This window comes from Xenopus laevis, chromosome 3L (genome assembly GCF_017654675.1).
Source record: "Xenopus laevis strain J_2021 chromosome 3L, Xenopus_laevis_v10.1, whole genome shotgun sequence".
Taxonomy (NCBI): domain Eukaryota; kingdom Metazoa; phylum Chordata; class Amphibia; order Anura; family Pipidae; genus Xenopus; species Xenopus laevis.
In genome coordinates this window covers 98,207,514-98,495,871 of record NC_054375.1, presented here as the reverse complement: position 1 = coordinate 98,495,871, position 288,358 = coordinate 98,207,514, and the positions used below count along the sequence as shown (strand labels likewise).

The 288,358-nt window shown below is 39.9% G+C and overlaps 8 protein-coding genes and 1 long non-coding RNA gene across 17 annotated transcripts; 6 read left to right on the top strand and 3 right to left on the bottom strand.

Annotated features, from left to right (window-relative positions):
- Positions 1-12,927: 12,927 nt before the first annotated feature.
- Positions 12,928-31,074, top strand: peak1.L (pseudopodium-enriched atypical kinase 1 L homeolog). The gene is made up of 5 exons (XM_018252919.2): positions 12,928-13,358; positions 17,359-19,958; positions 22,756-22,955; positions 23,564-24,033; positions 27,280-31,074. The coding sequence occupies exons 2-5, from the start codon at positions 17,464-17,466 to the stop codon at positions 28,462-28,464; spliced, it is 4,350 nt and encodes a 1,449-aa protein (XP_018108408.1). The 5' UTR covers positions 12,928-13,358; positions 17,359-17,463; the 3' UTR covers positions 28,465-31,074.
- A 14,488-nt stretch (positions 31,075-45,562) lies between these two features.
- Positions 45,563-56,707, top strand: ubl7.L (ubiquitin like 7 L homeolog). Of its 2 annotated transcripts, none has more exons than XM_018252918.2 (11): positions 45,563-45,741; positions 45,994-46,186; positions 47,398-47,517; positions 51,248-51,330; positions 51,932-52,016; positions 53,369-53,426; positions 53,908-54,038; positions 54,172-54,221; positions 54,308-54,478; positions 54,657-54,779; positions 56,375-56,707. In XM_018252918.2, exons 2-11 carry the CDS (start codon positions 46,024-46,026, stop codon positions 56,510-56,512), a joined length of 1,122 nt encoding a protein of 373 aa, XP_018108407.1. In that variant the 5' UTR covers positions 45,563-45,741; positions 45,994-46,023; the 3' UTR covers positions 56,513-56,707. The 2 variants fall into 2 exon arrangements, with proteins under 2 accessions (XP_018108407.1, XP_018108406.1); XM_018252917.2 differs by having other exon boundaries at positions 45,991-46,186.
- A 9,560-nt stretch (positions 56,708-66,267) lies between these two features.
- On the top strand, positions 66,268-96,061 carry LOC108711304 (semaphorin-7A). 3 transcript variants are annotated; one of them, XM_018252916.2, is made up of 14 exons: positions 66,268-66,508; positions 76,692-76,813; positions 77,955-77,993; positions 78,680-78,775; positions 79,941-80,025; positions 80,403-80,507; positions 80,647-80,783; positions 82,054-82,226; positions 92,061-92,169; positions 92,358-92,547; positions 92,837-92,952; positions 94,664-94,818; positions 95,240-95,289; positions 95,408-96,061. In XM_018252916.2, exons 1-14 carry the CDS (start codon positions 66,415-66,417, stop codon positions 95,659-95,661), a joined length of 1,725 nt encoding a protein of 574 aa, XP_018108405.1. In that variant the 5' UTR covers positions 66,268-66,414; the 3' UTR covers positions 95,662-96,061. The 3 variants fall into 3 exon arrangements, with proteins under 3 accessions (XP_018108405.1, XP_041442616.1, XP_041442615.1); XM_041586682.1 differs by lacking the exon at positions 66,268-66,508 and adding an exon at positions 67,341-67,652 and having other exon boundaries at positions 92,840-92,952; XM_041586681.1 differs by lacking the exon at positions 66,268-66,508 and adding an exon at positions 67,342-67,652.
- A 12,653-nt stretch (positions 96,062-108,714) lies between these two features.
- Positions 108,715-118,742, top strand: stoml1.L (stomatin like 1 L homeolog). The gene is given in 7 exon segments (NM_001114801.1): positions 108,715-109,111; positions 109,209-109,315; positions 114,000-114,149; positions 114,706-114,909; positions 115,887-116,094; positions 117,425-117,577; positions 118,313-118,742. Coding segments are annotated over 7 exon segments (1,092 nt in total). The 5' UTR covers positions 108,715-109,035; the 3' UTR covers positions 118,507-118,742.
- LOC121401541 lies at positions 116,346-152,247 on the bottom strand. Of its 4 annotated transcripts, none has more exons than XR_005966336.1 (4): positions 151,968-152,247; positions 129,987-130,053; positions 128,572-128,677; positions 116,346-116,433 (listed from the first exon to the last, which is right to left on the bottom strand). It is a non-coding gene; the product is annotated as an uncharacterized LOC121401541 (long non-coding RNA). The 4 variants fall into 4 exon arrangements; XR_005966333.1 differs by lacking the exon at positions 116,346-116,433 and adding an exon at positions 116,437-116,525; XR_005966334.1 differs by lacking the exons at positions 116,346-116,433; positions 151,968-152,247 and adding exons at positions 116,437-116,525; positions 139,695-139,786.
- A 60-nt stretch (positions 152,248-152,307) lies between these two features.
- On the top strand, positions 152,308-161,065 carry islr2.L (immunoglobulin superfamily containing leucine-rich repeat 2 L homeolog). 2 transcript variants are annotated; one of them, XM_018252915.2, is made up of 2 exons: positions 152,308-152,656; positions 158,127-161,065. In XM_018252915.2, the coding sequence occupies exon 2, from the start codon at positions 158,135-158,137 to the stop codon at positions 160,205-160,207; it is 2,073 nt and encodes a 690-aa protein (XP_018108404.1). In that variant the 5' UTR covers positions 152,308-152,656; positions 158,127-158,134; the 3' UTR covers positions 160,208-161,065. The 2 variants fall into 2 exon arrangements, with proteins under 2 accessions (XP_018108404.1, XP_041442614.1); XM_041586680.1 differs by lacking the exon at positions 152,308-152,656 and adding an exon at positions 152,692-152,765.
- A 9,247-nt stretch (positions 161,066-170,312) lies between these two features.
- Positions 170,313-205,128, bottom strand: stra6.L (signaling receptor and transporter of retinol STRA6 L homeolog). 2 transcript variants are annotated; one of them, XM_018252910.2, is made up of 18 exons: positions 204,925-205,128; positions 193,971-194,101; positions 192,948-193,014; positions 192,311-192,396; positions 191,995-192,134; positions 191,559-191,725; positions 191,169-191,288; positions 181,802-181,869; positions 181,339-181,409; positions 180,098-180,159; positions 179,112-179,274; positions 178,942-179,017; positions 178,481-178,614; positions 177,769-177,886; positions 177,352-177,447; positions 176,346-176,509; positions 175,846-175,962; positions 170,313-173,808 (listed from the first exon to the last, which is right to left on the bottom strand). In XM_018252910.2, the coding sequence occupies exons 2-18, from the start codon at positions 194,075-194,077 to the stop codon at positions 173,645-173,647; spliced, it is 1,920 nt and encodes a 639-aa protein (XP_018108399.1). In that variant the 5' UTR covers positions 194,078-194,101; positions 204,925-205,128; the 3' UTR covers positions 170,313-173,644. The 2 variants fall into 2 exon arrangements, with proteins under 2 accessions (XP_018108399.1, XP_018108401.1); XM_018252912.2 differs by lacking the exon at positions 204,925-205,128 and adding an exon at positions 195,952-196,088.
- A 26,065-nt stretch (positions 205,129-231,193) lies between these two features.
- On the bottom strand, positions 231,194-232,597 carry LOC121401243 (paraneoplastic antigen Ma1 homolog). Its single transcript, XM_041585577.1, has one exon. The coding sequence runs from the start codon at positions 232,595-232,597 to the stop codon at positions 231,194-231,196; it is 1,404 nt and encodes a 467-aa protein (XP_041441511.1).
- A 5,626-nt stretch (positions 232,598-238,223) lies between these two features.
- On the top strand, positions 238,224-286,632 carry ccdc33.L (coiled-coil domain containing 33 L homeolog). The gene is made up of 23 exons (XM_018252909.2): positions 238,224-238,643; positions 239,261-239,874; positions 243,784-243,918; positions 245,500-245,663; positions 246,427-246,560; positions 246,986-247,095; positions 247,942-248,043; positions 248,131-248,222; positions 254,128-254,242; positions 256,018-256,147; positions 257,377-257,504; positions 258,924-258,995; positions 261,837-261,953; positions 270,671-270,825; positions 271,080-271,128; positions 279,393-279,588; positions 279,737-279,825; positions 280,267-280,398; positions 280,581-280,659; positions 281,022-281,143; positions 282,441-282,524; positions 282,626-282,742; positions 286,181-286,632. The coding sequence occupies exons 1-23, from the start codon at positions 238,340-238,342 to the stop codon at positions 286,232-286,234; spliced, it is 3,294 nt and encodes a 1,097-aa protein (XP_018108398.1). The 5' UTR covers positions 238,224-238,339; the 3' UTR covers positions 286,235-286,632.
- The last annotated feature ends 1,726 nt before the right edge of the window (positions 286,633-288,358 follow it).

Sequence of the window (288,358 nt, the reverse complement as noted above, 5' to 3'; positions counted from 1 at the left end):
TCTATAAATGATATTGTGGCATTGACAAATGTATCTGGTCAATCTTAAAGTTAATGTCCACTGTTAGATGGCTGGTACACTTCAGTTCTGGCCCTGAATTATCCTATTTCCATCCAAGATGCTCTTATAATGTCACATCTAACGACAGTGGCATGGTATGGCACAAATTACATTTAGAGATAGTGACACCAAAATTATTTCATTATTTTTACATTTTTAATATGTTACCATTGCATAACCCCTATCTTGAGGTATAACAATAGAGGAATAACTGTTGGCAGGACAGGACATATAGGAGGCCAATAGGCATTGAGTTAAAAGCAGACTTAATATGTATTTATGTAAAAATGTCTTATTCCTTAAGTTTAGGGGGGCTAAAATAATATTGCTGTGCGGCCCAGTCATTTCTAACCTGTAGCCATTGCTTGTTTAAAAGAAAGCTCATTTTGGTTTGGAACAGACATTTGTAAATCATTTCAGCAGTCATCACCATTGGGAATAGTGTTTATTGTTAGTATAGTTCTAAAAGTAGCGTGACTGTGCTGTGTATTCAGACTAGATGAATGAAGACTGAGAGATCTATGTTTTCTGCTCTAATGCTGCTAGTTCCATTGCTGGGTATGGGGAATATGGTGCCAATGTGTGTCAGGGAAGATAAGAAATGTTAAAGTAAATATAACGTATATTTGTGTTCTCTTTTACATGAATGGGAGATTTTATGCTGAAACTGTTTTTTCTATTTGTTTGCTAGGAGTATATCCTGTTCTCTCCTACTCTTTTTCCATCTGCAGCTCTCGCTTCTTTCCCATCTGTTTTCTGCCTTTGCTCCCTCTAGCGATTTCCATAAGAGGAGCTGTGGCCTTGAGTTAGAAGGGAAACTCCTGTTGTTCCATTAACCCCTTTAATTCTGGACCACCCACCAAACAGTGAAGACAGTTAACAGCCCTATTGGGCTCAGCAGCATTTGCATGAGTTCTGCTGTAATTTTTATGGATATTCACATTTTGCCTTGGAATAGAGCTTTGCAAGGAAGCAGTTGAATCAAAGAGGCTTTGCGTGTGTCTGACTCTACTCTACTTTGATTTAACTGAGAGGCCCTAGAGTTCTGTGGAAATGATGGGTCTAGCAGAGATGAGTGTGTGAATCTAATAGAGCAGGCAAGAAGAGAAATGTTCTACCAGGCCCCGCCATAGCAGGAGTTAATTACAGGATGCACTAGATTGCTCTTGCAAGGGAAAGGTTAACACAGGGATGCTCTGCATAACTCTGTCTGACTCTAATCTCACATGGGGACTTGGGCCCAGCTCAGTTCCCACGCAAGGACTGAGTCAGTATGTGAGAGAGAAGCACGGGCAGCTGTTGTGCCGCTTGCTTTACTACATTGCCATTCCAAGCACTGTGTTTATTGCTCAATATCTTTTAAACATCACGGCGTGCTTTTTACACAGACTCGGTTTAATTATAAAGCAATGTTTTTATTGCTTGTGACTAGATTTTATATGTTGGAGCTTTATACATATTTTTATTATTAATAATACTGTAGTAATAATAATGATAGATGCACATCAGTATTTCACAGTACATCTGCCCAGTAAATGCTACATACCTCCCAACTGTTCCATTTTGACAACTCATCAGTCCCAGATTTGTTACTGAAATGTCCTGACTTTCTCTTTGATCTCCTGCACTGAACAGCCAGAAAAGATACAAAGTTTCTAACTTAATTGGCTTTTGACAGAATAGATACTTAACTAAACTAAAAATTGCTGTGCAGAGCGCTTCAAATCTTTTTGTCCCTCTTTCTATTTCCAAAATGTTGGGAGGTATGAATGCTATACTAACACAAACTTATACAGTGCATCTCATAATGCCTGTATCCCATCGCTGCTGTATAGTGCAATTTAAAAACCAATACATACAGTTGGAGGCATATAAAAATAAGTTGTCCGTAGGCAGGTGCACCATGAGTCTTGCTCTAAATATGAGCTTAGTGCACCACGCCTACCATACTTGTAATGCCAAAGCAACATGGCTATTACAAGTTCACTGTCCCATAAAACTCCTAACTGTAGGGATTTTATAGATTAGGGAGGTCCCCATGCTGTTTAGAGTGGGTCTTCATTAATACTGCAATAGTGCTTCATACAATGTGTGGGTTGCCAGGCTTATTCAGAAGCTTAATCTGAGACTCCTTAAAAAATGTGCCCACTGGGCTGGCCAAGAAACAGCCTCTCCGCTTGCATTCATTCTCTCCTGTGTAAGTGGATTTTGGTGTGAAAATTCATACTCATGCACTTTGTCTCCAAAATCCAATCTGTGTGTCTGCAGCCAGGCTGTTGGAGTGCCTCTGGGTGCAGACACAGGAGAGAATGGATGTCAGAGGATTGTCTGATTTTGGGCCTGTGTATTTACACTACTCTACTGGAAAGTAGTTACATGGGTAGCACTTTTCCCATTTATATAAATGGCATATGCCTCCAGAAAGGGAAGAACTTTATGTACTGGGTACTCTGGGTCTCCCTAATTAAACTGGGGTCAAATTGATGCAGGCCCTATAACATCATATAGTATAAGTACTTTTCTCTATTTGAAAGTAGCATCCAGGAATTGTTTGGTCTAATGCCACTGATCTGCAAGCACTTTCACTGTCATGGGCCTATGCTTTCATTTGCAAATCCCAGCACTGTGCAACTCTGCTGCTTCTCAATAAGTTTCAAAGCCCTTGTAGATTTTAATTTCAATACTTCTGAGTGATATACTCTGCCAGGAGAAACATTACTTGTCATAGTCCTTTTAGTACATCTTAGGGATGCTGCTGAAGGACAGGCCTCATGGAAATTTGTGGGTGCAGGCAATTCAAAGGGCACCTGTCACTCCCAAATTGGCCAATAGAGCCTGCATTCTGGTTGGGGGAAATAGTAGTTTTTTTGTTTGTTTTTTTAAATGGCCCCCATTAGTGCCTGCAGCAGGAGGGAAGTCCCTCTGTGGGTGACTATTTGTGACACCGCTTTCTCTTGTTCTAAACATGGGTGAGACGTCATGTGCATTACAAACACTCTGGGAGAATTGCTCATTGTGCACGAGCATGCCACGCAATATGGCTGCCCGCACGGGAAACTCCCTCCTGGTACAGGTGGTCATTTTTTTTTTAGAAAAAAAACTATTGTTTCTATGAGCCCAATATAAATAATTTGGGTGCAGGTGTCCTTTAAGTATTTTTTGTAAATGAAGCTTGCAAGGCCTGAAAAAGAGAAATTGTAATTGAAAAAGAGATTTCAATTGTAATTGAAAAAGAGACCTAAGCACTAAACAGTCCTGGAAGCTAATATTTTGTAAACTTGACTTCTACTTTTCTCTGTTTTGATCAATGGCTAACATGATACAACACTGCTTTATCAAATTGTAACAGATTTAATACAGTTAAGAAATACGAGAGCAATTTATGTAAAAAACTGTAAAAGTTTAGAGAGTCATGGCCAGGCTTGCTGAGCTGTTACTGGGAAAGGAGGTGAAGGAGAAAGAAATACAAGGAAAGTGAAAATCACTGGGTGATTACAATCATTGACCTTGTTCCTGGGCTGGTGCTCCTCTACACTGGAAATGCACCAGCTGGGCAGACACCTATTCTGCACTTATATGTGGCCCCGTACAGCTAAAAGAGCCAATGAGAATCATTTAAAGATGGTGGCATGGTACTTTTAGGCGTATACCCCTGGCAGGCAAAAAAATGGGTCCCTTTTTACTTTCTCTGTCCTGTATTTTAAAAAAACTACTGAAAAAAACATTTCTGGTGTGCTAGTCAAAAACAAAAAGTTCTATGTAGGTGAAATCCTTTAAAGGAGTCAAATGTAACAAAAATCCAGCAATAAAAAAAGCATATTCCTCAAAGCAACATGAGAGCAAATATTGCAATTCAGAGTCAAGGTGAATTTCAGCAAATTTATGGCCCATAACAGCTGTTTCCTTGTCAGAATGTGACCTTACAGCTTTGATGTCTTTGCCTTGAGAAACTGGCGAGCTTGTTGAATTAGGTCTCATGCTTTTTTCAGAAACCAAGGAGACGCTGTTACTTTTCTTTCTCTCCTTTTTGTTAGTTTTATGATAAGAGGCAGCCTATGTATAGTTTGAGGTCAGTAAAGGTACTGCCACTTACAGCACATACTTGAGCTGCAGCTGCTTCATGCAAGGCATAGCAGTGTTATGTGACTGAACACTTCTCATGGGCTAGAAGCAGTGCTTGAGTTTTCCTTTTATCATACACTGTTTTAGTTCTCATTTTACCATCCAAACACAGATCCCCTCACTAAGCCTTCTCTGACCCAGGGGCTTAGCCACATGATCGGATTTGCACACCCAAAGCAAGAGTATTTGTGGACATGGTCACATCCTTTAGGGAAGACTTAATGGTGGAAAGCTGAAAAGCAGCTCTTCGCATTACCTCTCCCAAGCTAAGCCTCTCATTAATGCTCCAGTTGCAAGGTGTGTTCACATAAATATAAAAAAGGAAGGCATAAATTATAGACCAAAAACCCATACAGATACACTCCTTGCTTAGATATTCTTCCTTCTCCTATGTGAAACTTTCCCATCAGAATAGGTGTTACCTAGGAAAGTCTGCCACTCCTAACTTATGCTTCAAGTTCAACTGAACGTCAGACTCTCCTTGCTGTTTTGAAATGCACCACATTTCTTTGGTCAAAAATATGTTGCAAGTACAAAGTACATGCACTTCATCCCTTTTATGTGTGTACACTCATTGGTACAAACAAATACTAACCTATGTTTCCTAAGGTATTGCCTGTGATTTTTTTAATTATATATTTGTAGTGGATATTTAGTGTGTCATCCCCTACTATCAGGTGCAATGCAATACAAAATGCAGACCCTGCAACTTGTAGGCTGGTCTAGTAAAAGGGTCTTGACTAATAAGCAATTCATCTTTCCCAAACTTTTAAGGGGCTTTAAAATAATTTTGTTGCAGGCTGGGGGCTATTATGGCCAATCTGAACCCATATGTAAAGAAAATGTAGTTCTTCCGTCAGCCCTTGGTGACTTGTGTGTTAAAATTTTATGGCCATATGGGCCATGGGGTTGTTTGGTTATGAGCAAAGAAGAGGGGATATAACCTTTTCTCAAACTGTTATTAAAGGGAACCTGTCACCCTAACAAATAATTCCAAATCCTTTTATCATTGAGCAAAATAACGCAAAATAAACCTTTTTCATTCCATTATATAAATTATTTAAACCTTGTTTCTTTTAGGGGCACATTTACCTAGGGTCGAATATCGAGGGTTAACCCTTGATATTCGACTGTCTAAGTAAAATCCTTCGACTTCCAATATCGAAGTCGAAGGATTTACCGCTATTCCTACGATCGGACGACTGAAGGAATAATCGTTCGATGGAGCGATTAAATCCTTCGAATTGAACGATTCGAAGGATTTTAATCCATCGATCGAAGGATATTCCTTCGATCAGAAAATTGTAAGGTAGCCTATGGGGACCTTCCCCATAGGCTAACATTGGCCTCGGTAGGTTTTAGGTGGCGAACTAGGGGGTCGAAGAATTTTTTAAAGAGACAGTACTTCGACTATCGAATGGTGAATAGTCGAACGATTTTTAGTTCAAATCGTTCGATTCGAAGTCGAAGGTCGTAGTCGAAGGTCAAGTAGCCCATTCGATGGTCGAAGTAGCCATATTCGACCATTCGAAATTTGAACTATTTTTCCTCTATTCCTTCACTCGAGCTAAGTAAATGGGCCCCTTAGTCTGGGAACTTGCAATCACAGCAAGCAGGCAGTCACCATTTTGTGGACACCGGTATTAAAGGAATAGTAACATCAAAAAACAACAGTGTTTTAAAGTAATACAAATATAATGCAGTGTTGCCCTGCGCTGGTGAAACTGCTGTGTTTGCTTCAGAAACACTACTATTGTTTATATAAATAAGCTGCTGTGTAGCAATGGGGCAGCCATTCAAAGGAGAAAAGGCTCAAGTTACACAACAGATAAACTCTGTAGATTAGAACATAACAGTGTTATCTGTTATCCACTATTTAACCTGTGCCATATAGTCTTTTTTTCAATGTCCACTATTGCTACACAACAGCTTGTTTATATGAACTATAGTAGTGTTTCTGAAGGAAACACATCAGTTTTACCAGTGCAGGGCAACCTTACATGATATTTTCATTACTTTAAACACTTTCATTTTTTGGTGTTACTGTTCCTTTACGGCAAGTTTTGTATCACCCCCCAAATCTTGGGTATGCACCAGAATGCGATACCTAGATCCCATGCCCATGCAGGCTACACAGTTATACATGGTGAGGAGGGAGGGTTATGTGCAGTGACATCTAATTAATGCTGAATGAAAAGTGAAAGTAATTGACTGTCCCGTCTGAGGAATAGAAAAGGAGCAGGTAATATATGATTGACAGCTCAGATTTACAAGATGTTTTATTTAAAAAAAACTAATTTGGGCTTTAAGTTTAATTTGTAAAGGACTTCTATTATACAGGTTTTTGTGTGTGGGTGACAGGTACCCTTTAAGATTTCAGCTTTCATAATAATGAGGAAATAACATTTAGCTGGGAAACATCCTCTCCCAGGGAAAAGGACAGACCATATCTGTTTAGCAGTAAGAACATGTGCACTCAGTTTTCTGCTGTTTTGCACTTATATTTGGCTGCATTGTTACTGATCAACTGGCAAGGGGGCATCTAAAGAACTGGCATTTCATAAAAGCAGTACCAGTGGCGCAAATAGTGCTAGCTGCTTCTTTGTCTGGAGAATGTAGTATAAAGTAATGTTCAATCTTGCAGATTTGACTTATTGAGATGTATTAATCTCTAAGCTTTTTATCTCTTGCTCCATAGCACGTGCATAGCTTTTTGCCTTTTTCTTGTTTATTCCTTCTCTGACACTTTTTCTGTATTGTGTTGCCTCTGTTTGGAAAAGAGCAGTATAAGTGCCCCTGTGATTTATGCCTCACAACCGCTTGCTACAACTCTCTGACTACCTTGCAGTTACCAAGGCAACCAAAGAAACTGTAGATTTTTAAGTGGATGGAAACACCATATGGCCAACACTTGTCTTTCATTGATAGAGAGAGAAGAAAACACACACATATATCAACCCATATATTGCAGGGCTCTAATAAAGGAATGAAATCCACTTTCCACTTACAGACCTTTACTGCAGCAACACAGGATAGGAAAAGTCTGTCACCTGTTTTTTTCCCAGACACTAAAAGCCTGTAATTAATTCTAAAACGAACTAATGAAAATACATTTCTTAGAGGAAAACTGCAGACCCATAAAAGCCTAAATATCATGGAGAACCCCAATGCCTAAACCAGTGATCCCCAACCAGTAGCTCTGAGGAACATGTTGCTCTCCAAACCCTTGGGTGTTTTTTATACTCGAATGTGGCTCACGGTTAAAAAAAAGGTTGGGGCCCCTGGCCTAACCCTACAAACACCAGACCAAGAAAACTTTATGGACATATTTAAAGGAACAGGTGCTATCAGAGAGAGTGAATCAGCCCCTTCTTGTGATTTCATCAGACAATGGACATCAAAGGTGAATACCAGTGACTGACAATTGTTCTATGTATATTCCACACTCACTAGGACTCTCCAATTAAATGTGCAGCCAGAAAATGTTCCAGTTGTATGAAAGGACAAGTATTATACACTAGACCTTTTTCTGGACCCATTTTCACTTTAATGCTACTAATATTTTGATATTATGATACAGTCTTGGATGGGTTCTAGAAGCTAGAAGCTATGCTGATGATCCAGATGGTACATACTGCTAAGAGAGCACCTGTTCATCTCTGGGTAAACACAATGATTATCCAGCAGGAGACCTCCAGTGAGACACAGAGCTAACCACCATGCCAGAAAAGCAACCAAACATAAACGTTCTTTCTGCTGTAAACTAGATGTGCACAATGGAACAGTCCATCTGTTTGAAAGAAGAGTTTAAGAAGTTGCTAAAGTCAACTAGAGACTTCAAGCACACACGTCTTGGAATATGTCATTGTGAAAGAATCTGCTAATTGAACAAAATCTATTTCTTGTATAAATATCCAAAACATTCCTTACTGCTATTAACATGTTTAGCTTACATATAACACATTCATAGGGTTGCCACATGGCCAGTGCTTTACAGTCCTGACTGGTAAAAATTATACTTGATACCAATTTTATTAATAGACAAGATAGATAAAAATATAGGAAGGCTGGTATTTTTTTCAATTAAAGGTGGCAACTTTATCTATTCTAAGAGTTCAAAGAGCTGCACCTTAGGGTGCCATGCTTGCTTGTCCAGCCACATCTGTAACCCCCTGGTGAAACCTTCATGACCCCCAACTGCAATCCATGCTCAGCCTGTTTCTGAGGATTTTTGGGAGCATTTCATTGCTTTTCTATTATGGAGGTAGGTTTTATTTTGGGTACAAATTACAGAGAGAGAGACTGACTGACCTGTTAATGTAGCAAGAGGCTCAGTACAGTAACTTGGTTGTGTCCTCTTTTCAAGACCTTGCCCATTAGCATGATAAACTTTTATGTGTCGTTTTTTAAATTGTGAGTTATGGAGTGCGGTTGTGATATATCCTGGAGACTTCATAATCCACCACATTAATGGGAAGGAAGTGATTTTTTTAACTTTGGTGTGCAACTTCTTACTGCTGCATACTGACAGCTTTGAGAACAATCTGAGCAGTGCTAAAAAAAAAATCAAGTTGCACAAGATCGTCTATCTAGGCTATCTACAGACACTGTGTTATTTCCCAAACTGCCCACAGACAGGGCATTATACATGAAATGGGCACTGCACTTAATTAGTTGTTTGTTCTGGGGTATTATATATGAACCTGTTACTGCATTAATCCTACCACGTGTACTGGGGCCATTTTTACTTTGCAAAGGTGCAGCATTTATCCTGCCATGTGTTCTAGGACATATTATAAATACAATGGGTAATGTATTTATTTTATTATGTGTGTACAGGGGTATTATGCATAAAGCTGGCAGTACATTTACCTTTACATGTGTTTTGTGGTCTATTATATATGAAATTGACCCCTCACTTTCCTGTCAAGTTTTGCTATACATGCAATGAGCTATGGGATACTAGAAATCCATGTAGAAAATGTATTTTATTAGTGTACCCAAACACACACCCTCGACCAATGACTAAAACACTAAAGGGGAAGTTCAACTTTAAATTAACTTTTAATATGTACTGTTCAGCTGTTTTTTTTTTATTGTTTATCATTCTTTTCATGCCCTCTCCTATTCATCTGTGATTCTTTTTTCCAAGCTGCTGCATTGTTGCTATGGACAATAAGAGCTTAACTACAAAATGTAAATAATTTAACAAAATCCAAAATATAAAGACTAACAGCAAAATGAAAGAGAACACTGCTGCCAGCTTCATGCTAAAAGTTAAAGTGTACTACAACTTTAACACTGATACAATTCAGTTGTGAAAAGTCAGGACACCCACTTAGTAGTAGGGGAAATAGACTCTTAAAAATGAAATCATAACAGAGATGCAGCTGCTGTCGATATAGGTTTTTGCGTGTGCATATTGGGTGATTTGGCACATATACAAATTCCCTTAACAGCACATATATTTGGTAGCAGAATGCGAGTAAAGGAAAGTGAGACTTTGTGGGTTGGCTCAGTGATGAGGAACAAGACAGGAAATAGCCATTTACAGAAAAAGAATTTCTTAGCAGGGAAGTAAGCATTGCACAGTGCAGTGGGAAGACTGAACTAGACTGAGGATGCTAAGGAACAAATACAAGAGTAATAATATTCCATATTTTGGTAGGGGTATGAACAAAGGAATATAAAGACACTGCACTGACATTTTTTTTAATGCAACTAAGTAAAAGGATGGGAAATATTGCAGTCCAGCATTTGTTAATGGGAATTTCAGAATATTAACTACAGTTCAATTTGTTGTGGGCTGTATTTTTAGTGGTCAGGCATTGTTTGTACAATTGTACATTGTTAGTTCCTTGCCCAAGCCTCTGTAAAGGTTGCCTGTCTCTGATTAATGGTGTTGTGCCGTGGAAGGGTTCAATGAGCAGTCCATTAGCAGCGGAAATGGATCTGGCTTTAATGTGCAGGGATTCCCCTTGGGATCACATGATCTGCCGGAACACATCCTCCCCATGGGCTGAATTCTCCTGCACACTGGAGCATCTACTGTTACAAACAATGCTTTGTGTGAGACAAGTAGCTTGGTGCTTTAAGTCCTGGCGTTTGCCAAGCTGAATTCCGATCATCTTACTGGGTTTTTTTTTTTTTTTTTCCTGGGCTGGGCTCTTTGCTCCTTTCAGTTCTGTGTTCTTAATTGTGCTATACTGGTTTACAATGACAACTCCTGGCATTGCCCTGCTGCTTTACAGTGATTTTTTTTATCCCAGAAAACACAGTGGCATAACTACAGCCACATGAGCCAGTGTGTAGGATTTGCACCCAGGACCCCCCCCCCTCCCCTCCATTCTGCTATAAATAATGACACATCTTTGGGAATCTATTATGCTGCCAACAAAGGGGGTATTTGTTTTATAATTTCTAAGGAGATATAAGGGGTCATATACAACCCCAAGGGGCACAAGAGCACTAAAGGTGACCATAGATGCACCAATGAATTTTTGTACGATGTGCGTGTATAGTGTGAGACAAGCCGACCAATATCAGCAGAAGACTTGGATATTGGTCAGCTTGTTGATCGGCCCAGGCACAAAATTTTGAATGGCACCTTTGAAGGCACCCAAACATCGGCCTCTGATAGTGCTGAACTATAGATTTCTATTGTTTCTACCTGTAAATCTGAAGATTCAGCTCTACAGGTGTGTGTTGAACGATCTTTCTTGGGGCACTAAGAGCCCCTTATTGTTTATTTAACAGCACTTACCCCCCCCCCCAGGGTTGTCGCTCCAGACTTTAGTATGTAAAGAGCTGAGGAAGAGAAGAGGCAGACACTTGAATTAAGAAATCTTAGCAAATATCTGAACTTATAGAGGAGTAATGACACCTGTTTCCTGTTAATATTAACATTTTACTATTACTTTTAAGGAGACATAAAGTATAAATGAAAAAACCCTAATTTTGTAGGCAATTATGAGTCATATATGGTGTTGCTTTTACATGGTGCTAAAAATTAATATTATCTTTAAAAATCACCCCTTTATTGGAGCTCCCTATGGATGTTCTCTGGTCCCTGTTTCAAATGAGGGATGGGTGTGTCCTAACAGTCCCTGCCAAAAGTAAAGTAGGAGGGGGACAGCCAATGACAGTCCTGCAGTCACACAAGCACAGCCAGGCTTCATTTCCCTCTTAGGTCCTGCTAGCTGCTGATTGGTTCCTGTCCTACAGTACAGTGAGCTGAGAGCAGCCAGATTCCCTGCACACCCTCGGAATTCAGGGAGCAGGAAGTGAAAGAGAAGCGAGTGATTATTAGGGTTTTTGCAGAAATATTCAATAAATCAGCCTGAAACACTACCTTTTTAAGCAGAATTCTTCTATATCTAAATGAGTATAACGCGCTGGCACATTTTTATTTTTTACACAAAATGTCTCCTTTAAGTAGCTATGCATGTGGCAATAAAAGTTGCTCACAATCTCCAGCCCAAATTGGCAGCTTATTGGTCCAGGTATGGTGTCCTGCCCCTTTGCTGTTACCCAATGGGTTTCAGTAGGCACAAAGTATGAGTCAGTTGTTGGTCTCAGAGTTTACAGGTAGCCAGGCTATTGCTTGGGACTCTTTCATTCTAATGTCATGTTCAGATGGCCATGCCCCCTGTTAGTGTCTAACAGGGGGCATAAAACAATAAGAGGACTGCCATCAGGGGTTTTATGCTAACAAGTTATCAGGGACCTCCTTTGCTTGTGACCCCAATTATTAGCCAATGATTAAGTGTTTATGACATGAAACGCGTAAGGCTGTGGACTGATGCAATAAACTTTCTTCACTTTGAACTATTTGCCTGGTGGAAGTTCATCTTTATTGAGTGCCTGCTCCAATATGGTTTTTCAGCGTGACCCCAATTATTAACCCATAGGTTACTGGGCCCCAGGAAGAGGGTCCTGCCAGCAATAAGAATGGGGCTTCAATGGAAAAATTATGAGATATATCAAGGATATGACCCATTATGATGAAACCCGACCAGATCCACCCAAATCCTGCCCCCTTCATGGAGCAAACTGCACTTTTACATGGCTGCAGTATCCCATATACCCCAGTGGCCTGGTTGTCTAGTGAAGACTGAAGCAAGACTGAAGCTGCAAGCTGAGTGACAAGTATCCTAGTTGGATCTACAGCAGCAAATCACAAGAAAATGTATTTTATATATTATTTATAAACAGAAAGAATGGGAATAAGGCAATGAAGGCATAGTGTCCCTCTAACGTGTAATTGTCGGTTGAATTCAGTGTTTAGGACGTGTCTCAGCCGAGCACTGGTTTAATATATAATATATATGTGAAGCCTTTGTTTGCTGGTGAGGAGGCTGAAGAATAGAAGCAGCTTTATTTGGTTTCCATGGATTCTAAGTAGAGTCGATGCCAAACGTGAGGAAGGCCCTCAGTGCTGATTTGTGTAGGAGCCCATTACACTGGAGCAACACAATTCACCACATAAAGGGGCTGTACCGCTATCCCTCAGCAGCTGTCATCCTTACACAAACACAAACACAAACACAAACACACACACACACACACTGCTGCTGCTGCCCTTGGACAAAATAAAGTGTCTGTGTCTTGTATCGCCATAGCTATATGCCCCCTATATGCCTGTCAGGATGCGCGTGTGTTACGCATTCAGCTCGTATATCCGTTGATTGTGAGTGTGTGTATATGAGAGACAAATGTCTTCCTTTTTCAGGAAATGATTTGGCCGCTGCTCTTCCCTGTGCTTCCAGTAGGGGGAGAAGGAGAGAAAGCCCCACACATACACACGCTGGCTTTCAGACACAGACAGGCCAGCTAACACACACATGCACACATCTGACACAAGCACACCGCACAACGCTCACACACAATACACTCACATGTACACTAACATCAGTGCTACCGGCCGGCGCATCGATCCATGAGGAAGGCCAAGGAGCAGCCCGCACTACATTTAGATGTGACACACATAAAGAGCTCTGTCACATTCAGACATCTCTGACACACGCTTATGTCACATTCAGACCCAGAGTCGTGTCCTACACACAGATACAAGTGACAGGCGCACGGCTGAATCACACACACAGCTGTCACACAGACACGGCTGCTCATTGCTCTCAGTCCGCCGGGAGCACGGCTACAGGAGGCAGCGCATTCTGGTGAGTGTTAAAATGGCCATTTAATAATGGAATGTTCCAAGTGGGGATGCTGAGTGGGAGTGTGGCACGTAACTAGTTACAAACGATAGTCTTTGGCTGTTCAGGAGCGGTTTATTACAGGAAATCCAGAAGCAGTGCAAGGTTTTGCTCTCTGTGGCGAGCGAGGGGTTAATGTGGCTGGGACGGTCCAGTGTGGAAGGGAAAGAAGGGGGTAATTCGCTGTGGAGATTTGGCCGAGTAGAGTTAAGCAGTGGACGCTGCACGGGTTTCTAACTGGGCTGTGTTCCTCCTCCCCCCATTATGTCCTGTAAATAGCACATACTTTCCCTGCTCCCAGACTCACCCCCCCCCCAGACATACCGAGCATTCCTGTAACTCTTCCCAGGCCCGACAAGCACAAGGGATGGCCCTGGAAGTGGAAGGCACACATGTTAGAGCCCATGCTGCTTCTATGGCGCATCTAGACGTGCACACACGCTGTATACTCTCCGGCACACACACACTGTCACACGCAGATGCTGCCTTCTGTCAATCCGCTACACAGAGCTCAGCACACTCACTCACATAGAGGAATGCAGCAGCCTGTTACACACCCCTGCTTTCTCTGTATCCGCTACAAAGGAGCACTGAGTACACTGTGTATGTGTGTGTATATGCCTCGCTGAGCTCTGTGTATAAAGAGGAAGTCAAGGGGAACAGCTACAAAAATAGCAAAGCGTGGATTTATTCCTTATCCTGCAGAGCTGCCAAGTGTCCCTGCACCTGTTTTAACTTTATCCTTGCACATGCCTTGGGCTTTGAAAACAGACCAACTGCACAGAAGTATTTGAATCAGGAACTAAGTTGTTAAGTACCAGCTTTAAGATGTGTAACCTATAGTTATAGAAAAAGGGGAGCCTAAAACATAAATAATTGTTCTTATTGTGTCCATTGAGGGGTCAGTATAAGGTGTGTGTTGCATTAAATCCCACTAACTCCCTCTAAGGATTCCTGCAAAATAGTTTAATTTGTTGGCCTGTAAGTCCCATACTCCAGGGCACATTTACTCCCATAAAGAGCTAAATTGCTCTAGAGTGGTTAGTTGCCAGTAGCAACCAATCTGCAGTTGGCTTTGAACAGTCTTCCTTATGTTAGATAATGAAAGCAAAGCACCTGATTGGTTGAGTGGGTAACTACTCTAAAACAATTTAGCACCTGTGTTCTCAGATCAGACCCTCTGTGTATATCAGGCTTCATTGACCTGTGGTTGTGCTGGGATATGTAGTTCAAAACTATGTGATGGGAGGCATGTTGTCCGTTACTGATGTATATAGATAGATAGATATAAATATAGATATATAGATAGATATATATTATTATTAACATGTATTTATATAGCGCCAACATATTGCATAGCACTGTAAAGTAAATGTGATTATACAACTACATCACATGAATTACATATATAGAATATATGGAGTAACAAACATCACAATCAATACGGGTACAAAAAGGTGAGGAAGGCCCTATGCATAGGCATACAGTCTAAAGGGAAGGGAGTAATACACAAGGTGTGGGAGTGGGCAAGATCGAATTAAGTGGGTGAGAAATGTGATATTGTATGTGGTGTTGCGTTTGGTAGTTAAGCAGAGTGAGGGTAGGCTTCTCGAAAGAAGTGAGTTTTCAGAGATTTTTTGAAAGCAGAAAGGTTGGGAGAAAGTCGGACAGACCGTGGGAGAGAGTTCCAGAGGAGGGGTGCAGCCCTTGCAAAGTCTTGAATGCGAGCATGTGAGGAGGTAATGAGAGAAGAGTTGAGTAGCAGGTCAGTAGAGGACCATAGTAAGCGAGTGGGTGAGTATATAGAGATGAGTTCAGAGATGTAGGGTGGGGCAGAGTTATGAAGTGCTTTGAAAGTCAGTGTCATTAATTTGAATTTGATTCTGAAAGGTAACGGAAGCCAGTGCAGGGATTGACAGAATGGCGAGGCAGAGGAGGAGCGGTTGCTGAGGTGTATGAGCCTCGCAGCAGTGTTCATTATGGACTGGAGAGGTGACAGTCTCTGGAGGGGGAGGCCAATTAAAAGAGAGGTACAGTAGTCTAGACGCGATATGATGAGAGAGTGAATAAGAATTTTGGCAGCGTCTTGGGTGATAAATGATCGTATTTTAGATATGTTCCTTAGGTGGAAGTGACATGATTTAATAAGTGACTGGATATGAGGAGTGAATGACCGGGCAGAATCTAGGATAACCCCAAGGCACCGGGCCTGGGGAGAGGGGGTGATAGTGGAATTGTTAACTATGATGGATACTTCGGGGATGCTACTGGTGTTAGTTGGAGGAAAGCGAACCATTTCAGTTTTAGAGAGGTTTAATTTAAGGTAGCGTTGCGACATCCAGGTAGAGATAGCGGACAGGCAGGAGGAGACGCGAGTTAGGAGTTCTGGGTTGAGATCAGGAGATGAGAGATAGATCTGAGTATCGTCAGCATAGAGGTGGTAGTGGAAACCATACAAATGTATTAATTTATAGATATACGTATAGATATAGATATAGATATAGATATAGATATAGATATAGATATAGATATAGATATATATATATATATATATATATATATATATATATATATATATATATATAAACAAAGTCTAGGGCTAATGTACACACTCTTGTCTGAGTTACATGCCTTGGTGCTACCAGAATTTTTAAATATAAGCGAATAGATGCTGGTGCACACAGGGAACTTTTCTTCAAAGTTTTTAAATCAACGTTGATAAAGGTCCCAGATGAGGACTGAAACATCAATATGAAACGTCAAATGTCAACAGACATCAATAGATGCAATAGATATATATATACTTTAGCAAATGCACAAGCACTTCTTTAATATTGAATCAAACATGTTTATTTATGCATTGAAAATAAACACAATTAATTCACGATTAAAGGAGTGAGGGTCCATTTGCTAAAGTGTATGATATATTTTGACCCACCCACCAAAATTTGTCTGTGATCCGGTAGGAGTACACACACTGAACATACAATTTATTTATTTACAATTTATATATGGAAAATATAGGGTTTGCATACTAAGCCTATGAGAGGTGTGTGGGTTTTTAGTAGAAAGTTACCGTATTGATGGTTTATGCATATTCATTTCCGTTACTTAATGTGTTCATTGACTTCTGCAACTGACTGAGCGACATGCTATAAATGGAACAATGACTTGTAGAATAAAAGGGGTTAATAGAAATGTTCATCAGGCCTCTGGCAGGGATTGTTGCCTCACACCCATGTGTGACTCAGAGGCAGGTCATATATGTCTGGGGTCACTCTCTGTGTCCAGACCTCTAATGCCTTCCTTCCTCCATGGACGGAAACAGGTAGCAGAGAATAGCTGACACTGCAAGCCTGGTATGACATAGGATGCTGGAGCAGAAGAAATAGTATGTAGGGGGAAACTCAAGGACTGGCTTAGCACAGGGTTCATTCTTATTTCCAGATCAGACACCAAACGTAAAGTATATTGCCAAATAGTAACCTACAGCATGAAAATTAAATAGGGAAACCAATGGAAAAATATATTTAGGGATTCGGCTGTATTTCTCTGGAGCACTGGCAGGGCTATGTGGGGGCCTGTATTCAGTGGACAGATAGTGTGGGGGTGGTTGGCATTGCTGCTGCTTCTATACCTGGTCTGTGAAATGAATAATTTGGCATGGAATTAGTCGAGGGGGAGTTTGGCAGTTGGCACTGACATTGTACATGAAGCTTAGTGCTAATCTTAGCATTCTCTGATGGAAGCAGTGCAGCCTGCATTGTATATCCTTCTGTGCAAACATGCTATAGTGTACAGCCCTTGCTGTCATGGCTGCAGCTCATAAAGTGCAAACGTTACAGTGAAATGGAACTTGTGTTTTACACTTACATTTTTGTTACACTCTCTTGCTCTCCATCTCCTGTAACCTCTTTCCTTTTTAATTCTATCTTCTATAATGTGCTTTTTTCTGTCCTTGCAGGTCTTTGAGCTGGGTGCCTGTGATGATCATGTGATTAATGTGGATCCTGTTACCCTGTGGGCTCCTCTTCATATCCTGGGGCAATGCTCTACAGTGCCTGTCAGAATGTCAGCCTGCAGCTCATTCACAGAGCATGTCTGGAAACCAGGGGAGTGCAAGAACTGCTTTCAGCCCAAGGGGCAGCACCAACTGTCAGCTCTTAATAGGGGCAATCCTGCACAGCCTCCTCCTCCACCACCCCCACCACCGCCTTACAGAGGGTATCATGCCAAGATCATCTCCAATCAGAGGTCACGGGCAGCCACAGGGTTTAGACCCCCTGTGGCCAAAAAGCCTACCATTGCTGTTAAACCCACCATGATGGCAGTTGAGGGAGCGTCTTGCCAGCCAACCCATGGCCAAGCCAGAGCAATTTTGCCTCAACAACCACCTCAAACCCAAACACAGGTTACAGTCTGTAGTGATGATCAAACAAATAACAACACAGGTGCTGAGCCACGTATTGCAAACAACAATCTCATGAGCAGTAGTGGACTAACAGAGGTGCTAAAAGAGATTGCAGGATTGGGGAGCACACCTGATTACAGGCCTCCCCCAGAAACCACAACCCGTGAGATTTTTCTCTGCAGGATCAATCAATGTTACCGGCGTTCTCTTGAAAGAAAACCCTCAGCAAGCTGCCTCTCTGGAAGTCGTCATGATGTGGGAGAGGCAAAAAGAGCTGTGCGGCGAGTGGCAGTATGTGGAGAAGAGGGGGCAGTCATCAGCTGGGATGGGGGACGCTTCTGTTACCCAGAGTTCTCCAGTGGTGACGAGAGCTGGGATGATGAAGGTGAGATTGAGAGAGGGGAACGGGAGAGTTGGGAAGAGAGTGATGAGGAACTCCTGGCCATGGAAATACGAATGAGGGGACAGCCACGTTTCGCTAATTTACAGGGGGGCAGTCTTTCTCCAGTACCTGGCCGTCCAGGTGGGAGAGAAAAGTGGAACACTGTGCCTTTGCGCCAAAAGTCATTGCAAAGGGTTTGTGCTGTGGATTATGATGATAGTTATGATGAGATTTTAAATGGCTGTGATGTGGCTGAAGACAGGACTGCTATATGTCCTTCACCTGATCCGTCCATGACTGAGTCTTTTTCCTGTCCCCCTTCTTCTTCCTCCTCCTCCTCTTCTTCTTCAGGGGGGTTATTTTGTAATGGTGAAGTATTATCAGATAAAGCAGGACAAGAGGGTTCAGAAGCTGTCACACAAAGTGCAGTTCAGGATTGTGGTATGGCTCAAGCTAAGCCTTATCGTGTTGTGAGTCTGGAACAACCAGTCTGTAAGCCTTATACAGTGGTTGATGTGTCAGCAGCTATGGCCAGTGACCGGTTACATCAGCCCAACACCAGGTTAAAGAAGGCAACTGCAACTCGTTACCAGGAGGTGTGGACATCCAGTACTAGCCCTCGACAGAAGATTGCAAAGAATGAGGTGGTAGAGGAACCCAAACGTAGCTGCCACAAATCTGCTCCCACCTCTCCTACCACTGGGTTGAGTGCCAACACTGTACCTGTCCGATCACCAAACTTGTCAGAAATTAAGTTCAACAGTTATAACAATGCTGGCATGCCACCCTTTCCAATTATAATCCATGATGAACCAGAATATGCTCACAGCTGTAAGAGTGCTGACAAAGTGCCTATACTTATTAATCCTGGGGCCTATGACAACCTTGCTATATACCGTAGCTTTGTGGGGGCAAGTGGGGTGTCTCCAATTCCCCCTGAAAAAGAAAACAGATCAACTAGTAGTGTTCTCAGCCACACATATGAGGAGATAGAAACCCCAGCGAAAGGGCAGAAAAAGCAGGCTTCTTTCAGTGAAATTACACAGGAGGTTAATGGTTGTCCCAGAGAGAGTGCCAACCGGGTGCTTTCTCAGATTGTGGCATCCATACAACCTCCACGCTCTCCTCCAGAGCCTGTCTCTCCTGAGTCTGCCAGTACTGAGAAACCAGCCTTACCAGAGCAACACCTTGATCCTGAATCTCCACAAGGTTCACTGGAAAGACCCAAGACGCTTTTTACCTCACAGAGTGATATGACAGGAACTCTCAGCTTTAAAAAGGTATCTCCAGTGTCTTCCTCTGAAGTGAGCCCAACAACTCATGGCACTAATGAACCCCTGCCACCATTTCCCCCTCCACGTTCAACTTCTTCTCCCTATCATGCGACCATGCTGCAGAAACATTTTGCAACAAGGGGTAAACCTGCTGGCGCCAATCGCCCGTCACCAACTGAATGTACGACACAACCTCGCCGACAGACAGATGGAAAGCCACGCCGATGGATATCTTTCAAAAGCTTCTTCAAAAGAAAAAAGGACGGAACTGGGCACAGTGCAGGAGAGGAGAGGGGGGAAGAAGGCAAATTATTAGGGCTGGATGGAACAGTTATCCATATGCTTCCACCACCACCAGTTCAGCGCCACCAGTGGTTTAGTGAAAGCCATGGAGAACATGGAGAGAAACCATCTATTGTGTTCATCTGCCCTCACGAAGAACAGAAATTAACCAGCTGTCAGAAAGAAAAAGAGGACACAGAGAACCAATCTAGCAGGTAAATTATTGCCACAAGATAAGCTGGAATATTATTAGCTGTTTGGTGTGTTGTAGATAGACAGTATTGATCCTCTTTAGTTTTCTATTCTCACCCTCTTTGTGCTGCAGTGTGTGTATTTATATGTGTGTATTTATACGTGTGTATTTAGATATATATATATATATGTGTATTTATATATATATATATATATATATATATATATATATATATATATATATATATATATATATATATATATATACACACACACATACAGGTATGTGTATATATGTGTGTATATATATATATATATATATGTATGTATGTATGTATATATATTTCATACCCTTTCCATGAAAAATATATATTTTCTACCACTATGCTGCATATATAAAAACTGTAATTAAAGGGGTTGTACACCTTCCAAACACTTTTTTCAGCTCAGTTGTATACAGATTGTTCTCCAGAAATAAAGAGTTTTTTTTATTTACCTCCCATTTTTATTTGTACAAAATTTAGGTTTAAAGTTGAATGTTCCTGTCTCTGGTGTTTCAGTCTGGCAGCTCAGTAATTCAGGTGCAGATTCTGAACTGTTACAATTTGCTACATTAGTCGATACATTTTTCAGCAGAATCTGTGGAATATTAGCAACTATTGTATCAATTATAACAGCTGCCTTTAATGAAGCTCAGGGATTCTGATCAGCAAGGACAAAGAAAAAATGTATCAACAAATGTATCAACAAATGTATAAATTTAAAATAGTTTACAGTGTTGGTGACCCCCCCCACACACACACACACACCCCCGAGCTGCTTCAGAAAGTGACACCAGGCAGGGCCGGAACTAGGGGTAGGCAGAGTAGGCACGTGCCTAGGGCACAAAACTGGAGGGGCGCCAGGCACGCACCTTCTGCCTCTCCTACCCCTAGTCCGGTCCCCTCTCTGGCCGCTTGTGTCAGTTTGCGCATGCGCGCTTTCCTTTTTTTGCGCTGGCTCATGTTTTCGCGCATGCGCGCACACCAGATTCTTTTGCGCAGGCGCGCACAACAGACTCTTTTGTGCGCGCACGCGGTTTTCCGCACACACCAGGTTTTCTGCGTGTACACTGCTGGGGCGCTCCAATCAGCTGGGCTGCCTAGGGCGTCTGCCCAGGCTGGCCCGGCACTGACACCAGGGACAAAAATAAGAAATGTATAAACGAATATATAATTTAGAACAGTTTAGAGTCAGTGACCCCCCTCCCCCGGAGCTGCTTTAGAAAAACAAAAGAAGGAGAAAATTAAAACTTTAGAAAATAGAAAGTCATTTTTAAAAAAGTCTTTATTCCAGGTGAACAATCTAAAAACAACTGAACTGTAAGGCTTAGTCCATACCAGGCGATTCGGGGAGATTTAGCGCCCTGGCGACTAATCGACTCTTCTTTGAGGCAACTAATCTCCCCGAACCGCTTCCTCTTCTCCTGCGCTGGCTGTAATGAGAGTCGCCTGCGTTATGACACCATCGCGCTTCGTTTTCTAAAGTTGCTTGAAGTTGCCTCACGAGGAAACTTCGAGCAACTTCGGAAAATGAAGCGCCACGTGTGTCATAACGCAGGCGACTCTCATTACAGCCGGCGCAGGAGAAGAGGAAACGGTTCGGGACGAGGAAACTTCGAGCAACTTCGGAAAACAAAGCGCCGCATGTGTCATAACGCAGGCGCCTCACAGGCGCAGGAGAAGAGGAATCGGTTCGGGGAGATTAGTCGCCTCAAAGAAGAGGCGATTAGTCGCCAGGGCGCTAAATCTCCCTGAATCGCCTGGTGTGGACTAAGCTTAAAAAGTGTTGGAAGGTGAACAACCACTTTAAAAGTACTAAAGTCTGCCCTCTGGCTCATAAGAGGCTCTGCTTACACACAAACTAAAGGGATGCATGCTAGGTTACTTTGGCATGTGTGTGTGAGTGTGAGTGTGTGTGTGTGTGAGTGTGTTTGTGTGGAAACTCAGCCACCCCTTTAACTACCCCTTTAATTTTGATGATTCTATTCCTCTCTGCTTTATTGTAATACTGCTTTCACTTTTGTCCTGTTTGTTTCCTTTAGTTGTTATATTTCTTGTCTTTCTTGATATTGTAAGTGCTCATTTACACAATCTTATATGCCCCAACCTTTATTGTCCCTGGCTTATACACAAGTGAAATAACATGCTTATTCCTGTGCAGGGAGACAGAGCAGCTATAACTTTGGCTGTGTTTCTAAAAGTGGGTGAAACATCCCTTTCCCCTCCCTTCTCTCCTTATCAGACCTGTAATGGGGGTGGGGGTGGTATATGTTGCTGCTGGGCAGTTATAGGGCTGGGTGTTGGGTGACACTCCTTCAGAGCTAAACACACAGGTGAGGGGAGAGATCAGAATATATGTGGCAAATACTACTTCTCTGAATCTGAGCTTTCCCTACCTGACGATGGGGAGCTGTGTGAGTAGCAGGACACGGTGAGGCCTGTTCCAGCAGATAGTCGCTTCTCTAGTTTATTCATAGAATTCTGTTTAGTTTTCTAGCTTATTACACATACCGTATTTCCCTCCAGTTTTTTCTTTATATGCCCACTTTACTTTTTCATGACTGAGTTTTGCTTAATCCCACATTCTTTCTTTCTTCCTCTTTTTACATGAGAGCTTTCACTTCTGCTGTTTTTTCCTTTTACACACTCACTACACATACAGGGAACTGTCAGTGTTGGAACTAGCCACACCTATAGATATGTTTGTTATAAAAGTTTCTCTTGCGGATTGGGATAATACAGTATACTTATAAACAGCCGAGTCTTTTCTCCCTTTCAGTATTCCTGATATTAGACCAGAACAAGAACCCACCTCGCCTATAGGAACACCTCTGACAACACCATCCCCAGATGAGCTGCTTGTTGTGGGCGATTCTCTGCAGACGGCAGAACCTGACACGCAGGCTCAAGGGGAGTATGTACCTGCCTCTGATTGCTCATCTGAATGCAGTCCTGGGGGAGCAACCTACAGCAACCTAGGTAAGAAATCATTTAACATCCATTGCCATCCACCCTACCACTTGTTGACCAGCAATATGGGTTTGTTAACCCCTAGGAAACATCTACTGATTAATTAACATATCACTTCCATAGAAGAAGAAGTGAAATAGTTGTTTCATTAACCATTGCTTATCAGTTGACTCTCTATATTGTACAATTTATTGTCAGAAAGTACTAATGATGTTCTGGTTTAACTAGAAAAAACATTGATTAATTTGAGCTCCTCCTTGTCCTTGGATGTGTATAGCTGTATTTACATACTCATTTACACAGACATACACAACTAATAATAATAATAAATACTGGAACACAGACATTTAGATACGTAATTTGACGCATATTTTGAAATCTAAAGAAAAGAGGGTGATAACATGCCTCTGATGAGGTGCAAGTCTTTACTCCTCGTTGGAGAGAATTAAAGAAAGTATATTGGAGAGAATTAAAGAAAGTATAGCCTTGAGAGAAAAGGGAAGGTAGACAATAAAGCATTTATGAGCAAGAGAGAAAGGTGACAGTAGGTTAGAAGTGAGAGTAGGAAGATAATACATTTGAAAGAGACCCTTTCATTGAATCTTATATCCCTACAGGCCAATCTCGTGCAAACATGATTCCATATAAGCAACCTCGTCAGACACGAGGAGGTAGCCCACCACAAGATCTAGAGTCCCATCCCACTCCTCCTCCCCTTCCTAAGAAGAACTTGACACCTCGCCATGCAACCCCAGAAAAAAGATCTGGAGCTCCACTGAGTCTGGCAAACCCTACTTATGACACAGAACGCAAATGGGAGGCAGCAGGAGATGAGTCAGATAATTCTCTAGAGCGGGCCAAAAGTTGCGGTGGACAGATTGCTGAGTTGCAGGCTGAAGCTTTAAGGAGATTTTTTGCCCGCTGTGAAGACATCTTCATGGCAGGGCAAAGAGAGCCTGTAAACTTTGGAATAGAGAGCTGGCCTGATTTTCGACTGATTAGTGCAACAAGCTGCTGCCTGGCTGGAGATGCTGTCTATTACCGGGCATCATACGCAAAGGACCTTGGCAATCTCTATGCTGTGAAGGTAATTTAAATGCATGTGCTGCACTGGTTTCTAGTATAAAATATGATGAAAGATAGGAATTAACTGGACAAAACAGAGATTAATCTGTTATCAATCATTATTTTCTACCATCAGAATTAGCTATCAACAAATTATCCTTGTAGCTATAAACTATTATCCTATAATTATCTGTTGGTTAATCGTTCATTTTGAGGATGTCGTTTTTCTTGTCGTGTTTCCTCTAATGTGATGTTGTATGTGCAGAATTTATTATTAAACACAATATATGCCCACATTTTTCAGAGGAAAAATTGCATCCAGTTTTTGATCTATCCGCTACTTTCAGCTTCCTTTGCCTACTTAAAGGGGACCAGTCACCCCAAAAAAATATTCAGAATCCTATTTTATCACATTAGTCAAGCAAAATTAACTTTAATGACACTAGATAAATTATCTGAATCTTGTTTCCTTCAGATCTGGGAATTCATAATTATAGCAAGCAGACAGGAGCCATTTTGTGGACAGTTATTAAGGCAAGCTTTGCATCATCTCAGAATCTTGTTTGTGCTCCAGAATTGGGGACCTGATGTCCATTCCCATGCCCTGGTTACACAATTAAACAGTGAAGAGAATGGGGGAATGTGGGGAGAGCAGTGACATCTAGGAAGTGCTGAATGGAAAGTGAAAGTAATTGTCTGCCCTGCCTCTATGCCTAATTCTGAGATTTTTAAATGAGTTTAAAACAGCTATGAATGCTTTAAAAAAAAAAAAAAAAGAAGAAATTGGATTTCATGTTTAATTTGGAAAGGACTTTTATTATACAGCTTTTTGTGTCTGGGTGACAGTTCCACTTTAAAGCTGGCCATAGACGCAAAGATCCGATCGTACGAATCGTGGATTCGTACGATTTTCGGACCATGTGTGGAGAGTCCCGACATTTTTCGTCCGTCGGAGATCGGTCGTTTGGTCGATCGGACAGGTTAGAAAATTTCTGTCGCCTGCCGATAATATCTCTGCGTGTATTGCCGATCGTACGATTTTCAGTGGGAGACTGTCACTAGTGTTGTCAGACATAAGTATCGGACGATTGCTGTCAGGGGCAGAACATTGGGTGATCTGTTCTTATTTGATCGGAATGGTAAAGACTTTGATCTGAATGGTTAGTGGAGGGTCGGGAGATGGGAAAGTCCGATCGTACGTTGATTCGTACGATCAGATCTTTGCGTCTATGGCCAGCTTTAAGTACATCTAATAAACAAAATTGGATATTTACTGTCACCATGTGAGCAATGTTCCCTCTAATTACTTCTTGCCTATGTGCGCAAAAAAAATCTTTTGTGTGTGCAGTTTTTAAACTTGTGTGCAAAGTTACAATAAACACACAATATTTTCTTTTCACACAAAATTCTTTTTGCGGACCTCAGTGGTGTGCAGGGAACATTGATTGTGAGTCCCTTAGCATATGGTCCAATAACACATAGTACTGAAAATGTTTTTGGTGTATACATGTATTCTGTTGGGGGGAGGAGTGGTGTCAAAATACAGAGATATCTATTTTTTAGGCTGTTAATGCACTGTATTTCATGTATGCACTTTACTGTTAATATACACTTGAACATAATGGGGGGGGGGTAGGCAGAAGAGGTACCTGCCCAGTGCCCCCATCATTGTGCCCTTCAACAAATTATCTTTGCAGGTATAAACTACAGGTATGGTATCCGTTATCTGGAAACTCATTATCCAGAAAGGCCAGAAAACTTATGGGAAGGCTGTCTCTAATTGACACCATTTTATCAAAATAATCAAAATGAATTTCCTTTTTCTCTGTAATAATAAAACAGTACCTTGTATTTGATCCAAACTAAGATACAATTAATGCATATTGGAAGCAAACCCAGCCTATTGGGGTTATTTTGTGTTTAAATAATTTTCTAGTAGACATTGGGGCAGATTTATCAAGGGTCGAATTTCGAAGTTGAAAATACTTCGAAATTGGACCATCGAATTGAATTTTTTTCATCGAATTTGGCCATTTGCGGTTGAAGTAAAATTAATTTAAATCCGATCGAACGATTAAATCCTTCGAAGGATTTCAGCGATCGATCTAACGATTTTTCTTCGACTTCAAAAAACGTAGAAAACTGCTCTAGAAGGTCCCCATAGGCTAACATAGCACTTTGCAGGTTTAATTTGGCGAAGTATTGAATTCAAAGTTTTTTTAAAGAGACAGTACTTCGATTATCGAATGGTCGAATATTCAAACTATTTTACTTCAAATTCGAAGTCAAAGTCGTAGTATCCTATTCGATGGTCGAAGTATCCGAAAAATTCCATCGAATTCACTTCGACCCTTGATAAATCTGCCCCCTAAGGTATTAAAATATTGAAGGCATCTTTCTGTGCCAGACATTAAATCTTCACTCTTAACAAGGACTTGTCAATGCTGGCGAGTCATTATTTTGGTCAAAGAGGGGGAAAAAAACCTGTTTTTACCGTTAACGTTTTCCAGAAAGCTCCGAATTACAGGAAAGCAATCTACCATAGACCCCATTTTAATCAAACCATTCAGATTTAAGAAAAAATATTTCCCTTTTTCCCTGTATTAAGAAGACAGTACCTTGTACTTGATCCATGCTAAGATATTATATCCTTATTACAGGCAAAACAATTTTATTAGGTTTAATTAATACTTAAAATAATATTTTAGTAGGCTTAAGGCATGAAGATCCACATTTTAGAAATATCCCTTACCCAGGTCCCAAGCATTCTGGATAACAGATCCCATACATGTATATATTATCTTACTGTCGTGTTTCTTGAAATTATTGTGAGGCAGTCCAATCTGAAAACACATACTGTTGCACTGCACTGGTAAAACTGTTGTGTTTGCTTCGGAAAGACTACTATTGGTTTTTTTTTTTAACAAGCTGCTGTGTAGCCATGGGGGCAGCCATCCAAGCACATAATACATAGAAGATAACAGATAAGCTCTGTAGAATCCCATTGTATAATACATAGCTTTTGTTATATTCTGTGTTACCTATGGCTTGTTTATATCAACTATAGTAGTGTTTCTGAAGCAAACACACCAGTTGTATCAATGGGAGCAGCAATGCATTCTATTTTAATTACTTTTTATGTTTTGATGTTACTGTTCCTGTTAAGTTGTGTTTTATTATGTCCTTTGATGCCTGTTTTTAGATATGTCCTTATTGTTTCTGTGTTTCTGCTATCTTATAGACCTTTGCTTTCTTGTTAATTTTACAGATCTTTCGCAACAAGTCCAAGCAGGCCCAAAGGGAATATTACCATTGCCTGGCAGTACGTCAGGGTCTTTCGGAGCACTTTAATATCCAGCAGGACTGTGGGCATTTTCTAGCAGAGGTGCCTGCACGCCTGCTTCCATGGGAAGATCCTACTGTTTCAGAAGATGAGGAGGAGGAGGAGGAAGAGGAGAAAGACGGAGAAAAAGTATCTGACTCTACAGAATTCAAGGTGGCTCAAGACAAACAAAAGAAAGAGCCTGCATCAGGCCACCAGGGATCACTTGGAAAACGTCGGAGCAGAATAGTGGTTATTACACGAGAACCACCCAAGCAAACTCTAGCGGACTTTGTTCGTGAGGGTGAAGAAAAGCACCGCAGAGAGCCAGAGGCATATGAGCGCCAAGTATGTTTGCTTCTCCTTCAGCTGTGCGGTGCATTGGAGCACTTAAAGGCGCAGGGCATCACTCACTGTGATTTACGTCTAGACAACTTACTAATTGTTAACTGCAAACCTGTTGTGAAAGGATGCAGCTGCTGTTCTAGTTTTTTTACAGCAGAACAGAGTGACAGCAGTATGGTGATGGGTTCTTTGGAAAAGAGGGCAACACCATCATGTCCTGGTCGCCTCCTTCTTACCAACTTCAGCCAGGCGAAATTGAAGAGCCAAGCTGCTTGGCGTCCACAGGGTTTAGGGGATCCTTCACGGCTAGCACCAGAGATTGTTGGTGCTACACAGTATCGGCGCAGTGATGAATTTCAGACAGGGATTCTGATCTATGAGATGTTGCACCTACCTAACCCATTTCAAGATGGAGGGCTAAAAGAAAAAGAATATGCCGCTTGTGATTTGCCGGTGTTGCCACGCCGCTCTCCCTATTCCCATGGCCTAGGGCGTCTTGCTGGATTACTTTTGCAGCACAGCCCTTCAGATAGGTTGCAGGTGGGGCAAGCTAAAGGGGCCTTACGTTGTCTGATATGGGGACCTCGAGATGAGGTACTCCAAGGGCCAGGAGCTCTTCATAATTGGCTTGAGGTAAAGAGAACACTGTTGCTTATAAAGTTGGCCGAGAGATCGCTAGAGAAGGAGGGAGGGGTGACTTTGGAAGACTGGCTGTGTTGTCAGTACCTGGCATTTGGCACAGCACGGGGACTAGCACAGGCAATTCGGCTACTGGAACATCATTGAAAGTAATATTCTCCCCTTGTCATACACCCTCCAAAGTGTGTACAATAGATGAGACTTAACACAACAGGCTCCGTTTAAGAAGCTTGAACTTTCAGTGTTATACCACTCCCTCAGTGCACACTTGGGCAGTTGACAACACGCACATGCTTTTTGCACTCTTAAAGCTCTTTGAGCCTCTTCCACAGACATATACATTGCTTTGCATGTCTCAAATACCCCCATTTTCTTGTCTTCTTCATAATGGACACTGAGACACAAGTCTATAAAATACCCACGCATTTATTAATTTAGCTAAATAAATATAGTGAGGTTATTTACCATCTACCCATCCTAAATCTATGTCTAAATTAATTCCATTGATAAGTGATTTTCATAGATTGGTTCCTATACTGAGAGGAACTTTCTGTAAATTTTCTATTGCCAATTCCTCTAATGCAGGTGAATGTAGGCATGGAGCACTATGAATGTAATGGAACCTTTCATGGAGGGATGGATATATAGCACAGCACCCATAGGTCTGCTTTTTATTTATCCCAAGTAATGACAAGATTTGAAGCCTTAATGTTTAAGTCTGGTCGATATGTAAAATCTTACTTGTATGTAAGATCCATTGTTTCAATGAGGCATGTGTCTCTCTGGTCTTGGGTTACACTAGTGAAGGCTTCCATCATGGGAGGCAGTTTCTTAGCCTAGTTGCTGCTGCAAGCTAATACTCAGGGCCACAAAATAAAGTAAAATCTCTTAAATCCATTGCTGTTGGGGCTTTAGTACCGGCAACAGATATATTGGGTGCCAACTATATTTGTAAGCACAGAATGTTGTTAATTTAAGAGCAAATACAGGAAGTAGGATGTTTAGCATTTATACAATTGGTTGCAATTTCAGATAGTACTATAGCTTCCTTCATATTTAGAGATTCCTTTATATATTCTTCTGACTTTCTGGCCCAAACATTCTAGTCCTGTTGCTATCTTTTTCCATGCACTTTGTAGGCTGGTCACATCATCTGTGCCTTGCCACTCCACCCCCTCTATGAGGTTCCGATCAGAGTGCTAATGTGCTAAACTGACAGTGTTACAATGAGGCACATTCATTTACACTATAATTTATTATTATCATAATACTGCTAAATAATACAGGCTCCTACAAATACCAAAATAGCATTCAGCTCCAGATGATGCTCAGAATTTCCAGAAAAGGAGCAGCCAATTAGGATGAAGGTACTAACTTGAATCACCTATTGAAATCCATACCCGTTTACCTTTTCATATCTGTAAGAGACATACGGAAACACACCTGTCATGCACTCACGCTGATTTGACACGCAGGCATTCTGCCAGTCTATGGAGGGAGGATACCAGTAATAGTATTAATATAAAATGTTTTATTCTGAATGCTTTTAATACCATAAATCCATATTTATATTTATACAAAAACAAACACACACACAGAATAGAGAAACAAGTACCACAAGAAGAATGTGTAAATATATATGTTGCTAGAAACCTTGTAACTGTTGGATTGATATGATAAACAAGTGTCACTCTAAAAAGTACAACGTTTCTGTTTCCCTCTAAACTGGAGTTGTAGGCTAAACCGTATAAGTCTTGCCCCTGTCCATGGATCAGATTTACTCCAGTAGAATCATACTCTGTATACACAACAGCTTTCTGGGAACACTGAAGGTAAACAAGAAGGGGCTCTAAGCAGAGTATTTTGCTGCATTCATAATTATCGAAAATGTCTATGCTGCTGCAGAATTAAAAGGCTCAGCAAAACATTTTTGTGTTGCTCTTGCAACTTTATACAGTTATTGCTAAGGGCTTACAAACCATAGCTTTTGTATCAACGTTCAAGGTATTTTGTTAACAAAACTAATTTGGCCATCATTCTAGGAATAGGGCCTCTTTGCCACAGAGATAAGGTGTGTGCCACTTCTATATACAAACTCCTGTGCGTATATAAGAGTAATGGCATACTAAATTTTACAGTAGCCTTGCTTTAGGAGCCAGCATTGGTTGAAATGCATACAGAAGACATTGGCTTACCTCTTTACATTTATTAGAGGATTCTAGTTGGAGCACTTGTTAGCTGTAAAAAAAAAAACACTTTTAAACAACAGATTTCCAGTTCGTATTCATCATAAAGAATCATAAAGAATTTGGAGCCTAATATCAAAGACAAGCCCTTGGACTTAATGAGCAATAACAGGGGGTACACATTATTACAGTAGCTGTAAGTGACATTAATGTTTATTCATTGCTCCACCTTAAACATTCCTGATTTACTGGGAGCAGGAGGCACATTGTAATTAATAGTTTGGCTGTCAATGTGGCATCTGAACTTTTCAGATTTGAACTTTATGCCATTCTGTTATGACTATAGCTTTCTTGGACTATATTATTGCATTTGTCAGCTATGATATTTGTCCCAGAAGCGATGGTTATATCCTGGGTGCATTACTGCCTGAGGTACAAATCAGTGGTTGGCACCATCTCTACAAGTGGTTTGAAAATCTCTTGCTTTCTTTCTGTAACTCTCTCCGGTTATGCTGTGGTACTCTCCCATGGACATATTATTGCAGTGTTAATAAACCTGTTTTATGGCAAAGTATATAGTATGTATTCTTTTACACAGACATGTTGTTCAAATACACACAGGAGACAGAGCTTTCACATATTCTGATATCTCCATTGTCCTGCTTCACTCTGCACTATGTAGGTTAATACAGAAACAATGGTAACTCAATTCTTGCATATTGTATGCTTTTATTACCTGTAATGCTCACCTGTTGCAGTTTCTCAGTACTATATTTTCATGCCACTTTCAAAGGTAGAGCACTGCTACATGTTACTCCAAACTTTAGCCATGCCCTTGCCTTAAACTGGAATAAGGGTCTCTATAATGCAGTGTAACTCCCAACATATTCATTTTCACAAAGAAACTTGGGTGCCAGGAAGAGTATATTTATTATATAAACAGAAGGTACTTCCTTTGTGCATAAAAGCTTATAACATAATATCACATTATCAAGTTCACAAGTTTTCAGGTTCACATGAATATTACATCACAGGTGTCTGGTCCCCGTTCTATCAGAATCTTGCAGTGTGCTTGAAGCGATTTCACTCTCTATCCCTAAATACTAGCTTCTTGAATCTGGCAGGTGTTGCCTGGCAATCTACCCCACAAGACAATCTGCCAGATGGAGCACAAAGTGGGCAGTAGCATAACGATAGAGGAAGCAGACCCTGCGGTTGTTGGGGGGCCCGGAGATCAGGGGGTCAGCTTCCTCTAAAGCTACAGTACATGGAAATTTCCCCTTCCCAGACACTTACCTTATTGAGAGCTGCGGGGAGCAATGAAAGTACAGATTGGGGATGACTGCATGCCGGGTGGCGACACGTTGTAACGCCACTGAAGCTGTCACTTATTTCTGATCTTACCCCAGGCTTCAAGGACAGCCATCCCTGGCACCAGGTGGAGTCCAAAGAGATATATGTCCAAAAGACATAAACGTGCTTCCTCCCCTTATACAGACTAGGAAACAGGAACTACACTACTGTCCCTGGGCATAGGTTACATTTCCTTTCAGTAAGGATGGTTAACTTCTCTACACAACCTTTACACAGGTGATCATATAAATAATCTCTCTAATGCTTTATTTACCAGTAGGTCTTTCCAGCTGACTCAAGGTCACCCATTCCAAATAGAAGAAAGGAGCTTTCACCTAAATATCCTGAAGGGTTTTTTACAGTGAGAGCTGTGAAGATGTGGAATTCTCTCCCTGAATCAGTTGTACAGGCTGATACATTAGATTGCTTTAAGAAGGGGTTGGATGGCTTTGTAGCAAGTGAGGGAATACAAGATTACGAAAGATAGCTCATAGTACAAGTTGATCCAGGGACTGGTTTGATTGCCATTTTGGAGCCAGGAAGGAATTTTTTCCCCTCTGAGGCAAATTGGAGAGGCTTCAAATGTTTGTTTTTTTTGCCTTCCACTGGATCAACTAGTAAAGCGGGTTAAAATAGAGTTACAGTCATATGAAAAAGTTTGGGAACCCCTCTTAATTCTTTGGAGTTTTGTTTATCATTGGCTGAGCTTTTAAAGTAGCAACTTCCTTTTAATATATAACATGCTTTATGGAAAAAGTAGTATTTCAGCAGTGACAAAGTTTATTGGATTAACAGAACATATGCATCATAACAAAATTAGACAGGTGCATAAATGTCAGTACCCCAACAGAGATATTACATCAATACTTAGTTGAGCCTCCTTTTGCAAATGTAACAGCCTCTAGACACCTCCTATAGTCTTTGATGAGTGTCTGGATTCTGGATGGTGGTATTTTTGACCATTTGTCCATAGAAAATCTCTCCAGTTCAGTTAAAATTGATGGCTGCCAAGCATGAACAGCCTGCTTCAAATCATTCCATAGATTTTCGATGATACTCAAGTCGGGGGACTGTGACGGGCATTCCAGAATATTGTACTTCTCCCTCTGCATAAATGCCTTTGTAAATTTCGAAGTGTGTTTAGGGTCATTTTCTTTTTGGAATATCAAACCCCTGCGTAATTCCAACTTTGTGACTGATGCCTGAACATTATCCTGAAGAATTTGTTGATATTGGGTTGAATTCATCTGACCCTCGACTTTAACAAGGGCCCCAGTCCCTGAACTAGCCACACAGCCCCAGAGCATGATGGAACCTCCACCAACTTTGACAGTAGGTAGCAGGTGTTTTTCCTGGAATGGGGTGTTCTTCTTCTGCCATGCAAAGCGCATTTTGGTTATGACCAAAAATTAAAACTCAATTTTTGTCTCATCAGTCCAATGCACTTTGTTCCAAAATGACTGTGGCTTGTCTAAATGAGCTTTTTGTATACAACAAGCAACTCCATTTGTGATGTGAATGTAGAAAGGGCTTCTTTCTCATTACCCTGCCATACAGATGTTCCTTGTGTGCTTTCTTCACATATGCCACTTGGCCTGCCAGACCTGGGTTTTACAGCAACTGTGCCTGTGGCCGTCCATTTCCTGATTACATTCCTTAGGGCTATTCCACACGGGGAGATTGCCACGCGTTTGCGGTCGCGGCGACAAAGCGCCGCGACCGGCGCAGGCGACAGTTTTGTATGGGCGTCTATGTAAAAACGCCTGTGCTAACCACACGAGGCGATGCGCTTTTCAACAGTCGCCTGAAAATGCCTCGCCAGGCTTTTTCAGGCGACTGTTGAAAAGCGCATCGCCTCGTGTGGTTAGCACAGGCGTTTTTACATAGGCACCCATACAAAACTGTCGCCTGCGCCGGTCGCGGCGACTGGCGCGGCGATTTGTCGCCGCGACCGCAAACGCGTGGCTATCTCCCCGTGTGGACTAGCCCTTATAGTTGAAACTGACAGTTTGAACCTCTGAGATAACAATCTTTGTTTTCTGATCTTTTGAGAGTTGCTTTGAGGATCCCATGCTGTCACCCTTCAAAGGAGAGTCAGACACAACTTGCAATTGGCCAACTTAAATGATTGGACACACCTGCCTATGAAGTTCAAGACTTAACAAGCTAATCCAACCAATTTGGTGTTGCCAGTAATCAGTATTGAGCCGTTACATGCTTTCAGATTAGGAAAATTACAAGGGTACCCAAATTTTTGTACAGCCAGTTTTCACATTTGATTTAATTTCATACAACTGAATTCTGCTTCATTAAAAATCTTTGTTTTGAAAACACCCCCAATCCCTTTAAGTGCCACAAGTTGCAAAAATACATCCAGCTGTAAAATGATTATATGGACCCAGTAAATCATACTACCCCAAATTACGTTTGTTTTTCTCGCCATATGATTTTGTCAGAATCATAACAAAAATCAGTGTCTTAATTTTATCTCCTGTGCATGGCCATAACTTTAAGATTTGGCAGCTTTTGGGAAAATTTGAATCACTGGGCCTATGATTAAAACTCCGTGAAGCTGGTGTCTGCCTTTTGCAATGGAATAGATGACTTCCCTAAGGAAGTTTATTTTTTGTATTATTGAAAATATGGTGTGCCGGAGCCACAGTACAAAAATGTGAATTAGTTGCATGCTTTTGCATTTGAAAAGATGATCTGCTAGGGGGCACATAAAATGGAGATTAGTATGTGGTGCTAATGAGCAAATAATGTACTTGAGCGCCATTAGAAAAAATGCCTTGCCTTTTTAAAATTATTTTAAGCATTATTGATTATATCTAATTGTGCCTCTCTTGTAGCTTTGCTGTGTTTTAGAATACCCACCTTGGGGCTCATAAAGAATGTGCATAATGTAATAATATACGTTTTGCATGTTTACAAATACATTTTGTTTGACTGTTCCAGAGTGAAAATGATCCACACAAGGAAGAACATAAGGAAGGTCACTGTTTAGGGCTGCCTTTCTTACCTCTTCTTAGAGGACAGTATATTGGTTCTAAGTCCAATAGTACACACAACTTGCCAGCACACCGTTAGTCTTCTAAACAATTCCCCTGGTGCTCAGTATTGGGGGGGGTGCTTGATGAAGGGGCACTGAGTCAGACTGGGCTGGCAGGACACTAAGTAAAAACCCGGTGGCCCAGATCTGCTATTGGTGCTGCCCCCCGACTTTCCTACTGGCCCCAGTCGGTGGCCGCAAGCAGGAAAAAAGTTAGGCATGTTAGGGAAATCCTGCCTAATGTGTCTTCACCACTGGGTTGGGGGCAGAAGCAGTAGCCCTGGGGGGGGGTAGTGCAAAATTGCACTACATGCAATACATTTTGCAGGTTTTACCTGCATTTGTACCATGTGTGCCAGAGTTAATTTTGCTTGGCTCATTGATCAAGCCCACTGGCTGAGGAGCTGGAGCTCAATTGCATAGGGCCCATCCACAGAGCATTTGTGTCTATGAGATTGGTGGTGCAAGCTGAACTGTCAGACACACGAGAGTCCAGTACTTAATACCTGCTGCAGACAATGTCCAGCAATCTATAACATACGAAAACATGGTGGTACAGCCACTCTACTAAAGTCAAGGGATATCCAAAACAATTAGTAAGAATTCAACCTCAACCAAAATGATTCATTAGGCACCTCTTCCTTCAGACCTGGACTGACAATCTGTAGATTCTGGCAGGAGGGGCTGCTGTAAGATGACACATAGACCATCACTATCTATTGAGGCTGTTTGGGCTTCTGAGTATTTGAAATGCCAGGAAATGCTTTGAATCTCTTCTTCCACTGTTTTGCCCCCACAATTCAGGAACCAATGATCTGTATCTTTATCTGCCAAAAACCTGAGTACTAGAAGGCATTATCTTTGTGATCGGAGGGCTGGTGTCCTTGAGAAAATTGTACAATAGAAATGAATGAAAATCTTGTATGTGTTGCAGCCCAAAATTAGGGTATCAGACTGAGCTTTTTAGTATAACAATTTTACAGGTAACACATGGGATACGGAAAAGAGGGGAAAATATCCAGTAGTTGTAAAAACTTGTAAGTGGTAAGGTACACTTACCAATTTCAACAGGGGTTCCAGGTGCTCAAACCCCAGACCTTCAGCTCGGGGAGGCAACATAAGACATTCGAATTGCAGTGGTAGGCTGGCAAAAAAACTTCACTCCAAAAGTAGATGCAAATAAAAAAAGTTTTATTGTACAAAAAGAATCATCCCAGAGGGTGGACTTACGCATTTTGTGCCTTCTGGGCACTTTGTCATAGGCTAAAGATACTCTATACAACTAGTAATATTTATACAAAAAAACACCAATCAGAGAAGTGTTCTGGATAACCAATCAGAGCGCTTGTTACATAGGTAAAAGGTTAAACCAGAGAAAATACCAATATAAATACAAGTACAAAAGAGGGTTTGTTTTTTTTGTTTTTAAAACAACATTTGCAAAGACGTATATTTTAGATACCATGAGAACATATTCTTTTACAAAATAGATTAATAAAGAAAGTATAAAAAAATTGTTTACACACTTTTGTATATATAGTAAAAGGCACTGTATTGAGGCCAAGGTGAAAAATCAAATCATTATTATTATCAGCTCAAAGATGGAGAAGCAAGATAAATGCTGTATTTTTGTACATACAAGACATTAGAACTTTTTGAACATAGGTGAAACTGTATAGAGAATCAAAAAGATATTTGAAATATTCAAGGGGTTATAAACAAAAATCCGGACCAAAATCCCGATTCTTTCCTTTTACCCCTTTGTTTCCTAAACAAAGCAAGATACATTGTACTCTAAATTCATTCCTGTGGGTTGTCTGGTTTATAAATAGAAAATCAATTTAGCTTGATTAATTAATTAATTAATTCCTTTATATTAGGCTTTTTCTAATTGATATTCATCAACTTTAGAAATTCATTCATATGTGATAACTTTTTCTATCTACTATATATATGGCACCTGGCCTTATCAATTTATTATTCTACTTTCAAATTTTGTACTATTAACTTTAATAAGATGCAAATCTTTTTCTATACAATTTATTGTTTCTACATTTAAGGAAGCCAAGGTGACTCATTGGTAGACAAGGTTTGTGTGCTTCCTTCTGTTATTTCAGTAATAATTCACTGCGTTTGTTCTCAATTTGAACTAACCTGTGTCAGTGCACTATTTTTGATATCCCTTACACACAATCTCTAGTCTTGCCCTCACCATGGAAGGTCTGTCTCAAAGTAGAGAAAGCAAATTAGAGTGTTTTCTCAAGATTCCACGCCAATTAGAGATTTTTTTGTTAACTTAGAATCAAAAACTTTGAAAGAAACTAAATTATGGTGGGAAATAGACAGTTTTGAGAAACACATCATGCTTAACATGATACCAAGGGGCTTGCAAATCAAAAAATATCCCACTTTACTCACGAGTGACAGAATTTATGAACAAATGGAATACTATCTTATCTGAATGTTCTTTGAGATTGATGAATCTCATAGTTGAAAAGAAACAATATATATATGAACGTCTAAAAACAGAAATTACTACTTACAAAAAAGATCATGAGCATTTAAATCAACATTCAGATTTTATGAGATTTTCTTTTTTTCTTTTTCTTAAGATGCGTACTGAACAGGTTGAATCTGAAATAATGGATAGAAAGACACAAAAATTCAAAAGAGACTATGAACAAAAGAGGATTTATAATTGGTCAAGGTTTATTGGGAAGGGGAAAAGAAATTTTAACAACACTAGTACTCCCCTACATCAAAGGTCAATTTTTAAATCTTCCAGTTGCAAACATGTCAGCTTCTCTGAAACTGACTTTGAAAGTTCAAATAGTTTAAGAGAACAAGATATTGGTGCCTGCTCCTCTTCTCTTCTTTCTTCTCAGGAAATTCGTGAATCTAGAGTTTTTGAAGTTTTCTCAGGAAATTACGATACCTCTTACGTTTCAAAAAACGAGAAAAAGAAAAACTCCAATCACAAACAGAAATGGCAAAACAAAGGGAGATCCTATTCAAGCGAGTCATGAGAGGAGGACGATTACCAAAGGCGGGGAGGCTACACTCTGAGAGAAAGGAGATGAGACAATATTGAATCTTTCCAGCAGAACTTTCACACAAGATGAGCTAAGCCGACTTTGTAAAGGATTGTCCTTTTCCCCTACTAATGACTTTGATCTGTTTGATACTGTTGTTGACATTAACCGTTTTGTAAGAAAATTGCTACTTAAGAAACATTTTTTTGAACAAACTACAGACTCTTCCACCTTTGAATGCACAAATACATGCCCACAAGAATTTGTACAATCTAGATTCAATACCTTTCAAGAAGTAAATACAGCTTTAATATTAGAATCGTTACAGTCAGAAAATGAGTCACACAAGTGCAGTGTCACCTTCCTTAACTATAAAAATTCACTAATCCTTCAGATTTTCATCCAGTCCATTTAAGAGACAATACTATATCCATGTTTCAAAAACAAGTTGAATTAGAGTTAACCAATTTTTCCATGCGAAAAAGTTCAAATTTAACTGTTGAAGAACAGAGTGCTTTAAAAATGCTAAAATCTGACAAAGATATAGTGATAAGAAAAGCTGATAAGGGTGGACAAATAGTAATTTTAAATAAAATCAACTATATATAATAAAAATAACTATAAATCAGAGGCTGTAAGACAACTCTTAGACAAGGATTGTTATAAACTAGTTACTTTCAATCCTACGATTAAATTCAAAGTAGAAATAGACACTCTTATTGAAAATGCTGTCCAAAATAATGTGATTGACAAAAAGACTAGTGAGTACTTATGTGTTGACTCTCCTAGAATTCCTATATTCCATCATTTACCTAAAATACATAAAAAGGATAGACCACCCTTAGGAAGACCAATCATCGCAGTTATTGGCTCCCTAGGAGAAAAACTTTGCGAATGAATTGATCACTTTTTGCAACCTCTTGTTTTGAGGTTACCAAGCTACCTAAGAGATAGTGGCCATGTATTACATGTGTTCAACAATTTCACTTGGCATTCAGATTATAGGTGGGCGTCTCTTTACTAATGTATCCCCCAAAATCTGGGTTTGACTGCTATCAGATATCATCTTTGTTGTTATGACAATAATACTATAACATTCATTCTTGAATCAATTTCTTTTCTTCTCACACGTAATTATTTTCTTTTTAATCAACAATATTATCTTCAGTACTGTGGTACAGAAATGGGGGCAAAGTTTGCCCCCTCCTTTGCTAATTTTTATCATGGCTGGTGGGAGGATATGATCATCTTTAATGAATTTAACATATACCAAAAGCATATCGTTTACTTTGGTCGTTACATTGATGATATGCTTTTGGTTTGGTCAGGCACTTTATTTCCTTCATCAATGAGAATGATCTAAACCTATAGTTTACCTTTGAATTTAACACAGTCTTTAAATTTGCTTGATATCACACTAGCTTCTTGTAACAATAAAGTTTCCACTACTCTCTACAGAAAACAATACACAGGCAACACAATTTTGCATGCTGAGTCTTCTCACTCCAGTCACTTAATCAAAAGTATACCTCATGGGCAATTCTTGAGATTGCGTCGAATATGTTCTTCTTTTGATGACTTTGTATCTGAATCTTGCCTTTTGCGTGACAGATTTTTGCAAAGAGGTTGTAAAATCACACACCTAATTACAGCCTTTACTAAGGCGAAGCACATCAAAAGACAAAGTCTTTTTAAAAGATATAATTCTGATAATAAGCCTGGTCATATTGATCTTTCCTCTTCTGTCCCAATTGAATCTTCTCAGAACACAAACATTAATGTTCAAACTCTGTCCTGCGTCCTTACTCACAGTACACAGTTTAATCAGATTAGAAAGACTGTAAAAAAAAATCTTGCCATGTTGCGCACAGATCCAGTATTGGACAAGATTCTTGGGCCTTCCTGTCGCTTTGTCTCAAGAAGGTCAAGAACCATTGGTAATATCCTTTCTCCAAGCCTGGTTGAGGACAAAAAATTCACTCCTATTACATGGCTAGCTAGAATGTACGTATGTGGTGCCTCCAGATGCATTACTTGTAGTTATGTTAACAAAACAAATATTTTTTCTTCATCTATTACGAAAAAAATGTTTAACTCAAAAAATGTAGTGTATTTAATTACCTGCAAAAAATGTTTACAACAATATGTAGGCCAAACCTGCCGAACCCTTTAAGAGCGAATAGGGGAACATATTTTGAGTATAAAAAATGAGAATAGCACCACAACTGTGGGGCAATACTTTGCTAGCTGTACAAATAGATGTTTGAATTATTTTTCAGTAACAGCAATTGAACATATTTCACCGCATATCAGAGGTAGAAATATTGTAAATAGACTCCTAAAACAGGAAGCTAAATGGATTTTCTATTTAAAAACTAGACAACCCACAGGAATGAATTTAGAGTACAATGTATCTTGCTTTGTTTAGGAAACAAAGGGGTTAAAGGAAAGAATCGGGATTTTGGTCTGGATTTTATTTATAACCCCTTGAATATTTCAAATATCTTTTTGGTTCTTTATACAGTTTCACCTATGTTCAAAAAGTTCTAATGCCTTGTATGTAAAAAAGTACAGCATTTATCTTGCTTCTCCATCTTTGAGCTAATAATAATAATGATTTGATTTTTCACCTTGGCCTCAATACAGTGCTTTTTACTAGGGATGCACCGAATCCACTATTTTGGATTCGGCCGAACCCCCGAATCCTTCTTGAAAGATGCGGCCGAATACCGAACCAAATCCTAATTTACATATGCATATTAGGGGTGGGAAGGGGAAAACATTTTTTACTTCCTTGTTTTGTGACAAAAAGTCACGTGATTTTCCTCCCCGCCCCTAATTTGCATATGCAAATTAGGATTCGGTTCGGAAAAAGGCAGAATCCTGTCCGAATCCCGAACCGAATCCTGGATTCGGTGCATCCCTACTTTTTACTATATATAAAAAAGTGTGTAAACACATTTTTATACTATCTTTATTAAACTATTTTGTAAAAAAATATGTTCTCATGGTGTCTGAAGTATACGTCTTTGCAAATGTTATTTTAAAAAAAAACCTCTTATGTACTTTATATTGTATTTATATTGGTATTTTCTCTGTTTTAACCTTTTACCTATGTAACAAGCGCTCTGATTGGTTATCCAGAACACTTCTCTGATTGGTGTTTTTTCGTATAAATATCACTGGTTGTATAGAGTATCTTTAGTCTATGACTAAGTGCCCAGAAGGCACGAAACGCGTAAGGCCACCTCTGGGATGATTTATTTGCACAATAAAACTTTTTTTATTTGCATCTACTTGGAGTGAATTCCAGTTTTTGTGCCAGCCTACCACTGCAATTCGGATATCAGACTGAGCACTAACAAGATCTGGAAAGCAAACCTTAATTAGCAAGGCTTGTGTTCAGAAAATTAGGTACGTCTATAGCCCAAAGTCATGGTCAGGGAGCCCCAGAACACAAGGCCCAGAGTTCAATCCTTGTAGCAAGGTGCTCATTACAAATGCTAGGCAAAACATCTCAAATCACCCTGTGTGCCACTGCGCTTCAACTCTATTAAGGAGGCCATGGATAGGATATCAGTTTGAGATATAAAGTAAGGAGAGAACCAGGACTTGTATTTTCTCTATAGTGGATAGGCCAGGGACATCATTGGATCCAGTAATTCAGCCATCTAGAATGATACTTCTTACAGTATAAGATCTGCTAACAAGTACAACTCTCCTTTCATCTCCCACTTAAAAATTACTCTTAACAAGTTTGATATACAACAAAACCAACTTGCAAACATATTCTGCAAAACTTCCTAAATGTTATTAACATGTAGGTACAGATACACTGGCTGATCCTGTACATTATCTGACCAGTCAGCCCATGGGCCATACAGATAGATATTGTACGAGGAGCCACACACATTTGATGATCAGGTTTGACCAGAACCGATGATCAGAATGATCATAAATGATCAGATAAATGATAAATGATCAGAACCGCTACCAGTTGTTTCAGATTTGAAAATATTCGAACCTGTGTTATCTAAAGATCAATCAAAATCAGTAAATGGTTAGGATTGTCTAACCAGCATACCTGTACTGAAAAAGTTACAAGATTTTATCCATACATGCATGGCCAGCTTAAAGAGGTTATTCATCTTTGAGGTCGTTTTAATATGTTATAGAATACCTAGAAATTAGTCTTAATTATTTATATTTTATAGCTGTTTATTTGAGGTCACTGACCCCATCTAAAAAACAATGCTCTGTAAAGCCATAAATGTATTGTCTAGGGATGCACCGAATCCAGGATACGGTTTGGGATTCCGACAGGATTCGGCCTTTTTCAGCAGGATTCCGATTCGGGCCGAATCCTTCTGCCCGGCTGAACCGAATCCGAATTTACATATGCAAATTAGGGGTGGGGAGGGAAATTGCGTGACTTTTTGTCACAAAACAAGGAAGTAAAAATGTTTTCCTCTTTCAACCCCTAATTTGCATATGCAAATTAGGGTTCGAATTTGGTTTGGTATTCGGCCCAATCTTTCGTGAAGGATTCGGGGGTTCGGCCGAATCCAAAATAGTGAATTTAGTTCATCCCTAGTATTGTCATTGCTACTTTTTATTACTCATCTTTGTATTCAGGCCTCTCCTATTCATATTCCAGTCTCTTTTTCAAATCAATGCATGGTTGCTATAGTAATTTGGAACCCAGCAACCAGATTGCTGAAATTGCAAATTGGAGAAATACTCAAAAACCACAATAATAAAAAATGAAAACCAATTGCAAATTGTCCCAGAATATCACTCTCTTCATCACACAAAAAATGTATTTAAAGTTGAGCAATCCCTTTAAGAAACAAGACCTATGTCATAGTGATGTGTCGGTCGAGAAAACCTTGACCTGCACCTGCCTTACCCCTCCATTTATAGACACGTGACGGCCCACTCCGCTGATGACATCAAAAAATGGGTGGGGCAGGAGCAAGACTATAAAACAGGATGCTGGAAGTCTGCAGTTAAAGGTTGCATGTGGGGAGAGCGGCCAGAAGAGCTCAATACCCGCGACCCGCAAGAGGAGCAGCAAGGTTGGCCCAAACCCACGCGACCCATGGATATTAGGCACATCACTACTATGTCATATAATGTACCATCAGGGCCGCCACCAGGGGGGTACAGCTGTACTGGGCCCTGGGCTAAAGGGGGCCCAGCTGTGCTGGAAAGTTTATGTGGTGCCTGAAGCCGCGCCGAAAAGACCTGAAGCTGTGCCGAAAAGACCCGAAGCCACGATGAGACCGAAAGCCACGAAAAGACCCAAACTTGAAGTCCTGAATGCGGGAAAAGACCCGAAGCTACGAAAGGTGCCAAAGAAGCTAAAGAAGAACCTAAGGTAAGTTCCACTGAACACCAATGTTTTTTATTTTATTTTATTGAACCCCTGGCCACCAATACTTTTTTGAAATATTGTATGGGGCCCCTGACCACCAGCTTTTATGAGGGGCCTTGCGCCAATAGTTTTTTTAACTTATATGGGGGGCACAGACCACTAATGATTTTTTTTTTTAACTTGAAGGAGGGCTCTGACCACCAATGCTTTTTATAACTTGTGAATTAGGGGGTTTACTGTTTTTAGCACTGGTCTCTGTGTGGACTTTTTACTGTGGTGTGGAGAGGGCAGAATCTGAGGTGGGGCTTGGGGCGGGATCTGGGGTGGGCGGGGACCAGGGGTCCCACAAAATTTTGCTGTACAGGGCCCTGTGATATCTGATGGCGGCACTGTGTACCATAACTCCCAATATTGAAAAATAAAAACAGGGACAAAAAGTTGTGCCAGAGCACAGAGAAATTTCTTGAACATTCCAATTTTATGGCCACACCCCCTAATTATCATGTCCATTTTACAAAATTTGGCAGGTTATGAAGGTTTCAAAGCGTTTCTGGGAGTTTAAGTGCAATGTTTTAAGTGTTATAACAGTTTTGTTAATGAAAGTGAATTGACCTTTAAGCTGTGAGTCTCAGTCTCCCAAGAGACCTGCTTATCTTAAATATGTACAATTGTATCTTGGATTATTTTTAATTGTTACATAAGTGCGGCTGCTGACTGTTCTGGGCTCTTTGCCAAAAAGCCTCTAAATTTAATTAAGTTTCAGAAACTTTGTATCTTTTTCTGGCGTCAGTGCAGGAGATCAAAGAGAAAGTCGGGACATTTCAGTAAAACCAGGGACTGTGGGCTGAGCTGTCCAAATCAGGACTGTCCCACAGAAAACGTGACAGTTGTACCACATATTCCCATGCCCTTTACACCCTGCCCTGCAATTTGTATATGATCTGTTGTGTGTTAAGGTTACAAATGGCAACTGTGATGCCGTTAACAAAAGTTGTTTAACAAATAAGCCACCCCACCTCTAGGCTTGTTGTGAGTTATTTAAACTCTAAAACAAAACATTTTGTGCTATTTTTAGTAGAACAGTAGAAATTGCAGTGTTCCTTTTTTGTGTATGAATAAGGAAACGAGTTCATGTATCTCTACTTTCCCTGCAGTGGGATTCAGATTCTTTATATGAAGTGATAAGAGGCCAGCAACAAGATATCCGCTGGCAGCGCAGGTAGACATATCCACGGGAGGCGGTAGGATTAATATCAATAAGCGGCTTTATTTAAACATACATAGTGGTACATCAAGAGTGGGAGTATGAAGAACTAACGCGTTTTGTGCCCCAAACACTGGGCACTTCCTCAGAGTTCAGTGAGAGTGACGTCAAAATTCAGATAAATAGCTTTGAACACACGTGTTGCATATTAATCAATTGATTGGTATATATCGTGCTATGCAAATTCATATATCTTTAAAATATGTGCAATAAAAAGAAAAAGCATAAAGTCACACTATATATATAATTCATTAGTGTTAAGGGAACAAGAGTAAAGGTTATAGCTCGTGATTATTATGTGTAAAATTTATTAAAAGTGACAGTTAATTAATTAAAAGTTACATTAATTCCATAAAAGTGATTCTATAAATTGTAATAATATCATCTTTATAATGTTACTATTAAAAGACTAAGCATATAACTCTGTATACATTATGTACATATTGTCAAAAATTAAATCAAAATTGAATTTCGCTCTTAGAAAAAATGTAAGAGCAGCCATTATCCAAAAGCACATCTGGTAGCCCTCACCTCATACAGCGTCTGACAAGAACTCCCTGCACCCTTAGCTGGAGGCAGTTGTTCAGAGACAGCTGGAGGGCCACCTCCTCACATATAGGCTACTGGATAATAACAAAGCATGTTCCTCCATGTGAGCAAGTGACTCTTCTACTGTCACCTCACTACAACTGCTTCTATTCAAAATTGAAGTCAGTTCTGTGACAGCTGAGGGACAATCTTGCTCCACCCATGTGTGCTCATTGGCAGAAATCCACCAATCACTGCGCACACTGGATAAGCTCCATAGCCCCCATGCTGCTGCTATACACAGTAGAAGATGCGCAGATGCAAGTGCAGGGAATGAAATCTAATAGCTGATAAAGCGCACACATTAGAACTAACAAACCTGCTGCTCAACCGTAAAAAACAATGAGCAATATGATCAGTCAGGCTGGAAGAGATATAGGCGGGACTTAGTCACGCTGTGAAAGACATGGGGGCACGGCTTGTGCTGCTATTGCAGGGTTTTGCTTGTCACTCACAGATTTGACCACTTCCTGTTGAAGAGTTACTAGGACCCGCCTAGTTATGAGTTCAGCACAGTCACAGGAGTAGACAGCTCTTCCTGCTTCATTGATATAATTAGGGTTCTTTATGAGGTAAAAAGATATTTGTTTTAAACCATTTCATATGGGGGCCATATTCACGAATGCTTTGTATTCTTCCCTGGGACTTTTAAACTGGCCAGCAGCAGTGCAGAAATACCAGGCAAGGGAGAGTGTGTGTACATATAATATATACTATATACTGTTTTGCCTGATGTGATTTCTTTCTGACTTTAACCCTACCTCTGGCACACTGCTCACTTTCACTGACCTCCAGTGTTATGACCATTCTTTCTTTATTAGCAGTTCCCCAAAACCTTGGATCCAGCTCTTGCCATGTCAGAACTTCATATCTGTGTTCAACTAGCAGACCAGCCACTGGCTCCTAAATCCATTGTGCGCCTCCCTGGACCGGCTTCATGCGGCCATCAAGTGTCCGTGGTGAAACAGCTGATCACAGCCATGCTGCCCGAGTCAGTGCCTGACCCTGAGTTAATTGGTGAGGAAATGTTTTCATTCTGCATACACATCACATTGCTATATATAATAAATGAGAAATTTAAAGGGCTTGTTCACCTTTGAGTTAACTTTTAGTATGATGGAGAGAGTGCTATTCTGAGACAATTTGCAATTGGTTTTCATTTTTTTATTATGTGTGGTTCTTAGGGTTGCCACCTTTTGCCAAAAAAAATTCCTGCCGGTGGGGGCGGGTACACAAAGGGGCGTGGCGTGACGTCAAAGGGGGCGGCGCCACGGCGCAGCCAGGACAAGAACCGAAGGACAAGGTAAGTTTACAGGGGATTGGGGCTGGCCGAGGGGGTCTTTTTAAGGGTATTACAAATTTACCGGCAGCTACATTGCCGGTAAATTCGTAATACCGGCCTTGGCAGGTGTTTTACCGGCTAGGCCGGTAAAATACCGCCGGGTGGCAACACTAGTGGTTCTTGAGATGTTTCGTTTTTTATTTTGCAGTTCAGCAATCTGGTTGCTAGGGTCCAATTTACCTTTGCAACCATGCATTGATTTGAATAAGAGACTGGAATATAAATATGAGAGGCCTGAATAGATAAGACGATTAATAAACGTAGCAATAACCATAAATGTGCAGCCTTACAGAGCATTTGTTTTAGGTGAGGGTCAGTGACCCCCATTTGAAAGCTGGAAAGAGTCAGGAGGAAAAGGCAATCATTTAAAAACTACACAAAATAAAAAATGAAAACCAGTTGCTTAGACTTAGTCATTCTATAACATACTAAAAGTTAACTCAAATGTGAATCACCCCTTTAAATGTGGGGGGGGGCAGCCAATTTGTAAGATTTGCTGTGGGTACAGTACAGAACTTTTCGGAAGATTTCCCTTTTATGATGGCAGCAGCCCACTCTGCAGGAAAGTACCTGTCTCTTATGGATGGATTATATGGCAGCTTTTAATGCAGAGGACAAGCACCCCATATCAGCATTCCCCTTTGCTGAAAAGCACAGTGTCCACAGTGAGAAGCTGCCATTTTCAAGGTTAACAATAAGGGAGGTGCTTAACAGATTGGCACCTCCAGTCAATAGCATTGACTTGTCCTTTAAAAGTTTATTTTTTAAATATTCATACAACACATTTGCAAGCATAGCAGTTATCTTAATTACATCACTGTAGAATTTTCAGTTCATGTTGTCTTTAATGGCCTTGTTTATTTATCCTGTCATTTTAATTTCACAGATTTGATTTACTGTGGTCGCAGGCTTAAAGATGACCAGACACTTGAATTTTATGGAGTTCAGTCTGGAAGCACAATACATATTTTGCGCAGAGCATGGCCAGAACCTCCACCTAGGTCTGGTGAGTTTTAAATGTTATTGCTATTGAGAGCAGTATCAGTGTGGCCATTTCTGTTCCCTACACAGGCTTTCCTGCTATGGCAAAATCAGTTATCCAGCCAAAAACTGCATTCCCTCAATGTGTTGCATACTTCTTCGCAGAACCTGCAATGCACTGTACACCTCTACAGGCCAGTCTAAACAAATTGCACTAGAAAGTGTGCTGTTATATTGGTAAGGTTATATTTTGTTACTTAAATCATCTGCGTATATTTAAACACACCTCTGCACAATGCAGAAATGATAATGTTGGCACACATATTGTAGGACTGACAGATGCATGCTGCATAGCTAAATTAATGAGTTTTGTTGAAGATAATTTTCATTAATCCACACTGCATCCCTTTACAACTGCACAAAGGCTGGTGTGATTTTCTGATATGGGCTCCATGCTTTCCATAGTAACTACAACTGCATTAACAGATTAACTGAACACATTGTCCTTGGCACTGATCCATGGTACCCTTCTTACAGCTGAGGGACAGTTGAAATTATTCCACTTTGAAACAATTATCTGCTCTCTGACACCTAGGGGCCCATTTACTTAGCTCGAGTGAAGGAATGAATAAAAAAAACTTTGAATTTCGAATGTTTTTTTTTTGGCTACTTCGACCATCGACTACGACTTTGAATCGAACGATTCGAACTAAAACCATTCGACTATTAGACCATTCGATAGTCGAAGTACTGTCTCTTTAAAAAAAACTTCGACCCCCTAGTTCGCCACCTAAAAGCTACCAAAGTCAATGTTAGCCTATGGGGAAGGTCCCCATAGGCTTCCTAAGCATTATCTGGTCGAAGAAAAATCGTTTGAGCGATGGATTAAAAACTAATATCGCTAAATCCTTCGACTTCGATATTTGAAGTCGAAAGATTTAACTTTGACAGTCGAATATCGAAGGTTAATTAACCTTCGATATTCGACCATAAGTAAATTTGCCCCCTAGTATCACCTACCCAAATTAAAACCCTTATTGTAATCCAGGTGCCTTAGGTTAAACCACCAGTGTTAGATGTGGGACAATTCTAAATGTATTAATAGCTAAAGCCAAATATATCACATCAACATATTTGTCCTAAGTCAGTTTATTGTTCTTCAAAGCATGTTTTTGGCAACTACTGTTCCTTCATAAAAGCACACTGATTCTCAAAAAAAGTATAGCAATAACAGGTCCACTCCATACATTTTTACTACAATCGACCCTTCCTCATATAAATGACAGATGCTTTTGTCTATTACTGGTTTAATTGCATGAAAACACTAAAGCAATCCATGATACTGGTTTCAGTTCATATATCCTAGGATTCATTAGCAAGCTTTATATTTTTGTTCTTGTATTCTTTTTTTATTCTGCTATAAACAGTGCTTGAATTGGGGAGGGGTGCCCAGGGAAGCCATCACTCCACTTGCTTTATTCTGTGAAGTAGCGTCCCCTTAGTGGGATGCAAGAGTTTTGAATCCTGGAACTTTTTTATTGTAATATTGTCGCTTTCTTTTGCTCCCCTCACTTAAAGAACATAAGTTGAAAGAGCATATAAAAGATTACTGGGAGAGAAGAAGAGAGGAGATGGAAGTATTATACATGTGAAGTAGGTGGAGGCATCAGAGAGGGGGAAAAACAGAAAATGAAGGTAGAAAACAGTAGCTATGACAGATTGCGAGAGAATGATATATATTAAATAATGCACTGTGTTTTCATAAGCTGAATTGGAAGCCAAGAAAAGTCATATGCACTTGGCTACCATTTACTTTGGTAAATCTATGCATGCTGGGCATCAAACTGTCCATTAGAAAGAAATAGCAAAATGGAAGTAGCAAAATTGCTTTGGTTTAAAGTGAGCGATGGGTAGAAAAAAGGTAGGGGAACCCTTCCTTAGAGGGTCTAACGAAATGTTTTCTTGGCTCTGTAGTCAGATTTAAGCTAATGAAGCCAGCATGGAGCTGGGAGCTAGGCATGTCAGTTCTAGGCCAGAACTGAAACAGTTGTAAGCTCATGGAGCCATGTGTAAGGGAGTGATGTCTATTGGCCTCTTGGTGTTATTTACTTGGCTACCACTGGAGGGCAACATGTAACTACTAGAACTGCTACAGTTAAGACTGAATGAAATGGGCAATTGCTATTTACAGAAGCATGAAATAACATGTCAGATGCAATGTATAAATACAAACTAGAGTTTTTTTCTCAGATATTCAGCTACAATTACTGAAGCATTTGTAGGAGGAATCTATAGCCACTACTAGGTCAGGAAATATCTGTCATAGGCACCAAAAGCAAGCTATGGACATAAAGCAACTTCTGCCACTTATTTTGTTAAGTGGGTGGGATTCATCCTATATTATCTAGGCACTATGACTGGTATGATACATATTCTAAAAAATATATGGGGAAGCACTGTCTAAGCACACAGTGCTTCCCTCTGCACTGGAGCCAGAGTTCTCCTTTAAGTAGAAATATTACAACAATGCGTAATATCACACAGGAAATATGTGTAAGTTCATTTCCTGTCTTACTTTGTGTAACTTTAATACTTGCCAATCTTTGTCAAATGAGAAATATGAGTGATGCTTCACCCAGGAATGGCAGTTAAGCGGCAGGGATTTTATATGAACCTGGTAAAGGTTTGCCATATCTGTTTTGGGTATGAGGAATTTGCTGGGCTTGTGCAGTTTCTAGGCCTGACCGGTGTAACCTTCAGCCCTAAATATGTAAAACAACAATTGCAAGCATCACACCGACAGCTGAAGGACCACAGGTTGACTACAGGGACCTACTTATCTATGACCTACGACTTATTATGACCTACAAATCCTAGGAGAACTTTTTATGAAAAGGAGGTTAAATGTTGCAGGAAACATCTGAAAGTTTTAAAGCCTGTTACAGGGATCATGCAATCCATTACCAACTCTGGACATGTAGAACCATTCTGCATATGATCCTGCCTATTAATATGTGAATAACAAGCAATATGCCTCACTGGCTTGATTTCAAACAAAATGACTCCTACATTTAAAACATTTGGATACATCCTAGTAATGGAAGCTTGAGGTCACAGCAAAGTGCCCACACTCATTAAAAATATTTAAATCCAATTATTCTGCAGAAAAATTATTTGAGGCAGAAAATGAGTCATGAGCATGTGATTATGCAGATTGTAGCTGTAAATCTTCCATCTGCATAATGAGAACACAGGGCAAACCATCTGGGGGTACTACATTTATAGAAGAGCAAATGCTTTTAGCATAAACAGGATGTTTGTCCATTAGAGGATATATGAACTTTCTTGGTGTATAAATAATGTATATATGTTGCCCTTCAAGTGGTAGCATCTGCAAAAAAAAAAAGGAACTAAACATGTAAGCTGCTTTTCCTCCTCAGACCTTGAGAAAAGATTTACAGTCGTTTTCTGATTTGACACCTCCTTACAAACCATAATGCACGGCCTATTGTATATGGTGGAAATGAACCTTATGTTTAGATATTCTAGATTCCATCACTCTAAATTTTTCTGTACATTTTGTAAGAAATGGATAATCTGTATGGTTCCCTTTCAGTATGTTACCTTCTAGATATCCATGCTGTTGAATTCTGTCCCTCTTACTGCTGTGAAAGTTTTTGGATATAATATACATAGAGCCAATATTTAGTGCACTTCTGTCTAATCTACTTCTTCTACCCTAAATGTACCACCAGAGCCAGTAGACAAAGTGGCTGCCAGCCGTGAATTTCGAGCACTGCATACAGCGCTGCACACAAGTTCTGCCTACCGGGATGCTGTGAGTATCTTTTACATTGACCGGTAAAACAAAGGTACACAACCTGAAATAAAAGTTTTGCAGAGATTCTGCCGGAGTTCTCCTTTCTTTTTTTGTTTTTCGTTAACTGGCACAGTGGAGTGGCACAGAGCAACTTATATGGAAGTAGAGCACGCAACTTCATCCAATTGTACAGATCACCGATCCTTCCACTTTGCTCATGGCCCATCACATTAGCATAGCATTAATTGCTGGCTATGTGATAAGCACTATGTAAGGCATGCAGATCATGTAACTGCTGTCTTTGCTAAAAAAATACCAACTAATGATTTAAAAAAAAAAAAAATAAGCAAGTTGTTATTTTCACAATCTTCACTGTGTGGCAGTAGTTGAAATAGCAGTTCTCTCAAATTTGTGCTGAACTAGAAGTCTTGCATTTTATATTTCTTTATTTTTTAGAGTTTTAGACATAGATCCAGCGGCAGGAAGAACTAAGCAAACCGTTTTTTACATAATGAAAATGAACAGTTGTGGGTGTATATACCGTTTAAGTTTTGTGTTCCCTTATAACCATTTGTTTTCTCTTACTCTTCTCCTGTCTTCATATATCCTTTTCATACAGGTATTCAAGCTCCTAGGCAACAGGGAATCCTTGGAACAGATAATTGTGGCCACACCTGGCCTCAGTGCTGACCCTGTTGCCATGGGTAAGTGAATTAATAGAGTAATAAAGCGAGGAGCTGGAAGATGTTGTTGAATGCGTTTTAGTGTGAAATAGAAATTGGCATGCACTGATCAATAAGCCAAATCGCCATCTTATTGACTAATTGTTATGGTCCTACACTGATGCAAATTTGTTGCAAGAATTTTAATAAAACAAAAATTTCCTACACTGATACAATTTTATCACCCTTATGTGACAGTATCAGGATTGATCATTCAAAAACAGAAATGATGAACTCCAATTGCACCGATAATGTATCATTAGTCAACATGTAGCATAATAGGTACAGTACACTGGGTCTGTCCTCCGTTTGTATGCACTACCTTTGGTTATTTAACCTATTGTGTTCATGTCCAAACTTTTGGTGTTGCTTTAACACAAGATCTACGGAATAGGCCATACCTACTTAGGTGCCTCTGAGAGGACAAAGTGTCAGTTTACTCTCCTTGGACACCATGTAATTAACACTTGTGCTATACTTCAAGGTCCAGCATACAAGGTGTTGATTTGTCCGTTGTTTTTCCCACAATGGGAGCTACCTAATTTCTTTTACTATAGACACCCTCCTGCTCCCCACCCCCAACTCATACTACTATTATAGGGCATATAGACTGATGTAATGATCTAGGTGGGACCAGTATTTTCATTACTCAGATATATTGCAATCCCTACAACTGTGAAATCAGATCGGGATACATCATATTTTTAAGTGTTTTTATATTTAATTAATTCCCTCTTTTCATTTTAAATGAACTTTTAAATGTTATGTTTTATTGAGTGATTCCTTCTTCTGCAGTGGAATGCGTACTGTTGCTTACGTTATTAGCACTATTGCACTTTATTAACTCTTAATTGTTTATCACAAGATATAATAATGACAACATATCAAAGTGTGGACAAAATAAATTTATTTTGAATGAATTTATTTGCACTCATCAAAAAAAATTTTTAAGACATTAATTATTCCTTTCATGGTTTCCAAGTTACACACATAATCTAATTATATTTATTAACAAGGCCGTGCGACCTCGTTAGCTCTTTTTTGCAGTTCCTTTCTTTCTGGTACAAATTCATGTTAATTTTTAAGAGCTGTCTGCACGTCTAAGATTAAAGGACTTCTAAACAGTGGTATGAGTGGTTAGAAGGTGCGGAAAAACAAAGAAACCCAATATGTAGCATAATAGGGCTGCATTTCAGCAGTGATGCAGTTAATCAAATGTCTCTTTGACCATCCACTTGTGTGGCTGCACAAGAATCAGTTGTTAACCTAAAGATTTTCCTGTGTGCTCAAAGTGACAAATCTGCCTCATTAAACAACTATATCTCTGTCACCAGGAGTTCTACAAGATAAAGACCTCTTCATGGTGTTCACTGATCCCAGCATGCTAGACACGTAAGTGTGACCTCAGAAAGTTGGCTTCGTTGATTAAGCTGGCCATACACACAAATCCTCGCTTTGGCTAGGTCACCATATGGCCAGATCTTTGCCTGATTTGGCCACCAACAGACACAGCCAAACCAGGCTGATCCGATTGTTTGGCACCTGGGCCAAAAATTGGAACACGTGCAGATCCATAATGCAAGGACTGCATCTGTGCGACTGCGATTTTGCAACCTATGAGACAGACAGATGGCTGTTTTTCCACCAAATATAGATAATCAGGCTGAAGTGAGGCTCCCATACAAGGCCCAATAAACTTCTGACTAGGTCTAGAGTGGCTTAGCTTATATCACCTGTGTATGGCTAGTTTTAGAAGAAGCTTGTAGGATTTAAGACATGAGGCAAAACCACTAAAAGATGCATAGGAAGTAGCTTTAGCACTGTAGAGACTATTTAGGAAACTTTGAAGCTATATGTTATCTCTGCCTTTCAGACTGGTGTCATCTCATCCTGCCCTGGTAAATGCAATTATACTGATTCTACATTCAGTGAGTGGCTCTTCTGCCTTACCACCTCCAGATACATCTGCTCACACAGTCCCTCCTGCCACTCTCCACATGCCAGGTGAGAATACTATTTCCATTGCATGGCCATAGTGATAATGAAGCACTTATCTTGCTGACACCCTCTGTTCACTTACCACAGTTTTATCACTTTTTTTTCCCTTCCTTGCTAATTCTTATTTTTTACTTATTAGGTGGTTTTCTGTTTGATGGTCTTTCAGATGAAGAGGATGATTTTCCACAGGTAGTGAATATATTTTGTGCAAAAATAAGATGATTAAATTTTGTAAGCACATGTGTAAATGGTGCCCTCTCACTGTTTTCTTTCAGCAAGCGGCTAGTTCTTTACCCTCCACTAGTACTTCTGGTCCACGTCCAGCTTCCCTTGGATACACAGGAGCAGCCGGACCCCGTCCTATCACGCAGAGTGAGCTTGCCACAGCTCTAGCACTTGCCAGTACCCCGGAGAGTAGCTCTCACACCCCAACTCCTGGAACCCAGGTCGGTATTCATCCACCTTGTTTGTAAGAAATACTCTGTGCATTCATTTTTGTTTACATCTTTATCCATACATCCCTTTCTGAGATGCTCTTATATTAGGTGTAAAGTTTTTATGTTACTATTGTAAATGTACTGTAAAAACTGCATGTTGCAAGATAAACTGCTGTATGTCATGCAGGGTCACTCCTCTGGAACATCCCCTATGTCATCCAGCGTGCAGTCAGGAACACCAATTACAAATGACTTGTTCAGCCAGGCTCTTCAGCATGCTCTACAGGCCTCCAGCCAAACTCCGCTACAGGTGAGTTGCACAACTGTGTGAGTAGCACATTCTATAATTCCCACAGGAAAAAAATCCCAGGATTTGTAAATGCTATGTAAAAGCTTTGTTTCCTGTTGTTATTGGTGATTTCTCTTACAAAGTGGCAGTTTGCTTTATGGTTTCTAGCTATCTTATTGTAACAGAGCATTTAGGCCACTGGAATTTGATATCCTATCTAGAACCCATGGTTTTACATCCCTGCAGGTAATTTAGTCCTTTAAAGCAACGACCAAGAGCAGTTCTGGACAAAATGCCTGTAATATTCACTTCAATGGCAGTAGCCTACACCCACGTAGTGCACTTTTGGGTCAGATGAATGTTCCTCAAAAAGACTGACTTCCATGCCCCTGCCATTAAAGGGAATGGGAAGCGATTTTAGGTGCCTCCGTTTGTCAGACAACAAAATTAATGATTGTGTGACATTTCCCTTACAGGATTAATATGCATTGACTAAGAGAGAAAAAGCTTGTAAAGGAATAACTCCTCTCTGTTTATGAATCAGTTAATAGTGCTGGTCCAGCAGAATTCTGCACTGAAATCCATTTCTCAAAAGAGCAAACAATCTGAAAGATTTGAAATCTGACATGGGGCTAGACATTTTGTCAATTTTCCAGCTGCCCCATGCCATGTGACTTGTGCCTGCACTTTAGAAGAGAAATGCTTTCTGGCATAAAAACAGAGAAATCTGTTTTTAGATTTACCTATACTAGATATACTATGACCTGGATGAATGAAAATCTTCATAGTCATACTGGCAGGCTGCTGTTTTTCCTTCTCAATGTAACTGAATGTCAGTGAGACATGGGTTTTTACTATTGATTGTTGTTCTTAGATCTACCAGGCAGCTGTAATCTTATGTTAGGGAGCTGCTATCTGGTTACCTTCTTACTGTTCTTTTGTTTGGCTGCTGGGGGGGAAAAAGGGAGGGGTAGATATCACTCTAACTTGCAGTACAGCAGTAAAGAGTGATTGAAGTTTATCAGAGCACAAGTCACATGACTTGGGGCAGCTGGGAAATTGACAATATGTCTAGCCCCATGTCAGATTTCAAAATTGAATATAAAAAAATCTGTTTGCTCTTTTGAGAAATGTATTTCAGTGCAGAATTCTGCTGGAGCAGCCCTATTAACGGATAAAAATGTTTTTTCCCATGACAGTATCCCTTTAAGCACATAAAATTAATGAAATGCTGTACTTTATGTAAATGGAAAAGACTGGGATGATATTTCTTTAAAAGACTTTATTTGTAAGTCTGTTAAATATTGTCCTCAGACTAAAAATGCCTGTCTGTAATTTAAAACTATAAAAAATATTTTGTTTTGTGTTTTTGAGTGGGAATAATTAATTCATGAACAACATTTTTAATGCCGGCATTGGTTTATGGTTGATATCCTCCTGTCTTTATGATCAATGCTGAGATGCCAATATTCATTATTAGCCCTGGGCATTCACTAGAATGTTGCCCATAAATGGTTATTGTGGCCAACCAGAATTACCCACTTTTATCTGTGTGATAATAACTTCTTCATAGAGGAATTTACCATGTGTCCTGACACTTCTCTCTCTTTCATAAGAGTCAATGGCAACCACAGCTCCAGCAATTGCGTGATATGGGTATCCGTGATGAGGAACTCAGTCTGAGGGCTTTACAAGCTACTGGAGGGGACATCCAGTCTGCCCTGGAACTTATATTTGCAGGAGGTGCTCTCTAATGGCAATTTTAACCTCCCGAGACTTGGCAGCGTCTGTTCCTCATCTTTGTTACAAATCATTGGACTCATTCAGCACAAAAAGGAATGCTGCACATTATTTGGCATTATAATTGTACAGATTTTAATCTTCGCCTTACCCCTATTTATTTAAATTTGTATTTGCATGTAAACACTATTAAAATGTACCACATTCCTTCTAAAAGTATACTGCAATTACCCATTCTTTTATCTATTGAAGTGAGCCATAAAAATTCTCCAACTGCTACTTATGCAGTACAGTATGTAAACAGGTACCGTTAGTAAATCACGAAGTGCCGAAATGACGTCACGCTGGCAAATTTTCGCCAGCGTTAGCCACTTCGCCCTTGGGGCGAGGGCCCTAAGGACAATTTTGTTAAAGGAAAAAAATAAATGTCTGTATTTAATAGGTGTATAACATACCTCTATAAACAACAGTATTTCAGTTGATCTCAGTATTTTTGGAATGGGCGTGTGCTCGACATCAGCCTCCCTATAGCAATTCTTGCTGGCTGCACTGAAATATTAAAGACAAGCACTAATTTTCCCCCATCCATTTCTGAATTATTTACTCCCCCCTTTCTAGTAGTCCCTGGATATTTAGTTTCTAAATCATAGTCACAGGAACAATACTTCTTTTTGAACATTAGTTCAATTAAACCGGTATATATTTAAAGGAGAACTAAGCTTAACTAAGGAAGTAGGCAACATATAGTTGTACATTATGTTTTGGGTTTATGTACCAGCCCAAGGCATCCATAGTCCTTTAGCAGGGAAGATTTGTGCCTCCAAAGATACCCAGTAGCTCCCCATCTTCTTTTCTGCTGATTCACTGCACATGCTCTGTGCTGCTGTCACTTACTGAGCTTAGGGACCGACTCAAAATATACAATACTCAGAATATAAATGGCACAATTTTAGGCTGACTAATAATTAATACAGATAACTATTACATGACAGAAACCAGTGCAATTAGCATCAGAATCTAATAATCAGCCTTCTAGCATTAGCTTATATTATAGGCCAACCTCATTTTCTGCTTGATAATTTGCGACAACCCCCTAAGCTTAGCTTCTCAACAGCTTCTCAGAGCCCACTGAGCATGTGAGTGTCACAGACACTTTCCAAGATGGTGACCCCTTGTGACAAGTTTGAAGTCCTGGATCATTGCTGCTGTTGAGAAGCTGACACTTTAGGCTGATGCAATGAATTCAGTATACAAAATATGGCATTAAGCATAAGAAATAACAATAAGCATACATATTACTATTCAAAACAATAGGCAAAAAGTATGTGCAGTGCAGCTCTCTTAATTGCACAAATGTTGAAAAACAGGGGTATACTGCTTTTAAATATGACCCAATAAGATATGTAGCCTGTGCTTTAGCTGTTTTTGATATTGGCTCTGCTGGATACATGACAGGAGCCCAGAGGTAAACATGTTATTAGAGCCGTGAGAAAACTTGGAGGCTGGTGCTGTTTTTACTGTATGTACATGAAAAAGAGAAGTCTTGCTACTCTTGCAATAGTTTTTCCTCTATTTCCTCCCACTGATGATAAGAGGTTTGCTGCAGTACCCCTTTTGTAATAACAGTAACTTTTCTTTTCCTCTTTATCTCATCGTGCAATGCACCCCAACACGACTCTCTACAAGTTGCTTGTTTTTCTTATTATAGCTTGTGTGTCAATGTTATGTGATGTGTAGTCATTATGTAAACAAAATTAAGTTCATGCTTTTAGGCCATGGACACACTGAGAGTTGGCCCTGATTGTCTTAGCTTGTGTGTTTTCTGCAGGCAGAGAGAAGCGGAACCACTCTTTTCCGCATTTCCATGCATCTGTGCTGAAAAACGCAAAAGAAGGTATTTTTGGGTCGATCTCCACTCTGTGTAAATGCACACAGGAAAAAGCTGTATTTTTTCAGTGCAGATAAACGGAGCTGGATAAGGGAGTGGACCTGCTTATCTCTGTCTACAGACAAAAACACAAGCTGAGCCAATGCTCTATGTGCCCGCAGCTTTAGGCAGATGGCTCGCTTCTTGCTGTGCATTAGCATAAAAAATATATATGTAGGGAGTGGAAAACATAGTAATGAAATACTGCAGTAACGCATATGTACATGAACCAAACCAGGCACAACTGTGTACAAATAATAATGGTCGCTAGCTATCTTGTCTGTTTTATCTATCATTTGTCACTTCAGTATTTGTTTTTGAAGACACATTGGGGTTCATTACTGGCCAGTAAACCATACCAACCAACCAATCAATTATTAGCTGTATGAGGCAGCTGCATGCAGAACAATGAAAGCAAAAATTCAGTTGCTTGATATGGGTAACTACCCTGGTGCAAATTGTGCCCCATGTTGATAAATGAGCCCCAGTTGATACACTTCCTTTGTGTCTGATTGTAAAGTTGCAACAAATATAGCAAAAAGGGTTGAAATATATTCGCAACTGCACAACATGACTATATAAAGTTCTGGAGCACTGTCCACTAAAGGTTATTAAATATAATCAGCCTAGCAGTGAAAGTAGTGAGATGTTAAAGGAAAACTATACCCCCAAAAGGAATACTTGAGCAACAGTTTATATCAAGTTAAGTGGCATATTAAAGAATCTTATTAAACTGGAATATATATTTAGGTAAATATTGTCCTTTTACATCTCTTGCCTTGAACCAACATTTCGTGATGGTCTGTGTGTTGTCTCAGAGATCACCTGACCAGAAATACTTCAACTCTAACTGTAACAGGAAGAAGTGTGGAGGCAAAAGACAGAACTCTGTTAATTGGCTCATGTGACCTAACAAGTATGGTTTGTTTGGTATGTTTGTGTGCACCGTGAATCCTACGATCCCAGGGGGCGGCCCTTATTATTTAAAATGGCAATTTTCTATTTATGATTACCGAATGGCACAGACTACTAAAAGTTTATTATTATGAAAATGGTTTATTTACATGAAGCAGGGTTTTACATATGAGCTGTTTTATGCAATATATTTTTATAGAGACCTACATTGTTTGGGTGGTATCGTTTTCCTTTAAGGGGAAGAAGCAGCAATATATATCAGGGTGGAGGAGTAGCGGGCAAGAAATATGCATGGGTAGAGGAATGTTGCTGATGCTGAATGATATGTGATTAGTGCTTTTCTCCACACCCACACCACATTCCAGTACTGGAGTTAATGGTGTGTTTTAACACTTTATCCATTGACACAAACTAAGTAAAAGTGAGTAAACTGAGTAAAAAGTGAAAATATGTTTTTTATTTGTTAGATTTTTTTTAGAGAAGTTTTGTATCTCTTAATTGAGTATCCACAAATAAACTATTTCTTGGCAACAAGTTCCCCATGTTACAATCAGAACTTTTCTTTTTCTACAGAACTAAAGGGCCATAAATGGCATTTCACCCATTTATCTTCCTGGATAAGAACTGAACCCATTGTATTGTACACAGCTTGTCTGTTATCGGCAATGTAAACAGAATGTAATTTGAATGGCCAGCCCCCGTGGCTGCACAGCAGCTTATTTATGCCAACTGTAGTAAAGTTTTTGAAGCAAATCATGCATTTTTTTAACTAATGCATGGTACATTTTTAAAATGCATATAAGGGTAAGGGCACACCTGGCGATTCGGCGAGATTTAGTCGCCTGGCGACTAATTGGCGCTTCAGGGAGATTAGTCGCCCCAAAGAAGAGGCGATTAGTCGCCAGGCTACTAAATCTCCCCGAAATCTCCCCGAATAGCCAGGTGTGCCCTTACCCTAAAACCATAATTTTTTTTGGTGTTACTGGTTACTATTAGGGGCAGATTTATCAAAGGTCAAGGTGAATTTTTGAATGAAAAAAAAAAATAGAATTTCGAGCTATTTTTTGTGTACTTCGACTAGGGAATAGTCCAAATTTGTTTAGAATTTGAAAAATATTGAAATTTATCATGTACGACCATTTACCATCTAAAACCTGCCAAATTGCTGTTTTAGCCTATGGGGGTCCTCCTAGAACCTATTTGGAGTCAATTGGTGGACTTTGAAAAATCTAAGTTTTTTTCGGGAAAAACTTTGAATCGAATTCGATCGAATGCGATATTCCTTCGATTCGTACAATTCGAATTCAGTCGAATACGGACCTATTCGATCGGAAACAGACCTATAAGACCAAAAAAAAAATGTGTATTCTTTTTCATTATACATATTTAGATATAACATGTCATGAATTTGACGTGACATGTTATATCTAAATATGTATAATGAAAAAGAATACACTTGTTTTATGAGATTTATTATGAAAACGGTTATAATGGAGATAATATATACATGTGATATAAGGCTGACAAGAATGGAATTTGTGCAAGGCTAGATATTAACTAACTTATATGAAAAATAATGTTAAAAATAACATTGTGTAATAACCAATTATATAAACTGTGAAGTTAAAGAAAGTTTTGTATGCAATGTGAGATATAAATTGTTATATTACTGAGCTGGTACATACATCCTTCAAGAAATATTATGGGTTAAAGAGTATTAAGCAGGGATAATTGCCTGTGACCCATGATTGGTTTTAAACAAGAAAGGGGTGGGATTACTTGGGTTTAAATTCTGTGAACGACCCCCTACTGATAGACACACCTATGACTAAGCGCCGGAGGGTGCGAAACGCGTAAGGTGGGATATGGGGGGTAGTATGTACCAGCTATAATTCTTTTAAAATGTACTTCAATAAATTAATATTTTTTACTTGAAGAAAGCTTTGGGACTTATATCATTTTTGATATAAATTTTTCTACAGTGTAAAGCTGGCCATAGACGCAAAGATCCAAACATTTGAATCGAGGATTCGTACGATTTCGGACCGTGTGTGTAGAGTCCCGACATTTTTCGTCCGGCGGAGATCGGTCGTTTGGTCGATAGGACAGGTTAGAAAATTTCAGTCGGCTGCCGATAATATCTCTGCATGTATTGCCGATAGTCCGATTTTCAGTGGGAGACTGTCACCAGCTTTGTCGGACATAACTATCGTACAATTGCTGTCAGGGGCAGAACATCGGCTGATCTGTTCTTTAACTACTTTTTTTGATCTGAATGGTAAGACTTTGATCTTAATGGTTAGTGGCATTTCAGGAGATGGGAAAGTCCGATCGTACGTTTGCGTCTGTGGCCAGCTTAAGGATTTTACATCACGTGCACTCTCTCATTATGCATGTGCTCCGACAAGTTTTTGATAAGTGCCCATTAATTGTACTATTAATACTGTAAGCCTGCACGGGTGCCCCCTCCTAAACTAATAAGGCTAATGATAGGCATAGTGTTTTATCTGCTGGTTGATCCTCCCCCGTCAGTCAGCACAGGAATGGCATGTCAGTAGGCACGTGGATGGATTTAGGTCAAAAAACAACTGTCTCATACAGCCTTGGCTTGCTCTGGGGCTGCTTCAAATGTCAGAAATAAACATGCATACAATAAGCAACATTGAAAAGATGCTTTCGTTTAAGTATATTTAGGGGCAGATTTACTAAGGGTCGAATATCGAGGGTTAATTAACCCTCGATATTCGACTAGGAACTAAAATCGTTCGACTTCGAATATCGAAGTCGAACGATTTAGCGCTAATCCTACGATCGAACGATCGAAGGATTATTCGTTCGATCGAACGATTAAATCCTTCGAATCCAACGATTCGAAGGATTTTAATCCAACGATCAAAGGAATAGCCTTCGATCAAAAAAACACAGGCAAGCCTATGGGGACCTTCCCCATAGGCTAACATTGAGTTCGGTAGCTTTTAGCTGCCGAACTAGGGGGTCGAAGTTTTTCTTAAAGAGACAGTACTTCGATTATCGAATGGTCGAATAGTCGAACGATTTTTAGTTCGAATCGTTCGATTCGTAGTCGTAGTCGAAGGTCGAAGTAGCCAAAAAAACACTTCGAAATTTGAACTTTTTTAATTCGAATCCTTCACTCGAGCTTAGTAAATGTGCCCCTTAATGTTTAATCAAGTAATACTAATGTGATCGGCCTGCATTTCTTTCACTTGTACTCATTTATTAACGGTGCAGCTAAACACATTCATGGGAGAGACAGGTACAGGCATATTGCGCAAGGCATTCTCAGAACATATCCAAAGTCTTAAAACAGTTTTAACTCTTTTTTTTTTTTCAAAACAAAATTTACTGAATGTTGCCAGTTTAATAGCATTAAAGGGAATATATATTAAAATTAATGTAAACTTACTGATTTTCTGGGAACTTTTGTAATTGACATTATTTATCTTTTTTAAGTGAGATAATAAAACCACTAATACTGTACAGAGTGAAGCTCAGCTAGGTGGCAGTTGTATAATCTGACAACACAGGCAGGATCTCTATCACCCTCATTCTGCAGAGTGCTCCCGGGTCTTCTTTAGATTTTAAAGCGGACAAACACAGTCCTGATAAAGTGACTTTTTTTTTCCTTGGGTCAGTACATGGGATCCATGGCAAATTGCTGACAGGGCTTGCTATTTGAATACTGTGGGATAAAATGCAGAAATGCATTTTCCTGTGGTCAAGTGACCCCTATTTATCTGCCGCAGGAGAAGCAATTTCCTGCAGTCAGGGATTTATGGTCCCCATAGACGCGACGATTCTTCTTGCCGAACGACCGATTTTAGGGAAGCCCGACCGATCCTTCGAAATTATCGTGCGGTTAGTGGTATTCGAACGATCGTACATCTTACGATTTTTCGTCCGACATCTGTCGGGAAATTGATCGGCCAGGTCAAAAAATCTTTGTCGGTCCCAGTGCAATCTCTCTATGTTTGCAGGGCCAAGCAGGCAGCTCCCCTTTGTTTTCCTGGTAAATTGGTCTTTTTAGTTGATGGTAGATTCGTACGATCGTACGATCGTTCTGAGAAGATCGTGGTCTCACGATCAGGATCTGATCTTTTAAAAATCTCAACATCTATGGCCAGCTTTATTTAGTTCCAGTGCCACCTTTATAGCTCCACTGAGTGTGCAGAATTACAACATACTCACTGTCACTCCCACACTTATGTCACTTCTGGGTTCAGGACAATTGGCCCAGTTCCCCTCACCTCCCCAGCTCTACCTCTGGGTTTAATTGGTAAGTATCCAGTGGCAGCTGGGGGGATCTTCTTAATTTTATTTATTTTTAAAACATTTGGGGGAGGGGCACCCCAAAAGCTGTCCCCATAGGCACAGGCCCTTGGGTGCCTATATATAAATAACTGGTAACTATATATAAATAACAGGTAACAACAGGCTATTTCTGCATTGGCACCAGGCTGTTTTGTCAATTGTGCTAAATCTGTTCCAGTGTGGGCAGCAAAACCTTATCATCAGTGTCTGTATTAATCACTGGCGGTTATTCCTTACATGATACAAATATTTTGCGGTTGATACTTTGATACCCAAAGAAAAGGCTTTGTCGGACACGCTGGAGAAGATCTAGTGTGAGTGACAAGATGTCCCTTTGCCCCAACAAATACTGATACCAATATGTCAGGAAAAACACAACAATCATGTCAGTTTGCAATGCCATGCCACTAAACACACAGAGTATGCTGCCTAGCACCACAAACTATTTCCATCTCCTGTATGCGGGAGTTGAAACTTCATTTCCACTGTGCTTGTGGGTGGGACAATTTGCTGATCTCTGGAAACCAAATCGTTCTGAAGTGGAAATCTGAAAATTTGTTCCATGAAAAGACAAACAATTTGTCGCTGAAACTCACTGGGGCGGATTCACTAAAGGGCAAAGTGGCTGTCGCTAGCGAGAATTCGCCAGAAATCTCATCCACAGGGACATCGTCAATTTACTAACAATCCACAAGGACAATTCACTAGCGAACGAGACCATCGCTAGCGTTCATTCACACCCTATCGCCAGGCAACTTTTCACTGTGACAAATTCACTAAGATACAAATTTTACTGAACATTACCTCTTTCGCCACAGTTTGCTTCATCACCTCAGACCAGGCGAACTGAGAAAACGAAGCTGCACCCTCCTCAATCTTATGTCAGTGACATCATATCCCATATGCCGGAAATGCATTATACTTGTAAAAAACGCTGGTGACTTTTACTTTTTTAAAGTGGGATTGCCTTTAAATGTCCTAACTATTAAAGATTTATGTGTGAACAATTTTTTTAAACTAATTTGAGGGGCATGCCACATTTGTTTAAAGGTGGGCACATGTCTAGAGCATTAGAGGATCACTTCTGTCTTTATTATGGCTTATTGGACATGTCTTTGAAAAAGTGGCCACTTCAAGCATTTGCACCAACATTACTAATAAAGACACCCACCCTTTTCAAATTAACCTGAGAGTAAGAGTGCTAGTCAAGTTTCGCTAGGCAGAAATGAACACTAGCAAAAATTCGTAATTAAATTCTTGCCCATCCAATGTAATGCAGCGTTCGGCTGCTGAGACGGATCTTTGCATTTTAGTGAATTAGAGTTTTGGTAACGAGTTTGCGCCTGGCGAAGTGGTCGGAGTGTGGCGAGGTGGTCGCTGGCCAAATTTTGTCCTTTAGTGAATTCCCCCCTATCTTTTTTTTTTTTTTTTTTTTTTTAAATTGCAGCGACAAATCTCCTTGTGTGCCATTAACCTAAAGGGGGAGAAAAATCCTGACACATATGATGAGAACCCCATTCTTACATAGTTATATAGTTAAATTGGGCTGAAAAAGACCAAAGTCAATGCTTCTGCGTTAAAAGGTATTTTTGGACCCTTTGTATCCCAAGGACATTAAAGAGCTACTGCCTTTTGTCTAAGTTAGTACAGGCAGTGTATACGAGATAGGGTCTGTAAGTTTGTTCTTAAAAACATACTGACACCAGAAAATAACCTTTTTTATACCTGTCATAACATTGTCTTTGAATTCTATTGATTAATTTTGTCATAAAAGTATTTGCCTGATGCTTTTACCTATCTGATCCCCAATGTTCCTCTGTGAGGTGGCTGCCATATTTGTGCAGCCTTATTCCATTAGAAACTATGACAGGTTCAGAAGGGTCAGTCAGGTTGGCAAAACCGTGAGGTTTAGAAACTTCAAGTAACAATTTGCAGATTTATCAGTGAAAACATGATCTGTAGGTACCTTTTAATGTAAAAAGATATTTTTTAGTGTCAGTATCACTTTAAGTTAAATTTGTGTGTAGGTTGAAACATATACATTTACTAATTAAATGCAACTTGGATGTCTGTCTTAACATAGTATTTAGTTTTACCTTTCTGTGCTCTGCAGTACACAACACACACCAGAGTAGATTGGAGAAGGTGGTTTATTAAAGCTAAATGCTAATAAAAGTCAAGCAAACTTTTGTACTGTAATAGCCTCTGTTTGTAAATGTCGGTGTATGTAACGCGAGGACTCCCTCATACCTCCCAACTGTCCCTTTTTCGGAGGGACAGTCCCTCTTTTGACAGCTCAACCCGCAGTCCCTCATTTGTACTGGAAAGTCCCTCTTTTCTCTGCACTGAACAGCCAGAAAAAGAAACAAAGTTTCTCACTTAATTGGCTTTTAGCAGAGAGCCCAGAACACCTAACAGGTGCAAATAAGATACTTTGTAACAATTTTGAGACACAAAAACACAGTTTAGATAAGGAGAAATATTTTCAAACTTTTATAACCTGCCAAATTTTGTAAAACAAACATGGTAATTAGGGGGTGTGGCCACAGAAAGGGGTGTGGTCAGAAAATTTGCTGCGCTACATGCGGGAAAAATTTTTTTGTCCCTCTTTTTACTTCCAAAATGTTGGGAGGTATGCTCCCTGTAGGTCTCTCTTCACTAACAAACTTGTGAAATTGGGCTGTTCTAGTAATACGTGCGACTATACCAGAAGAAGGAGCTGTTGCTTCCTGTTCATTTATCAGCATGTCGCTGCTGCAATGTCTGCTCTTTCAGCTCGGCAGCTATTTTATTCTATGCCTTGCTGGAATGATTCCATGGACAGAACAAAGTCAGGATGGTAAGTGAGACCCATCACTTCTGTTGATACTGCTGGAAAAATATTTGGATTTTGAAAAGGGATGGAGGAAAGCTACAGAGTATATTTAAAAAACAAAAGGGGGAACCAGAGTGATACTTTGACCGCACCATTATGATAAAGGGTGTTTCGTACGGATGTGAACCATATATGACAGTTATTAGATACTCCAGTGTTTTAGTTCTCTGCTGCAAATAATTATGAATTGTAACAGGTACAGCCTTGTTAGATAACACAGAACATTTGGGGAGGGCTGGTGGTATTAGTGGGCTGTCAGACTGCTGCTTTGTTCAGAGTAACCCCGAGTTAGAGGCATATAAGTGTAGAAATAACTTTCATTAAGTGACATTTTGGCCACAATTTCTAATATATTAATTTTGAGGGCGACATACAAGGGAACGCCCAGTAGGATTTTATTAATAAAACCTGTTAATAGAAAATGCCAGTTAAACACTTACAGTGCTTTTCTGGTGTGCAATGAGATAGTACCTGCCGTTTAAGTACAGGTGTGGGACCTGTTATCCAGAATGCTTGGGACCTGGGGTTTTCCGGATAACGGATCTTTCCGTAATTTGGGTCTTCATGCCTTAACTCTACTAGAAATTAATTTAAACATTAAATAAACCCAATAGACTGTTTTTTCTTCCAATAAGGATTAATTATATCTTAGTTGGGATCAAGTACAAGGTACTGTTTTATTATTACACAGAAGAAGGAAATCATTTGTAAAAATTTGGATTATTTGGATGAAATGGAGTCTATGGGAGACAGCCTTTCCGTAATTCGGAGCTTTCTAGATATCGGGTTTCTAGATAAGGGATCCTTTAACTGTACTTTATATATTTGTTACAACATGGGAGTATGTAATGGCTTATTATTGGAAAAATGACTTTAGTAACATGCACTATTGAAAACTTGCCCTGCTACTTTTACAGATGGGAAGTGGTATTTTGTAACATCATTGCAGCAACCTACATAAGTGTGGTTCATATAACTAGTTGTATGATTTTCCCACCCTGCAGTGTTTGGTGTTACATACAGTACCTTTTACTCATACTGAACCTATTATGTTTTTTACATTTTTGGTACAGTTTGCAAGTAGCTGACTGGATACAGACAAAATCATGTAAATGCTCAGACAAAATATGTCCTTGATGTGCTGTAGGAAACTATTGTTTGTTCTTAACCCCATACCTTCTGTCTGAATTTGTTATTAACCACCTATGTTTCTGCTTATCTCAGTAATCAAGGGTCCCCGTTTTCTTTTACCCATGAGCCACATTCAAATGTAAAACGTCCCTGGGGATGTCAAATATGGGGTTTTATTTGGCGATTTGATTGCCTCTATGTGAACTGATAGCCTACATTAGGTTTAATTTTGCAAGACACATGGTAGTACAAAAAAGTTGTATCCAAGGCAAGAATTAAAAAAAAGCACCTGCTTTGAGGCCACTGAGAGCAACTTACAAGTGGTTGGTGAGCGACATGTTGCCCGTGAGCCACTGGCTGGGGACCACTGCTATATAACATCTATTCAGGGAGTGGTTTATTTGGCATGCATAGATATGCCAGGGATGCAGTTAAATTCTTCTTAAAGGACATGTAACCCGCCACAAAAATGTAATCCGTGCAGCCTCTTTGAAATCTTTAGATAACTTCCACTCTGGTTGTTAAAAGGTTAACAGTAAGGCTGTAGCATCCCCTTAATCACTTAGAAATCCTTCTCTGTCTCCCACTCTTCCCGCTCCCTCAGGAATTTACTTTGGCTGTTGGCTCATGAGCATGCTCAGTTCTTCTCAGCTCAGATTACTAAACATACCCTCGAGTCTAACAGTCAGTGAAGAGACAGCATTGCTGGTTCTGTTTGAAACTCTAGCTGTCGGATCCTATTTTTTTCTCCTAAGCTCACACTGGGCGATTTAGTTGCCAGGTGACTAAATCTCCCCAAAACAGTTACAATTACAGTTTACTCAGTTACAATTGCAGCTTACTCAGTAAAAGTTACAGCTTACAGTTACAATTACAGTGTTCAACCCCCAGGAGCTAGTATGTTGTGCCTGTGTAAACCTGCATTCTGTATTGCATGAACTTTACTGCATACATAGGGGCAAATTTACTAAAAGGCGAAGTGACTAATGCTGGCGAAAATTCGCCATTGTGACGTCATTTCGGAACTTCGATGGGCGCAAGCGAAAGAGACATACACTAGCACTCATTCGCACTCTTATCGCCAGGCGAATTATCGCTCTGGCAAATGGACGTAAGTCCGCTAGTTCACTAAGATGCACATTTTACCTGTTCAGACCAGGCGAAGTGCAATGGAGTGTATAGGGTTTCCTAATTTTTTTGTTGAAAAATTTTCTAAGTCCCAAAAAACGCTGGAGTATTTTCCCTTTTTCAGGGTGATAGGCTGCAAAAATTTTTTTGGGTACCCGGGCTCTCCCATACATTTCCTACCATATGGCACATAAACTATACACTGGGCTCATGTGTAGGGCATTATAACAACTCTATTTTATTTTACTAAGGTTCCCTTGGCTCGTGTAATGTATTTGCTGCAACATGTGCTATGTACTTTCACTTCCCGCCATATGCAAATTACCCAACGCTAGCACAACTTCGCTTTGCTTGCTGAAGTAACGCTAGCGAAAATTTGCCAGCGTTCGCCGCCCTAGACGCAACTTCGCATTTCAGTAAATTTGTGTTATCCTAGCAAATTTACTACTGCCAAAGTGACGCGATGGCTGTGAAGCCGTCTCTGGCGAATTTAAACGTTTTAAAAGGCCACTATAGCCACTTGTTCAACCAAATTTGAGAGCTCCAGTGACTTCTTTGAATGTTTTTATAGTGTTTTTATGATCTGTTGATCACGGATGTAAATTAGAGCCAGCCCGTATTCAGTCAACTACAATCCCTACTGTGAGCATTATTAATTTTCTGAACAGACTAAACCGCCCATGCATAAGAAATATTTTCCTATAGGCCCAGTCTACCTGGCTCCTACAGCTGAGTGGCCTGCTTAAGAAGGTGCCTTCTTGGTTTGCAGAAAGCTTTACACCTTGCTCTGAGTTTACAAACAGAGTTCATCCCTTTCTGGTAGCTGCAAAGAATCCAAGTTGGCTTTTCTTTGCATGGGCATCAGTTCAAGCTATGACCTCCTGCAAGGAAAACCAATAGACTGCCTGGCTGCAAACACAGTATCTGAACCTAAATGTTCCTTTTACCAGCAGCAACAGCAGTTCTGACCCTGGCATCCCCCATAGAAAGAATAGCTACAGGCTGGCTACCAAAAATTTGTTGATGAAAACGTTTGAGACAACACATCTCCACTGTATAAAGGAGGCTGAGTGCAGTGAATACAAAAGAAGCACAATTAGGGCTGTGTGGGTAATATGTCAGATGACACTAGAGGGTTTTTTGAAAACAATGGGCTGCTGGAAAATATTTGGGCTTTATTGTTTGTAAACATTGGACTGGCTGCAAGAAAAGGTAGTGTTTGAAAACAATAGGCTGCTACAGAGGTGACAAAATCTGGGGGTGGGACTAGGATAACAAGGGTACTTAAAGTGGCCATACATGGGGAGATTTAGGCTAGTGACACACCCTAAGATTCGGGGAGATTTAGTCGCCCCCTTTCGAGCGACTAATCTTCCCGAAAAGCCTTCCCACTGGCTAGAATCTAAATAGCCGTTGCGATGGCACTCAGCGCACTTCGTTTTCCGAAGTCTCCCGAAGTAGCCTCTCGAGAAAACTTCCGGCGACTTCGGATAAAGAAGGGCTCCGAGTGCCATCTTACTGGGAACTTAGATTCTATCCAGCGGGAAGGCTTTTCGGGGAGATTAGTCGCCCGAAGTAGAGGTGATTTGTTGCTGGGCTGAATCTTAGCGTGTGTCACTAGCCTTAAGCTGCAGATTCGAGTGCTTCAGACAGTTTTGCCAGCTTACCTGCAAGTGTATGGGGCCCTCTGACAGGCCTCCCTGATTGGTATCTGGCCAGAAATCATTCAGATCTTTATTGGGGAGTGCATCGGCTCATTGATGCAATCCTCGCTCTGACTTTTTGTATTCCCTTCATTGGCCCTAGAGTAAACTATTGCATTGCCACAATATTGCCCATACAAGGTGTGCCTGTCGGAGGGAAGATTCGCTCATTTGGCAACCTAGCCAAACAAGTGAATCTTACAGTGTATGGCCACATTTAGAGTTGTAGTACACAGAGAGGTTTTATAATTAATGTGATTTTTTTATCCTTGCTCAGTCAAGGCTACTTCCTTTGCTTATTTGTGACCTGCAATGGATTGTGGGAGCTTAGTGTTCCTACAACAAGTTGAATTTAGCCTCCAGTGACCTCCAGACAGTGCCACATTTATATATTCTAACATTGTTTTAACCATCCCCCCATACTTCTCCATTGTATGTAAACGAATGACTTATGCAAAACCGTATCTTTAGAGGAAGCACTGGACACTTTTTTTTCTGCTGGCGTCACATTTCCTCTTTATGCCACAGGCATAAAGACGTGGACATCAACAGTCTCATTTGTTATTCAAAATAAATTTCGTTGGAGACAAACCACAAATTTCCAAACTGAATAGCATGACTAAAACCATATCTTCTAACCCAGTATAGGAGAAGGGTTACATTTTTGCTTCGGTAGACTTCCAAAAGAAGACTTTCCGTTGGAAAATGTATAAATATATTATAATACCCCAGAGGAATATCATTTTAGGGCCCTCCCTAAATGCTGGCAATAAGACTTTTTTTTATAAACAGTTATTGAAATGACTTATCAGTCAGTGCCCCACTGGGTCCTATACTTCCTGCACTCCAGCAGTTTCAGGGTCTGCTTCCTCCATAATTACTCCAGTGTCTACAGCAGTTGATCTCTTTTTGTGGAGGCTAAGGGTAGGGGCACACTGGGCGATTCAGGGAGATTTAGTTGCCTAGCGACTAATCGCCTCATCTTTACGGCTTCCAATCTCCCCGAACGCCTTCCCTCTGTCTTGCGCCGAGTATAATGGAAAGTCGTCTGCGGCACGGCACACGCAGTGCTTCGTATTCCCGAAGTCGCCCAAAGTTGCCTTACGAGTTAACTTCGGGTTACTTCAGAATACGCATCGCCGCGCGTGCCATGCCGTAGCCAACTTTTCATTATAGCCATCGCAAGACAGAGAGAAGGTGTTCGGGGAGATTGGTCGCTGCAAAGACGAGGTGATTAGTCTCCAAGCGACCAAATCTCCCTGAATCGCCCAGTGTGCCCCTACCCATAATCTTTATTTTTTTTCCATCTATGAAACCAATCTTTATGGCTCTTTTATACTTATTAGCCCTTCATCTATGTATTCTATCTATGGAAACATATCATGTCACATATCTGTTGGTTACCCCCAGTTACTAACTCATTTGGTATCCTGTTTCCTTTCACATATACATGCCCTACTGTACTTCCTCTTTTCACTCTCACTCAGCTGAAGAGACTCTGGTGTGGTTTCAGCACCTTGCTTTGCAATGATTGCAACAAACTTGGTCCAGTTGCTCTTCTATGTAGGTCTGTCTGGCTATGCTGGGGCTCATTTCCAAAGTATCACTGAAGATACCTAGCAGCCATCAACATTTTTACATAGATTTTTACATAGATGTTTACAAAGATTCAAACAGTCCAAGGAATTAGCCAGGTTAAAAGAAATTACTGAAAGGCCGTCTCCTATATAGTCCATTATAAGCAAATAATTCAAAATTTTTGGAAAATGATGTCCTTTTCTCTGTAATAATAATAAAAAAGTAATAATAAAAAAGTACATTGCATGTGATGGTAGCTAAGATGCATGAATCCATATTGGTCATATTGAGTTTATTTAATGTTTACATTTGGTGATCCAAATTACATAAAGAGTCCAGTAAATCCCAAACATTCCAGATTAAAGACCCCACAATTGTATGAATAAGATCAAAATTAGGCATACTTTCTGAGTTATATAAAACAGTTCATGTTTCCACTTTGGTGGGTGGGATCCTTAACTTCCCACCCCAGCTTAACAAATATGATGACAAATTTCCATGTAATGAGTCTCATCCTTCCTGTAGTTTAACTATTTTGCAAAGCTTACACCTCAAAATACAATGCAGATGTCCAGTCATATCTGGCGCCTGCTGACAACCTGCATGCATATGTACATAACAGGAAGCCGGAAGGGGAGGAATACTTTCACACCTTTTATTACTTTATTATTCTATGGATGGTGGATTACAAAGAAATTGGTTAATTTGATTTAAAATATATTGGATAAAGTAAAGTCATTTCTAGGGACAAAAGTCTTATTTATTTTAACTAGCTGTCAGAATGACTTTGTTGATGGCTTGTTATTTATCACTGGTGCTCCTTCAGGTAGAAGCATACTAGATTTCTATTCAGCAGCATAAGAATATTTCGCCCCATGCCACCCTCTCACAGGCAATACCCAGACCTCCAGTGCTGCCCCTTTGCCCCTCCTGATTGTTATGCACTGGGTTACTAGATCCTACTAAAGTTCTTTTATTACCCCCTGTGTAATGTAGCCAACTTATCTAATGGGTGAAATGTTCTAGCACACTATTTAGAGTGGGAAAGATTTCAAGCTTTTAAAATAAAATCCTACTTCCCTTCCAGTAAGTGCATTGCTGGAAAATTTATAATAGCCACCCTGGCTGGCATCCCTAGAAACAGTATGCATCTCTGTTAATAGCAATTTGAAACTGACACTTAGTCCCCAGTGGAGGGCTCTTTTTTCTGTCGATGTGGTCTACCTAAAAAATTGCTAACCTAGGCCCTGACCTGCCTAAAAAAAACACTAGTCTGTGTTTGTACAACACATGCTTGGGAAAGGCTATTAACACTTCTCCTACTAACACTATAAAAGTGGCTTGATGCATTGACTCAAACAGTTTGTAGGTCATCTGCCAGCCCATGTAATTTGCAGCCTAATCAGATTTTGTCCATGAATAGGATAAGCTCCTTAATCCATAAGAGACACAGATAACCTGTCTGTCTGATGTTACCAATATGCAGATCAGAAAACCTCCGTAGGTAAGACAAAACTTCAGTTGTAAGGTCTGTGGGGCAGGGTCTTGTTGTGCTATAGTAGGAGAGATGCAATAAAGGTGGCAACACCCAGAGAGATCTGCACATGTTGCAGATGAGCGAATCTCTCCCTGATATGTTCACTTTGAGGTGGGCGATATCGGGCTGATCCGATCGTGGGCCCTAGGGATCATAATGAAAGGAATACGGGCAGTTGGATCACATGACCACATCAAGGAACAGATGCGGTACGCAATCCAATGGTATTTTTAGCACTGCCCAACCGACATCTGGCCGATTTTCGGCTAGATATCGATCAGGGAAGCATGTTGGAGGGTACACAAGGCATTTGAATACCATTATAATAAAGCAGAATAAAATGGTTGACAAAATGCACCTGTCATGGATTCCTATTGTGATAAATGGGAAATGCAGTATCTTAATCTGGCCATAGACATAAAGATGAAGTCATATGAATATTCGTTTTGTACGATTTTTCGAGGATCGTCCTGACATTTTTTGTGCCATGGCGATCAGTCGTTTAGTCGATCAGACAGGTTAGAAAAATTCTGTTGGCTAACAATAATATCTCTGTTCGATATCAATGGGTGTCTGACACTAATTTTTGCCGGACATAAGTTCAAGCTATATTTGAATGAGGTCACTTTATACAACTAAAGAAGCATTTATAATGGATCACAACATAGCAAGCAATAAAAAAATTTCAAAAATCAAAAAATTTAAAATTCTCCATGGGGTGCATGGGTACAGTGGCTGCATTACTAGGACAGTGCACCATCTAATATACTTGCCATACAAAGCTTATGGCCTCCAAATAACAAACCATGAGGCTGTCTTCCTATGAGACCTGAGCAAGCTCTTTGGCAGTACTTATCTTAATTTAGGGTAAGGACACACTGGACGATTTGTCGCCAACGTATTAAAAAAGTAAATCGCGGCGACAAGACGATCATCTTTTTTGAACAGACGATTCACAGCGACTATTGGCACAGAGCGATTTGTATCCCATTACTCTGTGCGGTACGTGCTCCACCCAAACCGGAAACGGTTTGTGCTTCCCGCTGTAACCTGGCGTCTTTACATGCTTGCGTTCTTGCGTCATTGCGTTCGCATTGTAATTTGAATACAATTGCTGCTACTTATCTGTATGTGTGTGTGTGTCTAGGAGATTTCAGTCCTTTTCTAAGTACATGGTATTTCTGATAAATCGCTCGGAAAAGGGTCTCAGTGCGTTTTGGAGCTACAGGCGATTCACAAACGCGCTGTGGGCACAGGAGCTGGCGTCTTTCATTTGGTTTTGTTCAGAGACAAAACGAGCGATATGTCGCCGCGATTTGCTTTTTAAAAACGTTGGCGACAAATCGTCCAGTGTGTCCTTACCCTTAGAGTGTAAACAAATGTGCCAAAATACTACATATCTCACAACATTTGAAAATTAAAAAGAGGACAATTTAGGCTATGTTCCTGCCTAGTGGCATGTGCTAACCCTGCTGAATCTCATATAACTCATATATGAAACGTTTTGTCAATTGTGGAAGGTAGTTCCCGTGTAAGCAATGAAAAATAAAATGTATGTATGTATATATTTAATAAATAATGTATCCTCTGTTGTAAAATATCAACCTAGTATAAGTAACCAATGATTTGGCCTGATTGCCTATGACTAAGTGCTAGGTAAGCATGAAACGCGTTAGGCGGCATAATGGGGTAATTTTTGAATTTTAATATGTGAAATAAACGTATACTTTTTATCTTTAAGCATGGTTCTGGGATTTTTTTCACAAGTTATAGTATAAGTAACCAATGCGTTCCATGACTATATATAGACCAAAAATGAACAGCTATAGTCATAGATGCAGCAAAAGGTTATCACAAGCTGTTTAACCTCCCACGCCCAAATGGGAGAAGGAATGAGTCAGGTAGTGGACTGTGATTCATGGAGATAGGAAGGTTAACTCATGAAGGCTCCCTGTAGTCTTGGGCAAGCAGTGCAGTTGTTTTCACATCTCCAAGTTCCACATGCACATTATAGTCAATGCCTTGGTTTCTTCCAGTGTAATAAGATTTCCAGTATCCAAAATCCATGAACCAGAGTCCAGTGCCTGACCTATTCCTTCTCCCACCTAGGTGAAGGGGGTTAAACAGCTTGTGATTAACTTGTATTGCATCTATGGCTACAGCTGTTATTCTGTGTAATATGACTAACATCATTTCATTTTTCTTGCATGGGAAAAAGGTACTGTCTGCTTTCGTATTTCTAATGGCAGCTAGGGGCAGATGTACAGCAGGGGTTTTGTTTCCATTGTATTTATAATTTATAACAGCAAGCTTTACATTTGAAACTGTGATCAGGTAGCCTGCGGTGCACAAAACAGAACAAAACAAATCAACACTAAAGTTAATGAGTGCATCAGGGATGAGCAAGACAGTATTCTAGATCTGCAAAACACAGCCTGTAATACGGAGTAAGTGTATATTTCATTCCCGCTCCTTTCAGTCACACATTCTAGGAGTCGTGTCCATGTGTATCAGGAAGTATTCCCATTTTTACTGTGGCACTCTTTCATTAAACCATACATACTGGAGCAAATTTACTAAGCTCTGAAAATTCACAAGCGACGGCTTCGCAGGCAGCTCAACACTTTACCAGGCAAAAATTGACTCATTTAATGAAGTCGCGTCTAGGGCGAAGTTGCGCTAGCGTTATTTCGGCAGGCAGAGTTGAGTTTTTTTTCTCCAAAACTCTATCGAGTTTTCGGGTTGTTAACTCCACACTTGGTGATTCTAGTTTTTCCATTCAAGTTTTTTCTTAAATTAGAAACCATTCAAGTTGTGAGTTAAAAAACCTCTAAAATTCGACCTTTGATAAATAACCCCCTTCATCTCACTGTGCTTCCTCTCTATACTGACTGTTACACATCTCCCCCTTCCTTCATTCTGTACTCTCTGCCACTTTCTCTGGCTGCCACCTCCCCTTGCTTTATTCCTTTAACCTTTGTGGCTTCACAGAATGACTTCTTTGTCTGTGGAAGATATCAATAATTCATTAGTGTTGATTTTCATAGTGTCTTTATCTTTCCTCCCACAGTGCTAGCATTTCCAATGAAGCAGCGCTATCCTGTATTTTATCTTTATAGCCAGGATAAGTTGTATGTTGGAGGCATGAACGTCCTTTACTTCATGGATTTCACAACTATGGAAGTAAATAAGGTACATGGCCTTCTTTGGATGTATTTTTGCAATGGGTAGTCATTTAGGAGCCAGCGTCCTACATAATTATATAGTTTCAAATCTGTTAACCTAAAATAAACCAATATTTAAATATATTTTCTATATTTATGGTTGTAAAATATGTTAATGGGATATACATTTTTTTAATCATATACAGTAATTCATCTTAGTTGTCTTTAGTTAATTTCTTATAAAGTCTATGGAGATCACATCAGCAGCGATATGCACAGCAAGGTGTCAGAAGCATTGTGGAGACAAAAAGCCCTCCACCCAAATATACCTGCTTGAGCCATTATGTGACCATTCTTATTTTGGTTGACAGGCAGGAAGGAGCATTTTGATTCCCACAATTTTTCACCTAATGGCAAAAGTGGGAAGAATGCCCCATATGATATGTTTGTACATATGTATAACTTTATTTGTAAAGTGCTGTTAGGAAGCCACAGTGCTGTAAAATGCATACAAGTGAAATATATACATATATATATATATATATATATATGTGTGTGTGTGTGTGTGTGTGTGTGTGTGTGTGTATATATATATATATATATATATATATATATTTATATATATATATATATATATAAAAGAACAATATATAAAAAGTATACACAGGGAGGACAAGTCACATAATAGATAGGCACAGTACACAGAGCTGATATAAGGACATTGAGCTTAAAGTGATATTAACACTAAGGGGCCGATTCACTAACTTCGAGTGAAGGATTCGAAGTAAAAAAACTGGAATATCAGCCTAAAAGGCTAAAACATTAGAGTTGGCCTTTTATGTTTATTTGAATAATACCCCATTCTGTTCTGTCACTTTTTAACCTGAAACTTAAAAAAAATAAAACTTTAGGATGTTAGGACCAGTAACTCAAACTTTAGCACTGCTGGCCAAAAACATACTTCAAATAGCACAAAATATAAATGGACCGATTCCAAATCATCTTAGAATATTACTACATTACATGAATATTTGCTGTCCCCTTTAATCTTCAGTTCCTACACATTTTTTGGATCAAAAGTCAGTTTTAACTAAAAAACGAATGAATTATGTTTAATGAAGAAGTGAATCCCAGTCGATATGATATCAGTGTGTTTTATGTTTTAACAGACCGTTATTAATAAGGAGCATCCACGTTGCGGGGACACGGTAAGATAACCCCAACCCCTAGTAACTTGTCCTGAATTGCTATTTTATTACATAAACTGCAAAACATATTGTGCAAATGCTTTCTACATGCAAAAGGCTTGGTTTTGTATTGCTGTCCTTCTCATGCTGACCATATACAGTTTGATCACAGCTGCTTTTTGGGAGCTACACAAATTGTCCACACATAGTGAGGTCCCACATAGTTGCAATGGTTGAAAAAAAAAATCAGAGATATCAGGAAGTGGAAGGACGCACAGAGAACAATTAGCATTGTATGTTCAAGTAACAATAGTGCCGCTGGCACAGCAGATCTAAGACAGTAATATTTAAACTCATCACATGCCTATAAGTGTTGCTTAGGCTATTCTGGAATACTTAACATGTTTCACATGAAAAGTGAGCCAACCTCAGTGACCTATGAACACTGCATCATTGCAATTGCTGGGGGGCAGGGTTAGCATAGTGATGTCTTCACTGGAAGGGGGATTGTACTAGTGCATCACCCACTGGGAGGGGGCCCTGCATTAAATACTTCCTGCTACCCACACTTGGGGCATAGCTTCTTGTTCTGAAGACCATACAAGGTCATAGACTCTTTAAGGGAAGTGAAATATAGCCATTGAATTTTCTTATCTTCCCCACACTTAAAACTGTGCATATGTTCACTTTTTTTTTCTTATTTGCAGAAAAACTGTACAATCTATGTGACCCTCGTTGGACAATTAGAAAAAGATCTGCTTGTCTGTGGTACCGTAGAAACCATGCCAGCGTGCTGGAAGCTGGTGGGTTCATTCAATGCTTTGTATGTTTCTGTAAAAGTAGAGGTTAGGATTCTTGATATTCACAGTACATGTATACAATGGATGAAAGTGCAGTGTGTTCTGTTCAAGCGCTATTGGAGTAATAATCGCAAATTGAGGACCAATTCAGTAATTTATTGCAGGTATTTCTCCCCTGAGGGTGACAAATCTTCCTGTGTGCCATCACCCTTAAAGGGAAGCTAAAATCTCAACAATAAAATCCAGGGACTCTCCCCAAAAGTTGTTTTTCTGGTATAATATCAAACACACAAAAAGGGGGGTTGTGGGTGCACTCCAAGGCTAAGTTAAAATGTGTTTAAATATAATGGAAGTGCTACTGATTTGGCCAATTAATCAATGCACAGTCCCTGGTCCCCTGTCTCATGAGTAATTCAGTATATATGCAAGTGCATGTATTTACAAAAACAGGGGTTTTTAGTTACAAAGTTATGATCATAAAATATCAAATATGTGCCATAAGCATCACTAATCTGAGTAGAACAGTTAAGCAATTCTGTGTTTTATTGCAATGTAATAGTTAAAGTCACAAAACATGACATGGTATATAGTTGGTATATAGTCAGCTAAATTTGAGCTTTGCATTTATGCTATTTAGTCAGATTTATAGTAACTCTGTTGGTCCAAGCACAGACCACTGTGCAAGCAGGCCCAGACTGGCAATCTGTGGGTTCTGGCAAATGCCAGAGGGGCTACTATAAGGTGCCATAGAAAGTCAGTATTTAGTGGGCTGGTGGGGCTGTTTGGGCCTCTGTGTGGGTTGATTGGGCCTCTATGTACCTGAAATATCAGGGCCTATTTTAATTCTCAGTCCGGACCTGTGTGTAAGTACCAGGAGCCAATCTATCCTGCCACAGGATCATACATTACTCTAATTGTCCCTAATTAATAAACATTTTCCAATAAATGTGCACTGAAAAATATTTAGTATATTTAAATCCTCATATACTGTATACTATTCTGTGGATAGGAATGAAAGTAGCACTATATATATGATCAAAGGAAACTGACGTACTATGAATACGTTGTATAGTGATTCTACTGAGGGCACCGCATTATCCAGAGTAGTGAATATACAATATATTAATGTGGTGTGCATTCATTTATTTCACTTTTTTCTAACTTTCAGAAGGAGAATACTATTCAGCAGTATACGCTTGCAGACGAATTTTCTCCCCGAACACCAGAAACCAACAATCTTGTTTTAATTACAGGTGAGCATTACATTTTTAGTTCAGACGTCATCATCAGCAACTGCTAAACGCCCATTAGCAGAACACTCTAGTTTCTGCAGACTCCAATGCTTTGCTTTCATCAAGATGAACCAATCTGCTCTGGCAGCATACATCATTGGAATTGATTACCAAGGACAGAACCAAGGACCAGTAATACCAAAAGAGTGAAGATATTTTGTATTCATTTATAGAGCATACATGTCTGTCCAACAATTATGGCTCTATAGGTTTTGCTCTTATATATGTGCATTCTGAACCATAAATGATATCTGAATACTGTATATTAATAGTTAAATACTAAAACCACGGTGGTTATTACAAAATTGCATAGCTGCCTATGTTTCTTTTCTCGCTAGGAAATGAGGTGTACTCCACAAACAATGGGAAGACAGTAAAGAATATTTTCAAGAAAATTCATGGCAAAAAGCCATTTTTATACACAGGAGATGATCTAATGAAAAGTAAGTAAAGGAGAAGACGTTCTACAAGTGTTAGGACATTCTCTAACTTGCTACTCTTGTATAAAGTACATTGCATTTATCTTGCACTTACCTTTCTTCTTTTCTTGCTCTGCCTGCCATGATTTGCTCCTTCAATTAGATCCTCATTATATAAAGGCTCTGGTGGTGGATAGTGAGGAGGAGGTTCAAGACAAGATTCTTCTCTTCTTCATAGAGGATAATGAAAATGTCAGATCAACAGAGAAAAGAATTTCCATGGTGGCTCGTATGTGTAAGGTAGGAGGAAGAGTGCTAAAGCTGTCTCTTCTAATTATTTATTAAATGGAACTCTCAATTATTATGGCTTGACTATTTAATATTAGGCTTTAATGTTAAAAAAAGAATTGCCATTTACAGTACAGGCTGGGGAGAAGATATGGGGGATTGGGGGCAGATCACTGCTACTTGTGTAGGTGATTGAAAGTTTGTTACCCTCTGCAGATTGCTTCCTAGGAGTCATCCTGCATACATGATTTTGCTTTAAAAATCCAGTTTTTAAACATTAATCTTAGGTGCTTGGTACTTCACATTCAACGTAAAGGGTCAATGGCAGACAATACAATATCTACAAGCAGAAAACCTCTAAAAATCTCTAGACGCCTGGAACATAAAATAAACTTACACAGATTGATTTTGAAACCAGTTTTGTACTATTTGAATTTGTAGTACATAAAGTTTAAAATAAAAATTTATCTGTGTATAGCCTAAATTATTGCTATCACTGCCAATAGCCAAGGGGGAGAACAGAAAATATTATAGAGTTTATAGGGCTCATGAAGGATGCTAAAACCTTTAGTGACACAGAGGAAGTATAGGAGGGGATACAATAGGAGTTAGATATACTTAATGAGGGGAGCAAGGGATGCTATGGACTTAAATGGGTTGTTGACCTTTCAAACACTTTTTCAGTTCAGTTGTTTTCAGATTGTTCTTCAGAAATAAAATACTTTTTTCAATTGCCTTCCATGTTTTATATTTTACCGGTTTTCCAAAATCAAAGTTTAAAATTGAATGTATCTGGTGTTCTGGCAGTTTAGTTAATTCAGGTGCAGATTCTGCACTGTTACAATTTTTGCAACATTTAGTTGATACATTTCTCAGCAGCATCTTTGGAGTATTAGTAATTATTGTATCAATTCTAACAGCTCTCTTTAATGAAACTAAGGGATTCTGCTCAGCAGGAACAAAGGTAAGAAATTTATCAACTAAATGTATCAATTTAGAACAGTGTACAGGGTCGGCGACCCCCCTCCCAGAGATGCTTTTTAGAAAGGTCAAAATTTTGATTTACACTTTAGTATTAGAAGAAAGGTCAGACATGGAAAGTAGAAAGTCTTTATTTCTGGTGAAGTATCTGAAACCAACTGAACTGAAAAAAAAGTTGGAAGATGAAAAACCCCTTTAAAGATTACTAAGTTAGAAAAGTGGAAGGCATACCCTGCTCATTCATCCATCAAATTATTTTTCATAACCTTCTTTGTTATTCCTTCCCCAATTATACCTGCAGAACGACCCAGGACCAAGTAAATTGTCTGCTTACAATAGGTTTAGCACAGCACTGAAGTCCCGTATGATATGTGGGTACCCTAAAGCAAAACAGTATTTCCCATACCTCCAGGATGTTTTCATGCTAAAGGGAAAAGAGAAGAACCTGATTTATGGGTTGTTTACCAATGCATGGTAAGCACACAGTATTTATCTAACATTTTATAGCTTGAGCTGCACCAGTGGTTCTGGATGTTGAATGACTGCATATCCTTCAGTAAGTCACTTTAATCTAAAACATGAGATGCAAAATCAGCAGCAATAATGCACTTGTACTTGTACTGTAACCTAAATAGTTACATAAATTGTAATGTAAATAGTTTAGAGGGATTCTGTCATGATTTTTATGTCGTTTTTTTCAAAATTACACAGTTTACACTACAGATAATTCACTCTACAATATAAAATTTCATTCCTGAACCAGCAAGTGTATTTTTCTAGTTGTAATATTGGTGTGTAGGCAGCCATCTCAGGTCATTTTGCCTGGTCATGTGCTTTCAGAAAGAGCCAGAACTTTAGGATGGAACTGCTTTCTAGAGATGTCGCGAACTGTTCGCCGGCGAACTTGTTCGCGCGAACATCGGGTGTTCGCGCTCGCCGGAAGTTCGCGAACGTCGCACGACGTTCGCCATTTTGGGTTCGCCATTGTTGGCGCTTTTTTTTGCCCTCTCACCCCAGACCAGCAGGTACATGGCAGCCAATCAGGAAGCTCTCCCCTGGACCACTCCCCTTCCCTATAAAAACCGAAGCCCTGCAGCGTTTTTTCACTCTGCCTGTGTGTGCTGAAGAGATAGTGTAGGGAGAGAGCTGCTGCCTGTTAGTGATTTCAGGGACAGTTGAAAGTTTGCTGGCTAGTAATCGTTTTGATACTGCTCTGTTATTGGAGGGACAGAAGTCTGCAGGGGTTTGAGGGACATTTAAGCTTAGGTAGCTTTGCTGGCTAGTAATCTACCTTCTACTGCAGTGCTCTGTATGTAGCTGCAGTGGGCAGCTGTCCTGCTTCTGATCTCATCTGCTGACTGCTGCAATAACAGTAGTCCTTGTAAGGACTGCTTTTATTTATTTTTTTGTTGTTTTACTACTACTACTACTACTACTACTATAAGAGCCCAGTGCTATTAGTCTAGCAGTGTTGGGGAGTGGGACTGGTGTGCTAATCTGCTGCTCCTAGTAGTTCAGCAGCACCAACTTTAATTTTTTTTTTTTAATATTCATTTTTTTTTATTTTACTTTTTTTATTTTACTACCGCTGTAGTAGTGTATAAGTTGACCTTTTAGGCATTATTTGCCCTGTAGGCATTATTTGCACACTGTTTTCTTCAACCCGCCATCGAGCTGTGTGACCTTGTTCACATTCTGTCTAAATATCCATAATATTACCGTCTCCAGAAAAAACACCGGAGTCACTTTTTTCAAGCAGCCATAATATATTTTACGTAATCCGTATCCACCGCTGTAGTAGTGTATACGTTGGCCTTGTAGGCATTATTTGCACACTGTTTTCTTCAACCCGCCATCGAGCTGTGTGACCTTGTTCACATTCTGTCTAAATATCCATAATATTACCGTCTCCAGAAAAAACACCGGAGTCACTTTTTTCAAGCAGCATTCATATATTTTACGTAATCCGTATCCACCGCTGTAGTAGTGTATACGTTGGCCTTGTAGGCATTATTTGCACACTGTTTTCTTCAACCCGCCATCGAGCTGTGTGACCTTGTTCACATTCTGTCTAAATATCCATAATATTACCGTCTCCAGAAAAAACACCGGAGTCACTTTTTTCAAGCAGCATTCATATATTTTACGTAATCCGTATCCACCGCTGTAGTAGTGTATACGTTGGCCTTGTAGGCATTATTTGCACACTGTTTTCTTCAACCCGCCATCGAGCTGTGTGACCTTGTTCACATTCTGTCTAAATATCCATAATATTACCGTCTCCAGAAAAAACACCGGAGTCACTTTTTTCAAGCAGCCATAATATATTTTACGTAATCCGTATCCACCGCTGTAGTAGTGTATACGTTGGCCTTGTAGGCATTATTTGCACACTGTTTTCTTCAACCCGCCATCGAGCTGTGTGACCTTGTTCACATTCTGTCTAAATATCCATAATATTACCGTCTCCAGAAAAAACACCGGAGTCACTTTTTTCAAGCAGCATTCATATATTTTACGTAATCCGTATCCACCGCTGTAGTAGTGTATACGTTGGCCTTGTAGGCATTATTTGCACACTGTTTTCTTCAACCCGCCATCGAGCTGTGTGACCTTGTTCACATTCTGTCTAAATATCCATAATATTACCGTCTCCAGAAAAACACCGGAGTCACTTTTTTCAAGCAGCATTCATATATTTTACGTAATCCGTATCCACCGCTGTAGTAGTGTATACGTTGGCCTTGTAGGCATTATTTGCACACTGTTTTCTTCAACCCGCCATCGAGCTGTGTGAGCTTGTTCACATTTTGTCTAAATATTGATAATATTATCGTCTCTAGAAAAACCACTTGAGTTACTTTTTTTCAAGCAGCATTCATATATTTTACGTAATCCGTATCCACCGCTGTAGTAGTGTATACGTTGACCTTGTAGGCATTATTTGCACAGTGTTTTCTTCAACCCGCCATCGAGCTGTGTGAGCTTGTTCACATTTTGTCTAAATATTGATAATATTATCGTCTCTAGAAAAACCACTTGAGTTACTTTTTTTCAAGCAGCATTCATATATTTTACGTAATCCGTATCCACCGCTGTAGTAGTGTATACGTTGACCTTGTAGGCATTATTTGCACAGTGTTTTCTTCAACCCGCCATCTAGCTGTGTGTATTATCGTTTCCAGAAAAACCAACTGAGTTTTTGTTGTTGTTGTTGTTTTTTTAAAAATAATGCCAGGCAAAGGCAGGCCGCCACGCAGAGGCCGTGCTAGGGGCCGTGCTGCTATGCAATCCTGTGGCCCTAGCAAATTGCCCAGTTTTAAAAAGCCAATGACCCTGAACTCCCAAAATGCTGAAGAGGTAGTTGACTGGCTTACACAGCACACCCCATCCTCTACCGTTTCTAACTTTACCACAACATCCTCCTCATCCTCCACTGCTATGGCCACCCCACGTAACACTTCCTCCACCACCGGTGCCCCTTCTTCACTGGGGTCAGAGGAGTTATTTTCCAATGAGTTTCTTGAACTGAGTAATGCGCAACCATTATTGCCAGAAGAAGATGAAGGAGATGAGGACCTTACACCAGATTTAATTCTGGCAGAGAACACGATAGAGATGGACATAATGAGTGATGAGGAGGAGGTCCCCGCTGCTGCTTCCTTCTGTGATGTGTCAGAAGAAATTGATGCATCTGAGGAGAATGATGATGAGGAGATTGATGTTTTGTGGGTGCCTAGTAGAAGAGAGCAAGAGGAGGGTAGTTCAGATGGAGAGACGGAGAGTCAGAGAGGCAGTAGGAGAATAAGACTTAGAAGAAGCAGGGAGGACAGCCCGCAGGGATCAGCAGGGCAACAACATGTATCGGCACCTGTGTTCAGCCGGCCAACGCACCCGCCATTGCCGCCAATACCGCCAACTCCGCCAACTTCTACTGTTACCGCCAGATCGCACACTTCCAAAAAGTCAGCAGTGTGGGATTTTTTAATGTGTGTGCCTCTGACAAAAGCATTGTAATTTGCAATGAGTGCAGTCAGAAACTGAGCCTTGGTAAGCCCAACAGCCACATAGGTACAACTTCTATGCGAAGGCACATGAGCGGCAAGCACAAAGCACTTTGGGAGCAACACCTCCAAAGGCAACAGGCAAACTAAAAGCCACACTCCTTCTGGTCCAGCATCTTACTGCTCTACCTCTGCTCTCCTTGACCCGTCTGAACCACCCTCCACTCCGCCTTCCACCTTGACCACCTGTTCCCATTCCCAGTCATCTGCCACCAGCCAAGTTTCTGTGAAGGCCATGTTTGAGCGTAAGAAGCCAATGTCTGACTGTCACCCCTTGCCCGGCGTCTGACAGCTGGCTTGTCTGCACTCTTAGCCCGCCAGCTTTTACCATACCAGCTGGTGGACTCTGAGGCCTTCCGCAAATTTGTAGCAATTGGGACACCGCAGTGGAAGGTACCCAGCCGCAATTTTTTTTCTAAAAAGGGAATACCACACCTGTACCAACATGTGCAGAGCCAAGTTACCGCATCTCTGTCACTTAGTGTTGGGCCAAAGGTCCATATGACTACTGACGCATGGTCCTCCAAGCATGGTCAGGGCAGGTATGTCACCTACACTGCCCACTGGGTGAACTTGGTAATGGCTGGGAAGCAGGGAATGGGTAGCTCAACAACAACAGTGGAGTTGGTGTCACCGCCACGGATTGCACGCGGTTCTGCCACCACCTCTACTCCTCCATCGCTCTCTACCTCGTCTTCTTCTTCTTCTTACTCTGCTGCTGGGTCCTCCTTCTCCTCCTCCACACCTGTGCACCCCCAGCTCCCCCTAGGCTATTCGACGTGCCAGGTACGCCGTTGTCACGCTGTCTTGGGATGACGTGCCTGGAAAGCAAAAACCATACCGGATCTGTACTCCTGTCATCTCTGCAGTCACAGGCCGATCGGTGGCTGACCCCACACCAACTGCAGATCGGAAAAGTGGTGTGTGACAATGGAAGCAATCTGTTGGCAGCGTTGAGACTAGGCAATTTAACACATGTGCCCTGCATGGCACATGTGTTAAATTTAATAGTCCAACGTTTTGTCTCCAAGTACCCAGGATTCCAGGACGTTCTCACCCAGTCCAGAAAGGTGTCGGCCCATTTCAGACGTTCCTACACAGCCATGGCACGCCTTGCTGACATTCAGCAGCGCTACAACATGCCAGTCAGGCGTTTGATTTCTGACAGCCAGACTCGCTGGAATTCAACGCTCCTTATGTTGGAACGTCTGCTGCAACAACAAAGGGCCGTCAACGAGTACCTTTTTGAACTGGGTGGTAGGACTGGATCTGCACAGCTGGGGATTTTTTTCCCCCGTTACTGGGTGCTTATGCGCGATGCCTGCAGGCTCATGCGACCTTTTGAAGAGGTGACAAATATGGTCAGTCGCACCGAAGGCACCATCAGCGACCTAATACCCTTCGCTTTCTTCCTGGAGCGTGCCGTGCGACGAGTGACAGATGAGGCTGTAGACCAGCGTGACGAGGAGCTGGAAGCGCACGATTTCTGGTCGGAATCACCAGAACGAACCCAGGCACCTGCTGCAACGCAGGGAGAGGTGCCAGAAGTGGAGTCAGAGGAGGAAGGTGGCTTTGTGGAGGAGGAGGAGGAGGACCAACAGGAGCAGGCTTCCCAGGGGGCTAGTGGTGACCTTTTGGGGACCCCTGGTCTTGTACGTGGCTGGGGGAGGAGACCGTGGATGATGCAGTCCTTGATAATGAGGAAGCGGAGATGGATAGCTCTGCATCCAACCTTGTGAGAATGGGGTCTTTCATGCTGTCATGCCTGTTGAAGGACCCCCGTATCAAGAGGCTTAAGGAGAAGGACCTGTACTGGGTCGCAACGCTACTAGACCCTCGGTACAAGCATAAAGTGTCAGAAATGTTACCAACATACCACAAGTCCGAAAAGATGCGGCATTTACAAACCAGCCTGCAAAACATGTTGTACAATGCTTTTAAGGGTGATGTCACTTCAGGAACTCATCAACATTCCAGGGGCAGAGGTGCCAGTAATCCTGCCACGAGCACACCTGCAAGGACAAAGCCCTTTGGCCAGTCTGTAACGTCAGACATGCAAATGTTTTTCTGTCCAAGGCAGCGCCACAACCCTTCTGGATCCACCCTCAAAGAACGCCTCGACCGGCAGGTAGCGGACTACCTGGCATTAACTGCAGATATCGACACTCTGAGGAGCGATGAACCCCTGGACTACTGGGTGCGCAGGCTTGATCTGTGGCCAGAGCTGTCACAATTTGCCATGAACCTCTTGTCTTGCCCAGCCTCAAGTGTGCTCTCAGAAAGGACCTTCAGTGCAGCAGGAGGGATTGTAACTGAGAAGAGAACTCGCCTAGGTCACAAAAGTGTCGATTACCTGACCTTTATTAAAATGAATGAGGGGTGGATCTCGGAGGGTTACTGCACGCCGGAAGACTTGTTCTGACTTCTATGCAGCTGTCCTTCTCTTCAAGCCTCATGACTCCACACACAGCTGTCCTTTAGCGTCCTCCTCCTCCCTCCGCCACCGTTACAAACTAGGGTGCAAACCCTACTGGTTTAATTTTTTCTGGCCTCTGTGCTTCAGTGGCTGCAACCAAAAAAACTGGGCAAACAATGTCTACAAGGTCAACGTATGGCAAAAAATGACTATTTTCAGCATTTATATGGCATATTTTTTCTGGCAACTGTGCTTCAGTGGCTGCATCCAAAAAAATGCATATTTTCTGCATTTATATGGCAATTTTTCTGGCCTCTGTGCTTCAGTGGCTGCAACCAAAAAAATGCATATTTTCTGCATTTATATGGCATAATTTTTCTGGCCTCTGTGCTTCAGTGGCTGCAACCAAAAAAATTTATATTTTCAGCATTTATATGGCATAATTTTTCTGGCAACTGTGCTTCAGTGGCTGCGACCAAAAAATGACTATTTTCAGCATTTATATGGCATATTTTTTCTGGCCTCTGTGCTTCAGTGGCTGCGGCCAAAAAAACTGGGCAAACAATGCCTACAAGGTCAACGACGTTGACCTTGTAGGCATTGTTTGCCCAGTTTTTTTTTGGCCGCAGCCACTGAAGCACAGAGGCCAGAAAAAATATGCCATATAAATGCTGAAAATAGTCATTTTTTGCCATACGTTGACTCAACGTATATGGCAAAAAATGACTATTTTCAGCATTTATATGGCATATTTTTCTGGCAACTGTGCTTCAGTGGCTGCGACCAAAAAATGCATATTTTCTGCATTTATATGGCATAATTTTTCTGGCCTCTGTGCTTCAGTGGCTGCAACCAAAAAAATTTATATTTTCAGCATTTATATGGCATAATTTTTCTGTCAACTGTGCTTCAGTGGCTGCGACCAAAAAAATGCATGTTTTCTGCATTTATATGGCATAATTTTTCTGGCCTCTGTGCTTCAGTGGCTGCAACCAAAAAAATTTATATTTTCAGCATTTATATGGCATAATTTTTCTGGCAACTGTGCTTCAGTGGCTGCGTCCAAAAAAACTGGGCAAACAATGTCTACAAGGTCAACGTATGGCGAAAAATGACTATTTTCAGCATTTATATGGCATATTTTTTCTGGCAACTGTGCTTCAGTGGCTGCGTCCAAAAAAACTGGGCAAACAATGCCTACAAGGTCAACGTATGGCAGTTGTTTAAAGAGAACAGTAGATTACTAGCCAGCAAAGCTACCTAAGCTAAAATGTCCCTCAAATCCCTGCAGACTTCTGTCCCTCCAATACAGAGCAGTATCAAGCAGATTACTAGCCAGCAAACTTACTATCATCTGTCCCTGAAATCACTAACAGCTCTCCCCCTACACTATCTCTTCCAAGCACACACAGGCAGATTTTTCAGATACATTTTTGCCCTTGATCCCCCTCTGGCATGCCACTGTCCAGGTCGTTGCACCCTTTAAACAACTTTAAAATCATTTTTCTGGCCAGAAATGTCTTTTCTAGATGTTAAAGTTCGCCTTCCCATTGAAGTCTATGGGGTTCGCGAACCGTTCGCGAACCGCTCGCGTTTTTGCGCAAGTTCGCGAATATGTTCGCGAACTTTTTTTCCGACGTTCGCTACATCCCTACTGCTTTCTGGCAGGTTATTGTTTCTCCTACTCAATGTAACTGAATGTGTCCCAGTGGGATCTGGATTTTACTATTGAGTGCTGTTCTTATATCTACCAGGCAGCTGTCAGGGAGCTACTGTCTGGTTACCTTCCCATTGTTCTGTTGTTAGACTGCTGGGGGGGGGGTGATATCACTCCAACTTACAGTACAGCAGTAAAGAGTGACTGAAGTTTATCAGAGCACAAGTAACAAAATTATATATAAAAAATCTGTTTGCTCTTTTGAGAAACAGATTTCAGTGCAGAGGTCTGCTGGAGCAGAACTTTTAACTGATGCATTTTGAAAAAAAACATGTTTTCCCATGACAGTATCCCTTTAAATGAAAGTGTAATTGCTATTATCCTATATCTTGCTTGTTTAAAGGAAAATAAAAACCAAAAAATTAGTTTTTTAAAGTAATGAAAATATCACGTAGTGTTGCCCTGCACTGGTAAAACTGATGTTTTTGCTTCAGAAACACTAGTTCATATAAACAAGCTGCTGTGTAGTAATGGTAAAAATTGAAAAAAAAGCTATATGGCACAGGTTAAATAGTGGATAACAGATAACACCATTATGTTCTACAGAGCTTATCTGCTCTCTGCTGTGAGTCTTTTCTCATTTGTATGGCTGCTCCCACTGCTACACAGCAGCATATTTATATAAACATTAGTAGTATTTATGAAGCAACCCCATCAATTTTACCAGGGCAGGGCAACACTGCATTATATTTTTATTACTCTTAAGACGATTTCATTTTTTTTGCGGTTTCTGTTCCTTTAACAAAACGCCAAATAAGCAGAGCCAAATAAGCAGAGCTTCAACCCTGTTGGCAGCTTAAAGGGTAAGCAACAAAACTCTCTTTCAACATTGATATACTTTCTAAAATAGCAGCTGAACCATTCTGCAGAAATCAGTCACTTCCTTATCTTGTGTGAAGGTCCACACCCTTTAGTATACTGAGCCTTCATTTTTCTTACAATAGAAGGCTGGTCAAAGAGCTGCCTCTGCTCCAATGGAAATCAATCAGGCATTTGCAGCAGGTCTGCTGGTCACAGAGAGAAGGAGAACTCAGAAAATAAAAGGGGATGGAGCTTTATACTAGACCAGGAAGTAGCTGAAATGAGCTGCAGTTTTCAGCATGTAATTTAGAGAGACTGAAAAGTAATTTTAGAGATAAAAAATCAGGACATTGTAATTAGCACTCAGGACGTGTGTGCAGTGGTGCTGCAAATGACCAGTTGCATTGACTTTTCTCATAGAAATAAAAGGCACATCCATGCATTGCTCACAAATTCCATTGCCATATGTTTGCTGTTCAGTATGCATGTATAAATGGAAAGGCTTTTTTTCCCCAAAGCCTCATATGGTTAGCATCAAATCCTCATTTGAACCAATAATACAATTATAATTCTGATAAGTTTCCTATAAAAATTCCCATTGTAAACACTTTTAAATTTGCTTTCTGCAATACAAGGTTTTGAATTAGTTGCAGCAGCTACTGCAATGAAAGATGAGCAATGAATCCACCTCACAGGTTTGTGTAACATGTCATATTTAAATATCACCAGGGTACCACAGAAAATGTCTGGCTCTTTATAGATAAACAATAATACAGCTATTGAGTTAGAATATAGACTAATACTGACTAAGGACATAATTAAGTACTTGAAAGCTTGCAGTACAAAAGGTTAAGGTTAATAACATATTACTGGTAATTGAATGTATGACATAAAAACAAAGCCAGTACAAACAACCTTTTGTAAAACACACAGACTCTCCACAGTGCATTCTTAATTACAGTGAAACCTCAATTTTACATACCCTGTTTTTTCCCTCATTTTACATTGTTTTGTTAGTGGTCTCGTCTATATATTATATGATACACTTCCATGAGTTTACATTTTCCCGGTTTTTGCACCATTTTTTTCTGGTCCCCTGAAAAAATTTAAAAAGGGGGTTCTACTATACATTCAAACTAGGGTTACCAGATCACTTATAAATTCAGGGACACATCTAAAAAATCCAGCTAGAAGGGCTCTGCAATTTTGTTTAAATGCAATGAGTGGAGCCTTGCAACATATGGATTTATTAGACGTGCCTTTGTGTTTTCAAGTAGACTGGTAACACTAATTCCCACCCCTGTATGTAGGAATCACAGTGCTGTCTGCTCTTACAATCTTTTGGACACTGAAAAGACCTTCGATTCCTCTTCCTTATGGAGGGCTCCAAAAACAAACCTACCCATCAGTCCTGGAACGGTGAGAATTCATTAGCCAAACCCAACTGTCTTTTTTCACCCTGTAGTTATGGCTATGTGTGTTCTCAGCTATTTCTTCTTTCTTCTTTGGATTTATGTCCCTGCCTTCCAGTCATCCTCTGCTATAAATGTGTTCCAGCTTTTTCTCCAATCTTCTTGGATCCAATAACTATTTTTTCTCCCATTAAGTGCCTTCAAGGTAATCGTACTCCAGAAGCCACATTTGACAGGGCATCTGAGTTTCCTGAGTTGCAAGACTGGATAGAACCATCAGGAAAGGAAGCTGTGTTCCAGAACTCAAGTCACTACAGAAAGATTGTCGTGGATGAGGTGGAAGCATTAGATGGAAATAGCTACAGAGTCATCTTATTAGCTACAGGTAACCACGGAACAGACAATGGAATTTCAAATAACAATATGTTATATGTCCTTCATAGGATGATCCACAACAGGTCCTATATGCAAACTAATCACTATGCAGCCTGGACCTACAATTCATGAATTACCAGCTGTTGTTGCATTCCTAATTCTAGGATCTTGTATTCTAGAAGTTGTAGTTCAGTAACAGAGATACCAAGGAAGCAGATCCCTGCTCTACAGTAATTCAGAAGATACAGTTTTTAAACCACAGTTTTATTAACGATTCAGAAACATTTTTCCTTTCTCAGCAGGTGGAACTGTACAAAAGATTGTTGAGATAGATGATGGAGTCGTCAGTGTGCTCAAGATGAATCCCTTCAATGAAACAAAAGAGATCATATACCTGACACTGGAACCCAAAATGGTGAGGAGGGCATAAAAACAGTGAAGGATGAGCATAAAATAGTAAAAACTGTAGAACAGTAATACATATAGGCCTATAAGACAAGAAATACCTTAGCTACATTGCAAATACTACTGTTATATTAGGCATCAATTGTTCTGTTATGGCTATAGAGCTCCTAAGATTTGGGTAAGAGCCAAGACCAGTAGACGGTTTGAAGGTCAAGTGGATAATACTTGAGTTAAACAGTCGAGTTATTATCTTATTTACAATTATGCATGCTCATTATAGATGTACTGTAAAGTGGGTATCCACCAGCAGTATGTATGGCTGCTATTACTTTTATAACCTTCATGTTTTTATAATTACAGCATAATTAAAGAAGTAGTTCACCTTTATGTTAACTTCTATAGTAGTTCATTATTTATTTCCTATAGTTTTTAAATTATTTGCCTCCTTCTACTGAATCTTTCCAGCTTTCACTGATCCCATCTAAAAATGCTCTGCAAGGTTACAAATGTATTGTTATTGCTACTTTTTATTTCTCATCTTTCTATTCTGGTCCTCTTCTATACATAGTCCAGTCTCTTATTCCAATCAATTCATGGTTGCAAGGGTAATTTGGACCCTAGCAACCAGATTGCTGAAATTGCAAACTGGAGAGCTGCTAGAGAAAAAGCTAAATTACAAAAAAAACACCACACATATACTAAAAAAGGAAAACCAATTGCAAATTGTCTCAGAATACCACTGTCTCTCTCTACATCAAGCTAAAATGTCACAAAAAGTGCAAGGCAGACAGGGAGTAAGAAAATTGTTTATATATTGATGACAGATTACTATAAACATATTCTAAGGCTGAGGAGAAAACTCTCCATAAAATACCAACACAAAATCGAAATGCATACAAGTAATGTGTGATTGGAGCACAGTGCCGGGCCACGCTGGGCAGGCGCCCTAGGCAGGCCCGGCAGTCGCGGCGCCTGTTTAGTGTACGTGAATTGAAGTTTGCGCGCATGTGCAGAAGCTCAAAGAGCAAGAAGAAATGCAGAGAGTTGGGCAGAGAAGGGAACCGGACTTGGGGTAGACAACAGAGGCTTGGCGCCCTCCCAGCTTTGCGCCCTAGGCACGTGCCTACTCTGCCTACCCCTAGTTCCGGCCCTGTTGGAGAAAGTTTTTATGAATTCCCACTCTACCTTTAACACCTATATTCCCTTTATCTTACAGCAGGGGTGTCCAAAAGGTAGATCGGGATCTACCAATAGACCTTTAGTTGGGGATCAATAGATCTCAAGACACTGTCAACAAACAGCTTGACTTAATTACCCGTCTGTTTTATTCTTTTCATTCAGATACTTATTCTGTTAAAGCTACATAAGAAACAGTTGTTTTTTAAATATGGTAACATAAATTCTCTTATAAATCAATGCAATATTTAAGTAATATTTTCCATGGAACAGAATGCTAACAGTGATAATATAAATGTAGATCATAATGGGACAACATCACTAAAAGTAAACCTTGCATTAGTAAAGTATGGGCACTCCTGACTTACAATGATGTTGAATTGTCATTTTTATGCAACACACTACTAATCAAGACTTATTTGAGTAAGACAGAACAAGAGTGAGACACACAAGTCCAAATTGTAGTTGAATGAAAAGAAAATGCAAAAAGTAGGTGAATAATAGAGAGGCAAATCTGGCAAACATGTTATTCATTTATGATTCAGCATCTCCTGTATGTGGGGACTAACGCTGAAGTGACTCGCCTTCCTCTGGATGACTGCACTGCATACAATGAGACTTGTGAGGACTGTGTCAGGTCCCGGGACCCCTACTGCAGCTGGACAGAAAATGGGTGTCAGTCTATCCTGAAACAAAGACGGTATGTAACAGTTGCCAACTAACTTGCTGGTATGGGGGTTCTTTTAAAGTGAGGAATCTCCATGAAACTATATGTATTTGACATGTTTACATTTTAATTAATGTATACTAAAGAGTCGATTAGAATTACAGTGTCCTTTCAAAGGATTTAAATAAAATAAATGATAAATATAACCTAATTTATAATAATAATAAATGAGAATCCACCATTGTGAGTAGCGTGGATTAATTCTATACCAATTCATATTCCTTAGTTATCATTTAAATCGCAGATGCTTAGCACTGGACTCAGTGGCTGTGGAATGGATACAATTTTGGCTAAAGTACGAGAAACAAGCATGTTAAATGAGGCTGGCCTATCATATAAGCTAATAATAAATCTATCTGCTGTTTTACATAACCATTATCACATCTTTTAACAGAGGATCGCAGAATATCACACATGGAGTTGACACCACGTGCTCTGGACAAAGTAAGTATAATAATGTGGCAATGGTATCTGACATTATAGATGGTTGTACATATTATATACAGTATACAGTCTGTTTATTCTTTGAGAATGTGACCTCTGTTTTCTTTGCCAATTAAAGGTGATTTTAAACGAAGGAAAAACAATTCTAGTTTAACACGTCTTGTGTCTGAGAATGCCACCTGCATCACTCGCAACAGCACCTGCACCTGCACCCTCATACTGGAAGAAATGCAAAGAAGTATACCATGTGTAGCACTCAAACGCTCAGTGAATGTGGGCAATGGCTGTGCAGCACACTCCCAACAGCTGATACTGATAGCATTACTCTTTATGGGCCACCTTAAACTCATTTTCTTGTTCTTTGGTTTGTAGGCAGAAATCAGTCAAAAAGGTGGTGAAAATGGCGGTAGGGTAACAGTTCAAATTATTATTCTAGAAATGCAGTATTTCCTCTACATTACATCAAAGGTTACTGAAATAAATCATCAAACCTCAGTCATATTACATGCCAATAAGATAAGATACATGATTCTGAATAGTCTGAAGACTGAAAATCAACATGTATGAGTAAAAAACCCCCTACAGATTTTATTCATAACTAAATAGCTACTACACTGAATGCAGAAAATGATCACAAACATGTAGCACTGAACGTATGTAGAACAATCATTCCAAAGCCATCTCTCTACATATCACCATTTTGTTTTATTGTTTTCTAATAACTGGAATTCATTTCTTAAAAAAGAAGGAAAGCTAACGAGGCAGTTTATTGCCAACAGATCTGCCTCAAAAGTGCAAGCTAGAATGCAATAATTATTCTGTGGAATGCTTTACCATACCAGAGTAAACAGCTCTATAAACTCTCTCTGTTTGTTCAGGATAGCAGCTGCCATATTAGCTTGGTGTGACATCACTTCTTGCCTGAGTTTTTCCCTGCTCACCCAGAGTTCTGGGCTCAGATTACAGCAGGGGGAGGGAGAAGGGAAAAGGGAGTGGAGCAAATTGAGCATGCTCAATCTCAAGCCCAAACCCTGGATGAAAACAGGAAGTCTGATACAAAAGTCCATGTGTACACAATAGAAGTAAAGAAATGCAGTGTTCCTTGTGACAGATGTTTTTATATAGACCTTTCTGATAAAGCTTACTTAGTTTTAACCTTTCCTTCTCCTTTAACACAGTTTTAAAGGAAGCATAGCCAACCCAATCCCGATTGGACTAATAACCTAAAGCTAGCCATAAACAGGACAATACAAGTGGAGGACTAGGCAATTTTTTGGCCTCTGTATGGGAAGGTTTAGAAAATATCATCAGCTGAGGACCACATTGACCCATTAATGCCACTAATTGCTCATGTCCTGAGAGGGATGCATTGATTTTTCTGCCATGGATGTATCTGCATATGTGGAATTACAATCTGATCACTGGCTCGGCAACCAAACAATTGGGTGGTCAAATTGGATGAAGATCTGCTTATTGGTGACCTTGCCAAACAAGCGGAACTTTAAAAGTATTTAAAACCATTTCTGTTTCTGTGGCTGCAGCTCATTGAGAAAGTCTCTTATGTAGGCTTGTCTTAAGTGGCCTGAACCAAGAACCTTTTCTTGGTTCAGGCCACTTACTGATTTTACTGTTATTTATTGTGTGAAAAATGTGGAAGTCAGAATGTGAAGAAATCTTTTATAGCAGCTTTTGCACGCCACACATACGGGTTACATACATAGCAATAACATAATATAAATAGCAATAACTGTCAAAAGTGAAGCAGTTTTAAGGCATGGTTCTACTGCTGATAAACTACGACTGCAAGAACTCCTCAAAAATTTTGGATAACAGTGATAAAGGCAAGATGGTGATTTTTAGGTTGAGGAGTTATGGTTAAAAGTAATGGAAGTGGGACCCCAAAAATGGAGTATGGTTTGGGGAGGTGGATACAGGGAATTAAGGTGGCCATAGACGTAACATTTATGATCTTTCCTGAAAAAGATTGTTAAAGGAACGATTGTTCATTTCAACACACACGTGTAGAACTAAATCATCAGATTTACAGGTAGAAACAATAGAGTTCTACCAGTATCTGACGATTTAGCACTAACAATGGCTGATGCCTTCAAAGGCGCCCGATCAAAATTTTCCAACCAGCCCGATTGACCAGCTGACTGATATCCAAGTCTTCTGCAAATATCGCTTGGCTCATGTCCCAACATACATGCAGCGAATATCGTACAAAAATGAGTTTCGTATGATATTATTGTTGCGTTGATGGCCACCTTAAAGGGATACTGTCATGGGAAAAAAAATTTTTTTTCAAAATGAATCAGTTAATAGTGCTGCTCCAGCAGAATTATGCACTGAAATCCATTTCTCAAAAGAGCAAACAGATTTTTTTATATTCAATTTTGAAATCTGACATGGGGCTAGACATATTGTCAATTTCCCAGCTGCCCCAAGTCATGTGACTTGTGCTCTGATAAACTTCAATCACTCTTTACTGCTGTACTGCAAGTTGGAGTGATATCACCGCCCCTCCCTTTCCCCCCCCAGCAGCCAAACAAAAGAACAATGGGAAGGTAACCAGATAACAGCTCCCTAACACAAGATAACAGCTTCCTGGTAGATCTGAGAACAGCACTCAATAGTAAAAACCCATGTCCCACTGAGACACATTCAGTTACATTGAGAAGGAAAAACAGCAGCCTGGCAGAAAGCATTTCTCTCCTAAAGTGCAGGCACAAGTCACATGACCAGGGGCAGCTGGGAAATCGACAAAATGTCTAGCCCCCTGTCAGATTTCAAAATTGAATATAAAAAAATCTGTTTGCTCTTTTGAGAAATGGATTTCAGTGCAGAATTCTGCTGGAGCAGCACTATTAACTGATTCATTTTGAAAAAAATGTTTTTTCCCATGACAGTATCCCTTTAAGTCCCAGGGTTTGATGGTGGTATGATACCCCCCCCCCTTTGAAGAAAGAACGGCAGGCAGTATTCAGTGGCTATTGGATATTACATTGTATTGGTGCATGTATGTTAAATTGTTTGCACTTTATTTGTTAAAATATATTTTGATGTTGGCGTTTATGAATATAAACAAAGGGTAGTCTGGCTTTATTACTCGGAGGGTTAGTGAAAAATCTTTGAATCTCCTACAACTAGATAGTTGATCTCCCCCACTGACTATTGTATGGCCTTCAGGGTTGGGGGAGGGAAATGATCCTAACCCCCTACAGAACTCTTCACTGTTGATTATGGGTAAATATAGGGAGTTTTACGAAAGCAGTGTTTTGAATATTAAGCGTCCTGACCATTTCATCTGTTTTTCTATACTTTATGCTGCATTAAATTATATTTATTGTAAAGATAACAGAATCCTGTGTTTAGTGTCAAAAGTTGTTTGTCACATGTTTGGAAGTTAAGTCTGAGACACTATGTGGTTGCTTTGCTATTGGATCATTCTGGACAACCATAAAGCTAACCTATGGCAATTGCTAACTGCATGAAAGGCTTTTCTGCCTGTAATAATTTCCTTTAAATGGCACTGAGATTTCCTTCTGTCATTGTTTTTTATTATAGGAAACAGTACCCAGAACTCGTGCCTTTCAGCCTTTTTCTAAGTAGCAGGTGTAGCAGGCCAACCGAGATGTACAGGTTTTTTTGTTCCTCACTGAATATTCCAACTTTGATTGGTGACAATTCAGTCCTAAAACTGGATTTTTTTCTGATTCATTTCTCCTGAAATAACTATTTTCGGTTCCTCCCACAACAAGGTTCCCAGTCATTCTGGTTTGTATACCCCATTGTGTAAACTTTTTTAAACTTCCCAGTTGTTCTTTGTATCTGTAATATGCAGGATGCGGTCAGGCCATGAATATAACAAATATGATTCAGCTATTGTAATGTGCAGGGGACCACCCACTGACAATAGCTCCCTTAGCAAAAAGCACAAAATGACAGGATATACTAAAGGTCTCAAAGTTAAATTTAACATGTTCTTGGCTTTGACAATAGATAAGGACGAATACAAGTGCTGTGTTTTGTAATTTAAAGTCATACATATATCATACAGAAAATCCAACCCTGATAAAATAAATTGATGTACAGGTATGGGATCCGTTATACAAAAACCCGTTATCCAGAAGGCTTCAAATCATGGGAAGGCCATCTCCCGTAGACTTCATTTTAATCAAATAATTCAAAGTTTTAAAAATAATTTCCTTTTTTCTCTGTAATAATAAAACAGTACCTTCTACTTGATGCTAAGTATATAAGTAATTCTAATTGGAGACAAAGTTATCAAATTGGGGTTATATAATGTTTAAATATTTTTTTTAGTAGAACCTACGATATGGAGATCGAAATTGCAGAAAGGCCTCTTCTCTAGAAAGTCCTAAGTCCCGAGCATTCTGGATAACAGGTCCCATACCTGTACTGGCAGCTGACAGCTCGAATGGACAAATTCTCATTTAATAAGGAAATGATGATCAGAGCACAGAATTGCCAAAGATTGCATGGCCAAAAATATGAAGTACAGATATGGGATCCATTACCCAGAAACCTGTTATCCAGAAAGCTCTGAATTACAGAAAGACCGTCTCCCATAAACTCCATTTTAAAACTCCATTTTAAAAATAATCCAAATTTTTAAAAAAACATTTCCTTTTTCTCTGTAGTAATAAAACAGTATATTGTACATGATCCCAACTAAGATATAATTAATCCTAATTGGAAGCAAAACCAGTCTATTTGGGTTTATGTAATGTTTACATGATTTTCTAGTAGACTTAAGGCATGAAGATCCAAATTACAGAAAGATTTGTTATCTGGAAAACCCCAGGTCCCGAGCATTCTGGATAATAGGACCTGTACCACATAGCTCAGCAGCCATGATGTGTGCAATGTGACATTTTTTCAAGTGTCAGTTTTAAATCCGTTTGCATTGCTTCCTAGTAGTGCTCTAGTGTTGATGACCAATACTTGCACTATACTGTCCCTCATTCCCTTGCTCAGTTCAGTAGACTGGAAATTTAAATAGTTTTTATCTCTTCCACACCAATGCAAAACATCAGACTGTACTAGAAGCAGTGCATAACGAGTGAGAAAGCAACTTACATACTGTACAAACCACTTTCCCAACAAAGACAGAAACACTGAAGAAAATGGATTCAAATGAAGACAAAAATCTGAGTTTTGAAAAGGTGTCATCAGATTTTGCTAATGGAGTATGTAAAAATATCACATACAATATTAGTGAGTTCACAGACTCAGGTATATGGCTAATTCATACACAGAAACAAAGTCAATCAAGTTGGCTAATACCACAGTTTGTAAATAGAACAGACACAGCTTTTTTTGACACCCCCTGCTTAAGTGCAGCCTTCATTTACTACACAGACCTAAAATCCAGGAACCAAGCATACAGCAAACTGACCCATTCCAGGAGACAAGCATTCTGAGGCCTGGCCAACACCAGAAGCCAAGAACACTTAGAGTCTGGCCAAAGGCAGGGTCCATGCCATACCTCTTAACCTCCCTGAATAGCCCAGAAGTTTTGGCCTCACCCCACTCTCCTGTCCTCATAAACCATTCCTTGGTTTTTAAAAATGACCCCTCCAAATAAGATGTTCACATGCGCAGTGAGCTTAAATCAGTGACTTCCAATATCAATTTGCAAAGTTGGCTTATTCCTTTAGCTAGTCACACACTAATTTAAAATGTGGTGGAGTATGATTTTGATCCCATGGACCAACTCTAGGACCTCCATAGTATTTAAGCACCGTTTCATTTCCTTTTAGGAGAAAAGGGTTGTTTTGAGTACCCAGATTGTGTCAATGAGGCCTCATTGAAAGATTCACCATTAACCTGTCTGTTCTTAGTAAATCCTTTGGACTCCTACTGTATCTTACTGATAGACTCAGAACATTACCGAATCCTAGATCTGGGATTTCCCCCTAGTACATGATATTCCCATAAGAAATCCCTTACGCAATGCTCAGATCCAACGAGTCAGCAAGGACAGCTATTGGGCCCTTCTATCCTGTCCCTAAAATGATGTATACACCAAAGAAATCAGCAATGCTTATTGTGTGACACACCATTTTATCCTACTTGAGTTCCTATTTGCGGCCACAAACAGCAGCTGTTACCACCATAAAATAAAGGGTGTGAATGCATTAAAAGATAATGGAATCAAGATGGAAATGTATATAATGGTTTACCTCATAGAAGTCTATTGGAAATCTGGAAATTAAATAAGAGATGTCTCTCTCATCAATTTGGATATGTACTAGAAGCCTGTATATTGGCCTAACCGCCATACAGCAGACGCCAAAACCACTCTATCTTTGTGTATATCTATCCTATATCTATCCTATACATGCAACTGATTAGATTGATACACTGGTACTATACACAAACTATCAAATAAAACATAAGCAAATAGTTTCAAAATTATTTCCATATATGATAAAGGGACTTAACAGTACTGCCACCAGTATCCCAAAAAAGTTTGCCCAATTAGTAATTTGAAACTCTGGCTTAATGACTGTTTGTTTAAAACCAAATCAATGGTGACCCTACCCTCATCCCCCTCTACTGCCTCACATTTTCTATTCATCCGCTAAAGTTAGCCACAAGGTCACCGGATTCTCAGTCATTTCATTCCAGGAAGCTAGAGATAAAAAGATGTTGTTCTGTATAAAATATTTATTTTGGAATATAAACATGCTGTTTGTCATACTGTATACAAAGTATGAGGCTGTGATAACTAGAGCAATCCTGTTTTCAGTGGTAAGATAATTTGACATTTACTGTGCTACTATGTGTGTCTTATTTCCAGGCATGCTAAAAAAGGTTTATTACTCATACAAATATCCCCTTCCAAATATTATTGCTATAAACCACAGGACAAATCCTAGCCATACCATTTGTAATGCCGGTTTTTATGTTGCATATATCATTATCTTATGTACAAAATCTTGAGTCAGGAAACAGTTTAGTGGAAAAGAGACTGGCACATTAGAACCGCAAGTAAGAGAATGACCCAGACAATGCTCTGCTGCATTGGGCAGTGCCAATAGAGAATCCCAAGACTTCATGCTGTTGCATGACACTATGCACACTCAAAATGCTGAACTAAAGGAGATCAAATTCTGTTTTGAAAACCAATTCCGCTTTGAAATTAAATGCTGAAATATAGTGGTAAGTGTAACGAAACTGCACATTCTGAAATATTTCAGTACTTACACAAGTGGCTACTTCACCTAAGCAGTAAAGGGGAAGTTCAGCTTTATGTCATCTTCAGACCCTTTTTTCCCGCCACCTGGAATGATGAACAGCCTGTCAGACTTCCTGAATGGACTTGTCACCTCCAGATAGTGTTTTAGACAGCGTACTGGATCGATATTTTCCAATTCTTCAGTATTCTGCATATTCTGAGAAGATAGGAAGAGTGGCCTCTTTCTTTAGATAGAAGGTAGAAACCACTTTAGGTAAAGAGGATCTTACAGGTTTTATAATAACTCTGTCATGCAGAAAGGAGATACAGTCCTGGGCACTGGAGAGGACCTGGAGTTCACCAACTCGGCATGTCGATGTAACAGCCAACAGAAACAGGGTTTTGCTGCTGAGATGCCAGAGAGAAATGGACTCTAGAGGTTCGAAAGGAGACATGGATAAGGATTTCAATACCAATGGAAGACTCCAAGCTGGAGGGACTTTAGTCACTGGAGGGTGGACCTTGAGAGCTGCTTTTAGGAATTTCTTCACCGTCGGATCCATGGACCAGGAACTCCCTGAAAGTGCTGATAGGGCAGAGACGTGTACCTTCTGTACTGTACACCTTTATCTAGGCCTGACTGAAGGAAACCTTAAACCTGTGGGAGGGTGGCTTCCTGTAGGGTGGAGCCACTTTGAGAGCACCAGTCTATGAACCTTTCCCAAACTCTGTAGTAGGTAGAAGAGGTGCAGGGTTTTCTTGCCCTAAGTAGGGGTATCTATCACTTTGTTGGGCAAACCTAAGCTTGCCAGTTTACTGAGCTCAACCTTCAAGCCTGTAGTGACAGGGCAGCTGGGTTTGGATGAAGAAGAGGACCCTGACTCAGCAAATCCTTCCTGCTGGGGAGAGACCTGGAGGGTCTATCGAAAGTTTGAGGAGCAAGGGATACCGTGGCCTGCGTGGCCAGTTTGGGGCAATCAGAATAAATTCAGTATTGTCCTCTATGAGCTTCAGAAGGACTTTCTGGATGAGAGGAAACGGAGGGAAAGCAAAGGCTAGCCTGAAGGACCAAGTTTTTAGCAACACCTCCGACCCCATTGCTAACTGGCATGGTTTTCTCGAGAAGAAAGTTGGAAGCTTCATATTGAGGTGAGAGGCTAGAAGATCGATCTCCGGAAGACCCCATCCCATCACTAACATCTGAAAAACCTCCTGGTTCAAAGACCACTTGTGGCTTGAGATACAGTTTCTGTTCAGGAAGTCTGCCTCCAGATTCTTGATCCCCGGAATATGTTCCGCTGTCAGCAAGGTCAGGTTTTTCTCTGCCCACTGGATGATGGGCTGGTTCTTCTATAAGCAATGACTTGCTCCTCGTTCCCCCATGCCTCCTGATATATGCTACAGCACTGGTGTTGTCCAAAAGGAGCTTGACTGAAGAGCCTCTGAGAACATCCCTAAAAGCAAACAGGGCTAAATTTGCTACCCTTATTTCCAAGATGTTTGAAGGTACATTGGTCTGACGAGTAGGCCATTTTCCCTGGACCCATCTTGTCCCCAATTTGGGTCCCCAGCTCCGAGCAGAGGCATCCGAAACTAGGATGTTCCAGTGTGGCTGAGAGAGTCCATATCCTCTCATAAGGTTCTTCTATGATCTCCACCATAGGAGAGAATTCTTGAAGGACTGAGATAGATGGATCCTCTGATCCCAATCCTCTTCCCTGTTCCATTGGTCCAAGAACAGATATTGGGCTGGCCTCATGTGCCACCTCGCCCACTTTGTCACTGGAATGGTTGCTGCCATGGAATCCAGCAGGGACATCAAGTCTCTGGCTGTGGCCCAATCCTTGATTTGGAAACTTGAGGCTAAGTAGGCAAGGGCCCTGACTTTCTGGAGAGGAAGCGAGACTGAGTCCTTCTGGGTATTGAAGCAAGCCCCTAGATAGACCAAAGACTGGGATGGAGACAAATGGCTCTTTTCCCAATTCACAAGCCCGCCGTGGGACTCCAGGAAACTGAGGACTCGGTCGCGGTGTGCCAGTAGAGTCTCCCTTTGTCTTGCTGACAAGAGAATGTTGTCTAGGTAGTGCCAGATGGAGATTCCCTCTAGTCTGAGAGCCGCTATTAGGGTGACTTGGACCTTTGAAAAAACTCTTGGAGCGGTGGAAAGGAGAAAGGGCGGACAGCGAAATTGGAAATGTCTTCCTGCTATAGCGAAGCGAAGGAAACGCTGGTGAGAATGAGCTACTGGGATGTAGAGGTAGGCATCCTGTAGTGTAGATCGATTGAAGAAGCCAGTCTTGTGGAAGCACTGCTGCGATAGTTGAGAAAAAAGGATTCCATCTTGAATTTTTGCACTTTCAAGAGTTTGTTGACTAGCTTTAAGTCTAGTATGGGTCTCCATCCCCCTGCGTACTTCTTCATAAAGAAGAGAAAAAGCGCGTGTGCACCCATCTAAGATGACCGCGGCGGCTTGTCGAGGCGTAATTGCGCTTGCGCAAAAACCAAAATGGACCCTGCGAGAGGAATCACGCCTCTCACAGGGGAAAAAAGGGATAGCAGCTGGATCCTATTCTGTGCAGGAAGGAAGACATGAGAGAAAAGGTAGATAACATCTACCATGGATTCCTTTGCAGCACAAGCAACTTCCAAGTCACTTACATGCTGCGCTCAGAGAGACAAAATGGAGGAGGTAGAAAAAGCGAGGCTTAACCTCTTGTCTGCCCCAATCCCCGACTTTACAAGAAGGGGAGGAAGGAGAAGCACCCTGCCCCAGATTCACCTTGGGAAGCTTACTACTACCCAGGGAATAACACAAACTAGGAGAGGATCCCTAAGGTCATAGCAGAGCAAGGACAGAAAGAAAAAAGCTGAAGTAAGTGTGTCCAGGGCATGCCTTTAAAGCTTTAGAGGGGGAGGGACATTCTGGTCTATGGGAGGGGATGGGAGGAGCCCCCCGGTTGAAATGCTGATATGGAGTGGCCAGGAAAGACAGATTGTGTGGCTTCAATTTTTTTTATTCCCTGGTTGCAACCAATTAACAGTTTATATTCCAATCCTGACAGCTGCAGAACAAAACATGTAAGGGCAAGGGCACACCATAGGGGTTATTTACTAAAATCCAAATTTATCTTATTTTTTTTAATAAACAAAGCTCGACCAAACTCCCGCCGATGATATTACCTTAATTATCAATAAAATAACACAAAAAAGTCACGTATGGAAAAAACTTGATAAAATTTTGTGAAATCTTGAATCGTACAAATGTTTCAGACCTTACTCCCACCACTGGGTTGTGAGGGGAAACAAGAAACTGCAGCAGCAGTCTAGGCCCCCTCATTCGCTAGGTTTCTGTACTGTAGTTATGCCACTGCTATGAACTTCCTTCTTATGTATATCTTGTGATCTTCCCTTTGTGTAAATTTCAGTACTATTATTATCATCCTTTCTTCAAATCTTTTGTTCACCGTTCATGTGAGGATGTTCACCTTCCAAAACTTTTTTTCCAGTTCAGTTGTTTTCAGATTGTTCACCAGAAATAATGACTTTTTTCAATTGCTTTCCATCTTTTATTTTTTACTGTTTTTCCAAAGTTTAAAGTTGATTGTTCGTGTCTCTGGTGTTTCAGTCTGGCTGCTCAGTGATCCAGGTGCAGATTCTGAACTGCTACAATTTGCTACATTAGTTGATACATTTAATTGATATATTTCTCAACAGTATATTTGGAATATTAGCAGCTATTGTATCAATTCTATTGTATCAATTCTAACTCAGGGATTGTGTTCAGCAGGGACAAAGATTTAGTAAAGATACTAAATGTTTCAATTTAGAACAGTTTGCAGTAGTGATGTAAGCGCCAGGCCAATACCTGCGGGATCCGTGGGTCGGTCGGGTTCAGGCCGACATACACAGTGAGTTCAGGCCTGTGTCCTGATTCCACTGTCATCTTATTATAGAGCTGTGGGTTAGGGTTGGATAAGGGGAAGAAAAGTGGTGCGTTAGAGTTGGGTGCGGGTTGACAATTTGTCGACCCGCACATCACTAATTGACAGAGTTGAAGAAAAGAAGGTAAAAAATGAAACTTTCCACTTCAATATTAGAAAAACAGTCACAAATAAAAAGTTACTGGAAAAAAGTCTTTATTTCTGGTGAACTATTTAAAAACAACTGAACTTAATAAAGTGTTTGAATGTGAACAACCCCTTTAAGATCAGTATCATCAAGACCAGTATATTTTTGGAGGGTGTGGGAAAAAACTTGAGTACTGTAGGGAACAGTGCATGCGGAATTTTGTAATACACACATCTATCAACCCCTTCTTTCATAAATTGGTTTTAGTGGTCACAGCACATGAGCTTTTCGCTTCAATGCATCAGTTAAATGGAGAGCACAGTATACAGTCATTGTTCCCACAAAGCGATTTGTTTCCCGAAGTCATCCTAAGTTGCCTCATGAGGAAACTTCGGGCAACTTCGGAAAATGATTGACTTCAAGTGCCATCCTGCAGGCGATTTACATTTTTGCCAGTTCGGGGAGATTAGTCGCTCCAAATAAGACTCCCCGAATCTGCCTGTGCTCCCTGACCCTTAAAGGGGAAGGAAACCTCGTCGGCGCTAACCCCCCTCCCCCCCTCCCGTGTATTGCCCCCCCTCCCTCCTCCCCCCTGGCCTACCCCTCCCGCTGGGCAAATGCCCCTAACTTGTTACTTACCCTTCTGCGCAGGTCCAGTCCAGGGAGTTCACAGGCGACATCTTCTTCCACGCGATCTTCTTCCTCCTTTGACCGGCGTTTTGGCGCATGCGCAGTAGGAGCATTTCGCCGGTACGGATCTACTGCGCATGCGCCAAAAGTCACGCGCATGCGCAGTAGATCGTACCGGCGAAACGATCCTACTGCGCATGCGCCGGTCAAAGGAGGAAGAAAAAAAGAACGCCAATACCTTATTTTGCTGCAACCGCAGTGTTCCCAAAATGTATTCCATGGTGCTGTAGACACTTTACAAAGGTCCACATAACCCTTCCTCAGTAAATCTTTGTAAAGTGTCTACAGCACCATGGAATACATTTTGGGAACACTGCGGTTGCAGCAAAATAAGGTATTGGCGTTCTTTTTTTCTTGTTGGATTTACTGCTGACGTTTGGTGACGTGGCCAGTGCCTATACATTTATCCCCTAAACTAGACTATTTCTCTCTACACGTGTCTCCTTTCATAATGGCCAAGTAAGTACAAGGTAAAACAATACCCAGATATGTTGCTGCAGAAGGATATAAAACCTGCCTTTACAGTACCCCAAACATGTGCCACAGCATTATTCCTAGACTCTGGCGCAACAGATAAAAATCGCTCCCATTGACAAGGGACAACAAGTATTTACAGTAACGTAACTTGGTGGGGGCGGGCCCTGGTGCGGGGCGTGCAGACGGGCCCGCCCCCACCCTCGTCTTCGCGATTTTTCTCTGCCACTGCAGCCGACTCCAGCCGGCTGCAGCACGTACGATCTTCCGGGGGGGCCCTGCGGGGGTGCGGGCCCTGGCCCATTTGCACCCCCTTCTCCCCCGGTAGTTACGCCCCTAAGTATTTACTGTAATAGTTGGAAAGAACAGACAACTATAGGCAGGTAAATGAAATCACTTAAAGTAGACATTTTTTGTAAAAAAATAAGAATCTACCAGTGCATTATACTCATTTAGATATAGAAGAATTGTGCTTAAAAAAAGAAGTGTCTCAGGCTGATTTATTGAATATTTTTGCAAAAACCCTAATAATCCCTCCCTTCTCTTCCACTTCGTGCTCCCTGAATTCCCAGGCTGTGCAGGGGAGCCAGTGGCTCTCAGCTCATTGTACTGTAGGACAGGAACCAATCAGCAGCTAGCAGGACCTGATAGGGAACTGAAGTCCGCCTGTGCTTGTGTGACCTCAGGGTTGTGATTGGCTGTCCCCCTCCTACTGTGCTTCTGGCAGGAAAACACAGAAATTCACTGCAAAGCACGTCACGGGCATTTGCTAAGGCAGAAACGAGGTACTACATAGGCGCGCTGCCATAAACTTGTAAACGCTGCTGCTCGGAATCATTGTGGCCTCCTACAGACAGAGGGAGCAGTAGGAATCACAGTGTATCCTAGCACTTGTCGCTGCTACATGTACTGTAACTGACTGTAACCAGGAAGTAGCTGTGAAAACATTGTATGGCCGCGCTTCAGCATTACTTTCTGACCATCCAACCGAGATATACGTTGCTTTTGTCGCATTTGCAAAGGCATCAATGTGGGGCTGGGTAACTCTCCTGCTTCCACTAGACGCTGCGCGCAGGGCGCTGCTGACTTCATTGTAACAATTCCATTGGGCGCCTGTTGATAATAAACCTTTAACATTTAGCGTTAGTTCAGCAGGTCTACTTTGCTGCTTTTCCGCCCACCCTGCCTGCAGCGTGATTTTATGAAATCCCCATGTAACAGCACAGACGCGCACAGCCAGTAATAACGCAGTAACTGCCATTTTATATTCAATCCATAAAAGATTCACCATCTGACCCAGCGGAGAAATGTGGGGTCAGTACAAATATACTGCTCTGCCCATGGGACTAGATGAAGTCTATTTACCACAGTCTCCTAAATCAGGTGAGACCCTAAAGGTCAGCCATCCCCCTATTCCTATAACCCTCAATATCAGCCAGAAATGACTTCTCTCCATGTTTATTTTTCATCTCATCTACAGTTTCATCTGATACCTGGCTGACGTGGTGTTGCCATAAAGCAATATCCTGCTTGTCGCTCCTTTTCCTTATTGTAACCTTCCCATTGTCAGCATGGTGCTTTCTAAAGGTAAACCTACATGTTTCAAGTTACCCAATACCAGTGTGTGCAAATTCCACATCAAAAACTACAACATATATCATTGTATGACTGATATGAATCTGATAGATGCTAAATATATTCAGTGTATTAAATACAGCACGGCTGGATGTTTGTAAATTGGATTAAAAGATATAGACAAACGCAATATTTGCAGGTAAGGCAGTACAGAACGCATTTTACGACATCCTGCGGCGAAATACCCTTCCTTCCTGCGATGTCCTATGGCTTCTGAATGGCGCATCGGGTGCTTTTACCGTCACTCATCATCCAAATCTGCAGTCAAACCTCCGTCCTCTACCCTCCCTTCTCATCCATCAGTCATGCTAACTCCGCCCTCAGCCTTTAGTTCTCAGCCTTCAGCCCTCTCGGGGCTGAGGGCCGAAGGCTAAAAGAAGATTTTAGTGACCTGAATTATGGTTTCTCTCTCTCTCTCTCTCTCTCTCTCTCTCTCTCTCTCTCTCTCTCTCTCTCTTGATGCACTTTTATTTTGCAAGTCATGGAGCGTCAGTTCATTAGTAATGCTGGGATAGGGGCAGCTTAATCCTTTTATCAATTGTTTACGTTTGTACTTTTAGCAATAGGAGGGTGGCAGTTACCAGTGTAACGTATTCATTCCTCTGTGGGCTGCTGAGTTAAACATATCAGAGCCCTTCCTTTAATATTTAGCTGATGGTGAGTTGGTATTTTGAAAATTGCCACTCATACCAAATAATTAACATTTGCCCTAGCCCTGCCTGGCAATTTGTAATCCTGATAGAGTGCAGGTACTTGTACAGATGTATATACAATAACCGGGAAGGAGAACAATCTTCCATTTCCAGATGCTACAGTATATCACTAGCTGATGGAGGGATATAGTGTAGTAACTTTACTTTGCTCCTGCTAGCTTATTTTGAATGAATGATGCACTGCAGACTATTTTCCAGCACTATTTTAGTCTTATTTGGTATATTCATTGCTGGTACAAGGTAAGTAGAGCTGTAGGTTTCTCTTGTGAGTGTCGTTGCATCTGCTTGGGTTAACAACAGGACAGCAAATGCAGCCTCATGCTAATCTGTAACCAACTGATTTATTTATTTTATTTTTTTATAATTTTTTGCATGTTGGGTTTTTCAAGGTCACATCATGCTAAAGCTCAGGGTGTGGTTGCTATTATCACATGTTTGCTCTCTGGTTAGCCATTTCTATAAGCCTTACTTTTGTTTGGTCATCAAAAGGAGAACCTTATGATATGTAGAGGGATAACTGAGCATCAATACCCCTTTTTTCTTTTCTGGAAAAGGAAGTCAAAACATCTCATATTTTAAAACTGAGGTACAGTAAAGCAAGGGGATATATTGTAATGAAGGGGTGCTTAATACTGCTAGGGTAAAAGACATTTCTGGAGTGGACAGACATACTGATGAGAGATGACTGTACTGGAGAGTCGTATTCATGGGCTAAGGTACAACTGGAGAACATTTTTTCTGCAGGACTGAAATAATGACAAACACAGATATACTGCTGAAACATATCTGTGGGCCAAAGAATGTGAAGATTTGATGGCTTATTTATGAATGCAAGTGCAAAAGAGCAATTGTTTAAGCATACGCTGACACTATTCAGAAAGGACTTATGCCCATACATGCTCCTTGGTATTTTGCATGGAGTGCCTGTGTATCCACCCAGCCTTCTCTGAGAAAGTGACGCAAAGGAACCTTGGTTCCATTTGTGGGTAGTGTCACTAATGCAGACACTTGTCGTTTTTAAAACGCTGCAATCAAGTGGATCTGGCTGTGTATGGTTTAGTAGAAAACAAACGGGGTGCCTATTTGTTTGTCTGAAGTGAGATAGGAAAAATAAAGTAAACATTTCTATTGTTACAACATTATTATTTTTGGAACTGTCATTCAGCACCTAAAACAAGAGAGTGCTCTTCAGTTCCGTGATAAAAGCCATAACAAAAAAGTGATGAAATCATCACACAAAAAACCCAGGTGTACAAATTGTCCTTTTGTTGCATATGTGTGTATGCAGTTCTCTTCAGCATGGCTAAACAAGCACTGAATTTAGCAAAAAGGGCACTCCTAAACGGTGCAGTGTAACTAGTGCTGTTACCTGTGTTAAAGAGAACGTGTCATGTCAAAATATCTAAATATGTGCGGTCTAGCAGCGCAGGAGGCAGTATAGATGCACTAGTGCTTGCCTTTACTGTATGGCCTTAATATGCACACCAACACCATGTAGGTCTACATTTTCATGGCCGTAACATTGGCTGCTATGGTTGTTTTTAAAACTCAAGCAGCTGTTTTTGTTGGCTGCTGACTTGCACCCAACATAGTTGAGCCCAATCTGTTAAAATGGACACAATTGCGGTTAAACATTTTTGCAAATATGGTCAAAATTGAGTCAGAACATTAGAAGAACATTATCATGTGATTATTTTGCCACAAGTCTGCTGTGCCGATTGACAGAACCTGACTGCAAGAAGCTTAACATGTTTGGGGTGGTGGTATCTCCAATGTTTCCCAGTGCTAGTAGGTGCATTTGTGCTTGATTTATCAGACCAGACTAGACCACACCATGGCTCTTAATACAACTATATAGAAGTGTGATTCGACACAAGTACGTTTAATGAATGGTGCTGCATTTGTCCATTTGCATTCTGGCTTTGTTCGTAAATGACCTGTTATATCAAAATGGTTGGGCAGTGTACTTCACACCAATTTGGGCAGTTTTTATGCTGTGATAGCCAGTTGATTTGAGCCTATAATGGAGGCAGCAAGTAATATGGGTCAGTCTTGAGGCAGTTGTTGGTAATTTAATTTTAATTATATAAAGCTTTTTTTACCACTGATAATCATTTTGTTGCATGAAGCCTGGTTTAATCTGTTTGAAACACAGCATTCTTGTTTCTTGTAATTGTGTTCCATTAAACAATTATTTCTTTACGTCACTAAAGAGCACATGATTTGTAATGTTGTTTGAGGTTAGCTAATTGCTGTTTCATGATGTTGATGAGAGCTAGTCTGGTTTTCATGTAAGTGCTGAATGCTCTTTTAACGTTGAACATGTATAAAACTCTTTAAAATGTGACTGTATTTAAGTGATTTGAAGGTACACACTTTTTTCAAAATAAAAAGTTTATATTATTGCACCCTTTACAGCTTTGTGGTATCATATTTGAGGTCTCATGGCTGCTTTACCATGTTAATTACCCTGACACTTGTATACAGGGGCCAGTTTATTAAAGGACTGTACATTTTACCAAGCAGTAATGATCATTACCAGGCAGTATGTCATAACTGACCCTTTCAGATTTAATAATTTAAAAGTGAGTGCTATTCGCTCGCTTCACTAGTGGAGCCAAATTTACATTTTATGAAACAAAAATTCGGTCCTTAATGTTCCCGGAGGCAGCTTTTTGCCGCCCCTGGTAACTGGCCGCTCTGTGCTGCCTGAGGCAAGATTTTCACCTTGCTTTGTGGCTGAAGCGGCCCTGTACCCATGGCTGCCTTTTACCAAGTCTTTAATATACATTGACAGGCACGTCATCTGTCTGTCAGTGTACAAACGGGCAGATTTTGGAACGAACACAGGTGTGTAATTTTGTAGGAGAAGGAATAACCAGTGTGTAAGGTGCAGAGTAGAAGCTTACCGCTGTATATGGTGGGCCCGGGTGGACACGCCTCAGACCTTCAGCAGAGGGAGTAAACATGCCTATGACTAAGTGTCCTTGGAGACACGAAATGTGTCAGGCCTTTGTTTTTAATTATGCACAATAAAATGTTTTCGTGGCTTCTCTACTCAGTGTGGTTCGGCTTGTGACAGTTTTTTGATGTTTCCTGGTGTAGTTTTGTACCAAAATCCACCCCGTGTGTGCTGCTGTGCCTGTCAATGCATGCTAAAGTCAGAATGGAAGGCAGTGGATCTCCAAAATACCATGTGTTGACAGCCTATGAAACCAGGAAGCATTGCTTTAGAGTAGTGATGGTTAGCATTTGGGTTATTGCATCATTTGTTGGATTTTTTGGGTCATGGATCAAACTTGGGTTATTGTTTTCTAAACACCATCATGTGTATGACAGATTTGTGTATGTTATGCTGGAAGCAGAGCAATGCTTTGCCAATCTCTATATTGGTACAGGTATGGGATCGGTTATCTAGAAACGCTTAAACTAGAAAGCTCTAAATTACATGAAGACCAACTTCCATAGACTTCATTATAATCAAATAACTCCAAGCATTCTGGATAACGTCTTTTACCTGTAAATGGTGCTAATGTTGCATAGGTTCAGAGCTCATAGGAACAACATGGCTGTAAAACTTATAGGGGTATATTTATCAAAGAGTGAAGTTAATAGTGAAGTTCCGCCACTAGAGTGAAATTCCGCCACTTTCCATTCATTTCTATGGGATTTTTATAGGCGTATTTATCAAAGGATGAACTTTCACTTTCACCCATTGATAAATACGCCTTTCAAAATCCCATAGAAATGAATTGAGAGCGGCGGAATTTCACTCTAGTAGCGGAACTTCACTCTTTGATAAATTTACCCCATAGTCTTGTAGATGTTACTCCAATTTACATCAAGTTTGTGCAAGGCTTTTAAAACATATACTGTTAAAAACAGTGACAATAGCATTAAACTACGCCACACTGTCTTTGCAGATGGTGCCTGATTACCAACGTATTGTCATATTCCGGCTTGGACGCGTACAAGCCGCACGAGGCCCAGGGCTGGTTTTGTTATTTCCTCTTATTGACCAGTTTCAGAGAGTGGACATGAGAACAAAAGCCTTTAGTGTGCCACCATCTAAGGTAAGGATTCCTTTCCTAACTAATCCCTAACCCAACTAAACCCTAACCCTAAAAAAAAGCTATATAAAAAAAAAATACTAGTTGTTTTATATAATTGTTAATTAGGTGTTTACTGTACACACATGTGAAATAAGCTTAATCTAAAAGTCATTGTATGACTAAATCAAGCAAAATTATATAGTCTGTCAGTTTTCTAAGTACTTGTTTACTAAGCAGATGGCTGTGTTTGGTTGATGATTCCTCATCGTTAGTCTGTGTACAAATAGATATGTTCACACACATACACAGCCATAAATACATAGATATAGATATAGAACTCCCACATTTAAATAAAGCTCCTTTGAAGAATCACATATACCTATTATTTCCCTTTATTGTTTTATAGCACAGTACATTAATAAAGAAATATTTCATTACTATATTTTTTTCTTTAATAAGAGATAAGCATTATTTATACATTATTTGTTGTGCTTCCCAAAGAAGTGTAGGTTCTGGCATAAGATTTTGAAGGGTTTTTGTGATGTCTTCCTTTGTATTTGTGTCTCCTTTGTTACAGTTGAAATCACGTGATGGTGTTCTGGTGTCCATGGGAGCAGATATCCAGTTTTGCATTTGTGATCCTGTGCTGTCTGTCCTGTCTGTCCAAGATCTGAATTTTGTCACTCGTAACACAGCCCAGAATCTGATGACACAGAGTCTTGGACGCAAATATCTGCGCGAAATACAGAATGACAGGGGGCGCATAGCGGAGCACCTGAAGGTGAGCATCTGTCAGAAATTATAGGCAAGGCTAGCCCAATGTAACATGCAGCTTCATAGGGATTCACAGCATAACCTGCAATATGCCATATAAAATTGACCACTATTTGACTATTTGACCACTCAGTGAGTGCGCATAGATAAAATCATATTTTAAGAATGCTCTAATATGCAGTGCCCTAGGGAAAATGAGAATGTTCTAGAACAGAGGTTCCCAACCTTTTTTTACTCGTGAGTCACACTTAAATGTGAAAAAAGAGTTGGAGAGCAACACAAGCATGAAAGTGTCCATGTTGATGCCAAATATGGGCTGTGATTGGCTATTTAGTAGCCCCTATGTGGACTGGCATCTTACAGGAGGCTCTGTTTGGCTACACACCTGGTTTTTATGCAACCAAAACTTGCCTCCAAGCCTGGAATTCAAAAATAAGCAGCTGCTTTGAGGCCACTGGGAGCAACATCCAAACATCCAAGGGGTTGGTGAACAACATGTTGCACAATGAGCTACTGGTTGGGGATCACTGTTCTAGAAGGTACAAAGTGAATGTCTAGTTATGAGTTAGATGTGATGCTCTGTTGACAAGTCTGCTAGGGAACATTTTTATTGAACATAAGCTGGGTAGATAGACTTACTTTGCTTCTGAATTCTAAGGCTTAAATGCTCTCATTTTGGCTTTAATAGATAATAAATGCAGTAATGAAAAATAAAGGTTATCAGCCTAATTCTACCAGGAGAAATTTTAGACTGTGTGGAAAATTTACTGTAGCTAGCAGGTCCGGACTCAGAATTAAAATAGGCCCTGGCATTTCAGGTACACAGAGGCCCAAACAGTCCCCACCAGCCCACTAAATACTGACTTTCTATGGCATCTTATAGCATCCCCTCTGGCATTTGCCAGAACCACAGATTGCCAGTCCAGGCCTGCTAGCTAGTTTGATTTTTAAAGGGTGTGGCACTTAAGATGCTCTTCTTTGCAGGAGGACCTAAATGAGCAAGTAAAGCCTTGGGGCCTTTGTGTTGAGCGGGTTGAACTGGCACTAGAATCCATCTTACAAACCCCTGAAAATGCTTTGATTGTGCCTCCAGTTACACCAGCTGTACCTTGTGGTGGAATCGATCAATTGCTCATGCAATTTCTTGCATTCACAAGACAAAGTTCAAGCAATGATAGTCCTTCACCTAAAGGTGCGTTCTCTGTTCCATTTCTTTGTAGTATAATTTTGGCCTAATTAATACTGTAACCCCTTCTTCAACATAAGTGCAATGAATAGTTTTAATCATGAAAAATCTACGACATTTGTTACAGGTAAAACAGGAAAACTGAAGCTACACCATGTCCTTGCAAAGTAGATAATAAAATAACCCTCTTAATTGTTGTGACACTTCCACATTATGATCTGATGGATCCACTAGCCAGTCAGACAGTTCAGGGTAGATGTGCACTCCAGGTGTGTGATCAGACATGCATTTAGAGTTGCTGAAAGTTGGTCCTTTTTGCCAAAATGAAAAAGAAAATATGGAGACCTAAAAATGTATAAGGGGCAATGGTAAGTATAGAAGTAATAAAATGAGAGGAAGTATATTTAAGGGACTCAAGTGGATGCCGAGGACAGTCTCTGCAAATAGAAAATAGAAGTATTAAAAGGCATAGCCCAGTAAGATAATCATCAGAAATGCTCATTTACTAAAAAAAACAATTAAACAACCCATTACTACTGATAACTATATTACATACAAAAGTTACACAACAGCCAGCACTCACGTATATGAGAATGTAGGATGCCTGGGTGCAGTATGATAGTAACATCCAACAAGCCAGAAAGGTTCACACTTGCATGTCTTTTGTAGAAACAATTTGCTCATTTTATGTCAAGTGGAGACTGACATTTTAACTACAACACTCTGAGAACACCTAGGGGCATATTTATCAAAGGTCAAAGTTAAAAAAACTTTCAGAAAGACCAACCGAATGGAGGTCGAAGTGGCCCGAATTCGGCCTACTTGAATCGTACGATTTACGATCTACTACGGTTCAAAGTTTTTTTAACTTAGAACTTCGATCTCCCAAACTGCCCCAATTGCCTCCATACAGGTTCTAGGAGGTCCCCCATAGGCTAAAACAGCACTTTGGCAGCTTTTAGGTGGCGAATGGTCGAAGTCGAAGTTTTAAAGAGATAGAACTTAAAAAAAATTAGATCTTCGAATTTCGAAGTTTTTTCAAATTCGAATCGAAGTTGGACTATTCCCTAGTCGAAGTACTTGAAAATTACTTCGGAATTTGACGTTTTTGACTTCGAAAATTCACTTCGACCTTTGATAAATCTGCCCCCTATTGTTGTAACTGAAACGTCAGTCTCCACAAATTGAATGACCTTAAAGTTTACACAAATATATGAATATAATAGTGACTTAGAGGAAAGTCTTGTGAACAATGTAAGTACTTTGGGATGTGTCTAATTTACCCACCCTTGCATTGTATTGAAAATAACCTGTACATGCCATATCCATTTCTCAGTTGCAGATACTGAGCTCTCGCTAAAGCAGTTGCTAACTAAACTGGAGGCAAGCCTGTCCGAGTCATTAGTGGCGGAAGTGGGTGCCTCTTATCAGCTGTATGTGACAATGCATGGAGGAGAAATATCTGAATACTTTCTCGATCTAAAGTCAGGTAGGGTCTCAATTGGACAACATATCTTGCTCTTTTTGTCTAGAGGGTTTTCTTTTGATTTTCAAAAGTTGATCACTCTCCATCTGTAGACATAATTTCCTTTCCATAACATACTAGGCAACCTAATGTTGCACCTTTCCTCCTAGTTGTTATACCAATACAATTTTTCATTGTAATACATAGTATATATACTGTAGTCAAATGAAAAAGTAAGTACACTTCATGTAAAGTTTTTTTCTTTTTTAACATATGTGGACATATCTATATGTGATCTTTGAAGGCCCCAAAAAAACAAGGAAAGAATCCGCCTCTATCATTTAAGGCCCCCATACACGGGCCGATAAAAGCTGCCGACGGACAGAGTCAGCAGCATATTGGCCCGTGTGTGGTGCCATCCGACGGGCTTCCCCGATTGATATCTGTCCGAAAGTCAGGCAGTGTATGTGGTCCCGCGATCCGACCGCCTGTATCAGATCCAGGGCCCACAATCGGATCAGCCCAATATCGCCCACTTCAATGTGGGCATTTTGGGTGAGAGATATCGCCAAACGAGTGGATCTCTACGTCTATGGCCACCTTTAGCCTCAGTACTGCTGTGTAGCAATTGGGGCCACCATTCAAGATGAATAGAGAAATGCACTTACACATAGCAGATAATTGATAAGCTGTGTAGAATAAAATGTTTTTAATTCTGACACAGGGAAAAGATCTTTTTTTTTTTATTCTCCTGCTAAGGTTCTGGGAACTGTGGTTGGGGAGTACATCCTTGTCCTGATGTTACTTTGGAAATGACAGAAGCAGACCTCATGTCCCTTATTTGTGGAGACCTGCACCCACTCACAGCATATACCGGAGGGCGACTGCGTGTGAGTGGCAATATACAGACTGCACTTCAACTGGAAAGAGTACTAAAAGCTGCTTGGCAATGAGGCTTATTCATCTTCTGTTTGAACAGCATTTACTTGTTTTGGGTTAATATAGAACTGATTTCAAGATGCATTTATTTTTTGATAGATAAGAGTTTTAATAATTCCTTTATTCTTATTTGTTCTTATTTGTTTGGTCCCCAGGTGAAACAAATTTTCACATGATTTTTGGCAGCATTATCAGTGCATATTCTTTTACTGATTTGACAAATAAATAAATATATTTATACAAGGCAAAATTGTGTTTGAATCCTGTTGTGAGTAAGAGCACAGCACAATGCATCGAAGGCACATATAGGAAAAGAGCCATGGCTTTTACATGATTTTATAATATGAAAACAAATGTATGGGTATTCTGATATTCATTAACCTAAAGCATAGCAAGTACTAGCTGGCACCTAGTGTCATTTCCATCAGCAATGCAGTAATTCTACCATTTGAAACTTTATATAGCTCTTTGATAAACAAATCCTAACTCTGTTAACTCTGTATCTTTTGCCAGTACAGTCACCTAGTTTTCACTCTTTTGTTGCATAACAGAAATATTAAAGTGGCCTTCCGCCCAATTTTGCATAATGAAAGTAACTGTAATTCTAAGCAGCTTTCCATTGTGTATTAATGAAATTATTTTAAAGTTATTTGAAAATGTAATTGCAGTTGAAAGCAGTGTTTGTTCATCCCATTCTTTTTCTCTGGCTCTGACTTAAAACAATGAGTCTAAGGAGTCTGTTCGCTTCCAGGTCTGGCTGGCTTGACACATTGTTTCAGGAGCCAGAATTACCAGTGTAGAGAATATATCTATAACAATCAGAGAGACTACTGCTTTTAACGGCATTACATTTACAAAATCTTTGTGTGTTGGAAGTTTGCATTATGCAAAAATTCTGTTTTTGTGTACAATTTTTTTTACATTTTAAATTGTATATTAGAAAGTTGCTTGCAATTCCATTTTCTTTCACTCTAAATAGATTTTGGGTGGAGGAGAATGTAATTATTACTTTGCCCTAGGGCAAAGTTGAGCACTGAACAATAGTCAGTTATAATATATGTTAATGAAAAATGTTTTATTATTCATAAACTTAAAGGAGTACTGGTTGTTTCATTCTGTGGGACCCAATACTTTCTAGTTAGGACTTTGTTGCTGACCCCATTAAAAGGCCAAACCTTATATAATAAGATTATAGCCCAAGCTCAGAATGAACTGCAGTTTGTCTGTATATTCAAAATCCTGAGTGACCATCAGTTGCTACTGGCTAACTGATATGTGTGGATTTGACTGAAGGGGATAGTTTAGGCAAATCCCCTGTCTCAAGTCCTTAAAACTGCCCTATACCATTTTAATATTGCCCAATATATTTTCTTTGGAAGCATATATTGATTATTTAAATATAGATCAGTATGGCTGGGTACCATACTATTCCAACTAGCATTTTAAAGGTTTTACTATACATTTATGTATGATTAACATAGAGATTAGTGTGTGAGCTTTATCATTTTAAATCTGATCATTTGAGGCTAAGAAAATATAACAAGGAATGATAACCAATTACAGATATTACCACTAGAGGGCATTGTGTAAATCTGTAGCATTAAAAAATCGGACAATTAGAACCCACATTTTATGTCTTTCAGGGGACCCTGGGGGAGGGGCGTGTGCAGAATTACATGCATTGTAGTTTTAAAGAAAAATATTCAGAAAAGATATTTGCTAAATTGTTAGCCTCCTCTCCAGGTGCTTTGTGTTTGTTTGTAGTGTTTGGAAGGATATAGATAACGTCTGATTGAAAAAAAAAAAGTCAAAAATCAATTTATTAAAAAACATTGAAAAATAAATATTAGCTTTATAATATATTTAAATATATATTATGTACACGGCAAGGTGGATCATAGCATTGCTAAAGCCCTGTAGAACATTGTAACTTTACATTCCTAAAACTTTGGGACAAGGCCTGTGGTCCACAGGCTGGATGGATGTTGCTCTCCAAGGGATTGTTATGGCCCTCATTCCATTCAAGTGCTACTTGCTCCATAAGAAAGGTTAGAATCATCCCTCAGGTGATACTTACTTTAATAACATTATTCCATGTTTAATGGAAAATTCTGGGGGGTTTTTTAGTGTAGGAGAGCACAATTGCTGTGCGAGTGCAGTAGAGGTAAGCATAGGGGTAGCCACTGGTCATGGGTGGCAATATACTAAAAGCATACCTGCACAATTTCATACCAGTAGGCAGGAGTGCAATGAGGGTGTGATCACTGTTTTATTTAAAGGAGAAGGAATACCATTTTACACTTGGGGGTGCCAAAAGTTAGGCACCCCCAAGTGATTGTATTTACTTACCTGACACCCCGGGCCGGTGCTCCTATCAGCAGAAAACTACACTGGTCATGGGGTTCTTCCAGCGAGCACCACAGAGCGATCCTCTTCCGGTTTCTTCTTTCTTCTCGCATTGTGCATGTGCTTTAAAGTGAAACGCTGATAATGAAAAAGCTGTCTTTTTTGTTCTACTGCGCATGAGTCTGCCCCGGGATATTTGAAAACCGAAGAAACAGGAAGAGGATCGCTCTGTGGAGCTCACTAGAAGAACCCCCGGATCGGTGCAGTTTTCTCCTGATAGGTTCACCGGCACAGGGTGTCAGGTAAGCAAGTACAATCACTTGGGGGTGTTTAACTTTTGGTATGGTATTCCTTCTCCTTTAAAGCAGAACTAGAAGTTGGCTATGTTGTACATTGTGTCTTGGGTTTCTGTACCAGCCCAAGGCAACCACAGCCCTTCAGAAGTAAGGATATGCGTCTCCAAAGTAGGGATGCACCGAATCCGGGATTCGGTGCATGCCTACTTCAAAGATGCCCCAGTAGCTCCCCATCTTCTTTTCTGCTGATTTACTGCACATGCTCTGTGCTGCTGTCACTTACTGAGCTTAGGGAGCGACTCACAATATACAGTACACATTGAATAGAAATGGCACAATATAAGGCTGATTAGTAATTAATACAGATAATTACTTCATGGCAGCACAGAAACCAGTGTAATTAGCATCAGAATTTAATAATCAGCCCTGTAGCGTCAGCTTATATTACAGTCCAACCTCATTTTCTGCTTGATAATTTGCCACAACCACTAAAGCTGCTCCTGCTCAGAGCCCACTGAGCATGTGAGTGTCACAGACACTTTTCAAGATGGTGACCCCCTGTGACAAGTTTGAAGTCCTGGATCATTGCTGCTATTGAGATGCTGAAACTTTAGGCTGGAGTAATAAGTTCAGTATATAAAATATGGCATTTTAGTCATATTCAATTTTAGGGTTTAGTTCTCCTTTAAGGGGCGGGGTATTTTAAATAGCTTCAGGCTCAAAATGTCTTAATAAATTTTGATATGGTGAGTGCTGTGGATTTTCATTCAAATCACATTTTAGATTTGAGTAGTCAATCCATCTATGACTAGTTTTGGATGGGGGTAGGGTCTGTGCCCACTGGGGCTGCCACATCAGGGCCCCTCAGCCGCAAATCTCTCTCTGTCCCCCATTCCCCCCCACACACACCAGCGCGTATCTTCTTAATGATTGTCATTTACTCCTGTGATCCGGTGTGGGGGGAGGTCAGGAAGAAGAGCATGAAAGAAGCCGACTGCAGTCTGTGGGGAGCAGGTCTGAGCCAACCCAGTCCGACCCTGCTTATGACTCGTTGTTGCAGATTTGCACTGGCACTGTTGAATTCAGGGATAATGTGCACTGCAGTCCTAAGGATCTGTTCCTTTACTTTCACTAAAGCTGCTCCTGGTTTTTTGACTCCTCATGATCTGTTCAACAGCACAAGGCTCACATCCTCAACACTATTCCAACATATTGTGAAAAGCTCACTCCAGCAATAGGTAGTGTGTAATGTACAGTGGATGATAATATTGAATGCTTTATGGGTTTAATGGGGAAATGTGTGATACCCCCAACATACCAGCTCTTGTGATGTGCAAGCCATTGACAGAATTCCAGTGATGATTAATTGACCACTGCTGGCGGCATTACAAGGGAGGAACCCCTGTCAAAACCCTTCAAGGAACTGATAAGAGCAGCTGCTTTATTAAGTATAGGTTTTTTTTATTTTTCCAGTTCAAACTTGCCTCCTGGTCCAATATTTGTTCAGGATCTTTTAGCTCATAAAAAGATCATATACATATTAATGTGATAGTTGTATCATTTAGCTATCTAGCAGAGCAAATGAGTGTTTACTCTTTATTTCATCCTAATTAACCTTATGTTTTTGCATACTCTGCAAGTCTCACTCTAACTGGCCTTCTGCCTGACACCATCAGGGTTACTTATGTTACTTATATAGAAGCTTATGTAAGTCACATAAAAACGTATGTATCAAGCAATTACAACTCAAAGCAGTGTGACAGGACAGGCGGAGTGTAGGGTTAAAACTTAGGGCAAACTCCACTGACCATCATTGAATAAAGAAATGTAGCACACCTTTAAGTGTACTTTTGCTGTGTATTAAAGGAAAACTATACCCCCAAAATGAATACTTAAGCAACAGGGTTTTACACATGAGCTGTTTTACTCAGTATCTTTTAATAGAGACCTACATTGTTTGGGGGGTATAGTTTTCCTTTAAGGCTGTGTGTGACCAAGCTAAAACTGCTTGTAGTGTGCCCAGGACCCCCAGTGCACCCGTGCAACTCCCGGTACCTGGTGTGGATAAATGCAGCAGGATATTCAGCCAGACAGTCTCTTTGCAGTAAAATAAACTTGTTTATTAACAGAGAACAGTGGCAAGGCAGTAGTTCACAAGCACTTTGATGTTCACAGCAATAATAGAATAGCTTCAAACAGCAATATTCCCTCCAGGGGGTACAAGGTGCAGCAGACGGGCTAATATTCAATATATATCAAAGCAAAAATAGACTTGGGGAATAGTTACCACTCTCACTGGGCACTATCCCTCTGGTTGAGCACTAAGGCATGGGTTTCTCAGCCTGTGGTCTTGTATCTTGGCACCGGACTTGGTCCTCACCTCACCCACTGTATTCAGCCTGGGGTCTTGGGTCTTGGTACGCTATCTGGTCCTCAACTCACCTACTGTAGTCCCTGCTCTAGTGGTTCAAATACCACGGGGTCCTAACCCCACTATTTCTCCTCGTTGGAGCCACATCTGCTCACTATCTAAAAAATAAATGCTCTAGAAGGCTACAAATGTATTGCTACTTTATATTATTCATCCTTCTATTCAGACCCTCTCCTATTCATATTCCAGTCTCTCATTCAATTCAGTGCATGGGTGCACATGGGTGCATTGGACCCTAGCAACCAGATTGTAGAAACTGTCAATTGGAGAGCTCCTGAATAAAAAGTTAAATAACTCAAAAAACACGTATAATAAAAAATGAAAACGAATTGCAAATTGTTTTAGAATATCATTCGCTACATCGTTCTTAAAGTTAATTTGAAAGTAAACAACCCCTTCATGAAGAATTTGGCGTTTAATTGGAGTATAATGTTGGTTTACACCAGAAAACCAAATTCACAATATGAACTCTAAACTATTTTTTTATGTCAAAAAACTGAGGTTAAGCAATTTGTTTGTTATTGGGACAATACATTTCAGTTATGTGAAAGAATGCAAAAATAAAATGTTACTACTGAGTGATTAGGTTTAAACCAGCTATTAAAATCAGGAGATTTAGATTCTAAGCATGCGCATAAATCCTTCAGTAAGCATTGGGTTTCCTGCCTTTTCATTCAGCACTTCATGCTGCCGCTCCCAGTTCGATTAGTCTTGAACAAACATATTAATTTGATCTCATTAGAGGAAAATTATCTCACTGAAAATTGTAATGCTAGGGCTCATCTGCTAGATGGCGATATAACACAGTGCCAGCACTATACAAACAACAGTCCCTGTGCACAAGCTATTATTTCTCTCTGCATTTATGGACCTGTACAAATAACGTCTTTTTTGCTGTGCTTCAAAACAGTGCCATTGATGTACAGTGAATGACAGCAATAGGGTCAACGCTTGACCGCTTCTTGTTCTGACCCACCCCTATAAAACACATTAAATAATAAAATATGGGGAAGAATTGTAAAAAGTGGTTTAAGGCCCATGTCTGGACTCATCTCAGAGACTCATCTCACTACAGTCCATGCCAGCCCCTCACTCACCTCTTTAAATTTTGGAAAACATGGCATAGTGTTTATTGTATATACCCATTTAATGTACAGCGCAGCAAAATATGTCGGTGCTTTATAAAGACATGTTAATACAGGTATGGGATCCATTATTATATGCAAAAATCAACATTTTACAAATTATTTCTTTATTCTCTGTAATAATAAAGCAGTACATTGTACTTGATCCCAATTAAGATATAATTAATCCTTATTGGATACAAAACCAGCCTATTGGGTTAATTTAATGTTTACATGATTTTCTAGAAAACTCAAGGTTGAAGATCCAAATTACAGAAAGATCTGTTATTTGGAAAACCCAGAGCCTTGACATAATGCATAACAGGTCTCATACTTGTAATAATAATAATAATGATAATAGTGGTTGGATGCATGAGCAGGTAGTTATATAGATTCAATAAAAACTACACATTTTTTGTTCACAGTGTTTCCATTTCCATAGATTATTTTTGCAAAGGCTGCATCCATGGAGCTGGGTATTGGCATGCTGCATCTATAAACAAAATTGCATGGTAACTTAAGTGTAGACACAACACCAAGCCTGTTTTGCTTTATTTACCTGCCACTCCTGTGCAGACTGGTGCTAAATAGGGGCAGAAAGTACAAGGCAGTGTTCTGGTAGAGAAAATGTTAAACAGTGTGGCATGTTTGTATACAGGAGGAAGGGGGGCAGTATTGGGATTTAGGGGAATCCATGCATCCCCTCACTTCCCTAGGGCTGCAATAGCTAATTAGAGAATTAGCTGGAAAATTAATTGGCATCAGAATGTGAAACACAGTTTTGGGTATAAATAATACAATAGATCTAGAGTGACATTTGCAAGGACAAACCATGGTGTCTGTGTCCATAAAAAAGGCACAGGCCAAATATGACATCCTCGTTTGTTTTTCTGGATTACAGTTATAAAAATTTGCATTTAACAGCGCATGATGTATCCTGTGTCCCATGAGCATTATTGGCCCCAGGACTCACCAGAGATGTCCTCTAATTATCGCCTGCTTTCCTCCCCACTAGAGCCAGGGGAGACTGGATGAGGATTTTACATTTGGAAGTGAAATGAAGGAGAGTTCTGTTCAGTGCTATTATTCTACTTTGCCATTTTTAGTATAATGTTTTTTTATCCACACCCTTCCCTTGTTACTAGGATATGTGGTTAATGTGTACCTCTTGGAACTGTTTCTTAAAATGAGTATTGTCATTAAATTAGTCACTGTATGGTCCTGCAGGGAAAAGCATATTTCTTGTGGTTCTGCCCTTTCTCTCATAAAGCTGCAGTGGTTCCCTGATATCTGACAGTGATTCTACCTGCAGCAATAGGTCACAGACATGGCATATTTTATTCCATAATGTACTGATATGCAGTGGGGTGGAGTCAGGGGCAATCTGTTTCTCAGTTGTTCTGCCATTTTCACATTTATTATGTTATTTAATTTTCAGATTTATGGCTTATTGCATTATTATTATTTTTCTTATGTGAAAATGCAAAAACATCTTATCTGGCATTTGTTATTTACTAATTAAGATTTTTTTTTTTAAAAAAATGTGGCTCTACTGAATGTTTTTTTTAACATGCTATTTTGCCCATAGGTTATAATGAATTTTGTAATCTTGGATTTGAAAACATTTTGGATGAGAAAACCATTGTAAATTAAATTAGTAAATATGGCAAAAATATTTGTGGTAAAACAATTTGCTAACCAAAAAGCTGGAAACGTGAATGTGAAAAGAGTTCCACCTATGTGAAAACACAAACACTCTGCCCCACGATGTACCGTTGGTTGATTAGTCTGCATATATAAGCAAAGTCAGATGTGAGGGCTGCATATCCACAGGCAGAGCTACAGTTTGAAATGAAGGAAGGCTGAGGACTTCAATTTTCTTAAATCTGGGATGACCAACCTGCAGCAATCCCGCTGTTATTAAACTAGAATTTACATAAGAGAAAATCTGTAATTTCTAGCTGGCATCAAATACAGTGTATGAACACTAACCTCTGTGGGTACCAGGAGTGCTTAGAGTACTGCAGCGGGTCGGGTACCCACGGGTTACCTGCAAAAAAGTGGGTAACCTGCGGGTTGAGGGTAGAAGTGTCGGGGGCGGGTATAGACGTGGGTCGCGGGTCAGGCCGTGTTACTCCTTTTTTCTGATCATGCCTACTTCTGATGATGTCACTTCCAGTGTACAATAACAGCACTTCCTGATTCTTGATGGTCGTGGATCGGGTTGCAGATTAGGTACTTGTGGGTCGGGTAGCCGGTCGGGTAAGCATGCAGGTTGCGGGTCCCAGGTCGGTTTTAACTAGGAGCAGCAAAGAGACACTTCTAGTAACTTTAAGAGCTGAATTTCCGTTCCGTCATTGAACCAGACATTCAGCTCTTCTAGCGCTCTCTGCACTAGCAACATGGACCCCTGGACCCTCAGCCTCAGGGTGGTAGGGAGGTTAGAATCACCCCTGGTGGGTACTATCCCCTACATTCACATATATGGGTATATGTTTACTAAGGATAGTGGCACAAAAATCCCATACTATATGTCCCCCCCCCCCCATTCATCCCTGCAAGTCAGTGGAGTAACTATGGAGGGCCCAGCACTCTGCTAATTTTCTTTCAGCACCCCCCCCCCCTGAGGTTCCCTGCAGCATGTGAAATGTGCTTCCTCTGTAAGGGGTCCCATGGGTGACCCACAATATTGTGTGTGCTGTGGGTTACACACGGCCATGGGGTCTGCTTCCTCTGTAGTAACCCCACTGCTGCAAGTGCATGGTGCAGTCAACTGACAGATACTTCATGGGACACCAAGTGTTTTTAAGCAGTAAAGGCTGACACTTGACTGGCCAAGTGATTCTAATTTTAAGAAAATGGGGGTTGATTTCAAGAATTTTGTTCCCCACCCTCAGGACACAAAACACTAAAAATCATCTTGTGCCATCCCTCTAACTGGGCCAATGTGATGGCTATGAACACTCCTGAACAAATAAGATCCATTTTTGTATCCCATGGAATGTAACGGTTTATCAATACAACCTAAAAAAAGTTTTCCTCTTATTATCTATTGGAGCAGTGCTATCCATCGTTCTGCCTGGGGACAGATTATCTGATATATGACAGTTATGCAGACCAGGAATTTAAAATATGATAATTTCATACAAAGAAGCAAATGAAGCCTTCAACTGATATCTTAGCAGCAAAAAGTGATCAGGTCACATATACACCAGTGGAAGAATTCTGACCAACATGTGGTTTTGTTTCATGGTTTGGGACTGGAACATGATAAAAGGATGAAAGGTAGAAATGCAGCAGGATGACTTGCACGTTTATTCTTTTTTAAGCTGTTTTTTACATTACTGACTGATATTTACATGTAAATGTAACATCAAAATACAGTCTTGTTTTACTGTTTTCAGTTTATCATTTTAAGAAATAAACATTTTGAACAAAAACATAATGTATATCTTAGTGCAGTATCAGACAGAGTCGATTGGACCAGCGGGACACCAGGAAAAAGCCTGGTTCAGACCCGCTCCCACCACCTGCCTGAAACTATGCTTTCCCTCACTTCCCCCCGTTCCGATCATTTGTGGTGGTGGTGGTGAGGTGGGTGAAGGGGGATTCCTGCTGGCGTGAGGAGCTGTGGCATTGGTGGAGGTGGGGTCAAGGGGCCTGGGCAGGTGTATGCGGTCCCTTGATGCCACAGCGCCAGTGGGCCTAGACACCCTGAGTCAGACACTGTTTGCAAAGCAGCTCTACCTCAGTAGTCAGGGACTTCTGGCAGTTCCCTATCAAGGGCAGATTAGGATAGTGCAGAGACTACATTTCCCTGGTCTCTAAGCAACCCAGAAATGTGACTTGGCCAAAAAAGGGAAAAAATCATTTTATACTTACTGTAAGTTTTTTCCTGGAATTTTCCCATGGCAACTAATTTAACTTTTCCTCCCCTGAGACTGGACGAGCTAAGAAAGTGACCAGTTACTAAAGGCATAGATTCTGCCTAGGAAAGAACACAATAATGAAGATTTTTCTAAACACAATCCCATCAAGTCACTGACTTTTTAGCTAACTTTCATCTATGAATGCCTACCTGTGTGTCTTAATTGACTTAAAGGAGAACTAAAGCGTAACTAAAGAAATAGGCTAGAAATGTTGTACATTATGTTTTAGGCTTCTGTACCAGCCCAAGGCAACCACAGCAGTTTAACAGGGAAGATCTATGTCTCCAAAGATGCCCCAGTAGCTTGCCATCTTCTTTTCTGCTGATTCACTGCATATTATCTTAATTCAGATCATTATTACATGGCAGATTAGAAACCAGTGCAATTAGCATCAGAATTTAATAATCAGCCTTGTAGGATCATCTTATATTACAGAACAACCTTATTTCTGTTTGATAATTTGCGATGACCCCTAAATTTAGCTTCTCAACAGCTGCTCAGAGTCCACTGAGCATGTGAGTATAGCAGACACTTTCCAAGATGGTGACCCCATGTGACAAGGATGAAGTTTGGATCATTGCTGTTATTGAGAAGCTGAAACTTTAGGCTGGTTCAATAAGCTCAGTATATAAAATATGGCATTTTTAGCCATTCAGTTGGACAGCTTTTAGGTTAGTCCTAATTATTCCTCTATATTATGCAGATCTTGAACCTAAATGCCCTGGGTAACTGTTGCAACAGTATCTACTTTCTTTAGATTATAAACCATCATTCATTTTAGTGAATCATTACAATTGATAGCATCCTACACTGGTACAATCTGGCAAGGCTGCCACTGGAATCCCAAAGTTTTGATCCATCCAAAGCAGAGGCATATACGTTTATTAATCTGTTCTTAAAACTTTACGATCTCTTTAATAACTGTGACTAAAGAATATATTATTTTCTTTAACTAAAGAATACATTATTATCAAATAGGCATAACACATCCTCTTTCTAGCACTCTATTTCTTACAGGGCATTTCTTTCCTCACTCACTTTACTCCTCGCGAGCTAGATCTAGGCTTCAGCAGCAGACTGTGGACTGTCCAACAGTCTTTTTAATCATGATAAGGACATCACAAGTGCATAAGTAGTGGGTTCAGGGAAACCCTTGCTACATCTCTCTAAAGTCTAAACGCAACTATTTGGCATGAGAGCAAGCTTTACATGTAGTATAATCAGCTCACAAGATTGTCTTCTTGAGTGCTCTCTAGATCTACTTTGATCAGATTCTTTAGGACCATGAACCTTTCTTGAGTGCCTACTGGAGAAAAGAACAGTAATCATAAAGATCCTATAATTACAAACCATAACCAAATCACTTACCTCTGGTCTTAACTAGAGTCTGAGTGGTGTGAACCATGGGCAATAAAGAGTCTTCCATACTTCTGGGCTGTAACACAAGCAAAAAAAAATATAGAGTGAATAACCTATTGTAAAATATAGGGATATTATAAGTCACTGAGGAGTTCCACAACTCTTAGGTAATCCCTAGTGCTTGCCTTATTAACAACTTCTATTAGTAATTATACTTTTATTACCATTTAAAGTAACCATAATCCCTCCCTTCTTTTACATTGGTAGAAGCATTTGTCCAATGGGATGGCACTCGAAACGTTTCGGCCATCCCGCTGGCGATTTGCATTCTAGCCGGTGTGAAGGCATTTAGGGGAGATAAGTCGCCCGAAGAAGAGGCAATTTGTTGCTGGGAGACTAATCTCCCCCAGTAGCCTTGTCTGTCACCACCCTTAGTTTGTAGCCTTGATTAAGCTGATCTAGATGGTGATTACATTTTGTAAGGGACAGAGATAGACCATTAGCATAACAAATAATGTTTGTGCTTCCTTGCATCGTCTAGGCCATTTGATGTTAGAACATCACCCCCTTTTTAGACACAAACATGTCAGTCAGGGCCACTTTAAGGTACCAGTGTGCCCAGGTCAAAGCTCTCAAGGGTGGGCCTCCACTGGCCAGAGTTTTTTCCCAGACACTTTTTGATGGCTGCATCACCGGGTAGTTTTTGTCAGCCGACTGGCACTGCTCCACCCCCACAATCCTTTTTGGGTCAGGGGTCAAGATAGGGGAGGCATTTATTTTTTCCACCCAGTTAAATTATTTTTCTGGGTACAACACTGATTGCCCCAAGAAATGTGTGATAGAAAATCCTCTCAAGCATTTGTTCGATAGAAAACCTCATGAACATCAAGAAGGCAGTAAAGAAATGGTCCACAATTACTGAAGTAATCCCCGGCAGGCCCGGATTTGTGGAAAGGCCACCTAGGCCAGGGCCTAGGGCGGCAGGATTTTAGGGGGGTGGCATGCTGCCCAACCACACCCACTTTGGTTCAAAAACACTGGAGATACAATATTTTTTTAAATTTTTACATTGATGACGAATAAAGGGGAGGGGACAGAGGCGCCAAACGGCAGTGGGCCTAGGGGCGTCCTCTATGTAAATCCGGCCCTGATCCCCGGGTGTGCTGTCCTGGACCCACAACCATGGGAATAGATAAATGAGAGAATGGGGAAGCTGAAAGAAATAAGCAAAGACATTAAATAACCATGTTAACTAAAATTGGTGGTTTTCTGGGGATGGTATGCTTCTGTCAAAAGGTATACAAGGTGAAATGTCTGCTGGTGGGCCCAGCAAATGGCAAATGCCCCCCTTGCCTATTTACTAACAGTCCAAGTTTGTCTATGTGTTTGGTGTAAATATACAATAAAATAACCCTTATATTTGTGTATTCTAGTTTTTGCTTGACTTGATATTAAGTAAACTTTACCATAAAGGAATTTTAAAAAAAATGTGGGCAACTAATCATCCAACAAAGGGTTTTAAAGTAAAGACATCCCCTTTATTTATGGCATCTAACTATGGAAATGTACCTCTTTTTTGCCCATTAACTTATCTATACCAATTAATAGTCCCTGAACAGGTGGCCATATTTTTAATCACTTTGTACAAAGGGTCAATACTTATTTACCACCTTCTTTATATTAACATTACAATATTACAATATTTGGATACAAATGGTGGCATACTACCTACAGTCTTCACATTACAGGCTTACTCTTTTAGTAGAGTTTACTTCTTTCACATCTGCCACCATCCTTTTTATATGTTCTTGATTGTATCCTCACTCAGCAAACCCCTGGAGTAATTAATTGAAACCTGTTCATATGCTCTCACACCAGATGCTATTTTTTTAGCTCTCAGAAGCTGTCCCTTTGGGATAGCCTGAATAACCCTAGGGTTGTGAAAGCTGCTGGGGTGAAGGAAATTATTCCAACCACTACCTTTTCATATAGGTTTGTGCTCATACATCCTGCTTGTATACCTATCTTTACATCTACAGATACCAATATCTGTAGATAGAAATTTTATTTTTTTAAAAAACAGCCTGCCACAGGATACTTATTGCTAAATCCAGCAGCAGAGCTGAGCAGGGTACTTACCTCTTTGCATGCTGAGGTGCAGTGGCTAGGACCTAAATACAGCCCTGTATATAATACTATGTCTATATCGCCTAAAAAGTCTCCTTCTCCCTCTATCTTTCTCTGTCACTCTGTCTCTCTCTGTCTCTCTCTCTCTCTCTCTCTCTCTATATATATATATATATATATATATATATGTATATATATAGAGAGAGAGAGAGAGAGAGAGAGAGAGAGAGAGAGAGAGAGAGAGAGATAAGCTGCACACCATAGACAGTTGTTTCACCTGGGTGCCTGAGCTAAGAAACAATACAAGCAATGCAGAAGAACGGCACTCACAGGACTTGCTGAATCAATATTCCAAAGGTTTATTTTGCTTAACATTTTGTTCCCCACAGGGACCTTCGTCAGGAATCAAACATATATATACATAAATATAAATGGGGAAGAGGGACAAGAGATCACCTGAGCTCCACAGTTATACACTATATATAGCCCTAACAGGCATAACACCCATGACTTAGAATCAGCTGTAGGATTTAGGATAACAGTGATCATTGATTGCCTTTCTAGGTCAAGAGCTCCCAATTATCACATAAATCATGCATAAATGAAGGAGCTGTGTGCCCTCTGCCTGAGTGCTTTGTGCTTGGTCTGTGATCACAGACATCATCATATGGAAAGTTCCTCCCTCTGCTTGGCCTCATATGGTTACTTGTGATTAGAATTTTTTACAGACTGTTAGATTCTAAAGAGAGGCACTTGCCTATGAAGCTCACAACATTTTTATTTTGACAGTTTATCGACCCACTGTACCCAGGTGTAGGTGGGTTCTGAACATGTTAACGCCAGTTAATGAAATCAGAAACTACACCCAATAAAGGATTGTATACCTGAAATCGGTGAATATCAATCTATCTATATGACTGTCAACTAATTTTGTGCCTATCTATCCGGTTGTTAGTCTCTGAATATCTATTTGCAGTAATCCATTTTCCCACTTGTGTGTTTTAAAATGCTGGATCTCCACCTACTCATCATCTGGAATCATGTATCTACAATAATTGTATTCAGCTCATACACATTGTGGTAATAGGTTACTGTCTGCTTTTACAATCAAGCCAGCAGACAACAGTCTGTATAGATATATATTCCTTCACATCTTCCAATTAACACTCTTTATCCTGAGCTTAGATTCCCTCAGGAGAAGGTCTGGAGAGCAGGCAGGATGGGGACACAGGAAAATAGAGGGACGATTAGATTATTGGAAAGAAAGAGTTTGGAAGCAGAGAAATTCAATTAGGAGAGAGATGAGGGAGGAAGGTAAGATGGGAGAAGCAATATGAAACAATAACTGCGGTTCGTGGATAAGGATAAGAAGAGAAAGAGGCAGAAGCAATACAAGCAGGAGAAGGGAGTATAGTAAGAACAAGCCTTGTAAGGTATAAGGCCATGAAAATAATACAAAGGTTGGGAGGAAGAAATAAGTGTGTTTAGTTGCACCAGGCACTTACTGGGGCCACATTAGTCCTGAACATAGAAACATATTTGCTGTTGTCCACCTTGTTACCCTAAAGCAATTTTTGTAAATGTCGGCTACAGAAATACACAAAATGAATGTGCACCAGAGTCTCAATGACAACGACAAGACACAAAAACATTTCTTGTAAATGTTACTGTTTTTACTCTTTTCTGTAGGATATTGTTTTTTTAAACCTGAAGCAGATATGTTGCCAGTTTAAATAAAACTGGAGGCAAAGTACACTGTTATTGCTTTGGGCATGAAACAAAAGCCTTCCATGGAAAGTAACATAACATTTATTCATGTACTGGTTATTTTGACTTGGATTAAAATCCCCATTTCATTCTGCTGCTAGCCCCTCCCCTTAGAACACCAAAGAAGGCTCATTTACTACCCATAGTTGTGGTCATGCAAACATGGATACAGCTGTTGTATAAACTGATGAAGGGTCCAAAACTGCCCCTTTCCTTGCACTTCCATAAAGTTTTACTAGGCATCACTGCGTCTGTGCTGCCTCCTGTTGCGATTTGTGTGCTTTACCTATTGACACTGAGGAGTACGGTTGCCACCTGTCTGGCTTTTCAAGGGCTGTCCGGGTCCAAACTACTTGCCCGGTTTTCCTAATTAGGAAAATTTGGAATTCTCTATGACTTACACGGCGATTGGCCAATCGCCGATCGCCACGTCATAGCCTCGATGTCTTAACCCTGATGTCACAACCCCGCCCACTTGTGTCATGATCCCGCCCCATTGCATCATGGCCCTATCCTAAGTTAGACGGTAGTCCTGCGTGTATCGGGCCGGCCCGCACATAACTATTAGAGGGGCCAAAAGGTGGCAACCCTACTGAGGAACCCTGGAGGTAACACCACCCCAAAGAGTTGCAAATAGAATAGCATGCAGAGATACATTTTACACCAAGCTTGTCAAATGCTGCAGCTTTTTATTACATTTGTGTTTGATTTGTGCCAAACTGCAAGTGTTTTCACGTATAAGGCACAAGGGCATCAGACACATTTACCCCCTTGATGCCACAATGGTGCTGGAATTATTTGAACAAAAAAACACTATTGTGCATACTTTCAAAATGTCCCGTTTTTTGCAGTGCAGTGCTGATTTTGACAGCTCAGCCAGCAGTCCCAGATTGTTACTAACCTGACTTTCTCTTTGATCTCTTGCACTGAACAGCCAGAAAAAGATACAAAGTTTCTAAATCTTAATTGGCTTTTGGCAGAGAGTGCAGATGCACTTAGATACTTTTTTTTAACAATTTAAGATAAGCAAAGAAACAATTGTAACTATTTAAGATAAACAGGTCTCTTTGGGAAACTTGCAGTTTAAAGGACAATTCACCTTCATTAGTAAAATACATAAAACCCACAAGAATGTGTTCAAACTTTCATAACCTGACAAATCTTGTAAAATGAACATGGTAATTAGGAGGTGTGGCCACAAAAATGGATGTGGTCAAAAAAGCAAATCTTTTGTCCCTATTTCTATTTCCAAAATGTTGGGAGGTCTGTATTGTGTCTAAACAAACATGGTGACTCTTGTCCGAAATTGCACACTGCACTTGCTTGTAAATGAGCTCTAAGTCTATAATATAGTGTTGACAATAACAGTGAATTACTACTGCTCTAAATGAGGCTGAGGAAAGGGCTAGGTCATTGTAAACACAAGGGGGTTCCAGGTAAAGTGTACATTTCATCCACTTAATGAACATTTAAAAAACGAGCTTAATATAAATTGTGCATTTAACTTTAATGGTGCAAAAGTGACTGTGCATGGTGTCACCTACTATATGAACCTGTCTGTACAGTAAAGCTGGCCATACATCTACCCATAATATTGTATGAAAAAAAGTTTCCTATTATTGTTGGTATTTGTATGTTGGCCACCGATCCCTGATCATATACATGTAGTATGGATATCAGTTAGTTTGGGATTGGCAAAGTTTGATTATTTCATCTTGTAATGTACCATGTTGGCCAGTTCTTGTTGCATTGGCAAATGAACAAGTGGAATCACAGATCCTCTTCACTTGCTGTTTATTATTATTTGTACGTTCTCAAATTAAGCCAATCAGGACTAGAGTGTGCCCAGTCAACCTGCATATGGCTGCCATAAAGCTGCACAGTATCCTAGGACTGACCTATTGTCTATAACATGATCTGTGTCATGCTAATTTAATACTAAATAAATGAGGAATGAATGCAATGTAAGAAATGCTTCAGAGTTTACCACCAATGAGAAAGTAGTGTTTTCCTGTTTGAAAACCAACATCTGATAGGTTGTCATGATTTCCAGGCTATAGCGCAAATTACGTTACCCTTTTACAAAAGACAGAGACAGAGATGTCTAAATACACCACTCTCCACTCAGTCCGGTGACTTGTTTGAGACAAAGTGAAAGTAAAATTGTCATTAGGTAAAGCCATAACATCAGTCACCTTTCCATTGAACGCAATACTACCATTATACCAAAGCAATCTGATTAACCAGGGCCAGCTGCTTTAGTAATCAGGCAAACGTCAATTGTATTTCTTTGCATGACATTTAACAAGCCAGTCTGTTGCACAGCATTTACAATGCAATTAGACTGTATATCATATAGGGCGGGGATACCTGTCCAATGCACCCAACAATTCATTGATCAGATGATTGTATATTTTGTGTACATTCACATTATTGTATGCCTAGATAAATATTAATACAACGTGTATATAGTATAAATGTACAAGTGGTTAATTCACATCTCAAAACAATCTGTGCTGTTAGTGTTGAAAAAAAACCATTTATATTAATCTGGAAAGAGTTATGAACCCCTTTTACAGATGAATACATAAATGTATTTCACATTCGAATCAAACTATATTGAACAAGTTGTGAAGAGGAGCTTCCGTTTTCTTGTGCAAGCAAATCATTAATCAATAATTAGGCTTTTATTTTTTATACATAATGTAAAATAAAAACTTTTTTGTACTATTTAAACTTTGGGCTCCTGGATTCTACTTTGGGATGTTCCAGATTGATGCCTGCCTATAACTACAATTCTTGATTGACTCCCCTTTTCTGAAGGTCTGGGGCATGAGCACCCAGATCCAACATTGACCGTGGTAAACTTATTTATTTCTACGTGGGATCCTAGCTTCATATGTTTTCAAAAATGGACAAATCATTAATCAGTCAAATCACTTGACTGAAATAGAAAATCATGTGTACCTTGGAAAGCACAATACTGGCTATAGGGTTTTCAAAAGAGAATCAGATTTTTTTAAACTGTATTTTCATTCTCTGCATTATGAATATTTTTTTAGGGATAACACTATTTTGATAATAATTCACAGAATGAATAGTAAAGTTCAAGAATGAAAAGCAGACTCATCAAATGTATATATCACAAAATATATTGGAAGAAATACTTCCAATTGGCAGAGAGACCTCCAACCATTCAGCCATTCAGAAAAGTGCAGCACAAGCCTGAAGTGTTCATATAACTTGTTGTTTGTGCACATTTTTTGCCTTTTGCACCCTGCCCTGAACTTGGTAAATGGCCGCTGTAGTGTTTCATGGCACAAATAGCATTTTGTTCACTAGTATTTTGACAGTTAGGCTTTTACTGAATTGTACACAATTCTTCCTATTGACGCTGGAGCCTTGGAGCTACCACTGCCCTGATCGTGGCATAAATTCCAGAGTATTCACAGTGCATTGTGTCAGAACACTTAGCAGCACAAAAAAAAACTCTGCATATTATGTCAAAAAATGTTACTTTGCACACTGCACTGTATTTGTGAATGACCCTTTTTGTTATATAAAAATTTCAGTGTTAACAAAAACCCATACTAACACCTACTGTGTTCTGTATGTTTGGCGGGATAATTGCACCCTTGTACCACAAACGCTTTCATTCTCAGAGAATACTGGGGGATGATTTACAGTATTTTATTTGTTCGGCTTTTCTCTGGAAAATGATGCCTGAGATGCTCTGGAAGTGATAAGGTGTGAGGTCTTCATTTCATGGCATAGATCCAATAAAAAGGCTTTCCGTGTCTTTGTACAGAAATGTGGAGGGTGTTAATATCAGTCACTTATCTCCTTTAGATCTTCCCTCTCATTGCAAAGCTGAGTAATCAGAGAGCAAGCACAAGCAGGAATTTAGTAATTGCTTTTAGATTAATAACAGGACAAGCATTTGCCTTTTCTTTGGCCTTGATTTTGTGCTTAGTCGGGGCCCATTTTAGACAAAAACAGGTGCAAAATAGATACAACCCCTCCTACAAATATCTGTTTAGTGTTAAATGTCTTTGCATAAATGCCATTTATTTCACCCTCTTATTATTAATATTGCCTCAGTATATTGTAAAGCAGCTTGTGTCTGACAGCCCATACATGCTAAACTATTTCACATACCTCTTTTGTTACACACCAAATAAGTAAATTAAATTGCATACATATTTAAAGACAGAGATAAAGTAGAGTGAGTAACAGGTGAGGGATAAATTCCTTATCTCATAGTTCTACACCTGCCATAAGTCCAGTGGGTGCTATACACAGGCCCTTCAGCTGTTGCTAAATGCCAGCTTCTAATACTGCTTTAACAACAGCTGGAGGGCCTTGGCTGGGCATCCATGTTGTGCCTGGTACTGAGGAAAAAATAGCAATGGAAAAAGGGAACTGGGATGATTTTACTGTACAGAAAAGACTTCATTTAATGAGGGGTTAATTGGCAAGCAGCGGAAGAGAAAGCAAATTGGAGAACAGAAGGGGTGACAGAGGGAGGCTGGAGGTGTGAATGCTGCACATCAGAATGACAAGGCTGGCAAAGGCAAAGAAAGGGAAAATGTGAGGAATTGAAGAGCAAATCACAAATGATTGAGAAAATGGGAAAATCTGTAGAGCAAAATGAGGAACAAGATTATATTCAGGGGAGGGCATGATAGAAAAGAAAGAGAATGTGGGTATGAAGAGAAATCAGAGAAAATAAGGGCTAAAAGAGAAAGGAGACAAGGTAATGAGGTGGGGGTAGGCAGACAAATAACGAAGGAGAAAAAAATTGAATTTAAGATAATGGGGGGGGGGGGGGGGAAGAGGAGGGTGAGTATCTAAGTCAACTCCTGGAGATAAAAGAACTGGGAAAAATAAGCAGTGTATAGGTTTATAAGCTGGAGGGTGGGCATGGCAGTGTCCTTGAGGAGAGCCTTATTCAGCACTTTCAAGGTCCTGTCTCTTAATATTTAATTTCTAAAGCACAAGCTTCAAAGCTGAGTGAAGGGGGAGGATCAGCGCTAGGAAAACACAGGGCTGAGCCCGGGGGAGGTGTACCTAGGGAGGAGGCAAAGCTGATTGACATTCTGAGCACTCAGATCTGTGACACAACACAACATATTGATCCTTTAAGGGGCTTCATACTCTGCTGATAAATATTGATCAGGGCAAGACTGGAGGGCAGCAGCCTGCCTGGGTGCACTGAGTGTGCAAATGGATTGGCAAACAGTGAGGCTGAGAACACCTTAGGCCTGATTCAGCTGTGTTACAGAAGTCATATTAACAAGAACAGACACCAACTTTAATGTGGGAAACCTAAAAAAGATCATCTGTTGGGGCTAAGCAATGAACGCTGTAATTCTGCTCTTACACAAACACCAGTTTAACCTCAGGTTTCACCTCTGTGCCTACACAGAAAACATGAGCCAACAAGTTATTGCTCTCAATCACATATATTCTTGTACATACATTATTCTCACACTTCAAAGAGTAAAATATATAGCCAAATCTAGCACACGTAGGTTGCCAACTGGCCGGTATTTTACCGGCCTGGCAGGTAAAAAAGATGGCTGACCCTAATGTTATTATTAGGGAAAAAGATAAATATATAGGAAAGCCGGTATTTTTTTTCAGAAAATGTGGCAACCCTGAGCACATGTGAACATTCTCAGCTTCATGCCAGAAATGCCCCTGTTTGGGAGGGATTGAATTGCATAGTGTGCCATGTGATTGTGTGCCAGATGCATCAATAAAACCTGGTTCATTTTTAAAAGTGTTAAGAGGGTGTGATTTAAAATAGTATATACATACCTCCCCACCGTCAACACGACAGTCCCAATTTTGACAGCTCAACCCACACTCCCGAATTGTTACTGAAATCTTCCAACTTTCTCTTTGATCTCCTGTACTGAACAGTCAGAAAAAGATACAAAGTTTCTAAAACTTATTTAAAGAGGCTTTCGGCAGAGAGCCCAGAATACTCAGCACCTGCACTTAGATACATCTGTAACCATTTAGGATAAGCAAAGATACAATTGTAATTATTTAAGATGCAGGTCTCTTGAGGAAACTGTGACTTGCAGCTTAATTGAGGGCAATGCACCTTCATTAGCAAAACCGTAATAACACATAAAAACCACAGAAATGTGTTCAAACTTTCCATATCCTGCCAAATTTTGTAAAATGGATGTGGTATTAAGGGGGAATGGCCATAAAAGGGAAGTGGTCAAAAAAAGTTCATTGCACTCCGTGTGGACAATATTTTTGTCCCTCTTTCTATTTTCCAAATGTTTGGAGATATGGTATACAGCAGACAGGCAGCACACTCCAGTAAGAGTTTTATGTGCGTTTAAATATAATGTACAGTTACCTACCACTGGAAAAAGTTGGTCTTTGCTTCAGAAACACTACTATAGTTAATATAATATATATTTATATATATATAAATATATATATATATATTTATATATATATATATATATAGTTTTTTTTATAAATAATTAGAAGTTAAAACTGAGCTTTAGGACACATGTTTGAATAGCAGATAATAGATAAGCAGTGTATTGGTAGTAGTTTTAGTTTCTATGCAAGAAGATTAACAGGAGTCAAATGCCATTCATGGAACAGGAAAATTTGGCATTTATTCTGTATACTTGCCCTACTGTAGTGCTGTGTGGGGCAAAATTCATGCCTTAGGGGTGAAATGCCTTGCACCCCAATAGGATGTGGTTTATACATGCATGCTTTGGCATTTATAGAAATCTATTCTCATTTTAAGGAAGAATTCTAGAAATGTTTAAATGTTATTCCTATCACACTCTGTGCATAATGTAATCCAACTTCTCTGTAGCACCTGCAGATTCTTTTATCCTCTTGTAAAATAAATGTTCTGTTATCCCATTTGCTGGTTCCAGTGGATTTTACTGCAAATATGACATGAGTGGTGCAATGAGAGACCTATGGGCACTGTATAAAATGTGTCCATGGCCCCCTTCTTCTCAACCCTAGTTTCCAGTGACATTTTCTAATTGGACCAGTGTTGTTAGTGGAGTACCGCAGGGCTCTGTACTAGGTCCCTTGCTTTTCAACTTGTTTATTAATGACCTGGAGGTGGGCATTGAAAGTACTGTTTCTATTTTTGCAGATGATACTAAATTGTGCAGAACTATAGGTTCCATGCAGGATGCTGCCACTTTGCAGAGTGATTTGTCTAAACTGGAAAACTGGGCAGCAAACTGGAAAATGAGGTTCAATGTTGATAAATGCAAGGTTATGCACTTTGGCAAAAATAATATAAATGCAAGTTTTACACTAAATGGCAGTGTGTTGGGAGTTTCCTTAAATGAAAAGGATCTAGGGGTCTTTGTAGATAACAAGTTGTCTAATTCTGGGCAGTGTCATTCTGTGGCTACTAAAGCAAATAAAGTTCTGTCTTGCATAAAAAAGGTCATTAACTCAAGGGATGAAAACATAATTATGCCTCTTTATAGGTCCCTGGTAAGGCCTCATCTGGAGTATGCAGTGCAGTTTTGGACTCCAGTCCTTAAGAGGGATATAAATGAGCTGGAGAGAGTGCAGAGACGTGCAACTAAATTGGTTAGAGGGACGGAAGACTTAAATTATGAGGGTAGACTGTCAAGGTTGGGGTTGTTTTCTCTGGAAAAAAGGCACTTGTGAGGGGACATGATTACACTTTACAAGTACATTAGAGGACATTATAGACAAATAGCAGGGGACCTTTTTACCCATAAAGTGGATCACTGTACCAGAGGCCTCCCCTTTAGACTAGAAGAAAATAACTTTCATTTGAAGCAACGTAGGGGGTTCTTCACAGTCAGGCCAGTGAGGTTGTGGAATGCACTGCCGGGTGATGTTGTGATGGCTGATTCAGTTAATGCCTTTAAGAATGGCTTGGATGATTTTTTGGACAGACATAATATCAAAGGCTATTGTGATACTAAGCTCTATAGTTAGTATAGGTATGGGTATATAGAATTTAATTAAAAGTAGGGAGGGGTGTGTGTATGGATGCTGGGTTTTCATTTGGAGGGGTTGAACTTGATGGACTTTGTCTTTTTTCAACCCAATTTAACTGTAACTATGTAACTATAACTAACACAGCAAATTCATCATTTATAGCTGTAGTTACAGTATGGCCCTGCTTTTTATGAAACAGGAATTTATCATTATGCAGAGTGTTTCATTAAAAGCTAACATCATCCACTAAATGCCTCTGCTTCCATCCTTTCAATATGTCAGAATGCACTCCCCCCTCATATCCCCACAATAAAGCAATTCTCTTGCTAGCGGCATCTCTGGAGTGCTTAAAAGAACGCAGCAATTGCCTGTTGCCATTCCTTTTTCTTTATGAAAGCAAGTGAAAAGCTAGAGATGCTGGCATGGATAACCTTGGAAATAATTTCCTTATGCTGCCACTAGAATTTTCTTTTTTTGCCACAGGCTGGGAGCATATTAATCAGAAAAAGGGCGAGAGGAAATGGATTTGCTAAACACACCGGTGCCTTGCACAAACTGCACTCCCTGGTAATGAACTTGTGCTCTCTAGTGTCTCAGCCTGTGGGAGCTGCAGCCCTGGAGGTGTCTGTACAATTTATTAAACACATCCTGTATCTGTACACGCACGGCCAAACTGCTCCAGATAGAAATTCTGTTGAGTCCCTATAGCAAAGGTTCTGAGCTGTATCTCAGATTTGGCTTCCTAACAGTCTGAAATGGGATGAGGAATAAATGAAAAGTATAATATAAGAGTATAATAAAGTTAAATAATAAAGAAGAAAAATATGTAACACGGGAGAAAATTACAAAAACAAAAAAAAATCTAATTGCATAGTCTTGCCCTATTTGGATTTGGGCAAATGTCACCTGTCTAACTGTCTTTTTTTTGGACATTAAAGGGTTTATTCACCTTTAAGTTAACTTTTTGTATGATATAGGGAGTGCTATTTTGAGACAATATGCAATATTATTTTTTTATTATTTGGGGATTTTGAGTTATTTAGCTTTTTATTCAGCAGCTCTCCGGTTTGCAATTTCAGCAATCTGGTTGCTAGGGTCCTATTTACCCTAGCAACCATGCATAGCTTTGAATAAGAGACTGGAATATGAATAGGAGAAGACCTGAGTAGAAAGATGAGTGATAAAAAGTAGCAATAATTTGTAGCCTTACAGAGCATTTGTTTTTAGATGGGGTCAGTGACCAAATAATTCAAAAACTATAAAAAGAAAAAATGAGGACCAATTGAAAAGTTGCTTAGAGCTGGTCATTCTATAACATATTAATAGTTAACTTAAAGGTGAACCACCCCTTTTAAGATGTTCCTTGTCAGCTAAAGCAGGATAATGCTAGAGCCATGAAAGGTGGTGGGGCTGCAGCAATAATGTTGTACATTCAACAGGTTAAAGGATTTAAGGTTTACTCTCTCTGTGTGGATTGTGTTTCATAGGGGGGCTGCACACTGGCAGTGCTGAAAGTACTAGTGGTATATTCTGTATCTGGAGGATGTTTTCAGCAACAGTATTTTTCCATGTTATTTCCAGTTGACGATAATAAAACATAACTGTTCAGTGAGGCATCAGGGTTTTTAATTCCAGTGGGATGTAGTGATTGGTCGAGCAGTTATTTGGTGCACATATCCCTGTCTTATATGAGTGAGTGAACCACTGTGTGATGCTGCCTGGCTCAGCTCTGCCTCTTTACTGAACAATAGAATGTGTATCCTGGGTACCCAATAACATCTATATGGAATGCTAATACTACCTAAGATTAGCTTCAGAGCACTATCAAATCTACTGTATGTTCAGTATTCACGGAAATAAGGCATGGGGATAACAGTACCCTTTTTTTTATGTAAGAAGCATAAGTAAGTCCTCATACATCCTTATACAAAAAGGGGAATTAGCAGAGTTAGGTACTACTATATCTTTGCAAATGGGTAGTGGTCAGCGAGATTTTGTTTTTGTAGTTTTCTGCTTTTTGTATTTTCAGCCATTTATGGTTAGACTAGCAGCTCCTGTTCGCAGGCTTGAACTTCTCTTTCCTTAATTAACATTTACATTGCCGCTCAATCAAACAAAGATAAACATTGAAAACATATTAAGAAACACAATGGCAATAGCTTTAGAAACCAAATAGCTGTGCCTCAGATCGACCTTATCAAGCACTGGCAGGGAACTCCCACTCTATATTCTGGATGAAGGGAGAAACTGTAAATATAAAGCCCAATGCTTCTGACATTTTCATTCTAAATTAACACATTTTCATGTGCTGTTTAATGGGTGGCTGCATACAGACCAACCAAGGAAATCAATTCTTTCATTTTATTGAGATCCACTGGCATGGGTATGGGGTCAATCGACAGCCAGGTACAGGGCAGGGGCCAGCAGATCTTTGCTCAGCCATTAGTGTATCTAATGATACATGTTAAACAATAGCGGAGTAATCAGTATGGCAGTTTGCACTCATATTGATAAATACATATCAGTATATAAATAATACTTTTTAAAAAGAAAGTTGCTGATCATCTAAAAAAGATGAAGTGAAAGAAAGAAAACACTGCCTATATAAAGGGATAGTTTGCCTTAGATTTAGGCTATTGAAATAATGTCTGTGTTTTGCTGAGCACTGCAATTATATGCATAACATGACTCCAATATAGTAGCATAGGAAGCCAGAGAGGCACTGAAATACGTATGTAGCAGTAGCTTGTCTCGCATCAGCAGAGTCATATCCCAGATAAGTCCCCAGCCTTATCTTTGTATTTCAATACACTGCATGAGCTGAAGGAGAATACTGTATTATATAGTCTGTTCTTTTCCTAACAGCTCAATAGCCCTTCAGCCTTAGCATTTTTCAATTATTATCTGACTGATTATTTGTGTTACACATGTGCTGAATCAAATAGGAATGGAAAATCTATAATGAATTCCACTGTTGCCCTTTTCAGCAAAATTAAAAAAAAAAACCTTTCTGACTCTTTATGCCAATCAGCTATGATCCAGGGATCAGTATCTCTCACATCAAGTAACCCCCAAAAAACTATCGTTTTTTTTTTTTTACCTTTGAGGTACTAACAGGCCAGAGGAGCAAGGAGAGGCTTTGAGGCAAGCCTTACCAGCCTATTGATTGATGTAGTAAACACATATGTGCATTCTGCTTCATGATTCCATAGCCTCACACTACTGCCCATAAGAATTGTTAGATAAAATATAGTAATATAGAAAAAGAACTAAGGGGTTATTTATCAAAGTCCGAATTTATCTCAATATTTTCTGCTACAAACTCAGATCAAATCCGCTCTGTTTTTTTATGCTTATTTATTATTACATTTTCCCGTTAATTAGCTTTGCGTTAAAAAATCCGATTTTCACAAAATTTTCGGGAATTTTCCCCCTGAAAACTTTGGGGTATTGCCAGGGGCAATCCTGGCCAATTTGCCGACCCGAGGCGGCCTTTCTTTTTGCCTCCCCCCGCTTCCCCCACGGCACTCACCTTCAGCGCTGGACGGGGGTCGGGGGGTCCACGTCGCTAGTGCAGAGAGCGCAATTGCACTCTCTGCACTAGAAGAGCCGAATTTCCGGGTTGAAAACCGGAAATTCGGCTCTTAGTTACCAGGAGTGCCATTTTTGCCACCCCTGGCATCCAGGGAGGTGCTGCCGCCTGAGACAAGTGCCTCAACTCGCCTCATTGGCGGAGCGCCCCTGGGTATTGCACAAAAACCCAGCGCACATAAAAAATCATAGGACTTACAATCTGCAATTACTCCTTCCCATCTCTTAAATTCCATTAGTAAATATAACAAGCACTTAGTGTCCAAAAACTGGAGAGTACAACATTTTAAATTGGTTCACTTGGGCTATGGGAAACCATATAAAAAGTGCTTAGGTGTGGGTTCTCAGACTTTCTGTCCGAAATGTACCCAACTAGATGTGGACCTATTTCACTACTTATGGTGTTGTCCAAAAGTGTGCAAGGTATGGTCATCCTTGGAAAAGTTTTTGATTCTAAAACTAAAGCTTAACATTAAACTTAACCATAAATTTGCACTCCTACATTTGGATTCCCCAGGACCTGGACTAAAGGGGCAACCCAATTCCCTGAGAGACCCATTGTTAAGCCTACTTTTGTTGTTTACAGCTGCTACTAAGAAACTTCTGTTTTTAAATTGGCTGTCCGAGTCCATTGCTTCACTGGCAGACATTCTGTCTCTCCTAAACCAACTCTGCTGGCAAGAAGCAGTAAGGATTAAATCAGCAGAACCACATCTCAAACAGTCATTTACTGAATCTTGGTCATTATTCTGGGACCAAATTGACTCTAGTTTTAAAGCACGCACATTGGGCTTGTTACATTTATAAGCTAATCTTTGCTGGTTCAATGGATATGTTTACATATTTTCTTTGTTTACAGCCGTTGCTTTATGCTGGTACAATTTTAAAATCTAGTAACATTCGCTGAGCGTTGTTTGGTGGTTTGGTTGCTTGGTTATATGATTAGATTTTAATTTACTTATTTTAATCTGTCGAACAACTTAGATGGCTTCACCAATCATATTTACACATTTTCCTATTAGGCATTTTTGCTACAAGTTGTATTGGTGTGCCTCATTGTTCTGCTTTGATCTTTTGTTGAAATTCCTGCTTGTTTAACGTGGAAAACAATAAAAACATATTCAACACATAAAAAATCATAGGAACTTCTCCCATTGACTTATATGCAACCTAGACAGGTCTGAGATGCTGGATTTTCAGATACTGACTTTTCCATCCTCAGAGTTTAATAAATTCAGAAAAATTTGTGATTTTGCATTCGTAGTTTAGTAAATAACCCCCTAAGTGTTCTGAATAAAAATGAGCTGCTCTGAAGGAAAGCAGAGCAATGCATGGAGTCTTAATTTGGGTGTTCAAATGGCAGATGGAATCACCTACTTCTGCCATGAGACAAGACAGTACTTTACTAGGGGCAGTGGAAAGTTTCGATTGTAACTTTTTAGAATAGAATCTCCAGTTGTTACTGGCACCTGTGCTCTTTACACTAGTGATTCTGCCTTGGTCCATCTCAGGTGGCAAGAAGCGACCCTGCATCCATTGGGTTTTAGAGACAACGACAGACGCAGTTGAAATATGTTCCATTGAAAATCATATAGTTTGTGGTCAGGAACATACTTCTGTTTCCATAATTACTCAGCGTTCCTCTATATGACAATCCTCACAACACTGCAGGGTCAATGCCCTGTGGCCAATTCTCAGATGCTATGGATGGTTCTTACTAAATTGGTAGTACTAACAGTCTTTTTTTTTTTTTACTCCTGCCTGCTGAAAACTCTGCCATGCACTTATCTTTGCCAGTCCCAGAATACACTTTAGCACTTATGTCTGATCATTCCTACAGGATCAAATAGAAGATAGTTGTTCAGCATTTTGCCTGATTCAGACACTCTGGGTATTATGAAGAAAGGATAAAATCTCACCGCTTTCTGATCACTTGTATGGCATTTTTATGGATGGATGTAGTACTTATTCTATAAGTAATCCTGTTTCGTAATTCCTTATCACACCAAATTTCTTGGCAGACAGGTCTAACATATACAAATAGTACTAACCTTTTCCAGCAATAGCATTACAGATGTGGATGTGTTTTAAGTAGGTTAAAGGAGAAACAAACCCTTAATAAAGAAAAACCCCCACCCTATATAGACCCCCCTCCCTCCAGGCTAGCTGCCCCCCCAGGCAAATGCCCCTAACTTCTTTACTTATCCCTCAGTGCAGATTCTGTCCAGTGGAGTTCACAGGCGCCATCTTCAGCCTCTTCAGTAATCTTCAGAATGTGACCAGTGCTTTGGAAATTTTCGTGAGTTTCAGCGCATGCATAGTTGTTGCGAAACAGAAAATTGTTCTAACTGCGCATGCACCTCTCGGGCGGTCTCTTTCCAAAGATTACGAAGAAAAGATGGCTGCTGTGAACTCCGTTGGGCATAATCTGCACGGAGGGGTAAGTAAAGAGTTAGGGGCACTTGCCCGGGGGGGGCAGCTAGGCTGGGGGGGATGAGGGATGGGGGTCTATGTAGGGTAGGGGGGTAGGGTTTTTTTTATTAAGGGTTTGTTTCTCCTTTAAAGATATACTGCCATAAAATGAGCTGTAACGTTACAATATTTATTTGGTGCTGTTGGCCTACTAGAGACATAAAGGGGTGGTTCTGTTTAAGTCAACTTTTAATATAATCTAGAATGTCATATTCCTACCAACTTTGCAATTGGTCTTCATTATTTATTTTTTACAGTTTTTTAATTATTTGCCTTCATCTTCTACATCTTTTCAGCTTTTCAGCTTTCAAATGGGGGTCATTGACCCCTGCAGATAAAAACCCATTGCTATGCAAGCTTACAATTGTATAATTGTTACTTTTTGTTACTTACATTTCTATTCAGGGTTAGTTTTATTCATATTCCAGTCTCTCATTCAAACCACTGCCTGTTTGCTAAGGTAAACACGACCAGAGGTTCTGTTCATTCCCAGCCCAAACAATCAGAATATCATCTATGCAAGTAGGCAAGAGACAAGGTGATACCGGTAGGGACTGTTATGGCATGGTGCTTAGCCCACTATGCTCTTTTTTTATACATAATAATTCCACATTCTTAAGTAATCCACTATTTTATATCTGCATTTTGAGTGCATCTTATTTAATTGCTGTTATATGTGTATTAGAAAGAGCAGTGGAACACTATATACGCTTATCAAATGTGATCTGCTCTCCTTGCGGCATGTGTCTGGTGCATCAGTAAGCTTCTCTAACCATCTGAACAATGCCAGGCATGAATGCCAACAGTTGGTGTGAAAAGGAAAATTATAAGACAGATTGGCGTGTCAGCATATACCACACCAAACAAGAATAATAACATTCAGGGCTGTAATTGACCTTTATCACAAATGAAGGCTTTGAGCTGTGGGTTTCCCATTTGAGCATATCATCATTGCATTTATTTATTTTTATGTGTGGTTTTCTCCGTGGCTCCCATACACAGTTTTTCTCCATCAGTAAATTCCACTCTATTCTCTCTTACCCGTATGCCTGTCCTTATCCCTGTGCCTGGCTGGGTTTATGAAGTCTCTTTACACAGCTCTTTATATTTATGGCTCCCCGGAGCTGTTAAACATAACACTGGCCATAAAATGGATTGTTACAGACATAGGCGCGCATGCAGATGATTGGACATTATAAGGGAACTGCAGGGAGGGAGAGAAAGAGACACAGAGAGATGCAAGGATAATATTATTTTTTTATCCCTTTCCAAAGCAGCGCTGAATGACAATTCAGTTGTATTCTCGCTCCATATTCTCCCCTCTGTGTTTCCAGTGCCCATCGATTATCACAATCCCTCTATCTCTATACCACTGCCTCTCAATGCTAGGGTTACAAACTCTGCCCCTTTCCAAGGGGGCAAAGTGTTCAAACATCCTGTAAGATGAGATAACAGTTTGACCTTTAGAGATATTGTGAGGCTTAGTCCCTTTGGATACAAATGTATCACTTGATATGCATTCTTATACACACAGAATCACTGCAAGCAGTCAAAGGCCTATCATTATTGCCTGAAATCAGCCATGCCGCAATTAAAATGTCTAATGTGTCACAGGGCCAAATCTTTACATTTAATCCTTCATTCTCCTCTTTATTTTCTCTACCTACTCAGAAAAGACAACCTGGCGCTAGAAAATTAGGGACGCGCGTCCGAAAAGTAGCTCGCGTCAAAACCACTGTGCGTCAACACTATTCGGACGCCTAATATCTTTAACGCCAGCGTCAAAAATTTTCGAGTGTTGCTAATTTTTCACCATTTCGTGAATTTTTGGTGAAATGGTAAAAATTCGCCCATCGCTATTTATCTCAAAAAAACCACAAGGTAAAAAGAGTGAAATAACATTTGTAATCCCATCATTCCCTTAACCCACATTGAATATAGTACTTACAATATATATATATATATATAATATTTCCAGTGGCAATATGTTGTGGCAAAGTAGTACACCTTTTCCATTTATATATATTCCCTCAATGTGATCAGTTTGCAGCACTAATTCCACTAATTTTTTGTTTAAAACAAAAATGCATATAAATTGTAACATTAACGTTACATAAAACCTCTGAGAGTGCCAAAAGACATAGGACCTAATTGTACAGAGAGTGTTAAAAACATGTGTAAACTAAATGCAGCTGCACCCAGTGCAATATCTTTCCAATGTATTAGCACAATGGCATATTGCACATTGTACTGTTGCTGTCTCTCCTGTTTCTGTTTATACACACACTTCTATATCTATATTTCTACATGCATACACATGGGATCCCTTATCCAGAAAGCTCGGAATAATAGGAAGACCATCTCTCATAGACTTAAAAGACTTAAAGATCTCTTATCCAGAAAACCCCAGGTCCTGAGCATGGTTGTATAAGAGATTCTATATATATTGTTCAGGTATAAAGTGCCTGTTCCACTGTTTGTATCTCTCTGTATCCTTCTATGTAAATTATTCAGGTGTAAAAAAACACAGAATTAGACTGCTCAGTACCAGTATATCCTGACGAAGGGAGGTTGTACCCCCCGAAACGTTGATATTGGTGGTGAATATAAATAAAAGAAAAACTGCAGAAAATTGGTGTGTGCGGATCCATAATTGAAACTGCTGCTCAGTACCAGCACCTTGTGTAAGTGAAATACAGGCACTTGTCAAATCTGTTCATTTTCTGCATGAAAGAATATGGTTTAGAGTACCTACACTGCAGCTATGTTTGCCTGTAGCTGGTAGGTTTATGGAAAGAAAAAAAATTTGTATATATCTATATATATATATATATATTTATATTTATATCTATATATATCTATATATATATCTATATATATATCTATATATATATATAGATATATATATATATATATATATATATATACTGGATGGTGACCAATAAACCATAAAGATCTGTTTATATACAACAGCTGATGGTGGCTGGACATACAATAAATATACATCTCCTTATACAGTTGCACATACAGGTTTGTGTTTATTTGTCATATTTTTGTCTATCTATCTTTTGTCTATCGATCTTTCTTTCAATCAATCAATCAATTAATCAATCAATCAAGCATCCTATACAGAAGAAAGGTGTGTGCAATACAAGGGAACTATTTATCACAAAGGATAAATAAGTAAATGTATCAAACAACCAAAACAAAATTCCAGGGTACCTGTTACACAATGATCTAATAGATCTGATAGTCCTGATAGTGCGGGGTACCTACCCAGAACTGACACCCCTAAACACCAATTTCCCACTCACCTTCAGTTTCTTAATACCACACACTGTCCATACCCATATAAATCTCCCTTAATTGTGTCTCCCAATTTCTATTCAAACCTATATCTTTCCGTCACATTATCTTTCCGTCACAGTGTGTCAGTTTCACTGTTGAATTTCCTCCACAAAACTGTGTTAAGCCAGAATCCTTGTCTCATCTTCCACCTGTTTCCACTGTTGGAATATGTTTGTCCTATCTATTTTGCAGTGGACAAACAAGTGATTAATTCATCTGAGCACAGGTAGACAATTCTGCCAAAATACTCAATTATTATAAAGGCTCAATTATTCATGCATTCAACCAAAGTTCAGTGTTCTCTTACACACCTTTACTGTATCTCACTTGTACACACTTACTCACAAACCTACAGTATATCGCACCTGTACACACTTACTAACAAACCTACAGTGTATCTCATCTGTACACACTTACTTAAATACATAGTCACACACTTATCCATACAGGTGCTGCACACAGGAATGATCTCTACTTACAGCACACACACAGGCACACACAGACACACACACACACAGACACACACACACACACACAGACACACACAGAGACAAACTCCTCATCATACTTACCTCTCTGCCTCGCCCATAGCTAGGATATATCATTCATTCTTGCACAGTTAGCACTGGGGCATACACACACATACTTTGCCACATACACACACATACTTTGCCCATATACACACAGCTTACCTACCCACATGTCTTCTCTGGACTCAGGCACAGTCTCCCATATTGAACAAACGCTGTCTCCAGGGTATTTTAAGCTGTCAAGAAATTAAAATCTGGTTACAGAATCAATTATTTATATCAGTTCCTAGAAGGAATGATGAATAATGTGAGGAGGGAGGGGTGACAGTAACCCCTGCCATGCCAGCACACTCTAGCTCTATAGTCAGACAGCCTGGCACACCCAGAAGGCCCTTAATGCTGCTTTAGGGCTATTTGCATTCAGTTAGCAAGTAGTGTGTGTAGGAGAGGAGCAGGGTGGGGAGGGTGCAGGGGAGGGCTGCAGACATGCTTATGTAGGGAGGTATAATACAGCGCATAGAGCCACTGATGTGTCATTAATATTTCATTCCTTTTACAAGGTGGGGGTGTCCCCTACAGCTGGACAACACCCAGAATCCGCTAGGGTGGGGCGTTTGAGAGCTCTGCTACAGCGAAAATCCTGCACCGCTTTACCGATTGGGTTCCGTTAATGCTAGTATAATTGTTGACAGACTTCCAGAAGCAAATTACTGGGATATGTCAAGCCCACAACTCATCACCCCAAGGGGCTTTGCCCCCAACTAGGGACCACGTGTCTTCTTTTTTGCCAATATTTCAACTTGGGGAAAGCCGTGTGTGACTGACTTCTCACGGATCACTGGGTTTGTGCAAGAGGTAAGTCACGCGTGTCAGTGGGAGAGATGTGAGTGTGAGAGGTGGCAGTGAGTGAGTGGACTGTTACATTACACTACTATAACAGAGGCGATCGCTAGTAGAACAGCAGGTAAGGATAAGGATGTAGAACAGAGAGAGGAGCACGCGGTGAGCGCAATCTGACAGGTATATTACCCGTACAGGTGTATGTGCTGACACCGAATCTACCTGTTGCCCCACCCTCACCTGCTGTACCAGTAGAAAGAGTGAGCTGTAGCCTTGCTGCCAGCCCCGGCAATACAACTAATACTAAGAATTGCTGCAGGTGGCTGGGGCGGTGATTACACGGTGCTGTGGGGCGGCAGCTGCAGGAGGCGATTGTATCAGCGGTATAACCTCAGAGGAGCTGTCGAACAAAAGCAACATGTTGGCTGGTGACAATGCGCTCCTTCAAGTGGCCGCGAATTAATCAGGGAGAATTTATTGCAGCACCGCGGACAGCTCCTGATGGATTCAATGAGCCTCTACCAGTTTATTCTTCCCATAGGAGAGAGCGCTGCTGTAGGGCTGCTCCATTCATTTACTACACATCACTTACTACACATTCACTTACTACACATATAGCTGCTGCGCGCTCTCTCCAGCGATCCCTACATACACTCTTACACTGGGGATAACTCATTCCCCTTATCTTTATCATAGAAACATCTAGGTGCCCTTCTGAAAACATGACCTATAAGGCTTGGGTGTGTATAACTGCAAGTATATGTCTCAAGCCAACGTGGCTGGTGCTTTGGAATTTTATCCATGCATTGTTTGTGATAAATATATATATTAAGATATTTTTTTAGAATGGGCATATATATATATATATATATATATATATATATATATATATATGTATATATGCATACAAACACGCACACACACGCATATTGGTTTAAGTTATCATGTGTAATAGCATCTGTCTGTCTATCTATCCATCCATCCATCCATCCATCATCCATCCATTATCTATCTATCTATCTATCTATCTATCTATCTATCTATCTATCTATCTATCTGTCCATCCATCCATCCATCCATCCATCATCCATCCATTCTCTATCTATCTATCTTTCTATCTATCTATCTATCTATCTATCTATCTATCTATCTATCTATCTATCTATCTATCTATCTATCTGTCCATCCATCCATCATCCATCCATTCTCTATCTATCTATCTATCTATCTATCTATCTATCTATCTATCTATCTATCTATCTATCTATCTATCTATCTATCTATCATCTATCTAGAATCTCTATATCTATATATCAATTACCTATCTAGTATGTAGCTAAGCATCTATATAAGCAGCATGGCTTCAAAAAATATATAAATATATATATGTATTTATCTAACATCTTATTTTTTTTATCTCTATAAGCTTTTTCTTCTACATCACTCACTCTCTGTTCTTCTGTGAATGTATATGGTTATGTAAATACCAATGCTTTCAAATGTTATTGTTGACCATTTCAAGCATTGTACTTGCTTGTCTTTATCTTCTATATCTATTGTAACCATGTACAAATCTGCCTCTTTATACAAATATGTACAGAGTGAACCCCCCCCCCACCACCACCACCACCACCACTGTGCCTGCGCTCTCCCCGTGTATGTTTAATGCATGTATAATTCCTTGCAAGGCTGCATTAGTGTCTCTCTCTGCCCTCTCAGCATGGGCCCTGCTGGGCTATTGATAGCAGGACAGGCTGTGTGTAGCCTCAACCTGCTCCCTTTGTCATTGGCCAATTTAAGGTTAATGTAACAAATGACTGGGACAGGGAATATAAGACATAAATAATGGCAGATCTGGAGAAAGAAAAACATGGATTAAGAAAAGCAGCACATTTCCTTGCAAGCCTCAGGCAGTCTGTCAAGTTTGAAAGGGTTTTTACAATGGAAACGTGGGTGCCCGTGTGATCTCCCTGGGGATGCACAGAAAAGCATTATTGGAGTGACATTTAGTGGAGCAGAAAAGTGCCTGCATGTTACAGGGAAGAAAGAATGTGAAAATTATATCAACAGGAGGGCAATGGGGGTGGGGGAAGCAGAGAAAAATGCTCACTTCAGCGTAAAGGCTGAGGGAAATGATGGTGGAACCAGGCACTGGGTGTGGAAAAGCTATAGTAGAGTGTGGGGGCTACAGAACACAGGAATATGCTAGGGTAGAGAGAAAAAAATAATGGAAAGAATAGAATGAACAACAGAAGACGCAACAGAAAGAGAGAAAACAATGGGGTAGAGGGTGAATGGTAGAATAGCAGTGGGTAGTGGGTATATTAGAGTTAATTTAGAATAGCAGTGAATAGTGGGAACACAGGCATTAACTGCAGTGGCTAGTGGGCACAGTGGAGTGGTTATTGGGCACAATTGCAATAAATAAGGATAGCAGTGGTGAGTAGTGGGCACAATTGAGATAAATAAAATACCAGTGGTTAGTGGGCATAATTGAGATAAACAAGAATAGTAGTGGGTAGTGGGCACACTTTAAATAGGAGTTAAATAAGAATAGTAATGGGCAGTGGGGGCACACGTGTAAAATAAGAAGTGTAGAGTTTAGCGGAACCACTGCAGATAAATAGTAATTGCAGTGGGTAGTGGGCACATACAAGTTGAATAAGAAGTGCAAGTGCAGTAGATAAAGAAGAATAGCAGAGATTAGTAAGCACACGGCAGTTAAATGAGAGGTTTAGAATGGGAAGGAAGAATGGGAAGGTGAATAATAGGAGCAGTTGGGAACAGGTGGGGCAAGAGAGCTGTTCTCTCTCAAGGTTACACAGGACAAAGCACATTCAGCTCCAACCCAACAGCACCGTCACCCTGCGATGGCTCAGTCCAACCTCCAACAAACTCATTATTTGCTTTACACAATTAGCATGTACATAGTATATATATATATATATATATATATATATATATATATATATATATATATATATATATATATATATATATATATATATATATATATCACAACATATATATCAGTCACCAAGTTGTTATATGAATTAAAAGCAGGAGGCCGTATGTCTCTATGTATACATAATAAAACATAGAAAGAACGTTCCCTTGCGTTTGTGTAAATGTAAATGCGCTGAACAGAAACAGTGTAGGCATATTGTATATTATATGTTTATACACACACACACAATTTGTACAAACAGAGATATACAAATATTTAATCATCAAAATACTGACCCTCACATGTTTTTATTCAAACAAATATAAACACATGCATTTCGTGATCTACACACACACATTTTATGTTTAAACACATGTATACATACATAGAATACGCACAGGAATTATCTTACATACAGTTAGATATACAGAAAAAAAAACAACATATGAAAAGGAAGAAATGGGCACATGTAAGGCGCAGGCAGCAACCCACAGAAATAATCCGCATAATTGTGCGCACAAGAACCCGAGCACTTTATCGCCAACCGATACATTCAACTCTGCGGGAATCTAAAAGCAATAGGACTCTGCGCTGGGGCAAGGCTGGAAGTTTTAATAAAGCAAAATAAATTAAAAAAAATTCAGGTGCCTTATACGGGCATAATAATACGCGAACACATTTTCTTACAAATACGCACCATGTATACATCTTTAAAATATAATTTATAGGTTGGATATTTTGTATGTTTAATATATACAATAAGCACAATGACCCCAATTCATTCATTGCACAAATCACTGATACATAACGAAGTGTTTTAAAAACTACTTGTACACACGCGAAAATCCGCACAAGCGCGCACGGGAGATTTTTTTTTTTGGCGCAGGTAAATGCGATTTCTTTGTGATGCGAGGTATGTAAAACGGACACGCAAATCTCGTTACAGACAAATATATTGAGACTGACAATGCAGCAATCTATAGAGCAGATATTCTAAAATGAATCCTGTAAGTCAAATTCACATACAAGGTTTCCAAAGGAATAACGTTATAGTCTTTTGCAAGAAAAATAATAATGCAATGTATGTGTGTGTTCTGTATTTGCACCTGTACATACACACTTTAATATTCAGTTTAGTGAGACGCATTAGCAATCCCCCCCCATTGGGTAGACTATAGATACATTTGTATTAGGGGCAAATGACTACAGACAAGCTAAACAGATGCCAATGCGCCTGCACTGCCCACTATAATTTCGACAGCGCCTCCTTCAACATGCATCTGTTCTTGTGCGTGCTGCAGTATGTTCTTTTATGACCATTTCTAAGCAACTTTTCAATTGGTCTTCATTATATATTTTTTTTTATTATAGTTTTTGAATTATTTTCCTTCTTCTTCTGAGCTTTCTAATGGTGGTCACTGACCCCATCTAAAAAACAAATGCTCTGTATGGCTACAAATTTATTGTTATTGCTACTTTTTATAACTCATCTTTCTATTCAGGCCCTATTCATATTCCAGTCTCTTATTCAACACTCTGGTCCCTAATACCTGCTTTGAGCAAATAGTAAGTACAGGCTTTCCTTTGGGTGTTGCACAACTGGAATTTCCTCCTCTGCACCACTAATCCCCTCCTAGGTACAGCATGTGCCCAAATGAGTATATTCAACTTTTCAGTTGGTCTTCATAATATATTTTTTTATAGTTTTTAAATGATTTGCCTTCTTCTTCTGACTCTTTCCAGCTTTCAAGTAGGGGTCACTGACCCTATCTAAAAATAAATACCATGTAAGGCTATACATTTATTGTTATTGCTACTTTGTGTTGTTCATCTTTCTATTCAGACCTCTCCTATTCATATTCCAGTCTCTTATTCAAATCTATGTTAGTTGCTAGGGTAATTTGGACCCTAGCAACTGGATTGCTGAAATTGCAAACTGGAGATCTGCTGAATAAAAAAAAAATAACTCAAAAACCACAAATAAAAAAAAAATGAAAACCAAATGCAAATTGTCTCAGAATATCACTCACTACATCATACTAAAAGTTAATTCAAAGGTGAATAACCCCTTTAAGGAATGTACCAATGGCAATGCAGGGAGTGGGCCAAGATATGAAATCATTCTAATGATCTAATGTTGGCCTGAGCTGAACTGGAACAAAGAATTAGTAAAAGAATGTACAGTTAGAATATGTAAGTGAGAATATCTGCAGCTATGAGCTAATGGATCATCAAAGGTGCTATACACTGTGTGTGCATGAGTGTAACATGGATGTAATATGATGGAATCAGTCTCTCAAATTTTTGTTTTAACTTGGGTGGGTGGTGGGGTATTTCTGCGAGCTTAGCAAATGAATGGCCTTGAATAACCATCTGTTTATATTTTCATTTAGAAATTGACATTTTTTTTATAAGGAAAATGTGCACCCTGTAGACATATATTACTTATATCTCATTAATCATAAATATATTAGTGAATAGGTATATTTGTACAGTAGGATCTTGGATAATGGGTGTTTCCGTGTGTATGTTTTGCAGGTGACACAATGGTTGGCTCTCTACTTCTTTGTATAGTTGTGGCTCTTCTGGGGTTAACTCTTGGCTGCCCAGAACCCTGCAGCTGTGTTGACAAGTATAATCAACAGTTTGCCGACTGTACCTACAAAAAGCTTCAGAAGATCCCAAATGGGTTTCCTTCTAATGTTACGACACTTAGCCTGTCTGCCAATAAGATTACATCTCTAAAGAAGTCAAACTTTATAGATGTGCCTCAAGTAACATCCCTCTGGCTGGCTCACAATGAGATAAGTGAGATAGAGGAAGGAGCCCTGGCTACAATAGTGCATCTGAAGAACTTAGACATCAGTCATAACCTACTGGTGGACTTCCCTTGGGGCGATTTGGCCAGTCTTTCGGCCCTGCAACTTATTAAAATGAACAACAATCGTATGGTTAACCTGCCTCGTGATGCTTTTCAAAACCTTAAGGAGCTAAAGTCTCTCAGGATCAACAATAACCAATTTTCTGTCATTCAAGAGGGGACATTTAAGCCCCTCATATCTATTTCACACATCCAAATTTACAACAACCCCTTCCACTGCTCTTGTTCACTCATCTGGCTTAAAAAATGGGCAGAAGAGGCTCAGTTTTCAGTGCCTGAGAAGGACAACATTGCATGTGCCTCTCCAGAGGAGCTAAAGGGCACACCAATTTCCAAGATACCAGATTTGCCCTGTGAAGCTCCTACTGTGAAATTGAGCTATTACCCAAACCTTGACAATACAGAGCTTTATGATGGCTTCACCCTTACTTTGCAGTGTTTGTCCAGTGGAATTCCTCAACCAACCATTAAATGGAAAGTCCGTAATGCTACTCAAGAGATGGAGATAAAGCAAACAATTAATGGACAGGTCAAAGATCCAGCCAAGTCTCAGACATCAAGTTCGTTTCTTGTATATCAGAATGGGACTCTGGTTATTCCTCACCTTAACAAGAAATTGGAAGGTACATACATTTGTGAAGGTAACAATGAAATGGGCAGTAGTCAAGCTTCAGTCAATGTGTCTGTAGCAGGGAGCCAGAAATATCCCACCAAGATTTTAGAGGAACCAACAAAAAGCAAGATGCCACCAGAGAACAAGAAACCTGGGATAAAGACATTGGATAATGGTAACAGCGTCCTAAAACCAGACAAGTCAGAGGAGAAAGACAAGCCTCTGATTCCTACAGATCATCCCTTAATGACTGTTGGAAATAAATTGGGTATTTTAGAAGACCCCAACCATCCTTCTGCTGCCAAAAAATGTGGACCAAGTACTGGTGGACAACATATATCCAACCACGCATTCAATGAAAGTACCAACCTGAAGCCTCACACATTTGAGCTTGGGGTTATTGCTTTGGATGTATCAGAGAAGGATGCAAAGGTTCAGATCACTCCATATCATAATCGGCAAGGAAATGACCACCTACGGATGCTGTACTTATGTCAGGAAGGTGACAGTGGCCTTTCCTTGGTACAGTGGTCAGAGATTGAGGACAGGGTGAACTCTTATTGGTTCAGAGGGTTAATACCTGGTACTAATTACTCTGTTTGTTTGGCCTACAAGGGGGAGGATTGCCAGGTGCAAGTGGTTTTCACTACCAAGAAAGAAGTGCCATCTTTGATTATCATTATTGTGGTGAGCATTTTCCTTCTGGGTTTGGCCACCATTCCTCTTATGGGTGCTACTTGTTGTCACCTTCTTTCCAAGTACCATGGTAAGAATTATAAGTTAATCATGAAGGCTCAGAAATCAGATCCTATGGCAAAACAAATGGCTGCTGACTTTGACCCAAGAGCATCCTATGTAGAATCAGAAAAGAATTTTAACCCTAGTGAGATAGGTGATGGGGAGGCTGAAGGGGATTCAGTGCCCATAGAGGGAGAAGGAGAAGGGGAGGGAGAGGCAGAAGTTGAAGGAAGTGTTTTGGATGAGACTATTCCAAGCTCACAGTCAAAGACCAACCAGGATGAGTTTGAGGTGGGATCTGAGTACAGTGACAGGCTTCCTCTTGGTGCTGAAGCTGTGACCATTTCTGAGGAGATCAATGGTAATTACAAAGAGCCTGCATGCTAAGCTGTGCATGTCAGTGATGCTCATACTTTCCAAAAACTGCCATATGCTCGGTAATCTATGGGAAATAGAGAGGGGTGAGTAGTAGCCAACAAGGGTTTTATGAGGTTACAGTCAGCAGTCAAAAACAACCCAAAATTTATATGACTCTTATGGTGCTATAAATCCATGTCAATTTTTATCTTTATCCTCAAAGTTTTTACTTATGTGCCTGTGCCAAACCAGCGGCAGATTATTTACACCATAATGTGGATTTAAGGATCTAAGAGACAATGAAAATCTGTACACATATACTGTACAGCGTGTTGTGACACAAAACATCTACTATATCTCTAAACAAATACACAAATGAACATGAGAACCGCATTCTAGGGATTCCAAAACTGATTAAAAATTGGTCAATTTCAGCATTATTTAGGCTAAAACTCACTCACAAGGTCATTAGCTCAAATCTACATAGACAAGAATGTTTTTAATCAGGAATATCAGCTTATTTTGCATCTTTTCAGCCTAAAGCTGGTTGAAATGGATTGATATTTATTTTTTCACAAAACTATAAACTTAATAAGGTATGCCCACCTCTTTACATACACAAGTATGAGCAGGTTGGAGTCACGGAGTGCACTCACTGACACTGACTGCCTTCCAGATCCTCCATCTAATCGCTTCCCCTATGGCGTTTGACAATTTTCCCTGAGTACATATGGGCAAGGCATCTCTTGTGAAAGGCAAGATTCACCCATACAGACCAGTTATTCCAATTGCCTGTGTAAATCCATTTTACACGTTGTACACTTATTTTGATATTTCATACAATAAAACAGGCAGAAATTTAAGAGCCAATAGACTACTTTTGTTCTTCATGAATTACCTAGGCATCAGTACCTCCTCCCAGTCACATTTATAGTTTAGAGACTAAACTTTATAGTAACACCAGCCTGGGACCCACAGTCCTATTCTCTCTCCTAAGCATAAGGGCTAGTCCACACGGGGAGATAGCGACGCGTTTGCGGTCGCGGCGACAAAGCGCCGCGACAGTCGCCGCGACCGGCGCAGGCGACAGTTTTGTATGGGCGCCTATGTAAAAACGCCTGTGCTAACCACACGAGGCGATGCGCTTTTCAACAGTCGCCTGAAAAAGCCTGGCGAGGCTTTTTCAGGCGACTGTTGAAAAGCGCATCGCCTCGTGTGGTTAGCACAGGCGTTTTTACATAGGCGCCCATACAAAACTGTCGCCTGCGCCGGTCGCGGCGACTGTCGCGGCGCTTTGTCGCCGCGACCGCAAACGCGTCGCTATCTCCCCGTGTGGAATAGCCCTAAAGGCTCCTTGATCCTAACATTTTTAATCTTTTTGAGATAAGAGAAAATACAGATATGAGCCTGAATGGGCCCTTGGCTGCCCTAGAGTGTTACATCTTTCTTTAGTATAAGTGAGCCATGGCATAAATAGGTTGTCTCAGTGCTGAAAAGTGCATGCAGTTTAGTCAAGAATTCAGACTAGGTCCAATGCACATCACAGATGCCAAAGATGATGACAAGGCCAGCCTGGTGCTTTCCTTTTGTGTTGTTACATGGTATGTCATGTAGAAGGGGAAGGGGGGAAGCTGATCAGACTGTTGCGTGTCATAAACAACACAAATAAAACTGCTTATAATAACTTATCAACCTTTAAATACTCAGTGAATGTGCACATATTACATACTATAAACATTATATGTTTGCTTTCCAATTGTTATCTGCTGTCTGAAGCACTATTACACACATGGCACCATCTACATTGGATATGACAAGGCCATAAAGGAGAAATACTACTAAAAATTGCCACATTTTGAGTGAATCACCCATTTATTCTCCACCACTTCTTTCTTTCCTTTGATTTTTCTACTCTTCTCCTTTCCCCCAGCTCACTATTTCTCTCATTTTCCTCAACCCATCTCTCTCTTCTCACCTTCTCTACTCTATCCTCATTAATTACATTCTGTTTTATTTCATTTATTCTTCTATCCTCCTCACTATGTTTCTTTTTTCCATGCTATATCTGTCCCCTACTTGCTGTGTAATTGGACAGGAACTACAGAATAACCAACCTATAGCACCTGGTCTAGTCTAGTCATTGCAACCTAAGGTTAGTGGCATGGGGGGGGGTGGAAGTCCACTGATGTCTGAGGATGAGGAATCCTCTAGGAGTTCTTGTAGGCAAAATAGGCCCAGGCATTACAGTACAGAGAGGCCCAATCAGCCCAATAAATAACGACGGTCTATGGCATCTTATGGCAGTCCCTCTGGCATTTGCCAGAACCCACAGATTGCCAGTCCAACTTCACAGACGAATCATATGCACTTGACCAGTTCTTACACAAGCACTGTGCTGTGCATAACTTATAAATATGTATATATATGCAATTTAAAATTTTTGGAACATCCAAGCAGTGTTTCCATGGTAAGCAGTATGTATAAATATAAGTACTTTTTCTATGCTTATAGGATGACCAGCCTGAGGACAGTTCTCAACCTGTTCGGGTGTAGCATGTCCCTGAGAGACTAAATACCCATTGTGTAGCCCTACTTGGGCATACTTTCAGACCTGCTTGCAAAGGGTATTAAGTGCCGATGTCCACACAGGGACCTTTCTTAAGAGAAAGGTCCCTGCGTGGACCGAAACGTCACGTCAGCTTTTCATGTAATTTTTAATACACCTTTTTGAGCATTTCATAAGATATCTCGGTGTTACTGGTCATTTTTTTACTATTTAACCCATTTACCTTGCACCCCAGGCAAACTTTAAAAGCAGAGTGCTGCCCACACGAAGATATATATATATATATATATATATATATATATATATATATATATATATATATATATACAGTAAGTGCGGAAATTCTCAGCATACACGAGTTACATGCATTCATTTGTTTTTGCCAAAATAAACTTAAGAATAAACATTAGTCATATTAAATGTTAGGAACTATTGCAGATGGAAGATAACATTCTGACTACAATCGTTCAGGTTTATATAGATGAATGCATTTTAGAGAATATGATAAATTAAGCACAAATAAAAAATGTGAATTCCTTTCTCAGTGTGTAGAATCTGGCACTGGTATGTCTCTGTCTCCTCTCTCTTTCTTAGAGAGCTGATGTCAGAGGAGCAAGGGGATTCAGCAAGGGAAATAAATGATGTAAATCATGGGTGTCCCAACCTAAACATCTCCAGCTATTGCACTGTTAACTCTTAGCAACCAAAAAGAGTTGCAGCTTAACAATTATTACACAGTAAAATATGTCCTTTGTATGTATATGTGCCCCTCTCTGCCCTTCCCTAAAGCTGCCCCTGTCTCTTGGGATGATTGCTTGACACTTACACTGCATAGCTGGGCTGTTTTGGCTGAATGCATTTTAAACCTGACCATATATGTTACTATATTGTTCATGTAGGTTTAGCATATATACTGTATAATATACAATAATATAGTGTGTATAAAAACAGTGCTGTCATCCAGGAGTGTAACTACAGAGGAAGCAGACCCTTGACAACCTCTGGATATTTTGGGGGCCCGAAAATAAATAGCGCCCAGTAACATATAGTTACACCACTGCTGTCATCCCCAAAGTTCCTAATGTAAAAGAACAGTTTTTAGAACAAGAACTATTTGATCCATTAGTATCAGTGAGTAAAGCCAGGAGGGAGCGAGACCCTATAATCTATTCATGTGGGTACTACGCAGGTTCAGATGTTAATCCCCTTTCAGAGGGAGAAAGTGCTCTGCTATTGCTGACAATTAGAAAATATGTAATGATTTAAATCCCATGGGTGTGCGGTGCTCTTATTGCATTAAAACAAGAGAATTGTGGGAAAATCCTGCGGCACTGCTTCTCCGAGAGAAGCCCTCCATCCAAGCTCTGGGGAATACAACATGCCCCAACCCCCTACCGCCCCATCTACTAATAAATTCTCAATCATAAGTGGTTGCGTGAATTTTGAAAGCTGCATGCCACAGCAGGTATACAACCCTCCCAGTGCTGCTAAAGAACAATCACTTACTGTGACTGACAGGTAACCAGTACTTGATTTACCATTGATGTCTCCCTAGGCTCATTGGCTGTACTGTCCCTTTCACATTGCCAGTGTGTTGACCCATAGCCCCAAGCTCATAAATGATTGATTTTTTCCCCCAACCCCAATACATTTACAGCATCCTGTAATAACAGTTTAAAATTCAGTATCAGAAAACCTTATAACTTCTTTTGAGTGGGGGTGAGCCTGTTACTCTCTTATGGTATTTCATCCTAGACTATGGTCTATGTTTCCTGCTTTTCTTTTATCTGGACAAGACCAAAAACTGCTAGACTTAAGCCTTTCTAACTTGGGGGTTTGAAATAGAATTCCCAGTAACTGAAGGCAGTGGGGGACTGATGGAGGCTTCACTTCAACAAAGTTGGAGAGCCATAGGTTGGGCAACCATACTTCCTGCATAGTTACTAGGGAATCACGTGGAATTAAACACAGAGTACAAATAACAGTGCAGGTTCCAGGGCTCCTGCCAGTTTGTGAGCCTTAATGGTGGGTCCACTTTAGCACACTGTGAGCCCCAGAAAGTAGGCCTGTGCCCCAATAAAATTTGCAGCTGTTGCACCAATGATAGCTATGCCCCAGATTATGTGAATAAACATAAATACACTCATATATATATATATATATATATAAGTACAACCATACAAAATGCACAAATAAATACACCCATAGATGCATCAACTAAACTATTGCTGATTATATAATGTAAATATACACAATGCACTTATTTTGTTTCATTCTCTGTAAATCTGGAAAAAAATATTGGTCCAGATCTTTGTGCCTGAAATGTGTGTAATTTTCCTTCTCAAACAGGAAATAATTTGATGTAAGTTTTTATCTTTGTATAGCTAACTTGGTGTTTTTGTGGGGTCATTTGTAGGCTGTTTTAAGGACATTTTCTAGTGACGTTTATAAGAAATACATGTCTTATCAAGGAAATATGTATGTTGATTTTTAACTAAGCTTTGAATACCAGAAGCCTTTACTTTGTTGCCTCAAATCTTAATAACCCGAGCATGAATTTCTAATAAGGTGGGGAAAACATCTCTGGATGTTTTTGGGACAGGGGAAGGGAAGTTCTTACTTTAAACCTATTCACTGTATGGCCCACAACTTCACTCTTTTTTCAACAGCATACATTAGCTTTCCTTAGAAGGAATAATAGGGAAAGTAAATTTAAAACAAGGGTAGTCATAAAGGGATAAAGATTAGGCTACAGGACCCTGCCAACCCTTGGGCAATGAAACACAACAGTTTGCATTCATAAGGGCTAATTTACAAAAAAACCACAAGGTGCAAAGTGAAAACAGCAGCAAAGCACAAAGTTTTTTGCCAGCAATTTGCCTTGTACTTTCACCTTCCACTGTCAGACTCAGTGATGAGTTACCAGGAGGTTGCCCTGCAAGAGTAATGCATTATGAACCCCATACGTCCAAAATTCTTAAGCCCAGTGCCCTATAAGTAAGTGTATGGCATCATAAGGGGCACAATTTTGTAGCCACCCATGGTAAATGAGCCTGTTAGACTGTAAAGGTTGTTAAAGCAGAACATTACATATGAAGATCCAGGTTAGTCCCCTATATTAGCTTACAGCCAAAGCTGAAATTGGAGAAGAGGGCTCCCATGTAATGTAGAAAAGTGAGAGCAATATAAATCAGGGGTGGCCATTCTTTAGCTCTACATGCTTGATGTAGGACGGTGTTTGCCATTAGTTTGCTGGTGTAGTTCAGCCTCTGTTAGGAGTTTCCTAAATAAGTGAACTGAGAGCATCAAAGGGAAGTTTTGGGTACTTCTCAAATGGCTGAAATACATTGGAATCCTGTGCACCACCAGCCTTAGGGCTTGAACTCTGCTGGGCAACCTGTAATTTTACGGCAACTCCTCAGGCATTTTCCAGAATCTATAGATTGCCAATCGAGGCCAGTAAGACTATATTTTACAAAAAGGCAAAAGATACTTCATTGTTTATCTAAATAAGAAAATTCATTCAATAGATAAAGGGATTGGAGGATGACAGGCAGGGATACATATTCACATTTCCTGTTCCCCTTACCTGATTGGCTTAGACTTAGATATGGACAATATACTGTTTAAAGCTGTAACTCTCACCCTGGCAACTGTTACCTGGGTGCTTAGTTAACTTCCAACATACAATGTTTTCCTACTTAAAGTGTTACCAATCAAATAATTGTTGCTGTGAAATGCTTGTTAAGAAAATGGAGATTCTTGGAAATCGTGTAATGCTAAAATTGAATAAAAGTGAGCAAAACAATAAGTGTGCTTTGATTTATTTTGCTGGACGTTATCTCCTGCTGCTTTGCCAAAATGTCTTCTTCCATCTGTATGTTTCTTCACTTGTTTCTTCACTTTCTCCTCCTGCTCTCTGTCTCCCTCCTACTCCTCCTCCTCCTCCTTTTCATCCAGTCTCTGATGGACGCTGAGAATGTGATGTGAATTGGTGCAGAGACTTATTGTTTTCTGTTGCAGCTGCCAATTCCCAATCTCAGCAGTAGGAATATTGCTCTCACGCACACACAGGCAATTGCATGTCAGTATGTGTCTGACAGCCCTCACCTCACTGGTTCTCAGAAACAGTTGTGCTAACAGGTCCACCCCCTGCCCGCACTTTATATGAATACGTTTATAGTGTGACCTTCTACTCTTTTCTAGCAGGGGCACCTCTGTCATTCCTGCTACCTAATGGTGCAGACCCAATGCCACCCCACACTCCTGTTCTTGGACTGGACAATTGGGGAGCAGAATCGTCCAATTGTGTTCATTACATTAAAAGAGCCAAAAGATCATCCATTTCCTCATCCTGTGCAAAAATGCAAACATTTGCTTTTCTGCTCTGAAACTCACTTGGTGTAGTTCCACGCAGGCCGATGCTGTGCCTGTCAGTGGGTTACACAAAGGAGAGGATGACAGCAGATTGGGGTACAAAACTCAGGCCGAGGATAGAGGATGATCCACTCAGTCTGCCCTTAAAGTAACCAGACGTAGCTATTGCCAGTCCTCGGTAAAGTGTTGCCTGAGGCAAGCTTCTCACATTGCCTAATGGCTGAAACATCCCTGTTTTCCAGTTTCATCTCTCCCTCTGTGTCTCTCTCAAACAGCATAACTAGCATAGATTAAGTCCCTGCCCCAGTAGAGAAAATATTGCTGCTGGCAAGATAGAATTATAACAGACTGTCGAACTGACATGAAAGTAAATCACTGCTGTGCATGTATTAATTATTTGAAACAACAATATTTTACAGGTGCTTGAAAAACAAAAAAAAGGAACACGTTGCATGGAATTTATTTAGCAGCAAAACCAACCACGGACCCACCTGGAACACTGCTGCTTCATCTGCCCAGTTATGAAGCCTGTGTCCCATATAGTTTAGTACAGGACACCCTAGCCACATCAGTCTGTGTGTTGTGCAATTAAACAGGTTTCCTGTGCAGAGATCTGGCCATTTGGACATTGCTCTTTATGAATAATGCTCAGGAGAGATGATTGTGGTTAGGGGTGTAACTACAGATGAAGCAGACCCTGTGGCTGCAGGGGGGGCCCAGGAGGTATAGTGGGCCCAATGTGGGCCTAATAGTTTGAACATATATTTGGTAAAACAGGACAACCTCTGGATGTGTTGGGGTGGGGGAACTAAAATGAATTTGCTGTGGGGCCCAGTAACATCAATTACATCAGGTTGTGGTGATTGGGAAGAGGACATTTAGACAAATTCCATGAACAGCAGTGTGGCATATAGAGAGAACACACAGCACTCTTACAAATGACCCCCAAATAATTTTATGCCACTCTCTCCCTCAAATGTTTGTCCATCATGCCTATAACTGTGGTAAACATGACCCTAGAGATACTTCTGAGACACACAAATCTGCAGCACAGATACACAGATTTCCCATTGAATGGCTGGCTCTGCCTCCCTTTGAGTGTTCCAGTCCTTGAGTAACCATGTTCTGTCTCCATGTCACTGCACACATCTCACTTTCTTCCTCCCAGCGCCACCAGCTCTCTGGCAGATCCCCCAGGCTGTGGTACTAGAAAAAGCTTTTATCAGAGGTGTGATTACTATCTGACCTCATTCTGACAGCTGGGGAAGGAGGTGTGCTGGGGGATTTGGGATAAAAAGGCAGGGAGTCAAACTAGCTCTAATAAAGACATCTCTCCAATGCCAATGTTGTCAATACTGTTTATTTGCACCTTTAAATTTGATTATTGGAGTTTCAGAATTAGCTTTTTATTGCACAATTCCTTTTTAGAATGTTTAATCCACTGACATTATGTGAATCAATTCTTTCCAAACCTGAAACATCTAAGTGATGCCCAAGGCAGATGTCACACAAGGAAGATTCCCCACCTAGATGCCACGTATCTTCCCACAGTTCTGGTGCATGCAGTTCTCTAGCAGTAGATGCTTGGGGGAGGAGGGAGTGTAATGGTTGGTAGCCTTTAGAATTTCTCACCAAGGCCTCACATTATCATAGGCAACACCCACACCTCATCTATTTGAAACACCATTACTAAAATGATATGGGCACACAGAGTGGATTTCAGTGTGGTATAAGTATGGAAGTATAAAAGTATGCACTTTTTCAATGAAATCCACTCTGTGTGTCTACTGATAGGCTGAAGCCATTCTGCACCTGTGTTTCTATGCCTTAGGCTAATGCTACACAGGAAACTCGAGAATCAGACCCTCAACTTGCATCATCCTTCCAAGTCCGGCCCCAGACTCGGCAGGTGTTTTACTGGTTTGGTCGGGTGTCAAACCTATCTGCATCTACACAGGGATCCAGCACCCCCTTGACATCAAAAGAGTAAGAGCTGGGAAGGTCGAGGGGTGGAGGCATCAGACAGGACCCTTTCACCCATTCCTTGCAAGCCCTGCCCTTTGTGGCCAGTGAATTGGACATTTCTATCTACTAATTACAGCAAACCCACGATCCTCCCACACACTGTACTATCCCCAAAAGCTCCACTCCATTTGTAGCCTGTGAATCACACCTTGACATCTTGAGGACCCCTCTGCCATTGGGCCCCTGACTGTAGTACCCCATATAACCATCTAATGGTGGCCCTGCCTGTGGAGCCTATTTATTTGTAGCGGAATATAAGAACCAGTGTTATCAGGATAAAGAATAGTACAATACAAATACTAACACAGCCAAATGTAATGTTTTTTTTGCTTATATTATTATATACTATTCCTACACTGGCAATACATGTGTGCAACAATGTTCACAAACGTTTGCTCCACTTTAGTATGTGTTGCTGTAGTATGGTGTCCAAACTTTTGGCTTCCCTGGGCCACATTGGAAAAAGAAAAATTGTCTGGGGCCACACACGAGATACACAAACATTTTGATTTTAAAAGTAAAGAAAATACACATAAAATAACTACCAGGTGGATAACCAGTTGGAGCTATATACTAGAATATGGGACACCTGCATATTACAGTAAATAGACTTATTATGATACTATTATGACATTTCCTCGGGAACCGAGTGTTTCAAACTGAGCCGCATTCATATCCAACCTGGGCTGAATGCGGCACTCGGACCGTAGTTTGGACACCCCTGCCCTGGAGCATTAAGCACTTTGTCCTATTTTCTCTGCTAAAATCCATGTTATTGATCAGCCTGCTTGGCAGTTTCCTGAATAGTAGCACTGATTTAATAATTTGTGAGTGCCACTACTTTATCAGGAACTGTTTTGACTGCCACTGTTTTCTGTCTGATGGTAATGGTGGTCAGAATGCTGTGTGTGACGATCACATAGGAACCCTGATTAGACCTGATAAGAGAGGACTGCATCTATTGCTCAGTGTGGTCTCAGAACACAGAATTTTCAGATTTTCTCAACTAATAACTGACCAAACCCAGGTCAAATATTGGTCAGGGAGGCCATTGTTTACAGGGGTTAACACGCCACCATTGAACTTTTATAATAGTCACTTATCTGAATCCATAAAAACTAAAGTAAGCACTGGCAGACAGCAAAAAAACCACAGCAATACACCCAATTCATGTTAATATCCCTTTAATAGAATATATTAAACTAAGACCTACATTCTGTACAGAGCTGGAGATTATTTTAATTGATTTTCCATTTTCTACAATTACCTATTGGGTTAACTGCTGGAATCAGTACTAAAAATAAATGAGGAAACTATGATAAAAGGCAGAGAAGGATTCCAGATGAGAGATTAGAATTTGGCTTGTTATGATGTTATTTTTTGGGTTCTTCCCAGCCAGTGGGGAGGAAGGGGAGGAGAAGGAGCTTGTTTGCGTATTCTATTTTCATGCTGGAGACAAGAGACTGTTAAGGTAAGAGGACTGGGTGGGTGGCAAGACTGAATTATAATGGGAGCTAGAAGTGATTAAATGCCAGGTTTTTCAAAAAAGAAAGGAGCAAAACAGGAGAGGAATGGGCGGTGTGACAAGGGTTACAGAAGGATACAAGGAAGGAGACTGGAAATGAAGGAAAAAGAAATATGCAGAGAGAAGCATGGGGAGAGCAGGTCAGGGAAAGTCTTGCACTGAGAGAAGGGAGTTTTCAACTTTCCTTCCAAACACAGAGAATTTGGCTGTCTTATTATATAAGTGAAGTGCGTGTGATCAGGGCTGGCAGATTCCTTAATATCCACAGCCAAACATCCGAGAAAGAGAAAGGGGACTCTTGTGTGACAGAAAGAGAAACCAATAGGATTGAGTTTATAAACACTTCAATGGTGAAAGAAGGGGACACTTGTTGTTCAGAGGAGCCCAGTAACAAAAAGAGGAGCCCAGTAACACTTTCCGTTGAAGATGAACACAGCACCCCTAACTTATAGGATGGCAAATGCCATATAAGGAAACTGCAAACAGAGTTCAAACCCTGGCAGCTCCCTTCTGTGAAAATGGCAGGAGCAGCTCTGCCTGGGGCTCTCATGACAATAGCAATGCTCAGCTGTTAAGGTTTAAGTAAGATATGAATAGTTTAATACTGGATTTTATGTATTTAACACTGCGTGCAAGTATGACCTATGATTTCAGACATACAATATGGGTTATGGCTTGACTTCCTATTATAGATTAAAAACACTAGATTGGGAACTAATCCCCCCCACACACACACACACACAATGAATCAATATCAGTCAATTCTGTACTGTGTTTGGCTTAAATTGAATTACAGCATGACTGGAGTGAATTGAAGTATTTGGGACCCATGAGATTGTCCCTTGAAGTATTTGGGACTCATGAGATTGTCCCTTACATTAATTTGTATTATTTATGCAGGATTTGAAACTGTGTAACTCATGCATAAAATCACAACTTATGTCAGGGGAACACAAATAATCAGTTTAAACAGCCAGCAATAACCACAGTATGTGTTGGAAGGACAGATTTCCATGTGATATTTTTTTGAATTTTACTGTAAGCTATATTCAGTGTGGTGCATTATAGCTATTTTTCCCTGTTCCTAGCTGTGGTTCTGCTGGGGTGTAAAATAGGAGGAATATACCCTGCAACTGCTAGGGTGACCCAGGAGGGCATGACACCAAGTAGAGTCCTATAAGATTTAAATTTCATTACATGTCTGCAATAGAGTTCATCATCCTCGACTAGGAGCTGTAAAAAGATTTTAACATAGTTATTACACTGTCTAATTAAACTTGATCTTCCCATGTTTCTGTCAACTCTGCTATATAACCATCTCTTTCAGGTCCATCTAGAAAATGGGGCTCTCCCATATATTCATGGTCATAGTGTGGTGCCTCTCTCACGCACCAACAAATCCTTGCCCTGAAAGGTGCCGGTGTGTTTCTGCTTCTAAGCGCCCTTCTGCCGATTGCTCATACCTGGAGCTGAAGTCTATACCAACAGACCTGCCTTCCAACCTTACACAGCTCAGCATATCTGTCAACCAAATCACAGCTCTTAACACTTCTTGTTTTGCCAATACCTGGAGTATCGTCTCTCTCTGGCTGTCACACAACCAAATTGTTACAATAGCCCCTGGCACATTTAGGAATCTGACCCAACTGATGAACTTGGACATCAGCCATAACCTTCTCCTGGATTTTCCCTGGAGTGATCTCTCCACCCTCCATAAGCTTCAGATTCTTATTCTCAATAATAATCGATTGGTATACCTTCCATTAGACACTTTCAGCAGCACTAAAGAGCTGAGGTCTCTCCAGCTTAGCAACAACCATTTTTCAACTATTGCAGAGGGTACTTTCCAACCTTTGTCTTCTCTGTCTCATATTCAACTTCACAGCAACCCATTCAACTGCTCTTGTCAACTAATGTGGCTGAAAGACTGGTTGGAAAAAAACAAACTTACCATTGATAGAAGGAAAGAGATTACTTGTTCATCTCCTAAAGAGTTTGGAGGTTTCTCTCTCAACCAGGTGCCTAACACACATTGCAAAATACCTTTAGCAATTCAAGGTGACGACCCCTTTGCAGGCAAGATCAATTTACTTTGCAAGGAGGCTGGAATTTCTAAATTGATAGTGAACGCAAATTTCAAAAGGTTAAAAGACTATAAGAAGGCTGCAAATGGAACCATTTCAATCTATTATATTAAAGAAGACATGATCTACCTGTGCCATGTATCTAACCACACATCAGAGGCACCAAATGAAATCTCAATATCTTATAACCATGCAGAGGTGTCAGGATGGTTACAGGAGCAAGGGCAGAAGTTTATACTAGTGCTGGTGGTAAACTCAGGGGTGAAACAAGTGTGTTGTTCCACAGTTACACTCTTGTATTGCTGGATAACAGTATTAATAGTGCTCTTGCTGGCCCACATTTGGCCGTAATACATAATAAGGCACTCTGTAAGTTATACTCAAAGGTTATCACACATTGCACTTAAGGGTGACCTGTATTGTCATGCTACATGCTATACTATGTAACCTGAAAGCTTTACATTAAATAATTCACAAGGGATTTAGATTTAAAAAAAGGCTTTAGGAAAAAAACAGAAGACCCATGGACATCACATTGGAATCTTTGGGAAACAAAAAGTGTACAGTGCTGTATCTATAATGAAACCCAGGAAGGTATATAGAGATGGGAGAAACACGGGAAAAAACAAAAACACTGATGTTTTGTAAGAGAAAGGAGAAGTTGTGAGAGAGGGAAAGAAAAACCATAAGTAGCAGCACCAGGAACATACTATGATAGTAAAGTTTTTTTTTTTTATAAGAAAATTAGTTTTCTAGGATGCAAAAATAAAAGGGCCAACCCGTCACAGTACAATGATCTTTCCACACTTTGTATTTGGGGTATTTATGGGAAGGGGACAGAGGGAGAGGTAGTCTATGTTACTGGGCAGTGCCTGGGCAAAAGCCAAGTGCTACGTGGGGCGCATAGAGGTTGCTCCGTTGGTGCAGATGCTTGCTCGGTGGGATAGTAGAGATGGGTTGTGGATGAGGGTATATGCCAAACTCCAACGTATACGGGCAAGGTGGGATCGCCCTCCCTTTTGAATTTTTCCATCTGGGGGCATCAACTGAATTCCTGGGAAGTGAAAAATAGTACATAAGCTATGCATATTTAGCTCTTGCAAATACAAAGTATAGTTATCAGTAAGATTTAGCTGTGCAGATTAGACACAGTCTTTGTGATAAACTCATTAGCACTGACAAAACTATGGCGGAAGCAGACCCTGTGGTCTTGGGAGGAGGCCCGGACTGCAAGGTCTGTTTCCTCTATAGTATTGAAATCCCCCTCCCGATGCTTTCTTTTTCCTTAAATTGGCAGGGGTGGTGGGTTTCCCACAGGAGTCCCTATGTGCGCCGGGCCCTCCAAATATTTTTTTGGTGGAAGGGCACGCTGTTGTTACACCCCTGCTCATTAGGAACGTTACAGTGAAGGAATATAGAGCAGCAAGATGTGTCTGGTTTAAGTTACAGGTAGGTTTTATATACTATACGTTAAAAGAAGTGGGAAATCAAAAGAATTTGAAAAAAAACATTGTAAGGATGAATAATTAGTTAAGGGAACAACAAATATTGCAAGAAAGTGTTATATGATGCAACAGAGGTGGATAAAAAGTAATACATGCACAGTATATGAAGGTGAAAAAACTAGAACAGGAATAGGAAGCTAAATAGAAAGGTGATGCAGGACAGAAGGACCTGGCAGAAGGTTATAACATAATCTATCCTATGTTATTAATATAATACATTTAGTTAAACAAGTACAAAGTAATGTCATTATAATTTCATATTTTACTGTATATTTGGATATTTTATTTGCTAAATAAACATGTTTTTGCACTTACCACTTCTCAAACAAATAGCATTTTTTAAATAATATCTCTCTCTATTAGTGTGAGATTCTTCAAAACAGTCTATAAACAATTGATTTTAAACCAAGGTCAATCCTGTTAACAGGACTTAGTGGCCAACTCAGAAACCAACACCTACTGAAAGGTGTCTGCAAGGGATGGGGTAAAACTGGGTTAGCAATTGCATAGCGCTAGGGGTAAAATTATTAGTGGTCTGTAGTGGTTAGCAATGGGAAAGAAAACAAAAAAATGTTATTCCTGTAAAAACGTCAGTAGTTTATGATAAAAAAAAAAATCATAGAATTTGTAGACTGCCGCCCCCCATAACACAGAATGTTTTTTACCAAAGCAGGCAGACACGTTTAGGTGGGAAAATATTTATAAATAAAAAAAAAAAAAAAACAGGGCAAAAACACATGTGATGAAAAAATAAATAGTTTGTCAATGGCAAAAATAAATGTGAAAAATGTTGAGGTTTAACAAATCTCCCCAATAATGTTAAAGATATAATGTCGTGGAAAAACGTGTTTTTTTTTCAAATGCATCAGTAAATAGTACTGCTCCCACAGAGTTCTGCACTGAAATCCGTTTTTTCAAAAGAGCAAACAGGATTTTTTAATATTTTATTTTGAAATCTGATATAGGGCATAAGGCAATAGTACACACTTAAAAACCTTATTGCATGTAAATACTTACTGTCCAAGCGATAATCACCTGACTCATTGGTGCAGAATCAGGTACCACTGAATACAATAAAAGGGCAATGAATGCCAATGAAATTATGCCAATGAAATCAATGGCATGAAGAACTGACACTATGGGACATCATTGGTGTTTCCTGATTTTTTCTGCTACTGGAGACGGAGAATGCTCCATATTTGACACTGGTCTATAGCTTTGCATAGCAATTGTCTACATACTGCAGAAATAAATATGGATTTGTGGTCATGAATTCTAAATGACCCTAGAGGATCAGTCACCAATTTGAATTAAACCACATGGGATTTTAAGAAGCCAGAGAAATAGCATAAATATTCAGCAGTATTGGGCCCTTGTTTTCATCTGTTCTACAGGTAAAGCAGTGGTGGACCTACTGGGGGAGCAGGGGTGAGATTGTACCAGGGTCCACACCCACCGGAGGTTCACACACCGGCGTAGCCAGCTATATGTCGCTTCTGGAGGGGAGTGGGGGCCCAACGCCGGCTAGTTACATTACTGAGATAAAGGTAAAGAAAAGAGAATACATGTGCCAACTCTTGACTCACCCTCCTCCAAGTCTGCTTGTCTTTCCTTTGAGGGTCCCACCAGCAGGCAGAATGCTCTCACCAGTGGGTGACACTCACTGACTTCTAGCATCAGAAAGTGGCAGTAATTCCGGTATGCTAAAACAGGCAGATTTACACACAGGATTAAGTACATAACATATAGCGTAGTTGGCACATTACAGATTATCAGATGTTATTTACTCTATACGATGTACCCCTTTATATGGAAACATTATGTGAACTAGAATACTCATACAGGTTAAGTAGTCCCAAGAAAAACAACTTGTGGCTAATTAAAATAAATACATAATAGCATCCCCAAAGGGGACAGTGAAGCAACACTTTTCTATAGCAAAATGCATGTATCGCCTTCAGTACTTGTAGCAGATAAAAGATTTGCTTAAATTGATTAACAAACAATACTGTGACGGTACAGGCAGAAGGAGAGTACCTCATTGCTGACCATTTCCAGGTTTTAATATAAATATTGCTGCACATACCTGGGTCCCAGCCCTGCACACTGTGCTGGAGGAGACTCACATCCAGGCGGCAGAAGTGGGTGACATTAAAGATTGTAGAGACCAGGAGACGTAAAAGGGATAACAGCAATCCCCTCAGGGCATTCACAGGCAACAGGAGGAAAGTAAGCAGGAAGAGGCTTCTCCTGGGATCAACCAGAGAAAAAAAGGATCAGTGCCTGTCTGTGTAATTATGCACATTATTATCTGCTGATTTATAGCTTTCCCAGCAAGACCCAATGCCTGATATACAAGTTAAAACACATAGAAAGTGTCATTATATAGTATTCGCAACAGAATTTCGGATAAATCCTCTATTCAGGTTTCCTACACGTAAGCTGTAATCAGTGCAAAATAAAGTAAATACTGTAAAATGGGCTCAATGCACATTTGGCCATGGATTCTGCCATGTAAGAGAGCGAAGGGTCCACCTGAGCATCAACAAGTGTGCATGTGAGCCTCACAAGAAGTTTGCCTGGCATTAGAAGCCATGATGAAGGAAGCATTTAATGCAGTTTTACAGTTTTCCTGATCTAACTCATCCACTATAAATACGTTTTTGCCCGCAAGGTACTACTATTTAACTAGCAGGTAATTGTAAATTGCACATGCTACAGTCAAGCATATATTTTTGGGCCATAATCAAAAAGGGGCTTGTAATTGTATTACATCTAGCTTCCAAAGGGACAAAACCTGGGTGGGGCATGGGCGTCCCTTTACATATTCTGTATTTGTGCATCATTAACAAGCTGGATTGCTTCTTGATGTAAGGAGCATCTAGATTCCTGTATTAATTGCTTCCAATTGATTTCATGGATCCCAGTGAGCCTTAGACTGACTGTGCTGGCAAAGGTGCAAGTCACAGAATACTGCTTCACTGCACAAGGGCTTATCGCATGTACTATGTTATCTGTAAAGGTTTTCTGCCAAAAGGTATACCTCCCACTAATGATTTAACATTATAATGCTTTCACACAAACATCAGTACCTGTTATCGATTTGTGCCAGACTTCTCTCCAGGAATACGAAATGGGTGCACAGATGCTGCAGCAATGCCACCAAGACCAAAAGCAGCCAGAATGGCCTAAGGGACAAAGTAGAAAAAGGGCAGGAAATATATGAAAAGTACTTCTGCAGGGTTAACCGTCAGGATCACCATGCAAAGCCTTTAAATTCAGTGAGAGACAGACAGTGTCCTGAAGCAATTTCTGCCTGTGTCACTATGTCCAAGTCTGTCACCCTACTGAGAATGAAATGTCACATCTTGAAGCCAATTTTTGCCTGCCCCAGTGCACTCTGAGCCAAAACTGCTATCGGGCAAATAACTATTTTTCTATTAACCCTTACTGACAAATTTATGGGGCCCGACACATTGCACTTTTGTACATACCCCCAGGTAACTCACCACGTGTTCTCTAGAATGTGCAGAATGATCTGGAACTTTCCATAGACGATGGGAATAATTATAAGGAAGGCTACAACCAAATTGCAAAAGAACAGGACAACATGCTGGATAATCAGGCCTGTGAAAAAAAAAAAAAAACAGAATGAAATGGGGAGAGGGACCATCCATTACCCCCCTCTTTGATGCTCTAGATTAGGTGGAATTGTGGCAAAGGGACTGCCCAAACTCTTCTGCCACGAAGGATGAAAAAAAAATATCACCCACTGCAGTAGGGGAGAGGTCATGGCTAAAACTTATATATATAGCTTAGAGTTACATCAAGGAGTTATAATGTGCATAATAATTTTAGCTATACACCTTGATGTAAGCATGCAGTGTCAAGCATGACTGGCTGCTTTTTAAAACAATGCACTGGGTACCAAAACTAATTCTCAGTAACCAGTGCTGGACATCATGACTTAACTCCCAGTATAAAGTATAGAGAAGCAATTGGCTGCACACATTCTCTCTGTGGCTGTCTCTAGGCATACAGCACCGAACAGAGGTTTCTTTTTGTATACAGCACTGGACTCCTGGCTATCTATCTGTACACGGTACTGGAAAGCATTTGTTTTTTTTTAGCATAAAGCACTGGGCAATCTGGGTATCTCTGTGCTGTGCAGTATGGCTACACTCATTGTTGGATATAACAGTTACCATTCAGTAAGATTACCAAAACAGGTCACTGCCACCTGGTAGCTGACATGACTCATCCAACTGGAGAGTGCCATGGGTGTTGGTCTGATATTGCAGGACTGTAGGAATACAAGGGAAACTTGTCCAGAACACAGTGATTGGAGAGCCCATCTACAGGGTGAGAGAAGGCAGAGATTCATCATAGGAGGCAAAATGAGACAATACAAACAGAGGAAGATGTCAGAAACAAGAAAATATGTAGGAGAGGCAATATGGTACCTCTCACTACCTTCCTTTCACTTCTAGCTACCAGCCATTCAGCTTTTCACTTCAACAAAGTCAATATCACCCAACCCTCATGAGCAGCAATGCTAATGAAAGAGCACACTGTTTGTAAGATAACCATTTCCACTATTAAAATAATATAGCATTCTCTATTATCAGGTAAAACTGAGTTCAGAAAACACTTGTAGCTATAAAATTAACAATGTTGTTTACCTGTGCTTGACAAGGGATCGCAGGAGCATGGTCACAGTAACAGCGCAGGCCAGCACCAGTGCAGCAGTGTAACACACTATGGGCGAGAAAGTTATTTAACCACTGTCTTGGATAGTCTTCTCAGTAGCATATTCCAAGAACCACTAAACTTACTTAGTTCCCAGTCTCACCTTCTACTGCCCAGATATAATAGGCAACGTATGCCACTGCTCTGGACTTATCTTCATCTACATTCACACCAAAGCCAGCCAACATGAGGATAAATTCTGCATCCACAGCCTGGCGGACTTTCTTCACAGTAGGAAGAAACACGACAAGTAACACAAGAGCCACCTACGGCAAAGGGAAAATGCTGGTTGAAATATTAATCTTAAAAGAGTATCTGAGGTTAAATAAAACAGGTTTTTATTTTGTTTGTACTTGCCTTCCACCCACTGTTTTTGTCTTGCTGCTAACTATATCTGTTTTTTGGGGGTGACCATGGCAACCAAAAACAGTGACTCTATGTGTTCCCTTTTATTGGTATTTTTATTTTCTAATTGCTTATCCCTCTATTCAGGCCATCTTTTATTAATTTCCAAACTGATGTCTGTTGATAGGGTGATTAAAGGTGACCTTTCACCCTAAGAAATAATTTCCAAATTCTAGTTGATGTTAGTCAAGCAAAATAAACTTTACTTATATTAAATAAATGATTTCAACCTTGGAATTCACAATCACAGCAAGCAGCCAGGAGTCATTTTGTGGACACTGTTATTACAGAAAGCTTTGAATCATGCCAAAATCTTATTTATGCCGATGCACGTAGCACAGATGAGCTCCACATTTTTTTCTCCTTTCTGTATATTTATATAAAATGATACATTTAAGTTCCTTTAAATAATTAATGCTCACACAGCCTATAAAAATCCTTTAAAAAAGGTGAACAACCCCTTAAACTTTGCTCATGCAACTGCAGGAAGGACACAGGAAGGAAAAATTTGATTGGTTGCTGTGGGGTACTGTAGTATTGAAAAGGAGTCCATTGTTAGTAAATAAGCCGCACCTACCTTACAACTATAGGCAACAGAACAACCTATTGCTGCAGAGTTTTAATTACTGCTCAAACTAATCTCTAGACTTATTTTACAATACATACTGGGCTCTCTGCCATTACCTGGTATCCAGACAGTATTGATGCCGTTACTGCAAGGACAGATCTCAGTGACAAGCGGAAGCCTGCAGAAATATAATACATTTAGAAGACAATGTGGAATGGATATAGGACAGATGGCCAAGTTTGACCTATAATTTCTTTTTCCCTGCCCTTTGTTATGCTCTTTTCATATGTATTCCTACAAAAGTTATATTCATGTCAGTTGCAGTCATTTCTGAATGAAAACTACACTACTGGTGAAACAAATCAATCTTATATTTCACAGCATGGCTATATTGTGGGTGACTACTTGTGTCACCTGCCAAGATGAGTATGGGGCATATGGCCTCCTACCAGGACAGCCATACTGTATATGCCTATTCTCAGACACTGCACTGCTACTCAGGTAGTATTAAGAAAGCAATCTACTACAATATATTATTGGTCTTGTGATGCTCAGCAAGGATAAATTAAAAGCATCTGACATAATTTAAGCCATAATTCTCTATAGAAAAAAAAAACCCAGCAATCGGAAGTTCTGTTTCATAAGCTTTAAGGCGAGGAGTGTGGTACAAAAGGACATGAAGCCTCTTGCGAGATCTCAGATCTGATCTCAAAATACACTCCCTCATACAACCTCTGATCTGCTTCTGATCTTTGCCTCTCTTATACTCTCCTCATGTCATCCCATTACCAACTGCAGTGTGTGTGTGTGTGTGTGTGTGTGTGTGTGTGTGTGTGTGTGTGTGTGTGTGTGTGTGTGTGTGTGTGTGTGTGTTCCCAGCTATGACCACACTCTCCCCTTCCCTCCAAACTTTTAAATACCAACCTTTTTATAAAAGCACAGTACATCTTACTTGATGATATAATAAAATAAAACCAGCTGTTTTCAGTCTTATGTTTCTAAAGTTCCCTAACCCCTTTTATTTTGTAACCATGTTTGCTAAATTAATGTAAAACCACTATGCGCTGTGTATTTTGCTGGTGCTATACAACTAAATGATGATGATGTTTGTATGATACCCAAACAGCCCCATCCACGTATTTAGGAGATTGACCCTTTGCATTTTTGCAGTAATTCCTATACACCATAAAAGGAGGCCATTTATCCCAATAAGTAGTGCTTGTAATGGTAAATGTTCTCCTGTACAAATTGCAAACTAAAATGCCACATGAACCATGTGTGTACATAGGGTAAAACAGTACAAGATGTGCATGTAATATAGTTATATGTGCATATGTGGTAGAGAACAGTATGGTACCTGCATTTTGGGGGTAGAGATAAGAGCAGATTATTTGTGACACTTGGGATCCAAAACCACCGGACTCTTTACTGTTGGGAAAAAAAAACAAAAAAAACAAACAAAAAAAACCACATAATTAGGGTGGTATTTAATGGTTTCTTGCAGTTAACAAGTGCCAAAAGTTACAGAGTGCATAATTATAGAACTTAAAACTGTTAAAAAATGGAAAATGAGCAGGGTGCTTAATAAAAATTGATATTGTATCCCAGTCTTGTAGGAGAGGAGAGGGTTAATTGACAATCACTCTTTGCATAAAGAATCTGATCTCTTACAAGCTACAAATAGCAGTGAGGTACCAGGCAGTATGAGAGTGTCCTGTGCAGCAGAAATACCTCATTAGCAGTGGAGAGAGTAACAAGAGACTGAGCAACAGATAAAGCTTTTCACAACAAACATACACAGAACAACATAATTGACCAACCTGCTATTGGAACCTTTCCTTCTTAAAACACTCTTGAGATATTGTAAGTAATTATTTTTATCTGAAGCCTGAAAGAGACAAACAGACACCATGTCATTACATGAGTAAAGCAGATAAAGAACTTCGTCTAAAAATGGAACATTTAGCCCAAGATGGCGGTCAGGTTTCCTCATGTATTAAAATTGCGTTGACTTTCTCGGCACACCAAAAAATATAAAACCTGTGAACAAAGGGGTATATTCCTATCACAGAAAACAGTGGTTCCGGGTATACCTTCTGCATAGGGACCAACACAAGGACACAATTTAGAGAGGCCAGCACAGGTCCAGACCCAAGTTGAAAAACAAAGCAACTTGTGGTTTAAAAGCTTTAAATTTATTTTACATTATTATATAATCACAGACTTATACTTCGTGCCACCCAAGGGCACTTAGTCATAGGCTAATCATTAAAACTATACACAGACAATTTAAAGGAAGTTAGCCAATCATAGAACTACCAATCACAATGCAGAACACTTTCACTTTGGCTTTTTATATTAATATTTGAAACATGTTTCCTGATACTTTGTTTTCATCTATGGCTAGTTTGTCCAACATAATGTTTTTTTATACTTTTCACAATTTAGAAGATAAATCACACTTAGTGTTACAGTTTATGTAGTGTTCAATTTTATATCTCCTGTTACTTGCTATAGAAGTAAAAAAGTAATTTTTTTGCACAGTTACATGTAATGCATTGTCTAGAGCTGCATTTGTGCAATATATAAGGATACAATATAGAGTTGTCCTTTGCTACCAGATTAGCATTCCCATCACTTATAGAAGGATTGCTGTTGGAAAGGATGCTATCATTGGTTATGTTTTGTTTTTTTTTAAAAAAAAAAAGTTTTGCCTCAGCTGCTCATTTAAAAGTCCTCTCTAAGTTCGCTAAAGCCTACTCTATTTTTTGTAGTTCTCTGGATTGACAAAATACTCATATTTAGTATAAATACAATATAGAAATGGACTGTAAGGAAGGATTTTAAAAAGATGTCCCAAATTATAAGATCTAGCGTGAAGTACTGTATTACCCAAACATTTCTTCCAGTGGTGACTATATTACAGCCATCATTGCATATCGTAATGTCGAGGAAATGAATAAATTGTGTTTATTTCAACAGTGAGTTTTAAAAAAAGTATTGTGATTGATATAAATGAGGTCATCAAAATGGTCCATTGTACCATCTATATACCATGAGTGGAGTGAAAATGTACCCTGAAAATCTATTGCAATCTCCAGATATGCACAGTTCCTCCCACCAGCATAAAAACAAGTTGTAAGAGGAGAGAGTGAACTTTGCCCCCATTGCTGTGCCACAACATTACAAGTAACACTTGCCATCAAACAAAAAAAAAAGAGTATGTGTAAATATTGGATAGACTGCTAAATAAACACTATAAGATTGGAGTCTTAAGTGCTATATCCTGTTAGGTGTTACTCAACTGCTCTTAGACCAAAGTGAGGATGCATGCAGAAAACTAAAAGCAGCATCAGTAGAGGCCCCCGGAAAATCATTTTTCTGGTTAATGTCACTCAAGACATGTATCATTTGGGCAACAACTTGGGTAGCTGTACTAAAGGCTGTAAAAAATAATAAAGTTGTATGCATTAAACGGTTTGTGTATGCTACAATTTGTTTTGAGTACTGGTTTCAGCTTGTGTGTGATGCATAGCTTTTCCACTGAACACTGACTTCTAATTAAGGTTGCCGCCTTTACGGGGAAAAAAATATTGGCCCGTTATTAACATTATTATTTACATTGGCATCAAGCATCGTTTTTATCATCCAGGCAGGGTTGCAACCCTACGTCTAGGGGCATATTTATCAAAGGTCCAGTGATAAGAGGTTTTTTTTTTACCTCGAATGGCCTCAAAAATGCAATGGTATCTTACGTAAGAAAAAAACTCAAATGTCTAAAATTCGAACAAATGTTACTGCCCCGAAAATGCTAATCAAATTCGAACAGTACTCAAATCTAATTTTTCTCAAAAAAAACCCCTCAAATGTCAGGAAGGCTATTAACATCTTCAAATGGGTCAACGGACCTCGGCCATTGACTTCTACATGAACTTGTCAGGTTTTAGGTGGCATAATATCGAATTTGAGTTGTTCCTAGGGTCGAGGTATGATAAATCTAGAATTCTAAATTGAGTTTGGATTTTTCCCAACTCGAATTTGTGTGTTTTGACCAAAAATCCAACTCAAAAATTCGAATTTACCATTTGAACCTTAATAAATCTGCCCCCTAGTGTGGTCGAACATACCATTGCACTTGGTTCCTTTCCTTTGTGGCATTCTTCTGAGTATCAAGTACAACTACAATCACCTGTGATGACCTAATAATAATTGCTACTATATAATATGCACAGAAAAATATTTGGAATATTTACACTGAGAAAGCTTTAACCATAGACACAGCATGACTCAGAACAAGCAAAACACTGCCCAGTTGCATTCCAGATTGTGATGGTACTGCACGGGTACTAAAATCCTGTCCATTGCTCTCGTTTGCTTGATTTCCCCTACATGTGAATGACACTTTTGCTCACTCTTGTTTGGGCCAAGCTTGTCATGAGAACTCAGATTGTGTAATAAAGTTCTCATCTTGGTCTGTGTTGCTTCATCTTTTGTCAGCATTCCATTGTGGTGTTCCTGGCATTTTCCCATTCCCTTACACACATGAACTTCCCCAGATGATCAGTAACAGTGAAACCAAAGACTGGACTTTAACATCAGAGAACATGCTGATGACAAAGCACTGGCAAGAACATTGTAATGGAAAAAAAAAAAATCTAATTATTACCATTAATTAGATATTTACACAAACTAAACTGCTCGTTTACTTGTTCTACAAAGTGGAAACTATAATTGTCACTGAAAATTAACTCAGGCCCCAAGAAAAGTAATTTCCTCAGCACCAACTGTCTCTTAACCCAAACCCTTTATATGCCAAGTTGCCATCCATGCAATGAATCATACTGCCAGGATCCCTGCCTGTATGGGCTATTTTATAGCTGGAAGGATGATTCCATCAAAAGATAAAAGAAACCAAATAACCCTAAATAAAAGCTTTATTTCTACATTCTCACATTGCCTTATGGCAGAAGCACCCCTGCTTATCTCAGATGTTGTATTTACAGTATATTGCTAGTCACACTAAAGTGCACTTTCTATTCCTGTACATACATTTATTGCTCATTCTGCAGAAGGCAGCAAAGTGTGCTACGCTGTTATTGAATATTTTATGTTAATATCAAAACTTATGGCCTCCTTTTCCAGTGGTTTCTTGCCTCCATTTTATTTATATAAACAATATCATTTATAGGACTGTAACAGGAGGGTAGCTGCAGAAGCATTTTGCAGTCGGACACAACAAAGGTGCTATAGATCTAATAATGGGACAAGGTTCAACCTTTAACACCATGTCATTGAACTGCTTGTTAGTTTGTTCATTATTTGCTCTTATCTAGTGCTGTATCTGTCGTGTCACTGAGGTCTGTCCATCCTGCTCCCATCAACATGTTGCTGAACTACTAGGGATGGTATAGGGCAATAGCACATGGTGGTATTTGTCACTAGAAAATATCCTGCCATAGACAATACTGAGAATTGTCTCCTCTAAAACACTCAAATTGCTTAAAGGAGAAGGAAAACTACGGAGGCATTTTATTGCCAATAGATTAGCTGCAATAGTGCAAGATAGAATGCTATATTTATTCTGTATAATGTTTTACCATACCTGAGTAAAAAGCTCTAGAAACTCTCTGTTTGTTTAGGATAGAAGCTGCAGTATTAACATGGTGTGACATCACTTCCTGCCTGAGTCTCTCCCTGCTCTGGGCTCAGATTACAGTAGAGAAGGGAGGGGGAGGGGGAAGAGGAGCAAACTGAGCATGCTCTTGCCCAGGGCAATGAGGTTTAAGCTGAAGGCAGGAAGTCTGATACAGAAGCCCACAATAGTACACAATAGAAGGAAAGAAATGCTGTATTTCTTTTCACAGGGGACTCAGCACTAGTTTGGGGGTTTACTGGTATATTTAGATGGACCTTTCTGATAAGGCTTACTTAGTTTTAACCTTTCCTTCTCCTTTAAGAGAACTGCACTGAAGGAATAAACCCTAATCCACTGGGAAGAAACTGTTCTTGGGTAAAGTTCAAATGACATACTGTTACATTCTGTTGTATTACTGTGACAATTCAGTATTAAACTGTCAACCCACAATGGTTTTTGATGACAGTCATATGAATGCTGGTGTTTTGCAATTTTTTTATGATGTTGGAAAACCTGATTACTTGATTGCCTTTAAACTACAACTCCCTGCACCCCCAACAGCCTTTTTTGACCTGTTCAATCACACATATATATCAGACACCAAAGCTAAAATGATAAACAACTGGACATGGATAGTGATGAGCAAATAAATTTGCCAGGGGCGAATTTGCGGGAAATTTCTGCCGGCGATTAAATTCTCTAAACTCCCACGAAAATTTGCTGGCGAAAATCCGCCGGAGTCAAAAAAAGTGAGAAATTTGCCCATCACTAGACATGGACCCTTCATGCCTGAAGAAAATGTAGGTACACAGATAAAGAAAACAGCTGTAAATAAAGATTAATACATTCAGGGGAACCCAACAGTTGCAATATAGTCCCATGAAGTTTCAAATCTTGAATGAATGTAAAGTCAATGCAGTCACTGAATGCTGTCAGTACATTCAAATTTACTGCACCTGAGAAAGGGAAGGGGTGAAGGGTCCTGTCTCTGAAACCTTGTGATTGCAATAAATGTTCAGGGATTAGGTCAGGGGTCCCCAACCTTTTTTACTCGTGAGCCACATTTAAATGTAAAAAAGAGTTGGAGAGCAACACAAGCATGAAAAGGTCTATGGCAGGGTTCCCCAACCTTTTTTACCCGTGAGCCACATTCAAATGCAAAAAGATTTGGGGAGCAACACAAACATCAAAAAGTCCCTTAGGGTAACAAATAAGGGCTTGATTGGCTATCTGGTAGCCCCTATGTGGGCTGGTAGCCTACAGGAGGCTCTTTTTGGCATTATACTTTGGTTTTATGCAATTAAAACTTGTTTCAAAGACTGGATTTCAAAAATAATCACCTGCATTGAGGCCACTGGGAGCAACATCCAAGGGGTTGGAGAGCAACATGTTGCTCACGAGCTACTGGTTGGGGATCACTGGTCTATGGGGATGTCAAATAAGGGCTGTGATTGGCTGTTTGGTAGCCCCTGTATGGAATTGTAGCCTACAGGAGGCTCTGTTTGGCAGTACATTTGGTTTTTATGCAACCAAAACTTGCCTCTAAGCCAGGAATTCAAAAATAAGCTCCTGCTTTGAGGCCACTGGGAGCAATATCCAAGGGGTTGGAGAGCAACATGTTGCTCACGAGCTACTGGTTGGGGACCACTGGATTAGGTTAATGTCACACTGGGTGCTTTTAACAAATGTGCAGCCAGCTGAAAATTGCCTGTGTTTTAGTTGAATGGGAAATGTTGCAAAAAGTGTGAGTGCTTAGTCGCCTAAAAAAAGCTCAAGTGAGAATTTTTGACAACCACTCACACCTGCACTTTCCTGCATTTGCCACTCCACTGACCATGGGAATCACAAGGGCCCTTTTTAACTCAGCACCAGTGTGTGGCATTAGCAAGCCATCTTTATGTACACTTTATGTGGTAGCGGCCGAGCTTGTGTAAAGCATTCTGTGCCCATTAAATAAGCAGGGCAATAAAGAGAGTATGAAGACCAATACACTGTTTATTTGCACAACTTCTTGTACAGACTGAAAGGACAAGGCTTCTGTTATGCAATTGCATTTGTTTTGTGCATACCCAGAAAAGTGCTTGCATGGCTCCTCTTGTGAAGGAGGTGAAAAGGCTTATTTAGGAATGCAAGTGCAAATGCAGTCTCTGAGATTGTGCAGTAATCATTATGCTAATACAAGTATGGGAATCTGTTATCCAGAAAGTTCCGAATTATCGAATGGACTTGTCCCATAGACTCAATTATAATCAAACAATCCAAATTTTTGTATTAAACATATGATAAAAAAAAAAAAAGACAATCAAGACATATGAGATAACCTCTAAAGCTGGCCATATACGCAACCAATATTAATCATACGAAATATCTTTTGTAAGATAATCTGTGCATGTGTGGTGGGAGATAAGGTGACCAATATCGGTAAAAAGCCTTGGATATAGTGATGGGCGAATTTATTAGTCAGGCGCGAATTCGCGGCAAATTTGCGCGATTCGCCGCCAGCGAATAAATTTGCGAAACGCCTGCGAAAATTCGCGGCAAAAAAAATTTTCCCAAAAAAAACGGGCGCCGGCGTCAAAAACGAATTTTTCGCCGTTTCGCGAATTTCGCAAATTTTTCGGCGAAGCGGCGCAAATTCGCCCATCACTACTTGGATATCGGTCGGCTCGTTTATCAGAATGATTGAAAATTTTGAAGGTGCCTGAACATCATAATGTTAATGCTGAATTGTCAGATAGAGCTAAAGAATTCTGTTTTGTTTTTACAAGCATATCTGGCAATTCAGCTCTTAATGTTAACAGAGTGGACGAAAGATCTTTCGTAACACCAATGGTAGCGGGAAATATCGTAATTGTATGGCCACCTTTGTGTCACCCAGACACAAAAATCTGTATAATAAAAGTCCTTTTCAAATTAAACATGAAATCCAATTTCTATTTCTTATTAAAGCATTCCAACAATAGCTGTTGTAAGCTCGTTTAAAAATCTCAGCTGTCAATCAAATATGGTCTGTCCCTCCTCTATGCCTAAGGCATAGAGGCGAGGCAGACAATTCCATTCAGCACTTCCTAGAAGTCACTGCTCTCCCCACATTCCCCTGTTCTTTTCAACGTTTAATTGTGTAGCCAGGGCATGGGGATGGACATCAGGTCCCCCATTCTGGTGCAAAACCAAGATTCTGAGATGATGCAAGGCTTGCCTTGATAACAGTGTCCATAAAAAGGCTCCTGCCTACTTGCTATAAATTATGAATTCCCAGATTGAAGGAAACAAAATTCAAATAATTTCTAAATAGTGATGGGCGAATTTGCGCCGTTTCGCTTCGCCGAAAAATTTGCAAATTTCGAGCGAAATTCGCGAAACTGCGAAAAATTCGCTAAATCACGCCGGCGTCTCGTTTTTTACGCCGGCATCCGTTTTTGACGCCGGCGCCCGTTTTTTTTGTGTCTGGGTGACAGGTCCACTTTAAGGTGGCCATACAATTACAATATTTCCCGCTACCATTGGTGTTACGAAAGATCTTTCGTCCACTCTGTTAACATTAAGAGCTGAATTGCCAGATATGCTTGTAAAAACAAAACAGAATTCTTTAGCTCTATCTGACAATTCAGCATTAATATTATGATGTTCAGGCACCTTCAAAATTTTCAATCATTCCGATAAACGAGCCGACCGATATCCAAGTAGTGATGGGCGAATTTGCGCCGCTTCGCCGAAAAATTTGCGAAATTCGCAAAACGGCGAAAAATTCGTTTTTGACGCCGGCGCCCTTTTTTTTGGGAAAATTTTTTTTTGCCGAGAATTTTCGCGGGCGTTTCGCGAATTTATTCGCTGGCGGTGAATCGCGCAAATTCGGCGTGAATTCGCGCCTGGCGAATAAATTCGCCCATCACTATTTCTAAAGTGTAATTAAAGTTCATTTCGCTTGACTAATGTGACAAAATAGGATTTTGTACAATTTTCTTGGATGATGGGTCCCCTTTAAGAGGGCACTGAGACTTCCCCTTTATACTACATAACCTGGATGTATTATGACTAGCTAGGGTAATGTTAAGCACAAACTGGGTGCTGCTTTAGTACACGTTTCATCCTTTGACCCCACTTCTTGGGTAATATAACAGAAGAAATATGAAACAGTGTTGGTTTATACACATGGTTAAAGGGCAGTGCTTTCAGATATCAGTTAACAGCTGAAAAACTAATTTTCTAAAACTATTAACAGTTTTTCAAATAAATTAACAAAGCCAAACACTGAACTGCATAAAAATATGCTTGAAATGGACATATGGTATGTGAAAACGAACTGATTTTTAATGGTGTATTCATTGACAGATGCAATGGATTTGTTCTTGCCCTAACATGTTTTGCTGGGAATGGCCTAAGCATGCATAAGATTAGCCTCTGCCAAACGCATACATACACAGGCACAATGAGAGGGCTGGACCTAGGACTGTCAGTATCCGTTGTAAAGTGCAGGTAATTTTTAAGTCAAGAAGATCTTCTGCTGCTTCACAAATTGAAGGGTTTGTTATGCCATGGCAACACAACAACATGTTATACTCATAGCTTAGCTAACCTGTGTTCAATGTCACGCTGCAAATACACCACTGCAAAACCATATTCAGCAGCAAGACAATAGGTAGAAATTCTACAGCCAAGTGACTAATCCATTTCTATCATAAGGAAATGGGAACAAATGTGGCATTATCTGTTGAGAAGCACTGAGCAATCAATGCCTTTTTGTCTTGATGATTACAACCCATGGTATGTTCATTAGCATAAAACATGTTAATGCACCACGCACTCATTTGTAGACTGCCAGTGTAATGTGTTAATCACAACTTATCTCATAAACACTTGTATATGTTGAATAACAAACAGCACAAAATTGCAGAGAGTGTATATACACACACTCATAGTCCCATCACATGACCTGATAATTAATCAGATAAAGCTTGCGTTGGATAATAATATGTTACCAAGGAAACCAGGCTGATTAATCACATGGAACAGATTTTGGGACAATGAGCCCATTCAGTAGAAAACAGTAGAAATCCCCTATACACGGACAGGGCTTAGGTAACATCTCAAGTGGGTAGTGCAGTGCCAAGCCCCCCCCTGACCTGACCAGCCATTAATTTCTCTGGAATAAATTGTAAGACAACTTCAAGCTCACAAACCTTACACTTATGAGTAGGACAGTGACTGTAGATATCCTTGTTAAACACCCATACAATGTACTGTATATGAAATAAGGATCAGAGCATTAGTTGGTTAGTGTCCCTGTCTCTAAAACACTCTGCCAGCCCTTTAAAATGTTACAAAACCCTTAATTACCTTAGAACTATGTGCAATGAGGGTATTGCTAACTAGCCAACTAATCCCTTCATTAATATACAGCTCAGAATAAGACACGGCCTGTGCCAGCCGTTCCTGCAAAAGCTGCTAATCCCAAGGTTGAGGAAACATGCCAGATATCTTAATTGACTGCCACACTTTTCAAGCAGGACAGAGCATACTGTGGGCAAAGCTTGCCCCTTTTCACACGGTACCTGTTCCACGTTGGAGCGTCGGCGCAGACTGTACATCATCATGGCAGGGTAGACAGCACTTAGCAGTATCAGGCAGCAGATTTGGGGCAGTGCTGACAGCAATGAGTAGTATCTGTAGAACTTGAGACAAAAGGGACATGTTAAATATCTTTCATTATTTAAAACTAGAAACACAAATACCCCTGTTCCCTCCTATTCCATATTTTTTTTACTGCCCTTTATATTCCTCTTTCCCCATTACCTTTCTCACTTTTTGATTTATAGTGTCTAAGTGAAGTTTTTTCCGTTGTGTGCCCATCTCATTCTTACACACTCCTTTTCCCTTTCACTCCTTCTCTTTAATCTCTTCAATGTTCCTCTTGTTACCCTTTATATCGTGCTTTTACTGACCTGTGGTGTTTCTGGACACTCTGCAGTCTGCCAGATGAGGGCACCACAATGAAGCCAGGATAATATTGTGCCCAGTAAATACCCGATTGTCCGTTGTACACTTTGGCATGCCAGCAGCGGATAATACAAAGCAGGGTAATAGAAGAGAGCCAAGATCTTCCAGAACTCTGATGAATGCAGAACAAAAGATGAAATGATTGTCTGTAGCAGAGTTTGTGTTCTTATGTCAAACCATAATGGTTCCACGCTCTACCATGCCCTGCCTCTGGTAAGCCACACCAGAGATGTACTTATCTGCAGGAAACCCTTTACTACACTTTATTATCAAGCCAATGAGGTTACAATAATTTTGTGACCTAAATACATATTCCTGCTGTGTAGCATCAATCTTTATAGATACAGGATCCCTATTGCAATAATTGAAAACAACAATTACCTTGTCGTGGTCCCCCAAGCTCTGTGATGAAGTTAAGAGTAGTAGGGTCCAGAAGCAGCCGCCAAAGACAGGAGAAGAGCAAACCAAAAACAGCACAGGGTATCCACCGGTTACCAGAATCCTCCAAAAGGTTCAGAGGACTGTGCAGTGGGTACATGAAGCAATTAAACATAATATAGGTAAATGTATGGGGAACAGACAACAGGTCAAATTGAAGGATGGTTGCACAGTGAATGGATGGGGAGGTTAAGACTGCAGGAGCACCAAGAAAAACAGTTTTTAGTGCAAAAAGACGACAACAAGTGAGGTTATATACCTGAGTAGGCCTGGGACACCCCAGCAGCAGGATTTGCAGAGTTTTCGACGCCGAATAAGGAAGGAGAGTAGCAGCATAGTGAGAAGCTACAGAGAATGGGCAGTAAAGCAGAATGTAAAGTTATACAGAGCAATACCAAATGATTTAGAAAATGCCCATAAGGCACAAGTGAAAAGGTGTCAGGAAAGCATGCATATGGATCATACAGGCACTTTATTGGAAGCATGCTATTGGAACATACAAGAAGGAATGCAATAAAGGTTTATAGAGGAATTACATCACATGCTAGTAACATGAGCTATTGGAAGCTTTTATCTGATGCAATCTGGAGATATGGAAGGAATCAGTGCCATGAGTCTTTGGGTAATGTCAGTTTATATACTACTACAGAAATGTATGTATGTATGTATGTATGTATGTATGTATGTATGTATGTATGTATGTATGTATATATATATATATATATATATATATATACACATATACATATACATACACACACATTTCTGTAGTAGTATATAAACACAGATAAACATACACAACCATCAGTTAGAAGTTATGTAAAACAAGATGGATTGATTGATTGGTAGATAGATTTACTATAAAAGGGCTGTTATTATCACTGCTATATACTCACAGATAATGATGCCAGGATGAGGTGATACAGTCCATATGACAAAGTTGGGACACATTCTGGAATAATTCTGCGAAAATAAAACATTGGTCATGCATCTGGTATCATTAAATAGAAAAACTATAAAGCACATTTTGATATTGAAGGTTGGCCTACTGAGGGGCAACATTAGTCCAGCTGGTAGATGATTTACCAGAATTGCTAGAAGAAAACACACTGCCGAAACAGTAAGGTATAAGAAATAAACAAAATTCTTCTGAACATCGCATGATAGTAGAGAGTAAGGGCTCTTATACATGAGCGTTCCGACCTGCGCTCCCCTGCGTTCCGTTTTTTGGCGTTCAGCCGCAGGGGAGCGCAGGAATAGACGCAAGTCATTATTTGAAATGGGGCTGTACTCACACAGGCGCGTGTAGGCGCCGAACGCAGGTTCAGACGCAACATGCTGCATTTTTCCTGCGTTCGGCGCCTACAAGCGCCTGAGTGAGTACAGCCCCATTTCAAATAATGACTTGCGTCTATTCCTGCGCTCCCCTGCGGCTGAACGCCAAAAAACGGAACGCAGGGGAGCGCAGGTCGGAACGCTCATGTGTAAGAGCCCTTAGAGTCTGCCTTCAACACAGTTCAGAAATAATCACAAAGCCCACTACGTTCAACCATTTTTACAGTCTATCTCATAAAGAACCACCACAACTGATGGGCACAATTATTCTAAGCATTTAAAGGGAAGCCATGGGGAATTCCAGCATTACTGTAACTTAAGAAAAGACATTTAAACAGTGATGTTCATGCTCTTGGTGATGTTGTTGCCACTAGGCTGCTGGGACTGGGGCAGCATCAGCACAAAAGTGATAAGTTGAAGATCACCTTTCTGGACCATCTGTCGCCATATGAAAAATGCAAGTTGTGATAAATTGCTAAATAAGTCACCTAATATATACCCATAACAGATGTCAATATGGTCAGGATAAATTTGGAATGTAAAACTATTTTAATTTCAGATAAAACACAGTGTGGCTCACTCACTCATCAGGGTTCACAGTTGGTTCCTGGGGTTCATCTATGTACCAGTCGTCATAAGCAAAGTCTCCATGCTGAGGTTCGGAACTCCCTTGGAGTTGTTCTATGGACATGATGCTGACCCCAGTTCACAGTTTCTGAATGGCAAAAAGAAAAACTCCCCGTTATATACCCAGGGTCACCTGACCACTTTGCACAGCATCTTTTTGTTAAGGGGATTATGGACATTCCCTTAGGGTCAGCAAGCTCCAATGGAAAGGAATAAGAGAAAGAAGCAGTCGGCAGGTAATTATAACTGAAGCAGAGGCACCAGAGTAATTCGAACGGCAGAGGATGAAGGGGACAAGATGTTAGAGTCAAGTACAGGGAAACTCTTAGAAAATGATATTAAATATGCGGACTCAATGCATATAAAAACATACTATGTATCCCATCCATTTCCTTTATAAAGCTGGCCATAGACGCAAAGATTTGTTTTGAGTCTCCGTTTGTACAATTTTCGGGCCGTGTGTGGAGTGTCCGGACATTTTTCGTGCCATGGCGATTGTACCTTACAGAGGATTTGTTTTTAGATGAGATCAGTGACCCCCACTTTAAGAGTGGAGTCAGAAAAAGTCAAATAAACTAAAAAAAAAAAAACTATAAAAAAATAAAAACAATGAAAAATGAAAAAGTTTCTTAAAATTCTATAACATACTGAAAGTTAACTTAAACGTGAACCACCCCTTTAAGGATTTACCAGGTCAGTAAATTAACACTCGCCCTTCTGTCCCCATTCACTGCTTTAGAAATGTAGGGGGCCCACAGCACAGGGACAGCTGCATGTGAATTTGGATAATGTTTGGTGTAAAGAGTTTATTTGCAGTTATATGCAGTAGATATTTTTCTATACGATAACAATATGATAACAATATTTTAAATATATCTTAAGCTTAAGTGGGCCCAAAAAATGTATTCCAACATGTCTAAATACTGCTGCATACAGGTAATATAGTCTTTGATTGTTTATTGCTCAGCAGCAACTTTGCCAACAAGGGGCTTCATTTTTTTTCCATCTCAGGGATTGTTTGTTCGACTACCCTGCACTAGGACACTTGTGGCACCCCAGGAGGTAAATAATGCCTCTATATGAAAAGAAAATCATTCTCGCTCGTGCACCACTGAGTCCCCACACTGATCATTAATGATTCCTGTGTAACAACAGGCATGCAGAGATATTTCTGTGCACTGGTGAATAAATGCTGAGCTATAACATTTTTCCTAGTAAAGAGAAGTTCAGTGTTTGTTCATAACCGTGCTCAGATGTTCAGGATAATTGCTGACCTTGGGGTCTAGTTCTCTGCACCCCTCTTTTACACCACTTTGATTATTTCAGCGGACCGAGTTGCCAGCCCAATGACTTAACTCTTTGCCACCTCTTTTTATCTCCCTCTGGCAAATTGAAATGATTCAGTACCCCTTCAGTGACACTTCAGTGTATAATGGGTTTAATAACTTTAGCAATAATTCTTCAGGCACTGAAAGTAAGGAGTGAGGGGCCCTGGGAAAAACAGAGGGACAGCAAGTCAGAAAGATAGGCAAAAAAATAATATTATATATATATATATATATATATATATATATATATATATAAAGGGTAGTTGCATAAGCAAATAATCAGACAATTGGGGAAACAAGTAAAGGAGTTAATAGATACAATGAGTATGTCCCCATGCAGAATGGTTATGACTGTTCTTCATGCTTGCTTGCACCCCACTCAAGGCAAACCCACTACACACATTTACAAATATGTTATTCTACTTTGCAGTTTCCAGTGTTATCATAATATGGTTCCCATTCACAGAATTATCCCTATTTGGCCATCAGCCCTTTGCCCACTTATGATCTGGGAATGCTGACAAAATGTAACTCTCTGCAACTACACCTTTTGTTATTTCCCTCATCCTGCGAATCCTTTACTTGCACCATCTGTGAATTCAGGACAAACCTTTTGTTTAGAGCCCGAGACTTCCGATGCTCTGCAGGTGCAGAAATGGAACAGCAGAAACACCTGAGAACTGCAGCAGAGTCCAAATGAATGCACGCTACTCACTTCGCTTCTTCTGTGTGTGTGTGTGTGTGATTGGAGAGGGGGGGCTGAGGTCTGATTTATCTGAGCTGAGGAGGTAAAGGGGGGGGGGGGATGCCCAGACAGAGCAGGCAAAGTTCAACGGGAGGGGGGAGAACTTTACACCCCGCACAGCAAGAAGGTAGTGGATGTAGTCCAAGAAATAGGAGTGTATAGTGGGAGGTTGTTATCTCTTCATCAGCAGCATTTTTACTTCCTGACATATCTAACCTACCTTCTCTTTATTTCACATACTACATAGGTTTTTTTTATCTTCACCCTCTCCTGCTCCTTCCCACTGGCATCATAAGGAGCAAAATAAGGAAATGGCTTTTAGGATGCAGCACAGTGACTCTGTTTTGCCTCTGGACCAATCACAAAAGCTTATGAGCATTATCTTTGATTGTGGAATCTAATGCGTATATCTGCTTAGCACATTGATATATGATATGTATCAAGGCATGCTTTATAGGATTTTATTAACAGCTCTTATCTTTACTGGCTAAATTCATTATATTATGTAGGCAAGGGAGTGAAGAGCTTTGAAGCATAGAATGATAATCTGCAAAAAATGACTAACTTCATGATGAGACAGATGAGTAACTTTGAATCATTCCAGACAAAAGAACAGCAAATTTGTTTGGAGCCAAGGTACTCAAAGTAATTCTTCGAGACCCCTAAGAGTATTTCAGTTCTGAAGTGGTATACTGATTGCTATTTAAGGCACAACATGCGGCATGCTTGATGGAAAACTTACCGGGTTGACCTTGGTATTTGTAGCACATAAAACAGTGCATAAATACACCCAAAAGAAAACATCCACTGAATTGTCAGCCAAGATGCTGAATACCTTAACAAATTCTGATTTCATTGTGTCCTACTGAACTCCTAAATTCCCATAGCCGATACAAGTGCCCTATCTGTGACTAAACTTTTTACTAGCCCTAATCTTGATATCTTGCCAAACATTGACTCAACCAACCTTTCCTACATGTCAACTTAGCACAGCTTGACCAAAGCCATATCAAAAGTTTCATAATTACTATCCTAACTCAGCATTAACTAAGCTGCCCAACCTCAAGTCTTGTAAGATGAATAAATCAGTAGATATCATAGCCAACCTTAATCATAAAACATTGCATTAAAGACATATGCCCAATGCTTTTTATGCCTTTAGATGGCAATAATAAACTACAGGTATGGGACCGGTTAATCCAGAATGCTCAGAAACTTGGGGTTTTCATATAACGGATCTTTCTGTAATCTTGGTCTTCATACCTTGAGTATACTAGATAATCATGTAAACATTAAATAAACCCAATAGGTTGATTTTACTTCCAATAAGGATTAATTACTGTATATCTTGGTTTGGATACAGCGCAAAGTACTATTTTATTGTTACAGAGAAAAAGTAAATAATTTGAAAATATTTGGATAAAATGGAGTCTATTGGAAACAGCCTTTTCATAATTCGGAGCTTTCTGATTAACTGTAACTGTTTCTGGATAACGGGTTTTCGGATAACGAATCCCATACCCAATCTTTGTGCGCAGTTTTTGAAAACAGTGTGCTCAGGTCAGAATGAAAGCAACATTTTTGTTTTCACACAAAATTCTTTGTGCGCACCACAATTTGTTGTGTGCGTGTGTACAAGTACCTTCGTGGAACATTGCCCATGCCTGTATATGACAAATGTTGTAAATATGGTTGTATAGCCAGGGGCATTGTGACCCATCCCACCAGCTCTTCTGAGTTCTTCTTAAAGGAGAAGGAAAGGCTAAAACTAAATAAGCTTTATTAGAAAGGTCTATATAAATACATCAGTAAACCCTCAAAGTAATGCTGCTCAGAGTCCTCTGTCAAAAGAAACACAGCATTTCTTTCCTTCTATTGAGTACACATGGACTTCTGTATCAGACTTCCTGATTTCAGCTTAAACCTCCAGGGCATGGCATTGAGCATGCTCAGTTTGCGCCTTTCCCCCTCCCTCCTCCCCTCCCTGCTGTAATCAAAGCCCAGAGCTATGAGCGAGCAGGGAGAGACTCAGGCAGGAAGTGATGTCTCACCAAGCCAATATGGCAGCTGCTATCCTAAACAAACAGAGAGAGTTTCTAGAGCCGTTTAATCAAGTATGGTAAAGCATTCTGCAGAATAAATATTGTGTTATAGCTTGCACTATCGTGACTAATCTATTGGCAATAAACTGCTTCAATAGCTTTCCTTCTCCTTTAAGTGCAATCTAGCTAGTTCCAGGAGAGAATATTATATTCAGACCATACCCCTATAAGATGTATTCTTCATACATCTTATCCCAGCCTCCCCTTAGTAAGTCCAACTGTCTCATGGATCCTAACCTAGCCATTAAGAAACAAACCTAACCAACTAGTCATTCTGACTTTGCTGTCTCATATCCCTACATACCCTTTAAATGACAAGGAAAGTTAAACTAAAGAAGTAGGCTAGAAATGTTGTACATTACGTTTTATGCTTCTGTACCAGTCCAAGGCAACCACAGCCCTTTAGCAGTAAAGATCAGTGTCTCCAAATATGCCCCAGTAGCTCCCCATCTTCTTTTCTGCTGATTCAATGCACATGCTCTGTGCTGCTGTCACTTACTGAGTTTAGGGACCCACTTACAATATACAGTACACATAAAAATAGAAATTTCACAATATAAGGCTGATTAGTAATGAATACATGGCAGCAAAGAAACCAGTGCAATTAGCATCAGAATATAATAATCAGCCCTGTAGCATCAGCTTATATTACAGACAAACCTCGTTTTCTGCTTGATAATTAGTGACAACCCCTAAGCTTAGCTTCTCAACAGCTGCTCAGAGCATGTGAGTGTCACAGACACTTTCCAAGTTGGTGACCCCCTGTGACAAGTTTGAAGTCCTGGATCATTGCTGCTATTGAGAAGCTGAAACTTTAGGCTGGTGCAATAAGTTCGATATATAAAATATGGCATTTTAGGCACATTCATTTTTAGGGTTTAGTTTCAATTGGCCTCCTTTTTTATAGTTCTTCAATTATTTGCCTTTTTCTTCTGAGTCTTTCCAACTTTCAAATGGGGGTCATTGACCCCCATCTAAAATACAAAGGCTCTGTAACGCTACAAATGTATTGCTACTTTTAATTCCTTAGCTTTCTATTCAGGCCTCACCTATTCATTTTCCAGTCTCTTATTCAAATGAGTGCATGGTTGCAAGGGTAATTTGGACCCTAGCAACCAGATGACTGAAACTGAAAACTGGAGAGCTGCTGAATAAAAAGCTAAATAACAAAAAAGGAAAACCAATTGCAAATTGTCTCAGAATATCACTCTCTACATCGTACTAAAAATGAATTTAAAAAGACTATAATACATGCCACTGAGGAAGACCACCTCCTTCCTTCAATGAGGCAGTGATTGTGGTCATTCCGAAAGAAGGGAAGGACCCTCTTAATTGCGGGTCCTATTGACCTATCTCCCTGCTAAACACAGATGCCAAGGTGTTTGCTAAGATCCTGGCCAACAGACTAAAGCAAACTATAGAGGAAATAGTTGAACCAGACCAAACTGGATTTATATCCAATATATCTACTAATGTGAATATCTGAAGACTATTTACAAATTTGCATGCAAACCATAGCAACCATGGCTCACGAGTAGTAGTGTCACTGGATGCGGCTAAAGCATTTGACTCTATAGAATGGCCATACCTTTGGGAAGTCTTGAAGAGATTTGGCTTGGGGGACCAATTCATTAGATGGGTGAGACTACTATACAAACAACCGGTGGTGAGAGTCAGCTCTAATGGCTACCTATCAGCTGCACTCAACCTATGTAGGGGCACCCGACAGGGATGCCCATTACCACCATTCCTCTTTGCCCTGGTCCGTCAGGCAAACAGCATCACAGGACTCCGCCTGGGGAGCATGGAAGAACGCATCCCTTCTAGATGCGGACAACATACTATTATATCTGGATAACCCAGGCAACACCCTCCAGGCAGGAGTATAGTGGACCACTTTGGATGATTTTCAATGCTAAAAATCAATTGGGAAAAATCAAGTATACTCTCAATCGACACCAACATAAATCCGACTTATTTCCTCCCACCCCTCTGGTCTGGGTGGACTCATTCAAATACCTTGGCATTGTGGTTCATAGGAATTTAGACGCTTTTATACCCTCTAATCTTGAGCCGATCCTCTCCACTATGAAAGACAAGCTGAAAGTGTGGGCTAACCTGCCCATTTCCATCTGGGGCAGGATCAATCTTCTAAAAATGATATTCCTCCCCAAGTTCCTCTACATCTTCCACAACTCCCCTGTTTCCATCCACCGTTCCTTCTTTACCTCTATTGATACGGCCCAAACTGCATTTCTCTGGGCAAACAAGCCACCAGGTTTGCTAGAGCCAAACTGTGGGCTCCTGTTAGCGAAGGGGGGTTGGGCCTCCAGCATTGGTATTTTTACTCATTGGCAACCCAGATCTACTATATACACTGGTGGCTTAATCCAGATCCATATAATCCGAACTTCCCACTACAGGCCACTTTGGCAAGCTCAATAGAGTCACTCTAATATATCCCATTTCGCAAATCTCCAGATCTACATACAACCCACCCAGTTATAATCACCCCATACAAAGCATGGCAGCAGGGTGGCAGCACTTAAGGTTTGCAACCTAGCATTACCCCTTCTGTCACCTCATCTACCCCCTATGGGAGAATTCCTTCCTCCCACACCTGCAACACATAGCTGAGTACAAAGTATGGCCACAATGGGGCCTACGTACATTAGGGGATTTGGTTAAGGATGGAGTGATATGCCCCGGGACCAAAATTAAACATGTCCAAACCAGGAGCCTCTTCCCTGGTTCTCCTATTTCCAGCTTAGACAGGCCACCAATACCCAATTTCAAGGGAACGCTATGAACCTTACAACCTATAAGATAGAATCAGCCCTTAGAGCCCCTACCACCAAGAAACTTGTCACCAGGCTGTACTCGCTTCTCCTAGCTACTATTAAGCCTCCATTTAATGCAGCGGGTGCAGCCTGGAGCAGAGACATCCCAGGGTTGGAGGATGAGAACTGGGAGGAGGGCCTATAACTACCTCGTCTCAACCAGAGATAGACTAATCCAGTTAAAGATCCTTCATAGACTCCACTTAACCCCAAATAAACTGTTCCGTATGAACAGACTCGACTCACCACAGTGCCCTAAGTGTAAGGCCTCAAAGGCATCTTACCTACACCTCATCTGGTCATGCCCCCGAATCCAAGCCTTCTGGTCTCAGGTTCTCAAATATATTCAGTATAAAACTGCACTACCTAAACTAAAAACCCCTAAGGTATGCATTCCAAGGGCGGCCATGAGAATACTTTTCCATACCCTACTATTCTATGCCAGGAAATGTATCCTCCTGAATTGGATGTCCCCAGAAGCCCCCACATTTAACGGCTGGTTGAACTTGCTAAAAACAACACTCCCCCTAATACAACTCACCTATGCTGCAAGAGGGTGTCCCCAGAAGTATGATCTGGTTTGGCGAGACTAAATGTCAGTGAGGACAAGTTAATAGTGGCATAACTATCTATACCACTTATTCAATTGGTCTAGGGGTAACATGTACAGAATTATAAATGAATCAAAGTGTATACAAGCGTACAGGACTCAAATATATTAAATGCTTACGCTGTACTGAGATATTTATAATAAGATGGAACCATACATGATATAATTTTTTAAAAAAGATGAATTTAAAGGTGAACAACCCCTTTAAGCTAGCATATGTAACCTAACCTCACCTCACACATACTAAACTATGTCTGACCTGGCTACAGACTTATTCTATGAAAACATTCATTTTGCTATGCTAATCAAAGACCTGAAATACAATTGCCATTTTGTGCAACTCCTAAACTACAAGATTCTCAGGTTTCATATTCAACACAGGTATCATCCCCCACCCATTATTTCCAGTAACTTCCTACCTACACATGCCACCAATTACCTAATCCTATTTGCTTTCTCTTTTCATATTTCTGTATCTTGTCATTCTTTTAAAGGAAAACTATACCCCCCAAACAATGTAGGTCTATATTAAAAGATATTGCATAAAACAACTCATATGTAAAACCCTGCTTCATGTAAATGAACCATTATCATAATAATATACTTTTTTAGTAGTATGTGCCATTGGGTAATCATAAATAGAAAATTGCCATTTTAAAAAATAAGGGCCGCCCCCTGAGATCGTAAGATTCACTGTGCACACATACAAACCACATGTAAGGTCACATTAACCAATTAACAGATAGAGTTCTGCCTTTTGCTTCCTCACTTCTTCCTGTTACAGTTAGTGTTGTAGTATTTCTGGTCAGGTGATCTCTGAGGCAGCACAGATAGAGTCACGAAATGGTGGTTCAAGGCAAGAGATGTAAAAGGGCAATATTTATGTAAATATATATTTCAGTTTGGTAAGATTCTTTAATATGTCATTCAATTTGATATAAACTGTTGCTTAAGTATTCATTTTGGGGGTATAGTTTTCCTTTAAAGGAAAACTATACCCCCCAAACAATGTAGGTCTCTATTAAAAGATACTGAGTAAAACAGCTCATATGTAAAACCCTGCTTCATGTAAATGAACCATTATCATAATAATATACTTTTTTAGTAGTATGTGCCATTGGGTAATCATAAATAGAAAATTGCCATTTTAAAAAATAAGGGCCGCCCCTGAGATTGTAAGATTCACTGTGCACACATACAAACCACATGTAAGGACACATGAGCCAATTAACAGAGAGAGTTCTGCCTTTTGCTTCCTCACTTCTTCCTGTTACAGTTAGTGTTGTAGTATTTCTGGTCAGGTGATCTCTGAGGCAGCACAGATAGAGTCACGAAATGGTGGTTCAAGGCAAGAGATGTAAAAGGGCAATATTTATGTAAATATATATTCCAGTTTGGTAAGATTCTTTAATATGTCATTCAATTTGATATAAACTATCTGTTGCTTAAGTATTCATTTTGGGGGTATAGTTTTCCTTTAACCTTTTGCACTGGCTGTGCCCCCTTCTATTTTTCTTCCAAATCACCCTCTCATCCCCCATATCCCCTTTTTACCCCATTTACCTTTAGAAATTGGCAGGCATTTGAGCTCTCTGGCATATCCCCTTATGATCCTTTAAGATAGCTTGAGGTTTTATAGTGGACCCAGTTTATCACAATGTCCCAATGCACATCTGTGTTAAGACTATAGGAGTTAACATTATTCCCAAGAATAATGTAATGATTATTCAGTTATGACAAAAATATACAAAAATGGTGTGACTAATGCTGTAATCTGCACAATAGATTGATTGGGTCAGAATTGCGAGGCTGCCAAAAAAATTCACAATTTACAGTAATCCGAAGAGGATAGGAGCATTGCATTAAATGTTAGCAGTCTTAGCAGGGATCGGAAGAGAAGGCGAGAGAGAGAAACCACATTGGTGTTTATTACATGTTGGGAATCCAGCTGAAAATCAAAACCGTGCATGTGCAGCAGAGTGGATGGCAATCCTACTGTATTGACTCAAATAGGAAAGCATTCATCTTAGAAAAATTCCGATGCAGTTATCAACTGTTCAGTTCAGTAAGACAGCTGATGGCTGGAAACACTGTGGCCATGTGTCAAACCATACAGCTGGCTCACAAAAAGAAAATGTGTTCATATCTTTGTGTAATGCTTCCCTTGAGGTGATCATAAAAAATTTTTTAGGGCCCTTGCTCACAGGCGTTTAAAGCTGCGCTGCCCTGCGTTACAGTTTTATGCGTTCAGCCGCAGGGGAGTGCAGGAGTAGACGCAATGAATTATTTTCAACGCGGCTGTACTCACACAGACGCATGTAAGCATCGAACGCAGGAAAAATGCAACATGCTCCATCCCAACCTGCATTCATCGCTTACACGCGTCTGTGTGAGTACAGCCGTATTGAAAAGAATTCCTTGCATCTACTACTGCGGCTGAACGAACAAAACCGGAATGCAGGGCATTTAGAAATTGTCAAACTGGCCATACACACTGAGCTTGAAAACAGCTTGTCTGCTCTTTGTAAAAGGGGCCTTTGCATATTGATGCATTTTGAATTTGAGATTTGCCATTAGGTTCAGGTGAAAAGTAGCACAGCCATTATTAGAATAAAACATATCCCGTGTTCTAGAGCTATTACACGTGAGCGTTTTCTTTTTTTTATGTGTTTCACTGCAAGGGAATGCATGAGTTACTGGAGTGCATGCTTTACAACAGTGGTTGTACTCGCTTCACCAATGCATCTGACAAACGCAGGTGGCACGCAACTAGCTCCATGTTACTTCAAAATAATAAAAGGGGTTCATAAAATGACAATATAAGATTACAAAACTATCACTCCCAGTGGAGTAATTATTTTTGGAATATGACATTCTATTTATAACAACTTAAAATCACTTCTTTACTATAATTTTATTTCACCTATAATGAGCTAAAAGCAGAGTACGCAGGAGTAAAAATAAAAAAGCCCTACCCCATGTTTTTTTTCTGCATGTAAGTAATTAAAAGAACAAGGTTTAAACATTTAGCTAGCAATGTGTTTGATTGATCAGAGCTAATTGCTTATTTGCTGGCTATGGTTTGTTCCACTATGTGAATTTCTCCTAAAGCAGCCTTTCTGTCCATAATAGCAAGTTTCAAAAACTGAACATATTGCTATAAATGAATCCCTGTAGTAAAGAGCATCTACAAAAACCAACATGCTGCAGTGTTTATTTGCAAATCATATTCAAACGCATGCCGCATGGAAATCAGTGCAGTCTACAGCATGCATTTCTAACATACCTGGCAAGCTGTAAGGTTAGCCAGAGTCAGGGTTTGTCAAACAAATACAAGATTTCAGGTGGCACAGGCAAATTCTGCAGAGGTGGAGAATATAGTCTGCCATTGCTTTCCATCACCATTCTCCTGAATGGGCATAACCCCAATAAAGCTTTATCAGGTGTAACTCCTCCTCCATCTGTGACACATTTTACATCACTGCTGCACGCAGCATGGCCTTCATCCAGAGCACTGAACCACCAGCATTCCCAGGGATAATTTCCATTTATTTAGACTCATTCTGCAACATGTGACTTTTACAAGTAAAGGTATGGCACCTGTTACCCAGAATGCTTGGTACCTGGGGCTTTCCATAATTTGGATCTCCATATAGTCTATAAAAGATCATTTAAACCTTAATTAAATTCAATGGAGTTATTTTGCCTCAAGTAGGAATTAATTATAACTTAGTTAGGATGAAGTAGAAAGTAATGTTCTATTATTACAGGCGAAAAAGGAAGTCATTTTGAAAAATGTGAATTATGGGATTAAAATGTAGTATATGAGAGATGGGTTAAGCGGGGTAATATCAAAGCACACAATGTCCTTATTGCTACTGTTGGTTTATGATTATAGTATGTGCTCCTTCACACAGTGGTTTGGATTTGCCTTGTCCAACACAATTAGCATAAAAATAGCAAAAACCCACTGGAGAGCAGATGCAGGTGCAAATGTAGTGTTTATTTAGAAATGCATAATGCCATGCAACTCGAAATAAACTACACTAGATTTGCTCCTGCATCTGCTATCCAGTGGGTGCATTTTTTATTATTTTCATTTCTATGAGAGATAGTGTTCCCGTGATTTAGAGCTTTCTAGATAATGGGTTTCTGGAAAATGATCCTGTATCTGTAGTTGTTTTACATGGATGATAAGGCAAACACTAACCTAGCATCCTATGGATAATGTCATACAGATATGGGGACTATAAGGAATATTGAAGCCCAAAACATATAGGCTAATGCACACAGCAGAACTTGGCTTGGTCTAGCCCCACTTAGATTGCAATCATACACTAACATATAGGCCAATATCTACTTTTATTTGGGGAAGTTTATTAAATATGCCTAATACAGGGTTACCTATGGTTTCTGTACAATCTTTCACTATATAAAGTTGTATATTGGCATGTATGCACTGAAGCTATAGGAATGTGATGTTCCTCCAGTACAACTGTGAAATTTAGTTGTATGCTGCAACACCTTACCTGGGTCTGTATAGTGATCCAAGAGTTCGTTAACATTGTTCAGTCTGACACTATTCACAGAACTAGATTGTGCCTCCATATAACAAAAAGGAAAGAAGCTATTTGAAAGGAAAAGTGCAGTGGCACAATTATTGAGGAATTAGGGTCCTGGGGGAGTGCCCAGTGGACAGGTCTGCTTCGTCTACAGCTTTACCAAATCCCCCCTCCCCGATCAGGTAGATTTTTTTTTTGTGGTGTGCCATTGTTACGCTGCTGAATGAGTGATATTCTTATTAAATGTAATTTGGCAATTTACAGTGAATATTCCCACTTTACATATAAATGCATAATTTGAGGAAGACCTTGTATAAGAAGTGGTTTATTGAAAATACCATCATTAATAAAGTACCATAAAGAAGATATGTCTGGACTACTGGCTTCCCAAGAACTATCCACAGGGAGCAAGAACTATCCACAGGGAGCACAAGGGTCATTACACATGGGCATTTGATCCTGCACCCCCCTGCGTTTAATCCTTCCACCGCTGGGGACCATAAAAATAAAGGCAGCCCATGCTTCTTGATCGGACTATACTCATTAAGGTGCATGTAAGCACCCAACACAAGTAGAACACATCAAGTTGCATTCTACCTGCATTCAGCACAAAGGTCAGAACTAGGGGAAGTGCAATGATGATGAGACACTAGGCAAGTACCTCTACTTTCACATACCCCTGGTCTAGGCCCTAGGCCCTTGTTTCCCCCACTGCTGCTTGCCACTATCACTCACTTGTGTGAGTGTCATCACAGCTTTCGTGCACATGTGGGGGAGGGGATGAGATACATGGTTGGCTTGGCCCGACTCTGTTCGCACTTACATGAGCCTTGTGCAGCCTGAGTGCAGATACATGGAAAGAATTTCAGCTAGCTAAATAAAACATTTGCATTTCTAATAGAAACTTTCTATACATCAATTCAAGGAAATATTCTTGGTGAGAATTCACTGAAATATGGTAACTTTACTCTTGTTGGAAGTTGTAAGCCATGTTTAAATTAGTGAGTTCCGATTCTCACATGGGAGACAGTGAGGCGAATTTTATTTAAGGTAGACACTGTACATTAACAACCAAAAAGCACAGTAATCCAGGCACAGATTCAAAACTGTTACAACTTGCTACATTAGTTGATACATTTCTCAGCAGCATCTGTGGAGTATAAGCAACTATTGTATCAATTATAACAGCTGCCTGTAATGAGGCTCAGGGATTCTGCTCAGCACGGACAAAGGAAAAAATGTTTCAACAAATGCAGGCATATCCAAAGTCAGGCCGGGGACCAATTATGGCCCATTTTCAAATTTACAGCGGCCCTCAGCCTCCATCATGAAATTAATAATAATGGGCCCCCCAGCACAGTGCGATCAGGAATCACGTAGCCGTGGCAGTAACATTAACACCAATACCTTCAGCACACAGGCAGCAGTATAGACCAAATGGCAGATCATTTCACTAATTTGCCAAATATTACTGCTATGACTACGTGATTCCTTGTTTAAATGAGTTAAATGATGTTAATGGTTCAAAGAATGTCAGGCTGAATGGTCGGCCCCCATATATTTTCACCTCGCCAAATCTGGCCATTGTTGCAAAAAGTTTGGATACCCTGAACTAATGTTTCAATTTAAAATAGTTTGCAGTGTTTTTGACCCCCCTACACACCCCCTGCGCTGCTTCAGAAAGTGAAAAAATTTTACTTTAAATGTCAATATTAGAGTCATTATTTCAATTGAACTGAAAAATAGTATTGGAAGGTAAACCTGACAAATAATTTTTACAATGCTTTACTATCAAAAGTTGTAAGCTGCAGAAAAATGTGAAACATGAGTGCAGCCAGACATTATGCATCTAAAATAAATGTTATGTAGACACATTGCATTCACAAAGTATGTGTGCATTTTCAACAAGATAAAGCATTTTACCATCTGGCAGTCTGACAGAAAAGCCTGGGGTTGAAGATGCCAGGAGAACACAAGCTGTCTGTATGCATAATACAGATGGTAAAGTTTGGTGGGGAAGGAATAATGGTCTGGCTCTCTTTTCCATAGTTTGGGCAAGGGCCCAAGTTCCACTGTAAGCAAAGCTTAAGGCTACACCATACAGTTGCATTCTTGATATTCAACGCTTCTTACTTGGTGACAACAGTTTGGGAAAGGCTCTTTCCTGCTTCAGCAGAATAATGCTATTGTGCACAAAGTGTACCAGTGTACAGTACTGGTTTGCTCAAATGAGAATGAAGAACTGAGTGGCCTACACAATGACCTCATCCCAAATAAACACCTGTGGAATAAAGTCTGACTCTTAGCAAGGCCTGATGGCCAAAAACCTTGCTAATGCTTTTGTGGCTCAATGGAAGCAAATCCCCAATGTAAAATACAGTGGAAAGTCTTCTCAGAAGTATAGAGGTTTCTAAAGAAGAGAAGCATGTTTGTTTTAGTATCTTTGGTTTGGTAATGAGATGTGGCAGGATAATTTTGGCCATACTATGATGTGAACTAACACCATGTCATTAGGACAAAGATAAGTTACATATTAAAAATAATCTAGGACAGCATCATTATCACTATAATGATATACTGTAGGGTTAGTTGCCATGTCTGCCTTTTACCCCACTTCAAGTATGGGCTAACACCACTTTGGGCAATTTGCCTCTGGATCTGTTTAAAGGAGAAGGAAAGGTTAAAACTAAGTAAGCCTTATTAGAAAGGTCCATCTAAATATACCAGTAAACCCTCAAAATAGTGCTGCTCTGAGTCCCCTGTCAAAAGAAACACTGCATTTCTTTCCTTCTATTGTGTACACATGGGCTTCTGTATCAGACTTCCTGTTTTCAGCTTAAACCTCATTGCCCTGGGCAAGAGCATGCTCAGTTTGCTCCTCTTCCCCCCTCTCCCTTCTCTACTGTAATCTGAGCCCAGAGCAGGGAGAGACTCAGGCAGGAAGTGATGTCACACCACATTAATACTGCAGCTCCTATCCTAAACAAACAGAGAGTTTCTAGAGCTTTTTACTCAGGTATGGTAAAACATTCTACAGAATAAATACAGCATTCTAGCTTGCACTAAATAAAAAATGCCTCCGTAGCTTTCCTTCTCCTTTAAGCTAATATGCTCATGAGGGAGTGCAGGCAAACTGGCAAATGATCATGTTCTGTTTACATACTTAACATACTTTTACATACTTTAGTTATATAATATCCTTTATTTTAAAAGAGCAGCATGTTACAGAAATGATCCCTGCACCAATGGAGCTTACAGTCACAGACACACTACCTGTTTTTGGAGTGTGGGAAGAACTTAGAGTTTAGAATTATTTTTAATATGTCTAACTAAATGTAATTTTTTAAAACTTTAAATGGTGCAAGAGTAAATTTATAGTTTAAGAACTTAGAGAAAACCAACACAAGCTCTTTGCAGATAGTACCCTGGTTGGGATCAAACCTAGGCTGCAGTGCAGAGATGCTATCCAATGTGCCACAGTACAGTTAAGAAGTCATAGCATACTGAAGATCAGTTGCTAAAAATTACAACCACGAAAATGACTGAATTTTTGCTTCTGAATTTTCCCAGTCAGATGGAGTTTCTGAGAAAGTATATGCACATGATTCAATAGGCTGGACAAAAGCCTGGGAATGCAGAACTGAAGCTGATGCAATTTCTTTCCCAGAAAACACCCCCAGCTTCAAGAGAACTCAATGAATGGTATGGTATTTCTGGTATACAGATCTGAAATGCGGTATCTGTCAGTTGCACTGAATTCAGGCAAGATTTACTTATCTAAACTAAGGTTACTTAATAAATGCAAGTTCCTGAGTTGCACTGATTGCACTTTGCAAACACATTGCAATTACATGAAAGGGCAAATCAACCCTAAAATAAAAACTTCCTGAATAAAACATCATTCTAAACAGCTTTCCAATATACATTTATTTGTAATCAGGGAAGCTATTCCTATTGGAAATGCATTGGTTTGTTTCACATAATTTGGTAACCTTATCCTAATAAAGCCAAAAGCTTTGGAATCCAGCGTGCAAATACTACATAAGATTTATGTGCAACTCACCAAATTAGCGATTTTTTTATCCTAAGTATCATGGCATGCACTGCACCCAGAAATAGTCCTAATGAGGCATTTAATGCCCCGAGCAATACAAAGAATATCTTATTTCCAGAAGTGAATGATGTATGATGATTAATGACAAAATAATTCGTAAGAATAAAATACTTTGCATTTGATCACAATGTTTCTATTACTAGTTGCAGTTAATAAGATTAGATCAAGCTTTTGTTATAGCCATTCTTGCACACCAATCTATTAAGCAGCAAGCTGTAGACTGTACTGGATTCACATGGAGGCTATTCACTAAAATACAGTTGTACCTATACTGGATTTAAATTGGAGTAAAATTTATGCCAGCAAATCAAAAAATTTACAAAGATGTAGATTTTTTACTCTGCTCTATTCATCATTTATATTTCACTTCCTAGTTAGATGTTATTAAAGTAAGCAAAATGTTAATTATGTCAAAATCTTAAGCTAGCTTCACATAAAGGTTAAATTCTTTTGCACAAAGCAATCATTTTCACATGCTGTATTCCTCCCTAACAGCTTGTTAAAAACTAAAACAGGTATGGAAACCCATTATCCAGAAAACCCTGCATTAAATGGAAGGCTCTCTCCCATAGACTCCATTTTAATCAAATAATTTCGATTACCTATTTTGCTGTAATTAAAAACAATACCTTTTAGATTCTCCCAACCAATATATAATGAATCCTTATTGGAGGCAAAACAAGCTTATTAGGTTTATTTAATGTTTGAATGATTTTTAGTAGACTTGGAGATCCAAATTACAGTGATAACCCACCCTTATATCTTTATTCTACACACAATCCATGCTAAGAACTTGAGCAATTGCAGGTCCTCTCATTTGAAAAGAGGATGATCTTACACTGGCTAAAGAAAACATGTGTTGATGGAAAAGTTCAGTCCCGGATGCAATAAAACGAAGTACGGTAACAATAATGGAAAATGAAGACAATGAAGCAGATGCAATGGTATAGAGATAAATAATGTAGACTATAAGTATGGACATATGAAAGCAGTTCTTCTCCCTGTAGGTTACAATGGAAATTATGGCTGCTAAAGAACTGAGCCAAGGTGTGGCTCATTTCCATATACAGGTATGGGACCTGTTATCCTAGGGTTTTCTGGATAACATATAACAGATAATTTGGATCTTCATACCTTAAAGGTGGCCATACACGGGCAGATAAAGCTGCCGATATCGTTCATTTAGACCAATTTGACAGCTTATCTGCCCGTGTATGGGGGCTTCCGACGGGTCTTCCCGATCGATATCTGGCCACGATATTGATCGGGAAGGTTTGATTTTTACCCGACCGACCCATCTGAGCCCCTTGGCGTATCGTAATTCGATCGTTCAACCATATGGCTGAACGTTCGAATTACCCCCGATATAACCATGCTGTGGCATATCGGGGAAAGATCCGTTCGTTTGGCGCCAAACGAGTGGATCTTTGAGTCTATGGCAAGCTTAAAGGAACAGTTCAGTGTAAAAAAAAGCTGGGTAAATAAATAGGCCGTGCCAAATAAAAAATGTTTCTAATATAGTTAGTTAGTCAAAAATGTAATATATAAAGGCTGGAGTGAACAGATGTCTAATAAAACAGAATCCAACTTCCTGCTTTTCAGCTCTATTACTCTGAGTTAGTCAGCGACTTGAAGGGGGGCCACATGGTACATTTCTGTTCAGTGAGTTTGCAATTGATCCTCAGCATTCAACTCAGATTCAAAAGCAACAGATATGACCCATGTGGCCCCCCCTCAAGTCTCTGATTGGTAACTGCCTGGTGACCAGGGTAACCAGTCCGGGTAAACCAAGAAAGCAGAAAAGCAGGAAGTAGTGTTATAGCTGTTATATTAGACATCCAGTCACTCCAGCCTTAATACATTACATTTTTACCTAACTAATTATATTAGAAACATGTTTTATTTTGCACAGCTTATCTATTTACACAGGTTTTTATTTTTACACTGAACAATTCCTTTAAGTCTACCAGAAAATCATGTAAACATTAATTAAGCCCTGTTGGTTGGTTTTTATTTCAATAAGGATTGATTATGTCTTAGTTTAGATCAAGTACAAGGTACTTAAATAATTTTTTCAAAATTTTAATAATTTGGAGAACATAGAGTCTATGGGAGACAGCCTTGCCATAATTTGGAGCTTTCTGGATAATGGGTTTCTGGATAACAGATCCCATACTTGTACATAAACCGAGTGAATAAAAGCTGAGAGAGAAGTCAGTGTTAACAGTGCACTACACTTGTATAGATTAATTAGAACAACAGAACATTGCAGTTTTGTATCCTTGTTTGAAGGCATGTATCAAACCAATACATTCCAGGGATTAGAAAAAGCAGAAAACTATAATTTAATTATTTGAAGTGGAAACTTTGTAAGAGATAAACAGGTAGGCCTGACAATCCGTATCATGACTTTATCAGTTATATTGAATTTGTGACTTCATAACTGAAGTAAAACTGAGAACATTTTGTAGTAAAAAAAAACTCATGCCAAGAAACACCGGAAGACAAACCTGAATGATAAAAACCTGTGCTCATAAACCACCAATAAAATGTGTCCTATCATTAAGCCATTTTGAACACCATGCCTTCAGTATACCGAAAACATTTAACCCAGTACGTTTATTTGGATTTATGCTATGAAGTATATGATACTAATTTAATATTACAGAAAAAAGGCTAGTTAGTCAAAAATTAAGAATCGTTTCAATAAATAAGGCACTATAGTAATGGCATTGCTATATTTCAGAGAATTCTAGATTTAGCAAGGGTCGAAGTGAATTTGAAATTCAAAGTAATTTTTGGATACTTCGACCATTGAATAGGCTACTACGACTGCGACCATCGATTTGTAGTAAAATCGTTCGATATTCGACCATTCGATAATCAAAGTACTGTCTCTTTATAAAAACTTCGACTTCAATAATTCGCCAATTTAAACCTGCCAAATTGCTGTTAAGCCTATGGGGGACCTCCTGTGTGTTTTTTTAAGTCGAAGGATTTTTTGGGAAAATTGTACGATCGTGCGATAAAATCGTTAGATTCGAAGTACGATCGGAGTATGATCGTACGATGTATAAAATCCTCCGACTTTGAATTTGAATGTCGGAGGATTCTATTCGGTCTAATTTCAAAGTTTTTTCTACTTTGAAATTCGATCCTTGATAAATCTGCCCCCAAGTGTTTCCATAGAACAAACCCCATATCTGTAAAAAAAAAAAAAAACACCATTTAAAATTTTTTAAGGGTTTTAGTCAAAATTAACCAAATTGTGGCAACAATACAGGCATAGAATTTATTTTCTGGAATCCTTGGGATCTGGGCTATCAACTTACAGTATCCCTGTAAGTTGAAGTACCCTGTATTAAGGCTACTAGAAAAGAAAATAGAATTGTTTTGTCACCAATATAGACTGGTAATTGGAACTTTCTGGATATAAGGTTTCCGGATAAGAGATCTCATACTCAAAGGGAATTGGCAATTACATATTTCAGAGTTTTCATGATAACAGATTCCATACATGTACAATAATAAAGCAAACGCCATGTTATAATTTTAGATATATCATACACCGCATGTCCAATGTTGATGTGTCTCAAACTAATGACACTAGGAAGCTGCCTTACAGTGATATTACTATTTCACACTATGTGATCAGATATAATTATTCAAACTGCAAATTTGTGATATATATAGGGTCATTAAAAAGTGTATTATGAGGGTAAATGTAAAATCTGTAGAATTGACTGCAGGGCAAGTGGTAGTCTAAATAAAGACATAAATCCATTAAGTTCAGCCCTTTCAAAACCCTAATCCAACATCCCTGGAAACATACAAGTGTCTCACTGTAAGGCCTGGTGGCAAGATATAATCAGTGGATGTATCACCGAAGATTACTCTGTGATTCTTGGAGATACTGGTCATAATTCTGAATGGTAATTGTCACGCATTGCTGATAGTTACTGAATAATTAGTAATTCATTCTTCCAATGTTCAGCAACCACACAAAGTTACATTCATCATGGCAACATAACCTCTGGATATCTTCAAAGAAGTCCCATACTGCTTTATAAAATGATTCAATAACATTCTCCTAAGCCTTCAGTGCTCAGAATTATCTAGGGAATTAACCCCCCCCCCTTCCCGAGGGATGAAATCACATGATTTGACCTCCTGGAGGTTACAGGATATCTGCTGGGGTCTTAGATGTCACCGGGTAGAAAAAGGCTCTTAGTGAAGAAAGTTTCCTTAGCCCTATTGCTTATTGTTCTTCAGTACACAACCCCGCTGTGCTGTTTAATAGGATTTCATTGTCAAGCTGTCAAGGGAGAATAGAAGGCACACATTTGTTGGTAAACCCTTGCACTCTACTGTGGACCTATCTTACTTTTTAATATGTCTTCCGTGCATTTCCCCTTTAAAGGAATGTAAACTGAAATATAAAATTTTGTTTTAATGTAATTCTATGCAACTTTACATTATACATTAACGAAAAATTCTAAGTAGTTTTAGAGGTATTTGTAAACTTAACTGCTATTAAGCATTGTGTTTGTCTGGCCCTTGTTATGCACTGCTAGATCAGACTATTGAAAGAATGCTGCAGAGGCCAGCTGATTAACAGACCTGTAAAGAAGCATGTGAGGCATTGTGGAACATGGAGTCTTGGTTTGAAAAAAGCTGGCTCCTGCTTCATTGTTTAAAGTGTCAGAACTAGGAATGCAGAGAGAAACAAACAATAGCGCTTTCAATTGCAGTGACATTAATAAATAACTTTAAGACAACTGAAACATTTCAATTAATGCATTTTGAAAACAAACTTTTATTTCCCCTTGCAAAACCAAATGCCAAATTGTCTTATTATATCCCTTATAGTAATAAGTCAGTGATTATCCTACACATGTAATATTGCCAACTAAGGAAAGGTGATACAGAGCAGCTCAAAAATTTAATTGGTTGCTACTGGTTATTAAGGTGGCCATAGACGCAAAGATCCACTCGTTTGGCGACATCGGATCGTTCCCCGATATGCCATTAACGAGCACGGTTATATGGCGATAATTTCAAAGGATTGGTCGGACTTCACTAAAATCGGTTGTTCGGCAAGATAAATCTTTGCGTCTATGGGGACCTTTAGAATAAAGTACAGTTATTATGTAATAAAAAAAGTCAGGGGAGCCCTTGGGCTCGGATCTATAGTTGGACAGCTCTGGGCAAGTAAACAGATACACATGTTCCCAAGGCGTCTTCATTCAAACCAGAAGCAGTATGGCTCTTGGAGAAGTTACAGTTAACTGGGCAATGCCTTCTAAAACAGGAACCAAAGTAAACAAAATACGGAATGCATGTGGTCAACATCAAATAGAAGGAGAATGTCACAATGTCTTAGATCACTTGCAAACTATGGTGATGGCTTAAAACTAAAGAAAAAGGGAGGTCAATGCATCCAGTTTTACTTTAGGAAAATAATCTGCTTCCATGATGATGTAGGAATAGAATGAGAGAAAAAAACATCACTGAGCTGCTCTCTAAACTTATTAAATGTGTACAGCTGCCAGTGGAAACAGGGGCTTGCCATTATAATCACTGACTCATGTGTCTGTTGGGGAATGACAACATGCAAATAAAACATGAAAAACAGTGTTTTTTAACATGTACTACAACTATAATTGGATGGAATAATAATCTACAGCATATGACACATGCTTTAATGGGGCATACAATTATACAATTATGTATATAATAAATCATATGCTGTTTGTATGGTTATATTTTCTAAGTAAAAGAAAAGTACATATCAGAGTTATGGTATGCCTCATTTCAAAGTTGCTGGCCAATCAAGCAAGTGCAGTGATTACAAGTCATGCAGCTCCAAGTTTGTACAGGTTTACATTGTGGACAATCAACTTTAGTTGAGCCACATTGACGGGAAGCAGCTCCTAGACTTTACACATTGTTGGAAACATACAAAATAATACAATTATGAGAGTCTTGCCCAATTGACAATTAGCTTTAAATTGTCTACTGAAAGAAAAAAAAATATAGAGTTAATCTTTGGTTGCTAGGGGTTACTTCACTAAGGCAACATGCTATAAGTAATTACTTGCACAGAGATGGCCCCACGTGTTCATTATATTATGTTATGTTATTATGGACTAGACACACGGTACCTATAAAGAGGCCCCGAGTTTATATTCAGAACTGATTAGCAGAAGGAAGATAGACTAAAGTATACTTGCCTGGCTTAAATAGCTGCTGTCACATGGGGGCCATGCAAGTAATCCTCATATGATTCTCCTCCTTCCTTGTAAAGATCCTCCTGTAATTAATGGATCTCTTCTTATGTGTTAGTAATTCGGAATGCCGAATGCTATAAGCAATTCATGAAATAATAATACTAAGGCTGTTTTATTCCACAGCTCCTTACTGTTCAGTACAAAAGCAAAAAGCTACTTCCAAGTAGACTTCAGTGCAAAAAAAATAATGTGGAATCATAGGATTGCTACCTGTCTGGTTTTGAACCGGAGAGTCCAGTTTTGGTAGGTGCTGTCAAGTTCTAGAAATACTGTCCAGGATTCAAAGGTCCTAAAACTGGACAAAACATACACAGCATATTTGTACTCCTCAGCACAAGGACAATGGCCACAAATGTCTGGGACTCATGAACATTTCTTTTGCAAATACTATTTTGTGTGAGCTCAATGATCAAACACTTTGTAAAATACTTTTGTATTGTAAGTCTTGCTCTGTATGAGATTTGGCAACACAATAGACTGCTTGTCAGGGGCAATGAGGTATAGGGGTAATGTGAGGCACTAGATGGAAGCTGTGGGTGACAGAAGCACCTAGAACATGATCTTTCTAAGTCAATAGCCAGTTCATCTAATACCCTATTACTGCAGGTAAAGATCAAATAAAGACAGGTGCTTAAAAAACAAGGGGAGCATGGAGAGTGTCAAAGAAAACAGCCACATGAACCATCAAATAGGAGAAAAGGATTAATGTGCTTGATCCTACCATAAATCCAGATTAAACCATTAGGCAAGATGCATGAAGCCTCACACTTCTAGAATGGTCAGATATTTGTAAATCACTAAATCACGAGGCTCAGGTTGATCCACCATACACAAAAAGTGTATATGTCTCAAGCTGTCATAAGATCAGACATTGTTGGCCTTGGTATTGGTATAATTAAATTATTTGTTTTCTGATGATTAAAAAAAAGTATCCATAACAAAGGTTTTATAATTACTAACAGACATTTGCATTTTACAAATTAGGTACACATTATGTTAAGTTAGCCTTCATCCCCTGTTTGCATTTGTTGTACACAGTGGTGGAGATATTCTGCACACCCTTCAAATTATGCTTATAATTAATTTCTACTTAATGTTGCTATATACTAGACAACATTCTGTGGCTAAAGTTGCCACATTTTCAGGAAAAAAATACAGTCCCTATCATATTTGTAACTTTCTTTACTATTAAAGGCCTTTAACTTTTAGTATGATATAGAGAGTGATATTCTGAGACAATATTTACTTGGTTGTCATTTGTAATTATTTTGGTCTTTGGGTTATTTGGTTTTTATTTAGCAGCTGCAATTTCAGCAATCTGGTTGGTAGGGTCCAAATTACCCGAGCAAACATGCATTGATTTGAATAAGAGACTAAAAATGAGTAATAGTAAAATAGTAAAATGGGTAATAAAAAGTGGCAATAACAATACATTTGTAGCCTTACAGAGCCTTTTTTAGACTGGGTCAGTGACCCCCTTTGAATACTGGAAAGAGTCAGAAGAAGAAGGCAAATAATTTAAAAACTATGCAAAAAATAAAAAATAAAGGCAAATTGAAAAGTTGCTTAAAAAGTATACAACATACTAATAATGAATGTAAAGGTGAATTATCCCTTTAATAACTTTTTAGGAACAAGCATTATTTTTACTGGCTAGGCTGGTAAAATACAGGCGAGGTGGCAACCTTATCTGTGGATCTATATTGGGCCAACCAGATTTAGAACTCAATAAGAAGATACATTTTTATTCATGCAATTTATTCTAGTCCATTGTGTGGTTGTGTGGCCAAATACTACTGTTTTGATATTTAACAACCTTAAAGGTAGGATTTAATAGGAATTGAGGAGGAGCTGAAGCGTTTCTCATTTAGGGCCCTGACAGATAGGTCACTTCATCGCCTGTGGGAAAATCTCTCCATGCCTGAAAATACCTGTCCCTCTGGATTTTTTGTGAATTGCTGCCTGCAAAACACACGTGGCCGTGCTGTAATGGGGGCGGAGTTGCAACACAATTGGGGTGGAGTCATGGCATCAGGGTTGGAGCTATGACATGCCGATCTGCAATTGGCCAATCGCTGCTTCAATCGTGGATTCTGCAGATTCTGTCAAACAGAGTTCATGACAGCCATCTTCAGCCGCTTCTGTAATCTTTGGAATGAGACTGGCGCTTTTGCAATTTTCGGCGCATTTGCAGTTGTTGCGATGCAGAAAAGTGCTCCAACTGCGCATGCGCTGCTTTACCGGTCTCATTCCGAAGATTATCAAAGAGAAGAAGATGACGCCCGTGAACTGCGCTGGACAGAATCTGCACGGAGGGGTAAGTAAAGAGTAAGGGGCATTTGCCCGGGGGGGGGCAGCTAGGCTGGGGGGAGGGGGTTTGTGTAGGGTTTTTTTTATTAAGGGTTTGTTTCTCCTTTAAGTTATCCTTCTTTTGTTTGCAGACAGTCCCCTAAAGTTTATAGACTATGCTGGGTCCTAAATCTCAGTTGGGAGGGGAAAGCTGTTTTTTTTACGGTAGATTACCACCTAGCAGCAGCTATTCAGTTTGGCGGCAGCCTCCCGAAGATACGCTGGAAAAAATTATTTTACCACTACATCCGCATTTCAGCATTCTCCTTCTGGCATGCTTGTGCCGTTTAAATGTAGGAACAAGCACAGGTCTGCTCAGTGCTGATTGGACAGTGTGGAGCAGTGTGACATCATGGGAATGATGGGAACAAACAGGCTGATTGGATGCAAATCAATGGAGCAGAGGCACTGAGCAGATCTGCTTCTCTCATGCTGCAAAATTACTCAGGCTGAAAACAGCCACTGAAAACAGCCTGTGTGTCCATAGCATAATATTCCTCTTAATGCTCATGAAGGATATAATATCTTTATTTGCGGCAAATTCTGTGGTCTCCGTGATAAAGGAAAATTAGTCAATTTACATGTGCCGATTTGTTTTCCTGATATGCAGAAATGAATTGCGCTTTACATTTACCCACCTCAGGTTGCTATTTTAGATAATCAGGCATTAAAAACAAATATAATGGCTCAATTTCTTTCAACCTTCCACTTCAAAGTGGTGAATGTTATTAGTCCACCAACGATATTAGTCAATGTGGAACAAGAAGGCCTAGATAATAGATTCTTGCCATAAAGATAGCTCTGGGTTGGAATTTGTGGATTCTGGCAGATGCCAGAGGGGCTGCTGTAAGAAGCCAAACACAGTCACTATTAAATGGAGTCACTTCAGGAGATACCACTGGGGAGATCTCTTAAATAGAAGCTGGGTCATCCCCCTGTTTCCTATGAAAAAGTTAGGACAGCTCACATTCAGCAAGTGCTGAATGCAAAAAATACATATTACTTGCACCTAGGCAAGCTGTTGGACCTGTTATATGCATGCTCCTTTTGGAATACATATCTTTACAGATGGTATGTCATGGTATTAACCTTTCAAACTCTCTATATTTTCTTAAGGTTTATGAAAGCAGTAATGTACCAATTACACCAATGGGCAGTTCTTGTCTGTGAATTACCTTATAGCAGATGGTCCTTGATAACTGTAGAAGATCAGATCAACAACAGCCATTTATGAAGCTCAATTGTAACATGTTAACTTTAACTCTAAGGGGGTTATTTACTAAAATCCAAATTTATATCATAATGTTAATTAAAAAAAGCTTGACCAAACTCCCATGCCCAATTTTAGCTCATGTATTAATAAAAAAAACTGAGTTTAAGTGAAAAAACCTCAAGTGAAAACCCAAATTGTAGAATTTTTCAGGCTTTTTTCTCAAAAAACCATGTAAAGTCAGATTTGGGCTTTTTGCTGCATCACGGTATAATAAATCTCAAAAATCATAAAAAAAATTCTAGTTTTTGCCAAAAAAAAGCTTGATCAGAAAAATTTGAGCTTTAGTTAATAACCCCCTTCTTAGTACAAAGTTGCAAGAAACAAAACAAATCACTCAAAAATGACTTGTGGCAAGCATTGTCTAGCTTCTGGAGCTAGCCCAGTCTTCCACAAAGACCCACTGCAGTGCAGAGATTTCCACTAACTTTCTACTAAAGGAGTGAGACTAGGGAAAAATATATAGAATGTAAATACTGTACTCAAAAACAAAATTAAACAAATACAAAATATATGTGACAGTCCCCTTCCCTCATAGATGAACACCTTGTAGTTCCAACCAATATATTAGTCAGTTTAAGATTTTTACAACACCAGAACAGTAAAATGGTCCTAGTCTCCAACACAGAACAATACCACAGACATTTACTACAACTCATGGCTGCCAAATTAGCAGTTGTACTGCACTTTTGCCATATCCAGCCACAGTATGTTCAGATGAGCAACAGTAAAAGTCATATCATTTCTGTTCTAAGAAGCAGTTTTGCTTCAGAGCTTTACCCTTGAAAGAAACATATAGCCCAGAGCCAAAAGACATGCCAGTAATTCAAAAAGAAATATCAGACAGACTATAAACATATAGAGGCAGATTTATCAAAGGTCGAGTTGAATTTTCTAGCGTTCGGCACCAAGCATCTTAATGCCAGTGTCATTGCTTGTTGTGGGATTCGATTTTTACTGTTCCTGCCTAACCTTTGTTTCAACTACTGATTCCTGGTTTTCCGACTCTTTTGCCTGACTCTCAACTTGGAATTCTGCTGCCTGCCTTGAACCTTTTGCCCGACCTCGACTACATCTTTTCTTCAACCCTTGCCATTACCTCGCTTACAATTTTTCCATGCACTTCCTTGATGGATTCCGCAGCAGAAAGCTCGGGCCCCGAAAGGTCATCCGTGAACACCAGAACCCACAGGGAACATTGACATTCCTTGTTGTATTTAGAAACCTCTTCATTTATTTGCACAATTTATTCCTTAAAATTAAATATTTAATCTTAATAACTTTAAAATAATCTCACAAGTATATTAGTTCATTTTTGTCCACTATAAAATTTTAATATTGATATCATTCCACTCAAGGAAAATTCCTTTCAATCGACAACAACCAATACTGTTCTGAGAGGGCTCTACCTTCCTATTTTAATAAAAGTAGCATTGCAGTTTCTTCCAGTACCTTTCTAAACAATTTGACATAAAGAGATAAAAGCAACTTCTAGGTGTTGGCTATTCTCCCAATAGCTGTTGCCATAGAACAAAGTGTTTGCAGGAATCTATGACCTGCACACAACATTTGTTCTAGGGATATTATTGCCACCTAGCCTCATTGCCTGTTAATTCCATTTTGAGAAAATAATATCTATTTTTCATAAATTTTTTCTTGAAACTTTCGTTCTAGTTCATCTATGAGACAACTGAAATTACATCTTTGTCTCAATCTTTCTTAGTACAGGTATGGGACCTGTTTTTCAAAATGCTTGGGACCTGGCAATCTTTCTCCATCTCCATGCCTTAAGTCTGCTAAAAAATTATTTAAATAAACCCAATAGGCTGGTTTTGCATCCAATAGGGATTAATTATATCTTCGTTTGGATCAAGTACAAGCTACTATTTTATTATTACAGAGAAAAAGAAAATCATTCTTAAAAATCAGATTTATTACCTATAGCCTTTCCGTAATTTGGAGCATTCTGGATAACGGATCCCTTACCTGTATCTCCGCTATTATCAAAGAACATTCCCTTATCCTTAGGATTGTCATCTACCAGTTTCCCGGTAAAAAATCTGACTTTCCCATTCAATTACTCCCTTCCTATGATGTCACACTGTACCACACTGTCCAATCAGCACTGAGCAGACCAATGCTTGCTCCCACATCTAAAAGCACATCAGAAGGGGAATGCTGAAACACGGCTGTAGTTGTAAAATACATTTTTTTAGTGTATCTTTGGGATGCTGCCACCAAATCCAATAGCTGATGCTAGGCGGCAATCCTGTTCCTAGAACAAATGTTGTTTGCAAATCAGTCACTTCTTTCTTTATCCTGTGTCAAAGTATGCTCTTGGCATTTCCATAATTGACCAGGAGGGTTATTGAGCTACAATCTAAAAGGGGAAAGCTGATAGGGCTCTCTCTTCTCTTCTAGGATTCCACTTGAGCAGGGAGGTGGAAGAAGGTTACAGCCTGGGAGCAGGTAGGCCCAGAAGGGAATTAATTGTGAGGACCTCACTCTAATGGGTGGACATTTTCAAGTTGACTGTCTACAGACTGGTTACTGGCCCCTGAGGGGCAAACACCTCTAAAAGTTATATTCATTAATATATGCTTAATTGTACTGTACTATGTGTGCCTGCCTCCAAGGGATTTATGTTACATTCCTACCAATAAAAAAGTTATTGTTTGTTTCTAAGAACCACTGGCATCAATTTTATTGACTTCATCTGAGGGTGCAACCCCTTTCCTCTAAAAGCATGCAAGGGTCCACTCTCAGAGACTTGGGGGTCTATTTATTATGCTGTGGAAAAACTGTGGAAAAAACATCACTGATGATGTTGACAATATGCTGATTTCAACAGTCAAGTAAGAACACAAAAGCAAAGATTTGATTGTTTGCTAGGGGCAACATCACTGGTGATGTTTGTCTCCAATGTTAGTAAACATGCCATTCACATGTTAAAGGTCAACATCTTATTGGTTGCTATTAGTTATTGGCGACCTTTGTGCCCTTTATTACATATGGGGGCAAGTGTCCTGTAAACGTTTTATCTACTGCAAAACAGGAAGCAGCTTACGATTTTTCCACGCACTTCCTTGATGGATTCCGTAGCAGAAAGCACGGGCCCCAAAAGGTCATCCGTGAACACCAGAACCCACAGGGAACATTGACATTCTTTTTTGTATTTAGAAACCTCTTCATTTATTTGCACAATTTATTCCTTAAAAGGAAATATTTCATCTTAATAACTTTAAAATAATCTCACAAGTATATTAGTTAATTTTTGTCCACTATAAAATTTTAATATTGATATCATTCCCCTTAAGGAAAATTCCTTTCAATCCACAACAACCAATGCTGCTCTGAGGGGCTCTACCTTCCTATTTTAATAAAAGTAGCATTGCAGTTTCTTCCAGTACCTTGCTAAACATTTTGACATAAAGAGATAAAAGCAACTTCTAGGTGTTGGCTATTCTCCCAATAGCTGTTGCCATAGAACAAAGTGTTTGCAAGAATCTATGACCTGCAAACAACATTTGTTCTAGGTATATTATTGCCACCTAGCCTCATTGCCTGTTAATTCCATTTTGAGAAAATAATATCTATTTTTCATCATTTTTTTCTTGAAACTTTCGTTCTAGTTCATCTATGAGACAACTGAAACTTAAACTACAGTACATCTTTGTCTCAATCTTTCTTAGTACAGGTATGGGACCTGTTATTCAGAATGCTTGGGACCTGGCGATCTTTCTGTAATTTGGATCTCCATGCCTTAAGTCTGCTAAAAAATTATTTAAATAAACCCAATAGGCTGGTTTTGCCTCCAATAGGGATTAATTATATCTTCGTTTGGATCAAGTACAAGCTACTATTTTATTATTACAGAGAAAAAGAAAATCATTCTTAAAAATCAGATTTATTACCTATAGGCTTTCCGTAATTTGGAGCATTCTGGATAATGGATCCCTTACCTGTATCTCCGCTCTTATCAAAGAACATTCCCTTATCCTTAGGATTGTCATCTAGCAGTTTCCCGGTAAAAAATCTGACTTCCCCATTCAACTACTCCCTTCCTGTGATGTCACACTGTACCACACTGTCCAATCAGCACTGAGCAGACCAATGCTTGCTCCCACATCAGAAGGGGAATGCTGAAACACGGCTGTAGTTGTAAAATACATTTTTTCAGTGTATCTTTGGGATGCTGCCGCCAAATCCAATAGCTGATGCTAGGCGGCAATCCTGTCCCTAGAACAAATGTTGTTTGCAAGTCAGTCACTTCTTTCTTTATCCTGTGTCAAAGTATGCTCTTGGCATTTCCATAATTGACCAGGAGGGTTATTGAGCTACAATCTAAAAGGGGAAAGCTGATAGGGCTCTCTCTTCTCTTCTAGGATTCCACTTGAGCAGGGAGGTGGAAGAAGGTTACAGCCTGGGAGCAGGTAGGCCCAGTAGGGAATTAATTGTGAGGACCTAACTCTAATGGGTGGACATTTTCAAGTTGACTGTCTACAGACTGGTTACTGGCCCCTGAGGGGCAAACACCTCTAAAAGTTATATTCATTAATATATGCTTAATTGTACTGTGCTATGTGTGCCTGCCTCCAAGGAATTTATGTTACATTCCTACCAATAAAAAAGTTATTGTTTGTTTCTAAGAACCACTGGCATCAATTTTATTGACTTCATCTGAGGGTGCAACCCCTTTCCTCTAAAAGCATGCAAGGGCCCACTCTCAGAGACTTGGGGTTCTATTTATTATGCTGTGGAAAAACTGTGGAAAAAAAATCACTGATGATGTTGACAATATGTTGATTTCAACAGTCAAGTAAGAACACAAAAGCAAAGATTTGATTGTTTGCTAGGGGCAACATCACTGGTGATGTTTGTCTCCAATGTTAGTAAACATGCCATTCACATGTTAAAGGACAACATCTTATTGGTTGCTATTAGTTATTGGCGACCTTTGTGCCTTTTATTACATATGGGGGCAAGTGTCCTGTAAACATTTTATCTACTGCAAAACAGGAAGCAGTTTGTTACATGGTGCAAATTGTGATAAAGCAGAAGACTACTGTAGCGCACCCGTAGGTGTAGCTGTGTTAGATGGGTCCTGCTCTCGTCCACCTCTGGTGACACCCACAACCCCCAGCGATACACATAAACCAGCAGTGTAATAGCAAGCACTTTTATCAGATCCGAAGACCCAGTAATAAGGATAAATTGAACAATCTCTCTTTTAGCAATATGTTTCAACAAATAAGTCAAAGCATCTGAACACACAGTTATACCACTAATGTAATATCAAATGTTAGAAAATGACAATGAATAATAAACAGACTGATCTAGTCAACTCAGATAATGTTTAAGTCAAATTCCCTGAACACTGGCCAGTGTTAATAATAGCAGTAAGGCCGGCAGTTGGAGCTCATATATAAACCAGTATTTGTAATCCACAAGGCAAATAAACAGTAGTTGTGATCCACCAGGCTGTAGTGGGAGGCTTCACTCAGGAGAGCACACGCAGAAAATGACACAAGCTGAATTATTGGCGATATATGAATATTGGTGATATATGAATAATCCTCTCCAAATAGGCCTTTACCTTTCAGAATGGATTGCAGGCAGGCAGATATAAAAGTCCTGTCTCTAGTCCTAATTGTTACTGGCTTGTATAAAGCCCTGCAATGCCTGATTAAGTGAGAGTCAAAATCAACAGGTAGCACTCACTGAAAACTGCTTACAGTTTCTCCAGATATTGAGCAGACTAAGCAGTCACCATGTGATGTGATCTGTAACACTCCTCTTCAGATAGCAGACAGTCACTGGTCCCTGTGAAGAGAGGATTCCTTCTCACATGCAGCACAGCTCTGGGTATATCTCTATCTTCCCCAGATCTCCTCTGCCTTCCTGGAAGTTCTCCCTCTTCCTTTTCCTTCTTTCAGAAGTCAGTCTTTCTCTCATTGGCTGCAACTCCTCAGTCTCAAAGCTGCTCTCCTATTGGTGGCAGGAATCTTTCTTCTTCCTGTGGGAGGGAAACTGCAAGCCCAGCAAGGTCTTCAGCAATTAACTGTTTCAGTGCTGAAGATTAATAGAACTACAAGTCCAGAAATATTATTTTACACAGAATATACTTTGCACAATTTAAATAATAGCCATGTTAGCAGGATGGCTACACTCTCCCCCCACTGAAAATACTTGGGTCCTCCCAAGTCAAAAAGTAATTTAACATCAAATACAATTATAACATTAATGTACCATTAACTCAACCGCTGTTTTATAATATGGTATCACAACTGTAGAAATCAGCTGAGGTGTAGTGTCACCAACTGAGTAGAAAGTGGAGGGAACATGGGCGTAGATTCTACGATGAGCAGTGACCACAGGCTCTTGAGTATTATTCCCCAAAGTATCATATGTGAGTCTCTGTGGGGGTTTCACCAATCTCTGAGGCCTTGGTTCAAAGATATTGACAGGAGAACTTAGTTCTGGGGGTTGATCAATGTCTAAGCTTTCAGCTGTTATGTTGTCTTCTTCTAAAATTTCGTCTTGAACATCCTCACTCTGTTTCTCCAACACTGTACAGTTGCCATCAGGATTACTGTCAAGACTTCCAGTGACATTGAGTCCTGCCTGAGGCATGGAAACATTTGTCAGTCTATTGCTAGAAACTGGTTGTTCAGTGTGACATGGGATGAATTCTGATGCATCTGCATTGAGATTACTGTTAATGGAATCTTGAATGTTGTCATCAAAAAGTCCATCCAATCCCCATTCATCCTCACTGTCTTCTTCCTCTTCTGGGGAAGTACCTGAGTGTTGAATAGCAGGAAGAGTATCTTGTCTCCGTCTTAATCTTCTAGATCGTCTCAAGTTAGGTTTGCGCTGAGGCATTGTAGGTTCAGAATTTATAAATCTCACTGACTCTGCCAAAGGCATTAAATTATTGCGGTGCCAGGTTTTTATAGGACCTTCTTTACCTTCAGGGCGGACTTGATAGACTGGAATGTTAGGTAGCTGAGAGCAAATAATGTAGATCTCAGAGCCCCATCGATTAGCTAGTTTGTGCTTACCAGGCAAGCCCAAATTTCTCAACAGAACTCTATCACCAGGCTGCAAATCATGACATTTCACCTTCTTGTCATAGTGAGCTTTGTTCCGCTGATGTCTCTGTCCACTTGCATGTTCAGCTAGATCATAAGCTTCTTTGAGGTTCTTCTTGAGCCTTTCTACATAACTGGCATGAGATCGTAAAGGAGTATCATCAGCTGTAACTCCAAAAGTCAAATCAACAGGAAGACGAGCTTCCCTTCCAAACATTAGGAAGTAGGGTGAAAATCCCGTAGCATCATTCTTAGTGCTATTATAAGCATGCACTACTGTAGCCACATGTCTACTCCATTGGCTCTTCTTCTCAGCAGACAATGTTCCTAACATATCTAGCAAAGTTCTATTGAAACGCTCTGGCTGAGGATCACCTTGAGGGTGATAAGGAGATGTACGACTCTTTTGAACTCCCAGAAGCGTAAGTAGTTCGTAAATGAGTTTGCTTTCAAAGTCACGCCCTTGATCAGAGTGTATTCTTTTTGGCAGGCCATAATGTACAAAGAACTTTTCAACCAGTAGCTTGGCCACTGTAACAGCTTTTTGGTCACGAGCTGGGAATGCCTGAGCATATCTGGTATAGTGATCCGTCACTACCAGCACATTGCTGATTCCACCTTCATCGGGTTCAATGCACAGAAAGTCTATACAGACAAGTTCCATAGGTCCACTACTCTCCATTTTACCTAATGGGGCAGCTCTAGTGGGCAGAGTCTTTCTCTGGATGCAGCGAAGACATGAACGACAATAATCCTCAACATCCTGTTTCATACATGGCCAGTAGAATCTGTCTCTTACAAGTCCCAGAGTTTTGTCATAGCCAAGATGGCCATGTTCATCATGTAATGACTGAAGTACCACTTCTTGATACTTTCGGGGAAGCAGCAATTGCCACTTTTCATTGTCAAGAACACTAGGGGACCTTCTATACACTAGTCCATTTCGTATCTGTAGTCTGTGCCATTCTTTTGCTAGGAGTCTTGCTAGTGGATGAGAATCTGTATGAAGTATCTCAACCCTTTTATTCTCCAAAGCAGCAACAACTAACTGTCCGAGGGGGTCTTCTCTCTGGTCTCTCCTGAGATTACTGTTGCTCAAAGCTGGTAAAGAGTAACATTGCAATGTTACAAGATTACAGTAGGCTTGGGGTATGCTTGGACCTGGCAAACCCAGCTTCTGGGCCCAACATTCAGTTTGCTGACAGTAAGCTACCATCTGGCACATAGCTCTCACTCCTGGTGCTGGAATTTCCACCCACTCATCCTCAGGGTGTGAGTCTGCATGTGGCCTTCTTGACAAACCATCAGCATCCCCATTCTGATGTCCTGGACGATATTTTAAACTGAAGTTGTAGTTGGATAAAGCAGCCATCCATCTATGTCCAGTAGCATCTAACTTTGCAGTGGTCTGGATATATGTTAAAGGGTTGTTATCAGTCTGAACTTCGAAATCAGCTCCATAAAGGTAGTCATGTAGCTTGTCAACCACAGCCCACTTCAGAGCTAGGAATTCCAATTTGTGTGCAGGGTAGTTTCTCTCTGTTGGAGATAAACTTCGGCTGATAAAGGCTACAGGTCTCAGTTTCTTGTCATGCTCCTGGTAAAGGACTCCTCCCAAACCTTCTCTGCTAGCATCAACATGTAAAGTATATGGCTTTCTTGAATCAGCATAAGCCAGTACTGGGGCATGTGTGAGACAATACTTAAGCTGTTCAAATGCCTCTTCACACTCAGGAGTCCAACGGTTCTCAATGAACTCTTTAGAATTCCTTGGTCCCTTTGGCTTCTTCAACAGAAAGTCTTCATCAGTTTCATCAACTATATCATTTTGCAGCAGTTGGTTGAGTGGTCTAGCTGCTTTTGAGAACCCTTCCACAAACCTCCTATAATAACCACAAAACCCAAGAAAAGACCGCAGTTCTGTGATGGTTCTGGGTCTGGGCCAAGATGTCACAGCTTCAATTTTGCTGGGATCAGTTGATATTCCCTCTGCAGATACCACATGTCCCACATAGGTCACTGAAGATTGGAAAAACTTACATTTATCCAGGGACAACTTCAGCCCTTCCTTCTCAAGTCTGTCTAGTACTTTCATCAGCCTCTGTTCATGCTCCTCTAGTGTCTTCCCAAAGACAATAAGGTCATCGAGGTAGACTAGGACTTCCAGGAGGTGCATATCCCCAACAGTTTTTTCCATGATCCTCTGGAAAGTTGCAGGAGCACCTGAGAGACCTTGAGGCAAGCGATCAAATTCGAAAAATCCCAAAGGAGTAATGAATGCAGTTTTTTCCTTATCTTCAGGGTGCATAGGAATTTGGTAGTATCCACTCCTCAAGTCTAACACACTGAACCATTTGCTGCCCACCAGGCAATTAAGAGCATCTTCGATTCTAGGTGTGGTGTACTGGTCAGGAATGGTTCGCTGATTCAGAGTGCGATAATCCACACACATGCGAATTGATCCATTCTTCTTTCTGACAACAACAATGGGAGAAGCGTATGGGCTTCTTGACTCTTTAATTATTCCGGCCGCTTTGAGATCTTCCAGATGTTTTCTCAAGTCCTCCAAATCACCTGGAGCAACCCTTCTGGAACGTTCTCTGAATGGTCGGTCTTCTTTTAATCTTATACGGTGTTGTGCACTTCTTGCACACCCCACATCAAGCTCACTGGTGGAGAAACAATTCCTCCTCTTTATCAACATCTTTTTTACTCTGGCTACCCATTCAGGTGTCATCAGACCACCTCCTATATCAACATCTTCCAGCTTCAACTGTTTTGCGTTACCTTTATCACTTGTCAAAACAGAAGCAGGTAAGGGAGTGGCAGCGTATACATTACCCAAATGCACTTGTGAGCCAAGAACAATAGGGTTACTTCCTTTATTTGTCAGTCCCACAGACACAGTATCACAAGGATGTTTCAGCTTGTCAACAGGCCAGATTTCTGGTACTAACTCAAGTCCAGGTGGCAGTTGTAATTGTGGATCCATTTCCATCATAAGATGAGATGTGGCTGCTTGCCCACACATCCTTAATTTGGCTTTGAAACACTTGACATGACCAGGGAGTATTTCATACTCTTTCCCAGATAGTGTCCATACATGTCCTATTTCCTCTATCTTGTTGTCCTTTTCCTCCTGAAGGGCACAAAATGCTGGTCTCAGAAGTGGATGTAGTGTTGGATGTTCTTGAGTTAGCTGAGGCTTCAGCATTCTCCTGACAAGGTCAGTGTTGGTCCCCACTAAAATAGAAGCTATACCTTTTTCTTTTGGTCTTGGACACACAACAGCGAGAGTTTCAAAAACTTCTGTTGACCCCACCACCGAGCTGGGAAATTCTAGCTTCAGTGAGACATAGCCATCATAGGGAAACTTAGTATCACTTAGTCCCCAGATCTGCAAGTCTTCTAGCTTCAAAAGAGGCAAATGCTTTAAATGTTTCTGGTAGAAGTCTCTAAACAGGATAGTGATTTGTGCACCAGTATCCAGTAGTGCCTTACTGTACACGTCTTCTATCTTTACTGTTACTATAGGAGAAAGTCCCACTAAGCCTTCAGGTAGTTTCTCTTTTCTGTGCTGCTCAGCAGTGCGACAGTCAGCATGGTTTTGAGGAACAGTTGGTCGCTTCCCGCCTTTTAAAGCTTCTATTTGGGGATAGGATTTTTTTGTAGTAATTCTTGGTGAGTTTTGATGCAGAGACTCTTGCCGCGCTGGTTTTCCACATTTGCCAACTGACTTAGATGAACTGGAAGGGGCCACAGTGGATATTTTCTCCTTTTCCCTGCTAGAAACATTTAGAAGATTAGGTCCTTTAAGACTTCTGTTTCTGTTAGACTTCATGGAGTTCTTTTTAACTGGGCGCTCAGCTGACTCCTTCACTGAGGCCCTCTGAAGTTTTCCTGCATCGCACTTGCCAATAGCAGTTCATTTACTTTTCGCAAGTTTTCAGCATTAGGACATTGTCGCTTTATATGCCCTGTTTCTCCACAGCGGAAACAAAATCCAGAAATAGCTATGGATCTGGGCTTTGCAGATTCTCCCTTAGGTCTCATTGTAGGTGCTTTTGCAGGGGTATCCTTCCCTTCCGCTAAAACTACCACAATCTTCTGCAACTCTGCAACGGATCTGGTAACTTGGGTTATTGCTTCTGTTAGTGTAGACACTTGTGCTTGTAGCTGTGACACCTCAGTACTCACAACATTTGGGACCATGCCTCCTGTTTGGGTGGTATGTACTGTAGCAAGCTCCGGCTTACTTCTGCTTGCAACTTGAGTTGAAGTCTGAGATTTGGCTTCCAGCAGTGCTTCCTCTTCCCTCACTTCTTTGACCAACTGTGAATAGGTGAGAGTTTCTCTTCTGCCTCTCATCCTCAGTTTCCACATAATGGGATCCAGAGCTTGAGCTCCTTGCAAAATCTGACCAATCCGCACCTGATCTGCTACTTTTGGGTCCACTCCCTTCTTTAGGATGATCTGGTGGAGTATTTTGTCTAAGCGATTAATATAATCAGATAGCTTTTCACCAACCTCTTGGTATGTATGCTCAAACTGGTACAGAAGGTCAGAAGCCTTCTCTGTTCTCCCGAACACATCATGCAGCACTTCTAAATAGTCTTTAGATGTACAATCATACTTGCTCATCTTTAAGTTGCGTATGGTGTCAGCAGCTAATCCTTTTAAACTTTCAGCAATTCTTTGTTTTTTTTGGGGTTCCGGAATGTCCCATTCTTCTATGGCCTGTGAAGCCTGATCCATCCAGGATTCAAAGTCTTCCTCTCCCTGAGGGGTGGGTTGCTTGCCGGAAAAGAAACGTAACTTGCGGTACCCAAATCCAGTAAATGGCTGTGTAGGCTTTAGGCATTTTTCTACAAGACTCCCCAAAGCATTCAGAACTTCTGGTCCTATGGCATTACTGGGTAGTGAAAATTCAACCTCTGTTGTAGAAGGCGGTACTGTTTCCACAGGTATTCCTTCTACTAGTGAAGTAGTGCCCCTTTTAGGGAATATCACATGGACTACATTCTCTCCTGGACCTGACACACTCGGAGGTATTTGTTCATGCACCAAGGGATTTCTCCATTCTAATAAAGCTAGAGTCTTGTGTTCAGCAGTATCCATGATGCTGTCTAATATGAATCCACGGCCAACCACTGGTAAGGACTCAGCTACTTGACGTATTTGTATTTCAGTCCATTCAGTGTCTGGCAACATGAAAACTAAGCAGTGTTCTGGCTGAGCATTGTGCTGTTTACACCACTTTGCAGCGGTTTCTGGGTTCATTTTGCCTTCCATATCACTTTAACACTTGGTCTAGGGAAATAGGGGCGGAGTTCTGGGCGGAGCAAGGATCCCGGACGAGCCCCCAAATGTAGCGCACCCGTAGGTGTAGCTGTGTTAGATGGGTCCTGCTCTCGTCCACCTCTGGTGACACCCACAACCCCCAGCGATACACATAAACCAGCAGTGTAATAGCAAGCACTTTTATCAGATCCGAAGACCCAGTAATAAGGATAAATTGAACAATCTCTCTTTTAGCAATATGTTTCAACAAATAAGTCAAAGCATCTGAACACACAGTTATACCACTAATGTAATATCAAATGTTAGAAAATGACAATGAATAATAAACAGACTGATCTAGTCAACTCAGATAATGTTTAAGTCAAATTCCCTGAACACTGGCCAGTGTTAATAATAGCAGTAAGGCCGGCAGTTGGAGCTCATATATAAACCAGTATTTGTAATCCACAAGGCAAATAAACAGTAGTTGTGATCCACCAGGCTGTAGTGGGAGGCTTCACTCAGGAGAGCACACGCAGAAAATGACACAAGCTGAATTATTGGCGATATATGAATATTGGTGATATATGAATAATCCTCTCCAAATAGGCCTTTACCTTTCAGAATGGATTGCAGGCAGGCAGATATAAAAGTCCTGTCTCTAGTCCTAATTGTTACTGGCTTGTATAAAGCCCTGCAATGCCTGATTAAGTGAGAGTCAAAATCAACAGGTAGCACTCACTGAAAACTGCTTACAGTTTCTCCAGATATTGAGCAGACTAAGCAGTCACCATGTGATGTGATCTGTAACACTCCTCTTCAGATAGCAGACAGTCACTGGTCCCTGTGAAGAGAGGATTCCTTCTCACATGCAGCACAGCTCTGGGTATATCTCTATCTTCCCCAGATCTCCTCTGCCTTCCTGGAAGTTCTCCCTCTTCCTTTTCCTTCTTTCAGAAGTCAGTCTTTCTCTCATTGGCTGCAACTCCTCAGTCTCAAAGCTGCTCTCCTATTGGTGGCAGGAATCTTTCTTCTTCCTGTGGGAGGGAAACTGCAAGCCCAGCAAGGTCTTCAGCAATTAACTGTTTCAGTGCTGAAGATTAATAGAACTACAAGTCCAGAAATATTATTTTACACAGAATATACTTTGCACAATTTAAATAATAGCCATGTTAGCAGGATGGCTACACTACTAACTGTTCACACCTGGCATGGACTGAGATTCAAAATAGGCCCTGGCATTTCAGGTACACAGAGGCCCAAACAGGCCACATAGAGGCCCAAACAGCCCCCCCCCCTGCCAGCCCAATATATAGTGACTGTCTATGGTAACTTACAGCAGCCCCTCTGGCATTTGCCAGAACCCACAGATTGCCAGTCCGGGCCTGGTTCACACTTGAAAAATAAAAGTATAATTAAAAAGGACAGTCAATTGTAAAACTGAATATGATTATGCCAGATCATGACTATCACCAAACTATGACTACAAGAATCAGTGTTTCAATCCAACACATCTCAATGTGCAAAATGCTTCCCCAAGATGGAGCCATATCAATTATCTCCTACAGCCAAAGTGCTGGAAATGTAGCAGACTGTATGGGAACGGGGGATGGGTTTAGTTTGATTATAGAGAAATCTTTACTTAATCTGCCAGTCTAGATCTGAGGCTTTCAGCATGTACCTAAAACATATACTTGCAGGTCCCTAATTGCCTCTTGGTTCCAAGGTAACCTAGCAAGGAAAATTCTCATTTATAAGCACCTCTTTATTGTGTCTTTAGTATCATTTCAAAAGCAATTATGTTATTTTATATAAGTCTGGTATAATGGCACAACTCCTTTTCTCAGTATCAGTAAATACATATTTTCCCAAATAATTTAAAGAATTTCCTTAAGGATAATATGATATTTAAATGTATGTTATGCACTTAAATATTGTTATTTCATTACTGACCCATTAAAGACACTGGGTGCATACAGTTCTTTGACATTATAATGAGAGGAGTATTGATTTCAGTCATTCCCTGATTAAGATTCAAGGCACAAGTCCCACGTGGCCCTCATACACCAGGCAGTTTGCAAACCTCACATACGCATATTCCAGCTAAGCCGGGGAAGAATTTATAGATTTACCAGATAAGTAGACATTTATCTGTATTCATTCCAAGTGAGTGTTAGTAAATTACACACATACTTGCACACTTACTTAGCGTTATAATGCCTTCCCTTCATTTCTAATTCCCAATTTTTGTCTTCTATAAAAAGAGGTGAATATAAAATTATTTTCCATGGTTTTTTTTCCCTACAACTTCTATTAAATGGGTAGTTGAATTTGAAATTGCCTCTTGGTTCCAAGGTAAGTCCCACGTGGACTTTTGGAATGATGCATTGATATCCTATATAAAGTTCAACTAACTTGAGCACCATACAATTTAGGGAGTGTCAGGAGGTGCAACCTGCATTGGGGCCCTGTCCTGCACCAAGTACCAGATTTTTTATCAAAGCATGGTGTATACATGGGTTTCAGTTTTACTGGTTGTCAAATGTTATTGTTTCTGGGCCTAAACATGAACGCTGAACCAATGCACAGAAATATCCAAAGACCAAAAACACCGCTAATAAAATAACACTTGGGGGCACATTTATCAAGGGTCGAATATCAAGGGTTAATTAAACCTCAAATTCGACCCTCGAAGTTAAATCCTTCGAATTCTAAGGATTTAGCGCAAATACTTTGATCGATCAAAGTAAAAATCGTTGGAATCGAACGATTCGAGCGATTTTAATTGATCGATCGAAGGATTTTTCTTTGATCAAAAAAAGCTTAGAAAAGTGATGGGGAAGGTCCCCATAGGCTAACATTGTACCTCGGTAGGTTTAAACTACCTAAGTATGTAGTCAAAGTTTTTTTTAAAGAGACAGTACTTAGACTATCGAATGGTCGAATAGTAGAACGATTTTTAGTTCGAATCGTTCGAATCGAAGTCAAAGTCGAAAGTCGTAGTAGCCTATTCGATGGTCGAAGTACCCAAAAAAATACTTCGAAATTCGAAGTTTTTTATATTCGAATCCTTCACTCGAGCTTAGTAAATGTGCCCCTTGGAGTTTTGTAATTACTGCCTTGGAGCTGTTTAGTCTTCTTTTTGAAATTGGACCTAAACAATAATGGATGTATTATTCCGCAATTTTTTCAGCAGTTCATAACCTTAAAACGATAGCCTTGGGACAAAGTGCTTTGTACCTGATTTCTACATGTTTATGTTTAGCACCCTCTAAAATTATCTAGTGTGTTTTTGGGGAGTCAAACCTGGAGCAGCACAAAAACTGTCCAAATCACTAGTACCTAAATCATTTTACCCTTCCTAAAAATATGTATATGATCTTGCTTAACAAATTAAAAGTGTGCTATTCAAAATTTCCCATGGTGCACTGCTGCCCTCTATTATAAAGTCCTTTAATGGCACAGAGTGGATCTGTTGGGTTTTGTAAGCCAGCGCCATGCTGTGTGGTGCTAAGAAATATGTTAAATGCTGTGTCCATGGAAACATGTTGGCAGCAGTTCCCTTCCATCTTATCCCTTCCAAGTCACTACACATTTCTTCTCCCTGCAATTTTACTGTTTACTGTTTTTCCAGGTAAAAAGACTTTCTTCCTTAGCTGCCAGTGTTACCAACAGAGCCAAAACCATGATTTTCAATCTTCCTTCAGCATTCTGTTACTTTATTATTCCTTCCAATATTGTGATATCTGATATTTTTCTAGTTCTTTCCCCATTATTTCCCTTGAAATCTAGTACCTACTGTGTACATTGTCCTGGAATGAATGATAATTTAGAGAAAAAATGTAAATTATGCTTCTTATAATCACATTTTATTTTGGGCAAGAAAGAGGAAGGCATTGTATCTAGGGCCCCGTAGAGCAATTTACATTGTTTACCAGTAAAGCTTTTATATTTAAATCATCAGTGCTCAACCTGCGGCCCTCAAGCTATTGCTGAACTGCAGCTTTAGAGGGTGTGTTTGGGGTTGTATTTCAGTACCAGCTAGAGATCTGCAGGCTGGCCTTGCCTGATTTACAGTCGATTTTTTTGTTTCACAGTGATTAAAATAATCAGACATGGAATGCGAGGCAAGTAACTCCTACTAGGGATGTTACATAAGATTTACAATTATTTTGTTTCTCTGTATATATTCTGTGTACAATTGGAGTGGGAATTTTGTTCATTATAAAATTAACAAATGAAATACAAAATATCAATATCATAAAATTGAGGTTTCACTGTAATTGAGCATTTTTCCAGAGAGACATATATAGAGACATATTTTAATTTGATTTCTCCAGATCCCTTTCTTATTAAAATAAAATTCTCTCATAATAGCATTTGTCACCTGACTGTCTCCTCTGCCTATCCCGATATCAGTCTACAGCAAATAATCCAAAGGAAAAAATCTAGAAACTGCAATTATGTACAATGTCTCCATATGAATATTAATGTCTCTATCAACAATTCCATAGTATAATTCAGCAAATGTACAGTAGCTGGATTTAATATGGACAAAGACCTTTCCAGCCTTTCCCTAAGTGTTCTTGAAGTTGGAAAGTTTACCAGAAAATGTTCACGTGTTTTATCCATTCCACTTAATTTGAGTGGGATCTGCCAAACTGTCCCATATTGTTAAGAGCAACCAATTAAAACTCACTCTGATTTGGGGAAAAGAACAGCCTCTCGTGGTCAGATTGTCATGGAAAATAGCAGACTGCTTACTTAGATTTACTGAGCTCGAAGGTTTGCATTATAGCATAGTACACCAAAAATACTTTCCTGTCTACGGAATGAGTAGCTGTCACATAGCCATCCCCATTGCCCCCCTCCCCTCCCCATTTTTTGCTTAAAGGAGAGATGTCTGTGGCACATTCAAGGTAAATGAGCACCACCTAAGAATCTTTTCAATCTGATTCTGCATGAATTCCATTAGCATGTATGCTAAAATGTTTCCAGCGTCCCCTTTATAAATCGGGGGGGGGGAGATAGGCACTAGGTAGCCTTTTCAAAAATGGTGTAACACCATTTTCTTTTCGACCACCTGACACCCTTTACAATAAAGATAGTGGAATTAACAGGCTAAAACTGCTTAGTACATAAAATGGGACATAAGACTGTATAACAAGTGTACTCTGGTTAAGACTTCATGCTTCTCTCTCTCTCTCTCTCTCTCTCTCTCTCTCTCTCTCTCTCTCTGAGGGGTAAAGAACTTTGGTTTTTTTGAGATTGGAATAAAAATACAAAAATGTCCCAAAGTCCTTTATATTTGAAAGCAAACAGTACATTTCAATTGATGCAGATGGCACAGCCTGAATTCTATCCAACCCCACAAGTGCACAAGAATTTGCTGTCCTTGCAAGTAAGTGCAGCTTTCTATTACATATATTATGGGAGGGTCTGATTCCACCTCTTTTTGTAGAGAGACAGGAGCTGGAGCAAGCAGTCAGGGCATTGCCTCTCTTCCTGTCACCTAGTTACTTGGTTTTGTCTCAAACAAACTGCAGCCAGGTGAATGTGACCCACCCCTCTATTACCACTCCCTTCAGGTGTATAAACTAAGAAATAAAAGCAAGACGTTGTAACAAGGAGGAAAAAGACCAAGGGACACAGAGCCATAGTAGGAGGATAAACAGGGACCACAGATGGGAGAGTAGGAAAGGGGTATGAAATTTCTTATACTGTGACTACCTGACCACCTATATGCCAGCCCCAGCGGCTATCCCTGCAGCCCTGCCTGGGCGCCCTCGTCTGAGGTTGGATGACAAGGTGCTGGCTCTAGAGTTCCTGCTTTTGGATGCCCAGTTTAATGAACAAGGGCGGTACCAACTGGTCCTTCGTGTGGAGAACCCATTGCTTGATGGCTCCGTTGAGGGAGTCACAGTCAGCGTCAACCAGGGTGTCATGGTTCAGGGCAACCAGGCTGAATCTGACATTGTAGAACAGGAGGACCTGACAGACACTATCTGCTTCCAGAACAACACCTACCTTTTCATCCTGCCACAAGGTGACCACTGGGACACTTACTTTCCCTCTTTCTATTTCTCTTTCTATGAACTTTAGAGAGCCATACTAGTATTCGTGGAAGCTGCCATAGTGTCTGGCTTAGCTGGCACAGTGAGGGATTTGACTTAGGTATGACATTGTTTAAAGATAGTTGTACAAAACCCCAGTTAGATATAACCAAGGTACACCATCATTAAGGTAGGCAACATCTGAACTCCTAGTTATATAGTACTGAGAATTTATTTATATAGAGCCAGCAAGCTATGCAGTGCTTTACAATTAGGAATTACAATAAACAATAAGAGTTAATAATAACCTTACCATTAACAAAACTAGATATTACTGGGCCCTACAGCAAACTAATTTTAGGGCCCCCAGTATATCTAGAGGTTGTCCTGTTTTACCAAGATATGTTGCTATTGCTCATTAATTAGGGCCTCATGGGCCCCCTCTACCTCCTGGGCCCCCTGCAGCTACAGGGTCTGCTTCCTCTGTAGTTAAGACACTTGAACCTTACACAGGTGGTTGTTAAAAAGAAAATGCAGCATGGTGGCTTTAGGAGTAAAAAGTTTATGTTTTCTCATCATGGTTGTTATATTTGTTACTGTTTCCCTTTAGGCCTGTGTAAAAATGACAAACACCATGATGTCCGACTCAGCATTGATGTCCTGAAGCTTGAGGGTAAATTCCAAAAGGTGGGGAAAAAGGTGGGACAAGCCATTTTTGCTATTTATCCCCGCACTAACCAGCCTAGGATTAATCTGCGTGCTGCGCGCTTCCAACCACTCTACAATTACCAAGGAATACTAGCACTACTTCGAGTAGGTGGTGACCATCTTTCCATGCACTGTGGACGACTAGCATATAAGGTCTGTTTCCGAGAATACCAGCCCCAGAAACCTGAAGAAAATCCTAAACAGCCCTCACCTAGGCAGAACACCATTAAAGCTGGAACCTCCCAGAATGGTACACCTAGATCTGCCTTTTTCCAAGATAGCTCAACTAATCCAGTTTCCCCAGTACCTACTACATCAAGGACAATCAACTCCCAGGCCGACACACCAGGAGTTGGAGCTAACAAGACTAATGCTCCTAAATCAAGCAGAACATCAACAATACAGACTCCTAGGACACATCAGGCTGTAAATGACCCTAAGGATCCAACATCCCCAAGTCCCACATTGAACTTGCATGATATGCCCCCTTCTGAGACTGAATTGCTGCAAGACCAGGTAAGATTATAATGAAAATATTATAATGCTATATAGTGTAGTAAGTTTCTCAGAGTTGTAGTTCCACGACCTCATACACTCTCCAACCTTATTCCCCTTTTGGTGTGTGTAAATTGCAATTCACACTTTCTTAACTTCACGTGTTAGTAATAGATGGGTACTCGCAATGTTTATTATTAATTCTGCACGTAACAAACATACCAATGTTGTCTTGTCTGTGATTGTTCTCTCACTGTTTAAAGATATAGAGCACAGAGATAGTGTAGATCCCTTTATTAAGTAAAAGATTATTTAAAAATGCATTCACAATTGTGGGTTTAAAATAAGCATATTGAGTCCCCCTTTGTATTAGCAAGCGTGAGGATGATTCGGGTTTGGTCTAAGACCTGCAGTGTATCAGTGCTGTCCAACATTTTCATCATCTGCATTGTCTATTTATATTGCTGAGTTCCACAATAATATACATCAATTGACTAATATGACCCAGCTCCACAGATATTGCAATTTCTGTGAATTTCTTTGCCTAGTGCAGTTTGTGCCCATGCCAGTGCCAAGGGGCACTCTATGGCACTATTTTAGCTTTAGCACCTGACACACCCACAGCAAATAACATGGTACCCCAATTCACCCATTAAACAATGACACTTAGAAGCCCTTTGAAGAGTTAAGGGTTTTGGCATCAAACCTCATGTTATTAGAAAACTAACACGGGGTTTCATTAAAGAGTACTTGTGCCGAGATGTACAACCAATCTTAAATGAGCCCCTTGTTTTGTGGTTCCTTTTTAATTGTATTTTGTTTGAAGGGGGATAACAGTAGCAAATAGTACGTGTGTGCCAATGTAACATATTTATTTATTTAGCACTGTGCTACTTAATGAGATTTGCAGTGTCTTTCACATCAAATTACATTCCATGGCATATTTTACTGTATATATCTTTAAGATTATTTCATCTGACCTTTTTTGCTGCTTGCCTTATCTTTAACCAGACACAGAACTATGTTTGGGGTTTGAAGAATCCCTGGTTTGCATGATACAAGTGATATAACTTTACAGAACAGTTTAAAATTAACAATTGTTGCCCACAAAAGCTGCCGTTTTGATGACAGATACATTATGTGCTCAAATTCAGATGCAAATTCAGTTGATTGTGCAGTCAAGTCTTTTTTTAGTATTAAGTATTAGCAAAGGAAAATAGGTATCCCTTAACTGAATTCTGAATTTTCTCTTTGGTTTCAAAGGAATTTTCACTTGATAAACCATGTCTGTTGAGCTTGGATTTGCCCATTTCTAAATTATTCGCTTAAAATGGAGGGATGTTGTAGAAGTTATGTAAATGTTAGTGAAGTAGTAATACCTTCTACCTGATTATCTATGGGTATTAAAATACTGAAGGCATCTTCCATTGCCAGACAGTAAATCTTAATTCTTCCAAAGGACTTAACGAGGTCAGTGCTGATGAGTCGTTATTTTGGTCAAAGTGAAAAAAAGCTGTTTTTAATTAGGTGGAGCGAGAAAAACTGGTCGAACTTGAAGTTATACAATAGTTGTAGTAGAGTTAAACTTTTACACTGATGTCAGTGACAATTAAAACAGATGACCGGACATGTTGCTACAGTATACAGGTGATGGATCCATTATCATGTTAACATGTTATCCAGAAAGCTCCAAAGTACAGGAAGGCTATCTCCCATAGACCCAATTTTAGTCAAATCATTCAGATTTGAAAAAAATGATTTCCCTTTTCCTTGTATTAAAAAGACAGTACCTGGTACTTGATCCAAACTAAGATAATAATCCTTATTACAAGCAAAAGACCCGGTCCTTGAGAGCAATTCTGCAGCTTCTCCGCTTGTGTATGGGGCCCTCCAACTGGCTTCTCAGACTATCTGGCCAAAAATTGTCCAGATCTCGATCGGGCAGGTTTGATTTCCCCCCTCATCAAAGACAGCATTGGCTAGTTGATGCGATGCCCTATGGCCTAACAATCAGATTAGCCTGATATAACCCACTTTTTGGTGGGCATTGTGGGGGAAAGATCCGCTTGTTTTGTGAAACAACGAGCGGATCTTATAGTGTATGGCCACCGTTAGACATATAGGACTCATTTATAGTTGCAAGTATAAATACAAAGAGTTATAATGGACTCAGAATTGAGCAAATATTTATGCTAGGCACAAACGCACTTGTGTACAAACACTCATAAACAAACCACGATGTCCCAAAGAAAATTAACCACAAAGTGCTTTAGCAATACTTTGCTGAGGACATATTCTGTATTCATGGATTTCTCCTTCACTTTAAGTAAATGTGCCATTTAGTTTCTCTATCTGATGATGAGACATACCAGTTTTGCTGTGCATAATAGGCACCTGCCTGCAGTAAATTCACTTTAGCAGGATGCTGTTTCCCATTTATAGATAATCTATGTTTAAAGGGGAACTATTGCGAACATAAAAAATGAATATAAGCTTCAGCACACTGAAATAAGAAACTTTGTAAATACAATAAATTAGAAATTCTGTAGCGTTTTTGAAATAATCAAGTTTATCGTCACTATTCCTCTCTCAGCATCTGTTTCTCTTCATTCTCTCTTCATGCAGCAGTTGGGTGTCAGATATTAATTGACAGTTAGATCCAATATATCTTATAGGGGGGCTCCTTTTGTCTAGATGTATTAGATCTCACTCTATTAAAATCACCAGACATCATGTCTCTCTACATTCAGGATTTGTGCAAAAGGCAGTTATTTTGTTATGTTTTGTTTGTAATGGAATCAGTTAATTGAGTGAGCTCTAATTCATCTGCTAGGAAAGGAAGTCCCCCTATAAGATATATTGGATCTAACTGTCAATGAATATCTGACACCCAATTGCTGCATGAAGAGAGAATGAAGAGAAACAGATGCTGAGAGAGGAATAGTGAACATAAACTTTTTTTTCAGAAACAATGCAGAATATTTAATTGATTGTATTTATAACGTTTCTTATTTCAGTATGATGACGCTTTATTAAATTTTCATTTTCACGATAGTTCCCTATACACCCTTCAGTTGTACATCATATATTGGGGCTCATTTATCAACAATGGGCAAATTTACCCATGGGCTGTTACCTATTGCAACCAATCAGATTGCTGCATTCATTGTTCGTCTTGCAGCTGGCTTTAAAAAGCTAATCACTGATTGGTTGCTATAAGTAACAGCCCATGGGCAAATTTGCCCAGTGTTGATAGATGAGCCCCATTGTTTTTGTGCCCCCTCATGTTAGCAAGCTTAAATGGATACCTTTAAGCTTTCCCATGACAGTATCCCTTTAACTATTTGAGTAGCTGAGAAAGCGTAAACCATTCAGTTGATTGCCAATAACGTATTTCAGTGTAACCTCTCTGGAGACTTAAATCTAATCAGATAATCTTATGGATAACTTGATTTATAATTGTATAAACCTTCTAAATCAGGCCTACTCAGTTGTTAGTTCTGCAAATGGTTAATATGTCCCATTAGATATCATTTAAATGCATTTGTGATGAATAATCCTGCAGTCAGTAACCTCTTCCAAGCCAAGCCTTTTGGGAAATAAAAAAGTAAATTACCAGCAAAGTTTAAAATAGTCTCAAATGGGCTTGTGCTTCAAATGCACCATAGTCGCCATGGCTGCCACATACAGAGACCTTGGAAATACTCGGTATTATCTTGGAGTTCCATTCTCACAGGAAACAACCCCAGAAAACAAAAACGGTGTTTCTAGATCTGGGGATCTGTCTGAGAAGATGTAACATTTCATCATTGTTATGTATTTGAACAGGGTGGCTGCTCTATTGTGTTTATTCTCCTGCTGATAATATACTGTTATTTTCTATCTTCGTTTGTTGCTCACTCTTGTCTTGCTTTTGTACATCTTCCACAGGATAACTACTCTGATGACTTAGATGATTCTCCGCCTGTCTCACCAGTACGTCCTGTACCTAGCAAAGTCCATCATGATGCGCCTCTTCTCCTCCCTTCACCACCAAAAACTCCAGCCACTACCAGGAAGACTCATGTGAGTATTAGTAAGAGACATGTTGATTTATTGGGAGGGGCATTGGTTGTTGGTACTGAGAGCAGGGCAATGCACCAGGGACACACGACTCAACTAACTATAGCCCTGGCTTATTTTGTGCCACAGTGCAGTAGTAGTAACCATGTGTGTAAGGGTGCATGCCATTATAGGACTTGTAACAGTGGTAACTGTGTGTGGACATGTCATTTGTAAGAAAATAACATGAGGAACAGTGTGGGGTTTGTGTGTCTCTATAGAAACATTCTGTAGCATGGAGTGCCATGGTAACTGTACGGGGGTTTATGTCAGCATAGAAAGAGTATGTAAATGTGCAGAATGGAGATCAGTAATAAAAGAATAAGAGGATAAGTCACTATTAAAACAGTAAACAGTTGTGTAGGATGGAGGGTAGTTGTAGCTGAGTTGGGAAATGGAGCATTTGTGTGAAGGTCATGTCAAGATCGGGACATGTGTCTCTTGGTGCGCAGGATAGGCATATCACTTTGGAATTTGTATATAAGTCTGTAGAATGGAACACAGTTTATTTGTGTGGCAGGCTGTTACTATAGTAATATTATAAATGTGTGCAGAATTGAGCTTAGTGCTTAAGGTGTGGGAGAGCAATAAAGTCAAAAGGGAGGAAACCCATACAAAAACAGGGAGAAGATACAATTCAAATCTGAGAGAGCCCTAGTGGGATTGAATCCAAAACCCAAAAGCTGCATGGGTATAACTGCCTGTAGGATCCAGTTTATGGTGTTTGGGGCATCATGTCACTGTTGGAATGGCGAGAGTAATAAACAGGTTTATATAGCAACAGGATAAAGGAAGGGAGCAGCTAGTCTCCTTTTGCACTTGTATTCATTTTAGTCTTAAAGAGGGGTTAATGGATTAGATGATGCAGGTTTTTTGGCAGGCAGTGGGTTAGTGTAGAGCCATTCTGTACGTTCTGTCACTAACAGAGGATGGCTGATGGAGCCATATACTCTGAAGGTCAGACAGACTACATTTCTCTAGGAGAAATGGGGTTAATTTAGTTAGTGCTATGAATTGTATTCCTTGTGTGCATTGCATTCACCTAATCAGAAAAATGTCTTGGGAAAACTGAGTAAAATGAGATTTGCTGTTTTAAAGATGCTAGTTTCTTGGAATCTGTATAATACTTCATATTTCTGGGGCTGAAAGAACCAAACTGTATGGTAATCCTTCCATTAAAGCATTGTTCTGTATAGGTGATTAAATATGCTCAGGCGGGGGTGTCTTTAGTAAAGCAGGAGAGGGGTTAGTAAAATGGCACTGGACAGGTCACCAGAAAAGGATGGGATAATGAAGTGATGCACTTGAGGTGTAAAATACAGCAGAGGTTAATGGATTTCTGCTTTGCAGATCTCCGGTAGGGGAAGGATTAATGGTACAATACGCTGCATGTTTCTAATAAGGAGAGTTATTATGGATTAACTCTGTTTTCTTTTTTCTTTTTTTGGCTCACTCTTCATATTAACTCCTTCAGAACTAGCCACTTTCCTTTCCTTATTCATGTGTTTCTATTGTGTCTCTAAGAGTACAGTTTTGTGCATGCAGGTTACAGAAAAGCCAGCAGCAAAAGGTGAACCAGTAAGAGCTACCAATGGACAGTCTAGCTTCTTACCCTCCTTGGGGACAGAGACTGTTGTTGTCACCATCCATTCAGCCTCTCATCTCCCATCCACTGGAGGTGGCACTGTGCCTTCTCCTTTTATCTGCCTGTAAGTATGAGACAAGCACAGAGTATAGGACTGGACGCTGCTGCTAGTGTTAGACTTGCCCACCAGGATACCAGAAAAACTCCTGGTGAAAACGCACATGTGTCAGTGGGCCCTCCTGCTCCTAGTCATTTGACCTATTTCATGGTCACAAAGAGGAGAAACAAATGGAAAAATAAATTATAGTATCTAAAGAGACTAGCAAAATAAAGAGATAAAACAAGAAAAGAAGAAAACATTGTTTTCATGTTTTTCACTATTTCATTAGCAACTATCAATAATTATCTCTCCTACAAACCTGTTCTACTCAATGCTGCTGAATGAATTTACTGGCAGCATTATATTTCTATTATATTTTATCTCAGACTACTCATATCACCACTTTTGGGTGCCACTGTACTCTCTGGTTGAAACCCCTGAAGGAGTAGGCACAGTTACTGCAATATGACCAGCAGCTCAAAATGGAGCCATTACGTTATTTTCTTCAACCCCCTTCCTATCCCTTACCAGGAGACGGTTGAAAAGAATACTTGGCATTAATATTTCATCAAGTCCACATCTGACAGGTCACATGACTGGAACTGCAGTGATTGCTCCTACTCCAATTGTGCAACCCTCCTCAATTGTCAATCACAGCATGAGGTTGATTGACACAAGGAATGAAAGGGAGTGGATTCTGCAGATCACTGTAGCACAATCCTCCCTTCTTTGAAAACCTAGTTAGAAATGATTTTTGCATCTAATCAGAGATCGATTGTTTTTGCAGGACTAACAGCTTGGATGAGCGCAAAGGGGTTGGAGCGCAGAGCATTTCACATGCAGTGCAGAGCCCAACACATGACCCAGTCTGGTGGGACACTTTGACCATGACTGTGAGAGAGAATGAAGCACAGCAGGAAGGTACCGGCACACAATGCTCTGCCAACTCTCTGTTGCTCTGCTAACAGATACTCCATACCTCGCTTATGTCTTCAGATATTTGCTTAGCTTCCTGAATAAAGCTCTAGATCATATGTCTATGCACAAATCTCTAAAACAGATTGCATTTCTTTCTTTCTCAATGTATCAGTGAATATTTTGCTAATTATCAAACCTGCAGTCCTGAGAAGTGGTTCTGAGCAAACCCCACTCACATGTAATCCAGATAGAATTGTAAAGGGTTTATCTAGAAGAGAGGAAGGAAAGTCAGTGTTGCTAACAAATATTTCTAGCCACAAGAGGGAGACACACAGTGTTCTGATTAGTATTGTTGTTATGGAATTTTGTTTGGTAATGTTGTGCAAGCATCATAGACCTGTAGCAGAAGATCTCCTTTCTTTCCATAGATCTGATCCTGAATGTAGCTGACTCTGCTTCCTTGGAGGTCCTCCTCTCCTACAGTTTGCCTCTCAGAGATCTGCAGCCATTTCACACATACTACCTGTGTATGGTGCAGGTACTTCAGTAAAAAATGGTGGGGTGGGTTACATATAACTGCTTTCTCAACCTCACTTGATCAGCTCCACAGATCTTAGACACATATGTGTTAATCTTTAGAAACAATAGTTCCACTTAGTTAATATTCTTCAACTGTTTATTATATGTTTAACATTGTCTGAGCTGTATAACTGCATCGTCTAACTAGCTATAAAACCTGTTAGTTATGAAAAATCTTTGGGTCATTTTCACTGAAGAAGGAAAACACAGTTCACCACTAAATTACTCACATTATTGTGCTGAATTGTGTGAACTGACACTTGACTTTTTGATTTATATACCCCATTATGTAGTCCAGTGTCTACATACCTGCATTTCTGGTAATTCTGGTCTGGTCATAAATGGAAGTATCTGCTGCTACTTCTACATAGATCCTACTTTTACAGTGTAAACAATGGCTAGCCTTTCATTATAACTGAGACTTTCTATAACTTTTACCTACAGTATGTGGTAGCTCTTCTTTGGCCTTTGACTATTTCAATAAAAAAAAATTTTTAGCACTTGAGACTAAAACCGCACTGCATATAATAGATATGGTCTTTCCAGGGCATTGTAAAGGGGACAGGTTACCGTTTCCTACCATTAATTTAAGCCACTTTTAGTAGAGGACAATCAGTGCTGGGCCAGGCCAGTCAGGCACCCTAGGCAACTTCAATCTGTTTCCACTTTCCTGGAGTTAAAAGCAAGACAAAATGAGGTTGAAAATAATTTTGCTAAGCTATGTTTTGGGATACTCACACATGCATGAGACTGTCAGTATAGAATCATTGTGACTTATTTTTGTCTCATGACTCCCTTTTCTCAGCCCCATAGTCAGGCTCCAGGAGAGAGTCACCTCTATGCCAGCGTGGAGCGCCGGATCAGTCGCATCCCTCAGCAAAAAGAATTCACTTACAGTGCTCTGCAGGTAAGTTGCCAAACAGACTTCACTTGGTGCTATATAGTGTATTCTTTCTGTATCTGAGGGGTTAATCTCGTTTTTGCCCTTTTATAGGTTTTGATTGTACGGGTGGAAGATCCAGTAGAGGGACAATCAGATGGTCTCCTGGCTGTGGCACGGATAGTTCCAAATTACACAGAGTACAGGTACCATTTCTGTGCATAGAGACCATATGCCCTGAGTTTTCAGCATATACAGCATGATAAAGATGTTCAACCTGTGACTTTACAACTGTTGTTGTACTACAACTTTTGACATCCACAGCAGCCACAAACATAATCTTACTAAACAAATCAAGGCTGTTAATAACAACAGTTTTCAAGAGGAAAAATATTTTTTATTTCTCTTTATATAAAGTCCCTGTATAAATCCTGTAAGTGTATTGCAACATTTATTGCATGCCATATATAAATGGTTGCTCCCTACACAGTACTGACAGTCACTGGATTTTACTGGCAGTCAATAAAAATGAGGTCGTATTTTTTGAGTAGCGAAAAGCCTTTACTGAAACAGTTGTCATTGTCCAGCCAGTAAAAGTGTAATATCTCTAATGCTTTGCAACTCTGAAACCAGAACATAACATGTGTTGCATTACTGGGGCTTCATCCAAATTCCTACCATTACATTTAACCTGTTATGGAAGGCTAGAGGATGAAATACAGACAATTGAACCAGAGCAGCAGTCCACATAAACCTGTCAGACCTGGGGTGATTCTAGTCCCAAAGCTGCCTGAGCAGACTTTCATAATGATGTATCACTAGCACAGAGAGTGCAATTGCACCTTCTGCACTAGAAGAACAGACTTTCTGGCTTAATAATTGGAGATATGTCTCCTAAAGTTACCAGGAGGGGCTTTTTGCAGCTCCTGTCAATTTCTGGGGCACTGCCTCCTGGGGCAATTCTCTCACCTTGCCTCATGGCAGAAACACCCAAAGCCAGATTTCATTATTCAAATGGAGTCAATACATTGGCCCTTTGGGTCCATTCTTTGACCAATCAACCCATGGGCTAAACTGATATGAGTGCATATGAAGGGCGATACACAGCTATTTTTGCAATTATTTAAAAATGTTAAAATATGTCTATACATGCAGTGAAGTCTGCATGGCCAACATGATGCATCATCAGATGAAATTTTCAGACTTCCTGATCCTCAAACCGACTGATATCCACAGTATATGAATACTGATCAGAATCGGCAGGCCATCTGCAGCTTATTTGTTACTGCCCCAGGGCAAATTTGTACCAGGTTACTATATATATATATATATATATATATATATATATATATATATATATATATATATATATATATATATATATATATATATATATATATATATATATATATTCATATATCTTAAAAGCCTAATTGTTGTTTACCCTCAAACAAGAATATCTAAACTTCTGGTTGGTTACGGGTTATCTTAGCAATAGCATCACAACTTATGTCAGTAATGCTGCTTCCTTGCCATAACAAACATAGAAATAAAGCTTTGCAACAATGGACAACAGTGTCCACAAGACCTGGATCATCTGTAGGGCCTTTGTGATCATAGGTTTTTGACTATAGGATTGTAGTGGGGACTATACAATATTTATATATGATATGGCTAGATTTGTGTCTTGTGTGAATAAGTGATCGGATTGCTGCGCAAAAGATCTGACACTGCTGATCCCCCCCAACCAACTGAATATGTGTCTATTAATTTCTCCCTTGCTACTTGCTACCAGTACAGACTGTTTATTTATTCCTCCTCACGCCTTCTGTCTGTGTGTACAACTGCGCACAATCTCTTCTCATCTAAGGAGATAATAGGAACATCAGTTGTCCGATAGTTCCCAAGAGAGCACAGGTGTGAGCCTGTGTAAAAGAGAAAACAAAGTAATACTGTCACCACATTATTACCATTTATTGAAATCAAAATTATAGTTATTGCCTGTTGCGAGATTTGGTTTTCGACATTTATTTTAAAAATTCAGTGGTTTGATTATGTTTGCTCCAGTTGACCCTTTACATTTACCCTAGATAGTTCTAATATGCTTGGGTCAGACATTTCAATTTCTCATGGCATTTAATCACAAGTAAGACACTAAAAAATGCTTTCCATGGTGGTCTGTGGCTGTGAGGTCAGGCTGGGTGTGGCAGTCGCTTGTCATTTGGGAAGATTAAGCTTCACATTTGTGAACGAAAGGCAGCAGATTCAGTATGCATACAGAAAAATACTGAACAGAGGCCTAACTTTAGAAGAAGCAGACCCTGAGTTCACGGGGGGGGGGGCAAGAGAGTAGAGGGCCCAGTGAGGTCCAAATTATTGAAAATGTCAATATCTTCATAGAATAGATAAACTTACCAATGTTTTAGGGCCCAGTAATATCTAGATACACCAGTGTTACTGAACACTCAGCAGTAAAGTCCCTCAAGGTAGAGGAGTGGTAATGTCAGCTGTGATGTCTATCCATTGCCTGGGCACACTGTAGTGTTGCTCCTCATTACTGCAAGCAATATGAAACAGAGTTTGGTATACAGGGTATAAATTTATAAATCCATGTCTAGACATGGTTTGGCAGTTTGGCCAGTTCTAATCTTACTGCCAACCACCTTGGCATGTATGGAATGTTGGGTACATTTCTATCTGTCCTATGATCCCATCAGAAACATCGTCTATTTGCATTAAGGGGTATCGGCATCTCCCTCTCAATTTCATCAAGATTGAATTGTTGGGGCCATTTACCTGAACAAATGACCAATGACATTTGTCCAAATTCATGGAATACCAATTTAAATGTCCCCATGGCAAGTAATCGTGTCATTGCCCTTAGTGCTAAACTTTATTTTACAATATATAGGTTCAAAATTATGTTTAAAGAAATTCTTCCTGCTCGTTGGTTTTAAACTAAGGTTAAAAACCCCATTCTATAAATTGGAACTGGTGGTACTGCAAAAAAGCATTCTAAAATTTGGAAACACAACTTCAGTGTTTGACTCTATATTTGTATTGTCAGCATTGTTTAAAGGAAAACTATACCCCCCAAACAATGTAGGTCTCTATAAAAAGATATTGCATAAAACAGCTCATATGTAAAATCCTGCTTCATGTAAATAAACCATTTTCATAATAATATACTTTCTAGTAGGATGTGCCATTGGGTAATCATAAATAGAAAATTGCCATTTTAAAAAATAAGGGCCGCCCCCTGGGATCGTAGGATTCACTGTACTCACAAACATACCAACAAACCATACATGTTAGGTCACATGAGCCAATTAACAGACAGAGTTGTGTCTTTTGCTTCCACACTTCTTCCTGTTACAGTTAGAGTTGTAGTATTTCTGGTCAGGTGATCTCTGAGGCAGCACACAGACCATCACGAAATGGTGGCTCAAGGCAAGAGATGTAAAAGGGCAAGATTTACTTAAATATATATTCCAGTTTGGTAAGATTCTTTAATATGCCACTTAATATTATATGAACTATCTGTTGCTTAAGTGTTCATTTTGGGGGTATAGTTTTCCTTTAAATGCAATGCTCCCTCTCAGTTGCCACTACATCATCAGGCAGCGCACTTTTGTAATGCTCCAGGAATTGACATTGAGTATTTCTTAGTAAGACAGTAATATAGACTGAAAAAACACATATACTGACATGTCCGATTTCATGTCATTTTGAAAAGACATTTTGTTGCATTGCTGATCAATGCTGATATTCATGTCCCCACTAGAAAGCACATTTCTGAACTCTGTAATGGAGGCAGCAGCTATAAAAGCAGACATCTGGGTACTGTACTGATTGTTCAGCATCGGGTTACATGAATTCCTGGGAGCATTCAGCTGGTGGCAGCCTGGCAGAGCTACCCACACGTAGTACAGATCAGAACTGCTCCTGTGCTTTGCTGCAATGGTGTATAGACTACATGAAACCTTGACTTTCTTCTCACTTTTTGAGCTAAACAGATGTTAGCAGGAGATCAGTCCTACCAAATGAATATTCATGCATGACTTTCCAAGCATACATGAACTAGATGTAATAAATGCCATCTATACAAAAAATCTTGTCAATTTTCTGGCTAGAATTTTACCTTAAAATAACCTCACCCTTTCTAAATTCAGGATAATAAGGGAAACTGTCATTTTCAATGTAACTATCAGCGTTTCATGTTATTGCTCTAGTTATATACATTAAATATGCATTGAACAGTACAAATAGGTAATCTAAGTGGATTCCAGTAGTATTTTTCAGCACTAGCACCAATAGCACTACCAGTGGTTCCTAAATTGTGGGTCTGGAAGCCCTAGGGTAACTAGGAGCAGGTGACTCAACCTAAGGGCCAATTAGGAAGAGATCTAGGGGGGAAAGCTATTCACTGTACTAAATACAAATGAAAGACTTGCAGGTTAGTTGGAGTGAGATGGGGGAGGAGTGGAGGAGGCCCAACAACCGCTAAAATAAATTCACAATAATACCACCCAAGAAAGCAGATGCAAAGGGATTACTCTCCTATTTATTGGGTAGAACAGGTGCTCAGCATGTAAAAGAACTAGCCTCCCTTCTACAATATTATCTTCAGCCGTTGGAAGGAAGGAATGCATTACATCAGCCATGGAGCAGTTTCAGTATGTTCAGAATGATTCATTTCAGTAAAAGGCTGTAACAGGAGGACAACCACACACTTTTAAAGCAAAAACACATTTCATTTCATTTTAACACTGTAAAAAAAATACAGCCATACAACTGCTGCTACCTACATTCAACATTAGCAGCTTTTATCCTATCTTAGTAGGTTGGCAGATGGGACACTTTGTAGCCTGCAGGAACCTAAGCATTTCTTTCTGGGTGAATTTCATTCACTGCATGTTCAACACTTGAAACAGTGTGTTCAGATGAAAATAGGAGAAAAAACTATTTTTGCATGATTTGTCAATTACTTTTAAAGTGTTTTACATGAATGATTGCAATTTATCTGTATAGAAAAGGGTATTTTCTGGAGCTTTGCTGCCCACAGCTGACAGTGTCAATTCTGCCATCAACTTTATTGTCACCTCTTCAGACTTCCTTTGTTGCCCTGCTACTGCTAGTTATACATGAAAATCTCACAGTGTGCCACTGGTGAATAATGTTTCCAGCTTTGCAAATGAAATAAGATAAACTAGACTAAGTGCAGTCTGAGATTAAGTTGTCGCAGCAGTACTGACTGTATGCCCAGTGTTGGACTGGCCCACAGGGATACCAGGAAAAGTCCCGGTGGGCCCAGGTGTCAGTGGGCCCTCATGCTGCTAAATATTTGGCCTATTTCATGGCCATTCCCTATTTCTATGAGAAAAAAGAGGCTAAATAGATGGAATAATAGGTTATAGGATGTATAACTAAAGAGACTAGGAGGATAGAGGAGGTTGAGTGAGGAGAGGAAGAGCAATAGTACGGAGATTGGGCCCCTGGCCTAAATTTTCTTGGTGGGCCCCTGGTCTAAGGTTTTCTGATGGGCCCCTGGTGTCCCAGTCCAACACTGTGTATGCCTGTTCCAGCAGCAGTGCTTATGGTGATGCAGACTATACAATGCATTACTGGATAATTCAATTATAGTATTTTTGAACTTGATCAGATCAGATTAGTTACATGAGCCCACAGAAGTCTAACATGGGAGCACGGCATTATAGCACTAACTTACTAGCATTTATAGCTGGAGTCCCTGCCCTCTTGTATGCCCATTGAACAGTAAATCAATTTTACATAGGTACATAGATACATAGGTACTGCCTATGGCACTTTTATAGCATTACTTTTGGTGGCACAAGAGGTTTGCCATTTCTATCAAGCAGGTTTAAGGTTGTTAATCCTAAAGTAATATGTTAAAATAAAAGGCTTTCTGTCTGCTAACTGCTTTGTCACTTGGGCTTTTGAAATAAATAAAATGTTATATGATTTTATGTCAAGGCCAGAATGCTGTAACATGCCATATATCTGGGAACCTTACAGCATGATGGTTCCTCTGAGAGTTGTGTGTGACATATTGCACATTAGGGTTCCTGTCTCTGTCACTATGTATTGCAGGCAATCTCAGGTTCTCCGTGAGGTGCATCCTGTGTTTGATGCCACAGTTCTTTTCCCAGACCCAGTTCCTACCTGCTTCCAGGTCCCATCAGAAGCTTCACAGGGACACCCACAGGTGATATCAGATTCTACACACAAAATGCAGGATTCTATGTACATGATAATCTCTACAGCATTTATTTGAACCTTTATATATAATCATTTGTATTTTTTGCCTGTAGTTCTACAGAAAATGCTCAAAAATAAAAACATTACCCTTTCCTAGGGTATAAATAAAAGTATTCAGCATGACCCACTTTTTATATTTTTAGAGGAACAGAGAAGAAATGGTAAAATCTAATCAAGGAAATGTGAGCAATTTAAGGTTCAAGCATTTTAAAAGGACATAAGGATATAGGAGTCAGTTTTTCTATCCAATACTGTAATACAGTAGAGCACTGGCATTTTTCTCTTTAAAATTCACATATTAAAGAGAAAAAAAAACGCATTTACATACCAGCAAGTCGTAATGCCTATACCAAGTCAAACAAGTGAGCAGACACTTGACTTGTTATACGCATTACCAATTGGTGGTATGTAAATGCGTTTTTTTTCTCTCTTTAATATGTGAATACTCTTGATTCAAATTGATTGTAAGAAGCAATTTTGTGGATGCATTTATATTACATAAAGAAAGAATACCACTGTGTGAATATGGTAATGATTATTTTTTGATTGTGCACACCCTATATATCTACAATAGTATATCTGTGTTGACTTTTTGGGAGTGGTCTGGGGCTATGTTGCACCTCTCTCAAAAAACAAATATTTTCTAATTGGAGTGCCCTCCACCCATTGTTGTTTATAACAACTTTAAGTTGCCCATTAATGTTGCCAAAAAAGCTGATCTTTCCCTGATATGCCGACTTTGAGCAAGGAAGCCCATCATGGCAAGGACAGTATTGACAAACCAACGTGATCCTTACCCTGATGGGATTGTAACCAGATAATGGTTGGCCAGGCCCATTGGAAGACCAAATATGCAGGCCAATAAGCTGCTGACTTGGTCTGGAAGTTTTTTATCAGCCGGTGTACAGCCACTTTAACAGAATAAAGCTCCCCATAGACGCGACGATTCTTCTTGCCGAACGACCGATTTTAGGGAAGCCCGACCAATCCTTCGAAATTATCGTGCGGTTAGTGGGATTCGAACGATCGTACATCTTACGATTTTTCGGCCGACATCTGTCAGGAAATTGATCGGCCAGGTCAAAAAATCTTTGTCGGTCCCAGTGCAATCTATCTATGTTTGCAGGGCCAAGCAGGCAGCTCCCCTTTGTTTTCCTGGCAAATTGGTCTTTTTAGTAAATTTGGACGATCGTACGATCATTCTGAGAAGATCGTGGTCTCACGATCAGGATCTGATTTTTTAAAAATCTCAACATCTATGGCCAGCTTAAGTCATATTTGAGTGAGCCATGTGAAGCACAAAGAAACTGTACTTCAATTTACACAAAGAAGCCAGGGTAAGATATGCATGTAGTTTGACATTTAATATAAATTAATTGAAAACAGCTTAGTTCCATTAAAAATAACGTTCACTAATGGTGGACTGGTCAAAAAATTGTATGAATTGCAGGAAAGTGTAAAATGATGGAAAACAAAATCAAGTTTAGACTGTAGTATAGTTACAAAGCACCAACCGCACCAACATGTTCCTAATTACTTGTAAAAGATTATATTGTCAACAATACTGAGAGGCCTGTGGTTTTGTTGTCATATTTATACCATTTTCTCTCTATTTCTATTGTTTTCTCTATTTCTGTTTGTTTATATTCCTAGCCTAAAACACACAGTCCTATACACAGTGTATTTAACTCATTTCCCCTAACCTTTTTACATCTGCAACAGCTCTCCCCTCCTGGGCTTCCACCTTCCCAGCCTGTGTGGAATTATCCTTTCCTGTTTCAGGGGAGAGATGGGGTAACCCTCTTCAGTGAAGGTGCTGCTCTGGTTCTGGAATATTACCCGGCAACTGCTGGTAAGATTATTATTACAATTTATATGTAAAAAAAATGATATGGTAACTTCAAACCTAGCAATCACATAATTTACAAACTCTATATTATCCAGAAACCCATTATCCAGAAAGCTCAGAATTACAGGAAAGCCATCTCCCATAGACTCCACTATAATCTCTGTTATAATGAAACAATTCCTTGTACAAGAGCCCAACAAAGATATAATTAATCCTTACTAGAGGCAAAACAATCCTATTTGGGTATAATTAAATGATTTTTCTTTGTAAACGTAAGGCATGGGGGTCCATATTATGAAAAGATCCATTATCCAGAAAACCCCAGGCCTCGAGCACTCTGGATAACAGGTCCTGTACCTGTATTTATTTATGGTTTTATTGATATGGTACATTGTTTTACACATTTTTTTATATATACATTTTCTGTAGGATCTTATGTAGTAAAAGACTCTTGTCCAGTAACCAATATTAACCAGCCAGCAGTTAGCTTTTGCTGAACTCATTAGAATACTAAGAGGCCAACATCTGATTGGTTGTTATGGTTTAGCAGACTGCTGCTCTTGTTAGTATACAATGGCAAGCGACCAAATCCACCTGTTAAATTTTCAGGCGAATAATAATTTTCAGATTACTACATATGATTCTTGTGATAGACAGACATGCTCTGTTTTCTAAATCTTCTATTAGGACAGGCAAGGGGGGATATTGCTGATTAATACGTAATGAATTCTCCAAGCTGAGACGTTATGAGAGCTGACAGATATGAGGTTAAATTAGTTCAATTCAATCAATTGGTCTTTATGAGTGACATATTGTGGGGCAAGCCAGACTGAAATATTGTATTGCCATAGGAACCTTGAGGTACAGTTAAGCCTTAGAATAAAAAATGTTCATTGTTAGGTGCAGCACAGCAATACAGGCTAATGCATTTTGCCAGTGCCATGGAACATTGTTGTATTCCCCCCTACAACAATAGATATAAGCAAGCAATACATTGGTGTCTTGGGAAACCAAGAAAGCAAAAGAGGACTAATAGATTTTTGAACATGATGAGTATAACAAGTTATGTGTTAATGAGCCGACACTATTTCCTAATGCCAACTGGCTATGCAGTGAGATCCTTGACTATAAAGTACATATCTTAACAGTCACATGACCACTACAATAAAACATCATTTCTTTAGTGTTGCTCTGTTTGTTGCTGGTTCATTCCATATACAATATTTCCTCAGACACAAGGCGTGTTCCCTGGCATCTCTCAGACTGTTGTGGCTTCTCTGTGGTTCCCCTAGACATGCGTATGTATCATGAGCTGATGAAGGGTTCTGATAAACCACACACTCTAAGTGTCACCATACAGGTAATTAATCCTGCATTAAAGGGGAACTAAACTTAACAAAGAAATAGAATAAAAATGCTGCAAGTTATGTTTGTGGTTCTGTACCAACCCAAGGCAACCGCAGACCTTAAGCAGGGAAGATCTGAGCCTCTCAACATGTTCCTTTTGGCTCCCTATGTTCTCAACGTCCTTTGTGCTAGTGTCAGTTATCTGACTTTATTTCTTAGGAAAACTAAACCCTAAAAGGATACTGTCATGGGAAAAAAATGTTTTTTTCAAAACGCATCAATGCTGCTCCAGCAGAATTCTGTACTGAAATCTGTATCTCAAAAGAGCAAACAGATTTTTTAATATTTTTAAAATTTTTAATTTTGAAATCTGACATGGAGCTAGACATATTTTCAGTTTCCCAGCTGCCCCCAGTCATGTGACTTGTGCTCTGATAAACTTCAGTCACTCTTTACTGCTGTACTGCAAGTTGGAGTAATAATCACACCCTCCATTTTCCCCCCCAGCAGCCTAACAACAGAATAATGGGAAGGTAACCAAATAGCAGCTCTCTAAAGCTGACCATAGACGCAAAGATCCGATCGTACAAATCCTCGATTCATACGATTTTCGGAGTGTCCCGACATTTATCTTGACATGCCGATCGGCCGTTCAGTCATTCATATCTCTGCATGTATTGCCAATCTAACGATCTTCAGTGGGAGACTGATCTGTTCTTTACTGCTTTGTTTGATTTGAATGGTTAGTGGCAGGTTGGGAGATGAGGACGTATGATCGTTCATCCGATATTGCAGGGAAATCTTTGCGTCTGTGACCAGCTTAACACAAGATAACAGCTGACGCACAAGATAGTGAATATATATAAAATAAATGTCACAATGTAAGGCTGAGGCTAATTAGTAAATAACTATTGGTGCATGTCAAATCAGAAATCAGCACAATTAGCATTAGAATTTAATAATCAGCCCTATAGCATCAACAACCGCTCAAAGCACACTGAGCATGTGCGTGTCGCAGACACTCCTAACAAAATCCAAAATGGGAAACTCCTGTGGCAACCTTGAGTGCCTGAATCATTACTGCTATAGAGAGGCTGAACCTTTAGACTGGTTCAATAAATTCAGTATAAAATTTGATATTTCTAGCCATATACATTTTTAAAGTTTTGTTCTCCTTTAACTTTGATGGCCTGGATCATTATTATTATAGGAATACTGAACTTTTTAGGCTGGTGCAGTAAGTACAGTATATATTTCATTAATATGCTTACTCGATCAATCTGGTATGTTGAAGATGCCTCAAAATCTCTATATGAGAAAATCTTAATGCATTAGGGAAAATGACAGAGGTACACAAGTGTGATATTATGTATAGGACGATTGCCATGGAACAGCTTAAAACATGTTGTGCTATTTTCCTTTATCCATTCAGGGTACAAAGCTACAGACTCTTTCTGGTGAAACACCCACAGTGTCCCTGCAGCTGCTGCTCTTCAGATCTGAGGTGAGAGGATGCCCTTGAACTAATTAAGAGCAAAAGGGTCAACATAGCAGAAAAAAGACTGGATTAAGGTGTGGGCTGAAAGGGAAAAAATGGATAGAGAGAGATATTTCACAGTTCACACAGTAACTACCTGAGGTCAAAGACACCTGATGGGATAGGTCATTTATGTGTATAGATGCTGTTTTTTAGGTTAACAAAAGAAAACAGCATATTTCAGAGATGTTTATAGATACCTGGAATAGATTTATGGTAGATACGGGAGGAACATTTTCTGCAAATTAAAGGACACACGCAAAGACATACATTTTATATGCTGAAATGGTCAAATTGATCCTGAGAGTTGTTATTCTGCCATTGCTTTATTTAGTTTGAGAATATACAGTCTCTTTCTACTAAATGGATAATAATCATGATATGCGAGTTACGTAACGTGCACATGGAGGAAATCATGGGAACAAAATTGAAGAGACGATGATTAGATTTTAGGTTGTATAAATGATAATCTTCTGCGCCAAGCAGTACAGGTTTTTTAGGATGACAAACAATGCAAAGCTTTTACCCAATACACAAATAAGGAGGACACCTGGGGAATAGCGATCATAAGTGGGATTAACAACAAAGCTCCACATTTAAAATGTATAAGCAACGACAAATTACTATGGGAAGGCCGGGATATCAGTTTGTATGCAGCTGGGATGAAGCTTTGCAAACAGAGGATTCATGGTTTTTTTGATGGATTAAAACACTGTCACTGTTCTAGAAATAATCACTTTCTGCTTGCTGCCCTGTGTTGTCCTGCAGACAGCTGCAGTCAGGGTCTGACTCTTGCAAATGCATGACATGCCACCTTTTCCAGCATTTCCAGGCAGGACAAAAATTGCCTGAAAGAGCTAACATTACTGTGGGTAGGTTACTGGGTGAACGTTTTTGATGGACTTTTCATTAGAATTAATATAATGCAATAAAGAAAACTATACATAGAAGGAATTCAGGTTGCATGAATTTAAATGTTTCCTTTTGCCGTCATTTATTTTTTTATAATTGACTTTATTGCTTTCCTAAATATTTATTCCTTTTTTTTTTTTTTTTGCTCATTTGGCTTATTTCTGCATTCTTCTTTTATTGTCTTACGTTCCTTTTCATATCACAGCCCAAAAGCATGAAGCAGGGCAATATGGACAAAGCTTCTTCCTAATTTCCCTCGTGATGTGGTTCTGAAATATAAAGAAGAGGCAGGGGCTCCTGTTGAATTATTCAGGGGTCTCACGCCCCCAAGCAGCAATAAATAACCTTCTCCCTACACTAATGTCTCTCACTGAATTAATTCAGTGTTAGTGTTCCCCTGCTACATGGCCCCATCCGATGGCAGTCTGTAACAGCATATTATTGTAATATTGATTCCTGCAACAGGCAGTTTCCTCACAGATCATGCAAAGTGCTTTACAAATGAATGCACCCATAACAGTTTCTCTCTTGTGATTATGATTTGTCTTAAACAAGGTAGTGAACAAAATTCAAAGAGGGTTTTAAGAGAAAATAAATGTGAGAGTACACAAAACTGTCCCTTTAATTTAAATACATTTTTAGTATGATGTAGAAAGTGATATTCTGAGACAATATGCAACTGGTGCTTATTTGTTATTATTTGTGTTTTCTATGCTATTCTGCTTATTATTTAGCAGCTCTCCAGTTTGCGAGCAGTTTGCACTTTCAGAAATCTGATTGCTAGGGTCCAAGTAACCCTAGCAACCATGCATTAATATAAATAAGAGACTGGGATATAAATAGCAGAGGTCCTGAATAGAAAGATGAGTTATAAAAAGTAGCAATAACTATACATTTGTAGCCTTACAGAACATTTGTTTTTAGATGGGGTCAGCTTTCAATTTGAAAGCTGGGAACAGTCAGAAGAAGCAGATAAATTATTTAAAAACGATAAAAAAAAAACGAAAGCCAATTAAAAGGTTGCTTAGAATTAGCCATTCTACAACATACTAAAAGTTAAGTTAAAGGTGAGCCACCCTGGGGCCCAGATTACTCTATATTGCTTTGTGTTATCTTGTGAAATGCTTTGCGCCAGGCCCAGTGGACTAAAGTAATATAGGGAACATGTATTTAACACATGGTCAAAGACAGGTAGTATGTGCTGGGCCCTGAGCATCATGGTGTGCTATGCACTAAAGCAGGCAAGTAAATAGATAGACAGCAGACCCAGCAGCTGCTGGGGTGACATGGCTTAGATGGGATCCTGGCCAATGCTTAGTTTAATGTTAAGTGTGCAAACAGTTCACCTTTGTGGCCAATAACATGTAGTTATACCACAGAATTAAACATTGCACAAGTAGTGAATACAGGCACAGGCATATGACATTAGGGTCTTCTGTCTGTAATAAAAACACAGGACTATTTTCTTCGGTGAAAACGCCCGGAAGGTCATATAAGGAAACGAGAAGCTGGAGAATAAACCAGTGGAAACAATGGCGATGTATAGGAATTAATGCAGGATAAATTCTGTTTTTCTTTTCCCATGATAACAGAAGCCTGATCTGGGCAACATATGCAAACGCACACTTACACATCACTCAGCACACAATCAAAAAGCCCTCCCAGTCTCCAGTCATTAGATTCTATTACTATCTAATGCTCCAATTTTCAGTAACTGCACGGAACTAGACAGGGTCACAGATTAGCCGTTTTACTGCAGTGTGCTCTGCACATATGCCAGGACAAGAAAACACACATTACCTAGTACATGGATTTTGTACTATAAATTTCTGCATATTGTTTTCTATAATCTTCTTTTCCACCTCATAAATTTATAATTTTTTTCCTTGTACCTAGTTCCCAGAGTTCTTTCTAAGACCAGTAGAACTAGAGCCTGGACTGACTTTAGAACACAATCATTCGCCAAAACCTACTCAAGAGATCCCTGTTTCCACAACTAACAAGAGGGAGCAGGTGAGTTGTCATCACTCTTAGTGCACAAATAATTATTGTATAACTGATTGACAGCCATGAAGCCCACTATTGTATCCTTAGAGACAGGTGGCCTGAGAGTTTTCTGTATATAGAGAGAAAATGCATGCTGCAAATTGGCCAGTAATTTAATTATACTGATAGTAGTACTGCATAATGGTATATACTGAGATGTTAATTATAATAATTATTCCATGATGCCCAGTTCTGTATACGGAGAGATAGTTGTGCATGTTGGGCTGTACTGCCCAACATATTGGCTATATCAGATTTGCAATGACAGAGACAGAGTATGCAGGATATTGATGTTGTTGAACAACGGGAAATGTGATTGGAAAATGTACAGAAATATATATACTGAAGGGAATAAGATGAGCCATGGTAAAGTATTAGGGCATTAGAGATGCTGCAATCACTGAGAGCAGTTATGTTCTTTGGCGTTTGTTTGTCCCTATGGTTGGATTATTCCTCAAAAGGAAAGGATAAAAGCAGGGGATGAAAGGACAAACAGAGCTGCTGTTTAGCTTATCTTCAATGCACAGTGGTAAACTGCACGTGTATGTAAAGACCGCTGAGACTGCTCATTTACCACTGTGAGACTGAACTAAAACATGTTTGTTTGTATACAAAGGCCACTGGGAGTTCTCTGCTTGAGCTGCATCCATGGTTGTGCCAATATAGTGGTTGGAAACTGATTTATCTGGAATTATGACTCTCTTTCTACATACCTGTCTATTCATTATCTTAACCTATCAATCTATCTATCTATATATCTATCTTTCTATCTATCTATCTATCTATCTATCTATCTATCTATCTATCTATCTATCTATCATCTATCTATCTATCATCTATCTATCATCTCTATGACAGATCCAGTTGGCCATGCTGTTTAATTGTGTGTGTTTGTATAATAACACAGAAATAAATATAACTCTACATGTATCTGTCTATCTCAGGGGAGCAGATCCTGCAGCCCATCATCCCCATTCTAAACATCGCCTACTAATGAGTCTAGGTTATCTCTCTCTTGGACTACTTTTTATGTGGGTGGGGGCAGTAGGGCACATACTAAGGTGAAATTATGAGAGTCCGGCTAAGGTTTGGGGATAACACAGGCACATTCATTCGTTCAAAGGCAATGAGGTATCACTAACCTTTTAATAAACAAAGCAAAGCACTGCTCTTTAAACATGTCTAAATGGCTTAAGGTGGCCATACACGGGCCAATAAAAGCTGCCGACAGACCGTGTCGGCAGCTTATTGGCCCGTGTATGGGGCCCCCCGACGGGCTTCACCGATCGAGATCTGGCCAAAAGTCGGCCAGATCTCGATCGGATGGGACAAAAAATCCCGTTGGATCGCGGCCGCATCTATTCGTTGATGCTGTCCCGCGATCCGCCCGCCCGTTAGGCATCGTTAGGATCGGATATTGCTCACCTCAAGGTGGGCATATCGGAGGGAGATCCGCTCGTTTGGCGACATCGCCAAACGAGCGGATCTCTCCATGTATGGCCACCTTAAGTAATACATTGTTCTGTCTGAGAATTTATGGCTTTGTTTAGTATAAAGAAATGTAATAACTGATCTTGCAATTTTATTACTAGCAATAATCTGCAAAAAGATATAGGCGGTGTTTAGATCAGGGTGGTATTTGCACTGCACAAAGTAGGGCTAATTACTGTATGTAAGGCTAAGCCATCTCAATGGATGCAGTGCGTGCTTGGAATGTTTCATTCCCATGGGAGCCTTTATCTAAAATGTAGCCTCTGTAGATCTCTTTCATATGTTTGAAAAAAAATCAAATGATTTGCACATCAAGACACGAACAGAGCAGAAAGGAAGAAGCAAGAACAATGTGATTCTTTTGCATGAAAATATGTTGCTAGGCAAACAAAAAAAATCTATTGCTTTCCATTAGAGATTCTATTATTAACACCCTGAATCTTATTCTTGCAAATGTACTTTTTTTTAACCCAAAGAAACACTCCAATTTGATCAAATTCTTGGATATCTTTATGAAGATTTGGTGCCCCTACATATATTTTTATCTGGGTATTATGCAGGCCAGTAGGAATTAGTATTGTGTATCCAGTATTTTCTGACACACTATGAAAAGAGATCACTGCCCTGGGACCCCTTCGTTTATTTAAAGCATTGCTTATGTGAGTAAGTATGCACAGAGTTATGTCTCCCCAGGGAGTGATCTGGTATAATAGATATTGTGGCAATAATGAGGGAGAGATTTATTAGGGGACAGGAATGAGGGGGAGCACTTGGGAAGTACAATGGGCATGGTGAGAGTGCTGTGGGAACAATCATAGTGAATTCTCAATGAGACCATGAAATGTACCACTTAATATGCCACTATTCAAATATGTTTAATTATTTCTCATTTCTGTGATATACTTCAATTGTAAAGATCAGCCCATATATATATATATATATATATATATATATATATATATATATATATATATATATATATATATATATATATATTGTAACAAAAAACCGCACTCACAGGACTTAAAAAAAAAAGCCGCAAAGGCTGTGATTTATTGATCCGACGTTTCGGCTACAACTCTAGCCGTCCTCAGGAAGAGTTTTTTTCTTCCTGAGGACGGCTAGAGTTGTAGCCGAAACGTCGGATCAATAAATCACAGCCTTTGCGGCTTTTTTTTGAAGTCCTGTGAGTGCGGTTTTTTGTTACAATATATTACTATTTGTTTGCCAGCACCTGGGCAGTTACTGACAGGGAAGGTGTGCACCTCTTTGGACTTTTTATATATATATATATATATATATATATATATATATATATATATATATATATATATATATATGTGTGTGTAAGTAAACTTGGTGCACTCAGCAAATAAATCTCCAATGCCTGTGTGCTGGTTCAAATAATTATATTAACTCCCAGATTGTGCACGTATTACAGTGGTATTACTTAATAGGATCTTTGATTGGGCTTACCATCTTGATAATAAAGTTTTGTGTTGAAACCGAACAACAATCTACAGGTACACACCTTATACAATTGCACTGGATAGATAAGATTCATCAAAGAATATTGCATAACTCACACCCACTGCTCAAAAGCACAATGAAGGTTTGGGACCTGGTGAAACGAAACCCCAAAATAAAGTCCTTTCCCTCTCCACTTACGCCAATTACAAATAACCCAGCATTTCTGGCGCACTATGGCCTAATGCTTTTAATGAGTGGTAATGGATGGACACTTACAATTTACACACGTGATGGAGAGAGACCAACTTGTTAGCTTAGATCTACTTAGGCAAGCCAGACCCAATGAGGTCCTTCAGAATTACAAATATTATCATCTTAAACATTTCTTCACCTACTTGGGTGGTAATAAAACCTTGGCCAGGCAACTTACCGCATTTGAAATTTTATGCAATAAAGCTAGCCCTCCGAAACATACGATATCACTAATATAAGATTTGTTAGGCCTAAAAGCTGAGAAGAAGCAATTGCCATTCATAAAAGCATGGATAAGGGACCTAGGTCTGGAAATCTCAGAGGATACATGCAGAAAGGGAATAGCTAATCTAATGTTTAGCTCAAGATGTTGTAAAATCCAAGAGCTAAACTATAAAATTCTGAGCAGATGGTATTACACACCCCTTAAGCTGAGCCAGATTTACCCTGCTGTAAGTAATATATGTTAGAGATGCAACCTTTCTCAAGAAAGGTTCCTGTGAGGAACCGAAACGTTGGATTAATAAACCTGATCATTTTCACTATAGCAACCATTTGACCTTTTATGAAAATCCTGAGAGTGCCAGCACCTTGGACGGTGTTTTTTGCCTAGAGCACCCAGGTGTTTATATCTTCTTCAAGGTGTGCAGCCTGCACCCACTGCTATATATATATATCTCACATCTTACTGAGAATCTCATTATTTCATGCCTTCCACAAACCTAATTAATTTTGTTTCTGACACATTGCCTCCATATTTTCCTCTTCCTTTTCATATCTGGGATCTAAATTCTTCTTAGGGTTCTATGGGGGAATGTCATCCATTGTCAGCAGTGTTATTCCATATATTCCTAGTATTATTTTTTATATGCCCTTACCCTAGTATTGTGTCAAATACTCCTGTTATTTTTTTATTCTGCTGCTATAAACAAAGGTATATAGGAGTCCATTGGAGAGCTCTCCATGCCCCCACAAGACATTTTCTGAACTGCTGTCAATAGCCATATCCTCTTTGTTAACAATTTAGAGCTCTCTGGTGGATTGCATTTGCTTTTATCAGCAAAATCAATGACATGTACGTAAATGAGATATTTTACTGTTGGTTTTATTATTTAATATGCAAGAGCTTTACTAATTAAAATAAATGACAGTACTTAATTTAATTTGCCATTATGTAGTGTCTAGTTCAATAGTCTCTCCCAGGCAGAGTATCTTGAGACAACATTCTACAACAACCTATAGCCCACTTTCTAAATTCAATTGAAATGAATGGTGAGACAGAGAATCGTGTATAGGTAAAATCCATGCATATTTTGTAGGTGTGGTTCGGAGCTTGTGCAGGCTATCCGAGATCACAGGGGTCAAATTCACTAGTCTCATCAGAAAAGGAGGGGGAGGCATATATTTGTTATTATATTATATTTTAAGTCAGACGCCCCTAGGCCTGCTGTCTTTGTTTGCCACATCCCCATCTCTTTATTTGTACAAATTTTCAGAGCAATGAGGATTGGTGCACAGGAATTTTAAAAATATTATTGTATCTCCTGCACATCCCCAGTGTTTTTGAACCAATGTGTTTGTGGTTGGGCAGCATGCCGCACCCTAAAATCCTGCCGCCCTAGGCCTGGGCCTTGTGGCCTTTCCACAAATCCTGGCCTGGATTCGGCAGTTTATCTGACTGTGTGTGGGGTCTTCTGACAGACCCCCCCTGATCCATAGGCCAAAAATTGGGCAGATACTGATTGGGCAGATTTTTACTGCGATCAAGGACCACATCGGCTAGTTAATGCAGTCCTACGACCCGTCGACGCCTATTTGCTTAGTTGTAATCCGATTGTTGGACCCTAGGGGGAACATTTGGATTAACCCAATATCGCCCTGCTGTTAGTAGGCATATCGGGTTCAGATCCGCTCATTTGGTGACCTGCCAAACAAGCGGATCTAACAGTGTATAGCTACCTTTACACTATCAGGCAGATTTATGAAATTTCTTTATTTTTTTGATCAACTAGTATTGCTGGTAACTGCTTGGTAAAACAAACCACCAACATACATTGCATTTATTGTAATGTAATGGTTGATATTTTCCTGGGACTTAGTGATTCAGAGAGTCGTTAATGTCAATAAACTGACTATTTCACATAAAGTAATGTGAATGCTCAAACAATTCTGCCATATTGATAAACTGATCAAAGCAGTAAATGTGGCAGTTCCTGAAAAACTTTTTGAAAAAGTGTTCATACAAACACTTCATAGAAGTTAGAAAAGCTGCCGTGTAATGCATTTTTCAGTGTGCACAGGCTGTCAGATTTATCTTTTGATTCACAAAACTGGTGTAAAATGGAATGAAAGTAAGAAAATTAATGGTGTAACACTTTTATAGAAAGAACATTGTATTCACTAATTTGGTGCATGTACATTTTGGCATTACCTTGCACCTTCATCATTTGGGAATACCATTTATGTTTTTTTTATGATGTAAAAGGAAATAAAGTGTTGTTCAGACCTTTATTAATTTGGCTGCACAACCCCCTAAGCCAACTTCCCTAAATACAATAATTCTGCTGTGTGTGTATATATATATATATATATATATATATATATATATATATATATATATATATACCTTTTTTAAAGGGTTAAGGCCATACATATACAGATAAAATCATAGAAAAGAAAGTTTCATGCTGGGTGTGCTTGCTGGGCCCCAAATCCAGACCAGACAGGTTAAAAAATGTAATCTGCTAATGTACAATGTCGGACAGTTCATGGAACCTGGGCAGATGAAGAGCCACAGCTGCTTCAATTGTTAGTGCACTTTGCAGAAATGATTGTAATAATAGAAAGTCAGCCATTAAATGTGTGGCTCCACATACGGTCTCTTATTTCTTCAACCAATGGGCCCATTAGTCTGAGAGCACAATAGATTGCCCTGTATAAGGCACCTTTAGTTCACCTTCACCAAAAAAAATAATTCTGTTTTTCTAAGATAGAAATTGTATTTTTCATCATCTTATATTTCCCAGTAGCAGTTTAGTGGGAGATCGGGCTGATTCTCTAAACTGTTTCTTTTTGATACATGATTCCTACTGATCATGCTCTATTACAGTTGATACATTATTTGCTGACATTGCTTTGATACTGCTGAAAATCTATCAATTCATAGTAAATTGAGTTTGAGTTTGAGTAAATCAGATTTGGAATAAAAGTGTTTGAAAGGTAAGCTGCCCCTTTAAATGTCTCGCAGTGCACCAAGTGCAGCAGAATGGTGTCCTGCAGTTTCTCAGTACAGACAGAGAGGCAGAGCACAGGTTGGATCTCAGGCTCATTCTTTCCTCCTCTTCCTCCTCCTCCTCCTGGTGACAGTTTCCAAGGGGATTTCATGTTGTAGCAACCTGACTGCATAGTGGGAAGTTAAAAAAGTGAGAAAAATGCATAAAGGAGAAATCCAAGTTGGGAAGAAGAGGAGATGGTGTAAATAATCCAGAAAGGGAAAAATACAGTCCAGCCAAACAAGGGGAAAAGCACAAGAGAATCAGGCAGGTGGCCAGCTCTACACAAATTCCTTCCAGTAGGATTTTACACTGTCACTATGCACACACAAAGTGACCATCCTAAAGTGAGTATAATGGGTTGTGCTTTCTAAATCAAATAAAGGAGAGGCAGTAGGGTGTGTGTGTTTGATGCAGGAGGGTAACTGTGCAACAGCTATCTTTCCCTAGGATATTCTCTGTTTGAAGGGCTGCTCATACAGTCAACTGCGCTCAGCTAGGTTAGTGTATATACTGTATATGTCTGTCAGCAGGACTATAATCTCACTAGAATAGTGTGTGGCAGATATAGTGTATAAATGCCCTGCAGCAGGGCTAGAGTAGCATATGGCAGTCTTTCACACCCACAGTGGATGGATCTGGCACTAGCACTTCTCTCACATTTACACTGCATAACTCTATAGCAGCAGGGTTCTCTGTAATGTTAGATGTCTGCTGATAACAAAATAATAAGATGCTTTTTACATGACTAGTGCAAAGCTGTAAAAGCTGGTGCTATACAGATACATAGATGGATATGTTTATATGTGCTTAAATTAAAGGAATAGGGCTGGTTCATGTATATAACTGGTAGTAGTAGTTTACAAATCCAGGTTTACTCTGCGCAGCATCACAATCTAACTGAACTTGCTTCACACTGTCATTGTGCCTGGAACTAGCTCACTGATGGTGCAGCTATTCTAGGATTCAGGTTAAAGAATATAGTGATTGCTTATTAGTAATATAGATTATTATGGCACATATAATAGTATAGACCAGGACCATTACTCGTACACCTCTCATAGCTACAGTATATACACTACAGGTCTCTTTAGGCTGCTGGTATAACCTGGGAACATTACTGGCTCTCACTGGGGTACTGTTTATGCGTGGAACACCATCATCTTGCCCTAGGATATTGTGCAGGCCTAGGAGCACAACTGCTTTTCCTTGATGGATAGTTTTTACAGACCATACTCTTCCTCTGTAAGTATTATAATACATAGCAAATGTAGAAAACAATGCAATGTGACTGTTACTGTAACAAAGACTTTGATATTTAGTTAAATGAAATTAAATGTTGCTGATTTTTGTTGGGAAGACTCAAAGTATGTTCCAAATAGCATTATTAAAATGTGTTTAGTGGTGTACCTTTATCAATATAAAGATAACTGAATTCCACCTGGGTGACTTTTTACAGCGGTAGCTTTGCAAAGTGACCTGCAGAAATCCATTGTAGTAAGAAGCAGTGCATTGGAAAGAGAAGTGAAAAAGATTCTGCTGTTTTTCACATATTTGGATATTATACTGTAATTTCCACCTTCAGTGTCTGTTTGAAACAATTATCTTTTTGTTGTAATGTTAAAAACTAAAACAAATTCTGCAAAGTGATGGATAATTGGCATAAACATTACACCTCTAATGCTTTGCTTCAAGAACAAAATCCAGCCAGCAGGTGTAAATTGGAAGTAAGTTGTGAACTTTCTCTGAAATATTTGTGAGTTTAACTTTTTCCTGGTATAAAAATACATGTACATAAGTCTTATCAACAGTTTCATAGGATTTTCTTCCCCCAGGGAATATCCTGCTATGTTTTGCAATAGCTGTGCCAGGAACAGTCTTATTTAAGTGTAGAATGTTAACACTTATTTTAACATTCATATATTTTGAGAATATATCATTAGCCTTTATTTACATAGCGCACATGTTACATACTACTTTATAGAGTTTGTATCGTTCATATGAGTTCCTGGCCCAGTGCATGCATATACTCTAGGTCTGTGACCGTTAAATCTCCACGGAATTTCTAATATCTTTTCACATTCCATTAATGAATACAATATTTTAATCCTAGGAAATGTTTGCTTTGGTACAGACTGTGCTTTAGCTACAGTTTCCCTTTATAGGCAGGATATATTTTATAGATTGTTTTCTTCTCAGTTACAGAGAGATGGACCCTCTCTACCTCCTCACAATGCTCTGGCTGATATCCTACCCAACCCATGGAGTCATTCAATGCAAGCACAGCAAAAGCATTCAGATTACAATGTTCCTCTGAACAAACCACATGCAAGCCCCTATCAACAAAAGCAAAGGTAACAACCCTTCTAAATTTGAGCACTTCTATATATACTTTATCAAAAAGACAGGGACTCATAGAGAGAAAGATTTGTTCTCCACCATACTTGTCCAATGATCCCACCTGGCATATGGTTTATAATAGATATATATTTTCTGTAAATCAGAAATATAAGGTGCATATGTGGGCCAAAACTAATACAAATCAATCCTTGTCCTTTTCTCCTTGTCCTTTGTATTATTATTCTTTATGTCATGTCTTCATCTACAGTAATGATGTGGAACTCCCTGCAGACCCAGTGGTGGTGCATCAGGAACAGGTGAGCAGAGGTTGAAAGCATATTTGTACCAAAGCACAATAAGAATAAAACCAGTGATTAGCACTCTCAGAGCTTCAGCAGTTGGAAGATTCTGATACATTTTGGCTCTTAATGTTGAGCCTTAATCAGGGCAGTAAAGGCACAAAGCAATGTTGCTACTGTGAGAATTGTAGTGCGGCCTGGTGGGAACCAGGGACAGAACAAGGATAAGAAGGATAAAACACTAATCTGTTAGAAGATTAATGAAAGCTGGATGCATGGATAATTGTATCAACATAAAAAAGGGACACTGTGAGTTATCATTGGAGCATATAAATTCAAAACAAAATTGTATACAAATTATGTCTATAATGAAGTGCAATATATTTGCGCAACAGATGTGCTGTGCTTTCAGATTTAGGTCTATTTTAGATGGTTTTATGAGTCACATCATTATGTACCCCATTATTAGATTATTATTATTATTATTATTTCAGTGGCTAGTTTATATGGATATAGGTTAGGCAGAGGTAAGATTCCATTGAAACATAAGAACTCTGCCACATAAGGTCAAGCGCAGCTACAAAAAAGAAGCAGGGATTGGGTTTTAGAATGGACTGTGGGACAATAAAGGTAGTTCAGATACAAGTCACACATGTTCAAATTGCAAATGTAATATCTGTGTTTTGCAACAAAGAAATGCATTTTAGGTCTGCTCTCTAAAGGCTTCCCCATTATAGCTATGTTTGGCCTAGGGTCTGGCATAGCTAGTGGGGTCTTTACCTTTTTCCACCAGATACATATATCAAGAAAAATTAAATGCAGTTTGCTTAGTGAGTGATGCCCAGCATCCTGCTACTTCTGAGCAGTCCCTTTCTATGAGGTAAAGGCAAAGCCTGCCCTTTGCCACCAGCAGCACCTATAAGTCCTGCCAACCAAATGGATTTGGTTCGGTATTTTGCCTTGCCGAACCAAATCCAAATAGGTTCATGCGCGGCTCTTGTTTTCTCTGCCCCTCATTGATTTGCATATGCAAATTAGAGTTTATATTCAAATTGGGGCCGAATCTTTCACAAAGGATTCTGGTGTTCGGCCGAAAACAAAATAATGAAAAATCTCTAACTTTTTCACGCCACTCAAATGGATCAGCAACCCTAGGCATGTGCCTCTCCTACCTAACCTTAGTTCCGGCCCTGCTTCTGCCCTACATATGCATTTAAACAGCTGCGGAACAGTCTACCTGATACTGCCAACTGTCAGATCTGCCTCTGTGTAGCCAAATGAAAGGGATCTTTTGTTTTTTTTCTGCTTTGATATAGCTAGCTTGTACAGAATTTGTTCTCTTGACTGTATTTAAATAACTAAAGTGCTTGATGGTCCACTTGAATGCATATCAAATGCCATTGTGTAAGGTGCCTATGTAAAGTGTGGTACCCAGTACCAGATACATGGCAATCACAGCCTTTGTACATATGCGATACATCTTAGTGGCCTCCTCAAACTGATCGGTTGGAGTCACTGGGTACAATTTAATTAGTTCAACACAAACCCAGAATTTTTCCAGCAAAAAATAAGATGTATAATCCAATCAGCACCCTCTGAGAGGGGTGGTGGAGAATAATTATTTCTTGATTTCCCAACCTTTTCATAACTCCACTTCATTCTGAGCTGTCACGGTCGGCAGCCTAAATCCAGAACCTATGCTAAGCACCCTGTTCTCGACTCTTGCTTCTGCCTTTAACAGCGCCTTTCACCTCGGGAGGAGCCCTCGGCTAATCAGATGCCACCAGGTCTTATTAAGAGAGGTGCCAAGTGAAGGGTTCTGGACGAGCAAAGGGGCACGATGGTAAAGCAGAGTCTTTTGGGCAGAAGGTCACAGTAGAAGGTGTAGACGGAAAGCGTTGTCAAATCAGGCCGGGTCGGTGCAGGCCGAATACAAACAAAGTCAGACAGGCGGGGGTCAAACCGGGAAATCAATCGAGAGGAGTCAAGACAGGCACAGATCGTATTACAAACAGGCACTAACAATTTGATAGAGAAACGAGCTAAGTGGTAAATTGGTTTCCAATTGGACATTTTTTTGTTTTCTGTATTTTGGTAAACATTAAAGAGGTATTTCACCATTAAGTTGTTTTTGTCCACTAGTCCACTTTTGGCTCTTTCTAGCTCTAGCTATGGTCTAGCTATGGTCCATAGGGCACGTGTACATACTGCAATGTTACTTCTAGTTGGCTTAAAGTATCTTTCTTTGGGCACTGGAGATATAGACATGTAAAGAATTTTTAAATAAAGAAAACCTCAACCTCACAGGTTCATTTTAATTTGTAATAATTTGTAATTAATAATATCTGATTTGTGATAGATATAGTTATGAGTATATTACAGTGGCAGAAAACAGTGCATGAAATATGTTGGCGCTATATAAATACATGTTAATAATAAAATTTTGGCCCTGGAAAACATGATATATAGTATAATATGGAGTCTGTCTCCCTCTCCTGATAGCCAGCAGAACTGCAATGTACCCGTTTAGCACAGTGTCCTTCACAATATATATCACTAGCAGCATGCTAGCTGTAACAAAACATTCCTCCATAAATAGAATACAAGTAAGCCTGAATAAGGGAGCACCACCCCTAAATCAAAGAGAAACAGACAAATGGTGTGCAGGGTTATATGGATAAATAGTAGCACAAAAGAGAAAAAGATTAACCCTTAAAGTTGCACCACCCCATCTTTAAATCCGAGGACTCAAGGAACAATAAAACTTAACTTTTAATAAATAAATTAAAACCGTAAGTCCAGAGGAGCGTTTAAAATAAGGTTAGGGACAGGGAGGCAAAGAACCCGAATTCAAATGGGCAAAAAAGTACACAGCATACAGTGGGTGTTTGGGATGTCAAAGAGTAACCCACGAGCCTACAAATGTAAATACTGGTAAGTCACATACAATCATTTAACAGCCATAAGTCGGGGTAAACCTTGTATGATGGCTTTTAGGCCTTAAAATATCCACCACCCCTTCACCCTCAAGCACACCCTCCCATAGCCAAAGAGAGAGAAGCCAGTGTATTAAGTTTTATTGTTCCTTGAGTCCTCGGATTTAAACATGGGGTGGTGCAACTTTAAGGGTTAATCTTTTTCTCTTTTGTGCTACCATAAATAGAATACCCTAAAGTATGGATCCTGATGTAATTTTTTGGTATAATTCTCCTCCTCTGGTCTGTTAATCACAGGACATGCAAGGCATTGTGGGAACCAGCCTTGGCTAACTATTAATAATAAGTTTCATCGGTATGAGTACTCAACAAACAGCTGAGAGAATAGTTAGACAAATAATTAGCAAATACATATACAAATAACAGTGTTTGTTTTTTGTAATAAAAGGGTGGCTGGTATGGTTCACCTTCTAAGCAACTTTTCAGTTGGCCTTCATTTTTTTATTTTGTTATAGTTTTTAAATTATTTGCCTTCTTCTGTCTCTTTCCAGCTTTCAAATCTGAAAACAAATGCCATGTAAGGCTACAAATTTATAGTTAGCGAATTGCTACTTTTATCACTCATCTTTCCAGTGTCGGACTGGGATACCAGGGGCCCACCAGAAAACCTTAGGTTGAGGGCCCACCAAACTATTATACCTCCTCTCCTCAATCAACCCCTTTATTCTCCTAGTCTCTTTTCTCTACATACTATACTCTATTTTTCCATTATTAAGCCTCTTTATTCCCATAAAGAAATAGAGAATGATCATGATATAGGCCAAAAGGTTAGAAGCAGGAGGCCCACTGACACCTTGGCCCACCGGGAGTTTTCCTGGTATCCCGGTGGGCCAGTCAGACATTGCATCTTTCTATGCAGGCGTCTCCTATTCATATCCCAGTCTCTTATTCAAATCAATGCATGGTTGCTTGGGTAATTTGGACCTTGGCAACCAGATTGCTGATATTGCAAACTGGAGAACTGCTGAATCAAAAGCTAAATAACTCAAAATCCACAAATAATATAAAATGAAAACCAACTGCAAATATCTACATCGTAATTTGAAGGTGAACAACCGCTTTAATATACACAGCTAGGGCACTATCTGCAAGGAGGTTGTATGATCTCCCTGTCTGTATGGGTTTTCTCCCAGGTATTCCAGTTATCTCCCATGCTCCAAAAACATACTGGCAGGCAGAGCCGGGCCAACCCGGCCAGGCACCCTAGGCAGGCTGGCTGAGCTTATCGCCCACATGTGCGAAAAAAGCAAATGTGCGCATGCGTGAAAAACCAAATGTGATAAAACTGATAAAACTGACCATAGTGTGTGTTTAAATGATAGGGACTCTACTTAGCTCTACCTAGGCAGGGACTGATAATATAATAACATCCTCTTCAATGAATGTTAGAGAGATACAACTAACTGGATCAGTTAGGTAATCTATAAGTAACCATGCATGTGCCTCTGCAAATCTGCAATTGCCCAAAATGGTTGCTAACACAGCTGGTATTAAGATCCTCCCAATGTCAATTCTTTTTGACCTATTCTATCACAAACCATTTTTAGTAAAATGTATAGTAAAATAAAAGTTTTGGAAAATGTTGCATGGAAAACTGTCCAATGACTTCAATGCATTTGGCAAATTTTCAGCATGATTTCCATATCAGTCTTGCTTACCATGCTTCATGAATTTCTTGGTCCTCTTCCAGTCCAATCTGGCATATACTGTGTGACTGTGTGTCTGTCTATCCACATTGTTAGCAGTTCACTGAAATATAATAGATCAAGTCTGGATTCCTACCATTACACTCTCTCGTGCATACTTTGTGTGTTAAATAGGGCCTGAACAATTTAAAGGGGTGCATGAAAGAACATTTTAAAATCACCTTTGAATTAACTTGTGTTATGATGTAGACTTCAATATTCTGAGACAACTGGTAATTGATCTTCATTTTTTATTTTTGTGGTTTATTCCTCAGCTTTCCAATTTGGAATTTTAGCAGTTATCAGGTTGCTGGGGTCCAGTTTACCCTAGCAACCAAGCAGTAATGTGAATGAAATATTGCAAGATGAATAGGAGAAGGCCTTAATAGAAAGATAAGTAATAAAAAGTAACAATAACAATAAAACTCTAGCCTCCCTGAGCAATAGCTTTTTGGCAACCGGTGTCAGTGACTCCCCCTCCCCTGAACGTGGCAAAACAGCAAGGCAAATAATTTAAAAACTATGAAAAAATGAAGATTAGTTGAAAAGTTGCTAATTCTAATAAAGATTTGGGGTCATTTGCAGAAATCCTGGACACAAGTGCTACGTGCACTAAAGAGTGCAAAATCATGCTCCTTTGGGCTCAATCTATAATGTACTATAAATAATAAATAAAAAACATTGGACCCTATGCTTTGGGCTCCCATGGTAAATATCCATTTTGTGATTGTTTATGCATTCAGTAAAGCACTCCATTCAGAGATCTGGATGTGCTCTGCATCTTTCACCAGTTTGGAAATCCAATTCACTCCTCATGAATACAGCACTGCCAAGTGCACGCAGCACTGTATTCATGGGTTAGACATAGGTCTCTGTGTTCCATGTTGTATTGGATGGGCAAGTGAAGTGAGCCCAGGACCATTACCCAAAGAGCAGGGCTGTATTTTATATAGGCACCCAAGGGCCTGTGCATAGGACTGTAGTTGTTGCGGGGGGGGGGGTGACCCTTGGATGCCTATATAACTCAAACTTTTTTTAACGAGGGGTACAGAGTCCATTTTCTCAATCCAGAAGTGACATAAGTGTGGAAGTGATGTCATAGACATGGGGGGATCTACAGGTCCGATGCCTCAGGTAGCAGCAGACCTGAATATATCCCTGACAAAGAGATACCAAGCAACTCTACAAATAGGATAATACTTACCCATTCCCAACTCAGGCAACAGCACCAAAAACAGGGGCCCTAGAAAATTTTTTGGAGGGCCTGTTTGGTTTAGTCGCTACTGCTCATGCATGTCCGCAACCCCCCCCTTTGAACGCTTTAGAAAAAAAAGACCCTGCTGTCCAGGCCCCCCTTTTCCCTGGGGGGGGACCTTGGAGTCTGCATCCTCTATAGTTACACCCCTGACCCAAAACACTTCCATTAGAAATTCCATGCCACCAAGACTCACGAACAAAAAACAATGACGGGGTGCTGCTCCAATCACTGCTGATACAGACTGAAGGGGGGTTCCGGTTGAGCACTTCCTTCTCCTTCCCTTTATAACCCCTTCTCCCTTGCTCCCTTTTCAATTATTAAAACTTTTCCTCTCTCATGCCTGCCTAACCCAGTCAAAGCTTCCCTCCCTCTACTGTGCTTGTCTGGGAAGCCATATTCTGTACATTTTGCAAAGATTATTTATCATCCACATTAATTCCTGCCCCAATGGAGCTTACAATGTATGGTCCTTGTTGCATTTACACACAATATAGCTAGTTCCATAAGGACTCAAGAGTCTTTCTTTTAAGTTGCCCGTAGGGTTTTCACCCCTTTGCAAAGCTACCGTGTGCCAGTACTCCATTTGAAGGATCTTATACTCGTGGGGAAACCGTATCCCCCAAGGACTGAGCACCTAGCAACAGTTAGGTGGGAAGGCCAAGGTGTGCAGGAGAATTTTGGAATTGCTTCACTTGATGTTAGAGTTCCCAGCTTGTAACAGTTTACATTCTATATCTGAATCTCTATCTCTCCAGTGTGCTTTTATGGAACTGAATTCTGCAACCTTGTTTTTATGTATTTGTCCCCATGCTTTGGTTGAGTGATAACTCCCCACACCTGGGGATTTTGGGATTTATAGAACAACTGCAGCTGGAGGGCCACAGATCAGACAGACAGAGGTTGGAAAATACTGTGTTTGGTCTCTTTATATTCCCAGTGTGCTGCTTCTTCCTAATTCTGATGTTCCACATAACCATGTCCCCAGTGTTATCTAACATACACAGTGCACTCATCCATTCTTATCACTGAAGCTGTAGCTGTATTTTTTTGTACATTTAATTCTTTTATTTTTCATTTATGCTCCATTACAACACTTCAGGATATTATTTATGATACAACAACTATCCTAGGATTACCTTTTATCACATAATTTAACATGGGGGCATTATGCAACACATTCAATTTTTCTAGACTCTTATTTGCATGAGGCATTATAATGTATAATCCTTTAATCCTTACTTACATTATTCTACTTTAATCTTGTATTAAATCCATATGGCACAATTCCTCTTTCTTTATTTAAGTTTTTGTTTCACAGTTTTCCGTAATACAAACACAAGAACCAGAAGAGAAAGGAGAAAGGGAAAGAGAGAATAAGCCCAATTGGCCCAGTTGAGCCTGATAAAGAAGTAATGGGGGGGGGGGTAACCGCTCAGACGCTGGAGTCTGATATTCCAACCAGGGGCCCCAAATCTCCATATTTATCAGGGCATTCACGTGTCAAATGCACCAGTTTTTGCTTGGACAGGGAATCATTTGCTATTTTTTTTCCAGAAAGCCAGAGACATTGACTTTCACTGATAGAATAGTATTGCAATTGTGCTCTCTGCGATAGAAGAGCTGAATTTTTGGTTTGATAACTGGACATTTGGCTCTTACAGTTACCCGGAGTGGCTTTTTGCTACCCCTGGAAACTGGTGGGGCGCTGTTTCTCAAGTCACCTCATTGGAGCAGCACCCCTGGTAATGTTCCCACAATCCCCAGGAGACACAAACTGGGGGAAAGAATGTTAGATAGAGTTATAATCACTGCAGTCACTATAGTTACACCCCTGCCTACTGTCAGGGAAGGATTAACTTCATTGAAAGTCAAGGGTGGTTTCCCGTTCCTCCCCTATTACACCCAAGTTCTATCTCTGCCAATACTCTATGCTTCTGGGCCCCTGGAGGCTGGAAATAATACCACCCCTTGTTGAAACTACAGAACATATTTGTAGTATGTCTGGGGGCTTGGAAGGCTAATTAGAGGCATTAGAGGGGGGTTGGCTGGACTAATTTTGGGCTTCAAAGGGGATCATGATCCAAGTAGGTCTGAAAAACTGCTCCATAGAAATTGCATTCCATGGCTCTGCTGTACTAAATTCTTACCCATATGACCATTGTTTTGGCTTTGTTTTAGGCTATTAGTATAGGGTATGAAAGATTTTACATTTTACATTATATTCCATTTAGTGATGAAAATGCATAGAAATGTTGATAATTTTATCAGTGAAATTCAGTATAAATTAAGTAGCAATATTAACGTTAAGGCTGTCACCCAGTAAACAAGTTTTCTATATTGCAGGAACTATCAAATTACCGTATGGCTATGCAGCGTATGGCAGATGACATCATTGCTCTGCGCCGTCAAATGAGTGGGCTGGAGGCAGAGAATAGTCATCTTCGAAGCGAGCTAAGCCTGCACCAAGATATAGGAAGGAACCTGCTGAGTGACACCGATATCGATGTTATGACCAAAGCAGAAATTGCTGACAGAATGGGTACAATTTTATTGTTCTGTACCTGTATATTATAATATATATTTCCATGTATATGGCTGTGTTTATTTTGGCTGGTGGTGCCATGCTATATCTATCAGAGTGGGCAGCAATTGTATTTATTCCTTTCCTCTCTTCAATTTTTCATCAGTGACTCTCAAGCACAAGTTAGCTAGTGAGACCTCAGACCTCCGGGTAATGAGAGACAGAGTCCAACAACTGCAGAATGAGCTTGTCAGAGTAAGTCGTCCCTCCACTGAGAATGGCCAGTTCTAAGCAACTTTTCAATTGGTCTTCATTATATTTTTATAGTTTTTAAATTATTTTCCTTTTTCTGACTCTTTCCAGCTTTTAAATGGGAGTCACTGACCCCATCTAAGACAATTGTTCTGTAAGGTTAAAAATGTACTCTTATTGGTAGTTTTTACTTCTCATCTTTCTATTCAAACCAACTCCTATTCATATTCCAGTCTCTTAGTCAAATCGAGGCATGGTTGATAGGGTCATTTGGACACTAGAAACCAGATTGCTGAAATTGCAGATTGGAAAGCTGTTCAGTGAGCAAATAACCCAAAAATCACAAATAATTAAAAAATGAAAACTAGTTGCAAATTTCTGGTAATTCTTGCATGAAAAGCACAGCTTTTTTCTCACCCTGAACATTCTGGTTTGTGTGTGCAGAAGAATGACCGTGAGAAAGAGCAGATTCTCCTGCAGAGGATGCACCAGCAGCAGCAAGCTGTACTAAACCAGTACCATCAGCGCCTGGCTCGATCCAAGACATTACAGGATACAGTGCGCAAGCAGGAGAAGGTGGGTAACAGCTGTTCCTCGAAAATCAAGTTGATAAAAATTTGGATAAAGCTGTAATAATCAAAATGCATTTTATTTTATAATTGTTAGGGGTTTATTTTAGGAGAAAGCAGTTGCTTAGACAAAAATACAGAATTGCACTTAAACAACGTATTGAAATTTTTTGGTTAATTGCTATGCAGGTGATTGAGAAAATGGAGAAGCTGCTGGACCGTAAACTTAAGGATGAGAAAAGGAACAGAACGGAGGGGGTAGAAAGAGGTAAGATTATAATGGAGAGGTAGAGGAAGAGAGCTGAGCAGGAGTGAGTGATGTCTGTAAATTAGAAAATGAAGTGAATATGAGTGTTGGCTGGAGAGGAGGCAACTGGGAGCTGAGAGGGAGTGAGTGGTGAATGAAGATAAAAAGAGCTGATAAGGGTGAAGAGAGTAAGAGACAGAGTGAGTGAGCGCTAAGAAAGAGTTCAAAAAAAAATTGAGAGGCAGTAGGTGGTATCTGCTAATAAAAAGAGTGAGAGCCAAGAGGATTTGATCAGGCACAACACCAGTTCAGTTCCTTTTCACTGTATTTTAATTATGATCTCTGCACCCCTTTCTCCTTTTCCTTTTTACTCTGCTCCTCAGGGGGGCGTCAGGATACTTTACAAGCGGATGTGCATGCTGCATTACTGTCAGAGAACTCACGTCTGAGAGAGGAGCTTGAGAGAATGAGGGTTCCAACAATAACACAACAACCACATATCCTGGTGAGATGAAGGAAGAAATGATGTGCAGCAACATACAGTATAAGGTTCTACTGAACCATGTGGGGGGGGAGCAGTTCTTTAGCAATACATTTCACATTTAAATGGAGCACATGTTGCAGGATCAGGCATGACAGAAACAGATGGAGTTAAAAAAACTGGCATATTTTATTTTGTTACATGGTATAAAAATGTAATAGCACTTTTCAGTTTATTTACACTTTGGGCTACACCAAAAAAATCCTTAAGGGAAGCATAAGGAAACATCATAAACATGGACAATGAGCTATTTGATGGGGGTATAATTGGTGATGGGCGAATTTATTCGGCAGTCGCAAACTCGCTGTGAATTTACGTGTTTCACCGCCTGCAAATACATTTGCGAATTTGCTGCGAAAATCTGCTGGTGTTAATTCGGTGCCGGCAAAAAAAATTTGATGCCCATGACATCAATGTATATACAATGCCGGTTTGTCACCGGCGTCAAGATCGCAGTTTTCCGAATTTTCCACCAGTCGCAAATTTCACTGGAAATTTGAGAAATTCGTGGTGAAAGGGGACAAATTCGCCCATCACTAGGTATAATAAGGTGTGTGTATGGAAGAACAGACAATAGGGTGTGGTTTATGGAATATTAAGAGTTATAGGAAGGGAATTGTTGAATAGTGAAAAAAATATCTGTGGCTGGGAGTGCTGGCCTATGGGATTTAATATGGTAAAGTGGTCGCTAGAGCACAACTGTAGTTTACTGAGAGTTGTGATTGCACAAAAAAAGCATAGTGTACAAACAAAATAAAACTGAAAATATTATGATTCCAGACTATAGCCTAATAGGAAAAGAAAGGAAGGTTACTTTGAGGTTACTATTAAGACTATGTTGGCTGGAATGCCATGTTCAGATATGTCAGCCCAAATGTAACCAATTTATCTTTATAGTGCTACAATTCCTAGGAGCTGTCAGAAGTGATGAAACTACAGAGTAGCAGAGCTCATCTTAGGATGTGATTATGGAGCAGTAGGATGTTATAAGGCAGTAGCGTTCGTTGAGGGGGGCGGGCCCTGGTGCGTGACGCGCAGCCGGGCCCCGCCCCCCTCCGTACCGCCGCATTAGCCCGCAGTTCTCAGTGGCGCACGGACTGCCGGGGGGCCCTGAGGGGGTGCGGGCCCTGGCCCGCTCGCACCCCCTGCTCCCCCGGTAGTTCCGCCTCTGTTATAAGGAAACCTTAAATGGAGCAGTATGCAGAATAGGAAGATGATGAAGCTTGCATCAGCAGTCATATTTTATTTCTGTTGGTTTCAGGAAGCATTCTCCAACAGTGAGAAGTTCTCCCTTATGAGCAAGCTGGAGAAGTCTCAGGCAAGGGTACAGAGCCTGGAACGTGAAGTAAGCACCAGCCATTAAACATTAAAATGATGTCCTAGATGCCACAAACCCATTGGGCTCATGACCATTATCTTTCTTTTGGTTTCTCTCCATTGTTCCAGCTAGAGACAGCTGCTCGTCGCTGGGGTCGTGAAAAGCAGCAGTTCAAGACACAGATTTCTGAACAGGAGATGGGGTTCAGCCGTACAAACACAACCATATTGCACCACTTACCCATAGTAAGTGCAAAAAGCATTTTCTTAACTTTGATCTTACTATTGTAGCCTAGCCTCTGGGATTAATAGTGTGAATGCTGGAACTTTCACTATTCTAATACTAAAGTTATACTTAATTCTTAATAATGCCGCAGTGACGTGCCCAGGATCAGGCAGGTCATTACTGGGGATGACACTGTTGCATTATTTAGAAATATGTTTTGTTTTTTTTTGCTATGACAGCCTGAAAATACAGTCCCAGCTGTCTATAAAGCACCAAAACTCAGGTTGATATTTGTTATAGCCTTTAGGGGGTACAGTAACCTAACTTACAGTATTTTCAGACAAAAAACAAAGTTTGTTGGATATTGTGGATGGTGCTGCTCCATTAATATAACATTTAATTGTTGTAAGTGTTACAGTGAACTACTATTTAAGGGCAAGGAATTGTAGAATTGAGAACATGAATGGGTACATAAATTCTTTGTCAATTTCTGTGCTGCACATGCGCAAGTGTAGAGGATGCTGTGGCATTATGGAAGTCTTGCCCTGAAAAGTACCCTGGGTTAGTGCATTGGCTTGGGGTTTAAAGTAAGCGATGAGAATCACTGGGGGTGCTTAACAAGTTGGCAGCCCCCTTCAATTAAGTCATTTTATCTTTCCTTGTCCTGTAATAAAGTGTCAAGCAAATGCCTTATGTAACTGTGTGCACTGTAAACCTTACAGCAGGTCCAGGCTGGAACTAGGGGTAGGAAAAATAGATGACTGGTGGGGGCAGTGTCGGACTGGGACACCAGGGGCCCACCAAAAACCCTTAGACCAGCGGCCCACCCAAAAACCTTTAGACCAGGTGTCCTACTTTAAGTATTATTTTATTCCTCTCCTCACTCAACCTCTATTCTCATATTCTCTTTTCTTTATATACTATAACCTATTATTCCATCTATTTAGCCTCTTTATACTCATAGAAATAGGGAATGGCCATGAAATAAACCAAATGTTTAGAAGCAGGAGGGCCCACTGACACCTGGGCCCAATGGGAGTTTTCCTGGTATCCCTGTGGGCCAGTCCAACACTGGGCGGGGGGGATTCAACTTGGAGGTGATTAGTAAATTAATCTCCAACCCTGAAGACGTTATGAAAGCAACTAATGGGGAACTGTTGGCGGTTTGGTTTGCAAATCATAAGCTCTGGCGGTGTGGGGGGTTTGAGTGACCGGCAGCAGGGGGGGCGGGGCTGCTCACTGGGCCTTGGGTGCAGTTACAACTTGACCCGGCACTGGGTCCAGGGCACAGATTACCTGCAGACATATGCCTTGAATGGGGTGCAGAACTTTAAAAACGTACCAAAAGAACCCCCTGCCTACAGCTGCTCAAAAATACGTAAGTCACTATTATCAACACTTTGTTTGGAAGCCGCAAAAAGAGTTAGAGGTTCTATATAGGTTTGTGTTGCTTTTCTAATGTAAAACTCAACATGGGTAAGATAAAATGATTCCTATTTTTGTGCGGATATGTTTATATACTTCAAAATATGTGGCGCTATATAAATACATGTTAATAATTTTATAATGTATAGAAATGTGACTGCAGTACAATGCAATCAGTAGTAATACAAGCTGCATGAATTGCCATCCTTCTAAACTTTATGGGCCTCCACCACAGATACTGTAGGTAAAAAGAAACACAGATGCCAACAACAAAACTTTCCCTTTTTGTGAATGTTGTTTTAGTAAACAGTTTAGTCTGGCATGTGTCTTTCAGGGTGTGCCGACTAAACAGAAATTCCGACTAAGTAAGCACTTTAGTAATAGGCAAATTGGAGCACAATCATGTTTTTTTTCCCTCACACTCATGGATCTCACTATCTAGAGTATATACTGAAAAGCCTTTGTGTCTGCAAAAGCCAGTGGTAAAGGCAAAGCTAACGCCCACCCCATGCACATTCACCCCAGCCAAAGCTTGTCCGTGAGCAACACAATAAGTGAAGAGTACCGCAAACATCATTTTTATTAATATTAAGCATATACTCTAAATTAAAATGACACATAATATCAATCAATGTCAAATCTGGCACTGCATGTTTTCTGCCAGTTTTTGAATATCTGGGGTGTAGTTTGTTACAGCCAGCCTCATGCATTCTCCCAGATGATCATCATTTAAATGTGTTCTATATTTAGATTTTAAAATTTTCATATCTGAAAATCCAGATTCACAAAGGTAGGTTGACCCAAAACAGGAATTCAGTCTTTATGAGGTTCCTGTTAGGATGGGAAACTTGAAGATTTCTATTAAAGTCCAGAAGTCATTTTGCAGTGATCTGGATCTCAAAATGTGATCTGGATGGGCAGTATGAGGGATTGGCTGCTGCTGGCTCAGGTACATGGGGCTATACGGTGTCTGCTGGCACAGGTACACAGATGTTTGGTGCAATACGATGGATTGCACATGTTGCTCGCGAGCTACGGTTTGGGGATCACTGTTCTAGAGTCACTATATAAGCCCAAAAATGCTTAAAATGGCTTCTTTCATGCAGAGTTTAGTCATTTAGCTTGTCAGTGCCCCCAGTGCTACACTAGAATATTTTTCATTTGCTAAAAAACATGGATATTTGTAGTTTAATATTCTCAGACAGGCCCGGACTGGCAATCTGTAGATTCTGTTCACAGAATTGTTTTGTCAGCAAGCTCCCTGTATTCAGCTACAATACAGAGAAAGTCAAACGATGGCCACTTCCACCTGTATTGGGCTGGTGGCAGCACCTGCCTGAGGCAGCAGCCCCTCTTCTGCCCCCCCTTTTCTACTCTGTTCTTAAAACTTTAGCAACAGAGCAGGTCAAAGGGGGGCCACATCACTAGTGTAGAGAGCGTTATTGTGCACTGCACTAGCAAAGCTGAATATCAGTTTTTTTCTTCAAGTGCAAGGGTGCAATTGTGCTCTCTGCACTAGTGACGTGTAGTGATGGGCGAAATTATTCGGCTGGCGAGATTTTGTGGTGAATTTCCGCATTTCACAAAACTGCCACGTCCAAAAACCGACACCGGCATCAAAAACGAGACACCGGAGCCGTTTCGCGGCCCAAATTCGCCCATCACTAGTGATGTGCCCTTTCCCTTCAATGCAAGAGGTGAGATCACTGGCCAGAAGGTGGCGTCATCACAAGAGCTGCCTCAGGCCGGCTTAGGGGCCAGAATCACCCCTGGCCTGTGTTTTTGAAATGCTGGGTCTGTTTTGAATCCCAGTCACGGGCCTATTCTTAGAATATAAAATGAGTAGCAGCTGCCATACCGAATGCATAGGCCTTTTCCTTATACACCTATGCAACTGCCCTTTTAATTGTCATATGAGACAATATTGCAACTCCCATACCTACTTATGTGGAGAGGGCATCAATGATAGTACAAGTCCTTGATATTATAAATCCTTTTAGCTAGTATCATTTTGACTTTTTTTGCTTTTACAGAAGGAGCCAGATCCACCTATCAGAAGACATGCCAAGCTGGATCCCTTAATATGATTTAAATGACCTTAGAACCAATATAGCACTGTTTGTTTTTGTTTAATGTCGCGTTAATGAAGATCCAGCAGAAAGAATGTTTTAACTATAAAACACCCAGCTGCAGAAGACTTAGATGTGAACAGATTCGTTTTCACATTAAAACTTGTTTGATCCATCCTGACCAAATGATCAAGTACAGCAAAGCCTGGAGGGTACCAAGCAAGGATGAGAAACATTGCTGCCGGCATAAGAGAAAAGTGTCCTACGTCATGCATATGCCATCCATAACTAGCTTGTGTTTGTGAAAGAGAGAAAAAGCAGATATACGGTACAAATGTCAATTTCAGATTTATTTTTGAAAAGGAGAATGAAGATGTAATGCAGAATTTGTATATTAAAGATGAAAATAGATTTAATAGAAAATCTGACTAAATTAAAGGCAATATATAATATCATAGAGCCTAACTAGTAGATCCAAGTGGTTGAGTGACAAAAGATAAGTAACCTACATTTGCTATAGATAATGCATTTGGTAGGAGAGGGGCGTCTAACAGTTGGTTGTCCAAATACAATTATTTGAGCCGGCACAGTGTAAGGAGAATGGGTTTTGAGGGAAAGATGCTGATGTAACATGTTGTTCTTACATCAGCCATTTGGTTTATCTCTATCTTGAAATTCTCCAGAATCTGCAAAGAAAAAAACATAACATTATATAAAATGACATCAGTAAATTTTTCATATTGTATGTACAACATGGCAAACTATAAAGCATGTGATGAGGTACCATTTCTGGATGAAGGGGAATAGTAAGTTTGAATCAGAATCATGAATCAGAACATACATGTATGAGGAAGAGTTGCATCTCTAGATCAGCAATCCTGCGCCCTATACATAGTCCTTCAGAAAAAAAAAAACAAGTCTATTCTTCAGCGCCTCTTTTGGGTACTGTCCCTTTAACCAGGATACTCACAAATCCTCTTTGGAAAATTTAGAGCTCTCTTCAGGCGAATCCAGCACATTCAGGCATACAGTGCGATTACCAGCCCCTTTGGATGCTCAGATAGGAATCTCCTGCTGTTTGTTCCTCCAGTCTGTATTCCTCTCACACTCTTGTCTTTCCAGGCACAGTTTATGGCTTCCCTGTGCCAGCCCGATCCAAATGAATGCTTTTCTCTGGGCCTACCAACAGCTCTCTTGCTTCTTTCTCTGTCCACCATGCGGTTCTCTATGCCAGGCTCTCTTCTTTTGCCAGTATCTGTGATTTCCTGTTCCTGCCTGCCACTCACTGTACCAATAGGGTAGTTCTTAATAGCATGGCCTTCTCCAGAGCCCTGCTTCCCCTACTAAAGCAAACTACTGGGGACCCCCTAAACTTTTGCTCTATCTGATTCTAAGAAACAGTAGTACAGTGGGGTTGGGGGTACCAATTTCAGGGTTTTTTCTACGTGATTGTATTTTGCAAAGCAAATGTAAAACTGCTCAGAAGAACACTGCATATTTTTTAATGTTTATGATATTTTCCTTCCCTTTTAAAGACAGGTCTACCATATTGTAGTAGACACAGACTGTGCCTTGTTGTAGGTAAGATGACTACCGAATTGGCTACATACCAGGATAGGTCTAAGATATACAGTATTTGGTGTACATTTCTGGTTGTGCATAAAATATAAATGTCCTGTAGCTTCAATAAAACATAACACAAAAAAAATCACCCTTTTTAACAGAGTAGATTTCCCCATTATATAGACTTCCAGCAGAGGTGGTGGGAAAAGGAAGGCCCACACTGCACGGATTCAGTCCTTCAAACAGTGGTTACCACAGCTACTTGCTATTCACCTCCCAAAATACAGAGGCATTTGCCAAAGCATGGTTTTTAATACAGAGGGACCAAAAATGTGACAAGTGGAGGAAAGTTTGGCTAGACTAAACTAAAGGTTAATTGTTGTTACAGGCGCAAATAAACCTTACATAGGCCCTATTTATGAGAATTTAGTGTAAATATGAGTTTCACTTTCTCAGTAAAAGTCTTGGCCTTTTGTAATAGGAGTATGTAAATGTACTTACTCGAGTAGCACTCCATATTTCCTGTTGCGATAATCATGGTATTCATACGATATAGGAGCACCAGGTCTGTCGGGGTGA

What these genes read in the sequence shown, in the direction of transcription:
- islr2.L (XM_018252915.2), top strand. Translation starts at nt 158,135, where the DNA reads ATGGTTGGCTCTCTACTTCTTTGTATAGTTGTGGCTCTTCTGGGGTTA.
- LOC121401243 (XM_041585577.1), bottom strand. Translation starts at nt 232,597, where the DNA reads ATGAACCCAGAAACCGCTGCAAAGTGGTGTAAACAGCACAATGCTCAG.
- stra6.L (XM_018252910.2), bottom strand. Translation starts at nt 194,077, where the DNA reads ATGTCCATAGAACAACTCCAAGGGAGTTCCGAACCTCAGCATGGAGAC. An exon ending in CCAACTGTGAACCCTGATGA is followed by an intron (nt 193,015 to 193,970) that starts GTGAGTGAGCCA and finishes TTATTTTCGCAG; the next exon opens with AATTATTCCAGAATGTGTCC. An exon ending in ACAAGCAGACTTGGAGGAGG is followed by an intron (nt 173,809 to 175,845) that starts GTGAGTCAAGAG and finishes TTCACTTCCCAG; the next exon opens with GAATTCAGTTGATGCCCCCA.
- LOC108711304 (XM_041586681.1), top strand. Translation starts at nt 67,412, where the DNA reads ATGACTTTAGTAACATGCACTATTGAAAACTTGCCCTGCTACTTTTAC. An exon ending in AGTCATCTTATTAGCTACAG is followed by an intron (nt 92,548 to 92,836) that starts GTAACCACGGAA and finishes TTCCTTTCTCAG; the next exon opens with CAGGTGGAACTGTACAAAAG. An exon ending in TGACACTGGAACCCAAAATG is followed by an intron (nt 92,953 to 94,663) that starts GTGAGGAGGGCA and finishes TTTATGATTCAG; the next exon opens with CATCTCCTGTATGTGGGGAC.
- ubl7.L (XM_018252918.2), top strand. Translation starts at nt 46,024, where the DNA reads ATGTCAGAACTTCATATCTGTGTTCAACTAGCAGACCAGCCACTGGCT. An exon ending in GTTCTGCCTACCGGGATGCT is followed by an intron (nt 51,331 to 51,931) that starts GTGAGTATCTTT and finishes CTTTTCATACAG; the next exon opens with GTATTCAAGCTCCTAGGCAA. An exon ending in TGCCACTCTCCACATGCCAG is followed by an intron (nt 54,039 to 54,171) that starts GTGAGAATACTA and finishes TTTACTTATTAG; the next exon opens with GTGGTTTTCTGTTTGATGGT.
- ccdc33.L (XM_018252909.2), top strand. Translation starts at nt 238,340, where the DNA reads ATGCCAGCCCCAGCGGCTATCCCTGCAGCCCTGCCTGGGCGCCCTCGT. An exon ending in CCAAATTACACAGAGTACAG is followed by an intron (nt 248,223 to 254,127) that starts GTACCATTTCTG and finishes TATGTATTGCAG; the next exon opens with GCAATCTCAGGTTCTCCGTG. An exon ending in CAGTGCGCAAGCAGGAGAAG is followed by an intron (nt 280,399 to 280,580) that starts GTGGGTAACAGC and finishes ATTGCTATGCAG; the next exon opens with GTGATTGAGAAAATGGAGAA.
- peak1.L (XM_018252919.2), top strand. Translation starts at nt 17,464, where the DNA reads ATGTCAGCCTGCAGCTCATTCACAGAGCATGTCTGGAAACCAGGGGAG. An exon ending in ACAGAGAACCAATCTAGCAG is followed by an intron (nt 19,959 to 22,755) that starts GTAAATTATTGC and finishes TCTCCCTTTCAG; the next exon opens with TATTCCTGATATTAGACCAG. An exon ending in GCAATCTCTATGCTGTGAAG is followed by an intron (nt 24,034 to 27,279) that starts GTAATTTAAATG and finishes TTAATTTTACAG; the next exon opens with ATCTTTCGCAACAAGTCCAA.